This window comes from Neopsephotus bourkii, unplaced genomic scaffold, assembly GCF_033783945.1.
Source record: "Neopsephotus bourkii isolate Nb327-2 ecotype Australia unplaced genomic scaffold, CSIRO-AGI_Nbou_v1 NB_1060, whole genome shotgun sequence".
Classification (NCBI taxonomy): Eukaryota; Metazoa; Chordata; class Aves; order Psittaciformes; family Psittacidae; genus Neopsephotus; species Neopsephotus bourkii.
Genome location: NW_026901548.1, coordinates 4,216 through 280,064, shown reverse-complemented (window position 1 = coordinate 280,064; position 275,849 = coordinate 4,216). Strand labels below are relative to the sequence as shown.

Below are 275,849 nucleotides of genomic sequence, written 5' to 3'. Positions count from 1 at the left end.
GAGCCCAGAGCAGGACCCGGGGACCGGAGCCGCTGCAGCCCGTGAGCCACCGGCACCTGCGGGCATGCAGCATGGCACAGGAAGGGCCATAAATCGAGGAGCCAGAAGCAGCTGGAACAGAGCGACTTTTACTGCATGGCAGTGGCACGTTACTTAAGCCTCCTCTTAAAACCTAATGTTGGGTTTAATAAGGGAGATAAAGGCACGTCAGCAGCTCTCCTGCTCAGAGCTCTGCTCTTGGCAGTGCTGGTGGAATGGTCCCAGGCTGGGCAGCGTCCCCTTGACACAAGAGCCCAGTGAACAAATGCCCTGTCCTGGGGACAGGTATGAGCCTGATTCCCGCTGGCATCATCACGTGGGCAACAGACCCAGGGCCTCTGCCCCCAACCAGCACCTCCCCAGACCAGCTCTTCTGGCTCCTGACCCCCCCAGTGCCGACCCTTCCCTGCCCGCATGCAGCGTGTTCAACACCTGCGCCCATGTCAGACGTGTGCCTTCTCATTAGCGTGTCTGGCCCCCAGAGTGAGAAGGGGAGCGCTTGAGATCTAATTGAATGTAACTAATTATTCACTCTGAAAATGCTCTGTTTAAATGGGATTGTGAGGGACAGAATTACTCATTCTGAAAAGGGGAGAGAAAGAAAGACAGAGATAAAACGGAGGCGGATGCTGGAGCTGCAGCTCCCTCTCTCCGCAGAATACCAATTACTGGATGAAGTGATTGTATAAATCTTTACCAAGTGAACGAACTGTGCTAGTCACTTGCTCTTGTCCTCTTATTATAAGGAAGCAATGAAAAATCATCCCACTCTCCAGTCCAGTTAAGAGCTCCCCGTCGCTGTCTCAGATGCTGCCTGCAGCTCATCCCGGTGCTTCCCCAGTGTGGGTGTCCTGCAGTGTCAGGGCTGAGCAGGGATGGGTAACACTCCTGCACCCCAGCGAGCAGCAGTGGCTGCCTGTGCGTTATGGCTCCTGCCCCAGAGCTGGAGCCAGTGATGCCATGCAGCTCCACAGGGACATGGGCTGGTTGAGGGCCCCAGTGCCACATGAACAACAGCTCACCCAGGGACCCCGGTGCCCACGGAGCCACCCCAGGCCTTGTGCCTGCCATTTTCCTGCCCTCCCCATTGGTGGCTCCAGCCCTGCCAGGCCCCGGCCCCTTCCTGTGGGCTCTCCACGCACTCACCAAACTCATGGTGCTTCCCAGCCCCTTCCCACCCTGGAGTTAATGCTTTTCACTCCCAGTATCTCTGCCCACAGGCTGCAGAAATGCGCTCCTGGGCCGTGATCTCTGTGGCTCTTCCCTGCTGCACCGTTCAGTCCCAGCTCCCTCACAGGGCTGCCTCCACACACACCGGGTATGTCCTCAGCAGTGCTGTGTAATGGGAGATGAGGTCCTGGCTGCATGGAGTAGGGAGAGCTGAGAGGGCTGCTGGCGAGGACCCAGCCAATCCCACATCCTCTGCAAGAAACACCAGGACCCCCCTCACTGCAAAGGTACCCAGCACCCTGGGGGTTGGCTTATGGGATGAAGGCCACCTTGCCTCCATGTGTGTGCCACTGTGGGGAGAACAGAGTGGGAGCACGTCAGCGAGATGGGGCAAGTCCTCCAGCCTGCCCTGCCTCATAGCAACAGGGATCTGATCAGTGCCAGCAGTGAGTTCCCCATGTACTGGAGACGTGCTTGTGTGAGTGTGAGGGAAAGATCTCATCATCATCATCATCACCACACATGCAGCTGTGAAGTTCCATTCTATGCTTATTGGCTTTCTTCTTTTTATCTATAAATAATTGCAGGGACACAATAGACTTTTAAGACCGCCACAGAGTTTGTCTCCCTCCAGCAACAAAGCTGCCACCTTATCTGCTCCTACAAGGATGAGGGTGGGACAAATACTTACTGTCCCCTGCAGATCACCTCAGCCTGCAATCTGCACCAGGGCCAGGGCTGACAGCGCTGGTCTGTGTTGCCAGCACACGAGCCAGGGGTGATCCACACCGGCCCAGGCCCCCTGAGCCTCCTCCCTGTGAACTGGCAGCACAGTGCAGGCAAATCCAGCCTGCATGCGAAGCCATGGCACACTGCAGCGCTGAGGGATGGGGGAAGCAGCAGAGAATGCTGAACTGGGTGCCCAGCGAGGAGCATGGTGATGGGACAACAGGGAATTACACTCAGAGGTTTGCAGCATCGGCAACACCTCCCCAAGCACCCCCGCACTCCCGTGCTCCGCAGCAGCCTCAGGCTTTGCTGCTCTCCTGCAAAGCACAAACTGCACAGCCCTGCTGCTCTCAGTGTTTGACATCCCCACCAGCCTCATTTGCCACTGGGACTCGTCCTGTCCTGCCACCAGAGGGTTTTGCACAGCACTGACCCCTGCGGTATCCAAGAACCCATCTAATTGATGTGACACCAATTATTCAAGTATCACTAAATGCAGAATTAATGCATATCTGTTTACAAACCTCCTAGACCCTGACTATGAAATTATTACTGGCATGAAAGGAGCCAGCTCCCACCACCACAGCACCAGCCAGCCCTGCCAGGACACCTTCATGGCCACACAATGGGGTGGCATTGCATGGGTGCCTGCAGCATCCACTTCACTGCACAGGGTCAGGGCCTGTGGCTCCCCACAGACCAGGCTGCAGCCGCAGGCGTCGTGACAGCCCCGGCAGCTGCACGCTCTGCAGGGCACTGCAAGAGCCATTGCGGGGCTGCTCAGCGCAGCCCATGCGAAGCTCTTGGCTTTGACATGGACCGGAGATGGGAAAAGCCGTTCACTGCACTGAGATTTTACAGTGAAATGAAGCCGTGCCCAGACACACAGAGCTGGGCACAGGCACCTGCTTGTGTTCTGTAAATGGTTCTCTACATTCAGTTAAAGAGGAGGCGGCGGGGGGCTGGGGCATGCGGGGGGGCTGCTCTCTGGGCTGGCTCCAGGTCCCTGTCGTGCAGCCCAGAGGAGCCGTCATGGACCGCAAGGGAGCACTGTGAGCCCCGGGAGACCACCCCTGCCCCTTCCCAGGCGCAGCCCAGCTCCGGACCCCACTGTGGGAGGCAGTGAGGCCCAGCCAGCGTGGCACTGCTCCGGCACAATCTGCCATCACATTTGGGCAGCAAGCACAGCAAGTGCCAGGCTGCTTGGGCAGCCAAGGGCTCGTCCTGCTTCTGGTTTGCTCCATTTTTTCATTAACGGATCTGGATGATGGAATAGAGAAAGCACTTATTAAATCTGCAGATGACATGAAGCTGGGAGGGACTACAAGTATCTTGGAGGACAGGATTAGAATTCAAAATTATCTTGACAAATTGGAGAAATGGACTGGAAAAAATAGGATGAAATTCAACAGGAACAAGTGGAAGGCAGTACGCTGAGCCGGGAACAATCAGCTGTGCAAACACAGCCTGGGATGGCGAGGCCAGCGGCACAGAGCCAACTGGGCACAGGCACACAGGAGGAACGGGGCAGCAGGAGGCTGCTCGGCCCAATGGTCCTCTGGGAGAGGAGAGGACCTGTGCTCCTCTCGCCTGGAGCACAGACGAACCCTCGGAGCTGGGCCATGGCTCTCCCCGGCTTCTGCTCACTTCCCCCACACCAGCCAGGAACTGCCGTGAGATCCGGCTGGACCCCAGCCCCTGCACAGTGGGAAGGGGCTGAGCAGGGCCCCCCGCAGCAGTGCCATACCTCCCATGCAGCCACTGCCCAGTGATACCCCAGGGAGATGCCCCTAAACCGGCCCCCAAAACCGTCCAGCCCTTCCTGTTGCAGCCCCACAGGCACCAGGGCAGCACTGGAAGCTTTGCTCCAAGGGCATTTCCCATGTGGGGGCTTTTGCTGCAGTTTGCATCCCTGCAGCCCCTGCTGTGCCTGGGGGTGGCCATGACTGTGGCCCTATGGAGACCCTGCTGCTGTCTTCCCTCCGCTCCAGCAATCAGAGCTCCAGCCAGCACCCCCCAGCCTGTGCAAACACTGAGACTCATTTAAATAAATTAAGAAGACATAATAAATCAAAGAGAAATGAGGGGCTGTGCCTAGGGGCAAGGGAGTCACTCGAGTTTAATTACATTGGCAAGCCACTTGCAATGAAAGCTCAGCAGTTCCCACATGCAGCGAGTGCAGATGTGCGGGAGCCCTGCAGCCCGTGCCCGGCACAGCACCAGCACAGCACCATCTCTGCCAAGTCAGGGAAGTGATGTGTGTGCTGCAGACAGGTCCTGGGCACTGGCTGCTCCTGGATCCCCCGCAATGGCTGCTCACATGGGCAGGCTGCATCCCAGCAGCACAAGAGCCCAGCACAGAGCCACTGGCAGCACCTGGTCCCATCGGTCAGCTCACAGAGCCCTGCCCAAGCCCTGTCAGCCACCCAGAGCCACCAAGTCTGGCCCAGGCTTGGGGAGAGGCCGTGGTGTCAGCAGCATCCCTCCACCACCACCCTGGATTTACAGCCCAGCCCCTGTTGTTTAAAGGCTCCCACTTAGGGCTGCAGTGGGGACTCCAGAAGGAGCTTTGTGTAGAGGCAGCAAATTTACGAGACTGGCTCCAAATCCCCAGTCACATCGGGGCCAATTCATCTTCCCAGGGCTGAGGATGAAATTAAATTATTGTAACATAAATCTGCAGAAATGATGAAAAGACCATCACCCACGGACGGGCAGGGTGCCGGGGACACACGCAGCCCTGACGGATGGGGCTAACCAGGTGATGAAGCGCCGGGACCCGGCAGCTCAGGGATTTTTGCTGTAATCTCACTAAAGAGATGTTGCTTACAGGAAAAAGGGTATTTGGGGAAGGAAATTGCATTTCAAGGTTAAAGGGAAAAAAAAGAGCGAGTCTCCCAGGGAGCCCAGTTACGTGCGAGGCGGCAGCAGACAGAGACAGGCACTGGTGCCAGAGAGCAGCCAGGCTGGATGCGGGCTGGAGGCACCTTGCACACAGGGGTGGCCCTGGCACAGCCTGTGCCGCGCTGCTGAGGCTCTTGATGGCTCAGGCAGGTGTGGGCAGAGCTGGGGGCTCACAGTGGGGTCAGCAGTGGGTTAGGGTTAGGGTTTAGGTTTACACAGTGGGGTCAGCAGTGGGTTAGGGTTAGGGTTTAGGGTTACACAGTGGGGTCAGCAGTGCTCTGCCCAGGGGTTCGCAGCTTCCCAGCTCCATCTCATCCCACAGGCGAGACACCGGACATCATTTATGTTTTAAAAATGATTGAAAAAGATAACGAGTTAATCTTGAGCTGTGCTGGCTGGCCTTTACCAATGGGCCGTTAGCAGGGCTCAGCATGGGGAGGGGATTTGTTTAGGGGCCACAGTTATAGAGACAACCCAGCACCAGGTGCTTAATAGTGTTACAGAGGTATCAGAGTACTGCAGTGCTCAGAACATGCAGCTGTTGGGAGTTCAGAGACTTTATTCTTCACTTGTGTGAAGTCCCCCAGCACCAGCAGAGATTTCCTGGCTCTGCTGTAAGCACAAAAGCAGCGTGGAGAAAGCGGCAGCTTTGCAGAGCTGAGATTCCAGGTGCTTCCAGCCCTGCGCATTCCCCCTGCCCCAGCACCCGCAGGCACAGCTCAGCCTTGCACTGGGCACAGCCCCATCCACGCTCCTGCCCCATCACAGCCGAGGGCCCCCCTCTGCTCCCAGCCTTAGCACTGGGGAAGGAAACATCCCCTCCCCAGGAAGCCTTGCTTCCTGTCCCTTGCTCATCCCCAGCTGCTTGTGCCATTGCTCTGGGCAGCCTCGGGGGACCTCCAGGCTCCACCTGAGCCTTCCCCATGCTTTGATAACCTGGCCAGGCACTGTCACCCACCAAGAGGCTCCTCACTCCTGCAAATGGCACTGAGCAGCTCCAGCCCCTGTCCCTTCACGAGGGCAGTGCAGGGGGCACCAACACGTGCTGCCCATGGGTGGGCATGGAGCTCCTGAGAGCAGAGCACACTCCCCTTGTGCTGCCCAGCAAGCACCCACTGCAAAGCCCCTGCCAGAGACCCAACAGCCTGCCCCTTGCCCAGCACAGCCCTGGAGAGAGGCACAAACTCCACAGGGTCCTGGGAGGACGCAGCCCTGCTGGCCCCCAGTGAGTGGCTATGGAGCTCAGCAAGGGCAGACCCACCTGCACAGGTACAGCAGCTGAAGCACAGCATCAATACAGCATCAACACAGCAAACACACGGCTGCAGAGAGCTGGTAGCCTGGGCACCCACAGTAGCTCTCCGCAGAGCCATCATATGCCAGGACCAGGCCATGCCTGCACCCTGCCTGCTCTGCCTGGCCTACAGAGCACCTCCAACCACAGCACCTAAGGCCAACAAGGAAATACTGCTCCCCTCTCCTTTTATCACCTGGCAGGGAGTGGTGAGCCTTGCCCTAAATCAGACCCATGTGCACCTAAGGGCCATGATCAGTCCCCCCCAGGGCACAAATGAGCTTCACCTGCCTGCACCAATGCTTGCTTGGTCCCTTAGTGCATCCCAGTATATCCCAATGTACCCCACATCTCACCCGGGGCTCCCATGGCTGAGCAGCTCCAGCCTTCCCTAGCCCCCATGGCCAGTGAAGTGGAGCTGGGGAAGGCGCTTTGCTGGCCCAGCCGCCGGTGCAGCCCCTGTGCCGCAGCCCCTGTGCCGCAGCCCCTGTGCCGCAGCCCCTGTGCCGCAGCCCCTGTGCCGCAGCCCCTCACCAGGCTGTGCCGCGGCATCGGGGGGGTCCCACGGCCAGGCTGGGGCAGGAGCTGGAGCTATCGGGTGCCTGCAGCCAGGCAGCCGTGTGCCGGAGTGGAAGTAAAGAGTTCCTGAGCAAGCAGACGCTCATAATTCATGGTCACTGAACTGCAACAGGAACAAAGACAAATAATAATACAGGAAAACGCAGAGAAAGCCTGAAATCGTTAGGCCGACGGTTCAAGCATGAAGGCAGCGTGCCGCGGGAGCGGGGCAGCAGTCACGCCACGCACAGTGCACTCTGGTGCTCTGCCCCCAGCCCAGCTCCTGCTCACCCCACAGGGGCTGTTCTGGCACATATGCCCAGCCCAGGGATGCTGAGCAGTGCCACGTGCTGGCCCTCAGCACCCTCCAAGCCTGGTCAGCATGCGGGGAGCTTGTTCAAGTCACCAAGGGACAGGGAAAGCAGATCTGCTCTCCCTAATTCTAATTAGCAATGCTTACAAAGGGAGTTTGCAAACATGGTTTAATTAAAGCCACCGGGCTCCATCCACAAGCTTCACCCTCCCTGGGATCAAGGACAGAGCAGAGCAAGGGAGACAGGAGCTGGGGGATGCTCAGCAGCGTTTGGCTGCGGGGTTCACACAAGATTTGCTCTTCTCTTTGCCCATCCATGGCCCGGGAGGCTCTCAGGGCTCGGCTCGGCTGGCAGGGATCAAACTCCGTGCCTATGCACAGACCCTCTCCCAAGGACCCAGCCCCACCTGGGCTGCGCTCTGCCCTGGGACAGGGAGGGTACCTGCGCAAAAGCAACTCGGACAAAGGGCAGCAGACACGGAGCTGCAGCTACAGGAAAGGGCTGCGGAGTCTCTAGATGCATGAGCCTGCTTCTTCTGTCAGGAAGAAAAATAGGAATGTGGCGTAGGGAATTAGACTGAAGCCACGAAGCAGACAGGGCGTGGGGGACTCAGGCAGAGCAGGCGAGGGCCAGCAGGTGCAGCCACACCGGGCCGGTTATCCTGTGACTGAGCAGGCTCTCTGGAGAGATGGATTTTGGCAACCGAGCGACAGCATCCTGGGGACAGAGGCTGCAGGGGCTGCAGTGTCCATGCAGGCTGAGCCGTGGGCAGGGTGCCTGAACTCATGGTGAGGAGAGCAGCAGCCTGGCCATAGCTCCCTGCGGGTGCCAGGCACCGCACTGGGAGCCTCGGTGAGTAATTGCCCTTGTCACCAAAGCTGATTACGAGGCTGCCCACAGCCAGCTGGGAAGTGCAGGGGCTCGTTCCTTCTGGCATAGCGGCCCCCGTGCACTGGGGCTCCTGCAGCCCAGCCTGGCCCTGCCTGCCCCAGCAATGGCCCTGCCTGCCCCAGCAATGGTGGGCTCCCTGTGGGGAGGGGCTGGGGTGCCAGGGCAGGCCACGGGGGGTGCCTCTCCATGCTGGGCACAGGGCTCCCGGTGCTCCTGCCGCCTGCGCGGCAGTGAGGGGAGCTGAGCCCAGTGCCTGGCTGACAGGTTTACAAATCACCATCACTGTGTGCAGGGAGCCTGCCTGCCTCGGCATTCCTGCCGCCGCTAATTACTGCCTCCCCGAGGAGCGCGATCCATCTCCCGTAATTGACAAAAGGCAATTACAAAGCAGTTGTGAATAAAGGGGGACATCCCTGGAGGGCCTGGCAGTGGAGATTTAGGCGCTTGCTCCCTGTGCCTTGGACACGTCCCAGCAGTGTGGCTGGGCAGTGCTGCCTCCACTCGCCCCTGTCTCCTCCTGCCCCACTCCAAGCTCAACCCCTCTCTTGCCCCATACCTGATCTCCAGGCACAGATACCGGACCACGCACATGCGGACCCCCTTCTCCTGGGCAGGACAGGGCAGGAGCAGCCTGGCCCCGCACCCATGTGGGGACAAAGCACCGGGCAAAGAGCCCATCTCGTCTGGAATGAACCCACCAGGCTGTGAGAGCCCCAGCACCTTCCCCTGCCGGGAGCTGCAGGTGAGAGGAGGGCAGAGCTGTGTGCCGGCCACGGGAGCACCACGGCCCCACTGCCTCCGCTGCCACGGAGCGTGGCCTTGCAGGAGACAAAGGGCAATCAGGAGCAAGTGGCACGGAGCTGGGCGTGAAGAGCAGCTGATTGAGGAAGGGATGCGTCAGACGCCTCTTGTGCAAAGCATCTCCTGATTGTGGAGAGCAGCAGGTGCGGGCGCTGCCAGCTCACCTGCGGAGATGCGCCCTGCCGCAGCGCTGCAGGCAAGGGCAGGGCAAGGGATGGTGCGTGCCCAGCATCCTTGCACAGTGTGTGCCCGGTGCCCCTGCTCTGTGAGTGCCCTGTGACCCTGCACAGTGTGTGCCCGGTGCCCCTGCTCTGTGAGTGCCCGGTGTCCCTGCACAGTGTGTGCCCGGTGTCCCTGCACTGTGAGTGCCCTGTGACCCTGCACAGTGTGTGCCCGGTGCCCCTGCTCTGTGAGTGCCCTGTGACCCTGCACAGTGTGTGCCCAGTGTCCCTGCACTGTGAGTGCCCTGTGACCCTGCACGATGTGTGCCCGGTGCCCCTGCACTGTGAGTGCCCTGTGACCCTGCACAGTGTGTGCCCGGTGTCCCTGCACTGTGAGTGCCCTGTGACCCTGCACAGTGTGTGCCCGGTGTCCCTGCACAGTGTGTGCCCGGTGACCCTGCACTGTGAGTGCCCTGTGACCCTGCACAGTGTGTGCCCGGTGTCCCTGCACTGTGAGTGCCCTGTGACCCTGCACAGTGTGTGCCCGGTGTCCCTGCACTGTGAGTGCCCTGTGACCCTGCACAGTGTGTGCCCGGTGTCCCTGCACTGTGAGTGCCCTGTGACCCTGCACAGTGTGTGCCCGGTGTCCCTGCACTGTGAGTGCCCTGTGACCCTGCACAGTGTGTGCCCGGTGTCCCTGCACAGTGTGTGCCCGGTGTCCCTGCACTGTGAGTGCCCTGTGACCCTGCACAGTGTGTGCCCGGTGTCCCTGCACTGTGAGTGCCCTGTGACCCTGCACAGTGTGTGCCCGGTGTCCCTGCACTGTGAGTGCCCTGTGACCCTGCACAGTGTGTGCCCGGTGTCCCTGCACTGTGAGTGCCCTGTGACCCTGCACAGTGTGTGCCCGGTGTCCCTGCACAGTGTGTGCCCGGTGCCCCTGCACTGTGAGTGCCCTGTGACCCTGCACAGTGTGTGCCCGGTGTCCCTGCTCTGTGAGTGCCCTGTGACCCTGCACGATGTGTGCCCGGTGCCCCTGCAGTCATTGTCTCCTGAGGGCAGGGCAGCTCTGCAGGGATTGCCTTCCTGGGGTCCATGTGCCAGGCAGCCCCATGGGCACGAGGGGCCAAGGCACCAGGAGCCGTGCCTGCCCTGAGCTGTGCCAGCTGCCAGTGCTGCTGCAGAGCCAGCACCGAAGCATGGAAGAGCACAGAGCTGCCCTCCTGCCTGCTGCAGGCCAGGGTTCCTGAGGGCTCCCCAGGGAGAGCTGGCACTGCCCTGGGCACAGCTGCAGCCCTTAAAGCCCCAGTGCATGTGCCTCACCCTCGGCACCAACTGCACGTGGCTCTGGTGAAGGGGAACCTGCCTGCCCGTGGCCCCGTGTGGGGCTGCCGGTCCCGGGGATGGGGCTGCTGTGGGGTGTGTGGCTGAGGCCCTGCTCTCTGCAGTGGCAGATGGCAGGATGTGCTGATGCTGGGATGTTCTTCACCATCTGTTGGGTCTAATTGACTTACTGAAGAAGTTCTTTAAAAAAATTAAACCAGTTGCAAGTACAAAATTGTTAATTAAAAGGCCTTTTGATTAGATAAACAAATATTTACCAATTACAACTGACCCCAACCATTCTATTTTTTGTCTGCAAACTCCATAATCAGCACTTATCTCAGCAATTATGTTTGCGCCAGTGATTCCCACATGTAATCCCTCCCCGTGGTGTCCCTGCAGCGGCCCTCTCCCCCAGCCCTGGGGCTGTGCCAGCCACCTGGGACCCTGCTGCAAGAGTGGCAAATCCCCCTTGTCCTGCAGCCCACCAGCATCGTGTGGCCAGAGGCTGCAGGACCCCAGCTTGCGCCCATCCTTGTGTCTCCCCATCTCATGCTGACAGGTCCTGGACACGTCGCAGCCTGCTGCCCACAGGGCTGGGCAGGCCTGCTCTGAAGTGCCTGCAGCTTGCGGCGCTGCCTGTGGCTGCATGGAGTCCTGTCCCCCCCTGCATGGAGGGGACCCGTGCCATTGTGCTGCATCGCACCATCCGCATGCTCCCAGGGCGGGACGTCAGTTTTAATGTGGTAAGAAATTGATGGATGATTCTTTACGAGTGAATGTTCACTGTAAATTACCCATGTTGGGCTCCAATCTGTGGCTAATTCATTAGGCACACATTTCTACACAAAACTAAAAAGCCTTCTGCATGCATTGTTCACCAAATGCTCTGAAGAAAAGATGGGGGGCGATCAGGCAGGCTCCTGACCCACTCTTTGGGTTAAATCCTAATTCCAAGCCTCTCTGCTTCTGCCATGAGGCACGGGAATGGCTCCAGCCCAGCCGTGCAACCTGCCAGGGAAGCACTGCCAGAGCCTGCCCGTCCCCAGAGCATGCCCAGCTGTGGGGCTCAATGGGGAGGACAGCACAGCATGGCATGGCACAGTATGGCATGGCATGGCACAGTATGGCACGGCACGGCACAGTATGGCATGGCATGGCACAGAATGGCACAGCACAGACAGCACTGACCACCGGCAGCAGCAGAACAAACCGTGGGCATGAGGCCTGGCAAAACACCGAGATAGTTGTGAAAGCCCATTCCCATGATCCAGCACCATTTAGAGTCTCATTAATGGAACGGGAAAGCTAATTGTGATAAAGTAACGATGGTGCTAAACAGATAATTCTGCACTGAAAGGCAAGATGGATTTTTTAAAAGTGAATAAAAAAGGAAAAGACAGAGTAAGCAGTCTTTAAAAACACGGGGATCAGTAAGGGAGGATTCATTTTTTTATTAGCACAGGGATCCCAGGGGAAGCGTGTGTCTGCAGCCCGGTGCCTGAGACTGCACAGCCCTTAATAAATGGTGCCAGCGCTGCTGGGCCTGCCCGCTTCATTACCATGACTACTGCTCTCTGCTGTCACAGATAACTAAATACTGAGCAGAGAGAGGGTGTGTGGAGGATCCCAGCCCTCCTGAGCCACCAGCGCTGTCCCACAGGCAGCCGCATCCCGCAGGGTCCCTGTCCCACAACCCGGTCATGAGAGCCCTCGCACCCGAGCCGGGGGCAGGGACCGGGCCGAGCCGGGGCGATGGGATCAGCAGGAGACCCTTCTCAGGGTGTTTAGGATCACTGCCTGGGCAGAGCCGGGCTCCTGTCCACGTCAGCAGACAGCGAGAGCCCAGCCGGACCTCACCGCACTGACCAGCCCTGCAGCAGCTGCAGCAGCGGCACCCTCCCTGCACCGGGACTCTCCTGCCCTGCAGCAGGAAGCTCCAGGCACTCAGTGCGCTGGCCCCGGCCAGAGGCACCCCAGGGACAGAGGATACACGGTACAGACACCCCATATCCACCTCCCCATGGGGCTTGGCTACTGATTTCAGCAGAGCCAGGTCCTAGAACTCAGCAAACATCCTGTGGCTCCTTCCCACTACAACGGGCACAGGAGGCAGCAGGAAGGAGTTTGCATATCGGGACTGCTGGAGGTTATTGCTTTCATAACTAGATGAAATGCAAGCACTCAAGGTAAGCAGGAAGAGAGCCGGTGTCTCAGCACAGCTCCTGCCTGCAAACAGCCTTCACCTTGTCTTCATTTCAAGGGCTCCCCAGGGCCCATCTCTGCCTGGTGATGACCCACCTCAGGCTCCCTGGGTGCCCCTGGGGTGTTCTGCTCCCCAGTGCTCTCCCACCCCCCCTGCACATTTCTATTCACCCCTCTAAATGTTCTAATACTGTAAAAGATCCATCAGAAACCTTCCACTCCAGAGGGATATATTTTATCTAAATTTGATAAGACAACTTAATTTCTCTCCGTGTCTGTTACTGGCGATAAAACTGGGAGACTTTTATGACCTGGAGTCCTCTGTAAGATTGTCAGGAACTTATTATACAAGGTATAACTGGATTTCTCTCCACAGATGGCTCGCAGCCATGAGCTGTAACGCAATTCTGCAGCACATTTGGTAGAATAAATGCAAAGAGCTTGTTACAGTGAGTTAGATAAGAGAGACGGGAACACGGCTCTTGCAGGCTAATTCGGCATCTCATCTGCCTTTTCCCTCGCTGTGAAGGACGACTTGGAAAGTGCATTTCATGCAGAGGAAGGAGCCAAGCCCTTTCCAGAGCCAGCATGGCAGCCGGTGCGGAGGAACAGGACCAATGTGCCGTGGCAGAGCTGCCCATCCTGGCCCTTGGCCATGGCCATTCCCCCAGTAAAGCAGCAGCCGTAGGTGCCTTCCCCGCGGCAGTGAGGGATGCCAGGTCCCTCTATGAGGCCCCCATGGCAGACTCATCCATTATAGTTATCACACAGCCCGTTCAGGCTCTGACCAGATAAAGACTGGTGATTTTTTATTTACTGATTTGTTATTTCAGCATCCTGTGGGCAGGATGCCATGCAGCACACTCATTTATCTCAATTTGCTCCCTCCCACCTCCCATCCCTAATTTTTCAGCAGAGTCTTGGAGGTGAAAGCCTTATCTCTGTGGCTCTCCTGCACACAGAAAGCAATCATGGCCTCTCCTTGTAGGGGCCCTGACGGGGCGATCTGCTGTCGGAACAGCGGCTCTGTGGACTGCAGATGCGATCGGTCCCTCCGCAACCACCTGCAGCCCAGGGCTGAGCCAGGGCCTGCACTGCTGTGCCTGAGGCTGCAGCCGGGCTCTGGTCACACAGCAGAGACTGTCCCCAGACCACGTTGGAGCAGACAGGAGCCGCTGGAACTGGTGCCGGCACCCTCCACCTTCCTGCGGTGGGGGTCCTGAGCTCACACAGCCCCTCCAGCTGCAGCCCCTGTGCTGGCAGAGCCGCCCCATGCCCGCACTGCCCTGCACACACCGTGCCTGGACCGCGGCTGCTGCCTGCACCCTGCACTGCTGTGGGCAGCCCCTGCGCCCCGTGGGGAGCAGCGGTGGGAGCTGGCTCGGAGCAGAGCTGTGGCGCGTGGCCACATTAATGCTGGGTGAAGGATGCTGCTATGTGTACCAGGTTTTGTAATGGAACGTGTTTAAAATTCAATAGAAAGAAAGATTAAAAAATAAGTTTCTTATCTAAAGAAGCCATAGAGCCAGTGAGAAAATTATGAATGTCTCGTTGTCCAAGGTTAAAGAGTGAGAGCTGAGGCATGAAAAGGCAGGAGATAAGATGAAATGTTTTCTGTTCAAATGAATGGGCTCCACTCTGCTCCGTAATAAACTATCAGTGTCAATATGACAAATTAATCCTGCATTGAGCTGCACTCAGAGTGTGCAGGGCAGGGGGGGTCCGGTGGCGCGGCACAGCCCCAGCTGCAGCCTCTGCCGGCACAGCCACACCGCGGAGCAAAGCCGGGACATCACCAGTGCTGCTCCGGGAGCAGCTCCAGGAGGGCGGCACAGGAGAAGCCCCACATCGCCAGTGGCAGCTCTGGGCTGGGAGCCACAGCCACTCCCAACGGACAGGGGAGGTGAGGGGGTGCCCCAGGCCCCAACCATGGGCTGCCGGGTGCGGTGGGACCTGCACCTCCGGGCACCCCTGGGTGCTCCTGTGCCCACGGGGAGAGGAGGACCGCGGCAGGACACCGAGGACAGGGTTGAGGCGTCCCAGGCTGGCAGCAGTGGTGGCTGCAGCAGAGCCGTGCCAGCACGAGGAGCTGCTGGCAGAGCAGCCAGGTGACCCCACGAGCAGATTGGGCCTTTTAAAACAGACAGTGACAAATGAAGCTCCCTTCCAGCCTGAGGCATGGAGGAAGGGAGCAGGGAGCGCTTCCAGGAGCCTGGAGATGAAGGTCACCCAAAACCCAGATGCTGCTGCTGTAGGGTGAGAGGGACACAGGGAGGGATGGTGCAGGACGGTGGGTGCAGGACCTGGATGGGCAGTGCCAAGGTTGCAGGCAGCAGCGGGAGAAGATGGGGGAGCAGGAGTCATCCCCATCCCAGGAGAAGACAGGCAGGGAGCAGTGGATGATGCTCCTTAGCACCATGGTTAGGTGCTAAGGTTAGGCACGGCCGTGGCCTGGTCATGCCAGCCCTGTTAGCCCCGCTGTGGTCCTGCCCGTCTCCCCACTGATAAGTGATGCTGCTGGGGACTCGTTTCCCGCTGAAGAGCCATGAACCTGGGGACAGGACCACAGCTCCTTGGGGTGTGAACCAGGCTGCCCAGTGGCAAGGCCTGGGCACCACTCCTGCTAGAGAGCAGTCTCAGGCCAAGGCCAGGGCTGCAGCTGCCCGGGAGCCAGCACAAAGGTCTGCACCTCACAGGGCAGGAGAGGATGGCCACACCAGGCCTGCAGACGCCAGCAGAGGCATGGCCAGAACAGCCCCAGTTATTATTCATAGCAGATCCTTAGCACAAGACACGCTTTCACAGAAGACAAATCGCAGCCGACACACAACACTGTTGCTCCGTGTTTATCTCCTGCTGCCTTCGGGCAAGAGCCGCTGGAGCTACAGGAGATGTGGGATGGCTGGAGCCCAGCACTGCCTCAGCCCTGAGCAGCCCCACAGCCTGCTCCCCACCAGGCTCATTCACCACCACCTCTGCCCAGTCAGCCGCACACACGCAGGGACGGAGCTCGCTTTGCCCTTACACTGCAGGAGGCCCCACTGCTACCATGGGGCAGGACCAGCTGCTGCTAAGGAAGCTGGCGTCACCAGCACTGGGTGGCAAAGCTTCCCTTGGCGGCGCAGGGAATGCTCCTGCATTGGCACCCTCTGCCCCAGGAGGGATGAGCAGGTCCTGGGCAGGGCTGTGGCAGCCGGGCTGTGGGGCCTGCTCCCAAAGAGCTAACGCACTTCCCCATCTTGTTCTCAAAGCAGTGACGCTGGAGCTGAAATGGAAACAGCATCTCAACAGCCGAGATTAAAACAAGAAAATGAGTACAGAAATTATGTTTGTTAAAGTGAAATAGCTAATATAATCCTCAAAGGATTTTTCCTTTTGACTTAAAAAAAAAATCTAATATCTTCATTTCCATACCTTTTTTAAGCTAATTTGTGGAAAATTAAAATGGTGAGCCCACAAAGGCTGCAGTTTAATTGAATCTGGCATCAGCCCTTGGTGAGCAGTCTCTCTTGGATTCCTTGATTAGTTCCCTCCATTAAATCATTTTTGCATCGTTTAGCTGAGATACTGTCTTCTGGCGGGTCTGGGACTCAGGGACCCGGATAACTCAGTCTCCATCTGAGCAGATGTGAAACGACACGCCACGCTCTGCAGAACCGTCTCATTTGGCTTCCCATGTTCTGCACCCAGCCAGGGCAGCCGCTGCCGCTGCAGGGCTCACATGGGAGCAGCCAGAGCGAGCACAGAGGTGGCAGGACAGGACGGAGCGCAGTGGGAGCAGTGGGGGCAGCACTGGGCACCAGAGGGTGCTGGCCGGGCCATGGAGGGCATCCTGGAGGGGGAATTCCCTTGGCTCCGCCTGCCTGGCATGGAGCTGCAGGCGTCAGGCCCCAGTGCAGCACTGGTCCTTGCACAGGGCTGTCATGGAGCTGTGTGGAGTTCACCTTCCCTCCTCCCTGCTTACCGTTGCCTCTCTGTAAGTGCGGATAAACGGCACGTGCGAGGGACAGCTCATAACTCAGTGGGAAGAGCATTTACAACCTCCCTGCCCCATGGCACAACATCCAGACAGTGAGAGAGCCACTAAATCTCTGTGAAGCCACCAGCAACTGCTGCACTCCAGGACAGCCAGCACAACTCCAGCCTGGCTCCAGTCCCACAAGGCACGCCCCAGCCCCATCAGCTGCCCCACACTGCCCCACTGCACAATAGAGATGTGGGTGCTCAATGAGCCAAGTCTCCCTTGTGCATCCCCCAAGCAACCTGGCACCTCTCCATTCCCCAGCAGTGGCGCACGTGTTTTCTGATGGCTCATCAGGCTATCATGTCCTCTAGATTAAAACAGATTTATATAAAGTCCTTTTCACCCCATTAGATTACTCTGGATTAACCTTGATCTCAGTAATAGATGCTATAAGTAAGTGTACGTGGCGCTCAGGGGGATTTTATCCAGATGTTCTCGGAAGCCAGAAAGTAGATAAATTCTTAGAGGCGGTCTTACTGAGTGAGTAGAAAGATTTAACCTCTCCAGAGCCAGCTGGAGCCTTGTGCCCCTCTGTGGGGTGAGCGCTGAGCCCCACTGCCTGGGGCTGGGCACGTCCTACGCTGCCCCCTGGAGAGGGGACACAGCGTGAGGTGCAGCGCCTGCCGGACCCTGCTGCAGCCTTGACTCTGCACCCGAGTGATTCCTGCAGCAGCTTCCTCCTGCACCGCTCAGGGCTGCCGGTGCCCGGAGCAGACGAGTTCTGCTGGTGGGTCCTGCACTGCCTCTTCCGAGCCATGGCCTGCACAATGCTGCTGCTGCCCTCGATTTCAGCCTGTGCTTTCCTTGAGAGCTTCGTGCTTTTTCCATCACCAAAAGAAAATGCCTGTTGGGCTGCGCAGGCTGCAGTCACTTCAGCATTTGACAGATGAGAAACAATTAATGCAAGGCGTGATAAAGGCAGGGAGAGGAAATTCAAGCAGCTGTGAGCAGAGGGAAGGAGGGAGCCAGTACATCACAGCACTGTGTGCGCGCCCGTAGGTGTGTCCTGAAGGGGTGGCAGCAAGCAAATTAATTCCCCATCCCTTGCTGCTGCTGCTGCTATTAAATGGCTATAAGTACAGGCGAGAGCCGGAGCCAAGCTCAGCTCCCAGGGTCTGACCAGTAAGTTGCCCTCTGCTTGCTGATCAGAGAAGCACCTAATGGAAGAAGTTCGGCACTGGGCTGGGGTGCAGAGAACTGGCCCTGCTGGAAGCCGCTGCCATCACGCAGAGCGTGCAGAAGACAGGCACAGGCTGTTGCCAGCAGACACCAGTAACGAAGAGGAGTCAGTTCTGCAAAGCTGCACGGTGCTGCAGGCAGCCGGGCTGCACGGGGTGGTCTGTGAACGCACTGGCTCCTGGGGATTACTGGTTTAGGCTGCAGCGCTGCTGCAGAGTGCTGTCGAGGTTGGAGCTGGTACTACTGGCTTTGGCTTTACTTTAGCACCATTGATTGTCTAGCGTGCTCCTAGCACGGAAGCAGCACCAGTAGGAAAGGGCTGCAGCGTGCCCCTGGCAGCAGAGCGGGATCTGGCAGGCTGGATGTGTGCTGCCCATCCCAACCCATGGTGCTCCCATGGGCCTGGCTCTGCTGGGGAAGGCTGGCCAGGGCAGGATGCTGCATGGTGCGTGGGTGACAGCCCTGCAGAATGGAGCAGTCCATGCACACCGTGTGGGCAGGTTACTGCCCTCCTCCATCAGTCCCCAGCACACCAGCTCAGTGGGTCTGCTTGCAGCATGCCATGAGCAGGGGCTGGTGGAGACACCACACAGAGAAGGCAGCCACAGTTACACAGAGAAGGCAACCAGCCTCACGGGAAGGCAGCTCAGCACCACGCAGCAGAGGAGGCTTGAACCTGTGCTGCCGGGGATGAGGATGGTGTGTGTCCCACCGGGACTGAGCTGGCAAGTGCAGTCCTGCCTGGCTGGGGTCACTCGCAGCACGCTTTGGCTGCTGCCCTGGTGGTTTCAGCCCGCAGGGCTGCACGAGCCCCCCTCACCACGGGTGTGCCAGCAGCAGAGGAGGGCCAGGGCCAGAGCCAGGGTGCTGTCCGTGCCCCGAGCCAGGCTGCACTGCACAGGCACCACGGGAGGACCTGCACCCTGAGCCAAGTCTGATGTGAACACGTGCAGTCAGCGGTGCCTTGCTCAGTGCCTCCACCTGATGAGCTGTGGCACAAGGACCACCGAGCCAATGAAGCTGGTGTGAGCAGAGCTCTCTGCTAGGCAGCAGACACACAGGATGCAGAGTAAATAATACATCACCTGCCCTCAAAGACCAGCATGTTTGTTAGTGCATTGGCCTCACTGCCTCCCTCCCCTGCCAGCGTCTGCAGCGCAGCTCTAGTCTCAGATCTCGCAGCGAGGGGAAGCCCCACATCCCTCGGATCAACCAGGGCACATGCTCTGTCCTGGCCCTATCTCCTGAAGCAGGAGACATTTTCCATGGTCTTTCTCCTTCCGAACACTCCACCAGGACCCCAGCCAGCACAAAGCAGCTGGCATCACGTGTGCCACTGGGTTCTGCTGAGCTGCAGAAGTGGCTGGTGACTGTTCCCCACAGCTGTCAGAGGGATCAGGGCTGCTGCCAGCACCTCTGAAAGGAGAATCTCTCCTGACAGCCTGCCCCATGCTGCCCCTGAGCAGCCTTGCAACTGCTGCCCAGCACCGGCTCCAGCCTCAGTGCTGCTGCCACTGTAATCTGCAGAGCATCTGTGCACTCCCTGACAGGCCACTGGGTTCCCTGCCAGGCCCAGGAGCCTCCCGCATGCTACCGCTCCTTGGGATGTGGCTGCCACATCCCTTGAGGGCTGTTGTGTGCCAGCCCCTGCATGGAGCCCGCAAGAGCCCCCAGCACCCGCGAGACACACACAGGCCCATGGTGCTCACATGGCCTAGGCAGTGCAGTGCTGCATGGGTGCTCCATGGGTGCTGCATGGGTGCTCCAGCTCGCAGGGAGCAGTCAGGGCAGGCCAGGGGCAGCGCCGGCCTTGTTGCCCACACAGCCACCAGCCATGGGGAGCGGAGAGCCCCATCCAGGCACAGCACAGTCCAGGCTGTGCTGTCCCCATCCACCGCCTCGAGGAGCCAGGGGCTGTCCCGCTGTGCTCCCCCTCCCAGGGGGCCAGGAGCTCTTTCCGAGATGCACAGAGATCCTGCCTGCTGCCATGAGCTGTCACCTCTGATTGTGCTGCATATTTACAGACCGCCTGAATCTGAAGTGACAAATCCATCATTGACCATCTGCCACTCTGCACGGTCACCCTGCAGCAGTCCCTGACATTTACAGCTCTGCCCTGACATGAGCCAGTAACTCCGAGATGAAAGGCATCAGCCTCAGCGAGCTGACAGGAGCTGCCCCTGCCAGCCCCCACCCCTCTGCACCCTGCAGCAGGCACAGCACAGGGGCCCCTCCTGCCCTCCCTGGCACAGACTCAGTGCCGAGCACGCAGCTCCATGGGTGCCAGCTCCACTGCCAGCACCATCTGTGGGACGGAGCCCACGGACACCCCACCGAGGGCACAGAGTACCCACAGCCAGCGGGACCAGCAGCCTGCCGTGCCCCACTGCGGGCCAGAGCTGCCGGGCTCTGCTCAGGGACCAGGGGATGACTGCATGGCATGACACACAGCTGGCTCTGGCCCCCTCCCTGTCCCCTGCAGTCACCCCAGGCAGATCTGCACCGGCACCCTGCAGGCCCACAGCTCCCTGGGATGGCAGCAGGGGACAGGCTGCTTTGAGCAGGGTCACTGCCAGGAGGAGCCAACATTAATGGCCATTGTCCCATTGCCAGCAGAACACTCACACTCCTCTGCTTGGCTACTGCAAGGGAAGCCCCTGTGCAGCCGTGTGCCCCTCTGCCACCACAGGGACCGGCAGAGGGGTCCCCCTTGCTGTGAGCTGCTCCCCGTGCTGTGCGGGAGGAGTGTTGCAACCACCAGCTTTCCAGCAGGGCTGCCACAGCCCAGTGCTTGGCCTGGGCCTTCCTGACAGAGGCAGCCGGTGGCACCGCTCAACCCCACCCAAGCAGCAGGCCTGGTGCCATGGGTCAGCCCCGGAGAAGGGGCTGTGCAGGGGCTCTGCCGCGATGCTCCCGAGAAGTCAGCGTGGCTCTGGTGCCAGGAAGGGCTGGCAATGCCCACGGCAGCCGTACTGGGTGCCCATGGAGTGGCTCCTGGCATCCCTCCCACAGAGGAACTGCGCCACAGTGAGCCCACGGGGCTCCTCATCACCTCTCCTGTGTCCACAGTGGCCTGATGGAGTGGGGAAGCAAGGCCAAGTGCCAGGACACCTCACAGGGGATGCTGGGGCCGTGCCCCTACACCTCCAGCTTGGCTCAGCCCCAAGCAGAGACAGCAGGAGAGCTCCCGCCTGCCACTTGCTCCACACTTGTAGTTGGCACAGAGCTGCAATTTACAATCAACCTGCTGTTTGAGCTAATTGTGCTGTAATTGCTGAGCTGTGCTCCCTCCTGCTTCCCAGAGAGCGCAGCTCTCACACTGCTCTAGGCAAGCTGGCACATCCACCCCACGCTAAGCCCACCCACTCCCACCCCAGCCGTGCCCGGGGCAGTTTTCCTGTCACTCCCCCTGCCAGCAAACACCATCTCCCACACCTGGGAGCTGCTGCTGCCCCTGCAAGCCCCTGCTGGAAGTAGTTGCCAAAGAGCACAGGGCACTTCTCCAAGAGATGCCTCTGCCTCCCTGGGAGACATCTGGCTAGGGCTTCATGTTCATAGAATTATCAAATCAACCAAGTTGATCTTGAAGGTCTTTTCTATACCCAACCTTTACAAAGCACTGCCAAGGCCACCACTAAACCACGCCACTAAGGGCCTCACCTCCACGGTTTGTGAACACGTCCAGGGACTCTGCCACTGGCCTGGGATTATTATTGATAAGATAAACTTGTGCAAAGGGGGGAGCAGAGCAGAGCAGAGCGTGCCTGTGCCCAGGGGACCGGTAGGATGGGGCCTGGGGTGCCCACTGCAGGGCGGTGAGCGCCAAGGGAGGGGGTGGCAGGTTATCAGCAGTAATTAAAGGACGGAGCCACCGGCGGGGCTGGCTTCCAGCAGCTCCCTGTCACTGCCCCGTGCTGACCCCACACACCTTGCACTGCCTTCCTCGGCGCCGTCTCAGAATCGGTCTTTAACAACCGAAGACGTCAGGGTTCCGCAGGAGGGGGAGGGACACACCAGGCAGGAAGGGGCAGCTCAGGGCCCGGGGCTCGGTGCCCCCTCCGGGGCCGGCAGCGCCGCAGGCAGCGCGCAATCAGCGCTAATCAGCAGCTCGCTAATTGCGGGGCCTCCTGCGGGCTGGTGATGGGTTGAGGGCCCGCAGCGGGCGGGGCGCTGGCGCTGCCCATCCCCATCCACGCGGGCGGGTGTCGCGTCCTTCGCCGAACAGCGTTCGCAAGGAGCGGCGCTGAGCACCCGCAGGGCTGCTGCGGCTCCCAAGAGACAAAGGGTTTAGAAGCTAATTTTTCTGACAGAACTCGTCCCTCTTACGTGTCCCAAGTGTTTCTGCACGGGCCGCGGTCCTCAAAGTCGCGGTTCCGGGCGTTCCGGGCGCCAGCGGGTGTGCGGCCGCATCCTGCAGCCCGGTGTCCCCCCGGAGGAGGCAGCTGCCGGTGCCGAGAGGCATCCGTACTGTGAGCAGCATCCGCAGCCCGTCCTCCGCCGGGGCTGGTCCCCCCCCACACGTCTGTTTCCTCCTGACAGGCTGGGCCTTATGTAAATTCCCACCATAATCACACTGAGAGCTATCAAACTATCTAATTTAATTTCTTTGTGAAAATAAATAGCTAAAGTGGCCCTAGGTACATGCATAAATACTTCAGCTTTATGTTGCGCCTGTTATTACTTCTCCCAGCTCGTGTAGTTGTAATGCACACTTAATAAGTACATATTTATTGCACGTCTTGTCCTGGTGGAATAGTGAGGAGTTTTTGTTGAGTAAGCAGAAAAATAGCTTAGTCTGTAATAAACCAGGGAGGGAATTAAAAGAAAATATGCTGGTAATTAATGATTGGGTTTTCAACAGCTATAATTCTTTTATTAAGCAAGTATGCAAATATGGTGTAAGTGGCTGTGTTAGTACTGGGCTTCTCTTAAACCTTGGTGACTGATCTCTGGGAAGATGATCTCTCTTTTCCTTTATGCCTGCGTGCACAGAGACGACGGTGAGCAAGCGTGAGCACTGCCACGTGTCTGTGCAGGCGTGTGGAGCATGGACAAAGGGAGCGTGCATTGCTAGCGTGCAGCCCTGGCCAGCAAGTGCACGTGGTTTTGCACTGCTCCCAGGTCTGCCTTGTCTTCCTCCTCACCGGCTGTCATCCAGTCTCTGTCTTTCTGCTGCTTGCTTTGCCTCGCCTGTACATTTCTTGCACACTTCATTAATCCTGATAAATATGTGGATTAGTGATACACGGGGCTGGGGAGACTGGGATGGGAGAAGAGTCTCCAGGGATGCTGGAGCATCCAGTGCCCTGCTCCTGCTGGCACCCATGGGGCTGCCTGGCCACCAGCTGTGCCCCACGGCACTGCCAGGTCCCTGCTGCAGCCCTGGTACAGGGCAGAGCTGGCAGCTCTGGACAGGCAAGGACAGGAATGATGTGCCCTCAGGGTTGCTTCCTGAGCTCCATCCTTCCTAAGAGCTTCAAAGCAGAGCTTTCCCATGCAGAGCTGCTGCATCCCTGACACCAGCACCACAGCCACACAAGTTGGAATAGGCACGCAGGTGATGAAGTTACAGAGCCGTGGCAAAATGAGCCAGAGCCACTCCTCTGGTTAGCAAAGACCCCTGCAGCCAGACAGCCTCTGGCACACGGTGGGGCAGTATGCGGGGCTGACATGGGCCACAGGAGCGTTCAGCTACCCCTTCTCTGTGAGGAGGGTCTCAGAGGTGCAGCTGTGCTGGGGCTTCGGGGGGGGGGACATGCCAGCACCACAGGTATCCGGCCGCAGGATATCTTCAGGGCTCTAGGGGCTCTTGATGCTGCTGAAGGAGCCCACAGGATGTGCCCACAAACAGCACAAGGAGGCTTAGCCCCCCATGAGTTCTGCTGCTCCGTGCTTGGAGCAGATGGTTCAGGGAAGCAGGTTCTGACACATCAGGCTGGAGCTTACTCCCCGGGGAGCAGACCCGAAGTCCCCCTCCCCACGAGACCAGCAAGGCAGGGAACGGCAGCAGCTAGGGAGGACAGCCAGGTTGCAGGAGAGACAGCGCCATAGCAAGCATACAGCCACGCTGGCAAGCAGCACACACAGATCTCCCCATTAGCCCTCATTAGCACGTGGCTGAAAGACAACACGAGTTTAAATTAAGAAGACATCACAATGGTCCCAACTGTGTTACCACTGTGCCAGACAGCTGCTATTTAATGTACTTCATGATCTGTCAGGGCATATGCACACTGCACAGTGCTGTGTCTGTGCCTCAGCGCACACTGCGTGGCTGCACACCTCCCTCCGCATGCAGGCTGCAGCACCCACCGCTGCACGTGCCCACCGATGTGCAGCATGTGGGGATACAGGGGTTAAGCAGGACAGACCTGCTTCCTGGTGCTTCCTGGTGCTGCCTGGTGCTGCCAGCCTGGCCCAGCACACGGTGGCACAGGTCTGCTGCTGGGGCAGAGGCTGTTCCTCCACCACCAGAGCACCTCACTATCGCTCTGTGCATGCCTTGGTGCTGGTCAGTGGGACACAGCTCTGCCGTGGCCATGACACTGCTCTCTTGCACGTGCACTCACCTGAACCCCAGAAGCCATGAGTCTGCTGGAAGCAGCCTGGCTGCAGGTTGGTGGAGCCAAGGGGTGGCTGAGCTGCAGGGGGGAAACAGGTCTGGAGCTTGGCCAGTCCCTGCTCACCTCACTGCTAGGAGCACTGCAGTCCACCAACCACAGGGAGCATCCCGCATGACCTGGGGGTTACAGCACAGAAATGAGCGTGGAGACAAAGCACCAGGCACTCCTTCATTTCAAAGATGCTAAATGGGAGAAGGAAAGGTCATCTTCCCAGGCCCCCTTACTGCAGGAGCAGAAAGCTGGAGCACAGAGCTCAGTGCAGACCTGCTGCCTCAATTATTTATAGGTACCATGGGTAGAACATGTTTTAATGACATTTGTGCTGGAGCTCAGCAGTGTGGATCTGCGCTGAGCCAAAAGGAATATGTCAGAGACTTTACAGATGGTAAAAGCAGCATGTCAGTCACAGTGGCATGCTCACCTCAGTCCCTATATCATGCTCCTCCTCCCCTGCAGAGATCCTGGCTGCAGCCCCTGTGTTGGATTGATGGGTAAACCCACAGACGCACAGTCATAAGTCACCAGGCTTTTTTAAGGGTAAATCACAAGAAATAAGCTTTCCCACTAGAACTAGCATGACATCCTGGAAAATTATGCTCTGGTTTTACAGCAGATGATGGAAAAGCAATGGACTTCTTGGAAGGGGGTTGGGGCTGGGCAGGCCCTCAGTACCCCATGTTGGGCAGCCTGGGTGAGTTCTGCCCTGCTGGGAACATCTGCCCATCCACCCAGGTACCTGTATGCCCCCCCCCGCCAGCCCTCCTTAGCCCTGGGGTGCAGACCAGGAGCAGTTCTGTGAGCACGTGCTAGCAGGGTGGGCAAGGATGGGGCAACCCAGCAAATGCAGACCTGAGCAGGAGATGGGACAGATGTGGGGATCTGACTGCACCTGGGCTACATCGGCTCTGCACACAGGGGCTCATCCTGAACCACAGTGACCCCAGGGCGATGGGAGAGTGCTGCTGTGCAGAGGCAGCCCTGGGCAGGACAGCCGGGCAGGAGAGCAGTCATGCCTCCAGATCCCAGTAATGCCTGTTGCTGTGGTGGTGGAAAGGGATGTATCTGCCTAACATTGTAATTCTATAGCCACCTTCTCTCCGCAGCCTGTGGGCTGGATGTCCATAGGCCAGGGCTCTGGCAGCCAGGCCTGGAAGCAGCAGGGACTTCCAGCCAAGCCAGATGAACAGAACCTGCTCCAACACCTCCAGCAGCTTCTTGGAGAGGAACCCAGGACACTGAGTTGTGATGCTGCAGCATTCACAGCATACGACAGCAAGCCTTGTTCTGGGATATCAACTTAATTGGTCCTAGTGTCTTTTTGCATTTCTGCTTGCAGAGTGTCATTTTCTTCAGAAAATGCTCTTTTGCAATTACTGTGAATTACATGAAAAGCAAGCGAGCACGTATTGATTGGAGCCCAGGAAAAGCACGAGAGCCATTTAGAGTAGATTAACTTTTTCTGGAAAATGGTTTCACAGTTATTTAAAGAGATTAATCAGTTCATTTCAGGTCATTTACCATTGTTTCTACGGCTGAGCCTCCCCACAGTGCGTGGCCTGGAATATCCCCCTCTACCCTAGAGAGCAGAGAGCACAGAGTACTGCTCTCCTGGTCCCTGCAGGTGCTGCACCAGGGCTGTGGGGCATGCACAGGGGATGCTGACACAGGTGCAGTGTGCTTTGCACCAGAGGCAGCAAAGGAATGAGGCAGCAGCATTCCTGGGAAGTGGCCTCCAGGGCTGGGCAGCAGCTCTGGGTGCTGAACCTCCCAAGTCAGCCATGCCCTGACTGCGCGTGCGGGCTGAGGCCATGGAGCAGCACCACTGGCACCAGCATCTCTCCCGCTCATGGTCATCGGCTGTGCCCTCACTCCTCCTGCCCACCGCAGGGCGCAGGGGCTGCCCAGGACCCTGCAGGTAGAGCACGCTCCCTCCACCCAGTATCTCAAAGCATTTGAAGTCAAATGGCTCCTGTGGTGGAATACTTCCCAAATGTCAACACAATCTGTGCTACATTATGGCTAAATGTGATAATCTTAACGCCTGGCTTCTTAATGTCAGTGGCACTGAAGTCTGATGGATTGACAGCCAGCCAGAATGATATGCAGTCATAGCTGATAAGGGCTCTCTCCAGGGAAATCACAGCTTTTTAAAGATGCTGGCAGCTACTAGCAAGTACCTTTTTATTTAAAAGGATTACAAGCATTGATTGCACTTCCTGTTTTCTTTTTATCACATTTCTGCACCAAGTGAAGCTTGTGCTGCGAGCTGAGCCTCTCAGACAATTATTCTGGAATAATGAAGGCGTGTCATGTTGGCTGTAATGAGCGTTTTTAGTGCCTAATTTGCGTGCAATGTGAAGGGATTTCAACAGCTGCCTGGTTCCTGGCTAGAGGTGAGTGACTTGTGACCGCGGAGGAAGCTGCTGCGGGCTGGCTCAGCCGGGCTGAGCCAGGGTGCCTGGTCTCTGTTAGCAGTGCGTGCTTCCCCTGGCAGAAGAGGGATTAAAACTTCTCCAGTTACCACGATTAAAACACTAGCTAAGGGGATGCATTCTGCTTAGAACTGGCCGGTGCCTGCTCCCCCCAGGAGCAGCTGGACTAACTCATGCTCACCTGAGCAGCTCCTCTACAGCAGCAATGGAGACAGATGAAAAATGCATGTCCATAAAACCGCAGTGTAGCTGGGCAGGGCAGTTAACAATCCCCGAGACACAAACACTGACTGTGGCTGGCAGCAGATGAGGGATGCCTGAACAGCCGCTGGCATCCCAATTACCCGTGGTGGACACACCAGAAGTGGTGGTGGGCAGCGTGCACCAGAGAGGCAAATGCTCCCACTGCCATCTCCATCCTTTCTTGCTGCCCAGCATCATGACATTAAACACCAGATGCTGATTCCCCACACCTCTGTTCCAGCCTTGGTGGGGGCAGTGGCAAAGGCAGTGGGACTGAGGCCCTTTGTAAAGCTGGGGCTGTGCAGTTACTGTACAGGGGCCCTGGCTTTGCTTGGCTGCATTGGTGCGATAGCCACGTATCCCAACTGCTTCCCAGTCTGCCCACCTGTGCTGGATCCAGCTTTGCGAAGGCCAAGGTCTTTCCCTAAGGATTTGAAGAACAGTCACTAAATCCATGTTCACGAGGCTGGCAACAAGCCCAGGGCTGTCTGAGCTGCTGGGAGCCCCAGCACCAGGTCCTGAGCGGGGAGCAGCACTGGCAGCAGCAGTGCCCATCCCCACCACATGCCCTCGGGTGTGCACAGGACAGGGGCAGGTTTCAGCCCCACAGACTGAGCAGCCAGGAGCAAGACTCCAAGGCCAAGCAACATTCAATGATCTTTCTCTCTAGCTTCTCCAGCTGTGGCAACACGTAGCTGTGACAGCTGCCTGGAAACCATCCCGTCCCTGCCAGTGAGTGGTGGAATACCTGCCGTTGCAGACCACAAGCCTAGGTCACCTCCGGGATGCTGGAAACACTCCTGGGATGGGCTGGGAGCCAGTGGAGCCACAGCAAGGAGAGAGCACAAAGTGGAGCATGCGGCACAGCAAGAAACCCTTAACAAGACACGGCTGCTGTCTTTGGACTGAGCACAGCGACCAGAAATGCAAAATTCAGATATGCTGAGCAGTGAGAGTCTGATACCAACCCTAAAGGAAGCTCAAGGGCTTGGTAAATGAAAAGGTGCAGGAAGCTGTGACATTAGCTGTGGCAGGGGTGGTTAAAGGAGTCAGCTTTCTAGTGACAGATCAGCTTCCTCAGAGGATATGGGGAGAAGCGATCACCTTCCCGAGCAGTATATTACTGATGAGCACAGGAGGTGGAGGCTTACACAGCCTTACTTGCACTCAGTTACCAGAGATGTATTTTTCTCCTGGGGGTGTAGATATCACTGCCCTTTTTTCATTTCCCCTTAATAATCCCAGTGGATCACATCCATCTTTTGTAAATAACTCTCTGGAGGTGGCTCGGACACTTTGCCTTCTGGAGCTTGCCATGGAGTGGAGTGACAGCGTTAGAGGTGACCGCTGCAGCATCTCTGTGCTGGGGCCAGGAGTGGAGCTGCAGCATCCAGCTGCCACCCCTAGCAGAGGGGCACTCACCTTGCAGGACTCGTTCAGAGGGTGATAGTGGCAAATGCCACCGTCCTCTGCCAGCAGACGGCCACAGGCTGCATCGTGTGTGGCAAAGGTCCTGCCTTGGGGTGGGTGCTGAGGGGGTGACCCGTGTGGAAGGAGCCCTATGGAAGGAAGCAGAGCAGTGAAGGAGCTAGGGCACCCGGGCAGCAGCTGCTCTTTGGCAAAAACACTGACAGCGCAGCCCCACTGGGGCTGCCATGCTCTGCTCTGGCAAAGCAGCCACCTGCAGCAGACTTCCTTCAGGCAGAGGAACACCAGAGCTGCAGGTGTCAGCACACAGGGCCCAGCATGGCCGGGGCACAGCATGGCCAGGTTCAGCCACTGCCATCACCGGAGGATGCAGCAGTCACATCCACACGCACCTACTTGCTCCTACCCGAGTCTGCTCTGCCTAGCGATTGCCTGTTCTGTGCACGCCCTGACTCACTGCACGCAGACAAATGGGGTGTCATTAACGAGCTGGGAGCCCTTGGCCCGTGGGGCGGCACCCCTGGGCTGTCTTTGGTGTGAGAAAACTGACCTGGAAGAAGAATCTTCAGTCTACGCTCACGATCAGAGCAGCCCCTGGGTCTGCCCAGCCAGCTCAGACCCAGGACAGCCCTGCACTGGACACCAGTCCACAGAGCGGGACTGGCTTCCTCTCCTGCAGAAGCAAGGAGGAGATAACCTGCCCAGCAAGGAGCCAGGGGCTGCTGTGCCTCTGCTGAAGAGAAAGTGCTATAGAAAAATTTTCTCAAAAGGGGCTGTGTTGAGGGGCATGGAGCTCTTAAAACATCTTCACAGATGCTTCTGCAATCAGAGCTCTCAATAATCCTCCTCTTTTGTAGTTAAGGGTCTGGTTCTGGCTGGCAATTTGTTGCTTTGAGCTCTCTCCATTCCCCCACTGTATCAAGCATCAAGCCTTTCTGAATGGCCCAGGCTCATCACATTAATGCTAGGCACTTGTTACCTCCTTTGTTAGGAGCACACTAACCGCAGGCACTTCCTCTGCCAGTGGGGAATTCCTAGGACAATCCATTCCACCTCAACCCCTCAGCCCAAAGATAACTAAGGCTGCTTATATGGGTGCCTGAAGATGGACAGCAGGATTTAAAGACAGCACACCTCTGTGCTGGCTGCAGCTGGAACGTTAGAATTCTTGTTGCCAAGAGCCTGAAAACCTGGGATGCAAACCCATAGCAACCATCACCATCTCCCTGCAAACAGCAGCCCCTGAAGCATACAGCAGTTAGTGCGCTGCGGACACACGTGCTCTGCAGGGAAGTTAACAGTGATGCTCTCAAAAAGGCCTCCTCCTGGCTGGCAGCTATAGAGGCACTCGCTGCAACTGTGCAAAGAGTCTGCGTGCGCTGGGGTCTGGCAGCTCACCTTGCCTGTCTGGAAACCCTCCAACCTCAAGACTTCTCTCTTCTGTTGTAGCATCCCTCTAACTGCTGCTGTCAAAGGTTACCAGATGCTTCTTCTGTAAAATTTAGTGAATAGTCATGGGAGAGGATGGAGTGGAGGCACAGGGATGGTGAAGGATATGGAAATGCTCAAAGACCTCAGGGACCAGTAAGTCTGTTTTGTAGCAAGGGCTGCAAGATGCCTCTTCAGTGACTGTTGCTTTATGGAGAGGTTTAAATTCTGCCTGTGCTATCTCCTGACCTACACCGATGCCCCCCTGAGTTTACTGCAGGTCCCTCTCTGTGCTGCACGTGCCCTCCACAGCGTGCTGTCCCCACTGACAGTGCCAGGGCATGCGCAGCCGCGGGCCTGGGCCAGGGAGGTTGATGTACATTAGCATGTGGATCGTTCCCCAGTCCCTTGCCTTCAAGAAAACCACCAGCAATTGATTTATCTGTGGTCAGGCTAGAGTGCCATTTATTTGCATCATTTCACTATTAAAACTGAGTATGAAGGAGGTTGTTTTGTTGCAGCCAGTAATTGAACATTGCCATAATTCACACTATTACCAACATGAGAACAGGCCATGGTAACCAAACCCACTGACAGTGCTCAGCTGAACTGAAGCTGGGAAGATGACCAGAATGAGTGCTTGTGAGCGGTCAGCTGATGAGCTACGAGGCTGTCCATGACTTCAAGACAGCACTAAAGATGCACTTTTTAAAGAACATTAAGGAACTCTGTTGGCCAAAAAAGGAAGATTGTGAGGACACTTCATCAGACCTTGTCATTTGGTGTGCAGGTTGCCTCTTGTTCTGTCTGCTGCTGTTCTGCAGGATGAAGGATGCTAACCCCCTCCCAGCTTCTGGGACTGGCTGCAATAGCTTAGACCCTGGTCCTGCGAGTAGCCAGGGCAGCAGCCAGCACGGCCAGCCTGAAGCACATATGCAGCACCTTGTGCCACTCAAAGCACAACTTAACTTTCTCCTTCTGAAGAGATGGAGAAAGCCAAGGGCATTTTTTTTTCTTATCATTTACTTCAAATTCAGACAGAAAAACTGACCCTGCTTTTGGAGATGCTTTTTCTGATGAGCATTTCAGTGAAAAATGGGAAGAAGCCAGAGAAACAGCATTGTGCCAGTGGGAATGTGCTGGCGGAGCAGCCAGCCCTGTCCCTCTGGATGGCTCTGTGGGACCACGTTGGCAGTGCAACATGAAGAAACAAAAAAAAAGACAAAATGAGGCAATAAGACTCAGGCTAGACGACAAGGAATAATTTATTTCCAGGTCCCACAAAGACCTTGAAAAAAATAACAAGGGTGAGGAAATGAACCTTCTAATTTGATCTGGGTAGAGAAAGAAATCCGAAGTGATTTCATCAGCTGCCCTGACAGCCACCAGCTCCCCGTGCTGCATGCGGGGCGCAGGGAGCGCAGGGCACCGCACTCCTCCGATTCATATGGGAACAGAAATGAAACTGCAGGTGCACGTGCATGGACTGCCTGGTTGGGATGGGGAGTAACCTGCTGGGAGGGTTGCTAAAACACGTACCCTGTCAGACCCCATCTCCTACGGACAGAGTCTTGCTATTGCACAACACTTTTGCTAGAGGAAGGGCCAGCTCTGGAGGGGCTCGGGCACAGCTCTTCAGCCTGGAGGGAAAACAAACACATTCCTGAGGAAAGAGAGGGCTTTCTCCAGTCTCCTGCTCCGGGGCAGTGCAGCCAGAGCCAGTGTGAAGCAGCCTCTCGGCCCTGCTGCCTCCTCAGCATCATCACAGTGAACCAGCAGCACCCAGGGCATGGGTGCCAGCAGCAGGCACCTGCTGCTGCCTTTGGGGGGGAGCGGAGAGATCCTGAGAAGCAGCAGCTCCTGGTCCCAGCATGAAAGCCAAGCTGCAGCTCCGGTGTGGGCAGACATGGGGGCAGCAGGCAGGAGCCATGGCAAAGATGCGTCCTGCCCCTCTCTGCTGTCGGGTCTCGGGTCTCGCGCTGCAGCCAAGGGACCAACACCAGCAGCCAGGAAACAAAACACAGTAAAAAATGAACAAAATGAACATGCTGCACATTTACAGTTAAACCTTCTCCAAGGAGGGGAAAACACTCTCTGTGGCTAAACTAAAAGGACAAACCCAATGACAAGAGCAGGAGGTGTCAGGCCTGGGAGACCTTATCAGTTACCTATCAATGATGTAATTGATTTCTTTCCCCAGTGTGAACAGATAAGGAGCTGCACTCTCCAGCACGGCCGAGAGCTGCCCCAGGGTGCTGCTCAATGCGCTGCTCCCTTTGCCGTGGTGGGAGTCTGCAGGCTGGACAGGCGCAGGGCAGGGAGTGCTCTCCTCCAGCATCATGTGGAGCCGGAGGAGCAATGGCACATCCCCGCCGGCCTCCTCCTGACCTGCCTCCTGAAATAAACTGCTTGTGAAGGCAGCCCCCGCCGTGGGGCTTGTACCAGCTTCTGCAGGGCAGTGTGGCAGGCTGGGGACACACCGGGCACTCTGTGGTGTCACAGCCCCACTGCCCAGCCTGCAGCAACCAGCTCGGCCATGCAGCAGCACCAGCAGGATCTGGCCTTGTGCACATGTCCTGGGGATGGCTTTTCTGTCACCAGTGGTGATGCTTTGCTGTCAGCTGGGTGTAAACAGGAATTATTGCTCCAAACCAGGAGCTGGGGTTCTCTCACACCCTACAGCATGGTTCTCAAGCCAGGACACAGCTCCCCTACCACTGGAGGCCAGGGTGCCCCTATGTCCTGCCCCTGCCCTGTGCAGCCCGTGGAGTTTGGTAGGAAGCTGATGCCTAGCTGAGAGCCCTGCAGAACCAGGCCCAGCCTGCTGAGGGGCTGCAGAGCCCATCGGGTAAGTGCTGCTCTGCACCCCCTATGCGTTGGTGGTGATGGGGATGTCCCTGTCCATCACCAGTGCCATGGAGCACATCAGGACCTTGCAGACAATGTCTGCTGTGCAGGGAGGGAGGGAGAGAGCCCCTTCAAATCACGAGTGTCTCATAACCACAAGAAAGGTCTAAGAACTGAGAGGTGATGCAATCGCATTTAGAAGTGAAGTGTGTTTCGAAGTGAGCTCTAGTGCAGAACATAACCTTGGAGCCCAGATCCAGGACACGCACCCCCAGCACACGCTGCCTCCACCCTCTGCCAGCAGGCAGGTGCTGCCGAGGAGCCCATGCACAGAGAGCAGGACTCCAAAGAGTGAGGGAACTTGTGGGGAAAAGCTGAAGAGAAGCTAAAAGCTTCTTTCCCTCTGCAAGGAAAGCTCTTCGAGAAATCAAAGCACTTCAAATGCTCTGACTCAAATGACAAAAACAATTTAGACAACAAAAGGCTCCCAGTTTGCTCTTCCTCTCCTGGAAAGGGCTCACTGAACAGATCAATTTAAATGATAATTTGTGGGGCAGAAACCCTCTGCAAACTCTCCTGAATTAGATTTTCTCTTTCTGAAACTAATGCGGAGTGCTTTAACGGAGACCAGTATTAAGGAGATGCTGTTGCCACAGTGGCTCCTTTGGGAACGCCAGCCTCTTGTGTGGAGGTGTCATGCACAGGAGGCAGGTGTTGAGGAGCCCATCAACCATCCCTGCATCCCCTTGGCACCACGGGTCCGGAGGCACACGCTGAGCCCTCCTGGCATGGAGCCTGGTCCAGGAGCTGCCGGCACCTCACAGGGGGTGGTGGGGTGGCTACGAGGCGTCGGTGTCCTCCTCGCCCCTGCGCCCCGCGTACAGAGCTGCCAGCTGCCGGAAACGTGGCCCCCAGCCCCCCAGGTAGGAGAAGTCCTGCTCCGAGCTGCTGGAGCATGTGTTGATGGAGCTCAGTGAGGGCACGGGGGAGTCTGAGCCCTCGAAGGCGTAGGTCTGGAATGAGTCGTAGGGCGGCACAGATTGGTCCTCGTCCGCCTGCTCCACCTTCCTGCAGATATAGTCTCTGAACACCGAGAAGTCCAGATCCGGGCTCTGCACCCACTGTGGGAGGGAATGGAGCTCGGAGGCCGGGTTTCCACTCAGGCCCCCCTCTCCTGCTATCCCCCCTCCGTCACCACCTTTGATCTCACTGAAGTCGTAGAGGCTGCGCAGGGCTGACATGTCATAGGCTTCTGTGTCCTGCTCACCACCCCCTTCATCGTTGTATTTGATGACATTGTCCCGCATGTCCTCATCATCCTCAGATGTCAGGTGGCTTTTGTGGTGTCGCTTCAGTGTGAGGATCAGAAGGATCAGCACTGGGAAAGGAAGAGATGGTCAGATGGGCACAGGGGCTTGTGCACACAGCTGGCGGGCACAGAGCACTGTCTCCTGCCAGCCAGGCTCATCAAGTAGCATGTGCTGTCTCACTAGCTCGGGGTGGTTTGCCCTGGCTCCAGTGTGGACCAGGAGCTTCCTTCCCCATGCAGCGTAACCACTGAGACAGGAGGGAGAGATGGATGGACACATGGCTGGACAGACAAACGGATGGATTCTGCAGAAGATGAGTAGGAAAAGGGGGTGCGTGAATCACAGCAGCTAAATGCTGGGAAGGTGAATGTGAAGCAGATGGCACAGAGCCTGAGCAGCGAGCCGCAGCTGTGTCCTAGATCATCATCCATTCATCCCATCACCTTTAAAGCACCGATGTGCACTTTATTCGTTTGGGCAATTAGGCAGAAATTTGTTTGCGCTGCGTCAGAAAATGAAACCAGTGTAAAGTGCACCCTGTGGGAAAGGGCTTTCTAAATGGAGACACAGCAGGAGGCTGGGAGCACAGATATGCCAAGGAGAGGAGGCTTCACTGAGCAATGAGCTGGCTTCCACGAGCCAGTGGCTGTCTGGACAGCCAGGAGTCAGCTGAGAGCAGCACTGGTGCCGGAGGGCTTTCAGCAGCAGCGTCCATCAGGTGCCCTATGCTAAGCCTGAGGACAATGCAACACCCCTCTCAGAGCCCCTTCCCATGTGCACACAAGCCCACGCTTCTCTGCACCTTTATGCCATCCCGTGGTGGCCCAGCACAAGCTTGTGCCTCCATGTCAGTGGCAGCCAGCAGCTTTCACAGGGTGCAGGGCCCTATGTGGGCAATGCTCTGGTTTGCGTGCACCTCCTGCCGCACACTCATGCCCACTCTAACACTGACCCAGCCATCCGAGGCAAGAGCACAACCACGCATCCCTCACGGGCCGCCACTGGCCACCCCCTTGGGACACACACGCAGCCCATGCGCTGCGGGACACCTGCTGTGGCACAGCACGGCAGTGCTGGCAGCCCTCCGGTGCCCGCGGGGCAGCAGCAAGCAGCTGTGCGCAGGGAGCCCTGCGTTGGTGCCACCAAGCCCAGTGCACGCCGGAGCTTCCCGATGTTCACTCGCTGACAGGGGCAGGCTTCCTGTCCCTGCGCTGCAGCTACCAGCAAGGAGACAGCGAGCAGAGGAGCCTGCACCATGCCTGTGGCCTGTGCTCATTGTGTGATGCTGGATGGAAAGGGAATGGACAGAGCAGGAGGAGGCTGGGGACAGGCAGGCACTCACCAACCAGGATGAGGATGCACACCAGCAGTGCGATGAGGGCCCCGGGGCTCAGCGTAGCTGACACAACGTAGGCTGTGCTGTTGCAGGACTGGATGGCCCCGCTGCTGTCACAGCCACAGATGCGGATGGTCAGAGTCCCTGTGCTGCTGAGGGCGGGGGGGCCACTGTCCACCACCAAAATGGGGAGCAAGTACACATCCTGCTCCTGGCGATTGAAGCCCACTCTCTGCGTATGCACCGCAGCCGTGTTGTCTGCAGGGAACAAGTAAACCCACGTCCAAGTCACTCCCACAGCACAGCCAGCAGGACTTGCCAGGAGCTCCCCCGTGCTCAAGACAATCAGCGGCTGTTTGTACCAACACCAGCAGCCTTCCCAAGAGGGGATGGGGCCTCCGTCCTCTCCATCACAGGGGAGCAGGGAGCCAGCCTGAGGCTCCCCTGCACTGCAGCAACCCGAGCAGCCAGGGGCAGCCAGCTCTGCTCCAGCATGTGCCCCTTGGCCAGGTCCCCCAGGGCAGCCCAGCATCTCCCCAGCGCACGGCGAGCCCAGCACAGGAGTAGCAGCACGCTGGTGCTTGAGCTGTGCTGACAGACAATGCAGTAGGAGTAGAGAGAGGGAAAAACCTTCTAGAAGACCCTCAAAGAGTGGCACAGAGCAGGAATAAGGATAAAAATCAGTTGCTGACATGGAGACCAGAGTAGACAGTTCACTGCTTCCAAACCCAAGAGCTGTGGGTGAAGGATCCTGCCTCAGCCGGAGGACCCTAGGACCCGCAGTCACCTATTGAGGAGCAGGCAGAGCTCCTTCCAAGCCTCCCAGCCAAGCCAGCATCGTCCTCCCCATCTGCTCAAACTCTGCAGTTTCGGGGGCTCAGCCGGCACAGCATAACCCATTATGATCCCATTAACACGGCCACTTCATGGGACCCTCCAGGGCCCCAGTGCCAGAGATGAACCCAAGCAGCAGCTGTGCCCAGACAACCTGGAGCAGGGAGGGTAGGAACAGGGACTGAAAATCAGCTCAGCTCCCCGCTCATGTGTGCTACTTACTGCCAGCCTGAATGGGCAGGAAGGGATTCAATAGTAGTTGAACAATTGCAGCCAGAAGTTGCTGCTGACTGTCTGCAGTCTTTATCTAATAAAAGGTAGATTGGTGCAGTCACAGCGAGGTGCTGCTGTCTACAGACTCTCCTCATTGCACCTGATTTATGCTGGACTGGCCCCTTTCTGTATCAGTCAGCTTTTCGATTGGAAAAGGCATCTATTCTAATTCTGGCTCATGGGCTGCCTGCCACCACGGAAATTGCTGTATGGATTGGGTGCTGCACGGGAGCATGTGGGCATGGCAGGGACAGGAGCAAGGCGAGAGCAGAGCACAGACAGGCGCCCACCTGGAAGCAGGGCAGATCCCTCGGTGCTGCAGCTGCAGCAGAGCGGAGCAGAGCCCATCTGCCCCTGGCTGGGGGAAGGCTGGTCTCTGCTTCAGGGCAGCCTGGAAGAGGAGGAGCTGGGGCAATCCGTGCAGCCCAGCATGGGTAAGTGCAGCATGAAGGAGGAAGATGGGCTGTCTATGCCCAGAGGGGAGGAAGCTGTGCACAGGCTGGTGCCTAGAACAGCACTGAGCTCTCATGGTGCTAAATACCAGCTGCTGCTTCCTATTGTCAGGTTCCTGAACCCAGCCCACCAGTTTTCTGTGCTGGCAGAATATGGCTGCATTGCTGGGGAGAGTGGAGCCTTTCAGCTGGGGAGAGCTGATTCCACCATAAAGGAGACACGGATAAAGGCATCTCTTCCAGTTCACCTCAGAGCCCAGGTCTGCCTTGAAGAGTTCAACGTGGGAGAGGCAAGGACACTGGAGAGACCGCACCTGCCAGCATCAGGAGGCTGCACTGAATGCCACAAGGGACATACTAAAACCAGATCTTATTTATGCACACAGAACTGTGCTGCAGGTCACTAGACAAAACTCTTCATTTGGGTGTAGCATCTTTTATCCACTAAAGGAATTTTCCAGGTAACCTCCCTTATCCCTGCTCACAGCAGAAGACTTCAGGCAGGCAACATCCTTAGGAGAACAGAGCACAAAGCGCAAGACAGCATAAGGCAAATGCTTGCACGAGTCGATCTGGGGACAATTTGCCTCAGAGGGAGACACTTCACACAATGTCAGCTCGCTGCCTGCAAGGCTGCACACCCAGCACTGACGAGTCAAATGTGATCTGAGCGCTGCAGTGTCCCCAGCACAGGGAGGGCATCACCCAGAGTGGAGAGCACAATCCTTCAGCACCACACGCATTGACTGGCTTCTCTGTACAGGAGGCAGGGACCACCAACTCTCTACCTGGGCAGCCACCAGGCCCTGCAGGACATAGCCACCTTGTCTGAGATGTGGCACCAGCACAGAGGCAACTGGCATAGCTGCTGGGGAGCACTAGCAGGGAGTCTGCTGGGAAGCTGCCTATTACCTGCTAAGGATGAGAGAGGAAAATAATTATTGCTCTGCTAATCCTTCACACAAAGGTAACCAGATCTCACTGAGTGCTGCTCGATCAGCTTGCTGCAGCATAGGAGGCACATATAAATAATGTTAATGGCACCACGTTAGCAAGAGGCCAAGGACTAACTCCTAGCTTGCCCAGCTGAATGTAAGCCTTGGGCATCTGAACCAGGGGAGATAAAGCCACCGGACGAATGGGACAGACCACCTCACTGTGCATAAGCAAGGCTCTGCCTTTGCCCCAGGAAGTTCGCCTTTGCTGGCACCACCACAGCAGTCAAGTAGCTAAGCCTGAGCTGGGGGTCAGAGGACCTCTGGCACACAGCCCAGTACCTCCACGTGCTGCTCAGCCTGTCTCTGGCCTGGGTGTGATAAACCGCTGTGCCTGGGAGCTCCCACAGCCGCCCAGGGAGCATCCCTCCAGCGCTGTGTAAACGCCGGTGCAGCTCCAGCTCTTCACCTCCCTGGAAATGCAGCAGAAGGCTGGCAGCTCCCCTTCTGCTCACCGCCAGCTCCAGCTCCTGCCACAAGGCACACCGTGTTTTTAGAAACCATCTCTAGGAATCAAGGGGAATCCATGTGCAAGTCGCAGAGAGGCAGGCACTGACCCCCGCTCAGCTGAGCCGCTCAGGCAGCACACCGCACCACCGAGCCCCTCACCGCCAAGTACGGGAAGGAGAAATATTGTCACTGCTGAACTCTCAAAGTGAAAACAAAGCAGCTAGTACTTAAATACATCAGCAGCACAACAGACAGCTCTGCTCTGAGAAACCTCAGCTCAGGAGGGGCTGAGCCTTGCCCCGTAACCCCAAACCTGAGCTAGGGAGAGAGAGAAACATTACAACTACAGAACACTATTTCAAATACCATTTTCTCCTGAACAAGGTGATGTGAGCACTTCCTACAGGATGGAGATCCACAGGAATTTCACACCTTCACCTATGATGTTGCTTTACCAAGGCTGGCCAGTCAGACCCCAGTCCAGTTGAGACCAGACCACTGCAGGCGCTGGGATGGCTCTAGCTACCTCCCTGCTGGCCACCAGGCTCCCTAAGCACCTGGATAACTCTTCTCTGTCCCATAGTTACACCCCTGTTATTCCCAAACTTCTTCTGTGTTTCCTTCTGAGATACTCCAGAAAAAGCACTGCTGCTGCCATGCAGAGTAGTCTATTTGACCATAGACGTAAAGAAAGTTTTGCCCAGATCTGGGAAAATGCATCCAAACCTCCTACAAAAGAGTGTACTGCTGCAAGAGGAAAGCTCAAGAATGCAATATACTCTGGTGGTACTCTAGGAGAAATACAGGAATTCTGCCTCTCAGACTCCCTCTCCAAAGAGGCTCTTGGCAGCTTCAAAGATAGAAATAATGAATTCTTCCCATAACTCAATCTTGAACAGTGTTAGGAGACCAGAAGGGAGCAAGCTACCTCCAGTTTGGATTTTGACATCCGTGCCCTCTCCCCTGCCCCGGGACCCCCCCAGCATGTGCCTTTCCCTGCTCTGGCAGCCCTTCTGCAGCTCCGGTGCCCAGGCACGCCGGCTCCAGGGAGGTGCGTGCAGACGCCTCCAGCCCCAGGCAGGAGCAGCTGCAGGACAAGAATCTGCTTCTTTTCTTTTGCCTCTTCCTTCTCGCAGGTTCTCTGGGCCAGACCGCACCACTCCTGCTCCTTGCCTTTGCTCAGCCCCACAGAGACTCGATGCTCTTTTTCACCTCACTGTCAGACCAGTGTCTGAGCTGCTCATGCTAACAACAACATCCCTGCGGGGCTGGAGGAGGCTTCCTCTATCGGGAGGCAAACCCGGAATCCTAACATTTTGCTTTTGATTGTTAGGATTTTCAGATCTTCTATCACCCGTTACATACTCTTAATGAGACCTGCAGAGAGTTCAGACATCTGCTTGCCTAGCCCTTGAGCTCTGGAGTCAGTAGCTCCATGTGTCACTCCATATTATCTACCACCCCCTCCAGGTTGCTGGGCTTAGATGCTTTCTACCATCCCTTCCAACACAATTAGCATCTCTTGGAGAATATGATTTCAGGCTTTAATCGCCTTTGATCCTGCTGTAATCAATTTTCTCAAGCCAGAAAGATGCAGCAGAAGGCAAGTCGGGGGGCAGAGGATGGTGAATGCCTTTGGAATTGCACCAACTGGAGCTGGGTGAGGTCAGCTTTTCCAGTTTTATCTCTTCCTTAAGGTCCTTAATTTGCTGGGCATCTTCCTTCTGGATTGCGGCTGTTGTTACCACACATGACACATTTATTCCTTGCATGATGAATTAGGAAGTGCTTGAGCACTCCCTTGGACAGAGCAAGATCAAGGAAGGAGAGATACCCACAGGAAATGGTAGTGTTGCTAAAAGCCTGACTTGTGCAAAGTGGCTCTAAAGCAGCTAATGCAGTTTCCTGCAGGGTCACCCTTTGCTCCTGTATCCCTGAACTGGAGCATCAGAGGCAGCTCTGGGTGCTGCTGGGAGGTGACGAACGGGGCTGCAGATGTTCACTGCAGCCACCTTGCAAGGGCCACCCCCACTGCGAGCTGTTCTGGCTGCAGCGGGACCTGACCCAGTGGGGTCTGGGTGAGCAGCAGCACTGTGACCATATCATGGTGTATCAGGCTGCAGCAGACCTGCCCTGTGGCCACCACACTTACCAGCAGGTAGTCCATCCTCAAGTTCACCATCTGATGGACAGGCTGCCCCATCCATCACCCTGGGCTTTCTCCAAAACCCTTGCAGGCTTCCTCCACACTCCATGAGGAGCCCTCTAAGAGCCCAGCACTGTTGCAGCCACTGGTGCTCCCAGCTGCTAGCCCTGCCGCAGCCTGGGGCTCTTGCTCTGCCTGAAGAACGGTAACGGGAGCTTTCCCAAGCGGATGCTAATCTCTACCACACTGAGGACAAATCACCCTCCTGAGATGGCTTGCAGGGGCTGAGGGAAGTAGGTGCAAAGGAAAAGAGAGGGTTTAAGCAAAGCTTAGAGAGTCCATCTGTGCTGACATCCATCAGTGTCACTCCTTGGCTGCAAAAGCAATATTTATAAATCACGTTTCAAAACTGGCTACAAATTTGTACGAAGAAACAGATGGGCTGGTGGTAGCAGTTTGTCACCACTGATATTTATATGGAGGAGTAGAGCCAAGTGCAAGAGGGGGAACAAAAGAGGATGCAGCAAAGGAACCCGGGAGGGCAGGGAGTGAAGGTGAGCACACTTAGGTGCTCAATGGACTAGGGGGAAGGAATCAAAAGAAAGGAGATAGCACTAAAACACATGCATGTTAGAAGTGAGAGGTGCCTCCATCTGCGCAGGCAGCTGCCTCCTCTTGCCGTGGAAGACAGCACTGCTTGGCAATTGGGAGGGTCTCCAAGCACCCTGGGAATAACCCTGCAGCAACAGCATTTGTTTTCCCAAGAGCAGAAGGCGGGAGGTGATGCCAGCTTTCACTCATTTTATGCAGTGTTGCACCACATGCAGAGTTTGTGGGATCGTTTAGCACGAAGGTGCAACGAGAGCCTCATCCCACTCAAGAGAGCAGCAGCTCTGGAGGAGGCAGCGGCACACGAGCCCATGTCCTGCGCCCTCCTGCAGTGCCCATTCCCAGTGCTGCACCGGGAGCCGGCAGCCCCCACCGAGGCCAGACAGGTCCCTCCTGCTGGGCAGGTGGAGCAGCAGCCACGGCTCAGAGCAGCGGGTGCAGCCCCGCCCTCCTCAGAGCTCCTAGAGAGCTCTGGTGCGGATGGGCAGCAGGGTGGAATCTGGGCGCTTAGGCACATCTTCACAAGGTCCTTCGGGCAAGTTAATCACTGGGCGTGGGGCAAAAGCTTGCAAAGGATTTAAGCTTGCTTAGATGATAAGAAGCAAAGGTCTTGTGAGAACAGCTGCCCCAGAGTGCCAGGGAGGGACTTGGGTCAGGGACAGTGGCAGTTTTTAGGACATGAAGCATTACCGGTCCTTCTATGATTGTGTCTGAAGCTTTCTGGTGCAAACTCTGTTTTGACTATCCCTAATAATGCTGAAGCAAACTGAGTGAGCACGATCTTATGTCAGCAGAAGGTTTTTCTGATAAGCTCAGAACAAAATAAATCAGACTTTTGATAGATGAAACTGCAAAAACATAGGGAAAAAGGGTTTAGAAAACAAAGAAGTATTTTAATGTGATTCGCTGGTTTCCATCTGGGCTGGCTCCTTTGGCAAGAAAGTACATATCTGGCTGGATAAAACCCCAGTACCTGCAAAGGTCCCTGCTGTACTTACTGCTGCAATCAGCACCTAAATTCACCCAAAACCCCAGTCAAAAATACGAAGCAGCCTGATAACAGGGTTTGGGTTGTTATTGTCCACACACACACAGCCTGACCCTGCAGTCCACAAGCGAGAGCTCAGCCAGAAAAATCCTGCGTCACAGCCTGTTGGTTACATCGGCAGTTTGGGATCATGGGGAGCCCCCCAGCCCAGAAGTGCAAAGAACCGGGAGCTTCCCAGAGGAACGGTACTCCTGAGCCACCACCTAAACAGGGGATCCAGCTCTGCTGGCCACATCCCAGGTAACACCTAACAGCGGATCCGGCTCTTCTGGTCACATCCCAGATAACCCCAACGGCTGCTGCAGGCTCCTGAGCCTGTGTCGAGGCACAGGGGCTGCCCCCTGCACGGCAGACCTGGGATGACCGGCACTCGAGGATTTACCTTGGAGACAGATAAATCACAATGCTCAAAATGGGAGCATGTTCATCTGTAAATCCACATCATGTCCTTGCCTTCAGGGAGGTTGGAGATTTTGCATCAAGAAAGGGACCGAGGGCCCTGAAAACACAAAGCCTAATGAGACAGTGCAAGAGGAGCTTTGGAGCTTCGGAGCTTCGGAGCTTCGGCAGCAGAGCAGGAAGCTAGCGGAGCCTCCCTGAGGAAATCCAATCTGCTAGCTGACCTGTCCCACCATTCCAGGTAGGCAAAGGAGCCTTGTGGAGTGCCTGGAGGATCCTCAGCTCCATCGGCATAGATGGACCATATGCCCACAGCTCTGCCTCCCTCCCCATGGCCAGCAGTGCCACCCAGCCCACAGGCAACAGGACTGGGAAGGGTGCAGCAGGGCTTACCCTTGATATCGAGCAGAGAAAAGTGGTGATTGTCGGTGGCTTCAGGTGCTAGTGTGAAATAGAAGCGATGGCCGCTCTGAGGCTCATCACGGTCCACAACACTTATTGTCTGGATCAGCTGTGGGAAGAAAGCAGAGGTGACTGTCAGTGCTGCCTCTGCAGCCATGCACATGGCCCCTGCTCACCAGGTCCAGCTCAGCAGAGCATCGCTGCCTGCTGCCACAGCAAGGGACAAGCCTTTGCCCCACAGATGGGCTTAGCTGTAGAACACCAGCAAAGCCGTGACGGTGGCTGCATGGGAAGATGCTCAGGCAGAAGGGGAAGAATGGGCAGGCTGGCATGGTCCAGAGTACTGCAGGCACTGATGGAAAACTGGGAGACGGGCTGGGGAATACCCACTACCTGGCCTGGCTTGGCATCCTCACACACAGCAGCTTCATATGGGGTGGCAAGCTCAGGCGGATTGTCGTTCACGTCCAGGATACGAATACGGAGGGAGGCTCTCGACACCTGTGAGTGATTATCTGAAACACAGAAAGAAGCAGAGCTTCAGCAGGAAGTGCCATCTGCTGCTAGCAGGGAGCAAACCCTCCTCACCCCTGCCCATCCAGAGGCCATCGCAGTCACGCAGCTGCTGCCAGCACAGAGGGTCCCACTGCACCCACGGCACAGACCATTCCTGTGGGCACCCGCAATCTCACCACTCTGCTTTGCAGCAAAGAGTGAGCTGTGCCGAGTAACAAGGACTCCCAAAATACTGCTCGTGGTCTGATCTACCCCTGGAAAGGCTGAGCAAACCCGGGTGTGAGGACATCACACCCTGACTGGATCCTGACCCTCACAACCCAGGGGTTAGCAGCAGCAGCTGAGAGGCGAGTGAGCAGAGCCGGGGTAAGAAAGACCTAGGGTCAGCCAAGAGCACAGGGCAGTGATCAGACCTGGCATGAGCACCTCCAGCACATGGAAGTGACCTGGAGGTGAGCGCTGCCTGTCAGGGCCCCTGGGACCGGGCCTTGCACACTGACCCCTGGTCTTGCACTGCCATCAGCAGCTTGCACTGAGCCCAGCACCGTTTGCCAGCTGGTGCAGGGGGTCATGCAGCAAGACCAAGGGCACCCCACACTCACCAGCCCCGGGGCCGCAGCCGGATCTCCCCTCTCCTGGGGCACGGAGCTGCTGGGCCAGGGCTGCGCCCACTGGTGCTGCTCCGGGCACACGGGACAGGGATTGCATCTACAGCTCCATTCACTGCAGTGCTGCTCCAGCGCAGGCATCTGCTGCAAAGGTACATTGAGCCCTCGGCTCTAAGGTTATAAATCACTCCGGAGAGCCTAATGTTTTCTGAAGCACCTCATGCGCTTCCAGAAATGAGAACTCCCTCATACTCCATCTCCTTTGTTTTACCCAGAGGTTGCAACTGTGACGGACCTGATGCCTCTCCCCTCGCTCAGGCAGGAGCTCTGCTGCCTGTTTGCCTATGAAATTAATGCTGCCCCCCCCCAGATCAGGTGGGGGAGAACCCAGGGGAGAGGAGATTTAGTGCTGCTCCATAATTAGCCAGGAACCTAAGCCCCCTCCCCTGAGCTGCCTTCACCCTGTTCTCACGTTATCACTCCCTCTCACCCAGACCAGCTGCTCCAGTGATTAGATTTGGGGGAGGGAGGCAGAAGTCGTGACTAAAAGCCTGGAACTATGTGTTATTTTAAAAGGCATGTTGGTGCAGTGAAGTAAACCGCAATTGCTTTCAGGGATAGAGCAAGGGGGAGGCAGCGGGGTGGGAAGGGATCCGGGGGAGGTGGAGGAGATGTGCTTGATGGCCACGGGGCCACAGATGAGGAGGGAAAAAGGGCTCAGTTCCTGCAAAGAGGACAACAGCATCTCATCACCCCCTCCCCAGCCTGCAGTCAGATGGATAGCCATCCCTGCTGCTAAGCTCTGAGCAGGCTGGCATTGCCCTGAAGGCACTGCTGAGAGAATGATTAGGAAAGGCAAAAAGAGGAGGGAGGACCCCATCTCTTTCCCTTCCTAAGCACAACCGGGAGGAGCAGTTCCTCCCGCGCTGCCCCAGAGTGCTCAAGCTGTGAGCGGGAGCCGATCCCAGTGCTGCCCAGCATCCCCAGGACCTCTTGGCACAGCACATCCATGGGGGCTCTGTGGGGTCAAGCTGGACTCTGGGTGAGCCTGAGCACAGCCACTTCCCTTCAAGACCTCTCACAGCCCCATCAGGAGGGCCAGTACTTTTAGAGCTGGACGTACCCATAGGCCTAGCCCCATCCCCATCATCAGTGAGCAGCTGCCAGGAATGGTTTATGGCACGCACACGAGTGGGGTCATCTATGTGCCATGGCCCAGTGCCATGCCCCAGTGCCAAGGACCCACACCAACCCCTCTGCCAGAGCCATAACTAACATCCCACTCCCCTGAGCACAGCTTGAAGCACGATTGTCCTGTCATAAAACCCCTCTCCTTTTGCCCCTTCTGAAGCTGCTGAACCCTGAGGCTCACACTTACTCATGGCTCAGTGACAGGGTTAAAATTTGTCATCTCCAGGAACATCAAGGTTAAAAATGCAATCACTGCATGATTTTCTACTCTTTCAGTGAAGCACACATTGGCTTCTTCTTATTTTGGCTGGACTGTAATCTATTTGAAGGTTCCTCAAATGCTTTACTTATCAACTTCCCCCTTTCCTTTGAGCCACTACCTGGATTTATGGGCAGAAAATATAAAATATGGTTAGATGTATTTGAGAAAAGTTAACTCCAAAACATCTGAGAGGTACTTTCTGTAACTATGTGGCATAAACTGATTTTATGATGGTCAGAAGTGCAATTCAGACTGTTGGAGTACGCCTGTGATGAAAGGCATGATGTGCAAAGCCAAAAGCTTCCACTATGTGCACACCAATTGTGTGCACGCACCTCTTCACATGCTGCAGCACACAGAAATTAATGTCCTGGGTGGACAGGGGCCACGGGATGGCACAGAAACAACCCTGGAAGGGCTCTGCAAGCAGCAGGTGGCCAGTGAGTGGTGGAGGCTGCATGGGCTGGGCCAAGCGCGCTGGGAGAGGAAGCCCAGTGACCTTCCCTTGCAGCGCCTCTCCTCCGTATCCCAGCTCAGCTGACTGACATGCAAATTAGTTTAATTATTTCTTCTTCTAAAATAAATTATATTTTGCAGTGGCTGCAATATGTTGTGTCAGGCAAAATTACATTCAATATTTTTAAACTAATTGATGTCAGCCTTGAGAAAACCTGATTGACAGCAGCGAGGAAACCAGGCTGCTACCTAAACGCTTTCCTAAATTAAAATTAAACATGCCATTTTTCTGCATTTCCTTCAGGAGCTGGAATGCTATTAATCTGAAAGAGACATAGAAAATACACAGAAGAAGGGGGAAATGCTGGAAGCACAGCAGTGCGCTACGGGAGCTTCGGGCTGAGGACTGGCAGCTGCCTTTGCCAACACAGGCTGAATTATTTCAGAACCACTGGAGCCTGCTAGGGCAGGGGATGGAGCTCTGCCACCCATTGCTCCCATGCTCAGCAGTGGCACTTGCCTCAGTGCTACAGGCAGACTCAAACAGACCAGCCGAACCTTCAGCCACATCCCAAAGTGGTTTTTCTTAAGTTAACTGATCATGAGAATAACCTGAACAGGACAATATTGTTGTCTAAAACATTCGGATGCAGAGCATCAGCAGCGTGTCCTCTCCCTGGGTTCTGCAGGACCAACATCAACCTGTCCCAAGAAACTACTCTCAAATGCTGAAAGCTTTGCAGCAGAGCTGGCAGTGATGGGAAGGGGTTGCTGACATCCTTGGCCACCCTGCCATGGCAGGAAAAGAAGAGACCTGCGGTCACGGCTGCAGTGGGATCCGGTCCTGACCCCACCAGACCCTTACACAAACTCACACTAAAACACTTTTCATTTTTACACCCAGACCTCTGCCGTGAAGCCCCAAACTCAGCCATTGCTGAGGCACACATGCAGTTGCCCTCCTGCCTGCACACGTGGCCATGCAGCGACATCACACCCAGAAAGGCACTCTGCAGCTTCCCTGGCTCTGAAGCACAGGTTGAGTAAAGCCCAGAGCACCTGCAAAAACAGCTCATGGATGCTGCTGTGCGCAGCATGCGACCTGCTCTCTTCTGCATCGAGACCACACTGGTACAGCACTGAGTTGAAAATGTTCACATTAGCAGGGAAGAAGAGGCAGGGGTGGAATTTATTTCTTGCTATCTTGGCAAACTGGGAGAACAAACTGCAGAATGGAAGGCTGCGATGGGTCGTTCTGCTCCCCAGCACTCACGCCATGGCTGTGAAGCGCTGGGTGCTTTTGGAGATGTCGGTGCAGTTGCCTGCAAAGCCCAGCTCCGATGGCAAGGACAAAGCAGGAGCATGCCAGGAGTACCACTCCTCGGACACAGCAGCTACATCAGAGGCTGGAGCTGAAAACGTGACTCCCAGCTGAGGGGAAGCAAAGTGGAAGCAGCAGTTAAGCCAAGTGATATATAAATGGCTCTCACCTCTCCAGAGTCCTGCCCAAACTCAGCAGCATGAGAGTCATTAAATCGCATCCAAACACAATGCTCTGATTAAAGCCAGACTCCAGCAGGAAGATTTATCATCTCAATTACCAGCAGTGGACACAGCAGTCAAAGCCTCATCATTTTACATGAGCAAAGATGAAAACAGGAAGAGAATCACTAATATTAGCCCAAGGAAGGTAAACAGCTTGCAAGGGAGATGAAGATTTATCTCTGGGAATGCTTGGCCTGGTCCCAGCCAGATTGGCTGAACAGCTCCATGCTTCGTGCTGGCTGCCATGTCTCGAGGCCAAGCATAATGCTGGTCACAAGCCACTGAGGAAGCTCATGCTCGCGAGTGCCTGTTCCACGGGGGTCCTGTTCCTCATCCTGCCTGCGGCCCCCAGCCCAGTGACCTCACAGCTACAGCCAGACACCTTCTGCAGCTTCTTAGCACCGCTCCTTAGATGCACACATGCTCTCTAGTTATGTGTTGGTGGGGCATGCACCCTGGACACGGTCTCTGCTGCAGCAGCACCAGGTCCCAGGCAGGGCTCTCCAAGGCTGCTCAAGCCTAACAGACAGGCTGCCTGTGGGCAAGCTTTCCATCAGCTAAACCCTGCTCCAGACAGTCCTGCCAGCTGACAGGGCGAGCAGCTTGAGGAGCTTGCAGGGAGGCAAAACCTTGGTGCAACATGCTCCATGCTATGTGCGCTGTGGGAATTGAGGGGCACAGCCCAACAGGAATTGAGCAGGCAGGAATGGAGTGAACCTACCAGTTCAATTCATTCCTTCTGCAAAGCTCACATCTCACCAAGGAAAGAGGAAGGGTATTTTACCATCTGCCTCTGCCGGAGCTGGTAACGTCCTGCCTGGCCTCACAGCAGAGCCTATGGCAGTCAGCTGCAACCCGCACGCCCATGGCAAGGATGCGCAGGGCCCCACCAGTCCCCCAGCCCCAGACACCGTGTGCTAGGCACTGCCACACTGGACACACCAAAGGACACACCAGTGCCAGCGGTTCTGCCAGCCCCGTGTCCACTCCGTGCTGAGCCCCTCTCCAAAACCCCGCTCCATCACTTGGGCGGCTGTACCTTTACAACTGCCCTTTCCACCAGAGGATTCAGACATAAATTGTACTTTAAATTCAATATCAGTCATTAATAATTCATGATTACAAAACGTTAAGGATAATGTCAGTGGGAGGAACGTCTGGGCAGTTAAAATGGATGAGTCAGAGCTCACCACAGGAGAAGTCAGAGCGCTGAAGAGTCTCGCTGGCTTTTGAAGCAATCCAGCATGACAGGCTTCCCTGCCAGAGGGGAGCTGCAGCATTTACTGACTTGTTCTGAAATCCCAGCCACTGTGTGTAAATATTGTCCTTCTGATTCTTGTCACCTCGTGTTTCCTCTGGATGCTGAGTTGTGCTGCAATGCTGTGGTCCCCTCCTTGCCTGCCCATTGCTGCCTGATGCCGGGCAGGGCTCATGACAGCACCACAGCCCAGCAGCGCACCCTGGCCAGAGGCACAAAGCATCAGCACAGAGAGGGGCTTGGGACATGCAGTCCCCTTCCTCTCCTAGGGCAGCAGGGCCTGGGCTCTTGCCCAGCCAGGGCAGATGATTACCATGGCAGGGCAGCAGGAACCGATCTCTGTGTCCTGAGCCAAGCCCTGACCCAACTCCTTGAATCTGAACAGCATTTTCCTGCTCAAGAGCAAGCAAAGAAAGAACCACCAGAACTCCTGAGGGGTCTCTTGGAGCAAAGCCTGGGGAAGGCTCCTGCCTGCAGACAGATAGGTCTTGGCATGCTTTTGCAGATGTCAGAAGGTGCTTTGCAGCTGTGGGGTGGCAAAGCACTGCAGGTGCCAGTGCCCTGGCCACTACTGTGTCCAAAATGTGGAAAACTTCAAAGAATACAGCAATGCCTTTCTGCTTCCTACTGTGCTTCCCAGCAGTGCCTCGGATGAAGCCCTTTCTCCATCTGCAGGCTTAAGGAGTAAGACAGAGCATCTCCGTGGGGTGCAAGGGGCCAGATGCACCATCACACATGGGACCTGCAGAGCCCATGAGCCAAGGCACTGTGCAAACACAGTGGAGGGCAGCAGGATGCCCAGAGCAGCTTCCTACCCCCAGCAAAACCCCTGGGGGGAAGCAAAGCCTGCTCTTTGCTGCTATTATTTTATTTTCATTCCTCAAAAGGAGTCTATTCAGAGCTCCTTTGAGCAGCAGGACCCAGGTTTGTTCTTTTCTTTCTGAACTGGAGAAGAAAAGACAAACAGAACTTCTGCTGGAAGCGTCCATGCTGGGCTCCACCACCCCCATCACAGAGGGAAGATAAACTGACAAAACCTGCAGAGCCACTGAGATGCTCCCTCCCGGCTTTCCCAGCTGGGTAGGAGTAGGTTTGGCATTTGCTGTAAACACAGGCTAAAGGACTGCACAGCCACAGGGAAGGAAGAGCCCATCACCAGGGCTCTCATGGGAGGGTCAGAAAGAAGCTAATTGCAGAAAAGACAGAAAGCTTCACCTCATCCTCTGCCTGAAGCTCTTCCTGGTGGGCTGCAGGGTGAGGCCAAGCACTGCAGCCAGAGCCACAGCAGCCTGGCAGTACCAACTCTGGCACCATCACTGCCCCCCATTCCCAGCACAGGGTCTCAGGATATTGCTCCTGCAGTCCCTTTCCATTGCTTCAGTGCCGGGACCTCCCATCCACTCCTCACTGTACCTTGCCAAGCCTGCAGCCACACAGCAGGCAGGGAGGCACCCAGAGCCACAGACATGATGTGCAGGTATAAGGCTGCAAATCCCACCCGCTGTGAGTGCCCAGCAGAAGCCATCTGTGCCACAGGGCTCCAGTTGACAGAGCATCACCCCAGCACGTGGCGGATGCAGGTGACTTGAACACAGCCCCCCGGGAGCCCCAGTGACACTCGGTGAGCACAGGGGCAGGCTGCACGGGATGACTGGCAGAGCCAGAGCACAGGTAACACAGATTTGATTAGAGTTCATCAAATATACTATTCGACCACGCTCCCTTATTAGCGTTCGAGTCAGGAAGAGTATTTTTAGGTTGTCTAGGGAGATGTCAGGCTCGGTGCTGCTGCATTTATTTATTGCCTCAGCATTAACTAACACTTGCATCTTGGTCACCTCCACAGTGCACAGACCTGCATATTGCCCTCTGCCCCACTCTGGCCCAGCACAGACTGTCCGCTCCACACAGCACTCCCACCTCACCTGCTTCCATCGCCAGGACAGTGATGTTGTGCCACCCTGCTGTCTCCCGGTCCAGGACCTTTCCTGTCACAATGGCACCTGTGTTGGCATCGATGTCAAAGATCCTCTCTGCATCTGTGCTGCGGTCGATGGCGTACCTGAGACCAGGCAAAAGGGGAAACTGTGAACAGCTGAAAGTGCCAAGCCCAAACCTGCCATCAGCCCCAGGAGAACAGGGATCTAACACAAGCAGCTCTATTACCACTGTCACTTTTCCTCTGCTGCAGCATGGTGCACAAGAGCCATGGTTTTACCAGGCTGCAAGCCCAGAGCCCTCAAGCAAATTAAAGTGTGGCTTTCAGTGCATGAAGTGGAACTAAGCACAGACTGTGGACAAGCGGAAAAACCCACTCTGATAGGAACATTTTGCTCAGGATAGACAGAGTGGCATAAAAGCCATGGCCTGTAACTTATTACTCAGGGAAGCTTGTGAGCTATAGGTTCAGGAAAAACATCAACCCAAACCAGAACAGGCCATCCTGGCTTGAGGAGCCCACCTCACCTCCCACCCTCTCTCCTGATCCTGCCACAGCACCCACCCAAGTGAGAGAACTGGAGGACAGCACAGCAGCACACAAGTAGGCTGAGGTTGTGCTTGAGGGTCTCAGCTGGATCGCACTTCCCTTCCCATCCCCTCCCCAATAAGCACACACCTGATTGTGCACAAATAACAACCACCACCACTGCAATGGGAATTGCACAAACTGCAAACGATACAGTATAATGTTATCGTGTATAGCATCTTTCACACACACGGCATCCCAGAGCGCCTTACAGAATTAGATAATACAAGACAGCAAAGAGTACAAAGGACAAATTATCAAAAGGAGGACTGTGAATATACTAAAGCCTTCAGTCACTTGTCTAACAATAGAGGGAAGATAAATGTATGGACAAAGCAAGCTGGAAAGCCAACGAGACAGGACAGTACTGTGAGGCCGCATCAGACAAGGGGAGCAGAGCAGGACAGTTGTAGGCTCAAAGCACATCCAGGAAAGTGGAGGCATACTGCAGGCAGCTTCCTAGTGCTTGCACCTCACCTGGCACAGTCCAGCTGCGGCCTGTGTTTCTATCATCCATATGGCTTGCAGCTGAGGAACACCAACCAGCTCACCTGCATGCAGGGACCACTGCTCTAGAGAGGCACTGATGACCTCAAGTGCCTTTCTGTACCCTGGGGGGAAACTAGCTGCAGATGAGAATGTGTCCCTGAGGGCACCTATCCCCACAGCCAGGCAGCTCCATCTCTGCTGGAGGTACATACAAAGGCATTTCTATGCTATTGAAAGTGTTATACAGACCCAGATTACAGCACTCTCCCTTTCAGATACAGGGAGGAGAAAATACAACAGCACTTGCTTGTAGTTAAGGAAGAACGTTCAAAAATTACTATGGAAATTGTGTCTGGGTACATACACAATTTCACGTGTTCTACACCTATGTGTCTGACTTCTTCCACCCTTCTGGCATCTAGAGGTAATGGGGATCTGCCACCCAAAGCCAGGTACAAGCCTAGGCACCTCTGAACCAACTGCCAGGGACTTCCTAACCGTTGTGCACTTTCTGCTCCAACTCCCAGCTGGAAACTGCCTCTGCAGGCAGGTAGGCAGCTCCAGAAGGGACAGTGCCTGTTTTGGGAGGTACTGCAGCCCCTCCTCCACTCTTCTCACTCACTACAAAGGGAAAGGAGAGGTCTGGCCACTCTGACTTGTACACATCAGCCCAATGTGCTGCAGGAAGGAGGAGCAGAAATGAGGATGACAATACCTAATATCTTTCCCATAGCATAACTGATGCATTTGCATAACTGCTTCCATTGTTTTCCCACATCACCTGATCCCACACTGTCTTCCATTCCACTTTTTAATAGAGTTCGGGATAGCACTTCACTCTCCATATGCCTTCCTTGCTTCCTGGGTAAGCACATGCCTGTTCTGTTCACACTCCTGTCATTGCTGCGTAAACAGAAATGGCTGGACAAAATAGCTGCACACAAAAAAACAGTGATGGGAGACATCCCTGAGCCTGGAAACATCTGAGAGTGGCTGCCTGCATGGCCAGAGGGCAGGAGGCTGGGAGGGGAGTGCTCTGTGTCATGCCACTGGTAACCTCTTCTTATGCTTCTAATTGTTTTGCTGCTGAGGTTGTCTTCTGTCACTTCCTAATTGCCTGCTGAGGACTGACTGCCCATGGCCCTGGCAGGGCACAAACCGCAAATCTGGTCCCTTTGTCACCACCAGTACAGAGAGCTGTCACCTTCACAACACTGTGCCAGCACTGTCTGCATCACCATGAGAGCAGGGCTGAGCCTGCTTCTACATGCTGGGATTTTGGAGTGGTTAGTCCAGGAGCTCCCCATCTGCACAAAGTGCTGTGGAGGCTCTCGAGCTTGAGGAGATGGGGACTGAAGGGCACAGGGGTGTCCACCCTCCCCCCAAAGCCACAGCCATAACAGGCTCAGACCTGCAGAGCAACCAATCCACACTGCTCTACACAGGACAGACTCCAGAGAGCTCAGGTGCTAGAAAGGCAGAGTGAGAAGCTGGTGCTGTGCTCAGTTTACATCACTGTGCAGTATGATCTTTACCAACTCAAGACTGTGCTGACCATCACAAGCCTCTCCACCTCTGGTCGTCCAGCTTCATATTCACCCATCCCATTAAACTCAAACAGTGCTTCTCACCTAGGAAGAGGTAGTGATTAACCCCTGGGTCCTCCAGGTACTCAGAAATAGGACATATACTTGTTCCTCCTAAAGCTGGCTGGTGCTTCGCATCTGGAGCTGCATTGCCCAGTTCTGATTGGGATGCAGACCTTGTAATCCATTTTCCTCTCGTCCTGCTGGTACTGCCTGTTGGTTTGGATGTTACAAGTGACTATTTAATTTAGACAGCTTTCTCGGTGCTCATCTTTCTTGTGAATGCATTTCTCAAGCAGTTTGTTTCACTTCTCCTCCCTGAATGCAACAAGGAGCACATTTTATGCCATGTGTTTTGTTAACAGGGAGCTTTTCAAACACAGTGTGAAAAGCTTTTTGTTGTGTTTGGTTTTTTCCTCCTCTCCCTTTTGTGTTGAAGCAGGTTGTAGTTCTTGCTGTGCTGTTGGAGTCTACAAAATGCCCATGTCCAACACATGTGTCCGGATTTGGTGAATGCAGAACAAGAATATCTCCAAGAACCTTAAATCCTAAGCAACATCTTTCCAGTGCTGATAAAGCCTGGACTGCACACAATCAAAGCACAGGCTCCCACTGCAGAGAGAAAAACAAAAGGCTCCCATACAAACAGCCTCACATACACAGTCAGTCTATCATTGTATTACCTCATACAATGGCTTAGCTGGGAAAAAATGCAGTACACCCAGGAAATGTACAGCTAAAGACAAAAAGCCAACTGGAAGCTAAACTCCTTCTGAAAGAGAGTGGTTCCAGCTTTTGTTAGGCAACAAACAAGGATGGAATAAAATAAAAAGCACTAGCCCTTTAGAAAGGCATTTCCTGCCTCTACCATGGAGGGTTTCCGTGTTCCCACAAGATGCAGCACCTGTGCATTGCCCCCTGCTTCACAGCCCTGGTGCTGCAGGGAGCGAGTCCCCCTCTGAGCAGCCACAAGCTGGGGACAAACATGCCCAGAGCAGTGGAGTGCTCCCTGGACACCCTGAGCCCCAGCTTTCCTCCCACCTGGGCAAGCGGCTGCCAGGGGCTCTACACCCAGATGCAGCTGGATGGGGCAGCGAGCAGTGCCTCAGGGCCAAGTCTGGCTTGTCTGGAAGGGGTTTGCTCTCATACAAAGCGTCTGCACCCTTGTGGGACAAGCAGATCACCAGGAGGGGAGCCCCAGGCTGAAACATGCCTCCAGCAGCTGCTTCAGGCCAGGTGGTACAGCAGTAGCCCTGCTGTGCTGGCCTAGGGATGGAAACAAAGAGCCAAGGGCATCTCTTTTCCCATTTGGCTAAAAATACTTCCAAACCTCATTATTGGCAGCCTGGTGTCAGCATGACCTGGAAACACTGACAGAGCTGATTTCTGCTCTGCTGTCTTTGCCAATCCTTGCTCTTTCCTGACTCAAGGGGAGAGTGTGTCAACAGAAGGTTGTGGCTCTCCCCTGTTTACAGGGCAGAGCCAACACATGCATCAGAGTCCAAGAGAGAGCAGCCACTGCAGAAACACAGCCACGTCTTTGCTCCCACCTCTGGCATACGAGGATCAGGAAGTTAAAGGGATCCACTGAACTGTAGCAACTTGAAAGGGTTCATTCTAACTTCAAGGAGCCAAGGATCAAATACTGGTCATGCTGTCAGGACCGGTTGCCCTCTGATGTATCAGAGGTGAAGTACAAGTGCTGACTTCTTGTGACTGTACTTTGGAGTAGAACACTTGAAATGTGAGGTGACTTACTGCAGTCTCCTGCTGATGGGTTAGTGTCACCTGGCAGGGTGCTGCAGGATGCCTGCATTAATGTTCTTGCATCATTCTGAAGCTGTGAACAGCTGCCTACATGGCAAAATATGTTATTAAATTGCTGGGCTAGCCAGAGAGAAGGAAAGCAGGAGAGATCCAACAGCATCTTCCTTCTGCACTGGTGCCATGTCAGTGTGACCGATATAAACCTGCATCTCCACTTAGTCCATGTTGAAATGGCAGAGAAGGGTCACCCACCTGCACCCCAGCAAGCAAGGGGTGTACTGCAAGGCACAGAGCTGCCGCTGCTTGCGACAGCAGGCAGGGGAGCAAGGAGATGCATGGCAAGAACAGAGCAGAGTGAAGAGGTGGACAGACAGAGACCGAGTGCCACAGGGGAGCATGGGGGGTGCAGGATGAGCTACCTGCCTGGGGATAGCTGGAGGGAGGACACACATTTGAATGCATCAGGTCTGACACAGGAAAACACATTGCAATTCCCAAGCTGCAGCAGACGCCTGGGAGTCCTGCTGGCTGGGCCCTTGTGCCTGAGCTTGAGGCACTACCTTGTCTGGCACTAAGCACACTGTAAGAGACACAATCACGTAGCAAAGTTTGGGCTCTAACCCTCTTGTACCTAAGGAGTACTTGAGTCTGCTTCTCTCTGCTCCGAGTCCCCACCACCTTCTGCACAGCAGTAGAAAGACTCCCTCCACTGCTTTCTTTTGTTGTGTCTGCAAACAATGCAACAAGCTCCACAGGGAAGCAGCACAAAGAACAAGAGAAAACAAGAATACGAATAGTTGTGCCCCCAAGGCCCCTTTCCTACAATTACAGATCAGAAAATAAAATCTATGTTCTGTAGCACTGCTAGAAATAGTCAAGTGAAAAAGCACATGCACACGTATACACACACAGATGTGCAGAAAGACTGCACACATCTGAAGAGCACAAGCCAACAGCCATGTGCTCAGGGCAGGCCACAAAGAAAGCAGATATGTAGCCTGAATGAAGAGGGCAACCACATGAGAGGGTGAGCAGAAGTACTTTGAGAACGCATCCAACAGACAGCACTGACCACTGGAAGTGCTGCAACACGTGCATGTAGTTCCTGGCACGCCAAGGCTAATTTCATTCACTTTCACCATGAAGACAACTTCCAGCACCCAGCCTTGACACACAATAATCTCTGCAAGCTGCCAAGCATCTGTAGATGGCAGCTTGCCAAGTGTAAGTTCTTTTTGGAGCTTTATAAAGCGTCTCAATCTTAATTTACATGAAGATCAAGAGATACCCCATACCCCACCTTGAACAAGAGTGTTCTCCATGGCTACACAGCACTGGAGCCCCAGCACCCTAAGCAACCATGTGGGGACATCACTGACAGGGATCAGTACTGTAACTGAGCCCTGCCTGGCCATGTCCTCCTCCATCCCAGTCTACCACTGCCTGGGATGTGCTCCCTGCAGAGCTCTCAAAGGCAAAGGCGCTGCTGCCCCTTTGAAGCGCGCCTGCAGCTGTGCCGCTGGCACGAGAACACACGCTCTGGCGATGCTTTCCACACACTGAGGGCGGTTTCTGAACACCAGTTTTCCAGCCCAACTGCTCATGCCTCAGGCCAGTTGGCAGAGCCAGAAACTGCTTTGGGCCTCAGGTAGTAGCAATTTAACAAGGTAACAATCTCTTTAGTCACAAATTAAATGGAAATGGGAAATGTCCTTTGCTGATAAGCTGCTGCCTGGAGTCTGTCCCCTGCCTAAATATAAACTCCTCTGATCTTTGATCCCTGCGCACACATGCACACACAAGCACACACAGCAAAGCTGTGGCTCTGCACCTCCCAAGCCTCACCACGTTTATCACCCTCCGTCACTGCCTCCTGCCATTGCTGGTTCCTCCCCTGGTTGTGTCAGGCACCCACTGCAGACACCTCACTGTCAGCAGCAAGAGCTTGCCGTCACCCCCCTGCCACCCTCCCCGACACTCCCTTGCCACTCACACACCCATCACTGGCAGTGACGTCCCCATCCCCTGTGAGATGGCTGCTCTGGCCACGCACAGACTGCCACTCACCTGACAATGCCTGTCCCACGGGACACTCACAAGCTCGGCCATGCGTGCAGCCCTTGTCACTTGTCAGCCACACTGCCCCCCGCCACCACCTCCCTCGGCCCCCAGGCCGTGTGTATCCCTGCCAGGTCACCCCGCCCCCTGGGGTTTAGGTGATGCTTTACCGGACAGGACGGTTTGCGGTGTCCGGGTCCAGGGCAGTGACCACCCCCACGACAGAGCCGATGTGTGCATCCTCCTGGACCTCCATCAGGTCGGAGGGGGGCCGGAACTCGGGGGGCTCGTCAACGTCCAGCACTGAGACCCGCACGATGGTCTGGTCCCGAAAAGTGCCCAGGTCCAAGAAGCGCGGGTCCACGAACTTGTTGAGGGCCTCCAGCACAACGGTGTGCACCTTTTTCAACTCGTAGTCGAGGGGCTGGGACAACAGGAGGGGGTTAGCCGAACCCAGGCCGAGGGGATCCCCTTCCACCACCAGAGACACCGGGGACACCATCAAAGCCACCCACTCCCCTAGTCCGAGCTCCCACTGTGCCCACGCAGAAGGGGCAGGAGGAAGCCTCCAGCCTGCTACCCCCGGCACAGTGTTCAGGCTGCAGGCAGCCAGGATTCACTGGGAAGACAGCACAGTATATGCTGCTAGGGGGTTTTGGTCATTAATCACCCTGCTATTATTTCCCCAGGGGATGCGAGCTGAAAGCAGTGGCCTTGGTGAACAATCATTCTTCCTTGCCTGCATCAAGTGTTTGCTTGATTGTTTTTGCCACCAAAACCACAGACAGTCAAAGTGCTGTTGGTCAGAATAGGAATTGGGTGGGCATATTTCTTCCCTCACAGATGCTATTAGTGACAACTGCCAGCAGTCCTCCCCATAAACCCACACAGAGCTTCACCTATGCAGGACTCCCTCCGCTACCACCCAGGGAGCCCTGGGCAGGCTCCAGCAGGCACTGCCCTGCTGCTTCTGTCCAGCCTCTCTTCCCAGGCACAGGTCTGAGCTTTGCCATCCAGGCAGAACAGAGGCAGGTCTCTCCCTGCATCTGCAAGCACAAAAATTCAACTGCTACTGCAGTTGAGGAGCAGAGGACCATTCGTTTCAACTCAAACGTAGCAGCAAGAGCTCCCAAAAGAAAGGGTCCTCCTAGAGATCTGTGCCCTCCATACCCAGCCAGCTCTCCTCAGCTCTCACCTTCTGCACTGTGATGACAGCCTCCTGGGTACTGCTGTCTGTGGTAACTTTGAACATCTCCACTCCTTCCTCATCCTTCACCTGGTAAGTCATATCCGTGTTCTCCCCGATGTCTGAGTCCTCTGCCTTCACCCTCCCAATAGCTGTGCCAACAGGGGCAGTTTCAACAACACTGAACTGATACATCTCTGGAGCAGAAAGAGATACCAGGATCACTGATTCTGCCTTTGACCGCCCCCCCCCCCCCCCAATCCAGCCTGACACAGCCCTTCACACCCCTCTGGGGGCATCCTTGGACTACAAGGGTTGCCCAAACTCTACCAGTGCCTGTAGTCCAGAACGCCCTACCAGGAGAAACACACACCCCAGCCAAAAACAAGGGCTGAGGCAAGATAACTGGGGAGCACTGATATTTCAAGGTGCTGGGGGAAGGGCGGGCTGATTTCTCCATAAGGACAGTGCTCTGCAATCGCTGTTGTCTGATTCTTTGCAAGATTTATCATTGGAGCTGCCCCTCCACCACCCTGCCAGGCAGGGACACATTCAGACCCAGGCAAGGAGTGTGTGCTGTAGTACCTTGGCACTGCCTGCAAGCAGCACAAGTGGCCAGGCTGGTGACCCTGCAGCTATGTGCCAGGCTGTGCTGGGAGCTGAGCGCCTGCCCCACCACCCCCAGCAGGCAGGACCAGGCCCAGTGCTCACCCCCACCGCTGTCAGGACTTACTCTGCGGGAAGCGTGGTGGGTTGTCATTAACATCGGTGACTACGATGGTGACTGTGGTGGATCCAGACAGGCCACCCAGCTGTCCCGCCATGTCCGTTGCACGGATCACCACCTCGTACCGGTCCTGCGTCTCACGGTCCAGGTCAGCCACGGCTGTGCGGATCACACCTGGAAACCAGCAGCACAGCGTGAGCAGGTGGCAGAGCATCTGCAGACACGGATGGGGGGAGGCTGGAAGGGGCTGCTGGAGATTACCCCGTCCAAGCCCCAGCTCTAAACAGGATCAGCTGGATTTCCCAGCCTCTGCAGATGCCAGATGCTCCAATACTTCACCAATCTTCATGGCCCTTCCCTGGACTCACTCTGGTTTGCCCATGACTCTTACATCTGGCGGCCCAGAACCAGGCACAGCACTTGGATCATCATCAGGGCTGAGCAGAAGGGACAAGTGACCTCTCTCCACTGCTGGTGATGCTCCTCCTACCACAGCCCTAGGTGCTCTTGTTGTCTTTGCCATAGGAGCACACTGCTGGCAACAACAAAGAACATCTGCTGGACCCCAGTGCAAAAGGGAGCAAACCCATTGCAGCCTTCACAGAGATCATGTAAGCAAAAGCTGACTGAAGGAAGAGAAGGGCTCTGGAGAGAAGAACAAGCCCAGGGGCTTGTCAGCCAGGCAGAAACATCCTGAAAATCCCCCAGAGCCCAGTCATGGCCTTGGGTCCAACCCGACTCCAGCAGGTCTTTGCAATGGATTCCCAGGCATGGTGCATGGAAGGTTCTGACTACTGCTTCCACTGCAGTAGCTCTGACAGGGTTAAACTCCTGCTCGGAGGAGGTTTGTCTCTCCAGGGAGGCTGGTAAAGGATTGGTGGGTTTAGGAGCATAAGAACTCACCCCAGTATAGGGCTGCACTGGGGCCAGCCTCAAGGCTTGCACAGAAAGGCTGGGTAAAAGCCCAGGCTGAGTCACAAGCCCTTTTGGCACAAATCTGCAGCAGCCACTTACCCTTATCTGCTGCAGCAGGAGCCTGGCTTGCTGCAGAACAGAACCTGATCGAGCTCCATCTCATGGGCTTCTGTGGCCCAAGCCCGCCTGCAGAGACCCCTTGTCTGACCAGGGACACTGCACAAAACCCCTCATTTTCAAATGTTCATGCAGTGCCAGAGGATGCACTAGAGCCTGTAAAGCTGAACAAAAAATGAGTGGTATCTTCGTACTCGTTATGAAATTCAGTCTCTTTAAAAAGTGCTGATAGGTCTTCAGTATTCATCTGGGCTGGGGGGAAATTACTGGGGCTGAAACGTAAAGGAATGTAAAACAAGAAACAAAGGGTAGTAAACCCCAGAAAACGCTGTGCATGGCAAACGTTACTACTGCCCCTGTCACCCGGGAGTGCTTAATTTACATTGAAACAAAGCAGAGAAGAAATATTTTGAGAATGAAAGAAATGGCTCTGCCCTGAGGTGGCACCAGGGGCACACAGGAGTGCAGGCATGGTTATTAGCGGCACATTCGCAGTCTCCTATACCAGCAGCACCCCAGAACAGCAGGAATCAGCCTAAACCCCCTCCAGCTCAGTTTCTTAACACAGACTTAGACGTTGGTTTGTGTTTCTGTAACTGCTCTCTCTTCCAGGCTTTTCTACCAGCTTTACCTCCTCCTGCTGTGAACCCCCAAATCCGTCTTTGCTTTCTGTCCCCAGTAACCCTGCCTGGTGGCAGGGAGGCGGCGGGAGGGGATGAGGGTGGCCTGGCTGTGCCATGCGGGTCTGCAGTGAGGGGTCCGGATGGAGGGAACACTTTGCTCCTCCCTTGCCAGGGGATCACCCCCCTGCTCTCAGCAACTTGTTTTTGCTGAGGTGCCCCAAAGCAAGCGATGGTGGAGCAGCAGAGCTGCCCAAACCACGTGGCTCAAGGCAGACACTGGGAGAAGCCTCCAGCACAGCCTGAGCACAGTGGAGGGCAGAGCTGGGTGCCAGCAGGCTGCAAGGAGGCAAGAGGTGGCTGGGTGCAGCCGGCTGCCACTGCTTCCCATTCATGCGTGATGACGTGCACCGCTGCCCATGGCTGCGGGGACGGCTCATGCCCAGGAGCCACTGGTGCTGTGTCCCAACAGCAGCCAGAAATACCACTGAGCCGGGAGGATGGAATTTCCTCCCCTTTTCATGACACTGCAGGTGCAGCAGGGTCTGGCAACACTCTTGTGGAGTTTATCTCTCCTTGCTTCCTGAAACTAGCAATTATCCCAACGATTATCATTGTTAGGATTTATTATAGAGACATAACCACTGTTTCAGATCCTTGCAGTTCCCACACACAATTTCACCCAGCTTCCCTTGTCCCCCCATCATTTTAGTCTGTAATTACCTGGACTCCCACTGCCTTCAGTCACATGAATGGAGGGGCTCTGTCCCACCAAGCATCTCTTGAGCACTTCCAGGACCTGCCTGTTCACACACTCTCAGCCCATCTCTTGCTCAGCCTCTGGCACACAGCATGGAGCAATGCAGAAGTGCTGTAGGGAGCATCCCAAGCCCTCCATAGGATGACAGCAGGTGTTCACCCTGTGATGGAGCCCAGGGCCTGCACTGGCTCCTTTATCCCAGTTCCGTTCAAGGGAAGCTGTTTGACCACAGTCCCACTCCACATCATCCAAAGGACCAAGGAAGCACACCAAGGGAGGGATGAACATGTTTGCAGGCACAAGCCCCAGCAAGAATCTCAACCTCCCATCTGAGCTCAGGCAGGACTGGCCTTGCCCAAGCACTCCAGGCTGCACAAGACTGGCCTCAGCTGGTCATGCATACAGGCTTCTCCTGTCACTCCACTATGAATGCAAACCCATTATTTCTGGGTAAGCACTATCTCATTGAAATTTAAGCAATTCTGTTAATTAACAGGGCTTTATAATGAAAATGATTCATGTCAGCACAATAGTGATGAATTGGGATGAGAGAGAAAAAGCTCATGCATTCACCAAGGCTGTAATGACTTAACTGAGCTGCTCGTAATGATATAGCTCATAATACACCATGCAAGATGGGAGAAAAGTGCTCAGGCGCTTCCCAGAACGCCTCCAAGGTCACCTGTCCCAGCAGGAGTCAAATCCATGCAATTTGGCATGTGCAGAGCAGGACAACCGGCTCCAGTTCTTCTAGTGGCACAAGGCAGACAGAACCCTTGCCTTTGGCTGGGGTGCAGGCTGTGCGCAGAAACCACCTCCTGCCAAGATGCTGACTGCCCAGTCCATCCTGGAAAAGCAGAGTCTGACACGGAGGAACTGACCCATGCCCCAGCCCTCCAAGAACCCCAGTGGGTCTGTCACCAAGAAAGCTGTTCTCCCTAAAGCTGCGAGGGCCACACTAGGTACTACCCTGACGGTCGGCTCATTTTGTCTTTTAGGCTGAGGTACCACTTACCCTTTCCTGGCGGCCCTGACAAAAGAGGGTCTCCAAACACACTCCACACCAGTTCCTTAAATATGGCACTGCGAGTGCTGCCATAAACACCCACCAGCAGCAAACTCACCTGGTTCCACCTCCTAGAGCAGCATAGCCTCTGCTCCCAAAACCTGACCCACAAGGACTCTGCAAAGCAGCAGCAAGTGATGGTGGCAGACCTGTCCTCAGGGCACAGAGACACAAGAGACAGGGACCTCCACTGCTGTACAAAGGGAAAAGCCCTTATCATCTCCCAAGATTCACCTTCTTTCTAGCCAGTACAACTGCCAAGCTTTGTCCTTCCCAGACACTGTCAACAAAGCAAGAACACCCTCCAGCTCAGACTCCTCTCCCTAGCTCTTGTCAGCATCTGTTATAGTTGAATAATAGAGACGTGTGGTGGCATACCCTTTGGTACAAGGTACATGCGATTTTCTAGCATGATCCAGATTAATCAGTATAATTACTAGTCAAGTGGACACTTACAGCACCACATAAATACCATCAAATCTGCTCACACTGCAGATACTCTTTGGGTGATAAAACCAAAGCAGGACAAAGCATTCAGCAGGCAACTGACTTCCAGGAACCCCATCATTATGGGCTTTGGTCTGCTCCTAGATACTTCCAGCCCAGATGTCTCCACATCTTCAGAGAACCTCCGGAGAAGGCCGCTTCCTGCTGAGGGCAGTCAGGAGAAACATGTTCCTGCTACAAAGCATAAACCAAGAAATTCATGGAGAGGTTGTATCCTCAGGAGTCCCCTGGTCCAACTACAGCTCAAAGTAGATGGTCTTCAAAGGCAGATGAGATTACCCAGGACCACGTCCAGTCAGGTTTTGAGTATCTCCAAGGATGGAAATGCCACCTTCATGATGGCAAGTTTTATCTTCCTGCCTTTTGTGTCTTTTTACTGTGCATGCCTAAGAAGAGTTTGGATCTGGCTTCTCCATCCCCTCCTGTTCAGCTGGATAAAACAGATTCACTCCTCCCAGCAGCCTAGCCAGTTAAAGCAAACAGATCTCTGCCTCAGTACAGGGGTGGGAAGGCACCTGCCAAACAGAGTGGAGACCCCTCACCTGTGCCCTCGCCTGCAGTGATGTAGAAATACCAATGTATCTGCACAGACATGAGCATTGCTTAAGGCAGACATCCTGGAGGAGGGCAGCTCAGTGCAGGTGGGATCTTAGCCCCAAGAACCAGCACTTCATCCGCCCTGGCTACTGGAAGGTTCAGGACCCTTCACCAAATAAGATACGGAGCTGAGGTCCAGAAAAGGAACTTGGTTATATCAGCATCACCAAACTAAACAGCGAAGTTAACAGGAGGGGTGCAGAACTGCACAACTGCTGTGGCTGAGGGATGCTGCAGCCTGCAGGTTTCTTAATGCAGGACCATTCATAACAGGTAGCCAGTCCTTTTCAAACCACTGTGTTCCTTAGGTCCTAGGGAGCTACTGCCGCTGCCCTGAGAGGAGGCGCTTCTTCCTGGCTGGAATTAGCCTTGCCCGTGCCAGCAGAGGCAGCAGCCAGGAGAGGCCCCCGCAGAGCTCTGAGGGATGGGCCAGCATGCTCACTCTTCCTTTGTCCCTTCTTTTGAGCTAAATCCTTTGTCATTTAATATTAATTCCCACTGTACATGGGTAGATACCCCTTAATTTCCTCAAGATGACCGAACATACAGTTTGGTCCCAAACAAACTGAAGTTCCTCCACCAGTCTCCAAGAAGGACTGCTAACATTCAGTCCTGCTAATAAAAGCAATTCCTTTTAAAAAGCATGGTTTCTCCGCAGCCTCTCATTGCCCATCCCTTGTCCCTTTGCACTGCCCTGCTGAATGAGCTTCTGGGATGGGCACAGACCTGCATAAACACATGAGCGCACACAAATACGCACATACAATATCTGTTTCCAGGCACCAAGGAGCATTTTTAAGAAACTGGCAAGAGCAGCAGAGAAACATGTTCCGCCTCCACAAATACGACAGTTCCTCAGCCCAGTTCAGCATGCAGCGTGCTCCCAGCAACAGCTCCTCTCCCAGTCTACCCCAGCACCCTGGGACAAGGGCTGTCATCAGTCTCCAAAGAGGGCAAGGCTGACAGGCAAAGATGAAGCAACTAATGACTGCAAACGAGTAACCACCAGCTTCATGCCAGCAGGCCAGTACTTCTTGTCCTGCTCTCCCTGGCATAGGTATCTCTAAGCCCTCACCCACTGTCTCCAAATCAGGAGACAGGCTTTAGAATTCAGGCACTGTTTTAAGTACTCCTAAATGCCAAACTGCATTTCAATTAGCCTTCCGAGTCCTTCTGCCTTTTTCCTGCCTACAGGAGGATGACAGATCTTAAGAACCATTTTCTTTCAGCAAAAAGCAAGATTCCCCTGCCCTCTCCCACACCAACAAACTGGGTTTTAAGGGAAGCACCAAATATGAGGCCTAGGATGTTACCTGCTGTGATTGTTCTGTAACAGTCAATATCCTTGCAAAAGGGTGAACAAGATCTTCTGGTGTGGAGTATTTCCAGGTTTGCTCCTGAGGCTGCGGGGAGGGACTGCAGGCAGCAGCCAGTCTCCATGCTGGCCAGAGATGAGAAAGGGCATTACAAAGAACACAGGAACAGATATGAGCAGCACACGCAGCTGCCCACCAAAGAAGAGAGCTGCACCCAAAAAGTTGAATAATCTGCAGAGGTGCAGAGAATGCAGGGTGATATAAAGCAATATGAAAAACTGGCCTGCAAATTTAAGTTCACACTTTCTCGTGTATAAATGCACAGGGAGTCACATCCTCTCTGTGCCTGTCTCAGCATCTGAAGAGTGCAAGTTAGAAGGATCTTGGTGATGATGGGCTTCCTGGATCTAGAATAGAAATGAGCACTAAACCTCCTGACCCACGTCCCGTGGGACAGAGCTGGGGCTCCTGGCCACCCTGTGCCTGCCACAGCAGTGAGCTGCAGGGGAGACATGGCTCTGTGCAGTCACACCGCAGTGCCCACACCAGAACCAGCATCCACCACCACCACCAGAACTGGCTGTTTCCCAACAGAAGCAGCATAGCACACGTATGTGCTGACTGCTGTAAAAGCACATCCTCCTCCAGCAGCAACAGGGCAGCCACGAGCAGTGAAATGCAGCTCTCCTGCTATAAAGAGCAAGCAAAGACCAGCTGCCCACTACAGGCAAACTGAGAATCAGTGAGGAAGACAGCACAAAGCTGAAATATGACAAATACCTGAAGGCTCTGGCAAGAAGCCTAGGGGATATTCTCATAGCTGGCACAGAAAATGATGCCTCCAAAGTCTGTGCATACAAAGCTCCCCACTCATACACCAAAAAAGCCAGTTGAGACCTTAAATCTGTGCAGGGTAAGTTCTGGGACCTCATTTGCGACGCACAGCACAAACCCACAGGCTGTTGCACTGTCTCACTCTTTCACTGAAACAGTTCTCAAAGCATGAGAGAGAGTGGCTGGAGTATATGAAAAATAAAAGCTCATATGCCACAGCTGGGCTTTTTCTTCACCATCATTCAACACTGCAGAAACTGGAATCATCCTCCGCAGCTTTGTGGACACCAGCAAATGCCATGCTGCAGATCGCACTGTTCTAATGGGGCCATTTAGCTGCTCATCTCCCTCCAAAAAGATGTCAGACGCTATGGGAATTCAGGGCTTATTGAGTGATAAGACCTGGCATAGCATGGCATCTAGACAGTTTGGGTATGCCTTTGAAAGTCCCATCAAATCCAAAATTGCAGCTGAACACTACAGCTAGTAACATCCAAGAACAGGAGACTAAGCAACCTACACACAAGCCACATCCTGCACCACACTTGTACATGCAGCATCCATGCTATGAAGGACAGCTCAAAAAGAGCTGACTGTAAAAGCAAGGAAGGACGAGACAACCCGTGCTGGAAGGAGTTAGGGACTTAGGCAGTGTGCAAGGGGGCACATGCATGTATGGACCTGGAAGAAAAAGCAGAGAAAGAGATCAAAACCAGAAAGGGAAAACAACTGGCTTTTCGTTACACTAAATTATAAGAAATGTAACATGCCAGGTTTTTATGGTTCCTTTTATGGCCATTAGTAACAATGGTGGCTCTGAGAGCATCCACGCTGCTGCTGTGGATAATTAAATCTTACGCTGAGGGCAGAAGCTGGGCCACCCAGGTCAGTCCAAGCAGGATTCCCATGTGGAGCACTAAAAACCTATTCAAAAGTGGGAGCAGGATGGGATTTGCTTGGTGGATGTGCTAGCTCTGGCCAGCATCAGAGACATACAATGAAAAGCTCCCCCCCCCGGCAGCACCAGCCCTGTCCCTGCTGTCCCCTGCAGCCCCTGTGGGACATACAGCTCACGCCAGGCACGAGGCCATGGACAGAGCTGCGTGCTACATCCCTGCAGCCCAGGCGAGCAGCCTCCAAAGGTGGTATTAGCTCAGACATCACCAAAGAGTCAGCCCCGATACCTGCTTTAACGGGCAGATACTCTGGGAACAGATGTGTTCCAGAGGAGCTGAGGACTCTTCTGCAGACTTGTCAGCAGTTTTGCCTTTATGAATCACAAGCAAGTAGCACAGTAAATCAACCCCCCAGTGTATGAAACAGACAGCTTGAGAATTAAGACACAAAAAGTCAAGGAACCAAGAAGCTTGGATTCCCAGGGTGACATTAATTCTCACCACAGTCCCACAGGGCACATTTTAGTTTATGCCTTAATACAGAGCATTAACGTTGATGCAGAAAACTGAGCCTCTGCACGTCCCAGCTTGTGCATTTTGCTCCCAGTGGTCCCTTGTCATTCTAGCAGCCAGGCTTCCATTCACACAAAGCTGTCTCAGATTAACAGGATCTCACACGCACCTGTATTTTCAGTGTTTAGCCAATTGCTCATCCATCCTCCCACCTCCAAACCAAAGCAAATCTGGGAGCAAAGAAAGCCAAGGTGCGGCAGCTTCTGGGCCAGCACTGGGTACAGCCTCAGGCTGCTTCTTGTGGGCTCTCCCCACTGCACCAGCCTGTCCAGACAATGCATCTTCCAGTGTGTGCCCCAGCTCTGCTGTCAGGCATGCTTAGGAGCACCCAAATTTGAGCCTTTCACTCACTGTAGCTAGGGCTGATGGCACTGCCAGGGCTGAGACTGGCTTGCCCATGCCCCCTGACCAGTTTGCAGGGGGTGTGTGGTTCCACACCGATGCAGAGGCTCAGGCACACATATCCTCCTCACAGTGTCCTTACACATGAGCCTCCCAACAAGTTTCACTGTGACTTACATAAAAAGAGCCTTACAAAACATCTATTAGGCATCTATCACACAGGTCAGCCTGACAGACATTTGGCACTTCAGTTCAGGTGTTGATCTCAAGTCTGTGCCAGTAGGCTGGGGTACGCTTTGCTGTCCAGCCTTCCAACAAGACCTGCAGCTACCCAGCAGTGCTTGTCCTTTGACAATTTTTCATTAAACTATGGGTACTTTACTACATGCTTTGTACCTTAAATACCTCTTATTAGCATTTGAGTGCCTTCCCTCAGAAAGCTCCAAAGGCTCCCATTAAGGGTAATGAGTCACATTCCTGGGAGGCAAGGAGAATATATACTCCAGGATCTCCTGGTTATGGCCTACTCTAACCAGTATGTCAGAGCATCATCTGCCACAGATTTATTACAGAGGCATTTTACAACAGGCTCTATTACAAGTTATTAAGGAATGGAGCAGCTTCTACTGTTCTTTCATTAAATATTAATAGAACATTTATAAACCAATCCTTAATTGAAAGTGTTACCTTTAATCAAGGCCCTGGTGATAACAATGCGGCCTTTGGTAAGGCCCTTCTGGTAGTACTAAAACCTTTCACACGGAGATTTGATGTGCCTGTGGGTGCAGTCCTGCTCTGGGCACAGCGCGGCTCTGGCCAGTGCAGGCACACACAGAGCACGGGGCTGGCAGCCTCAGGTCTTGCTGCACAGTGCTGCCTGCTGCAGGCTCTGCACCCAGCCAGGCAGCAGCCTGGCGGGCTATGTAGCTTGCTCTTAGCACCCAGTGATGCCTGTGCCATGAGCACCAGCGGCTGGCACATTGCCATGCGCATCACACGCAAGGCAGGTGGCCGCAGTCTGGTGCCCTGAGCTGGGTGCTGCTGCTCACCTGTTTTACTGTCCACAGTAAAGTGCTGCTCACCCTCCAACACACTGTAGACTACCCGGGCACTGCTCCCGTATGTGGGGTCATCAGCATCAGATGCCATCACCTGCATCACGGAGGTACCTGCAGCAGGGACAAGGAGGAAAACAACGTCAGCGAGGAAGGCAGAAATGCAACACAGACCACCAGGCCAGGGGCTGGCAGAATGGCTGAGCAGGGGCCAGCACTGATCACTCACACATGCTGATGGAAACGTGACCAGCTGAAGGCAAATGCAGCATTGCTTCCCTGCAAAAGCCCCAGAGCCAGGACTCCAGACACTGCTGTAAATGCCTCTTTTGTCCTGCAGAGTGGCAGGAGGGAGCAGGGGCTGCTGTCTGAGCAGGACCTGCTCTCAAGGAGATCACTGGTCCAAGCAGCCAGCAGCTTTTCTCCCAGCAGACTTCTGCTGGACCATCTAGGAAGGAGCTGGGGATGAGATGTTACTACCACAGCTGCCCCCTTCCTGCCAGCACTGAGTGCCACTGCCACCTCCAGCCCACAGGGCCTGATCCACACTGCAGCACTACATCTCTGCAGCAGACACATCTGCACAGGGATGACAGCCATGGGAAAGGAAAGGCTTTCACTTGCCCAGAGCCAGACACAGCACCATGTCCTCATGCTCTACACGTAGCAGGGCAGGAGCACTACAAATTGGATAAAAGTCCATCGAATGTCTGCAATTAAGTTATTGATTTTCAATGCTGCCTCATTAAACTGGGTGCTTCACTCCAACTGTCCCTGTGATGGCTTTAATTTGACATCACGTTCAGTCCGGCAAAAGCAAGACCCAGGACATGAGAATGGGGCCAGGAGCAAAGGGGCTGAGATCTACAGAAACAGCAGAAGCAAGAAAGGAGGGGAAGCCTAATCCTACCTACACACATCTCTGAGAAAAGAGACTGTGACTGAAGACCTGTGACAGGCTACCCAGTTCAGCCTCTAGCACCAGCCTCAGAGCATCCCCACCCTACAGGTCAAGTGCTGGCATTGGTTACCTCTCTGCTGGGATGACGTGCAGGATGGAAAAAGCCCAGAGCTGCTCACAGGAAAGATGAAATCAACTGGGAAACTCCCTGCTGCAAGATACTGCCAGGATCAGGAGCTGACAAAGGCCAGCAGGGAAGCTAGTAATTTGTAATGGACAAGATTGAACACTGCCAGGGATGGAGCATTCACAACCTCCCTGGACAACCTATACCAGTGCCTCACCACTCTAACAGGAAAGAATTTCCTCCTTATATCCTATCTAAACTTCCCCTGTTTCAGTTTTAACCCATTACCCCTTGTCCTATCACTACAGTCCCTAATGAAGAGTCCATCCCCAGCATCCCTATAGCCCCCTTCAGATACTGGAAGGCTGCTATGAGGTCTCCACGCAGCCTTCTCTTCTCCAGGCTGAACAGCCCCAACTTTCTCAGCCTGTCTCCATACTGGAGGTGCGGACAAAGTTGGGGCTGTTCAGCCTGGAGAAGAGAAGGCTGCGTGGAGACCTCATAGCAGCCTTCCAGTATCTGAAGGGGGCTATAGGGATGCTGGGGAAGGACTCTTCATTAGGGACTGTAGTGACAGGACAAGGGGTAATGAGTTAAAACTCGGGGAAGTTGTGAATGCTCCATCCCTGGCAGTGTTCAAGGCCAGGTCGGACGAAACCTTGGGTGGCATGCTTTAGTGTGAGGTGTCCCTGCCCATGGCAGGGGGGTTGGAACTGGATGATCTTGAGGTCCTTTCCAACCCTAACTATTCTATGATTCTGTGATTCCAAGATCCTCCAGCAGTGATTACAGGAAGGTTTTGCTCCAGAGATGCCTCCAGGGCACAAGACCAGCCCAAACTGAAAGGGCCAGGAGAGAGCATTTCACAGCTCACGCTGCTTCATCCAGCAGCTCTGCTCTGCCTCACACACCTCCTAAGGGTGCTGTGCAACCAGCTGAGGATCAGAGGTACCACACTGGACCACATAACCACCTGCTCTTCAGTGCATCCGTCCATATGCCGCAAAGACAGTCTCACAGGCTGATCTTGGCTAGACCCATGACGAATAATCAAGAGCAAGGCGTACTACTAGTTGTCAGGATCTGTGACTCGACCCATTACATCCCCAAACACCAGAGGTACACACAGAGTCAGAAGCGGTCACGTCCCTGTGGGCAGAAATGGAGCTGGAACCATGCAAATGGAGGATGAGAAACCTCAGTCCTGGGCCTTTGTCTTCCTCTGTCCACAGAGGAGACCACAAGTTCAGGGCTTGCAGGCAGCCTGGGCGCTTCTGCACCAGCCCAGCCTGGACTCAGGTGGAAGATAAGCCAGTGGAGACAGTGGTCACAGTGGTCCAGATGCAAGCAGCTGGGATGTACGTGCTGCCCCCAGCCCATTCACTTCTGATCTCCTGGAAAGGATGCTCACTGAAGGAAACAAGCAGTTACCATGGTTGCTTTACACTCTCCCTGGCCTCTCTCTCTCCTCTTCTCAGAGCTGCAGCTCTGCTGATAACATGAGAATCCCCCTCATCGGTCTTCACCAACAAGCTACTTTGAGTCAACTTATTTATGCTTTGCTGTCTCCAGTGAAGTTACGGCGCATCCCTGCCAGGCACATCCAGATTACACCACAGCTACACTAGCTCCCTGTCTTGCCAACAACTGTTATAGAAACTCTTTTGCTGCATTTCCTCAAAAGGGTCTGTCCTGCCCCCTCCTCTCCTGCCTGCCATCACACAGCTCCTTCAGCAAGCATGAGCCAAGGAAAATCACCTCCACACCGGCAACTCCACCGCACAGCCCCTCATGGCATGTTCCTTCAGGAAGCTTTTGATCAGGAAGTGAGGAAGGAAGTGATCAGCAGGGTCTCGGAGCAACCCTCTCCCTGCTGTAGTGAAGCCCTGCTGGGGACACCGGGGGTGCCGAAGTCTGAGAATCACAAAAAGCACCAAGAAAGCAACAGGGAGGGCTCCTGCTGCGCCCAGCCTGGCAGCAACCACCTGGAGTCCCTGCCCAGTGCCCACAGCAGCTCCTGCACCCACTGTCACCGCAGGCAGAACCTTGCACAAACACCCCATGCTCCAAGAACCGCTTCCTCTTGCCTGGGCACCTCAGAGGCAAGACAACCCATCAGCATTCTTCACTTGCACTTGCCCTGTACACAGAATAACCTGCATCAGGACTCACGCATGCAGACAGGAGCAGGTGCTCCAAGGACTATGCCACAAACCTCCATTCCAGCCATCTCAGTGCTGTCACCCCACAGGTACCAGCTCAGTGATCATTAAGGAGGGGATCACTAAAAGTTTACAGCAGGCTCTGCATCTCATGCTGCTTCTCCCCAGATGAATTCACTCAAGTGCATCATTCCACTACTAACCCATCCGTCAAACAGCTATCCTCCTTGTGTTCCAGTAATTCCCTGAACACTGCAAACTGCAGCAGTGCAGAATCCAGTGGCAGACAGGATCCCTGCCCACCCAGAGGTGAGGTTTAGTTGTTTTAAGCCATGCCCTTGACAAGCCAGGTAGGTTCTGATCTCAGTTTTCCACAGAAGGCTGGGGACCAGTGGGGTTGCCTCTGGCTGCTGGGCACTCCCAAGCAACAGGGAGCAACAGGGGTGTGGGGCAGCAGATCCAGGCTCCAGGTCCCACTCATGAGCCCCATGTCTGAGGCCAGCACTTTCCACTCTAGTGCAAGGGGAAACCACGCAGCATGAAGAGCATGCAGCAAGGCACCCTCAGCTGGAGGCAGCAGGATCACAGAAAAATGCCCTTTGGAAGAAGCCAGCAGCCCTGAAGGTGATGAAGGCTCTGTCCATCCCCACCTCCTCTCACAGCATCTCATTAGCAGATGAGCAACAACAGCAGGTAGTTACCATTAACTCCACCTTGTGCCTTAACTTCTAGTCTGTTAAGATGCAGTGCAGCCTGCTGAAGGTTACCTGTAGTGTGTCAGGAATCTAGGAGTCCAACTTTCCAGCACCCTCTCTTAACCCACATTTATACCTTTCCCACCCCTTCCTCCCTCCCCCTCCCTTTCAATGTGAAGAACAAAGGTCTTGAATTCCAGTTTATCCTGATCCCCTCCTTCCTGTGGAGACAAGCCTAGGAATACTGGCTCCCACCCTGCTCTAAGCATAGCACTGCCCACAGCAAGTACAGCATGTACGACTTTTATTTAGTTCTCTGGCATGTATCTTAGCCATAAAAGATATGACAAATAAAAGCTAAACATTCATCATGTACCGCATAACCCACCTCCCATAACCAGAAATCCTGAACTCATATCCAGAGAGACAGCTAGACATGTAAAATGAGTCAGACCTCAGCTCCTTCCCTGGCCAGCTCACCCCATAGAACCAGGGGAAACCATAAATTTTGCATAAAGATTAACAAGTCAGAGTCCATCTGTCACTCTCCTGCTGCAAAAGGTGAGATCTGCCACAACAGATCAAACTGGTTTCTCCCAGAGGAAAAGGGGGGCAAGACCCTCACCTCCAGAGCAAGCCTCCCTCTCAGCCCTGGGGCTGCAGAGCAGCGGGTGCCGGCCAGGCTGGGTGCGGGAGCCACGGGCATCGCAGCACGGAGCTGGTGGCAGTGCAGAGGGGCTCAGCAGCCAGCTCCAGAGGTGCCTGGCACTGCCCCGGGATCCAAGAGCCATTTGCCACAGTGCAGTCCCAGGCCAGCCCTGCAGGCAGCGGCTCAGCACCAAGTGCCTTGGCTTGGATGTGTGGGGGCAGAGTCCCTTTGAAATACTAATGCAGACCTGTTCTAGTGTCCATCACCACCTTCCCTGCAGGACCCAGAGCCTTTGCAGCAGTTTCAGCCGTTCACCTGCACACAGGAGGCTGATGGCTCCAGACCACTTGCTGTGTCACTTGCTCCAAGCACATGTAGCTAAATGCTGATAGATGGCACATCCAAGAGTATAAAGAGGCCCTGCACTGAATCCACAAGCAAGCAGATGGAATCCATCACTTCCCCAGGGAGAGAAGCACTCCAAGCCTACAAAGAGACAAAGCAGGTAGCAGGGAAAGCCAATGCTTGCTAAATTTGACCACCCCTCCTCACCAAAGACCTTCACCCCCTCCCTGGTGCAGGCAGGATCCTCCAGTTGCTCCCCAGAAAGCTGCAGGGCTACAGCCTGCACCTCCAGCTCACACACAGCCCAAAGAACAACTCTACCAGTGCTTAGAGAACCCCTTTCCACGCAGATTCAGCTAGCTCCAGGACAGCACATGGTCATTTCAGCCCTGCAGAATAAAAAGCACCCTGAGAGGAGTGTTTTGTCATTCAAAGCCACACACGCTGGACTGACGCCTGGGTGCAGCACTCGGGTCTCAGGAAACCTGGTTGCTGTGGAGGCTGGAGGCAGCTGAGATTTTATACACAATGCAATTTACAGCTTCTGCCTTGCCCCAGGACAGGCAGTGGCTGATGCACCCCAGAAACAAGCCAACAGGGTATCAGGGAACAAAATAAACCAGGGCAGCGTAGAAATTACTGGAGCAGAAGTGAGTTTCTTGCAGCCTCAGGAACATCCTGGCTTGGTAGAAAGCCAAATCAGACCCAGAGGAGATTCTGCAGAGCCCTCGAGTCCCACAGGACAAGCTTGAGGGAGCTAACCTGGCTGTGGTGGAATTTCTAAAACATACAACTATGGAACTATCCTTTGGGATGTCTGGCCAGAGAAACCCCTTGCTCAGCTGACCCCAGCCCTGGCATCAAGCAGGTAAACATGGCATCTTGGGGAACAAACCCATGACCAAGTGCACTGCGGGAGAGGACACTGAGGACCAAGAGGCCGGGCAAGCTCCAGCTCCAGCTTCCTCCTGCCCCAGCAGCTCCCAGGTGCACACAAGAGTTCTGAGCATTGCCTATCAAGGCAAGAAAAAAGCTCAGGTGCCTGCAAGCATCCTGGCTGCAGTGTGGAGATTAAACAATTTCTCTTCACAATAATCACTTCTGCATTCAGCAAGCTTTGTGCTAGAGCCAGGGCTTGACCCCAACTTTCTGTCTGTACAGCCAGATTGTCTCTAATCTGGACTTGGTGCTACACAAAGAAATAAGGAGCGCAAAATGCCCCAAGGGAGGAGAAATGTTCTGGTGAAAGGATGCACGTTTCCTAGCACGTGCCTCACTCCGGGTTCTGCACACACCCGAAACAGCCCAGAAGTGAGCTTTGGGCTACAACAGCACTCTGTGCAACCACCAGTGATGTCTTGCAGGAGGCACTGTGTGCTGGATTTGGGCTCATTCATGTGTGTGGCTCTGGTGCTTCGTGTGGGAGGCTGAGCACAGACAGCCTGCTGCCCTGCTGCAGCTCCAGCTGCCTCCCTGCAGCCTCAGGTCAAACCTGCGTCCTGTGCACCCCAAGAGCAGCATTCGATGCCTTTTAGTTGTTCTTTGCAGAGGTTTACAGGGAGTCTGAATGAGTTCATGGAAGACAGACACTGAAGCAGGCTAAACCCACGGAAACCACCCACAGCTAAAGAAATACCCTAGCTGAAACTGGTTGCTGGCTGGGAGAATATTAAGAGGAGCATCCCAGATGCTGTGTGTTGTTCCTCCTCCTCCATAAGCATCCATTTTGGCCACTGTCAAGATAAGATCCTGGTACAAAGAGGCCTTTAGTCCGCCCTGATTTACTTTAATAGTCTCAAGCAGCACGCATGCTCTCCCTGCCAAACATGCTGCCCTGACCCCAGCGCAGAGCAAGGGGCAGGTGTGCTGCAAAGCACTCCCAGCTACTTGGTGAGAGTTTGTGTGGTTCTCTCACCTATTATTCCCTCTTAGACACTAGGAAATCAGTTGACTTTCCCTCCCAATTAGTACTCCTTCATTATGCAAATAATGTCCTTTGATCTGCTCCTGCTGTCACAGAGCGGATCTGACCGTATTTGTTTTATTCCTCTTTATGCCCCAGGAAGGCACTAGCTCTGGGAGCTGGGACTGTGCTTTTGGCAGGGAATGGAGAGCTGCAGCTGATAGCTGCCATGAGTTAGAAGGAAAACCACCCACTTGGGCAACGCAAAGCACAAACCCCGTGAGGTTTGGGAAGGCAGCGGCACAGGAGGAGGAAGGAGGAGGCCACTCTTCACTTTTCAGGCCTCGTCACCAAGCAAAGGCTGTCAGGGCAGCAGATACAGGGAATGAACAGCTCCCTGCAAACAAACTCCAAGCTAGGGAGTAGCCCTGGCCACTGGGGTGGGCCTGTCCTAGCCCCTTTCCAGCAACGATCAGGAAAACATCTGTACTCAAATGGAGCAGAGAATAGGCATCTTCACCAGCAGGTCCCCAGGCTTTGACCTTCACGTTAATGCATTAATAACCAATCCAAGCTCTGCCCGAGCTGCCAGCCTTCCTTGGCCGGTACAGAAGGTCAGCTCCATCCACAGTCAGCAAGGCATGCTCCCTGTTCACTCTTCCCAAGCTTCCTTACTTATGCTTTTGCAAGATGCCTCCATTCTGTCATTTGTGCTACCTGTTCCTGGGCAAATCACTGCTAAGCCAAGGGAGAAGTGAGAGGAAGCTGGGGACTTGCAGCAGCAGCACGTGGGTACCCTCCAGGCTCTGCATTCATACTGCAGGGGACCAAATGTCAGCACCATGTGATGATGCGTGCAGCTCTCCCTGCGCTGTTGGATGGGCCATCTCCAAGGCTGAGCTGCTACAGAGGAGCCCTTATGCTCCCTGGGGTGGCCAGGCTATAGAAACCTCCAAGCTTGCCACACGCAAACAGATATCAGCCTGGAAAGCAGAACAGGCTCACGGCTCCAGCTCCCCGGTCTGAGCATGCCACTTGGTAGCACAGCCCACGCTGCTCACAGCACTTCTCTTTACTTTTAACTTCCAAGTATTTTAATTTGCAGGAATCACCTCCTTTTATGTTGTGAAACTGTGTTTCTCTTTCCCTCTGATCTCCAATTTTGCATAGAAACTGTCTCCTTTGATATGTCTTGTTCACATCAGTCTGATCAGGCAGCTCCATAATTGTTTGTGATTTTCAAAGAACTGGAATCCTTGTCTAATACTCAGAGTTGAGAATTCCTTCCTTTTTAAATGTTGTTCAAGCAAAATAGATTAATCTAATTTCTTTCTTCCCTTTGGGAACAGGATGCCTCCTGCTTTGCTGCCCACATGCTGTCTTTCATTTCTCCAGGAGCACATGGCTGTAGTCCAAGAGGTCACTCTGACTCGGAAAAGGATTATGCAGGTAAACGGAAGAGCAAGGAATGCTCGGGATACCTCAGGAGAGATTGTTCTCCACCTGTCAAATGAAATCCAGGCAGTGGCAGCTCCCCTGCTGTGGGCAATTTCTGCACGCCTGTAACCTGCTGGAGGCCATGCACCAGTCTTACAATATGCTGCACATCAACCATGGATAGGCAGAGCTCCATCCTGAAGCAGCGTAGACTGAGCATCCCCTGCACTGCTCTCAGGATGCCTCCTCAGCTAGACCTGCCCGCACAAGTGCAGCAGGACTCGGCAGGTTCACCCAGCAGCAGAGCCCCTCGTGCAGTCCAGCCAGGCTGCCCCAGCCCCACCAGGTGCTCCCTGTCTTCCCCCCCTTGCTCCCCAGCACTGCCACGCTCCCCTCACTGACTCATCTCTTGCTGACAGTGCTGGGGACCTGCCTTATCTTTGATGTCAGTCAGCCTTTTGCAAGCTGTCTCCTACCTCCATGAAGCCTTTGGAGAGCAGTGATTTATAGTTCCCTGCCTGCAGCGAATGCTGACACATGCTCCGGCCAGTCAATGGGGGATAACAGATTGTCTGATGTGGATGGGGAATGATGTGACATTCTTGGCAGCTCAGCAAGCCAACCAGTCTCCGTGCACTTGAGCTGTGCTCAGCAGCACAGGAACCCAGCACCAGGCCAGCACAGAGAGCAAGGGCAGCAATGCTGCAGTTCATACATCACCCTGTACCCTTCCTGACACTGAGGTGAGTGCAGAGCTCACTGTCCTGCTCTGCCATGCACGGGGGAATGGACTTGTACAGCCTGACGGCACATGTCCCTGCCTGGCCCCTGAGCAGGATCAGCAAGGCTGATCACCAATGGATGCTGGTGGCAAGAGGATAGGGGCAAGGGGACAGTAAAATGGGGAAGCCACACTTCTGTTACAGGGACAAGAATTCCCCAACCTCAGCCAACAACTCCTGAGCCCTCAGAGGAAGGCAAGAGGGCCAGGTGAGAGGGGCTTGACAGTGCTGCATGGGGATGCACAAGGGGGTGGCTGAGCTACCACAGGGCTCTGGACAGCAGCAAAGCAGCACACAGAGGATGGGCCTGAGGAGGGGCTGTGACACAGGCTACCTGAGAGGGAGAAACACCACTCCAGCCGATCTGCACCACAGGCATGCAAAGGCTCAGCTGGTCTCTGTTCGCTGCCCGCCACCCCGAGTTTGGGAGTGAGAGGGCTGTGCAAAACCAGGGTAAATGCCCAGTGGGCAGCTGGCTCTGCCATGGCCCATCCCCAGGGCACAGCTTAGGGCTGAGACTGAGCGCTCAGCCTCAGGCTGGCAATCAGCTCAGAGGATTTATTCACTTGTTTTCCTTAAGCCACCTTATTTATTTTTCCCTCTTGGCTCCCTAGCTCTGGTCTCAGCTGGAATCCCCGGGATTTGGAGGCGGTTTTGCAGGGTGCAGCAGGCTTAAGGTTTGACAGGAGCGGCACACAGGTTCCCCAGCCCCCCTCCTCCCAGCCAGGAGACCTACCAACGGGGGACAGCTCAGCCACGCTGCCGATGTAGGGCCCCTCCAGGAAGCGTGGCTCACTGTCGTTGATGTCCTGCACCTTGATGATGAACTCTGACTCAGGCTCCAGTAGCTGGTTCGTCTGCCGGTCGCGGGCCTGAGCCCGCAGCGTGTAGAAGGTTTTCTGCTCCCGGTCCAGGCGCTCAGTGGCATGGATGTCACCTGTGATCTCATCGATGAGGAAGATAGTCCCTGCGCCCTCCCCGGAGATCGTGTACTTGATAGAGCCGTCCCCCTCATCCGAGTCTGAGTGGATCTGTCAGGGAAAGAGGGAGAGGGTAGGAGCAGGCTGGGGCCATACTTGTGCCCTGTGGCCAAGACTGCATGATGTGGAGCTCATGGTGCCTCTGTGATGTCTGTCACCAGGGAGAGGCACAGAGCACCACCAACTGATGCCTGGGCATGGAAAAAGGCTCAATAAATGGGAACTGCAGTCCTACCTATGCCACCCGTACACCTGTCAGATCACAAATCCTGCCAGAACCCATCCACACCACAAACCAAGGGACAAACCCACCACTATGAGGTTCAGAGATAATGGAAGAGGTAACAGAACCCCAAAACAAGAAGCTTCCCTGTGGGCAAGGACTCCAGACACCAGTGTGGGATCATCTCCCCCAGGCTGCACAAAGCAGGCCAAGGTACAGAGGCAGCTCTCCACCAGCATCTGTTCCTACCTGCCCTCTCTGCCCCACCACAGCCACCCTCTGCTTTCAGAGCAGTTGGTGCTGACAAGTCTCCCTGCTTGAGAGTTCAGGTACTCGCTCAACATCTGTATTGGGTTTATGTGGCAAGGCAACAGGGGAGTCAGCCCATCACAACATCACACCCACAGCCCCACCCAAGCAAAGACTGCAGGAGAATGTGGCAAATGAGGCCCATGCTCAGGGTGAAAACCAGACCCTGTGGAAGATGCTTTTGTGCCAGTCTCCATTTTCTAATTAAGACAGTGTTTGAAATCAGGAAAAGAAAGGGTAAACAGCTCCTCACAGACCAGAAGTTGAGTGAAATCCAGGCCAGACGTCCAGAGATAATTTTATTGGTGGCATTAAACTGAGTTATGAGGTTGTTACAATCCAGCCACTTATGAGAAATCTATTAACAGTAACTGGACAGGCAGAATGCATCATGACAGAGAGCAGCATGGGCATTAATTGGGACAATCCGTAACAGGACAGGACCCTGGAAAGGTTTCATCAGCTGCTTTCATTTGCTTCCTACAATTTCTGCTTAAAATGAGCAGTCGCATGTGTGTGTCTCAAAAAGCCTGTCCATTAATCGGCTAATGAAATATGAAAATGTTTATGGGCCATTCAATCTTCAAAACTGCAGTTCTATAATCCACCTTTCAGACATACAGCTCTACCAGCAAGAATTTATACCAGAGCTGCCTCTTTTTTACGATGCGTTCATTATATTTGTCTTGTTAGACACAGTTTATATATTTATTTCATGAGGGGCCCACGCGTTAGACAATTCACTGCATTTTGCAGAACATTCACATATTACTGCCCATGTTGAAACATCTGCCTGGATAGGAGACCTTCACTCGGGTAGCTCACTGGGCTCAGCTCAGCCCTCCTCCCTGGCTGCTGGAGCGCCTGCTGCCCCTCCACTTTATCATCCTCTCCTTAGTGTTCATTACTGTGCCACGGATGAGCACAAAACCACACACCTGGTCCGCACAGCACAGGTAACAGAAACCTGCATTTTCCTACTGAACACCAGGCTCATGATTAATAATTAGGCCAGAGATAAACCACCCAGCACCTCTTCCTAGAACCACACTGAGCTCTCAGCACATCCTCTTTACATGTTTGCTCATCACAAACTGCTTGGAGCAGACACCGGATCCCTGCAAACTGAAATGCTAGGAAGAAAAATGGATCCTGGGCTCAAGGGGCTGTAGAGATTGATTTACAAGGGAAGATTAAAAGAGCTAAATCTGTGCTGCTTGGCTGAACTACAACTAATGGGGGAGGGCTGGGTAACAGACTGCAGACATCTGAGGGGAGATGCCACAGGCCCAGACCACCACATCCAGGGCTGCTCTTGCCACTGCAGCAGGCAGGTAAGGGAGCAGCATGCTCCCATGCAGGCCTGGAGACTCCAGTTGCAGCAGGCAGCTCTGGCACAGCACAGACCCTCTGCACCTTCCCCCAGCTCTACCCTGGTGTGCTGCACCCGGGAATGGAGGGAATTCCCTGCCCACAGCTCAGCTCCTCTGGCCAAGGACAAGTGTCCGCAGCAGCCAGGCTTGTCCAGAAGGTGGACAAAACGCTGATCTGTTCAGTCTGTTGAACAGGAAAATAGCTTCCTTGCCCTAGAATGCTTCAAGGAGGAATTTTACAAAGCCGTGAATTACATACTAATAATTAAATCAAAATTAAATGTGAGCAGAGGTGCACATTCCTTATTAAAAACAATTAAACAGAAAGCACAGATATACAAATAAAAAATTACTCTGAGGCTGGAAGAGAAAGAAAATCAAATAAAAACTAGCCCATAATAAAGGCACACTCTGTTTGCTCCAACTCCTAAAGCCCGAGTTCATCAATTTTCTTTAAATATTAGCAACTTAATTAAATCTGCTTTTTTCTCTTTAATCCTCTCCTCTATCTAAAATAGATCTGTCCACATGCAGAAGTTTGTAACTAGTGCTGACCCCATAATTCTATTTAAAAAACCCAAAGAAATCCACATCAAACTGACAGCAGCCTCGGGGGAAATTACGGTTCAGAAGGATTAGCTGGAGAAGCCAGATTTTACAGAAATGGTATTGGCCCTTCAAAAAGCACATGGAAGTGTGCAGGATGTGCTGATGGAGGGCGAGCCCCAGCTCCAGCACAGGGAGACCTGGGTCCCCGGTGCAGGAAGCCCCCGGAGCCCACCGGCTGTGCCATGCGGGCTGGCAGCTCCAGGCGGCCGCCCCACCTTCTCCAGAGGAAAGCCTGACCCAGGAGCTGCCCCTGGGAGCAACTCACAGGGAGTGGATTTTGGCAGAAGCTGGCCCTTTATCCAGAGCAGGGCGGGTGATGCAGTGAATGGTGTGGAAGGAGGCTGTTGAATGGGCTAGTGGCAGGTGCCTGGGTTCATTCTGGAGCCGAGGTGGTTGCTAGGCTACCTCTGGAGTTTGACAGGCCTGATGCCTCCAGTCACTTCCCAGGGGAGCTGTGAATTAGCTGTAACTGCATCAAGTGTGGTGGCAGAGGAGTGCAGCTCTCAAGCGTCTGCTGAAATGGACACAAATCGGTGAAATCCCAGCTGGCCCCTAGCCAAAAAGCCCATTTTCAAGCCTCCTCCAGACTGATGACCAGACAGCCAAGGCTGACAGACATCCCTATTGAATGAGCTCTTGGGCATTTCCTCTGGGGACAGCCCATGCGCCTCCAGCAGCAGCTCCACCTGGCTTGCAGCGTGCTCCTCTGGTCCCAACAGCCAGTGCTACCTTCATCGGTGTACAAATAACATCATCCCAACATGTGGGAGCCAAAGGGCAGCTTCCCCACAGCTCCCAGAAAGGGCCAAAGCTCTGGAACCCTGAGGCAAAATGCTCCTTCAGCCCCAGGACACCGGGAGCAGAGGCTCATGGTCAGCCTCCCCCCCCCCCCCCCCCCAGCACAGGTCACACATCAGGGAAGCAGCAAGTTCAGACCCAGCCCTGCCCAGAAGGCACTGCTACCTGCCAGCAGCCCCAGGTTTGCCAGCATCCTCTCTGCAGGACACACAAGCAACGGCAAGAGCCAGGACAGCACCAACAGCAACCCGCTTGCAGAGAAGGGAGACAGCCAGAGGGAGCTTGGGACTGCCTCAGCACAGGGAAGACCAGTGTGCTCCAGCAACTGCATCGCATCTTCTCACGGCAGAGCAGGATGCACTGGTTACCACAAGCCTGAAACCTCCCACTGCCTCTCCCTGGGTGTTTGTGGATGCAAATACCTGTGCAAAGCCCAGCAAGGACATGGTCCTGGGAGCAGCAGAGTAACGCAGCGCAGCTCCTGGCCAGCACCCAGCAGCACCCATAGCACAGACCTGATGGGCACAGCTACTGCAAAACCTAAGAAAGCTCTATCAAGTGCTGACCCCCAGGGTTCCTCCAAGCCCTGCACCCCCACACCAAGCACCTTCTACACCACACTGTGCAGGCCAGCCAGAGATACATAAATCCTATAATAATCTTGCTCTGGCCACAGATAAGAGCAGGATTTCCCTGCCTTAAAAAGAGAGTACATCTCCTTTGCCAGCCTCAGCTTGCAGAGAGAACTAGCGAGGAAACAGCCGCTGTAGCTTGCAGGTCCAACACAGCACAGTCCTTCCAGGACCAGGAGGGAGCCACATAGAGGGGCCACCCAACAAAACCTAGCAGCACATTATCCACATGTTGAAAGGACTAGGGCAAGGGATGGACCATCTTCCGGAAGTCAGGGTTGCACTTAAGGCAGTAACTACTGTATCAGGAAGGCTCTTGGTGCTACAACAGTACTGGCTCTCAAGACATGGCAGGGACTAGTGCCAGCACATGAAGCAGATGCTAGCCTGATCTGAACATCAGCTCCAGCCCAGCAGATCCTCCCAGAGATGTGGCTGAGCCTTCCACACTGCACCCCCACAACACCCAGAGCTGCACCCCTTTCTTGCACCCACCCCAAACACCATGGGAACCCAGCACATGACTGCAAGAACATAGATGTGAACTTTGGTGTGCTCCTGCCCTAAAGTCTCTGGTAGCACATCAGCCTCACCACCCCAGAAGGGACTGGGCTCCTGCCATCCCAGTCCAGAAAGTACTTCTCTAACTGGGCCCCCACAAGCAACCTTCATGCAGACCCTCTTTCCCTGCCAGACTCGACAATGCTGTTGGCACACTCTGTGCTGCTGCTGACTTGGTCAGCCCCATGGAGACATCAGGTTACCTTACCTTCCCCACATAGAGCGGCTCCGTGCCCGTGTACTCCTCCACCACAAAGAACTGATTCCAGACCCAGCCACGCTTCACTCGCCCGCTGGCCAGCAGCGCAGGGTCTTCCTGCTGCCCAAGGCCAGGGCCCTCAACAGAAGTGTGCATGGCCCAGGCTCCCAGCTCCTGGATGGCGCAGAACAGCAGCAGCATGGTCCACAAGAAGCCCTGCAGACCACTCGCCATTGCACTTTAGGAGGCTGCGTGAGCAGTAGCTTTTGGACAGGCAACTGGCATCCTTTAGGGAAGAGGAGGAAAGTCCACACTAGCAGCAGAATGCTCCCTGGTCAATGCAGAACATTCCCATCCTTGTTGCACGCCATGTTCTGCAGCTGGAACACTTCTGTCCCGGCAGCCTGGAGTCACTTCTGTGACAACACAAGTCCCAGACCGCCTGCTGCTAGAACAGGAGCAGTCAGTGCTGGTGCCTCGCCAGCTGCTCCTGGGCCTCCAGAGACTAGCCTGGCGGCTGGCATTTGTCCCGGGGGACAGAGTAGTGCGGCTCCGTTCCTGGCTGGGGAACAGGGTCACACGCTGCTGGCTGCCCACCCCGCCAGCAGGCAGCGAGCGGGGTACGGGTACCCACAGCAGGCATTCACACAAAGGGAAGGGAAGAGAAGCTTCTCCATGCACAGTTTCGCAGAGGAGTTACCGGGATGAGCTGCTGTGGCCAGCGTCTGCCTGTTCTTTGTTGGCCTTGGGCTACTGCACGAGAGTTCTGGCAGCAGAGGTGCCTATGTCACACGTGCAGTTCACAAGCCCATTTGTTACTCCCATCTTTCGGAGATGATATTCCAGCACCTTGCAAAGGGTCCTTTGCCCAGCTGATGGCGGTCACTTCCATCATCTGCTGGCTCACACAGGGAGGTGCAGGGTAGCCGGCAGCATCCACAGGAGCCTGGAAAAGACCAAGGTGTCAGTGCTGTTGTGAGAGCAGGTCTCCATGCCCCACCGTGCTGCTGCTTGCAGCCTTGGTCACTGTGTCCCACCCTGCCCTGCTCCAGATGCCCCACCACAGAGCCCAGCCCCCGTTAGAGCAGATACCCCGGAAGGGAGGGCAGAACCGCATAGAACTGCAGCAGGTTCTGCAGCACTATGGATGTCTGCTTGCTCCAGCAAGAGCTCCAAGACCAAGGTGCCCCTGTCACAGGTGCCTCCTTACCATGCTGCCCTGGTTGAGGATGGGAGCGCAGTCTGCTGCCAGAGCAGATCACCACTGCTCGTACTGGTGGGAGATGTGTGGGCAGGACCCTGGCATGGCAGAGCTGCTGCTGCCTGCACAGAGCCAGACCACACCAGTCCCTCATGCTGGGGATAGCAGCACCTGACACTGGGAAATGCTGGCTCACCACCTGCCTGACTTTTAACAGTGTAAGGAAGGGCTGTGAAGTAAGCTTCAAGCCACCCACAAGGCACTAAGGATAAAGACATGAGACCTGTAGCCAAGGTTAGGTTGCATTCAGTGAGCACCTGGGAAGAAGAGGCCTGACCAGGACATGGGGATGGGTATGCAGCATCCATCTCTCCCTGAAACAACACCTTGAGTTTCCACCAGAGCTCAGCGACACCAGTCACAGCCAGAACCACTCATGAAATATCTTCATTGGTTTGCAGAGCTGATCTCCTCAACATTTGTTACTCTAAATAGGATGGGGAAGAGGATGAATGGAAAGGTGGATGCTTCTGAAGTAGATATCCATCTACTCCTCATAGAAGGGGAACTGGATTCTATTCCGCACAGCCCTCTGTATAATTCTGAACAACCTCAGCAGTTTAGAGGAGGGGCAGCTCGCAAGTATTTTCCCAGCTCTTCCTTGCACTTGCCATATGCATGGTGTGACTGCAGGGCAGTTTCCCAAAGCATCCAGCAAGCTACACTGACATCTCTGCATCTGCCCGTCTGAACAAACGCTGAGAAACATGAGGCATCAATGCCAGGCATCATTCCACACTGCCTTTTTGCAAGTAGTGTGTCACGCGGTGTGCACAGATCTATTTACACACAAGGCTCGCGCTCATGTTCTACACCATGCACAACTAATAGCACTCACACACATTGGCACTCTTTTCTGTTTTGTGCCTTAAGTGGGTGTACACATGCCCTCCAGGTACACATGCTAATTCCACACACACGTGTGCATCAGCTGTAGCATGTGCAATCCCTGTGCACTTCATGCTCCAATGAGCACAGGGTCTCCAGTATATTTTTATCTTGGCAATCACAGTACAGAAGCACCAACATTCCTCCCCACCCCTCTTCCTTCACAGACTGTTTGCTATTAAGACATCTCTACACCAGCCATAAGAGGTTGTTGGCAACGGCATGAATCCCTCTTTCAGTCAGTCCTCCCCTTGCAGAATCCATTCCTGCCACTGCTCCTGAAGGGCCAGTCTTGCCAATCTGGTGAGAATGCCCATCATCAGACATTTCCCATTGGAGGCTACACCTAGGGGAGCAAGGTGGCCTGTTGATGAGTGTGGACTGAGTCTTTCCATCCTGCTGTTAGAAGTCTCACAGGGTAAAGCAACCGCAGCCTTTATCGATCAAACACAGATATGAAGGTCCCTGCCCTGGAGCAATGGAGGTGAGGCTGCCCACCCGCAGCTGGCTTCAGAGCAACAGATACTGACAATAACAGGACACATACAAACCTACTTATGAGGCTTACATGGATATATAGAAATACATATAACAAGATTCAGTTGCTATGCTGGAGGGAAGGAATGCCATCCAGAGGGACCTTGACACGCTTGTGAGGTGGCCTGATGCCAACCTCATGAAGTTTAACCATGCCAAGTGCAAGGTCCTACACCTGGGTCAGAGCAATCCCAGACACAGCTACAGGCTGGGCAGAGAAGAGATTCAGAGCAGCCCAAGGAGAAGGACTTGGGGGTGCTGGTTGATGAGAAAATGACCATGAGCCAGCAGTGTGCGCTTGCAGCCCAGAAACCAACCGTATCCTAGGCTGCATCAAAAGGAGCGCAACCACCAGGCGGGAGGTGCTCCAGCCTCTGATCATCCTCGTGGCCTCCTGTGGACTTGGTTCAACAGTTCCATGTCCTTTTTATGTTGAGGACACCAGAACTGCACACAATACTCCAAGTGAGGTCTCACAAGAGCAGAGTAGAGGGGCAGGATCACCTCCCATATGGAGACAGGCTGAGAAAGTTGGGGCTGTTCAGCCTGGAGAAGAGAAGGCTGCGTGGAGACCGCATCGCAGCCTTCCAGTATCTGAAGGGGGGCTATAGGGATGCTGGGGAGGGACTCTTCATTAGGGACTGCAGTGACAGGACAAGGGGTAATGGGTTAAAACTGAAATAGGGGAAGTTTAGGTTAAATATAAGAAAGAAATTCTTTCCTGTCAGGGTGGTGAGGCACTGGAATGGGTTGCCCAGGGACGTTGTGAATGCTCCATCCCTGGCAGTGTTCAAGAACAGGTTTGACAGAGCCTTGGGTAACATGGTTTAGTGGAAGGTGTCCCTGTCCATAGTAGGGGGATTGGAACTAGATGGGTCCTTTCCAACCCTTTCTATGATTCTAAGATACAGCATACCATTGCCGCAAACAGCATCTCTCCCATTTCTCACACCTAGGAAATTTGTGGCTATTTTGGAGAAAGTTCCCCAGGCAGTGAGAGATGTCAATAAGCCAAACAGCACAAGCCAAGCCAGAGCAAAAGCTTCAGGCCAGCACTCAGGGCAAAGACTAAGTGTGGCAAAAACACCATATCCAGCATCTCTGCCTTTGCTACTCAGCAGCACTTTCTCAGGCAATGCCCCCAGATGTGCCTGAAGTCAGGGTACAAATGAGTTGTACTTGGTAAATGCAACTACTAGAAAGAGAACTTAAATAGTCCATTTGCACATGTTCTCAGTGACTACTGTGTAAACAGAGCCTTAGGGAGAGGCAGTCACCAGTTGCTGAATTCTCGCACCCTGACACCCTCTCCTTGCCATCCAGGCTACTCCATGCTACTTTATAAAGCCCTCCCAGAAGCCTGACAAGGCAGCAGGGCTACTGCTAGAGAGCAGTTCTGCAGACACTGAATACCTCCTGAATACACAGGGAGACCAAAAGCAAGCCAGCCCAATGGTGCAAATCCAGGCACCACATCAGCAGCATCAGCATCCAACAGCCCCGGCTGGGCTGGCAAGGCAGCACTTTGCCCTGGCAGTCTCAGTGCAGTGCTCAGGGCACAGAGCCTGCAGACAGCACCAGTACCGGCTCATGAGTGCAGTCAGAGCCATCCTCATCGCAACATTCCACACCTGAGTGGCAGCTGCAAGCCACCAGTGCCCACCACAGCCTGACTACCCCAGCCACACACTGCATGGGCACCCTAGTCATTTACTCTGCCTTTTCCTGCAGCCTTGCTGGAGTTAACTTGCTATTTGCATATAAAAGCAAGTAGCTAAATCCTAAACAGTATCAATAAACCAAAAGTACCATTTTAAATACACATACTAATGCCAGGCAGAGAAGAGGAAGCCAGGGCAAAAGATGAAGCAGTGGGTGAGCACAGCTGCAGCAGAGCTGCTGCTCCCTGGCTGGGCACAGCCTGGCCCACAGTTCCCAAGGCAACTTGCTCAGCCCTGCTGCATCCGAGCACTCCACAGAGCAGCCACTGCCACGGGAGGAGGGTCCTGCTGAGCTGGTCCAACACGGGCTGGGCTGCGTTGCTGTGGGAACCACAACCTTGTGTTTATTACATTTAGCACATTTCTCATCTTGCTGCTTCGTCTGAACTAACGTGGTTTGCTGGTGGCTGTCTCATGAGTCCAAAGCTCACTCTCAGCTCTTTTCATGCTCTTCCTATGGGCAGCAATGGGGGTGGTGTACCCAGTTTGCCTCTGAGACAGTCAGGTACCAGACTGCACAGCCCATTGCACAACCTACTGCGAGCTCCATGCAACCCAGAGTGCACTCCCTTTGTGCCTAGAGCTACCTAGAAACAATGACCCAGGGACACATCTGTGGCAAGGCTCTGACACAAGCCAAATTCTTCTCCACCCATAAATTCTCAGCCTGTTTGCCTTCTGTCATAGCTTCAGGCCAGAGCAAGGGTCAGTGTCATGTCTCTTCTCAGTGTGCGCATCTTTCTTTCTGGCTGTCACATGACAGAACTCTTCCAGGCACAGCAGACCCAAGAGCCCCAAGTCCTGCTTGTGTCTTTGCAGCAACAGGATTCAAAGTACCCCAAGGCTGCAAAGAGCCACAGAAATCCCGTGCACAGGAATCAAGACTCACACAACATTTACTTCCCTATGTTATTGAACACCTTTCACCAGCAGCTGGAAATGCCACTTCTCTCTGCTACACGTGAGCAGTGGAGCCATAAATAACTAGCGGAAGCTGCAGTTGCATCCAGAGCCACAGCACAGCATCCGAAGCAGGTAGCAGCACGCATCTGTGGGTGCACTGCACACAGGCACCCCATGGCAGCAAGCCCAGCACTCACAGTGCCAGGCAATGGAGCACCAGCCCCACACCACCCACGTATAACCCAACACTGCCTCTCCTGCTGCTGTCATTCTGCTTCCCAATTATCAGCACAACTCCCCCCTTCCCTCCCTACAAGAGCTTGTACAGTTTGCCAGTGTGTATCTGGCACAGCCATACTGTACATCATGTTGACAGTAGAAATTACATCGTGAGCTTATGTTTTACACTGTGCTCTGTCAGAACTCACTGCAGCCCAGTGATCAGGACAAATTGAATAGCATCCCATCCGTGTCAATATTTATTTCATTTTACAAATGCAGGCTGATGCAGGGAGAGGCAGGCAAGAGGGAAGGGGAAGACACAGGCAGCAACAGCACACAAAGCACTGCCCAATACATCACAGTCCCACACCTCCAAACCACACTATTGCCCGAGAGAGCTACAGTCCCAGAGCCAGGGCAGTAGCAGCCCTGGAGCCCAGCAGCAGGCAGTGCTCTCTGTGCCTCCAGCTCTATGAGGGAGACTGCCACCGCAGTACTGTCCCTCTGAGATAAGCAACAGAACATAGAGAGCTTCCCAGCAGCTACAAAAAATGCAACGGAGTAGGAGAGCCCTCCCTCCTCTACCCCAGCTTGTTACCTGAGCTAGCACAGGCCTGGATGCACTGCCTTGGCTCCTCAGCCTCCAGAGTTGCATGAGCTGCCTGCACCAGACTTAGGACTGCTCCATTTGTTCAGAATGACCACAAAGATGCTACAAAAGCTGCTGCGAGGAAAGCACTGCTTGTGCCATCCTTGGGAAGGCAAAGCTACAGAATAAATCCTGAATACAGCTACTACACAGGGAAGGTGGAGAGATGAGAACAGGGAGATGCAAGAGGCAGGTTGGAGATGTCAATGGCTTGCAGTGCTGCTTCAAACAGACAGGACTACAGCATCTTTGGAGACAACCCAAGACAGGAATCTGAGGGACAAAAGCTTCTGCTAGATCCCCCCAGCCAGCGGCCAGACCTCACTGATGGAGTGGCAGGAGTAGCACACCTTCACACCAGCTCCTTCCCCAGACAGGCAAGTCCATCTGAAGACTCTCCAAACAGCAGGGCAGACCTCCAGCACCAACCAGGCCCTCCATTCTCTGCCCAGCACCTCCTGACCCCAATGTGCCTTCACCCAGGAACCAGAGGGTGAGCACCAGGCCCAGCACTGTCCACATGTGCCAGCTTGTGTCAGCCACACAGGAACAGACAAAGCCACAACAAGCACCAGCTCAGTCTGCATCACAGGGAGCCCACCTCCCTGCAGCTGGCAGCCCAGCCTTAGGCAGACCTGGCTGGGAGACAGGGCAACAAACAGCCTGCAATTACTTCAACAGCAATTCTCTCGTGCTGCCGACAGTGCAGCATGTGGTGTGCAACCACATCTCCTGTTAAACAGAATTAAAATCCACTTAATGCTCCCCTTCCTGGGAAAAGGAACAGGCTGTCTAGAGCACACTTCTAGTATGTTGTATGGAGGTAATACAAGCATGGCAAGGCTGCTGCAAAGCTTTAAGATGGTTCATAATCCCCAGTCCTAAGGCTAAGACATGAACTCAGGCTCTCTGGAGCTCACTTTCTCTACTGGATATTGTAAGGCAAGGCAAGACAAGACAAATATACTTTTTTCTTTTATGAACTTTTCCCCAAAATCCAAAGATGAGGGAGGAGACAATCTTGTGAGACATAAGATGCTATCAACTCCAGACACATGGCAAGCATATTGCATGCAAGCGTCCAACAAGCCCACATGCTTGTCAACACACCTCAGTACCACATAAACCCTGGACCACTGCACCATGGCCAAGCACCCGCTTATATCCCCCTGGCTTTCCACAGTTCCTTCGTAGCATCTAAGAGGCATTTTACAATTACCCCTTTGGGACGGACAATGTAGTAGCCAGGGCATTCAGCCTTCAGCCCTACAGGGAGGGATCTGCAGATTTAAATCACTAGGGGCCAACACCACAACCTGGCTGCTGCTCCAATTTCCTCTGCACCACTGCAATACCCACAGCTACAAGTGTCTTTGGTGGGAATACATTAACATGCATTGCTGGTTCTGTAAAGGACATCAGCACTGGTGAGAGCAAAGGTGTGGGATGTGACAACCACCCACATCAAGACAGATTATGATCATAGCCACTGCACTACAAGTTCCCATTCAGACCAAATTCACTACAAGTTCCCATTAGCAGATCCCATTGGTGATGTAGCATTTAAGGTCCAACGTTCAGATAAAACAAAGCTGGACAGTGTGTCAGAGCACTGTGGTGCCACAGAAAGCAGTTGCAAGCTAGACATGGTTTCACCAGTGCAAACTCTGGAACCCCCAGAGCATCAATCTGCTGAAATATGCTCTCTAGAAGGACACAGTAGTTCAGTGTCCCTTCCACAATCTCAGCATATTTCCACAATCTCTCACAATCAAGTGAGAGATGGCTACAGGTCTGGATAGCACACAGAACCTTAGAATGGTTTTTGTTGGAAAGGACCTTAAGACCCTTCAGTTCTGACACAGCACCACAGAGTGTACAAATACTGGAGATAAGTGGCCAAGGGATTCAAAACTTAAAGGCTTTTGACAGAGGATATTTAAATCACTTTTATTTTTACTTATGCAGTGAAAGGCTTGTGTTACTGGATGAACATACCCTAAGTAGAGGTCCAGACTGTCCAAAAAAAGACCTGATAGCAATCTGCCTTTCAGCAAGTCTTCAGCCCTGATACAGAGCAGACAGGCAGATAATGATAAAATCAAGTTTTCGCACTAATGTCACCCTAGCCTCAGTGTTGACAACAGGGCAGAAAGCCCATTATACTTAGTAAAAGTTCAGTCATGCTTGTTCTTGAAGTAAATATCTGGATTTCCTCTTTCTGTTCCATTGGGATTATTCTCCTAGCAGGGGTCTTCTTCCTTTGCTTTTTTGGTTTTTTCCCCAGTTCACTTGCACACAGTCCAAGTCAGTTTTCCCAGAGGAATTTCTACTTACAAAATGGTCAAGACTGAATGACTAAACATCCATTTTCTCCCTTCAAGTTATTTTAAATTTAATGCCATCAGCTCTTGAGACCCCGCCCCACAGTCCTGCAGCTTTGAGGCCCCAACATAAGATGGATATGGAGCTGTTGGAGCAAGTCCAGAGGGGGCCATGGAGCTGCTGCGAGGGCTGGAGCAGCTCTGCTCTGGAGCCAGGCTGAGAGAGCTGGGCTGGGGCAGCCTAGAGAAGAGAAGACTCCTGAAGGGGAGACCTTAGAGCAGCTCCAGTGCATAAAGGGGCTGCAGGAAACCTGGAGAGGGGCTTGGGACAAGGGATGTAGGGACAGGGCAAGGGGAATGGCTTGAACCTGCCTGAGGGGAGACTGAGCTGAGCTCTTAGGCAGAAGCTCTTCCCTGTGAGGGTGCTGAGGCGCTGGCACAGGGTGCCCAGAGAAGCTGTGGCTGCCCCATCCCTGGCAGTGCTCAAGGCCAGGTTGGACACAGGGGCTTGGAGCAAGCTGCTCCAGTGGGAGGGGTCCCTGCCCGTGGCAGGGGTTGGAGCTGGAGGAGCTTTAAGGTCCCTTCCAACCCAAACCAGGCTGGGATTCTAATTATTGTCCTCTTTGATGCTGTCATGAGAAATTCTAAGAGAGCGCAGCAACTGTCAGAGGAGGAGCTATTCACAACCTTTTGATTTCTCATGTTCAGTCGCTGATATCAGACACACTGGGAGGAACAGTATTTGTTAAAGCTCTCTCACAAACATTGTTTGGAAAAGAGTATTTTCAAAGTTCAGGAGATTTTTTTCCTCCAAGTCATCTCTGGTCCAAGTTTAAAAGAAATTTTAATTGCAAGGAAAATCTCAGAGTCTGCCTTAGGGAAGAAGGTTTTACAGCCATAACGGTCTCGCTCTGCAGCAATTCCTTTCCAAATATGGAATTTTCATGCCTTGTCTACGTGAATACAATACTTTTAATTTGCTTTAGAAACAATCTGGGAGAGGGGGTGGAAGCAAAGGATCTTCCTGTGGCCCTGAATGATTCCCTCTGTGCAGGCCTGGGAGAAACCACCTCCAAGGCAAGAAGGAACAGAAAGCACAAAGCTGCTCTGCACACAACATGTGCAGGCTGGAGCACAGCTTCCCCCATGGGGCAGGGAAGCTGCACCAGCAAAGCCAGCACATCTGCACCCATGTCCACACAAGGAGCTGGCTGGCCACAGCCACCTCCCGGGAGGCTCTGAGTCATCAGGCAGAGCAATCAGCCTCCAGGACAAACTTCTGCCCCAGCTCAGCATGTGAAAGCTGTGTGCCAAGGAGGCAAGTCAGACTGATGGGAGAAGCCCCAGCCACAAAGAGGATTGCTGCCCAGAACCAGAGCCTAGGAACTGCCTGACGGACCCCAGAAACAGCAGCCACTGCCCTGCTGTGCTCTTTGTGCTTTCCCCTTTCCAAAAGGCACCCTCCAGGCCCCTGAGCACACCAGATCCCTTCCTGCTACTCAGCACAGGGACTGCAAGCGCCTGCATGGCCCATCCCTTGCGCACCAGTTCTGGTAGTCCCACACCAGTCCCTCCTGCTCTTTGGACATTCCCGTTGCTCCCCTCTGGATTCTGCTTGCTGCAGTTATGCATGCAACACCCAGCACAGTTTCAGAGGAGCGGTAGCAGAAGGTGCTTCCCTCCTGCTCCTCAGAGGGGAAGGCTCCCTAGCCTTACGGATCCCCAGGCAGCTCCAGGGGCAGAAGCCTGACACCTCTGCAACAACACAGCACCAGCAGGCACCAGCCTCCTGACCCCTCTGTGCTCACTCACTGCAGTGCTGAAGCCTGGGAATCTGGCAGTGCAGGGAGCAGCCACCAGCACAGCTGGACACAGACAGGGGCACACAGCTAACACCCCAGCACAAACTTCTGCAGCCACCTCACCGAGCCCCGCACATCAGGAGTGCTGGCTCTGACCCAATGGGAGAGGGAAGGCTGATCCCAAGGGATGATTCAAGGGACTGCAGGTGAGTCACTCTTCCCTGGGAACCTGACAAACTGCCTTAAGTGACAGCAAAAAAAGAAAACAAAGCACTTGAGCACTCGGAATTGACAGGGCACGGCTCGTCTCTCCTTTGCATAGCACAGCTGCATGCTGCTAAGCACTGGGCATGCTGGGTCCCACCAATGACTTCAGCAGAGAAAGGAAACACAAAAGATCTGCCTGGCTCCCCAAAGGCTTGTGAACAGAACTGTTAACAGAGCCAGAAGAGTCACAGCTCTCGACAGCTGAGAGGAGACAAAAAAAGCCACCCCAAACAAATAATAAAGAGAAGCCCCATTGTCACAAGCCCAAATCTGGTACAAAAACTGGAAGGGGTAAAACCAAGCAATTAGCTCAGTCATGACCTGGCAGAAAATGACAAGGGACCCCGTGTAGGAAGCAAAATCCGGAAATGACAGATTATCACTTTAGGCAAGACTATTGCAAGAAACTTTTGAAAATCAGGCCTGAGCCAGAGGACTGGTCAAACAGGAACTGAAAGTCAGTGCCAAATTGGCATTAACACCCAGGTGAAAAAGAGAGAGCTCGTGAGGGACACCTTATCTCTGGCTGGGCAGGGTGACATGCGGCACTGCTGCTCCTCCGGTGCCTGCCCGCTGCAATGGACAGGGACTTAGCTCTTCCTGCATATCCTTGCCCTGGGCTTGGCACCACCAGCAGAGAGCATCAGAGATCCTTTGCCCCCACGGGTGAGTGGTGATGGTTATATGGGAGACACCTGGAGCCATCGAGCATCTCTGTCACAACTGCCTGGCTGGACAGAGTTCCCTCCTGCTGTGGAGAGAAAGCTCCAGAGCTAAGAGCAGGTCTTTAATTTTAGGATTTGGATAGATGTTGCATGTGAAAGTCATCCCCTTACAAACACTCTGTACAGTCAGGAGTTGCATTCCCAACAATCTCACATCTTATGCCCCACTACTTATGAGGAGCCAGAAATGATCCTATAATAGCAGGACAGAGTCTAGTGGAAGGTGTCCTGTGGCAGGGGGCTGGAACTGGATAAGCTTTAAGGTCTCTTCTAACACAAACCAGTCTGGGATTCTGTGATTTCACCTCTACCTCTCCAGGCACAGAGCTGAGGGCAGAGGTGCCCTGGTGTCACAGCTGTGTAAGTAAAACCCAAAAAACAGAGCAGAGGGCAGAAACTCCTTTCCCCAGAGGGACTGCTCCCTTGGGAAAGGGGCTGTGTCAGGATGGGAAGACTCAGAGACAGGAAGGCTGTCACCCCTGGGGCCATGCATGGCAGAACAGCTGCAATACAGACAAAACTTCACTTAAATGCAAAACCAGGAGCTTTTAGCATCCTGTCTGGTAGAATCAGATTCTTATATCCTTCCATACCCAGTAAATTCTCTTCACAAAGAGCAAGGAAAAAGGAAGTAAAAGCCCTAATAAATGCTGGAAGAGCAGGGAGCTCGCACCAACTCCCAGCCCAGCGTAGCTCCTGGATAATCTAGGCAATAGTTTATTTTTCTCTCCAGTATCATTTTCCCAGCTTGATCTCTACTGTCACAGTATGATGGTTTCACCCCATTAGCCTTGCTTAAAAAAGTGATCCCAGGACTGTGAGTGTTATTGCCCACATAAATCAGGAGGCTTTGAATACGGAGCACCTTTAAATAAACAGCTGATGGAAGTGAAGTTCCGGGATCATTATTAATAGCTTTTCATTTCTGTGTCCGCTGTGCTGTGACATTCTTTCCCAGCAGAAAGCCTCCGCTTCCTATCCCCAGTACATCTGATCCCATGAGTCTTCCAGTCAGAATGAATGACTGTACCTTTGTGCTAATTGTACAACCCATTCCACAAATGGAATACTAATACTGACCAGCAAGAGGAGAGCCTTCAGACCAGGAGCAAAGAGACAGGTTGAAGGGAGCACACCAGCCTCACCACCTTCCCTGCACACAGAGGTGAGGATAGCTGATCCTCTCGCCTCCCTTTAAGGAGGGGCAGAACTTGGCTCTTCCAACACACACTAGTAAATGCTACAACAGGTAACAAGGCCCTGCTCCATTTCTGTTCTGTCTTCCCAGACACATGTAGGCTTTTCCTACTCTGCCAACCATATCGCACTTCTCACATATCCCCACAAGCAGAATGATGCCTTTCAGTTTCTGCTTTGCAAACAACTGGCTGAGCCCAAAGGAACACAGAGCCCTGGAGAGGCAGCCACCACAGAGCAGTCCTGGCAGAACTTAAAGGTGCTGTTCAAAGACTTCACCAGGCCAGATGCAGTTTCTTTTTCACTAGCATGCCTTGTCCAGGTGGAATTCTCCTCCTCCACCTTCACGTATTAAGAGTCTCTCCCACAGCTGCAGAGAGGGGCACAGCAGCCATGGGCACCTGCAGTACCATGGACAGATCTAAGGGCAACAACAGCTAACACTGGGAGAGACAAACCACCCATTCCCATCTCCCAGGGTGATGAGCCTGGGATGGGACTCATCAAAAGGGACCTTGGGCACCTGCTCTGGAAGTTCCTGCTCTGTCATCTGCTGCGAGCACTGACATACAGGTGCTCCCAGTCTGGATTCCCAAAATCCTCATGCCTAGGACACAAGCAGAGCTGCCAGTGCTGCTGTGTGAGCAAACTCCACCATCCCCCAGGACTGTGGCTCAGAAGAAAGACCAAGTTTCTCTCTGGAAAGGGTGTTCAGGCTCTCTAAGCCACTTTGCCCAAAGAAAGGAGGAGATGGTTCTGCTGGCAGTCAGTCCCAATACAGCTACAACATAAGGACAAGCAAAAAGGCTCTACAGTGGCCAACAGTGCCCAGGAAGAGGCTGGCATGGGCTTTATGGCCTCCCTGCTCTTTCTGCCCTTTACTGCAGGGAGACAAGAACTGAGGGTCCTGCTGCTGCACCCCACCTCCAGTTCCCTTTTACTGTTCTTGAATAATGACACCGCAATCAGGTCATGCTGCTCAGAGACAATACACAGAATAAGTAAATATGCCAAACTGGCTTGTTGCTTTGGTGACCTTTGCTGTGTATAAATCCAAAGGGCTGCAGACAGCAGGAAATGCCAGGAACAGGTCATGGCTTTTGGTTTTACTGCCTGCTGCTTGCTCTTTCCCAAATCCAGTTCTCAGCAAGCAGATTCAGGACACAAGCACCAACACAGGCATGACAAAAGGCTCACCTACAGGAGAGACACAGTGGAAGCAAGCATCAGGAAACTGTGGAGCGTGGCTGAACAAAGCTGAAAGAGACCACCACAAACAGGATGCACATTTCTTGGAGGACTTTAAGAGGAAAAAAAATTAAATTGTTATATCTGTATCCTGATTTCAGAGTCCTTCCCTAGCTTGAGTCTGAGTCATTGAAACCACGACGGACTGGTGCAGCAGTGCCACAGCCTTACAACAAAGCAACAGTTGTGGGTCTGGTGGGGTTTTTTTGGGGTTTTTTTTTGTTTGTTTGTTTTTAACCAGAAGCTAAAATTTGGTTTCTGGAAAAATTTAAAATAAACAGATTCCTCTTCCACCCCCACCAATGTTGTATCTGCAGACTGTGGACCTGCTTCTAGCAGCCACATAGGACCTTTAAGCAAAGGAAATGTAGCTGGCACCACACATACAAAACAAGACAGCCTCAGCATGTCACCAGAAACACTGCTTTCCAACCAGACTTCAGCATCCCATTGAAGCATCAGCTCTCAGCAGAGGCCAAATGTGCAAACTGCAGTTGAAAAGGAGAACATTTCCAAAAGCCTGAAGCACGTGAACACAGCAGACTAGAACAGAATCCTCAAGTAGCTTCACTTTAATGTCACTACCAAACCAACTGCACAATGAGGAAGGGACAGACTGGGAGCTCTGGGAACAAGCACTCTGCTCAGCACAAGTGATAAAGAGAGATTAATTGGCCAATTCCTCAATACGGCATAATGGTCCAGGGCTTTGGTGTAAAACTCCATTAAACAAGATGGACATCTTCACTTCTGACATTCCAGGATGGACACAGTGCAGGGTTTTGTAGAGGTCTTACATTACAATTAAGCCCTTTGCCTCCACCAGTCCTGGCAATAGCAAGACTGCGAGAACATTTTCTCTCCAGCACGCAGGCTTTGAAGGGTCTTTCCTGATATATCGGCACAAAGTAAGGACCTTCAGGCCTTGTATGTAGGCTCTAATGTTATTATTATCAAAAGGAATAAAGAGGGACATTCTGAAGTAAGAGGCAGCAAAGCAGCCCAGGGAACAAAGGGAGAAGGAGAGAGAGATTACAGTAGCAACAGGGAGGACAGAAAAGCAAATGGACAAAGTGCATGTGAAAGAATAGAGCCAAGGAGAGATATGCATACACGTGAGCAAGCAGGATCGTGCTGGAACACGTGAGAGTGTGTGCACACAAGAGGGGGCCTGGAAACCCACACAAGCAGGCTCAGGCACTTGCAGCTCCAAGCCCTTCAGATCTACTGCACGTTTGCAGCCTTGTGGTGATTCAGCAAGGGGCCTACCCTGGAGTCCCCCAGCACTCGTGCAGGACTCCTGTGACCCACTTCCTCGAGCACACAGCCCAACAGCCACACGGTGCTGGTGACACTGAAAACTTTTCACCAAAACCATGGCTATGCGTGCCCTCACGAGGAGCACCCACCCTTTCCTCAGAGCAGTTCTGTGCCTGAGAGGGGGAGAACTGGCAGCACACATATACACAGACAAACTCCCACTTTTCCACAAGCAAACATGGCTTTCTCTGGCTTTGTCATCCTCACACACCTTGTCCATTCACATCCTGCTCTTATCACTACACTGCAGACCCTTGCCCTGTCTCCCCCTATTCCCTGGGCTGTTTCACTTCCTTATCCTTCTCCACACTCCTTTCTAGTTTGTTTGATGACAATCAGATTAGAACTCATACGTGTACCCCAAAGTCCCTAGTGTGTGGGCCCATCCAGAGCCCACCACCCCCAATCCAAACAGGCAAATGCCAAAGTGTTTGGGCATCCAAAGGCAAGTGTCCAGCCAAAAAGCCATTCTTGCCCATGCTGGACTCAGCTGTACACATCTCTTGCCACTCACCTCTGCCATCAGACCTCACGGTGAACTGACACCAAACATCACACCTGAACATGCAGTCACAGCGATTCAAAACCAGAATAAAAGGACACAGCTGCATTGAGCAGGGCTGATGCCAGACTTCTGAGAAGTCATGAGCCAGACACAAGCACTGCATCTGTGCAGTCCTCAGCCCCCCATGGTGGGGTGCACCAATGGCATTAGCTCTTGAAGCAGCTTTCCTCATCTTGGTGCACAGAGGCATAGGTAGACCTCACACACAAAACCATATAAAACATACAAAGTTATCAAACACTTCATGCACTGGCTGGAAAAGAAGAAACTAAAACTGTCATTTCTATTTCTAAATATACTTGGGAAGCACCAGACAGTGATGGACTAGATCTAAAAAAGACAGAGATGATTCTCAATGCCAGCCTTTGATTGCTCACATGGCAAGCACACATACTGCCTTGTAGAAGCCAGGACCAGACATTGTGTCCTACCTCTGCCTAAGCCCAGTTCAGTGGTGGTTTAAAAAAAAGGCCTTCCAGCCTGGTGCTTCATGGTCCCTCCCTCTCATCTCTATTTCACAGCAGCTTTTCACAACCAGGATGGTGCTTGGAACAAGTAACACAGCTGCAGGATTTTCTGGTTCTCAGACAGCCTCCCTAGAAGCATCAAACCTGACCAGAGCCCACACCCAGCAACTGAAGGGAGATACTCAGCAGCGGCTACAGCCACAGAGTGTCACAGGTCAGATTCTGTCCTGCCATCTCCACCGGTGTGACAAACTGAGGCTAATTTACAGCAGGTACTGAGCTAGAAGCTCACTGCACACATGCAGCCCTGCTCCATGAAGCTTGCTTTCTGGCACTGAGCTGTCTCTTTAGCTTCTCACAACAAGAACACATATCTGGCAGCATCACAGGCAATGGCATGCCTCCGCCATCAGATTCACAGGACAGAGACCTCATCTGCCCCTGCACTGCCCAAGTCTAGCAGAGGTGTTTTTGCAAAGGGCACCAGACACCTCCCTGCAGAGCAGACACCCCAAAGGGGCACACAGTAAGAGGTGCTTAACAGTCCCTGTACTGGGTCTGGCTGGGATGGAGTTAATTGGCTCCATAACAGTTTATATGGTGCTGTGTTTTAGATTGTAACCAAAACATCGCTGATAACACACTGATGTTGTAGCTACTGCTGAACATGTTTGCACAGTATCAAGGCCTTCTCTGTTTCTCACTATAACCCCTCAGTAAATAAGCGGGTGCACACAAGAGGTTGGGAGGAGACACAATCAGGCAGATGACCCAAAATAATCAGAGATCCCATGCCATATAACATCATGCTCAGTAAGAAAATGGGGGAGGAGGGAGCTCGGGGGAGTTAGCCATCTTTTGTTCGGGAACTGGCTGGGCATCAACTAGGGATTTGTTTGCCTTTGTATCCTTTGTTTTGTTTTCTTTCTCTCTTCTTCTGCTTCTCCTCCACTTAGCAAGCCATTTTTATCTCAATCCGTAAATTTTCCTTCTTTTACTTTCCTCTTCCCCTGCTCCACTTGGGAGTGAGCAAGCAGCTGTGTGGTGCTTAGCTGCTGATGGGGTTAACCCACAGCAGTCTCAAAACACATGGTGGCACCACCCCCAGAGCAGGAGCAGGCACCTGACCCCTGCAGCAGTAGCCATGGCACAGTGAGGAGGCTGCTGTTCTCCTTGTGGAACACTGAGCCTCTAACTCTCATGGTGTGAGTTCACATCTCCTGTCTTCTAACACCCCAGCAGCACCAGCTCACCTGCCACCACCACCCAGTGAAGCATCCCCACACCCGATCTCTAATTCACCAAAGCGTGTCAGCACTCTAGGTACAAAACTGATTCAAGCCTCAACTGATGGCTCCAGCATCCTTCCCAGCCAGACACGAGTCTCCCATCATGCAAAAATGTAAACAGCTTTTTCAGACAAAATCCACATATGCACATCTATGGTTGCTACTCCAGCTGGAGAAGGTTCAGTGCTTGGACTTCATGCCTCAGTTGCTTTGTGGTACTGAGGAAGGCAGCAGCAGCATCTGTGAGCACAACAGTCAGTCCTCTAGGCAGGACTAATGAGGATCCCACCTCCAGCCCAGAGTCTCTTGTCTGTCTTTGCTAATCCCTTGCCAAGTCCAAAGCAAGTCAAAGCAAGCCACATCTGCATGTGCAGGGTCATCCACAGACCCTGGTCACTAAATTCCATGGTCCACAGAGGCTCACATTTGCAGCCCTGGTCCGCTGCATAGCTGTGACTTGCCCACTGCCCACACCCCCAGTGGACCAAGGCGCTGGCATCAGCCTCCACCACACTTGCCACAGGGGCTGCTCGTGTAGGAGCCCTTTGTCCCTTGGCAGCCTCAGCGCCAGCAGCGGAGCCCCCGCGCAGGGCAGGAGCCTGGCTCTGATCTCACCCTGCAGACCAGGGGCTAAAGGCGGCCCGGGCTGCGCGCATGAATCGAGGACGCGGCTCCCTCTGCCGGCACGTGCCCGAGGAGCCCCTGCTTCCCAAAAGCAGGGACAAGCCGGGCCCTGCGCCAAGCACCCCGCGTTGCCCCGTCCCGGCTGCGGGAGCTCGGGGGCACCGGGGAGCAGCCCCGCGAGCTGCTGCAGAGGCAGGCTCTCAGCCAGCTTCCCCAAAAGCTTCAGCAGGGATGCAATCCCTTGAGGACTCTGCTGATGCTCAGCTATTCCCACCTGCCATCAAAATGCTCCACCGCATTTCGTAAGCGGGAAGGCAGCCAAGCTTAGGGAACTGGGAAAGTCCAGGAACCCCTCACCTGTACATCCTCAGCCTTCTAGACTCCAGTGACTGGGGAAACTATTCCCTCTCACACACATGCACAAGACCATCACCAACAGCCATGTGCCTTGTCAGGGCCACTAACAACCGGGGAGAAAATGTGCTTTCACACTATCAAAAAGGAAACAGTGAAAATCCAGAAAGACCCCAGGCCAAGGGTAACTCTGGAGCCTAAGGGGGAGAGCGGGAGGGGGGATGACGATGGCAAAGGCAATGTCCTGTCCCAGGTTAACAGTCTCGTTTTCTCACTTTTAATACATGCCCACCTCAAACTGATCTGCACTAGAGAGAGGGTGCTGGTTGTGGAGAGGGGGAGGAGCTCTGAGCTTAGGAGCCACTTTTAAATGACAAGGATTACTGGAGAAACAGCATTTTGGGGATTTTGAATTCTGGGAAGCAGCTGCAGTAGGAGCAGAGGGAGATAATCCCAGTGTGACAGAGATGCAAGGAAGCAGGACTGGAGAGGTGAGTGCAGCATCCCCAGGCACACACAGATGCTACTGTCTTGCATAGGGCATCCTGCACAGAAGAACTGGGAGGCTGTCAGAACAAGGGCCTGGCCCAGGGCTCCCAGCATCCTTCTGTCTGAGGGTGGCCAGACCATGAGGGTTTCTGAGCCTCTGGAGCAGCCAAACCTTTCTCTGTCCTTCCTGACTCCAGCCCAGAGTGGGGACTCAGACCCAGAGAAGCAATCTGCCCCACAGCCCAGGATCAGGAAGCCCAGATTCCCCAGCCATCTTGCAGCCCCCAAGTAACCTGTGGGTGAAAAGGCAGCAAGGGGAATCTGGGCTTTGCCAGGGAAGGCAGCAGTGGAGCACTGAGGGAAGCAGAGGCAGTACAAGGCATGGGGTGGAAGATGCATGCCTCAGGGCACCCAAGTCCAATGCCTCAGGATGGGCATGGGGTTTCAGACCCTCCATAAGCTACAGTCTGCCTGCACACAGCTCCCAAGTGCCAAACAATAGTGAAGGGCAGCAGCGGCCAAGAAAGAGGATGTGGTGGTATGCCACCACAAAGGCTGTACTGAGCTCCCAGGTGCTGCTGTGCACAGCACTGGGGGACAAGGCTTCCCTAGGTGCAGGGCACAGGAAGGGCTACATGCCATAAGGTGCTGGACATAGCTCATCCATGAGAACTAGCTCTCTCCTGCCACACCACTGTCAGGGCCATATCACACAGTACTGCTCTGAGTCAGTTTTGCAATCAAAACCTCAGGGAAATGCTAACTTACCAAAGCCATGTTTAAATCCTCTGCTTGCTCCTGTAGCCATTGCTTCCAAATGTCTCACATCTTTGCTCTGATGGGTGTACACACCTTTCCTCATTCATATGCACACGTGCACCACCACCTGCCTGTACCCACACTCATGCAGCCTTCTGCTGAAAGGGCTTTGAATGTTTGGAGGTTCCATTTATTGCCCAAGATGTTTCTATGGTGACTCCCTTCACAGCCCATCATTGGTTGCAGGAAGCTTCTGGCCATCAACAGCTTCAGGGGAGTTGGAGGCCTCAAGCTTCAAGTGACCTGTAGTTTTTCATGTCACCAGCTACACTGAATTAGGAAGAGATTAAGAAAAACTCACCTGAAGTGGCAATGGTGAATGAGGCAATATCAGCAAGTAAAGAGGAATGATCCCGAGTGCTTCCCCCGGTGTTCTCTGCGGTACTGTAGCAGGGACTTGGGGTATCTGCAAAGTAGTGCTGAACAAACAGCTCTGCTTTCATGATTTCCTGGAAGGACTTCCCAGTCAGCAAGGCTCACACAGCTGCTGTAGCCAGAGCACAGGACCACTTCACCTTGTGCAATGGCTGCCCCTAGCACACTGCTCTCTAAGCCAGGGCCAGGATGCTTGGTGAGCAGTTCACTAAGTGCTTCTATAGGGAAGCCTGTGGATCCACAGCTGCTGCTGATAAACACTAGGCCCAGCATCACCACAGCTTCCATCATCAGCCAGGCAGGGCCAAATTCAGCACTGATAGCAGAGTTAGTAGGCACTTTGCCCAGAGCCTCAGTCCTGCAGTGTGTGAGCTAAGGCACAGCTCTCACAGTGGACTGAAATTAGGAAGTGTAGCACTGAGCAGAGTCAAAACTCAATGGGCTCCATTGGGCGTATTTTTCCAGGCTCCCTGATGGTACTGCCAGAGTCAGAAGAAAGGAAATGAGTAAAAAGCAGGGCAGCAGACTGGAGCACAAAAAGAAGGCAAGCGCAGATTTCCCACAGACAAGAGGAGGGGGCAGACAAAAGAAGAGGGCAAGACTGTGAATCCAGAAAAGTGCTGAGAAATGTCATGAGGTTGCAGTGAGTATTAGAACCTTCCCTTGTGTTTAGTGAGCTATCCTGAGACAGAGCACTTCGCAGAAGGGAGAACTTTCTGAAAAGCACCTTGATTCTCAGCACTGCTTGTAGGTTTATCAGCAGTGAATGATTCAGTTCAAACCTGGCCCTTGGGCTGGAGCACAAATGGACCAGCTTTGAGGTGCTGCCTTTCCTACACCCAAGGGAACAATTACCCTCACCCTCTAGAAGAACAATGCAGGGGCTTCACCTTAGCAGGGCCTGTCCTCCACCTTTTGGTCAAAAGGCCATATAGGACCTTCAGAACTGCTCTGCAGTGGTACGAGCAGACCCCTCCACAGGTCTCTAATGCAGAAACTAACTCACAAACAAATGCAACTGCAGACACAGGTGCCCCGCAGGGCTGAACAGGTAGTGGGCACCTAACCCATGTGAGGTGAATGGGAGACTCCCAGTTCAAACCCTGAAATGAGCTCCCCACATACCAGGTCTGCTTGGGAGCAGGGAAGGCTGATAGGCAGCAATTTGTTGCCCAAACCCAGCCATAAAGACCCAGCTTTTCTGCTGGGGTGGAGCAGGGACTGTGCTTCTCAAGCAATATGGTTCAAGGGACTTGCAGGCATGAGCTAGAGCATCCAAATCCAAGGAGTAGAGCCCTGCACCCTCACCTGCAGCCCAGAGCACAGCTGCACACAGACATCCACAGACAAGGTGGAGTGGGGAGAGCTGGAGGGCAAAGAGCTGGCAGGTGCCAAGGGTGCAGGGCAGGATGCTCTCAGGGCCACAAATTGTTCAAGGCAAAGCTGGTTACATCTCTCTCCACCAGCCACCCTTCCCTGCAATGTCATGAATAAACCGGTGGTAGAGACAAAAGAGATGCAGTGAACAGCAAGATGTCCACCTACCTCAGGCTTGGTGGAACTCACACCTACCTCATCCTTAAGCATAATTTTTCAAAACACCAGATCACTCAAAATGGCCTGTGCCTCAGGATACGGATGAACTTACCTGCAGAGAGTGTCACTGCTTGTAAACCCAAACAGTTGCATAACCACATGGTTAAAAGATAATGACACACATTCATACATGGTTGTATTCCTATGTACAAATACTGTTCAGTGACATGGTGTTGGAAGAACAAAAGTATAACCACACTGTTTCTTCTTCAATCTGTTTTTCTTTACTTTTCAAACCTGGGCTTTCAAAATATAAAAAGAATTATTTGAAAAATATGTAATTATACCTTAAAGGAATAACAGCAGATCAAATCCCACCAAATCCAGTTTTGTTTCAAAGCTTCCATCATCAATCTAATCCTTCTAATGAAATACAGTCCATGGGTAGAAAATCGGGTTTCAAACAGGCATTACCCCCCCCCCCCAGTATTTGCAACCAGATTTTACTACTATGGGCTAGTGATTAGGAGCACAAAGGCAAAATTTGCTCAGAGAAAAGCCTGCTAGTTTAATATGACCCTATTCTGAGAATCCTTACACATCAACAAGGACCTATGGATTTTTCAAATATGGTATTGCATTTTAAATCACGAAAATATCACATTATCAGACACAGAGCTAGGAAAACCAGGATTTTAACAGTTCAACAGTTACTTTTAAGCCACTGACAGCCTTCTCTCTTTTTTTTTTTTTTTCCCGGAGACCTGCTGGCTTCTTTTAAAAAGAGTTTTCAAATTGACCTTGTTTCAGTGGCCACTTCTCTGCCCCAGGTATGAAATCATCGTATCACATTATAAACTGTCAATGCACCAAAAAGCAAAGGGCATTTATTTCCAGGCAGGAACAGAGCTGTCTCTTCTGCCTACGAAACAGCGCACTCTTTTTCTCTCATAAGCCCCTCCAATTTCAACATTACTATTCAGCAGTCAGCATTTCATACAGAGACCAAGCCTCCCTTGCTCTGACCTCCACCTCACTGAGGCAGAGATGTACGTGATACAAAAGTCAGTACAGAATTGGGCCAGCTTATTCAGATTTCAGTGGGCAATACCCTGTGCTATGCTCAGGGTCCTGTCAACATTGTTATGGACTTCATCAATGAGCATCAGAACTAACCTTTGGCCTTGTTACACAAACACAGCATCAGTATAGGAAAATGGTTTCAGATTCTTGTTTCCATTTCTCCCTGCTATGTGATATCCAAACCCAGAGAAGCGATTTATTTTCAGCATCCAAAAACTGATGTGCCAGGATCAAGATCTCAAACCCTGACAACTGCTTGCTGCAAATACTCCTTACCCCATGCTCATGAGAGAGGTGGAGAGCATTCACCTTAGGAGACTAGTCGTGTAAGGGGAAACCTGGCAAAGCCCAGGCTCTGTCCAAGCTGTCTGAGCGGTGCACAAGATCTACAAGCACAGAGACTGCAGGCTTCAGCCATTCTGTGAACATTAGGTACTCTGAAGAGAGAAACAGGTCCCAAAGAAACAGTCATCATGTGAGATTATCTTGGTGGTGTGCAAGACATAGTATTGGCTGTCGCAATGCATGGTACTTTAACAGCATAATGCCAGCCTAGTAGCAGGGACAGAGAGGTACATCCCCATTTATTTTTTCAGGCAATGCAAGCGAGCTCAGGAGAACCAGAGCTCTGGTGGAATCATCCTTCTTATCCCTCTCAGGTCCAGAGGTTCCCCTGAGTTACACTGCACTGTCTTACAAAGTTATGTCTGAACTCTCAAGCCTGCCTCTCCTTGCTCTTATCTACACCATCATCATCGTTTTTCATACATAAGAGGTTAGAAGAAAAGACAACATAGATCTTCCGAGATCACAGGAGATGTTACAAGTGTCAGAAATCAGACAAATAGAGAGAACAAGGGCATCTACTGCATCCTTCCTTCCCGTGCTGGCACTGCAAGACCACAGGAGCCTGGCTGCCACAGGATGTGCTCCCAGGACACTCAGCAAGTGGCACTTGGTGCAGCAGCCCGGGCCTGGACAAGCTGCTGTAGCTGGGCATGCTGGAGCAGCAGAAGTGGCTGCAGCACTTGCTCCCAGCAGGCCAGGGCACAGCCATTTGGGAACCACATTTTAAATGAGGAAAGTGCTAGTTTTAGCACAGTTATTTTCAGTTTGTTGTTAGAAAAACATTGTTCTCTAAAGAAATATGTTACCCTCCCTGCTAAAAGGACTCGAGCAGGACTCCCCAGGCATTTAGGCTGCACGTTCACACACATCCTTAAGCAAAGCCTCTGTGGTAACCGGCATGAAGGGTTCCGGCCTCAGTAAGAGAAATGGAGAGCTAGCTCTTGGGTAGGAAAGCACCCAAGAAGGATGTTTCAAGATACCACCGGCTTAAAAAAAGAGCTGCAGCTCTTTAAGCACCCGAGCGCTTCAACTGAAGGGTATAAAACCCTGCTGCTGACAGAGCCAGCGCTGGAGCCCTGGCAGCGATGCCTAAAAGGACATAAACCCTCCGGCTTCGCCCGCCCTCCCACACCGGAGCGGGTCGGCGCTCCCTCCTAGGCGCAAACCGCGAGGCTGCGCCGCCTGAGCCGCGGTCCCGGAGCAGCCGGGTTAGGGCCGAACCCGCCCTCAGCCGCGGGGAGCGGCAGCCGCAGCCCCGCCGAGCGGCAGCAAAGTTTGCGGCGCGGCGAGGGACGGCGAAGTTGGGCTCCCGCGGTGCCCGCCCGCGCCGGTTCTTACCTGGGTCGGCGGCCGCTGCGGCCCCCCCGCGCGGGGCGCTCGGCCTCCCGCGGCATCCTGCGCGGCCCCGGCGCCAAGCGGAGCGGTGCCCCGGCACGGAGCGGTGCCCGGCAGCCCGGCACGGAGCGGTGGCAGCCTCAGCCCAGCAGCGCAGCCCTCGCCGGCGGCGGAGAGCGGAGCCGGCTGCTGGCACCGGGCGGGCACGGCGCGAGGCGGGGCGCGGGCGATGCATGTGCGGCGAGAGCCGCCTTCCTCCCCCTCGCTTCCTCCGCTCCTTCCCCGCAGCCCAGCCCAGCCCAGCCCAGCCTCTGCTGGAGACTCTGAGAATGCAGCGCCGCTCCCCACCCGGGACCGGCCCCGCGCCCCCGGCCCTTGGCACCTCCCTAGGGACCAGCCGCGGGGACCCGCTCAAGGCTGGTGAGGCTGCGGTGTCTTTTGGGGATAGATAAATCCGGTCATGCAAGTCAGGGTTTAGTCACAGCTCAGGCGAACAGCCCCAGCAGGACATTTTCCAGTCTCCCTTTCCAGCGTTGCACATATCACCTGGAGAAAACGCTTGTCTGCTTCCACAAAAACCTCTAGTATTAGGCCTTAGAGTCTGGCCCTGGAAGGAACAAAGGGGATCACCATGTGTTGCTCCATGTGTGCAGCACCTTGCACGAGGCAAACAAAAGCTCTGCTTGGCCAGTACAGGCCAAGAAACAGTTGCTGCCCAGCAGCAGGTTGCTCACAAGCCACCTGGCTCTCGTGCTTCCTGCGCAGGTCAGGAAGAGGTGGAAACAAGACAGTGGTTCATGACCACAGCAGGAATTCAGGATGAGTGACTCCTTTTATGAACCAAGAGACGAGCAGGGCACAGATCCAGCACAGGCTCAGGCAGTTGTCCTCCCCACCTTTGCACCACCTGTCACAACTCCTACTACTGCATGACTTCCACCCTCAGAAGTCAATGGACTCTGAATAAGACCTAGGAAATGCTCCTTTTTAGTCCCTTCAGACATGGAAGCATCTAGAAATGTTTTTGATCCCAGTGTGAAAGCGAGAAATCTCCCAGCTGCAAGCACTGCTGCCAAAGTAGTTCCCACTTGTGCCTGATGCTCTCCTAGGGAAAGAAGCAAAGCCTGGAGCACAGCTGCTCCATCGCTAACACTGTCTGCAAACAGAGACCTTACTCAATGCCAATCTAGCGAGCCCTAGAGCAGCTGCTAGGCTCTTGTGCCAACACTGACACTGGCAACACCCAGATCCTTTCCCTGGGAGAGCCAAGGGGCTGCCTCACACACTGCAGGGGGAGCTGAGCCCACACGGCAGAAAGTATCCAGTGATGTGGTGTGATCCCAGGCGGAGATGGTTCCAGCCTTATCTGTACATGGGGTGCTCTTTTTCGATGTTTTTGCTAAGACCCCCTTACCCTGGAGCCAAGGAAGGTCTTGTGCCTTCTGCCATCATGCTCCTCCCCTGTGTCATAGCTGCTCCATGCCTGATCTAGTTGATGTCCCTCCTCATTGCAGGGAAAGGTTGGATTAGATAACCTCAAAAGGTCCCTTCCAACACAAACTATTTTGTGACTACAATTCTATCTCTCTTGCTACTGCCCTGCAAGGTGCTGGTAAAGCCAGCCATGCCTGTCCCAGCCCAGCTCTCACGTGAGCCCCAGAGAGCACTATAATAAGGCATTTTATGATAGTCCTTCCATGAGACCTGAAATCAGCAATGCTTCAGTGTATGCCCAGGTCACACAGTAGCACAGGCCATGAGCTGGCCTAAGCAGCATGAGAAAGAGGTGACGGAGGATGCAAAGCAGAACAAGACCCACCTATGGCATGGTCACTCCCTTTGTGACCGTGGCTGCCCCACACTTGAACACCAAACAGTCTCCACAGCTCCATCCCACAGCCTCTCTAAAGGTGACATGTCACTTTCATGTCATGCCTTCTATTTTCAGTGACAGAAGGATGGATGGGTTATTCTTTGACTTTGCTGCCATCCCTTTTATCTCCATGGGAATTTAGTCCTCATGTGGCTTCTCCTTTCCTCTCATTCCCATCTGTGCTTTATCCCTGCATTAAAATAGCTCTTTTGTATTTCTTAGCCCTCCTCTACCTGCAGCACTCTTCCCTCATTCTGATATACTCTCCCCACCTCATTGAGCTCCGGGCCCCATTGCTTTGTTCTCTCCCTATCCTTTCCTTTCTTTCTGTCAGTGCCTTGTTCCTTTTCTTGTTGTGATTTGTCTTCTTTGCTCTGTCCCCTTCACTCATCTATTCTCCTTATCTCTTTTTGCTCCTTCCTCTTCCTTTTCCCATTCTTTGCACACACCCCACCTTCCTCTGTGCGCCTTTGTCTGTAAGGAGTTGAAAGTTAAAAGCTTTTCCAACTTGATCCTGAGCAGCTTTCCCTTGTGCTTTCATCTCCACAACCCATTTGTAAAACTGCTCAGACTGAAGAGCCATGACATGAACAGCTAAAGAAATATCAGACAGAAACAGGACTCCCAACATGGGATGGAAATTTGCCTTCTGCAGGAAAATCTCCCTGGTACACTAGCACTGAGGTTCCCTCTCCACAATTCCTGTAAACACAACATAAAACCTGATGACCAAGATCTCATCTTCTTGGCCTCAGCCTCTTCCCACTGGTGCATTCAGTGCTGGGAGGGGTAGACACAGGGGTGCATGAAAGCTCCCCATCTCCTCCTGCCAAAACCTAGCTTGACCAACCTACTCTCCCACCCCTCTCACTAGCAGCTCCCCCCAGGTCTGTCATTGCTGCTTTATCACAAACTGCTAGCCAGAGGGAAGAGTTGAGCACCAGGAAAGGTGGTGTGGCTCTTGTCCTGTCCTGCTCCCAGCGCTTGATGCAAAGATCCTTGATGCAGAGACCTGGCAAACTCTCCCAGCTGATGTGTTGCCAACCTCCCAAAAGGAGTTCTTTCTTACGCTTTCTCACGTTTTGTGCTGGGCCCAGTACTGCTTGGGGCAGAGCAGCTGCAGACAGCGACTTAAGGACAATTCAGAGAAAAAGAGCCCTCAAGCCGCTGCTTTCTCGGTGCTTCTCCACAGCCTGTGCTCTGCAGGGCTCGTGTGTGAGCACAAAAGTACAGTCAGTCTTACCTGTGACCAGTGGCAGGGGATTAGAGTCACCAGTACAGATCTGTGCTGTGTTACATGGAGCAAATCAAAGTGCTGTCTGCTTACTTGGAAATCTGCTGCTGAGAATCCCATGAATTCTGGCTATTCTCACAACTCTATGAAAGATTAATCTTGCTAAATCCTCCTACTTCTTCCCTATCCGAGAAACAGATTCAACACAGGACAAGCTCTGTGACTCACCTTTCTTGGCAGAACCAGCTCCCATTAATCTAAGTCCCTGCCTAATGTCCAGATTTGGCTGGCAGGCAATCCATCTGCAGTCCAGCTCTCTGTCCAGGATCCAGCTCCCCTGTCAGTCAAAGCCCACCTAATGCTGTGTGCCCTGCAGGGACAGGGTGTAGTCTGCAGCCCACTGCCCAGGATGAAAGCAGGGGACAGAATCTTGGATGGATGGGTACTTGCTAGGCAATGCGGTGTCAGTCTTCAGTGGCAACTGAGCTCAGCGTCTGCCCATTCATTCTCTGTTTTCATTCTTTGACTATACCCCACCTTATCTCAGCAGAAAAATAGGAGATTCACATAGCTCAGTCCCACCAGTTTTGCTCTTCATGGGGTCCAGGATTTAGCCTGCTGCTCTCCAAGTTCACCCTAAAAGGAGCTGAACACTGAATGGTAACACTGGCAGAGAGGTTTTTGCTCCCAGAGCTGCAGCTCAGGATGCCATGAAGGCTGCATGGAAGCAAGTCCCCCTGCCAAACTCCCTGCAGAGGGTCCCTGGGTGTTCACATTTGCTCCTGCTGTGCTTAGCAGCCACCTCTGGCAAGCTGCATGTCCTTGCCTCACACCGCTTGTCTCTGGGGGATGCAATGTGGGATGATGCCACATTACATGCTCAAATTGCCTCCTACCTTTTCCTGTATGCTGCTCTGGCACAGCTCTAGTCCCACAAGACCCCACAGGCTAGGGAGACAGGCTAGCCCCACATGGCTTTCTTCATACCCCACAGCTACGGAGAGGCCTCTGCACCCCATTAAAAGGCCCAGCACTGTGGTTCCTGTTGAAGATAGGGACAAGAGCTGAAGGCAGCAATTCTGTGCTCACACAGGTTCTGCGGAGTTGGGAACATTCCTCAACGCACCGCAGACTGTGCATACACAAAGCCAGAGCTGACACAGCATGGTTGGAGGGGCACAGCCCAGTGCTCCCCTAAGTTTGCTGGGCACACATGGGCCACAAATCACAGTCTATTGCCCAGAACCATTTCTCACATTCCATCCCATTTACACCTGCCAGCCAAACAGCCCTGTCTTGTTGAGGCTCTTTGGTGGTGCCTTGAACCTTTTCCTAGGAGTATTCCCACTGTCCCACACATTTTGTCACTGCCTATTACCAAAGCCTAGCAGCTCCCTCCCGCAATCTTTATTCTCCCCAAGTACCGTGTCATTTGCAGACTCCACGGTGTCAGCCTTGTGATTAGATTCCAATGCCTTTATGAATAATTTGTTGTGCAATTATAAAGCAAATATTTAATTGAACTTTATGTAAAATTGCTTCTGCCTCTGAGCACTGAACCCTGGTTTGGGATAGGATGTCATCTGGCCACATCAGGCTGCAGGAGCCCCACAGAAAGGCAGCAACAAACCATCAGAGCCTGTGCCCAGCACACAAGGTGCTGGCCCTGGCCTCTCTGGCTGCGCCCACAGAGGGCACTGCTTGGATGGCTCCGCACTGCCCCCAGGAGCTGCCACGGAGCTGCGGGACTGCACTGCAGCTCCCTTCTCAGCTGAGCAGGAGAACAAAGCAGCAGAACAAACCAGTGCTACCCTGGAAGGGCCCAGCATGAATTATGTCACTGCAGAAAACACCTTTAGCGACAAGTTGTTGGCACACTGGCTTTCCTTCTTTCCAGTCCTTTTCCTTCCAGGACAAGACTGGAGTATGTAGGTGGGAAACCTGCACAACTGACTTTAAGGGAGGAATGCCTTAAAGTGAGCAAATGCCTTTGCTCACTGGAACGTCTTAACACAGGGCACTAACCTGAACTGATAAGAGCTTTGGTGCCAGGGTGCCCATCCTGGGAAAGGCTGCTCAGCACACACTAGGGCTGGTGGCCTGTGCAGAAATACTGTGAGCTGCAAGCTCAGCCGGAATAGTTTAAATGGAGGGGTCTGGACACACCTCAGACTGGCCATGGCATCACCTCTGTAGGGAAAAACATCTGTATCAGCAAACCCAACAGAACCGGGAGAAATCCCGATTTAGCATGGTCTGTAAAAAAGGCTGAAGTGCCTATTTCCAGTGAGGCGAATTTGAAATTGAAAGAGGAGAAAGAATGCATTGAAGAGATCAGAAGCTCATTTCCAAGTGTGTATCTGGTGCAGGTAATTGCTAACTGACCTGGAGGAGCTCTTGAAATCGACCTAATGCAGCAGATTTTGCTGCTCAGAGTGGCTGCAAGGCTGGGGACAGGCACCCACATGCAGTACCCCCAGATGAGGCAGGCATGGGGACAGGCTGCTGTGCAGCTTGGGGGCTAGCAAGAGAAATGGTGGCTCACCCCCTTTAAGTATCCTAAGCCTAGCCAGAGCCTGAACAGCTGGAAGAAAGGGCCTCGCTAGCTGTTGGAACCTGGAAACTTACCCTGGTATGGGGCAGGCCTATTTGCAGTGATGGGGGAAGGCAGGCTTGGAGCCCAGCCTGGAGAGGCTATGCCCACACACTGGGAAGCGATGGATGGGAAGTCTGCTCAGATGAGCTCCATAGCTGAGGCACTGGATCTGGACAATGGGGTGGGAGGTAGAGTCCCTGCTCCAGTGCTGAAGGGTGCAGAAATGTCACGTACCCTGATGAGAGAAGTGCATCGTTAGTGATTTCTCTGCACAGACCATAGTAAAGAACAGCAGTTTCCTGTGGGGGCCTGGAGATATTCCCTTCCCCAGCAGCACTTTCCTGCCTCTCAGCTCAGCTTGGGCAGTCCCTTTCACTCAGCTCTTGCTTTTACGGCTACAGATGAAGCAGCACAACTTACCCTTTGGCTCCCAGCCACATGCTCCCTGCTGCCAGCTCACCCCAGGACCAGGTCCATTAGCTGTTGTCTCTGGCAGCTCCTCCTGCTTTCCAGCCCTTATTGCTTTTCACTCACAAGCGTTAAAGGTTCCTCTCAAGATGCACCTTTCTGCTTCCCCTGCAATCCAGGCATTTCTTTAATAAATAGCATTTGTACTGGCTCTGTGATGTCTATTTGGCTTCAAGCTTTCATCTCCACTGCTGGTTGTGCCCAGCATGAAATGCTGCCACTCAGCCTATAAAAATTAATGGTTGGGGCAGTTATTTGTAGCAGTCGTTCAGCATTTGCCTTGCTGGTCCAGTCCCAGACTATAGCCTGAAGACAGCACAATGGCAAGTGTTTGTTTCTGCTTGTGGGCAGGCAGACAGTGTGACTGAGAGGTGAGCCAGAGAGAATGACCCTCTGCTGTGGGCCGTGCTCCCCAAGTGCCTGTCAGTGGCACAGGCACTCATCCCAAGTTATTTGCTCCCAAGACCTACAGCTAGATGCACATCTCACCACCCAGGCATGCAAGAGAGTGGATAACTGAAACTATGCCCTAGATATGCAATATAACAAACCAGAGCAAAGAAAATGGAGGAAAGGCAGAGGTCTGGGATGCATGCAAGGGGCCCAGCTAGATGGTAAGCTTAGGATAGGGTTAACTGGCAGAAGAAGCATGATACATCCCCCTTTGTCATTCTCTCTAGTAAACACACAGGCATGCTCTCACACACACAGTATCTCTTCTGTGGCCTTGAGATCAGCCAAGAGCAGAGAGAAACAGATCTCAAAGCAATTGTAATCTTCCCGTAACAATGACAGGAGAAGCGTGTTGCAGTGCAAAACACAATCTGGCTGCAAAAGGCTATGGAGAGTATGTAAGATGGAAAATAGTTGTTTCTGGCACTAGGATGGTCTTTGGACTCGCATTCCAGAAAGACAGAGTGATCTGACTACCTCTGGAATACACTAGCACTGATACCAGCACTCTGAAGGGTATGTGATCTGGACTGAGAAGACCACCATAACATGGTTGGAAAGGATCAGCAAAGTCCTCCTACATGGAAGGAAAAGGAAGCCCTGTCCAGAAGCCTGCATCTGAAAGGTGCAGCATCACACTCAGCTCTGCTTATCTTTCATCATGCCCAGTCTGCTCTGACTCAAATCTTCCTCAGCCACCACTGCTATTAGACCCACTGCTTTTAACAAACGTGCATATCCAGTCAATCCCCCAGCTTCCTTCATCCCTCTGGCAGCCCCTGTTGTACTGAATTCTCTTTAAAGTTCTGCTTTCCTTGTGCCATTTATTGTTCTGCTGTTGCCCGTAGCAGGCTTCTCTGTGTACATGATAAGCTTCTACAGCTTTTCCAAAGTGCAACTGCAGGAATCAACCTCCCAAAAGACATGTAAGTGAATCATGTTGAGCTCCTCTCACTGTTACCAGGATCCAGAGCATGATCTTAACTCTCTAAAAATCAGTATTTTCAAGTGGTGCAATTGTGTCCTCCCTACTGTTTTTCAAGTGGCCCAGTATATAATACTTTTAGAATAGATTCAAACATAGTCCATCACACCCTTTATGCACAGTAACTAAGTATTCACTTGTTTAACTGTTGTACGCCTGCCTTTCCTTCTTCCAGGGATTCCATCCTCCTAACCTACCTTGAAATTGTCTTTGCAGGCTTTTACAAGGATATGATTTAGGGCCATGTTTGTTGTAACCGAGAGCTTTTGGGGAAATACTACTTTCTGTAGGTGCACCCACCATATCCATTGCCAGTGATGGTTTTTCCTCTCCAGTGGGTGCTCCTCTGAATGGGCAGAGGAGTTCTCTTGCCCAGCAGACTTTTGTTATTGCAGCTTCTGGCCCTTGTGCATCCACTTGCCTTTCCTTTTATGCTGTATGCAGAATTCCACAGATGAGTATGTTCTCACAGATCCTCAGCTCCAAGAGTTTTAATGCAGGTCTTTAATTCTGTCACATATTGATCGACTGTTTCTGCTTGCATTAAAAGGATTGGAAATGTTAATATGATTCATTGTTTTGTGGCATATGCAACCACATTTTGTCATGTTTACATTTTCTCTTACACATTCTTTTCCTCCTCCCACCCAAAGCAGAGACTGGTGCTTTTGTGTTAATGCTTCTTTCATCTGCACTAATTGCTAAGTGGGTCTCAAATTGCCTGACAGTTTCCGTTCTCTACTGCACCCCAGCAGGGAAGGATTTAATGCTGGACCCTGTGATATGCTTGTTAGTTCTTCCAAAAGCTCCTGGAAACCACTAAAGTTCATGCTTAATTTTTGTCAGAGCCACCTTGCAAAGAGGAGTATATGTAAGAGGAACAGATTGCCTCCATTGGGGCTGCTACTGAACCAGCACTGACAAAAGCAACTTGGCTTTCGGAAAAACAAATTGCAGGGACTTCAAAGTAATTTCCCAGAGTATCTTTCTGCACCCTGTCCTGAGAACTAGCAACACCTGACATTGTGCAAGCACAGACCAGAGAGACCACTGACGGAAGCACAACCCTCAAGGACACGGGGAGGGCAATCTCATCTGCTCCAGACTCTGTGTAGTCCAATGCACCCTGAAGAGTGAAGCAGTGTTTTCTGCACTCAGCAAAGATGAGCAGGCCAGCCGAGAGCTTTGCATTGCCATTGCTCAGCACACTGCAACTCCTTCCTTCCCTCACCAGTATGTGGAGACAACCCGCTGGCGACCCAAGAAGCACCTCCCTTTGCCAGGCAGCAGCTGGGCTCTAAGTCAGCTCTGGAGCAAGTTGTGTTTGCCCACTGCCTTCTTCACTATGCTTCAGAGCTGCCAAGACACGCACGCACGCGCTGGTTTGGCATCTACCCCCTCCCGGCCCTGAGCCGGCACAAGGCCTCGCACAGGCAGGATGGCGCTGCGGTTCGGTCCATGGCGCACACGGCCATCAGGGCTGGTACTGGGAGCTGCCTCACTGCAGTCACAGCCGGGCAGGGCAGCTGAGCAAAAACGGGCTCATTGCCCCTCTGGTGCCTGGGAGCCTTGGCCTCCAGGCTGACAGGATCCAAGAGCCCGTGCCCAAGTAGAGCCTGCAATGCATGGTGTGGCTCCTTAGGGAATCCTGGAGACTGCCTTTGGAGAAACAGCAGCTGTGTGCGCTGTGGCTGTGGGGCAGGGATGAGGAGCAGGCTGCACATGCCACTTCCTTCTCTTAAACTTCAAAAGCACCATCAGACCTAAATTATTCACTTGTAACCCCCGGAGCCGGCAGCAGCTCAGAGAGGCTCCAGCTCAGGTGATAAGAAGGTAAAAAACACCAAACCAACCAGACCCATTAAATTTAAAAAATTCTCTGAGAGTTATAAAATGTGGAAGCACGTTCAGGATAGGAGCCAGGCCGGGCTGGGGAAGCTGGGTGCAAGCAGGGGCTGACACTGGCAGCTCACCCACTGTCAGGAGGGTATCACGGAAGATAGGGAACCTGAGGCTGAGAAGGCTGGTGGGTCTTGGTGGTGCCTGGGTGCTCAGCTCCATTATAAGCTATTCTAATTCCTCACAGTCCTTTGTCCTCTCTCTGTGGTGTAGATGGTGTAAGAGAAGGAAACACACACAGAGGGAGTGGAGCTGTACTAAGATTGCCCAGTGCAGCGTGAGAGCTGAGCCCTGCTCTCCAAGGAGACAGTCAGGGGACTGCCCTCCTCTCCCTGTCTGCAGCCACATCCCAGGCTCAGTCTCCCAGGAGAAGGTGCTGCTGATTCCCAAAGCCAAGGTGTGGAGCAGCTGTGTTACAGGGATACAACCAAGATGCCCAGAGCTGCCTTGGCTCCCGTAGCATGCTTGGAAAGCTCTTGTTTACTGGGAGCTAATGCAGTTACAGAGCTAACCGAAAACAGCAGCTTCTGGCAAGGCACTGGCTGCAGAGAGCAGGAATGAAAAGCATTTAAAATGTCTTGCTTCACCAGCCTGGCTGCACCTGTGCCCATCAACTTCAGTCTGCTCCTGCAGTGAGTGCTCCATCACCTCTGAAACAAACTGCATGGATCAGGGGGAAACACTCCCATCTCAGGCCTGGACACATGTGGCGGCCCAGGTCCCCAGGAGCCAGCACCCCTCCGCATCTGCCAGCGACAGAGCAAGCGGCAGACACCTGAGGGGGCTGCTGCTCTGCCCTGTGCCATGCAGAAGCATCTGCAGCCGGTGGCACAGCTCAGCCCTTCCCAGAAGCTCTGGGAGCAGCTTTAGGAAACACAGGAGAGCTGACAGTGCCGTGACTCAGCCTCGGTGGCCCCACAGTCACAGAGCTCAACAGCACCCCAGGAAAGGTCTTCAGTAGGCTCTATCCAGGCAGGGGGGGCCTCTCCCTTCACCTTCACCTGCTGCCAGCAGGCTGTGGGGAGGACAGGGAGAGAGCAGCAGTGCAGACGCTGACCATGTCTGCAGCAGATCCCTGGTAGCAGCCACTCCGTGCCCTACCAGACCTGTGCAGGGCAGAGGGAGGGCTCACAGAGGACTTGCCTTCACAGCAGCTGGGAGAAGTGGTGACTTTAGAGTCTCAAGGGCCCTCCCTGTTCATTCTCCTGTTGCAGCCCTTTGGCTCTCCCTCCCTCTCTGGACCAGAGCCAGGATGACCTTTGTGTTCCCAGCCTCCTGCAATACCACTCGAGCTGCCTGAGCTGACTCAAATTCCAGGGCTCCACATCAGCCCCCATCTGCGTTATCTGAGATGAGAAAAGGGGCTGCAGGCACTGCCAGGGCTGCACCAACCTGGCCTGGAGGGTGCAGGCTGAGGCTGTTCCTCACCAAGCCTCCCATCTTGGTTGTGCTTCCCAGCAAAGGCTGCCGGCACGTGCAGGGAGCATGGATTGCTCCTCCAAAGAGCTCCCAGGTGGGAAAGGTCTGTGCGAGCCCGGGAACAGTGGTGGCCTGGCTGCGTGCCCTGGCAGGCCTGCATGGGGCACACAAGGGCCATTGTCTGAGGCTTCAGGAGGAGCCGTGGATGAGGGGGCAGGAGATGGGACATTCCCTGAAGCCAGGCTGGCATCTCTGTCCTTGAAAGCCCAGAACACAGCTCCTCCTGCTAGAAACTCCTCAGAGAGTGCAGAGTGAATGCTCACTCCCCTGGCATAAGAGCAGGTGGGCAGTGTGTACCCTGATGTGGTTGGACACTTCGCAAATGCTGAGCCAGGCTTCTCATGCCTATGGCCATCACAGAACCTGTGCCATGGCGCAGAGCGAGAAGTCATCACCTCTTCCCTCAAGGAACTTGTCTGTCCCCACTTTTCTGCACAGCAATCAATACCACATCACTGCATCAAACAAGATGGAAGTTGGCACCTTTACCCAGCAAGATTCCAATTCATTCACCTTCCACCAAGGCATCTCAACAAGCAAAGTGGCTCTATGCTTCTTCATCTGCTGAACCACCACAGCACCAGAGCAAGGCCAGGGTGCTGAGAAGGCAAAGACAAGTCAGCAAGGATGGAGGATGTTTCCTGGGTGGGGAAGCGAGAGGAAGGCCTGGGAAAAGTCTCCTGATGCCCGGGGACCACAGAAGCCAGAAGCAGCAAAACAAACAGCAGGGTCACTAGTTCAGCAAAAGCTTGTGCATCCTTCTGCATCAAACCTTGCCTCAGTCCTGGCAGTCTTGGAATTTAGGTGGAGGATAGATGTGATTGTAAAGAAAAAAGTACCTGTGGGATGGTCTTGACTTGTTAGGTAGGTGAAGAGACCACAATAATTGTACAGGGGCAGGAGGTAGAAAACAAGGCAGAGAGAGTAAAGACTGTGATCAGTCACAAAATAATCAAAACAAAACCTAAAGCCCAAGGTCCAGAAGTTGGCTTTTTCTCATGCAAACCTCTCTTCACCCTTGTTATCAGCAAATCTGGAATCAACCTCCATCCCTTGCATGTAAGGAAGCAGGTGAGAGGAATGAGGAAAGCATCACAAAATTGGTTCTACTTTTACACACATAGGAGGCCTCTGCAGAAACAAGGGACTGCCCATCACTTCTATTTCCACCTGACAAAGGCAATAGCATTTCCTGGGCCAGTAGTGCCCAGACTCTTGGGAGGTACCCTCCTTGGCTGTAGAGGCCAGTGGCTCTGTTCTGCAGCAGCCCTGTGTTGACATCTGGACCAGCAGAGCTGCGAACAGCCTCTCCCCTGGAGTTGTACCCCACTGAGCACACCCTTTGCCAGTTCTCTGTGGCCCAGGGGTGCGCAGATCCTGGCATCCCCTTGCACCCCAGCTCTCGCTGCCACAGAGTGGAGCAAACAGCATAACAGGGGCAAAGCCCTTCCCCAGCAGGGTGGGTTGCCCTGCAGAGGCTCTGTGCACAAGCCCTTTGATCAGCAGTTTGTCTCCATGCCACAGGTTTCCTGGAGCCTGGTGTTTCTGCTCCATGCCCTGCCTGGGTCCCAGGAGCCAGGGAGGAAGGTGACGATGTAGCCACAAGGACGAACACTCTGACAGGAACCAGGCACCAAAAGGAGAGAGAGGACAGTGTGATGTTTATTACATTTGAAGCAAAGCAAACATGTGGCCTACTTATGTATCTAGAGAGAACTGGGGAGCTCCACAAAGCAGCAGATTATAAATTAGAATAATTTTCACTAACCTCAGCCTGTTCATCTTATTTCACACCAAGCCTGTCAGCTCAGCCTTATGCGGCCATGTGCAGCCCCAGACCCACAGGCTGCTGTCTGGTGGAATAGGCGGATTGTCATCAGCAAGCCCCATGGGCACAGCAAACCTAAACCCACAGGAAGCATGAGGGGACAAGCCAAGGCACACACCTCAAATGGAAAGCAAACCCAAAGCCTTGAGGATGGCTTCAGAGGTGCTGAGTGCCACCGGCTCTCCTCTGCAGGGGGATCCAGAATGCTCTGCTCCAGGGACTGGCCCCAGAGATAGCAGCGAGGCCTGGTGCCTACCCCATGCCCCTCCATCCCCTTCCCTTGCTGGCAACCAGCAGAGTGGTGAGGGCCAACAGGGCTGTGCAGGCACCTCCTTATCCACCCCCCGGCTGGGATCTGTGTTGGGGAGCAGGCTTTGTTGATGTGACCTAACAGGCAACAGGCAGGTGGAGGCTCCCTTGGGGAGATGGCCCAAGATGTGGAGGTGCCTACCTGGAGCTGCTGGGAGTGTAATCCTCTGCATGCCCAATGCACTGAGGCCCTTGTACTCACACCTCATGGAGGGTCAGCCCATTTGCAGATGGATTTCTGTGCCAGAAGCAGTGGTGGTCAGAAACTGGCTGAGCAGCTTGTGCCTGTGGCACCCCACCCTCAACAGCCCTGGAGGTGCTGCAGAGAGGCACTGCAAGAAATGCCCCTGAAGGCATTCCAGAAGTTCTGGCCTGGAGCCATAACTCCCTGAGCAGCCTCTGCCTCCCGGATGGTGAAACCTTGCCAGCACCTATCAAAGCAGAGGGTTAGAATAATTCTGATTTGGGCTACAGTTATAGATCCCAAGGGGACAGCATGCAAAATACCATCTGATGGTGGGATTACTTCTCTCCAAAAGGTCACCTGCTGTGTTGCCGGAAAGACTGTTAAAAGAGCCAGTGGAGGAGATCCTGAAAGAGAGGATCTATTCATGAATCATAGAATAGTTAGGGTTGGAAAGGACCTTAAGATCATCCAGTTCCAATCCCCCTGCCATGGGCAGGGACACCTCCCACTACACCATGTCACCCAACACTCTGTCCAACCTGGACTTGAACACTGCCAGGGATGGAGCATTCACAACCGCCCTGGACAACCCATTCCAGTGCCTCACCACCCTAACAGGAAAGAATTTCTTCCTTATATCCAATCTAAACTTACCCTGTTTAAGTTCTAACCCATTACCCCTTGTCCTATCACTACAGTCCCTAATGAAGAGTCCATCCCCAGCATCCCTACAGGCCCCTTCAGATACTGGAAGGCTGCTATGAGGTCTCCACGCAGCCTTCTCTTCTCCAGGCTGAACAGCCCCGACTTTCTCAGCCTATCTTCATATGGGAGGTGCTCCAGTCCCCTGCCCATCCTTGTGGCCTCCTCTGTACTTGTTCTAACAGTTCCATGTCCTTTTTATGTTGAGGATGCCAGAACTGCACGCAATAGTCCAAGTGAGGTCTCACAAGAGCAGAGTAGAGGGCAGGATGACCTCCTTCAACCTGCTGGTCACACTCCTTTTGATGCAGCCCAGGATACAGTTGGGTTTCTGGGCTGCGAGCGCACTCTGAAGCCAGCTCATGTTCAGTTTCTTATCGACCAACACCTCCAAGTCCTTCTCCACAGGGCTGCTCTGAAGATGCATCATGAAGATGCAGTGTGGGTCAGACCACAGCCACCATGATCTCTGCTCTCCTGCCACTCACAGTGATCAGAGGTGGACAGATCAGAGCTTCACAGCACCCCCAGCAGACCAGAGCCACCCCCCTCTCCCCTGCGAAGATGTCTACAAGGCTCCAGACAGAGTCAAAATGGTTTCCATGGGGCGCAGCAGAAGTCTGGCTCAAGAGTCCTCCTTGTCCATGTTGTGTCGCCAGAGTGGCCAGGAGCAATTGCCTGGAACAGAACAGGGGCAGGGTAAGCAAGTGCGATGCTATTCCTAACACTCTCCCAGACTCTGACAATTTTCAGCTGAGACATGTGCCAATTTGTACTTGATCTTTTCCACAGAACTGCCCAGAAGCAGGATGCCTCAGAAGCCAGCGTGCTGCCAAGGGCTTCAGAGATGCACATAACTGCCTTGCTGCAGCTGATGTGGCCAGAAAAGTTTCATCCCATGGCAGGGACTCCTGTGAACCTGTTTTTAGCTGCAGTGACCTGAACTGACACATGAGCAGTGATTCAGCAAGCCCAGCAGAGCCCACACTGGCAAGTGTGTTGATCAGGACAAAGACCACCAGACACCCCAGCCCAGATGCGGTGTGCCCAACACACCAGATTCCATCCAGCTGCTGCTTCGTACTGCCTGGCTCTGACTGTGCAATGCTGAGCACAGAGAAGGGATGTACAGCCCAGTGCCATGCCAGAGCAGCTTTGCTGTGCCAGAGCTGCTCTCTGTGTGACAGCTGCAGCCCCGCTCCACAGCTGGCAGGCTGATAACTCATGTCACAGAGTTTGTTCAAATGCTATTACTACTTAGTATAGAAATACTGTTAGCATCATTAATGCATTTCAAACAGTTCTGCATGTTGGCACCGTGTGAAAGCAGCACTGAGACAGAGACCAACGTGGCAAAACCCAGGCCAGGGCCCAGCCTGAGGCCAGCTCAGCTCTGCAAATGCCGAACAGTGAAACACCATCATCTCTACCCCAGCACTGCTCTCCCTGGCATGGCAACCAGCAAAAGTTGGACTGGGACTGATTTGTGTCTGTGTGTACGTACAAGCACACACATATGTGCGGCAGGAAATGATGATGACAGAAATTACCTGGCATGGGAATATCAGGACAAGAAAGGGAAACTGGTAGAAAGGAACCAATGCAGGGACATGGGGGGCAATAATAAAGTGGATTAATTATTTACTGCAAGAAACAGTTGTGAAGTCACTTACTCTGGCTCTGTACATCCTAAATGGGGTCTTCTGCGTTCCTTTCATCTTCTGAATGTGCTGAGTGACTTTTTTTTTACAATTGGATGCAGGAGGCTGGGGTAATCTTATAAGAAGTTCCAGAAGATCAGTTCAGTATTGATCATTTGCTGAATTTAAAGGCTTTCCACATCCATCCACTGCTGCTACTCGGGTGATGGCACAGCTGGGACCTGAGGGCTCACGGGGTACCTGCACTCCAGAGCTGCAGCCTGTGCCTGGGCTGATGCACAGCAGCACAGGGCAGCCAAGGCATCACACTGGAGCTCAGGTTACGAGCCAGCAGAGTCACATGGCTGCTCCCCACCGAGCCTTGTGATGAAGTTCCCCACTGGATCGGTCAGCTGTGCTCCTCTCATCACTGGGAACAGAGGCTTGTGAACTCTAGTGGATCATATGCTCATCTCATAGGGCAGCAACTGCCAGACACCAACAGAGAAAGTGTGATAGAGCATAGACAGCAGTTTGCACAGATCAGCACCTAATGCCAGCACTCAATGCCAGCACCCAGCACCATCCCCAAGAAGGTGCCAGCTCCCACTGCAGGGCAGCCACAGCACCTAGACATGGTCAGAACAGCTGCTTGCCAGCTCTCACATGGGTGCTGCCAGGAGCCACTGCCTCCTGCATGGAGCAATGACTTGGCCTTGGGCATGGAGGATGGGGCTCCGAGCACCTGGTGCTTCTCTGGATGCTGCAGTCAGGGCTATAAACTGAACCACTCTTCCTGAGCAGGCAAAGGCTCCTCCTCTGGCAGGGTGTGATTGGAGCACAGCTGAAGCACAAAGGGCCCCATCAGAGGCAGGCCAAGCCAGCAAGATGTCACAGGGCAACATGAAAAGGCATGCAGACAGACAGAGTGCAGAGAGGAACACACATGGAGCACGACCTCTGCCCATGTCTTGAAAGAAGTGTTTCCTGGTGCTTGCCTTGTACTCTGCAGGTCTTCAGGGCACAGGATTGCAAAGAGTGAGCCTGACTCCAGAGGCAAGGGCCAGGCAGCAGGAGAGTTGCTGTGACATGCCCACAAACACGACAGGAAAAGGGAATTCAGACATTATGGGATGGTGAAAGATATTGTATCATGAGGAGGTTTTAGCTTTTTCTGTTAATAATATGCATACTGTAAGTTGTTATGAAGTCATGAAAGCTGTGAGCAATGCTGTCCAAAAGACAACCTGCTTTATGATACTAAAATATAAACTTAGTGGGTTTTGCAAAACAATGAGTTAAGTGTATGAAAAATCTACTGATTTACCAAAACAGGAGATGTGCAGGGGAGAAAAGACTCCTCCTATTTACTTAACAAAAGACCTATATTTAGGTAACTTTTGGAGTAGGTCACTGGCATTCTCACAGAGGGTGTCTAAAAGTAAGGCTACAACACAGAGGCCCTCTTAATCAGCAGAAATTGTATGGACATGCCTTGAAACATCAGGGCTTCTTCAAAACCCCCAGGCAAAAATGAGTCCAACAATGCATGTTGCAAAGCTGTGAGCTGGGGCAGAGGAAGGCTGAGCTGTTGCACTGCTGCTCACAGGGGAAGAAGTGCTGCAAGGCAGCTCTGTTCAGTGAGAACCAGTGCTACCTGCTGAGTGCTTAGATGCAAATCTTAAATCCAGACATTGATTCTTAAATCCATCCATTTCTTTTGCCATTAATGCTGCTGTTGCTGCAGTTGCTTTGTTTTCAATAGTTGCAGCTGAACATTTAACCTTTACATTGATGGAATGACCTAAACATGTTCTTCCAGGCTTGTTGCAGCAAGGCTGTCTCAGTGAGCAGAGAAATGCCTTTCCTTTCAGCCTAGCAAATCAATATACTGTGTGGCTGGCAGACTTGCAGGTGTCCCCTATTCAGAGCACATGGAAGGGACTCTGAGGTGAGATACAAACAAGCTTTTCTCCAGATTGCCAGGTCTAACAGAAAGGTGACCACGAACCTTGGCAAGCAGGAAAATAGCAGCTGACAATTTGGAAACCATGTAATTATTTTAGCTGGGAGGCTGGCTCTGGTTGTTGCTGTCCCAAGCCTGCAGCTCAGCCAGCAGCTGAAGCAGTTACCCAACATCCTGGTATTTCAGATGGCACAGAGGTTCAGAAAGGAGCAGCAGCGTAATCACGTTTTTTATGTCCCAATGTTTTTTATGAGTCTCAGAGTATTAGTATCAATATAGGCTGGTAACAAAGGCCAGAAGTGCCACCTCTCAATAAGATGAAACCTATGTCACCTGTGGACAGGGGAAAGCTGCAAAATTTATAAAGGTGTCCATAAAATTAACATTTGGATGAGCATGTGGGAGAACAGAGACCATGAACTGCAGCAGCAGGCTGGAAAGTACCTGCTGCTTCTGTATTTAGAGCCCAGCAGTCACTGTTGACTGGGTGCATCCTCCTGCATCAATGCCTGCCTCACCAGGGCCCGGGAGCTGTTCTTTTGGCAGGAAGGGGCTGCCAGGGAGTTTCTGGGATGGCAGATTATGGCATTTTGGTAGTGCCATGAGGAAAGACAAGGGCAGGAACAGGCAGGCCACATCCCAGATCTCCTTGGGGGATCACTCCCTGCCCCTACTGGTCCCTTCCAACCCAGATAATTCCCTAGTTCTATGAAACCACAGATCAGCTGGACAGCTTTGTGCTCAGGGCCACACACCCATCTAGACTGGCAGATCCTGAATTGCACAGCACACATCTCTACACGCAGCCACCACAGCATGTCACAAAACTGTGTGTGCACTCAGCCATGTGCCACGTGTAGTGCATCAGGCTCACACAGCGGGCACTGCCTCAATACCCAGTGCAAATGAATATATTACCACTGCTGCCTGCAAGACGGCTGCTTTGCAATTAAAGGAATGAAATGTTTATACAGGAGTTTAATGAAGTGCATCCTCCTCCTGCCCTGACCGGCTCTAAACCAAGGCTAGGACCTTGGGGGAAAAGAGAAGGTTCAAATATGTGCTCCTCCCAGCCAGCAGCTAGGCCTGGCAACAGAAGCAGAGAGGGAAAGGGAGCAGACTCAGGTGGCTGGCTGGCTCCATGCAGGAGTCATCAGTTCTTTGATTTCCTTGTCTGGTTCTCCCACGTGCAGTTATCAGGAGAGACGAGACCATCATCAGTCTCACTCAGGTGGAGTTTGAGCTGTTTCCTTCCCTGGGAAGGGGACTGCACTTGGTTCAAAGATTCAGGAAGAACACAAGCGACTGGATAGCCATGGTGCCACAGAGTGGGAATTCACTGCTTTGGGCCCTTCCACCTCAACACCCTGTTCAATAAAGTCCTTTGCTGAAGCTATCCTCTGCTCCTCAGAAACACTGAGCTAATCCCTGTTGTCTGCCTACATGGGAAGCCACAGAGAATCCACTTAGCTTGAAATCCTGCTCTGTCTCCCACACAGCATCTCCCTCTGATAGAGCTGTGAAGCTGCAGAGGTAATGGTTCATTAGGATTCCAGTGGGGTCTGGCAGGCAAGGATGGCTTTGAAACGGCAGCACCAGTCCACGGAACGAGAAAGCACCAATGCATCTTTCTCAATGCTCTCTGTCCCCTTCTGCCTCATACCAAGTCTTTCTCCTTTCTTGTCCTGCAGTACCATTCCCTCAGCTGGCCCTGGCTGCACAAGGTGAAGCTGAGGACTGGGGCTGGAGGCAGCAGGTTTCCAGGGTGCTCCTTCACACAGCCCTCACTTCTTGCAGTGGGAGGAAAACCTCTGAATAACATCGAAGTCTGTTAGTTGCTGGGGGTGGCCATGGTGGCATGAAGCACAGTTGCAGGGCCTATCACCTCACCACTGCAAACCCTCAGGGCACCTCTGTACACGGAGGTCCCTTCAGCACCAGCCTGATGCATGGCACCACAGCTCCCTTGTGCCTCCTCCAGCAGGGACTGGCCCTGCACCACTGGCTCTCTGGAATGATCCGGGGGAACAAAGCAGGTTCCAACTCCACAGAGACAGCAGGGAAAGGGGCTGAAACAGGTAATCCTCCCCTGGACAAGCTCACCACAGCCTCCAGCCACAGTCAAGCAGGGTACAAAGGCTAATTTCTGCTTACTCTGTGCTATACCCTGGTGCCTGATGCCATGCCTGGTGTACTCACACTCTTCCTGCACTCACAGTAAATCACCTGCTTTGCATTTTGCAGCAGTAACTTAACAGTATGAAGTCACTGACTTCTGTCTTTAACAAACACCATTATCATATCACCAGCCAGGACTATGCAAATCCTGAAAAAGGAATTATTTCTCTCCCTAAAGTCACCTTGGTTTATCAGTTTTAGTCCAAAATGAAACAGAAGTTGCTTTGGATAAACTGCTAAACACATGACCACACCAGGGGGCTGTGGCAGCCCCATAGGGCAAAATACACATCCAGGCAGGCACTGCTGTGGCCAGCTGGGTGACTTCATGTCCAAAGGTGACACAGAGACAGCTCTGCACCAAGACTGCTCCTGTGCCAGAGCGCAGGTGGACCTGGACCCTAAGGAGTTGGGCCTGGACCAAGAGCTGTGGAAACAACCCCCTTGCAAGACAGACCTGGGATAAGTCCATAGCTCCATTCCCCAGGCACAGGACCATGAGCAGATCTGAGCCTGCGCAGAAGAGTGCAGGGCTGAAACAAAGAAACTTCCCAAAACTGCATTAAGGATGGCTCTGTGGCTGTTACTGCTCTGCCCCCATCCCTGTCTCCACATTCCAGGTCACCATGTCAGGCTGAGCCTGCATCACACATAACAAACCACTGTGTCTTCCCATGCAAGTGTGGATGCTGCTAGGGATCAATGAGCAAATCTGCATCCCACCGCAGGAATTAGCTCTTTAACAGGGTCCTCAAATAACACAATACCTTTGTCCCTTATTTCCTTTGAAGCAGAAATCAAGGCTCCCTACTCCTCTGTTGTGGCTAGACCCGGCTGCAGCTACCCCTCAGCATGTAAGGGAGCACTTAGATAATTAAAGGTAACCTCCTCCCCATGATTTGTCAGCAATCTGAGTCAGTCCTTCCGCAGCAGAGGGCACGAACAGCACCCTGATCAGAAGGGAGGACTTCCACTCTTGCAGGGCAGACATCTTTGCACCGCCTGCTCTTGCCAGAGGAATCAGGCCCTCAGCTGGGACTTTGCCTTGACGGCCAGCAACTACTTTATGTGATCTGGCTCAGCGCAGAGGGGTTACTCTGAAAGAGAGCTCTGCTTCAGCTTCCATTAACCATGAATGGAAGCTCAGAAAGAGCAGAAAAAAAAAATCTCAATCCTGAATATTTTTTAAATTTTCAAACTCTGTGTGCTCTGGCTGATGAAGAATCAAAAGCAGCAACTGTGCACTGGAGCAGCACCACGACTGCAGGTTGGTACACTGAAAAGCCACTGACAGGTGTAAACTCAGCATCTCTTCTGCTTATGGCTCACACCTAACTAACAGAAAAGGGAAATCCCTCCAAAAAGCAATACTGTGACGGAGCCAAGGACAAAAATCAGGCACTGGCAACCCATGGTAAAATACAGCTCAGTAAAACAGAATTATCCACAAATAAACCCTGGAACAAAAACCTTAAAAGAAATCCCTGGCACCATACATGGGCACTCACAGACAGCTTGGACACCCCTCTGGCTCAAACCATGTGCACAGACTGTGAGGAGGACATGAAAGAACCACTTTGGCCATCCTAGGACAGAGCCTGAGCACTGATGGGAGGTGCCTCCACCTGGCACAGCAAGGACCCAGGGTTCAGGCTGTTCCCAGTCTCACAGAGAGTCGTTCTCATTCCTGCTCTGATGTGTTTAACCTGGTCTCTCCTTGGTCTGTTCCAGCTACTGTCCCTTCCCCTCTGCATCCCACTGCCTTGCTCATCATCACCAGCTCGCATTTCCAGTTGTGCCTGGTGTCTTATGATCATTTCACACCCTCACTCATGCTGTCTTAAACCAGGCTTTGCAGACCACCACTGTCCTTGCAAGGTCAGAAGGAAGCTTGGAAAGAGGGGCTACGTTTTCCTAGCCTTGAGGATGCGAAGGATTGATCTTCCCAGAGGTAGTCAGTCCTGCTCACCTTCCAGCTAGGACAGTCCCTCTCTGCAGACACGCACCCTGCTGGAGGCAGTCCCTGCTCTACTGAGGATGGGGACAAAGGAAGCCAGTCTGAGAAGGCATGTGCAAAGCTAAAGCACAGGAGGAATGTAATGGCAGAGAAAGAAACAGGGAAGGCAATTCAATATTCACAGGCTGTCCCACCAATTCAGCTCAGAGAGATGATAAGAAACCCATTTCCAGCAATAGGCACCCTAATCCCCAGCCATCCTACATTTCCATTTCTGAGAAGTACTGTTTCCAACAGGGAGGCCCTTCCCCTAGGTGTGCAAGAAGGGACAGCAATGGATTAAATACCATTTTCCCCAGCACTGTGCAACTCTTTCTGTGCCTACTCCTGCCACTTATGCAAGCGCTGGAGATACATGACAGCAAAATGGCTGCTGCACTGTGCCCCAGAATAGGAGAACAGAACTCTACGCCTTTCACTGCCTTTTACCAGTGGTCTGCAGGCTGAAAAAACAGGGAAGAGGTCAAAACTGAAATGCATCGGCAGTGCAGGCAGAGCAGCTTCCATCTGAAATTTATTACTGTTCAAGGCAGGACTCTGAGAATCAACTGTGGGACAGGAGTCATGCAGCAACACTTGTATCCAGTGTTAAACCCATTAGACAGGTCCAAAGAGCTGCAAGACTGACTAGAACTACATTTGCAATAACACAGGCACACAGAGAAAGAAGGAGGTGAACCATGCAGTGATGGCCATGCTCTCCACATGCCCATTATGATGATGCCCCAGATCAACACAGGTTAAGCACTGTGGTACACACACAGCCTTTGCTTTCAGGTTACTGGGAAGAAAAAAAACCTCAAAGCTGCACAGACACAGCAGAGTGCACTGGCTGAAGAGGACTGACTCGCACAGACACACATCCAGATCAGTGTCATAAATAATCTCACTGTCTTCAGGAGGGCCATTCTCAGCACTGACAAACAGTGGCTACCTCAAACATGCTGTGTCTTCCCCCATGGCTGTATGCTGCAGTGGCTTACAGCCAGCCTACCCAGGCATGGCTGGTGCCTGTTCCCAGCAGTCCTGGACCTCACTATTAGGAACAGCTATCTTACAAGAGCCACCTAACTTGCAGCATCAAGCAGGACTTCTTCTGCCACTGGGAAGCCAATAAACTACAGCATTCCTTGGATTCCACAGTCCTCAGTGCTGAGGATCTCCATCTATCCCTGCTTCCTCATGTTAGGGCTCCTACCCACTTTCTGCATCAGTCCTTCAGGCAGCTGAAGATCCTGAGACTCCCAGCTCTGCTTCTGTAATGCAACAGATTGCCCTGGCATCCTGCTCAGTGCTTCCCTTTTCCGGACATCAGACACAAAAGTCTCCCCACAGCACAGGAGTAAAACCCAAATGTTCTGACTTAGCCCCACCAAACCTGTCCCTTGACCCGTTATGAACTGAACCAGGGAGGTTTTCTGGACAGGGGAGTCCCAGACAGCTGCTTCCTCATAAACTGACAAGGCTCTAGTGCAAAGCTTGCTAGGAGGGAGCACTACTTGCTCTAGTCCGAGCTCTCACGCTCTCCGCATGGCTCCAGCACCAACAGCTGTCTATTCATCACCCAATAAATGGAAATGTAAGGGCTCATGGCTCTAAATCACAGAAAACAATTCCCCATGCATTTTAACCATGCTGCAACTTACTGGATCAGAAATTATGAATGGCAGCAAAAGGGGGCTGGGCCCAGCCACAGGGAAGTGCTGATGCACTGGAAACCAAAGAGAGATGTATAGCTAAGGGGAGAGTCTGGGAAAGCTCCCGGGACTGTTGTTGTATGGTGCTGGGGGAGCTCCACCATCTACAAAGACTATTTCCCACCCACACCTTGCTACCTCACTACTCAATGTAGGGTTTATAGTAGAGGCTGCTGTAAGAAGCATGAAGAACAGAGTTGAGCACTGGGCCACTTATGCCTGTTCCCCATGCTCTCAAGAGGCACACCATGCAGCCCTTACTGATGGTTTTGCAGATTCAATGCACAAGCAAGACATACAAAAGATGCTTCATCCTTTAGGGAAGAGGAGCACCTGGTGGGAAGGCAGAGAGAAAATACAAGCATCACTGCTCCTCCCCCATGTCATCTCCCATCTCTGGAGTTTGAGCCACATTCAGCAGGAATTGAAACCAGGCTCTTTAATAAAGTTGCAAATTACTGCCTGCTAATGCATAGAGCCCTGCTAGATAAAGCAATTACCCAGCTCTGCCAGGCTGGAAAGCACAAGATGAGGTGGTAGGGCTACTTATGCTACTGTTGGTCAGCAAACCCTCTATCAGGGCTAGACAGAGCAAGTTCTTGCACTCATGCTCTCAAGCTGCACACCCCCTGCACTTCAATGAGCTATGAGTCAAAGCTAACATAAGGCAGCAATGTGTCCTTGTCACAAAGAAGGCTAATGATATCCTGGGGTGCATTAGGTAAAGTATTGCCAGCAGGTCAGGGGACACAATCCTTCCTCTTTACTGAGCACTGCTGAGGACCCAGCTGGAGTACAAGAGACATGGACATACTGGAGAGAGTCCAGCAAAGGGACACAAACATTATGAAGGGACTGGAGCACCTCACATATGAGGAAAGGCTGTGAGAGCTGCAACTGTTCAGCCTGGAGAAGACATGGGGAGAATCTTATCCATGTATATATAAGTAAAGAAAGTGTGAGTGAAAAGAGGACAAAGCCAGGCTCTTTTCAGTGGTGCCCCGTGACTGGACCAGAGGCAATGGGCACAAACTGGAAATGCTTTTTCACTATGAGGGTGACTGAGTGGTGGCACAGGTTGCCCTGACATAGTCTCTGTCCTTAGATACACAAAAGCCATCATCTGGACATGGTCCTGGCCAACCAGCTTTACGTGGCCCTGCTTGATTAGGATATTGGGACCAGATGACCTCCAGTAGTCCCTACCAACCTTGGCCATTCTGCGATTCTGATCTCTAACCATCCACATTCCTTGTTTTGTGTTTCTCCACCCTTCTTAGCCAGCTGCCTTCCCCCACTTCTCTGCTCAAAGCCTTCCTTTGTTTGCCTTTCATGGGGTGATGTGATAGTATGAAAGGTGGTTGATACAGTTCCCATAAAAAGAATACTGCTCCTTGGCCTTTTATGCTGCGGTAACTGCTGACCTGTAGGGACAGTACCCTGGGAGAACCTCAGTGCATGATGACAAGAGGGATGACCTACCTGGACTAGCACCAAGTAGAGGGGAAATTAAGTCTTCCATGGGACCACGTCACAGTCCTTTCTGCTCTACACAGAACACCCTTTGCTTCCTGCACACACTCAGTAGGGGATACACTGGTAGCAAGCTTGGACACATGGATAGGAAGCAACGAGTGGGAGCAGCCCAGCAAGGCTCCCCTTGCACGGCACTGAGTCAGACATGGTGCCCACATCTCTTAAAAGAATTTGGAAAAAAAATAGAGGATGTGCAGAATAATTACAAAAGTGATTTGGAGGCTGGAGAAAACACTTGCCAGGGACAGAATGAAAGAGTTCAGTCTGTTATCTCACCAAAAAGGGAGCTTGAGAGGCAATTTGATTATGAGCACTTCCCACAGAAAAGAATACTTGGTATGAAAGAGCTCATTAACTTTGTTAATAAAAGAGGCTGGAGCATGTAGTCAAGCAAAGTGTAAATAGGAAACACAGCACCGAGCCATGCTACCTGAGAAGTACCATCTGCCCTGCTTCCTCGCATCCTCCACCCTGACATGGAAGATACATCAGCTGAGACACTGGGTCCATTACAGCAAAACAGAATAAAGGTATTTCTTACTTTGAGTTACACGGGGACACTACATAAATGGTTACTTCACACCTTAAAAATCTCTTAAAACTGCAGCCAGAAGGTACAGAAAGCACTGCATAGATGTATCCTTGATACCTGAAGGAAAAAGGGAGCTTCTCTGCAGCAGGAACAACCCTAGGAATCTCAAGTCTACAAGAAGCCACTGGTCTTATCTGGCAACAGGAACAGACCCAGCAATACCAGTGCTTCCCAGTTTGGGCCTGCCTCTGCCCAAACCCACAACAGGCAGAATTACTATATGGAATGGCTGCTAGCTTGGCCAGGGTAACCCCTGGCTGTAGCAATGCCTCCCTTCCCCGTGAGGCTCATGTAAGGAGAGATTATCAACATTATTCCTTCAAGCCCTCTTCCCACAGGTGCTCTTTTCCCTTCATGCTGTCCCTCCTGCCTACACTGAGCTTCACCAGACTGCCAGTCCCTGATGTCCTCCCTTGGCCATACTGCTTGGAGGGAGTGCAGCTGCAGCCTCTGATCCAAGTATGACTCAGACAATAAGGCTGCTGAATCCAAGAGACATGCATGACTACCAGAGCTACAAGGCAAATCCAACCCCAACCTGCAGATGTGGGATCAGATGCTGTGACCACTGAGGGAGGCACTAGCAGGTCCAGGGCAAGTGCCTGGGAAGAGACAGAACATGTGGGAGGACTTTAGCAGCATCAGAATGAAGCCAAAGACCTGTGTCCCAGAGCAGAAGCTATCCCGGGTTTGCAGGATTCCTTCTCTCGGAGAGTGCTCGGCAAGAGCAGCATCAATATCCATACGATACGCATAGGCCAAGAGGAGGTTCACCACCTGCCGTACATAACCCGGCACAGTGACAGAGCAGCACACTTGTGTGTTCTTGCTGTCCTCCTGCTTCAGTCCTGGCTCCAGTTGCCAGCCCTAACTTAACAAAAAAGGCAAGTCAGTTCCTCCAAAACTGCATGAAGTTTCTAAAATCATGCCCGTTTTCTTTCCTCCCTACGAGGGTCAGAGCCTTGGGATCTCCAGTCCCTGTTTTTCCCCACATCCTGGTTTCTAGAGCCCAGGATCTTCATTCCTGACCTACCTCAAAGATTAAATTCTCCATGGATATCAAATTCCAGCACTTGGGGCTTGGATGGTACTACTGAAGATTCACTAGCAGAATGCAGTTCCTTCCTCTGGGGGAAACACCCCTGCGATGGCCATGCCAAGGCAGCAGAAGGAAGTGTGTACTGAGGCACCCTAGGTCTCTGCCCTAGTGCCTCTAGCATCACCCTTGGCTCTCCCACTCTTCATCTGGAAAGCACCAAGGTTGTTAGACAACACACTGAACATCGTGTGCACTGGCAGGAAAGGCAGCTAGCAGCACCCTACACTGTATTAGAGGAACACAGCCAGAGGACCAAGGGAAGTGGCTGTCCCTTTATACCAGTACTTGTTAGTTCACATGAATACTGCATACAGAAAAGACATGGACAAATTATCTTGAGTTCAGTAAAGGATCACCAAGGTACTCAGGGCTGGAAGCACTTGTCCTGTAAAGAAAGGCAGAGGAAGGCTTGTTCAGCTTGAGAGAAGAAACGGTTTCAGGGGGACCTCATAGCAATCCATCAGTACCTACAAGGAAATTATTTTAGAAGACAGAGCCAGGCACTTACCATTGGTGCTCAGTGAGAGGATGAGAGACAACAGGCCTAACTATAAAGACATGTTTGGATTAGATAAGGAAAAACCTCTTCCTCTTCAATCAAGCACTGAAGAAGGGGTCCAGAGAAGCTACGCAGTCTCCCACCTTGGAGGCTTTCAAGACCTGCCTAGATGAAGTCCTGAGCCCTGCCTGCACAGAGAACTGCTGAGGTCTCTTCCCACCTGAATTATGCTGTGATCTAAGTCAGCATAGGAGAAAGAGTCTCTTAGATCCATGCTCACAAGACAGAATGAGGCAGTATGTCAGTTACCTGCACCAACCCCATGGTCCCCTCCCAACACACAATTTGCTACACCCCAGACCCTGCCATTGAGGACAGCTGAACGCTTGCTTCCCATACTTCCGGAGCCCAGGAAGTTCCTGCTTTGTCAAGGCTGACCCTTTTCATCTTCAGATGGAGGGAAAATTCAAGGCTGCAAGCTAAGTGCTGTGCAGCACAGAGTCTCCAGTACCTGGCACCAGCTCCACCTCATTCTCTCTGTGGAGTTCCACCGCACACCTTCATCATCTAGAAATAAAGCAGGAGCTTCGCAGGACATAATACCTTCCATCTCCCTTTATACCACGAATTATGTCCATGTGGGAGGTGGGTCTGCCTTGTGCAGGGTGGTGGAGGAAGTGCTGAAACATAAGGTTAGAAGAATTACTAGGATGAGCCCAGGAGGGCAGCTCTTAGCACACTCCTGACGATGGTTCCAATTAGTGTAATTACAGTTGGCTGCAGCTTCCTCTTGTGATTGTCATTAGGAATCACATGGTCAATTCTGCTGCTTTTCACTGGGCAAGCAGCCAGAAGCTGGCAGCAGCCTCTCCTCCTGGCAAGGGCCAGAGGGAGGCCAGGCTGGCAACAAAGACGCAGCCAGGCATTCAGACCTCTGTGCTCCTGGCAACAAGACCACCATCTGGGAGGAAGGAGGCCAGTAGTACAGCTACCTGTGTTGTTGGAAGAGCACAGTCCTCACAAGAGGCTTAACTGCACTTGGCATAGCTGGTCCCTCAGCTCAAATACCATCACAAACACCATCACCCTTCTCAAGTCCCAGATACATGTCAGCTTTCACTGCATCACTTTTCCTAACACAAAGTAAGACAAACAGTGCACCCCCAAAATACAACTCCCCAAGCAACTGTAAGACACAAAACCTCTCAGGTTAGCATGACATCAGAAAAGTGAGCCATTTCCAAGTACAGGGTGAAGACTAGGAGCAAAGGTTCATTCACAGCTTCCTTGGACTGCAGAGACCCAAGGCTGCAAACATCAAAATCTGTAGGAGGTGACTAAAAGACTCCATATAGAAGCAGAGGGATAGAGTGAGGAGCAGTTATTTGCCACTGCAAAGATCACAGATGAATGTGAGCCCTTTATAGCCCAGGCTGGGTACTAACCTGCCTTCCGGATGTCTGCAGCCCAAGCTCCCCTTTCCCCACCTCACTGGGCACCAACCACAAACCAACTAATAAAAATTACAGATCACAGAATCATAGAATAGTTAGGGTTGGAAAGGACCTTAAGATCATCCAGTTCCAATTCCCCTGCCATGGGCAGGGACACCTCCCACTAAACCATGTCACCCAACGCTCTGTCCAACCTGGACTTGAACACTGCCAGGGATGGAGCATTCACAACGTCCCTGGGCACCCATTCCAGTGCCTCACCACCCTCACAGGAAAAAATTTCCTCCTTATATCCAATCTAAACTTTCCCTGTTTAAGTTTTAACCCATTACCCCTTGTCCTATCACTACAGTCCCTAATGAAGAGTCCATCCCCAGCATCCCTACAGGCCCCTTCAGATACTGGAAGGCTGCTATGAGGTCTCCACGCAGCCTTCTCTTCTCCAGGCTGAACAGCCCCGACTTTCTCAGCCTATCTTCCTACGGGAGATGCTCCAGTCCCCTGCCCATCCTCGTGGCCTCCTCTGTACTTGTTCTAACAGTTCCATGTCCTTTTTATGTTGAGGATACCAGAACTGCACACAATGCTCCAGGGGAGGTCTCATGAGAGCAGAGTAGAGGGGCAGGATGACCTCCTTCAACCTGCTGGTCACACTCCTTTTGATGCAGCCCCTGGATCTGGTTGGTTTCTGGGCTGCGAGCGTGCTCTGAAGCCAGCTCATGTTCAGTTTCTTATCGACCAACACCTCCAAGTCCTTCTCCACAGGGCTGCTCTGAATCTCTTCTCTGCCCAGCCTGTAGCTGTGCCTGGGATTGCTCCGACCCAGGTGTAGGACCTTGCACTTGGCATGGTTAAACTTCATGAGGTTGGCATCAGGCCACCTCACAAGCGTGTCAAGGTCCCTCTAGATGGCATTCCTTCCCACACAGCTTGGTGTCATCGGCAAACTTGCTGAGGGTGCCCTCAATCCCACTGTCCATGTCACAAACAAAGATGTTGAACAAGACCAGTCCCATCCCCAATCCCTGAGGGACACCCCTCATTACTGGTCTCCAGCTGGACATTGAGCCATTGACCACAACTCTATGTGTGCGGCCATTCAGCCAGCTCTTTATCCACTGACTGGTCCACCTATCAAATTGATATCTCTCCAATTTAGAGACAAGGATGTCGTGTGGGACAGTGTCAAACGCTTTGCATAAGTCCAGGTAGATGATGTCAGCTGCTCTACCCCTGTCCATCAGTCCCGCACCCCATCATAGAAGGCCACCAAATTGGTCAGGCAGGACTTCCCCTCACTGAATCCATGCTGGCTGTCACCAGCCACCTTGCTGTTTTTCATGTGCCTTAGCATGCCTTCCAAGAGAATCTGCTGCAAGATTTTGCCAGGCACAGAAGTGAGACAGACTAGTCTGTAATTCCCTGGGTATATATACATCTGAAACAAGAAACGAAGCACAGCTTCCGGCAGCCCTGCTGCTGGGCACCAGACCATGTGTTGCTGCTCTGCCTTGCTGCTCCTCTGTGTTCTGAAGCCAGGCTGGCTTTCCAACAGTAAGCTTGCTGATAATACCTTGTCTGCTGGGCAGAGGATGGAGGAGTGCAGAGGGGCTTGCAGGGAGGCTTTCTCCTTGCCCTCAGGGTGTTTACTGTATGGAAATTTCAGTAGGAAGCCAAGCATCTGTTCTGCAAATAAAGAGGGTTCCTCAGGGGGATGGGTAAGAGGCCAAATCAGCACATGTGAATACCTGATCTTATGGCAAGAACAGAGCTTGCACAGAGTGTGCAGCAACTCTGAGATTCATTCAACTTCGCTTCCATTGGTTTGTTAGTTCAAACACTGTCACTATTCCATCACAGTCTCTATTTTCCTGCCCACGGCTGAGGGCACCTGGCCCTCGTGGGCATGGGGGAAGGCCTGCATGGTACGAAGATGCATATGTGTGCTCTCTCCAGCAAAGGGGCTTATGTGTGTTCGTTGGTGCATGCACACGCAACGCTGCAGTGCTCAGCCGTGGCTCCAGCATACACAGCCTTCAGACGCTTCCTCTGAGGATGGGGAGCAGAACCAAACTGTGCCACAATAAAAACAGAAAACTACTTCTTCCACACCTTCAAGTGGCCCCTGTTTTGGGGCTTGTCAGAAGAATCTGCATGACCAGTGAGCTTCCTAACTCCTCTCAGAAGACTGTAGAGACCATGCTGTGGCACAAAGGGACCTCTTAAAGGAAGGATTCCTCACAGCCCTGTGTGGGGGTGCCAAGAACAGAGTGCTCTGCCCTGCACTGTATGACACTCCCCATGATGAGTCCTTACCAAGTGAGACACAAAGCTGACACAGCTGAGGATCCTTGCAGACATGGCAGTCAGTGAAAGCAAAAGCAGGGTGGGAACAAGCAGCAGGGAAGGTAAAAAACTGATGGGAAAGCATTCACCAGAGGCACTCTATCCCTAACTTGCTGCTTTCCCAAATGCAGGGAACAGAAGTGATTCAGAAAGGCTCAGAAGTGCAATGGATTTGAGATTAGAGAAAGAGAGCTCTGGCCAACAGGATGGCTGTGCCTCACTGCTCTGACCTAAATCTTTGTCCATTTCTCCAAAGTACCAGCACTGCTTCTCCATTTTGTTGCCTCTGTGCCTCAACTCTCCATCTCCTTTAATCAGAGCCTTGAAATATGTGATGGAGAACTGGTCTCACATCGCTGACAGCAGCAAGTACGGCTAGCACAGATCGTGGGATCTGCCCATCCTTCCTCACAGTACTCCTGCCAGTGCTGAGCAAGTGATACAGAGCACGCAGACAGTGGATGCAGGTGAACAAAAGTGAAAGCAAGCAGATCTTGGACCAAGAACAGCAAGGCTAGCACAAGAGGTGTGGGGAACATACTGGGCTCCCTCCCTTGCAGAGTTTAGGCTCTCACCAGAAGCTGCTACAAAAGCAAGATAAGCCACAAACAATAGGGACCTTTCATTTTCCTTCCACGTTTCCCAGGCAACACCAAGCACCCAACAACAGTTTAGAGTGCAAAAGCCCCTTTGTGGTCAGTTAATGGCAGGAAGATGAAGATACATAAATAGAGCCACTCAGTGCTTATTGTTTGGTAATCCCAGTTAGGCATCTGCAGCAATGACATCCATACCCAACACTAAACTGCTTTTAAGTGCAAATGTCTATGCTGGAACTCTGAAACTCCACTGAAGGAGATGCATTTCCATTCTTAATTTACAGACCTACAGCTATCCCTACACACATGGTTACTAGTGCCTGACAGCAAACAGAGTGAATCCAACTGGAATCATCAGAAGTCCCAGCTATTGGAAAATCCAGCTAGGGACAGACCAAACTATTCTTAGCTCCAGGCATCCTACTTGATGCACAAGATGCCAGCCTGGCCTGAATGCTTGGTTCAATAGCTTTAATGTGAGGTAGCTGCACCACCTGCTGTCTGCTCTGAAGGAAGTTACCAGTGTCTATTAGAACATCATTAAAAATTATCGTTATTAACAAGAGTTTTCTTCTTCGGAATCAGTTCTTTGCAGGACATGCTCTTAATCAGAGACACCAAGAAAGACTACATATCTGAAAACTATGACACGCAAGATCAACAAAGTGACAGTCTCGTCAAAATGGTTCAGGTTCTCAAAGTACAAGGAGTTCACTTTAGTATCAAGCTCCACTCAGGAGGAGGGCTGCACTGTTGTCCCTTTGGGAAGCTCTCTCAAGGTATTTTACTGGAAAACCTCCAAAAGCTAGCATCAAACAAAACTGTCAGGAGAAGGCCATGAAAAAAAAACAAAAAACCGAAAAAAAGCCACCTGCCCAACAGCATTTGTGGTTTAGCAGGAAAGAAAAAGACATCTTAAATCCTGCACCACTCCCCTTTCCTGGACAAGGCTACAGCACTAGCTGTTCCAATCCAATGGGGCAAAGAGGTAAGATTTCTACAAAAACCCACAACACTAGAAGTCTTCTTAGGATGCAGCACCTTGTTCATGTGTGATGTCAGAAAGCTCTCTTGGCTTGCACAAATATGTCAGCCGCAGAAAGATCTCCCTAGTCCTAGAGATAAAAAAAACCTGTTCATGGGCATGTGTTTTGAATGCCAGGCCTCAAAAATAATTGGGCATGCAAGGTCAGTGTTATTTAGTTAAGCTTATTGCTTAAACTAGATCTCCTGTGATACTGTTCTACCTCCCCTTAGCCTGTAGGGCCATAAGGGCTCACACATCTCTGTCCTTCCTCCCACCAACTTCATTTGTCCATGTTCAACTGGTCCCAAATACCAGCATTTAATTCTCTCCATACTGTGCATACAAAACATGGAGGTCACCAGGCACAAAGGCTCCTTCTCACTAGGATAAGTCTACAGATTTATATGTAGTGATCTGCTCCCACCAAGATGGAAGGTTCTGCTTAGCAGAACCGTAAAGAAAGTATGGGATGGTCTATCTACCTTCTCTTTTGAAGCCAAAGCTCAAGCAACACTCAAATCATCCTGAACCACTCAGCCTGCAGTCCAGACATGTCCACGCTCGTTCTACAGCTCATAATCTATGCTCTCAATATACAGCCATCAGGGATTCCCCGATAAGCTTCCTATAGCTTTTTCCCAGTCTCACTGCACTGTTCTACTTCCACTGAACCAGGACTCATCTTCCAAGTTCATTCTCTGTGAAAGGGATTTTGCCTGTTTCTGGTGCAGCGTCTACAGATCCACATTGTAGCAGAGCAGCAGGACAATCTTATCAGGCCCTGGCTCTTTTGGGTGGTCACAGGCAGAGACTCTTGTACCTTCCTCCTAGACCGCTGTCAATCAGGTTTGGTAAGAACAGAGCACGCGGCTTTGTGCTTCATGTTCAGTCAGTGTTGCTGTGGGGTTTCAAGATCCTCTTCCTCCTCCTCGCCATGTTCAGTGGGGCGCAGCAGCAGCTCCAGGTCAGGGTCAGAGCTGGCCTCTTTGTGTAGCTTCAGTGATTCTTCACCTGCATGCAGACAGCCCATTTAGTGACAAACTCACCAGAGGACGCATCAAACCTGGCGCTGTCAAGGAGCTGGAACTAGATACAGCTCCTACTGAAGCTGCTAGACTGCCTACAGAAAAATATGACGGGATTTAAAACAGAATTACCTTTGGAATTCAGGGCTTTGAGAATGACATGGAGATTCCTGACAGACAGACAGCAAAGCCCAGCCAGTTCAAGAGACTGAGGCAGCCCCCCAGCAAACGTGTGGCGAGGAACAAAATGCAGATTTCCTGTGGAAACAAAAAACATGTTAAGTGGTAGGGCAGGACCTGAGGAGATACGCACAAGATGTTTTACAGCTCAAGCCTAGATCACAATGTCAGGCTGCTAATTTCTATCAGCACGTTCTTCCACGTGCAGAGAGTTCTAAAAAGTTTCTAGAAAGAGAACTACCTGTTAAACTGGGATGTGGGATTTTCAGTCCTCTGACTGCACAACTTGGCGACACGGGAATCCTGTGACTTCCAGATCAGACAAATTTCACAAGTTACCATTCAACTCAAAAGTATGTATGTGGATTCCTCAGAGGAGGGGAGGATGTGCCAAACTAGATTAAAGACATAGCTAAAACCAGTGGCTTGTTCATATCCAGATCTGATGCAAGAGATCTTCTTACCCCTTCTCCCTCCCCATCCATTGCTCATGAGGCCCATGTGTTTTAGCCTATCCCAGATACCACCAAACTTTGGACCTTAATGATATTTTTATAGAATAGCTGCCAGTCTCTAACCCTTGTTATCAGGGACCAAGGGACTTCACTGCAGAGACTGCAAGGCAAAGCATCAAGCTCCTGTGCAAGGAGAGCAAAAATAACAGGAGATGATTTCTAAGGCTTCAAGGAAATTTCCACCATGTGAGGGCCATTACAGGGGTTCTTGCCTTCTAGCATTAGCATAGGAACCATGCCTTACCTTAAAAACACCAGCAATGGAAAGGGTGAGACTAGATGTTCTGGAAACCAAGAGGAACTCAGAAAAGCCTAGACCACAGGCAAGAATTCCACCCAAGAACAGCTTCCCTACCAGACAAAACAGCATTCCTGCTTCATGGAAATGGAAGAGCTTCTCTGATATGGACAAAGGCAGGCCTAGGAACAAACGAGTGAGTTGCAGCATATGTTTCCCAACTCCCAGGACTCCTTACAAGAAGACAGGGGTGAGCTGTTCACATTCCAATGATAATATGGAGCCAGTTCTTCACAACCTTCCACAAGCATGGCAGGCTACTATTCCTATGTACTCTTTAATGTTCTGCCAGCATAAGGCATATCTAGGTCCTTATAATTTCAGGTTTCAAACGGCTTTGTAAAGTTCATAGCTGTTCGCTTATCTAAATGAATCATCTTAAACAAAGAACTGTTAAGCAATCTCCCTAGCCACTCTGCAAAGCTACCCCTGCTTTCTCCTGTTAACTCACATACCCTCAGACACCACAAAGAGTGGGAAGAGCCCCAGGAACATGAAGGGTTGCAGGTGAAACATGGTATCAATGGGGTTCTGGAGCCCTGAAAGAATAACAGACCAGGCAGCAATAAGCCAGGGTTTAACACAGTGCCTAAGCTTTTATTAGTGCCATCCCTAGTACTTTGTAATGCCCACGCCTGTGCTGCTGCAGATGCCAAGCCATCTTCAGTACCCATCAACAGATAATCCTTGCCCCTAACACAAGATGTTTTGTTTCTGCAGCAAGGGCTACCATCTCCTTAATCCCCTCCCCGTTACCAGTACCACCCCACGCTTCCTAACACTCCACATATCCAACTCAGCTTTTTGCGTAAGTATCTGCATGACAGTCCAGCAAATACCCCCAATGAAAGAGGCACACAGCACCAGCACAAACCCCTGTGCGTTGAACTGTGTGGACTTGTAGGTGAACATACCACCCCAGCGATAAGCAGAATCACCAGCAGCAATGCTACCCTCTGGATAAGAGCAAACACAAAGTTACTACAGACTCCTGGAGCTGAACAGAGACAGCTACTTTCAGATTCACCCACAAAGCTCACTCTTCCTCTACTTATATGTTGCTTGTACATGTACTGCCTATTTTGCTAGGCCTGACTTTCTTCCTCCCTAAAGCACTGTGTGGGACCCTTACCACTTTCTCCAGCTTGAAGAGCAGTGAAAAAAACAGGATGAAGAAAGTGGCAGAGGATTTGCTCATCGTGTAGCTGTAAGGACCAAAATATACTATCAGTCTCCTCCAACGTAGTCCTTCCCAGCAAAGTACTATTAGGAACCAAATCACCCTCTTCCACATTGCTACCAGCAAGCATCACTGTCCCTGCATGCCAACCCCACTAAGCCAAACACTCATCTGAAGGCATGGACCCTTTCTAAAGCTCATCAGATGATGGTGTTTGTACTCACAGGGAGATAGTGATGTACAGGGAGCTCCAGTTACTCAGCCCAACATCCAAGGAAATAGAGCTAAGGAATCAAAGAAAAAAACACCTTAAGTTAACTGTCTTCTGCTGCATTGAAACCACAGAAACAAAACAATCACAAACAAACAAAACCCAAAGCCATTCAACCAAACAAAACCCTGCTACTTGACCAGAAACATAGAGAACACACCTGGGGGAAAAACCCGAAACATCTTCCTGAGGTTTACTCTTCAATACCAACACAGCTCAGAGATCTTCAGCTCTTTACCGGCCTCTTCCTGTAATTTGAGCTGGGCTCAGCACTGCACTCTCTGAACAAACCGTGCATAAGCACGGAAGTAACACTTGCCCTCCCTGCGAGGGAAAATCATAGTGGATTTGCAGTCTGTTCTGAATGTATCACAGCCTGAGAACTAGTGTGTATGAAGGGCTACTGCGAGGAGGCTAAAGTAGTAAGTCTGGCAACAGTCCTCAGGATCCACATGCAGCTCGTTACAGTGTTCTCCCTGGTACAAGAGCTTCCTACCACAAGAAACAGCTTTACTGGTCACGGTGCTACACTGAGAAGCAGCATTACTACAGCTGTGGAGAAAGCATTTCTCAGAAAACCATGGGGCATGATACCTAAGGTATTGCAAACCTTGCCCAAGATCTTAGATACATACTGTTCTGTGCGAGCCAGTATGAGAGCAACTGAACCAACATCGTACACAGCCAAAGCACTGCTGAAGTAGCTGTGTTCTGAAGAGCTTCACCCCTCAGCCTCAGCTACAGCAGTTCTCTGTGTCACATATGATAAACTTATGCATCATGAAGACTATGTTCCAACCAGAGAAGGCTCCTGAAATAACAAATGCATGGCTTGATACCATGCTAAAGAGGAAAAAGTAACTTGCAGAGACAATTTCCAGAGATACTGTACAAGGTTCTCATTGTTATCCTGTGCCAGTGGCTTCTTCAGAAAAACACGTTTAGCGAGGCCTCTCCACGTTTTAACCAGCTTTGGTTAGGCCCGATAACGACAGCGCGTCTCAAGCTAAAGCTTTAAGCAACGCCTCCACCTACCCCGCACCCGGCGAGAAACGCACGGACGCGCCGCTCCGCCCGGCTCACTCGCGCCCCAGCGGCGCGGCAGGTGCTCGCTTGCTGCAGATCACGGAGGGACCCGGCCCTAAAGCCGCAGCAAACGCGGCTCGGAAGAGGCCCGAGAGGGCGGCCTCGAGCAACCGCCCAGCGCCCCGCTCTCGCTCCCCTGCCCCGGCCCCTCCCGCGCCGGCTGTACCTGAGGGGGCCGCCCGGCTGAGGCAGTCGGCCCGGGAGAGCGCGGCCCGCGGCCGGCCCGAGCGGCAGAGCGCCAGCGCGCGGGCGACCGCCGAGACCGAAGATGAAGAGGAGGTGCAGCAGCGTCTCAAGTCGCAGGGAAGGAAAGCTCTGCGGGACCGACATGCGCTGTCACTGCCGCCGTCCGCATGCCACCGCCCCGCGCCGAGCTGCCCCACACCTTCATGAGCCACTTGTTGTGGGAAGTGCCGCTGATGGAGAAACCGTAGTGCAGCAGCACCAGGGGCGCTGCCCGCCGCCATGCGCCTCAGCTGCCCGCCCGAGCCGGTGGCTCCCTGCGGGGTTAAGGAGGGTGCGCGGGGCGGGGCAGGGCCGGGCCGGGCGGAAGGAGGGTGCGCGGTGGGCGGATCGAGCGCGGAACGAGGCGGAGGCGGCGGGAACGACGCTACCGGTTGTTATTGTGACATACAAAAAGGAACGCGCGGCCCCGACGCCCCCGCGCGGCCCCGCGATCTCAGCCGTAGTGGTACACGAAGTCGTAGCTGCTCGGCTCCTTGGGAATGGGTGGCGGCGCCTCGGGTATCTGGATGTTCTCCAAGTCCAGGAGCCTTAGCTTCATTTCCATGCTCAGCAACGTGTCCAGGTCACTTTTAGTCAGGTCGCTAGACATGTCCTTGCCCAAGAGAGCATTGAGCCCATCAATCCAGATACAGTACTACGGGGAAAAAAGGATAACTCACAACTCCAGGCATAAAGGATAGGTTACGTTGAATCTTTCCATCCATACAACAATTAGAGATACTCCTAATACAGCTCCAAAACAGCAAACATGGGAGTTAATGATTGGGGGGGGCGGGGGGGGGGAGGAGAAAAGCCACCCCAAAACAGTGCCCACATTTATTTCCAGTGGAAGGTGGAAGCCTGGAGGTAAACTTGACCCCATGACTCCAGGAGAGGGCTGAGTTTTTATTGCAGCATAACAACAGAAAAAGTAAAGCTATTTTAGGCAACAGTGTCTTACAGAATCCTGAAAAGGGAACAACTGACTGCATAGGAGGAAAGAAAGCAGCAGCCCAGACTAAGGGAAATGAGTGTAGGAATTTCTCGTATTAAAAAAAAACCAACAAAAAGCCTGAAAAAGATTCATGCTGAGCATCAGCAACGTTTTCTAGAAGTGAAGCTGGTGGGAGACATCAGTTGCTTCCGAGAAGCAGCTGATCCATCTTCATCTCTGAAGTTAATTGCTTTATATTCTACTGTTTACCCATTATGTTTCTTACCTCATATTTATTAGGTGCAATGAAGTTCAAGGTCTCATCAGGATCATACAATATCGAGAAGGCCAATTCTAACACTTCCTAAATGGAAAAGGATCTTTCATCCATGGACTAAACCAAACAAAACATCACAGCACTTTCTGCCTGCTAACCCAACCACAGAAGCTGCCTTGCTGCAGCTCAGTGCACTTTCCTGTATCAGTATTCTGAGCAGCTTCAAAGAGCCTATAGCGATCACAAATGAGTACTAGGAAAAGACCCAGATATAAGATGGGGTTTGTAAACAATACACCTGCAGTATAGAAGACCATTTGCTCCTGTTCCTTGCTGCCACAGTCTTCAACTGTACAGCATGTTAATTACAGGCAAAAAGGGAGCACTTACTTTGTTCTGTTTCAGTGCACTTTTCTCCTTCATGTGTGGACAGTCTTTCCCCGTGACAATGGCTTTGATATCTGCAACTGGAACTAACAGTAAAAAGTAAAACTCACAAACAAGAAAACCTAACCAGAACTTTGTTTTGTCTTTGCAACTGAGCATTGTTCCTGGTTTTGCAGCTCATTACTGCAGTTTTCCAAAACACATTACCAGTAACACATCCCTACAGTTGGCTGTTACAAGAAACAGAAAGCAATTTCAAGATTCAAAGAATCTCTACGAGAACCGTAAGTTGATCTTGTCTTTCTCAGGGCTTCAGCCACAGCTGCTTTTCTCCCATCTCTAGGAGGGTACTTCATAACAGCCTCCAGATGGCAACACACAGAACATTGCACAGTGCGCTCAGAGCAGTAACTGGAACTTACTTTTTTCCTGTAGAGATTCAAAGGTCACTTCACCCTGGGCATTATCTTCCAGATCTCCATAATGTAGCACCTTGTGATTCAGAGCCAGGCGACAATACCAGAATCTTTCTAGAACACACATCAAGTAGAGTAAGCTAAGCAAGTTCATTAACATAAGGTCTTACAGCCACTACACTGCAGTCACCCCACTTAATTTCTCTACCACCCACCCTCCCCCAGCTCCTCAGTACTGCTTCCTGTTCATGCAGGGATGGCTGTGTTCTTAGAAATGCACCTCTGTTCCATACCAAACTACTGGCTGGTAGAGAAAGCCCGAGTAATCAGCTTTTCTTTCTGGCAACACACCAGATTAATCCATTAGATCTTGTTTGCCTAGAGTTCTTCACATGAAAAGAATGCAGTAGATGCTGTCACCTTACCTTGTCTTCTGCGATTTCCAATTTTGCGAAAGCTACTTCCCTCACAAAGCCTGTTCAGGCGCTGTTGCTTTATCAGCTCCAAGATCTCAGGTTGGATTTTCTCCCTCAGCTCCCTGACAATGAAATATGGAAGAGTAGTCAGAAAATGGAGATAACAGCAAGCATAGAAGGCAACCTTTTCTGTTAGGCACTTACACAATAGGCGGCGACTGGAAGTCATCTTGGCTCATTCTCTCAGACTGGCGTAGTCGCAGAATCTCAGAATAGCTCAGACTGCGCAGTTTGCTCTTGAACTGGTCCAAAGAGTTTGGTTTAGAGGGGAGAGCCCGTGTGATCTGTTCCCTCACAACCTGCATAACCTAAAGAGTTTGGGCAGGAAGAAAAGCAAGTCGCATTCTTGCTGCTTAATGGCAGCAGAGGACCAGGGCACAGCTCAGTGGCAGCAAAGAACTCACATGGAAGAACTGAACTCAAGTCATACCAAAAAAAAATCGGACCATTCTCCCTTACAGCCCACATCAATGCCCTGTCATATCTTCTGTGCCCTACTCTTTAATCAAATGTATAGGCTGAGTGAACATGTGCTGTTCTGCAAAAGATTCTACAAAAATACTTCTTCTCCACTCTGACCTTATTAAAATCTTCTGCTGTCGCCCTCATTTCTTTCCAGGTCTTGTTCAACAGCTGGATGCAGATGGCAAACAGCTCCTCAAATGCACGATCATGGGTGAAAAACATGGGATGATAGTCATTCCGGCCTTCATTGGCTTCAGGAAGAAACAGAAACCACAACCATGTGAGCATATTGCACAAGAGCTACTAAGAGTAACTGAAGTCCGCTACAGTGACAGAATCCTGATTGTGTACAACAGTACTAACTCAAAGAAATTAAGACAGTTCAATGCTTCACCTCCCCATAGACATTCTATATTGGGAATGACAAGTATACCCACGCTTCACCATGCAAGCCTCTCATGTGTCCTTTTTGTACCCATCTCCCCAGATGATTACTTGCAGTTGTTTCTGACTTTTCTCCAGCAGGATTTCTTTTCCTGAGTGCACACGACAAAATGTCTTACTCTACCCTGATACTGGTATTATCACTGGGACACTGACACCGCACCTCCAAGCTCCTTCTGTCCTTACACAGCAAAAGTGTGATTGAGGTTCCAATGCTTGTGCATATTGGTCAGCCTGTAACTTACTTCCAGAAGCATAAGCCCAGCAACTTGGAAAGACAAATTAATAAACATTACTTACGGAGTTCCCCAACTTGCAAGATCTCACAAAGCATCCTGGTAAGCTCAATGGCACTGCGCCCAAAGGGACATTCATGCTTATCTTCTCGACTGCTGTTCTCCAGAACGATCTTAAAGAGGATACAACACACACTAAGAGGAGCTGCTGAGGTGTTGCTATCTGCAGAACACAGCAGCTTCACCTACCCTGATGTAGGTGTCTTGATGAAATTTGGCCAAGTAGAGCATGTTGTCCAATGCCAGCATCCCTGGAGGAGTCTGAGTAAAATCCATGGCTGGATTGATGTGATTCTGTGAAAAAAGTGTATAGAAAGAACCCCCAAAATTAGCTAGAATAAATTGTATGAGAACCTGTTCTGAGTTAATTTTACAACTGCCAGTCCATCAAACATTTCCTCACATATATCCAAGGGGTAACCTTGGATACCTGCTGACAACACTATCCGAACTTTCTAGAAGAGAGGCTGATTCCAGTTCTTCATAGAATAGGTGTGTATGGTAAGTAAATACCTCCAGAGAATGTGCTTCACGAGCCCTGGCATTTAACCAGTGAGCAACTTCATAATGATCTTCCCTGGGAGGCTGAGTGTAACTGAATTTCTAAAACTCAGATACAGAAGTATGGTGAAGCAAACTTCTATATCTGTTCCTTATTTCCCCACAACTCTGACAGAGATCACTTAAACTGTATTCATATGTTTTACAGTCAGCACTCTCTCTAGATGCATACAGTGAATCCCAGCATCTTGTAGTCCTTGGTGTACATGGCTTTGCGTTTTTCTGTTCCACTGCCAGGGATGGTGTTGCCGTCAGTCTCTGCATCAAACGCAATTCTTCTCAACTCAAAAATGATGTCTCTCTGTGCCTGAAGGAGGAGAAGGCAGGGAAACAGTAACATGATCAATCGTTAGGGCAGTATTTTCAGATAATGCACAGTAGTCTCCCCCCTGTCCAGAGCTCACACAATGATTACAGAGGGATGCCAGAGGCCATTAACACTACATAACAAGAGGCAATCCATTTCAAAATGGCAAGTCTTAGTATACTGGTAATGCAAAATATCTGTCTGCATTTTTCTTTAACCGCCACAAGTTTAGTTAAAAGCATTTCTAGGCAGTCAGATAATGCTAAGGCATATGACACTCAAGACTACAATCCATCTAAGAACTGAGTAAGAGACACCTTAAAAATGCCCACCTTCCTTGTACATAGCAAGGGAATGGATAAAATTATGTGCCCTCCATAAACGTGGACTAAGTAGTTTGACAACTGGCATCATGCTGGTAAAGCAAGCGACACAAGGTTTCCAGTGACTGCCTACATCTCTCAAAGTCCCATAGCATACAGCAGGACAGTCACTACATACCCTAATCTCAAGGACTACAATGCAAGAGGTGTTTTTGAAACTATGCATCATCCACTTCAAACCCCATGGAGCGAAGGAGCTCAGGAATAAGGCCCCTTGTTCCTCCTATTCTATCAGATCTTACTCAGCTTTAACACTGACCTGGTCATTGGGATCCATCTTGGTCATCATTCTCTCTTCCAGGAGATTAAAGGTGAGAACCTGCAGCACATACAGCTGATGTGCCATTTCTGTTTTAATTGGACGGTTTCCTCTGATCACATGCTGCAAAATAAAGGATAGGGTAGAAATCAAGAGAATACAAATAAAACCTTAACTATTAGCTATAGGATATGCTACAATGCATGTACATCTATGTATATGAAGATTCAGCTATTTTTAGCATCCATATTCCATCAGAAGCATAATGGTAATGCTCTGTAGCAGCAGAAAGCAGCATCTGATTAACTCCTTTTGAACAAGTGGCTCCAATTTTACCTTTGAAAGAATCACTTTTCTGGAAGTGCCCTGAGGGCAGCAGAATTTACACTCTGAACAAGAGAAACCTCTCAATAGAGAGAACGTTAGGAAGTGCTCTGTCATTCCAGACATACTTACATTCAGGATTATAGACCTCAGGTGCTTCTGCGCAAATGCATTAGCCATTTCCTGTGGAATTTAGAGATGAAGTAACATGAGTGAAGCATAAACAAAAAGCCCACATTCTGCAGAAAGGAGGGAAAGAAGGAAGCCTATGAATTGGAGATAGCACTGGCACACAAGAAGGTGCTTTTACTACAGACTGTCAATTTAGCATGGCACCTCACCACAAAGCAAGCATCAAGTTGGGATGCAAGTGTCATCTTTACCATGGCACATCTCCTGGATGACTCCCCTACAAAACACTGTCAATGGAGAGAAAGGCACTAGCGTAGTTAAAGAACTATTGAAGTATCTAATGATACTTCAATATCAGGAGATATGGCAGCAGGGAGCACACTGCAGGCTGCCGAGAAGAATCTGTCATCTGTAAGAGGTTCCTTCAATTAGCATGTCAAAATTTTTGATATGTAGGTATACACCCAGATAGAAAGGTCTGTGCTGTGCTGCCTCCCTCTCAAAAACTCTCCCTCTGAAATTCACACTTCCTTTGTCTCATCCTAAAGAGGTACCTAGAAATCAGTTTAAGGACAATTTGCAGAAGCATTTCAGTTACAAAAAATAAGGGTAAAGAATTTTCATGCTTAAAGGGAAGCTTCTAGTCTCCCTCTTTAGTGCATGGCTTCCTTCCCCAGAATAGAGGGTTTCCCAACCATCAGGTCATGATGACAAACAGCAAACGCAAATATCTACTGCAAGCATCTACTGCAATTCTTCAGTTCTGGGACCAATTACACAAGCACCTGCAAAAAAAACTAACCTGAGCTTTCCTTGTAAATTCTGAAGATGTACTTTTTAAAACTCCAGTGATCTCACCAGACCTACTTAGGGAGCGGCACAATTAGTGGCACAAGTGCTAATGACAAGATGGAATATTATCAGAAGTTTGCTGTCATAAGCAAAACCTTTGGGTAAGAAAAATCTGCTTGGCAATATATCATCTGGAAGAAGTCCAAAAGAACTGCCAGAGAGCTCTTCACGCTCCTATGCACTGCAGACTGAGAACTGGAACCAGATGTGCAGACAATTGCACTCAATCAGCTGTACATTCTGAGCAATCCAAGACTGTTCCAACTGCTCATATCAGCCCTGTTTTTGACAGGCTTTATAAGGAGTCTGGTAAAATGTATTAACTTCATTCCAAGTTCCTATTATCACTTTTGCTCCAGACAGAAACCTCCTAAAACAAGAAAGCGATATGCTGGCTGATAGCCAAGCCATAATAGCTGCAAATTCAGCAGCTCTCATGTTACAACCAAAATGAATCAGTGCTTGAATGGAAGATATCTAAGAAGCATGTAGATGGAGTAGTAAGTGGTTTCACAGATAACACACTGCCCTCTGAGGCATCATTTTTTACTATGATTCAAGAGATGTACTGAGAATAGAGCAATGCCTGCTCTTAAGATTTGTTCATGCATGCAACATAAATAATCCTTACTCTGAAGGAATTAGTTTGTATATGGGATAAGTAACAGGCGACTGAAGCAGATAAGGAGTGGTAAGGACAAAGACGATTCTAAGCAGCATAGTAAGAAGCATGAGCACACACAAAGCCCAGCCACTGCTAAGGGTTCTGTGTTCTGCTGAGAGTCCAGTAATGCCCACTTTGCTGTCTGATGGCATCACAGAATCATTTATGTTGGAAGAGATGTTTTGAGGTCATCTAGTCCAAGTTCCCTGGTTCAAGCAATATCAGAGCAGTTTGCACAGGACACGTCCAGTCAGGTTGTAGTATCTCCTGATAGACACTCCACAATCTTTCTAGGTACACTGTTCCAGTGTTTGACCACCCTAATTTTTTTGTTTGTGTGTGTTCAGGTGGAATCAACTGTTTTAAGCTGCACCTCTTGTCCTGTCAGCAGCACTATTGAGAAAAGTCAGGCTCCCCCTCCTTTATTCCCTTCCATCAGATATTTATACATATTGATAAGACCACCCTGAGCCTTCTGTCTTCCCCTGGAGACAGCACAGGGCAAAAAACATTCTTACAGTACAAGTCTCATAAGGGCAAAGTCCCAGGCAGAAGTTCTGTGACTGCTCTTTAGAGACAAACAGCTCTACTTCTAGAAGGATGCAGTTGGGTATGAAACTGTCATTAACACAAGCAAGATTTGTGGTATAAACTCAGGCTGTAGTAAGTTTAAGGAGACCCAGACTACTAAAGAACTGGTTCTAGTTTTACAATTGGTTCACCTGGTCAGTCTTGTAGTATCTATTTCCTTTTATGATGATCTTTATTATCTTGTGTGCACAGTAATACATTCTAGATTTCTCTTGCTACTGATTCTTCTCCCCTTAACAATATGAATGCATCCCCAGGAGTCCTTCTGCCCTTCTCCCTGGGCTCACCCACTATCTGAAGCCTGTATGCATCATGTCTGAGATACAAGGAGGTGTAACTGGAGAAAAGCTAACATGTCTGCAGTTTCACATGACCAGCCCCCAGGCTTGAGTTACTTACAGTGATGGGCAGGTCTAGTGGGTTAAGCAGCTTGTCCTGCTGGCAGAAAGCAAAAAAAAAAAAAAAAAAAAGAAAGGCACAAAGAAAAGCAGACAGGATTTAGCTGGGAGTCCAGAAAAAAAGGCACAAACAGGGCACTAGAGAAGAAAGACTTAACACAGCAAAGCTACACAATACAGACATATGCACATCCTGCATGTAGCCAAGATCTCGGGGTTTTCTCAGAGCAAGACAGGTGTTTCATTTCTCAAATGTGCCAGCAGGAATATCTCCTGTGGCTTCAGACAGGCCCCTTGTCTGGGGACAGGGGAGGAGATGGGGTATTTGTTTATGAAATACACACAGCCCCAAGGACTCATGCCACATCTCTCCTATACACAATTAACTTCGATGCTGTAGAGAGGATGGCTTTCTGTCTCTCAAGGCCTTTCAGGTTCCTTTCTGAGGACCTCCTAAACAAAATGTGTTGCTCCAGAACACATTATTAATGGGATGGTACTTTTTCTCCTATGTTGCCAAACTAAACCAGCTACATAACTTCTTGGCAAGGTCTGAAGTCTGCCTTGCCCAGAGAGTACAATTTCTGAGGCATAAAAAGCAGGCAAGTAAGCATTATTGGGGTTTAAAGTCAAACGCAAGAACAAACCTGTCTCTTGTCCTCAGGAGCCTTCAGGAAGAGGGCATTGATCAGGGCAATGGCATATGTCTGAATCTCTTGGTTTGAGCTGCAGAAACAAAAATGGGAAGATCATAAGAGAACAGACAGTAGAAAACATTACAGTTTGTTGCTTTGCCTGCATCATAAGAACATTTACTCCAGCTACCTTGCAATTGAACAGACAAGGAAGATTCAGGTAACCTATTTTCATGCCATTCAACTCTTCATAAAGCCTGCAAAAGCTGACAGAAATTGCTGACATGATAGCTCCATTATTCAGAAAACAGAGCAGACTGCAGCCCAGAAGAGCTCAGACTTCAGCACCGCCAGTTTTTTCCAATGCTGAAATTACCTCTGTAAAGCCTAGGTACACTGCGGCCTGTTATATACATACAGCTAGAAATATACATAGAGCAAGTAATTTATCTCTCGTATGTCAATGGAAGCCACCAAATGCAAAGTAAACTAAGGAGGAAGTATGCCTCTCTTCATGGAATTGCTTTCCAACCTCAACAGTTTGGCCTAACTCGCACATCTTTTTCTTATTTCCACTGAAGAGCTTCTTCAGGCAAAGGGTGCTTAGTCCTTTCCTCAGTCACACCCAGCATGTGTTTTCACTTGTGATATTTTCAACAAACCTTCAAAATGTCAATCATACTGTTTTCTACCCTCATATTGATGCTGTATTAAATCCAGTTGTTTTCTGCTATACTGTTACTCACAAAGGGTAACAGCATAGCTGGATGCCAGGTGCCCACCAAGCCCCCCCAGCACTCCTCTCAGCCGAAGAAGGCAGGGTAGAAAATAAGATGGAAAATCCCTCGTGGGTTAAGATCAAGGCAGTTTAATAAAGCACAAGCAATGGCCATGTGCAAAGAAAACGAAAACAAAAGATTTATTCTCTAATTCCCATTACCAGGCAATATCCAGCCATTTCCCAGGAAGTAGGGCGTCAGTATGCATAGTGGTTGCTCCAGAAGACAAACATAACAATGAATGCCTCCTCCCTACCCCCTTCTCTTAGCTTTTATTGCTGAACAGACATCATACGGTTTGGGATATCCCCTTGGTCAGCCTAGGTCAGTTGTCCTGGTTCTATCCCCTCCCAAGATCTTGCCCAACCTCACCCTACTGTTGGGGGGGAATGCTGGTGAGAGAGTCTTGATGTTGTGGGAGCACTGCTCAGCAGCAGCCAGAACACTGGTGTGTTATGAGCACCTTTATAATTACCAATACAATGCACAGCACTAGGAGGGCTGCTATGGGGTAAATTAACTCCATCTCAGCCAGACCCAATACACTCTTGGGAGACTTCTGCAGAAGTTCAAGCTCTTCTGATTAACTCAAGTTTAGTGCATGGCCTGAGTGAATTTGTGTGTATGTATAACTTTTAAGAAAATATTTATATTTATAAAATTAAATTTTCATAAAACATCTAAAGCTAAAATAATTTTTAGCCTAAATAGCTATTTTTTCCACTTTAGCATTTATCCCTGGCATAAATGTGAATAACAACCATATTCTCTCTTCCACTGCTTCCTTCCAAATCTTCTTCAGTTTGCTCAACCTGCCAATGTTCAAACATACAAATGTTCATGCATCATCTTAGGTTTTTCTTGGGCTTCTAAGCATTGTAGGTCTCTGAAGTCTGTCACTTAACCTCTTCTACCCTCCTTTTCAGGGTTTGCTGCTAATTTCACCACACTGCTTGCTTTCTAACACAGCAAAATAATACTTAAATTAATTTTTCCTCTTCTAACTCATCTCTTTCAGACTTTTAAATAATTTTTCCTTTTATAACTCATCTTTTTCAGACTTTTCCATGGACTTGTTTTTCCAGAACCTACGTTCTAATAAAGATTGTACACTCCTGACAGTCTCGCCAAATACACACCAGCAACTTCTGACTCACTCTCCAGCCTTACTTTCTACAATATTCTCGCATAGATACTTTCTTCTGCAACATTCTGTGTTCTAGAAGCACTTATGCATACGTCTTCAACAAAGATATTTTGCCTGAACAATTGCACAAGTGTGTCCTGTGTTAGGACCTAATCTGCAAAAACAACTTACTCTGTATAAGTATCTTACTTTTTTTTTCAATACATTAGAAATCCTGAAGTTCAAGATATCATATCAGTAATACTTAAAAAATAGCATCTTCAAGTGTTATAAATAAAATGATGTCTTTTCAAATTAACAGATATTCACAAAATTGATTTAAATCACACCACTGTTGGGTGGACACTCACACTTGCAGATGGGAAATGAGCTGCCCCACAGTGATCTCTTCTGCTATCTTCTGATACAGAGTCTGACTGTTTAGCACCATACTTTCAAGAATGGCTAGGGATCGCTGGAGAATGGAGACATCTACCATAGGCTGACTCACATACCCTGCAATCTAAAACCAGACAAAGCAGCAGGTCAACAGGTGCCCATCCAGGAAACCTTGTGATGTGAAAAACATGCCATGGAAGACATGGCTCAGAAAGCTGGGTTTACTGTGCTCTCAATGAGTACTCACCTTCTCAGTCATTTTGCAGTTTATGGAAGCTACATTAAAGCATGAAAAGAAATAGCATTCACTTACTCCCTTTACTCACCTGTTTGATGAAGGTGATTGAGACCATGTCCCAGGAGACAATACCATGGTCCATGAGCTCCAAGAAGGCAGTCAGGGTGAAAGCTAACATCTCACTGTAACTGAGAAAATGAAGCATGTGGTTACAAGAGATCTGGTAGCAAGGACAGGAAAGCCTGTCCAAGCTGAATAAGCTGGACAAAAGAAAAATTTTGCCAACTTCTCCTAATAAAACAGGCTACAGTTTGGCACTGGGGGAGCAATAAAGTATTTGTATTTATAATGTGTTTTGTAGTATCATACTTTATGTTTTGAGTATGTTTATATCATAAAACATGCAAAAATCTTTAGAAATTAAACCTCTCCACACACACACACACAAGAAACAAATGTTTTAACACCAGAATAAAACAGAGTTATTTTGTAACCACTGGGACCTGGCCTGAAACAAAATGAAAGCACAGCATGAATTGTGGAAAATTTAATACATAACCACAGGACAGAAAGGTAAAAAAGACTGAGGGAAAGACTGATAAACATGCTGAAAACATGTTAGTTGCTAATATATAAGGAAATAGATAACCTATAAACATTACAACAATAAACTATCATGACTTTAAAAGTGCTTTCAATGAAACAGAACGACTACAGTGGAAAAGCCAAGTGCATCCAAGTTCACCATGAATATACTCAGGGAAACTTCCAGATCAGTGTTTGAGGGTTCTTTTTTTTCAAGGGTTTTTTTTTTTGTTTTGTTTGCTTATTGCCATGGTAATACAGCTCCTTATTTGAGTTTCTGTTCCAGAATCCTGGAATACAGGAAACTTACTGGGACAGAAGCTTGGTCCCACTCTCCACAAGTCGTGTCAGCACTGTAATCCCTTCCATGTTGATGAACTCTGTGGCAAAGGTCACATCAGCTGAAAGTTTAGCCAGTTCCTTCATGGCGTCCAGTCGGGCTTCCATACTGTGCGACTGGATCCTGTCCATCAGCTGGCGAGCTGCCCTAGACTGGGAGGAAAGAGGAATCATGCCAATTAACAGACTAGTCACCTGCAGGCTGAGCTCTGCCAGCAACAGCTTTCCATCAGGAATCCATGAATGGGCAGAGGGAGCACAGCAAGAGCAGAAAAATACCAGCAACAACAGGATAAGTAGCAGCAGTTAGCAAGTCTAAGATAGACTTAAAAAAGTTGCACCCAGCAACAGTTATAGCCAGCAGAAGGTGAGTAAAATGCTATTTTACATGTTAGAGTAAATGCTTGGTTTTCTTCTTGGTGAGGTGAGTGGAGGTGGATATAGAAACAGAGCAAGACCATTAAAGAAATACAATGTCAAAAAAAAAAATCTCTCTCAGATATTCAAAGAGAAGCACGAGCTCATTTGGTGTGTGCACACAATATTCTGTAAAATTTTGTCAATGATATCCTCTCAACCACCTCTTGCACGAATAACTTCTCCCTTTTCTATTCGCTCTCAGCTATATGCCATGACACTTGCACAAAAAAAGTTTAAGAATTTCAGTAAAAAGGAAGCTTCAGCAATCCTGCAAAAGACAGCTGTTGAGGTCACAACAGCAAGAATTCACAAGGAACAACCCACTCTGCATCAAATTTGTCTCTTAATTTCTGCATTAAATCATCAGTACTATTTACTACTTTCCCACTAATAATACTGACTGCATCCACACACAGAACGTTTGCCAGGTGCTTTATAACACGCTAGTCTAGGAAATGCAATAAAAGGGTAGCATTTATTACAGAAAGTCCTGGCAAAGGGCAAAGCATCCAAACGAAAGATACACACCACAAACAGGAAGGAAAATAAGAGTGTGCACCTCACTGTACAATGTAGGGAGAAAGAAAAGCAGAGGCAAGAAACAGCCTGTCATATGAGGATAGCTACTGAGAAAAAGGGATGTGAGGAAGCATTTACCGGGGAGACTGCCAGCTGTAGGATAGTTCCATTCTTGATGTCACAGCGAGTCTAAAAGGAAACATAAAACTTCAAACCACTGGAAAGTGCAGGGAAAATAAGGCAGCTGGATCTACAGTGCACATAGGGATTCCTGTACCACACAACCCTACTGAGGGCATTGAGTCACTGGGTCCTTGCACCTATGGGCATGGAGAGGGAGAAGTGCAAGGTTCCTCATATGAATGACACCATTCAAGTCAAGAGTTTTTTTTGATAGAAGAGATGCTGCCCCTCAAGGATTAGTGACAATATTGTTCCATGACACTGGTCCAAGGCATTCTGCACCCTTGCCCAGGACATCAGCAAGTTGCTACCTCTCACACTGACCTGCTCTGTGATGTACAGCTGAGGACCATCAGCATACCGCAGGGTGTAATATTCAGGGTTTGGCAATGACCACCTGGCAGAGGAAGAAGAAGAATACGTAAACTTCCTCCTCTTTCTTCTTATTCTCAATTAGGAAGAGGAGCTTAACCCCAGAAGGGCTGAAAAGAACCTTTGAGCAAAGCTTTAGCATGGGAAATTAGGTCTCCCAAAGAGGAAAAAGCAACTTTCTCTTGAGAGGGAAATGGGACAGCCTGCTCTAAGTTAAGCTCTGTAAAACTGCTGACGAGGCCTGCACTTCACAAACAGCAAGATGGGCCAATCTTCAGAGACACTGACCTGAGGGGCATACATATGCACACACTCAGAATTGAAATGAAGATGCAAAGCCCCTGTTTTCCAGAAGATCCTTCTCAGTTTAAACCCTGGCCCATTCCATAGCCAAAACCAATAGCAGGCAGCATGGATTGTGCCAGCAGCACATTGACAAGCCACAGAGATTTTCCGTATTACCCCAGCAAGATTTGTCAGGGCAACAGGCTTTCTCCAAAAGGGTTCCCAGAGAACTTACCCATCACAAACCTCCTTGATGATGGATGCAAGAGGCCTTTTCTAGAACAGAAAGAGAGAGTCCTCAGTAGCCTAGTTCTCAGGTAGAAATAAATACTGCACATTTCTATGCTTCCCACATTCCAGTATCACAGCTGTGGCATTTTCTCCTCCACTTGGTTACCAGGTCTCACCTGATCTATTTCCAGCAGCTGGGCATTGGCACCTGGCCACTCAACAGCTACTTTCACAATGTCCGAAGGCGGTGGCATTGCTCCAGATGCCTTTACAACAGCTTACAACCCACACCTGCTAAGAGAAAGGATAGTGAGCAGCTCTGAAAACGGTCTCAATTGTTACATTGCATTGTACCAGAGATCAAGGCCTCACACTAAAACAGCACATAGTGAAACTGAATACCCAACCTTATAACCTAAGGAATACTTCTGAGAGCTTGCTGGGGTACACACACAGAAAGGAGAGTCGCTCTGATCAGCAAAGCCCCACCTGCTACCCCCTGTCTGCACTGCCAGGTCAGTTTAAAAGACTAGTAAAACAACAGCTCCTTTGACTCAGCTACTATCTATACATGAGAGAGGGAACATGCAGGCCAGGCAGCCTCCCTCCCATGGGCTTGTGTTTACTGATGCCCCATATTTCTGAGGTACCTTAATCCACTCAGGATACCCAAACAGGATCTTAGGCAGAGTAGCAGCACCTAGACTTATCCCAAGTCCCTTCCTATAACATCATAAATCCAAAACGTGAATGTCCATCGCAGAAGAAAAGTTAACTCAGAATTTGCTCTGAAGGTCTACCTTCTACTCCTTTATCTGCCTTAGAACATAAGCTTGTGTTCAGGGTTTGGTCCCAGACAGTTGTCAGACATGGTGGTTTGTGCTTCATCTGGTAGTAAGAGGCTGTAAAGAAACGTACTTGTTCAGTTCCTTTTTAATCCTCTCTTGGGTGGAGTGAGTAGTCCTGCTCTCTCGCACACACCAGAGAGAAAGTCACATGGGAGACAGACCACCCTCCCTGAGGACTTCCCACAGATCAGGAAAGACCAAGCAGCTGCAGAGATACCTGGCCCAGGAAACTGAACTCCATGACTGTCCTTGAAAATGAAGCTTCTATAAAATTAGTTGAGTCTACCACAAAAGCTGGGTATGCCTGGTCAGGATAGAATGTTGACCTAGAAACACACTAATGATCTCAATTAATGTAACTCATACACCACTTCGTTCCCTCACAGAGACTGGTATTGCTGCATGGAAAGACAGGACACTCAGGTGCACTGATGCTTCCCTGCATGTGTACATACACAGGCCTCTTTATAATCTCACAGACTGCTGTGACTGTCTTCTCAATCCAGTTTAGGCAGCTTCCTCACCTAGACTAACAGAGTACTATGATCTGGTGCAGGCTTCTGAGATACTGTTACTGCCTGCTGAAATTGAGGATGCAGGATGCAAGTTTAGCATTTCTTTCATAGCAGCTCCTGAAAATGCTCAATGTTATCACTGCAGCTACCAAGTCTCCACCAGATCAGACATAGTTACTTTACAATGAAGGTACTTGCTGCAGAGGAAAATCAGCCATTCCTCTATTAAACCAAGCACTGTTTACCATGAGAAGCCCTTCTGAAGCTGCCTTGATCAATTTATTCTCATCATGTGTATGGTCTTCGCAGTTCCTCCAGGAATCCAGGAAGCCTGAACTCCAAAGCCATCTGGGGCTTCAGCCAATTCAGAAGTGAGACTGGTACTGCACACGCATAGCAACACCATCCTCCTCCACACTTTACAACAGCCAGACTTTGTCCACTCTATCATTCCACCCCTCAGACAGTATCTGGCAGGCCAGATTCGAAATTCCATGATATTTTGAAAATGCATAGCTTACCTCAAGAGCTGGCTACAGTCAGTATTCCTCTGGCCGTCTCTCCTTTTTAGCATCAATCCCAAGAGCAGCTTGTTTTCTTAAAACCCATAAAATGACTGAAAGACTAAGCACATCCCATGGAAAAGTCCCAGTCAAGTTAGGTTCGCAATGAAGATCTGGCCTCAGAACAGCAACAGACTCAGTGCCTTAATCAGGTTGAGCAGGTCTTGGGGGTGATAATACAAAAGCATTTGCATGACTCCTATCACACAAAATTGCAAGTTAGAGTCGGGGAGTTTTACATGCAACACCTGATATTTTACTTCCTAATCCTGCAGGAAAGAAAACCAAGCCTTATCCCACCCCAAGATTCACTCTGGATAAAAATTTTACCACTCTCATCTTGACAACGAACAGGAAAGCCTGTCCTTCAGAAAAGGTGCATCAGGTAAAAAAACCTCCTGTTTGGACAAGCAGATTACACAAGGGAAGACTGCTCATATGAAAAGTCAATTAAATTAGTGTTTCAAAGAAGCCTTGACAGCCAACAGAGCTAAGTCACAGACAGCACAGAGTGTATGCTGGCCTATGGAAACACGGTCCCCAGATCCCATGAGCGTGGGCTAACATGCCCTTTCTTCACAAAATTTGATTGTCAATGTTCTATTCTCTTACTCCAATACAGAAACATGCTACTCTTTGCTAGGAGAGACCTGATAACTTGCAGCAAAGCATGTCCTCAAGAGGCCTCTAACCCTGAAGACACATGCAGCTGCTGGTGCTATTTTCATACCCTTTACAATCAGTAAATTGGGCTCTAGTCCTTTCTTCTACACTTATCCTGAACCATATTATCTTCTTGTCCAAAGTAATCTAGGAATTCAGGCAATGAAGTGTAAGGAACCCAAGACCAGAATAGCACTGTAGCTCACTGCCTAAGCAGCACAATGCACTAAGGCTTCTGCATACAGACAGGAACCAAGAAAGCTGAACCAATGTACTCTGTAGCATTGCCCTAGCAATTTGGAACACACCCAATCCTTCTGTCTCACAAAGAGGTAGATGAACCTAATAAAACTATGAATTGATTTGCCACACTTCTTAAATCACACATGCAAAAGAAAGAAATAAAAAATTATTTAGACTTTTAAATGTCTTGCAGCAGTAGCTCAAAACAGGCATAATTTATCTCTAAATCCTTAAGTCACTATGGTAATTACTAGTATACAAGCAGTAGGACTGCTCTGTACAAAGTCCCCAAAGTAGCCACTTTGCACAACCCCAGAACTGTAGGATATGTAGGTTTACATTCTACATGTAGTCTAGAAACAGACAAACAGTTCCCTAGTGGTATTTGATTTCCACTCACTGTTCTCCATTCAGCGACTAAAGTCTGTGATGGCCAAAATGTGAAAGCCTAAGAACTCTTAGTCATATGACATAAGCACATGTCAACTCCAATAATCAGACTGGCTTACAATAACTGAACAGATAATTACTTCTCCCATGAGTAAACTAATTCACAGCTAAAAACCGTCTAAATCCATTCAGTGTTCAAGGCACAGAATCATAGAATAGTTAGGGTTGGAAAGGACCTTAAGACCATCTAGTTCCAACCCCCTGCCATGGGCAGGGACACCTCACACTAAACCATGCCACCCAAGGCTCTGTTCAACCTGGTCTTGAACACCACCAGGGATGGAGCATTTACAGCTTCCCTGGGCAACCCATTCCAGCGCCTCACCACCCTAACAGGAAAGAATTTCTTCCTTATACCCAATCTAAACTTCCCCTGTTTAAGTTTGGACCCATTACCCCTTGTCCTATCACTATAGTCCCTAATGAGGAGTCCCGCCTCAGCATTCTTACAGGCCCCCTTCAGATACTGGAAGGCTGCTGTGAGGTCTCCATGCAGCCTTCCCTTCTCCAGGCTGAACAGCCCCAACTTTCTCAGCCTGTCTTCATACTGGAGGTGCTCCAGCAAATACACAGTGAAGAGACAAGGCTCAAAGATTGCTTCCTTGAGTACTAACAACTGAATCTGCAATTTTTCATTAAAATATCCATAATTAGCTTCTAATTACCACTTTTCCCTTCAGCCTCCAGCAGTGTGGTCACAGTCTTTTATTTGTACTGCAACCTGCAACATAAGTTTTTAGTGAGGAGTACAAAGAAAAGTACTTCACGTGCCAAAACAAAGATGTCCAGATTACTATAGATAAAAGCTTTTACAAACACCTAACTTGTCATCTACCTTGAAAAGAACATGCATCACTCAGGAAGAGAAGTGCACATTAAAACATTGATACTAGGGAAAATTCTGCAGAAATCATAGAATCATTTAGGTTGCAAAAGACTCTTAAGATCGAGTCCAACTGTGAAAACTAACACTGCCAAGTCCACCACTAAACCACGTCTCTTAAGCACCATATGAACAGAAATAAAGTCCCCTGTTTCATCAAAAAAAGTACTGCAGAGACTAGCTCCCAGCTCCCAGAAGCAATGCACTCTACGTGCAGCTTCCTCATACACTCACCACTGAAAACCAACTACACTGTAATTCATCGCTTTCAGATCTCAAAAAAAGCTTTCAGCTGCATGCAAACTCAGAAAGTAACTCATCAGAATAAGTTAGACTATTTCTGCCCAAAATTTCTTCCATAAGTAAGCACCTACTCATCAGACATTGAGTCAAAAAAACCCTTTGAAGTAGCTTTCCACAAGAGGACAAATACACAAAGTACTTCAAGTCAGCATGTTATCACAAGGTTGCCTGTCAAAAGTGTTTTTTTAAAAGATTTTTGCATGGCTGCAGACAAGAGAGGTGACAGATGTTGAATTTTACAATGATATTTTGCGGTGCACCAGTGGTGTATCTGATAAAATAACTGTCGGAAAGCTCTTGGGGAGAAGCACAGGCTGCCAGTTTGCATCATTTGGATTATCATTTGCTTACGGGTCACTCAGCACATTCTTCTCAACAACAGCACATAAGCAGTTATCACAGTTTTATACAGGAAAAGAGCAGCCAAGCTGAAATACATCAAAGATTAATTTACTCTGTTTCTACAGAGTAAGTTCCTTCAAACAACGCAGTGGTGTGGGGGGTAGGCTGCAAGACAATGAGAAATCAGCAGAGCCACTAATAACACACCGTTCAAGAGACTTCTAAGGAGCTGCAAGCTAAGGCAACTAGAGTACTTAAAATTTCCTTAGTCACAAACTCCATCTTTTTTTCATTACAGATAGAGAACAAAGTGTGCTGCACACAGAATGAAAATGAGGATGAAAGAACATTCCACGAAAAAGAAAAACTGCCTGGTAGAATACCACAGTTAACAAGAAAATAGCTGCAGCTTCTGAAACCTGCAGATGTGACAAAACATTCTGATCAGCTCTCCACAAGCCAAACAATAGCTGAAACAGATGTAGCAGAGACACTAACGGGGTAAGTGTGGAAAGACAGCTTCCTTGACTGAGCAGCATCAGAGGGCAGCAGACCGCAGAATCCAACCTGAGGATTATGTACAGCTTTCTACATTACCTCATAAAGCAAGCAAAGAGAAACATACTTTACTAGACAAACAAAAGAACCAGCCGGTCAGATTTTCCGTCTCTGGAATTCTACGTTCCTCCAAAGGCCTTCCACGGTTGCACTTTGGCTATAAACCACTAAGACTATGATACTGGATTCTCACCTTGCACATTCCACCACAGCCAGGCAGAGACAGAAAGTGAGCAACAAGCAAACCGCTCTTTCATTGTTAGTGAGGCAAGCTGAAAGCAGCCTTAGCCCAAAACTCAATTTAAAGCGCTAAACGACTGCTTGCCTGAGGAAGCGCTGTCTGCTCGCCTCCCGAGCAGCCGCGAACCGCACCCTGCGCGGCCCAACCGTAGCCCCTCCCCGGTCTCCGCAGCGGGCCCCGCACACTCAGTGCGCCGCGGATCCAGCAGCCGCAGCAGAGGCGGACACGGGCGCAACACGGGACCGGCGACCTCGCGGAAGACGACCCTAGGCCAGGCCCTCCCGGCAAGACAGGCCACCAGAGGAAGGACCGCGGCGGCGACGCTGCAGTGGGCCCAGGAAAGCAGCACCGGCGCCTGGACCCACCAGATGGCGGGTAGCGGTGTGCTGCCCTGCTCCCGGCGGGCTCCGGGCTCCCCGCCCCCTCCTACCGCTCTGCGCTCACCCGGCCCAGCCGCGGCCGCTCCGCGTCCGGCCGCCCGGCAGCTTCGGCGGCCCCCCCAAGGCGCCGGTGGCCACTGGTGCCGCAGGCTGTCACTCAGCTGCCTCGCCACCGATTGGCCGCGACACGCGCGTCACGCGCCCGCTGCCATGGAAACCGCGAGCGGAAGGCCCCGCCCCAGCACGACGCAGAACGGAGTTGCCGTGAGTCGCCCCGAGACCAGACCTTCTTCCCTCTCCGGTAGCCAGAATGAATTACGTTAACCGAGCCTCCCTGGCACCCGCACCCTGCCGCTCCTTCGGGGCAGCCGCGGGAGAGCTAACTTCAGTTCCCCGTGCCAACAATGCCCCGTGTCGGGGACTGGCTGCGACTGGCTAGGACCGGGTCTCCACCGGCTCACGCAGCGCAGCGTTCCTGCCACTCTGCTGACCACGGCTCACGGAGCTGGCAGCGAGCACCGGAGTGGTAGCGCGTTCGCGCACAGCATCAGGCTGAGCGAGACCACGGCCGCGGAGTAGCCTCACCCCACCCCAGCGGCTGGCGGCTCCCTGGAGCAGCTCCGCCCCGGAAGTACGTCAGACACGCGCCGGAAGGGAGCGGTGTGCTGCCGCGTGAGGGCGGGCGGAAGCCGTGGGCTCTGCGAGCAGGAGTTTCCGGCGGAGCGGGCGATACCTCAGGCGCGATCGGCGGCGGGAGCGCGGGAGTTGCAGTCATGGTGAGCTGCGCGCCGGCGGGCGGCACGCGCCAAGCAGCGCCTGTTCCCGGTGTAACCGCGGTGTCTTGCAGACGGTGGGGAAGAGCAGCAAGATGCTGCAGCACATCGACTACCGCATGCGGTGCATCCTGCAGGATGGGCGCGTCTTCATCGGCACCTTCAAGGCCTTCGACAAGCACATGAACCTCATCCTCTGCGACTGCGACGAATTCCGCAAGATCAAGTGAGCGGCGCGGCTTGCACTGGGAGTCCCGGGCGCTGCCTCCCGGTACCGGCTGCCTGCGGCGAGCGGGCCAGGGTCTGCTGCCCGCTTGTGCATCTGCAGTCGTGGTTTTAGCCTCGTTTGTCAAATCCCCAAACTACCGAGGCTAAAGGGGCACTTTGAGTTATTTCTTCATAACCGAATTATACTTTTACATCATGCCAACAGTTACTGAACAGTTGAGCATCATGGGGAAAAAAATCATGGAGATAATGCACATCTTGTGTTCTGCCTCGTCTATGTACTTAGTTTGAGGCATATAAAAATGGGTTTACAGTAGGTTCTGCTCTTGGAGTAGCCTACTTACGTATTCCATTGCAAAGTCAAAGAATAGCTTTGGGTTTTGTTTGGTTTTTTACCTCTGACTTGCAGTGTTTTCTTTCTCTTCTCACCAGACCTAAAAATTCCAAGCAGCCGGAGCGGGAAGAGAAACGAGTCCTTGGTCTTGTGTTGCTGCGAGGAGAAAACCTAGTGTCCATGACAGTTGAAGGACCACCTCCGAAAGATGTAAGGAGAATGAGCATAGAATTAAGGAGAAAGGGAAGGGATGTCTGATAAATTTGCTGCCTTGCAGAAGGATGCTACTACAGCGTTGTCCTCCATTTCCAGATGCTATTGTGATCAGGTCCAACAAATTTTTGCTGTAGGAAGCTGTCCAATTAATGACCAAGCCCACAAAGAGAGGGCATTAATTGGACAGAGGAAGTCTGTGAGCATTTCTAGGATCTGAAGATTTCTTTGTCAATAATGTTTCTTTTGGGGGCTCTGTTTTCAGACTGGAATTGCCCGAGTACCTCTTGCTGGAGCTGCTGGAGGACCAGGAGTTGGGAGAGCAGCGGGCAGGGGAGTACCAGCTGGTGCACCCATGCCACAGGCTCCAGCAGGATTAGCTGGCCCTGTCAGAGGAGTGGGAGGACCATCTCAACAGGTGAAGTGCTATGACCTGTTAAAATTGTTGTTTGGTATATTCTGGGGTGGCTTTTAATTCTTTGTACCAAATATGATGCAGGAAATTGGTGGAGGGACTGTAGCCTTAGTTTCTGTTACCAGGGAGTTTGAACCTGGCAAGGCTTTTTTGGTACTAGATCCCCCCTTGGAACTCAGTTTTGTATGACAGAAGACGAGGCTTGAAAAGTATAGCTTCTCGCATGAAATTCAAGTATTATCCCTTGAATTGTATTACAGGGTTTTAGCATTATTCAGTACATTAAAAGGGGAGTAGCATAATTTATAAAGGGATAATGATGAATGTTGCATATTTTTTAGGTATTAATATAAAGCAGATGTTATGCTGTTTCTTTGTGAACCTCTGTCTTGTTTGCAGGTGATGACACCTCAGGGTCGTGGAACAGTCGCAGCTGCTGCTGCTGCAGCCACTGCGAGCATAGCAGGAGCCCCAACTCAATACACACCAGGGCGTGGAGGTCCTCCCCCACCCATGAGCAGAGGAGCACCTCCTCCAGGTAAGAATTGCTCTATAGAGGGGGCAGAAAGGAGCTTGTGTCATGTGGCAAAACTGGTGATAAAAAGATGTTTATCAAATCTGCTCAAGAGTTGGTATTACGGAGGATTTTTCTGATATCCAGCTAGTGCCTTGAATATTCAGCTGGGTCTATATGCTTATTCTTTCTCTGGCTTAAGGAATGATGGGACCTCCTCCTGGCATGAGACCACCTATGGGCCCACCAATGGGAATGCCACCTGGCCGAGGCGCTCCTATGGGAATGCCCCCACCAGGCATGAGACCACCACCCCCAGGAATGAGAGGTGAGTGGAGGTTATCTTAAATGCCTAGAAGCTAGAAGCAACTGTAACAAATGTCCGAAGGGTGATATGTTCTAGTGCCTCCCTAGCTCTGGTAGTTCAGTAAATACCTCAGTGCAGAAAAAAGGGTCCCTAAGGCCACTTTGAGCATGGTGAAGAAAATGTTTCTGGTTTAGCTTTGCTGCTTCTTTCCTTTTCACTACTTAAGTCTGCTTTATTCTCAGGACCCCCTCCACCTGGCATGCGTCCACCAAGGCCATAAGCTACCCTATAACATACCTTAAAACTGAGGGAAGACCAGTTAAAGGAATGTACCGAGCAGTACTGCCTGTCAGAACCTTGCTATGTACATTTTAGATTCGCTGCTTGTGAAGTTTGCCTTTTTTAATAAAGTTCGAAAACCCCAGCCTTCACTGGTCTATTTCAGGAGTGGAGCTGTTATTATTCACTGCTGTGCTTTGGTCACCCCAGAAGAGGAGGGGGTTTGAGGCAAAACCCTCAGTTTGTAGTAACAGCTGAAACATTACCAGTTGATACGGGCTGCTTAAGTCTATTTCTTATGGGAATTAAAACATATCCACATAAGTTTATTAAGGCTGATGGAGGGGAGGGGAAAATGTTGGGGTGGTGGAAATGATAAAAATTCAAAGAAAGAGTTTTAGCACTTCACTGTTCTGAATTCTTACAGTGGAACAAGTATAATGGTGTCTGTATTAGTGTCATGGTTTAAGCCCAGCCAGTAACTCAGAACCACGCTGCCCCTTGCTCACTCGCTGCCTTCTTCCCCCACTCCCAGAGGGATGAGGAGAACGTGAAGAATGTAACTCCCATGGGTTGAGATAAGAACAGTCCAGTAACTAAGGTATAACATAAAACCACTACTGCTACCACCAATAATAATGATAAGGGAAATAACAAGGGGAGAAAATACAACTGCTCACCACCTGCCTATCTATTGACCCAAGCATTGATCTGGGCCTTCCAGGTAACTCCCCCCAGTTTATATACTGGGCATGACATGCTGTGGTATGGAATGCCCCTTTGGCTACTTTAGGTCAGGTGTCTTGTCTCGTTTCCTGCTGTCTTCTTGTGCCCCTCCTCACTGGCAGAGCATGAGACTGAAACTCCTTGATCAGGGTAAACATACCAACAACTAAAAACATTGGTCTGGTATCAGCACTGTTCTGAGGCTGAAGTTGAAAACACAGCACTGTACCAGCTTTGAAGAAGAAAAATAACTGTTACAGCTGAATCCAGAACAATTAGGAACAGTGATCTCTGATGCTCTGTGTTAAGCTTGATCATTACAGGTGGAGCTGCATTGTTTCTAGTCAAAAAAGCAAGCTAGGCTACACAAACCGATCATTAACTACATACAGTAATGTAAACCAGCCTGCATTCTGGTTGTTGCCTTCACTTCATAGCTGCTTCTCAGTAAGGAGGGAGCTGTGTGCCTGCCCCCTCCTCCCCTTTTGGAAATAATCCTTTCTTCTGAGAGTAGTCTCTTGGAGTTGTTTTATTTCGTGAAGCCATTGTTTCAGAAATAGGCTCTTAACTGTAGAAATCCTTTTCAGCCAGATTCATTAATTGAGACCACAGAAGTACATGAACAAAGCACTATCTGGTCCAGGCTTTGCCCTAAAGACAACTTGACTTTCATGAACTAGACGTCTACTAGAAAGACGGAACACATCCCAGCTCTCAATTGCTCTAGCTATTCTATAAGCAGAGGAAATGTTTTTTTGGGGGGGGGAATCCTTTATTGCATGGTCTGCTGAAGACGTTTTCACACAGGATCTTCAAACAGGTATTAACAAACATCCCAAAGCTATTCCAGAACTTTAAGAAAAACTATTCAATTTTACTGAAGTTGTCTCCTTGCAGCACAAAGATAGCATGTTTGATTTACCCATCTGGTAATGGCCAACAGTTCTTACTTTCTCTTGTACCTGAAAGAGAAGACACTTGAAATGACATTCCATCAGCCCAACTCTGAATGATTGATAGAAAATGCTTAGTGCTGTTCCTTATCTAGGCAATGCTCTCCCACATTAACAGCACATTCCTAGGCTTTTAAGGCAGTATCCCTGATTGCCCCAGCGCTAGACCTACAGTAAGACTGCAGAACCAACCAACGCTTTAGCAAGGATGTTTAAACAATCACAAGAAGAGGAAAGAGAAAGCAGGGGGGGTAAATCTTGAATAAGCAAGTAAAAAGAGCTATACCTGGACTTGGATTTGAAGTTTCCTCCTTTCCTACGCTGCGCCATACCCAAGCGTTTTCGATCTTCATATGAAGGGCTTTTTAAGAGAGGAGAGAGGGGGAGGCAAGATAAAAAACACTGAAGTACATCAGTAAGCACAGGTACATATTGTGACACTCCCTTCTCTGCTCTGCCCACCTTTTGCCATAATATCCCTTGAAGTATCCCTGAGAAAGTCCAGAGATGCAAAGAAAAAAATTCCCATCTACTAACGTGTGGATCATGTACTACTGTAAGCCATTACCCAGCTCGATACTGCTGCAGTGCCCTCCTGCTCGTGTTGGTGAGCTCTTCATCAAACACAGACACTTTTTTCTTCCTTTTGGGGCCTAACAGAGACAACAGTCAGAACATTCACTGTAGAGAGATGGGCACAACATCACCTGGTTTACTAGAGCCCAGTAGCTTTGACCACATAGTTAGGCTAACCATCAGGAAAAGCAAACGTGCACCCTGGCCAGCACCTGTGGCCATTCTTTCACAGATCAGTGTCTCTAAACAAATTAGTTTGGTTTACCTGTTTGTAGCAAAGTAAGTGACACAAAGTAAGTCAGCTGTAAACCAAAAATCTCCACCTGCTGGTACTGCTGCTGGTTCCTCTTCTGGCAAGGCTCTGGCTCGCTTTGCTCGGCGATTCCTTTTTGCCAGCCGCTCAGCATACATTTGAGATTTTAAGATTTCAAACTGTGACCTCTCCTCTGGCTGAAAGGTGTTAAAATGCAAGTTTGCAGTGACGTGAGGTTTTGCCAAGGAAAACTAGGATAAGTCCGCTCAAGTTCTTGCTTGTCCATAAATATACTCACTGTCATTTGGACCTTTTTCTGTCTATCCTGCATAAATTTCTTCCTTTTCTTTTTGCCTCGTAATGCTAAGTCAAACTCCTGCAGGGCTTTAGCCACTGGAGAGGTAAAGAAAAACAGAATAAAGAACCTCTTAAAGTACAAAGCAGAGTCCAATTGTAACTATGGAATTTAAAATGGCAGCAGTGTCAATGACTCACATTTCTCTTTTTTCCTCTCCTCACGGGTCTGAAACCAACTCCGCTCCAAACCATCACCCGCAGTCTCTTGCTTTCCTGTCTCCAGCTGCTTCTTTGCCTTATTGATCTGAGATAATTCAGGCAAAAAGTGAGCTCATGGTGGATAAAAAAAGATCTCTCTTTTCTAAAACAGGCAGGTTAAGTACATTACAGCAACCTCCTTACGTACTACAGCCACTCCAGATCCTAAAAAAATTAAGGTAAAAAAAAGTAATTCCTAAAACAAAGCTTACCTGGGCCTCTGACTGCTGCATCTCACGTTCCTCACGCTCCAAGCACAGAACTGCATAAACATCTTTCTCTAGATTCTCAATCTTCTCTCGAAATTTTAGTATGACATCTGAGAACAATACAGCATGAACATTAGAAGCAGCTCATGCAAGTCTGTCGTATTTTTCAGTACATCTCTCAGTGTGCCTCTGTACCACAATATTTCCTGTGTACTGCTCTCCTGCTTTTTACCTCAGTGAAGTGTGTACCTTGAGGGAGAATTCTGGCTTTCACTGCTGTCTTGGCAGTCTTCACAATATCCTTCAGCATCTTGCGCTCTTCCTCACCCACAAGTGAAACTGAACGACCAGCCCTGCCTGCTCTTGCTGTCCGACCCACTCGATGAACATAGTGCTTAATGGTGTTTGGCATGGTAAAATTGATTACCTATAGCAGGAAAACTATTAGTAGGGAAACAACATTAAAGGACTCATTAAAAAGCTCAACATTGCAAATACTCACTGTTTTAACACCTTCAATATCAAGTCCACGTGCAGCCACATCTGTAGCTACCAAAATATCAATCTGCTCATCCTTAAAGCGCCTGAACAGAGACAGCAAATGCATTAGCAATTAATACAGCCATCCATTTCTACTCAAGTATTCTGCCTCCTAACTTCTCTTTTGCCCGTGACTGCCAACTAAGCCTGCTAATACCTGAGTGCTTCCAGACGCTGTGCCTGAGAGAGGTTCCCATGAAGCTCACCAACCCGCAGACCCATCAGCCCCAGTACGATGTGCATACGGTGAGCTTGCTTCTTGGTCTGGGTGAAAAGCATCACATGATCTGGGAAGGTTCGAGTCAGAAGAGCTGAAAGAAAGTCTTCTCAGGAGCCTGCTTCACAGTTACCTGCCGGTTCCAGCTTTTCTTTGCTTATCACTAACCTGATACAATGGCCTCACGATCCCCCTCCCGGTTGGGTCTGATCCGGATAAATTCCTGCCGCAGGAAAGGGGCAACATCTGTGTTGCTGTTCACAAAAATTCTAATGGGATTTTTCAGGGAAACAGAAGCCAAATCTTTCACCTACCGAAACAGATTAAGAGAAAAAAGTTCACATAATCTCTGGTAAAAGATTACACAAAGCTGTACTCAATTTTCTGCCACAATAAGTCTCTCAGCAGCTTATCTTACCTCCTCTGTCATTGTGGCAGAGAAAAGCATTGTCTGGCGGTGGTTGGAACACAACCTGATTATTTCCTTCATCTGTTCCTCAAAGTATTCATCCAGCATCCTACACAGGAGGAAAACAGCAACGTAAGGCAGCTTCATTTGATTCTAGCTAAGAAACATTATTTAAGGCAGGGCAACAAAGACTGCCCTACAGCCTGGGAAATGGAAAGCAAGAAACTACCCTCTCATTTTTCACTGCTGACCTGCTTAGCTTACCTGTCTGCTTCATCCAAAATTAGCACCTCAACACTGCTCAGATGAAAAGAAGGACAGTTGTGGAGATGATCAATCAGTCGCCCAGGAGTGGCAATAAGAATGTCCGGCCCAGAGCGCAGAGCTGCTTCCTGAGTCTTCACATCCAAGCCACCTGAAAGAAAGCGAACATGGACTACTGACTACCTCAGTAGGATGCACAGATGCAAACTGCCTGAGGAATGGGAAACAATTCAGATTAAAACCACATTCACAATAAGAAGTGACTCCACCTTTTCTTCCTCAGAAACCAACAAGTAAAAAGCGTGGCACAATATTAGAAATAAAATTTTAAACCACAGTACACCCACTAGAAGCGTACCTGCAATAACCATAGAGTCTCCAGTTTCACAACAGTGCAGCAGTTTACAGTGAGCTGTACAGTTCACCTGACCAACTTAACACTCACCTACAGCAAGGCAAGTTGTGATGCTGCTGAACTGTGCCAGCTGTTTTGTGACAGAGTGCACCTGAATACCCAGTTCTCGTGTTGGCACAAGAACCAGCACCCTTGTTACTGGAGCCTGGCGAGGCTTATAAATCAGGCGTTCCAGGACAGGCAAGATGAAGGCAGCCGTTTTACCTAAAGAAGAAGAGGAAGAATTACCAATTATTGTGAATATCTAACTTTCGATGTTTCCTGTGCCGTGCTCAACCCCCTACCTGTCCCAGTGGCAGCACAGGCACAAATATCCTTCCCCAGAAGAGCCACTGGGATACAAGCCTTCTGAATTGGAGTCGGTTGCTTGAAGCCAAGAACTGTGATTGCCTACAAAGGACACACAGCAATTAAACTCTGCCTCTAGTATAATCACACCTGGAATACTGTGCCCAGTGCTGGGCTCATCAGTACAAGAGACATGGACATACTGGAGTACAGCAAAAAGACACAAACATTATATGGGACTGGAGCACCTCACATACGAAGAAATGCTGTGAGAGCCACGACTCTTCAGCCTGGAGAAGACATGGGGAAAATCTTATCCATGTATATATGAACAACTGAAGTGTGAGTGAAAAGAGGACAAAGCCAGGCTCTTTTCAGTGGTGCCCCATGACTGGACCAGAGGCAATGGGCACAAACTGGAAATGCTTTTTCACTGTAAGGGTGACTGAGTGCTGGCACAGGTTGCCCTGACAGGCTACAGTCTCCATCCTTAGGGATACTCAAAAGCCATCATCTGGACATGGTCCTAGCCAACCAGTTCTATGTGGCTCTGTCTGAGCAGGGGGCTGGACAAGATGACCTCCAGAGGTCCTTTCCAACCTTGGCCATTCTGTGATTTTGTGACAAGTCTTACTCAAGACAGTGTCAACACTCTGCAGTTGAAGAGTAGTTTCCTTTGTTTGGGAATAATAGCTCCCAAAGGGCTATCACACTAGCTCCCATAAAATTTCCTTTTCAGAGAGGCTACAAAGAGAAGAGAATTTGACAATTCTGATTGGTGTACAACATTCTTCAGAGTAACATGTAATAACTAAACTAGGTAAATACCTTTAGCAAAGGTCGTGAAAGATTCATGTCCTGGAATGACAAGTTATCATCATATTGAGACGCATCTTCAAAAAAGCTCCCTGCTTCCTAGAAACAGCAACACGACCACCACAACATGTTACCAATGGGCTCTGGGCTGTTTTTTTTGAGTTCACTTTGTTAAGCAAAGTCAAATTCCTCCACAAGAAACAATGGAAAATGACCTAGTGTCACTCTGTCTAACACTTACTATTTCTCCCTTTTTTGATCTCCTCCATTCCTTCACTTTGACTGTATCTGCAGAGAAAGAGAAACATTATAGTAATTGACAAGCACAGCTAAACACGTAACGAGATATGGCAATGAACATAATCTCTTTTTTTTTTGGTCTGGATGAGTTATTGAGGGAGAAGCCTCAGAAACAAGTACAGGCAGGCAACAGAGTAAAATGCTCAAACAAAATCAGAAGCAATATCACAGAAGGAAGACAACAAGTTCTTGCTCACTCCCAGCAAAGTTTCACTACAGACTTTTCTCTAGTGAGCCAGAAGTCTGTCAGATTCTTGCCCCTCAACCATCTCCCTATGTACTGCTAATACCTGCTTTTGTGAAGATAGCTTCATCATCCAATAAACACTGAGACTCCACATCTTCTTCATCCCTACTGAAATCCTCACACTCCCTCTTTATGTGATTATCCTGAGTCTCCACATCTTCATCTCTCACTTTTGCTTGCCCAGCCTCTCTTTCCTAAGAAGAGATTAAAAAAAAAAGGTTTTAAAAAATAAAGGATAAAAAAAACATCAATCCTTTGTGAGCTTTGGTTTGTTGCTATTATCAGCCCCTTCATAGATCCATGGTTTTGCATAACTTTAGGCATTAACAATTCTGCATTCCCATCAGGTGTGGCTGCAAAACCAGCTGAGGTCATGAGCTCAGGATGCTGTCAGCGCCTGTGCCCCTGGAGAGAAAGCAGTAGGAGGCCAAACCCGTGCAAGTCTTCAGTAATAAGAAAGAAAGGCTCTGACCTGGAACTTCCTTCTCTGTCTCACTTTCTCAATCTTCTCATCCAGTGTCGTAGCTGCTCTCTAGGCAGAAAATCACAAAAGAAGCTCTGTAATAAATGCACGGGAAATCCTGGGGCACTGTGCTTTGACACTGCGGCCCCGGCCTCAGGCCTCACCTTGCTACGGAGGTGGCGCAGCGTTTCCGCCCAGGCGTCTTCCCCACCGGCCTCCGCCTCACCAAAGACGAAAGCGGCGCTGAAGTCCCCGCCTGTGGGCCCGCGCCGCCTGGGACCCGGCGCCCGGAGCAGATCCTGTTACAATACCAGTGAGCAACACCCGCAGGATGGTCAAATCCTACCACGCAGACGCAGACGCAGACGCAGACGCGGACCCGGACCCGGACCCGGACCCGGACCCGGACCCGCCGCGGAGCGATGCAACCCAACCCGCCTCGACGCAAGGTGGGCCAACCCTGCGCGATCCAATTCGAACCGGGCCCCGCACCAGCCAATCCAGCCCGGCCCCACCTCCTCATTCTCGGAGTCGCCAGACTCGGGGTCCTGAGGCCCCACGTCCCCCTCTTCGATGGTGCCCACCAGGCCTAAACTCTGCAGCATGGCCGCAGCCAGCAGCTCCACCCCAGCACCGCTTCGCTCCCCGTCCTCCGGATGCCGCGCATACGCAATGGCGGCCAGACGCGCGCTTGTGGGTGGGGCAGTGGCTGCCCCTCCCTGCCGTGCGGGACACAACCTGGGAGCCGTGGGGCGGGGTTGTGTGATGACTGCAGAGCGCCTGTGGCTTCCCCTGCGCCCGGCAGCGGAGTGTTGCCCGCCGGGAGTGTCTGAGCCGGGCCGCGTCCTGTAGTAGGGCTAGGGTTAGGGTTAGGGTTAGCCAAGGGCTAGCACAAGAAATTGAGTGTAGCAAAGACTGCAGGCTGCACTTGCGGGGAATTCTGTTCTGCATAGGAATTCTTAAGTATCTCATGCGGGAGGATAAACTAAAACCTCTACAAAGAGTACCAGACTTCTACAAGCGTGTAGCAGACCTAACCGATTCTATGAGCAGAATCGATGCAAGTGAGAGGAAGGGGCTGAGAAAGCGGCTGGAGGAAGTCCAGGGGTGGCTGCATGAGCCACAGCTCAGTTTTACAGCACAGGATCTCTCTGACCTGCAGCCTGAGACCTGGCAAGCTGCAGAGGGCCAGTGCGATGATAGACCCAGCACTTGCAGCAGAGATTGCCAGTGCCTGTGAGATCCTGGAAGGGACAAAGAAGTTCACAGAGGAGGATGAGGCTACTGCAAAGGCTGACCTGGAGAGGCTTTGTGCTGCCTTGCCTGTGTCAGGATTGGAGATCTCTTAAGCTGTGCAGGTGCAAATTGTCACTGCTGTTGGCTGTCCCCCTGGACACTGATTCAAGTGCAAAAATGGGCATGTCTGTGACTGGGAGCTGTGGAGAGACAATGGAGAAGAGCAAGTGACCAGAGCCAAGCAGTCACTGGCGGAACAAACAACAATCTAGACAGCACTAACAGCCTCGCCTCTGAGATGAACACTGCGACCCACGCACCATGCTCTGAGGCGACCAACAACCTGCTCAACGCAGAGGAGCTGCGCTGGCTGTAGGCGTCTCTTCTGCTCCTCTTGAGCCGGGGACACCGCTAACAACGTGCTGGGACGCGAGCGGTCCCGTCCGCGCCTCAGGGCACCCGCTCGCCGGAAGAGGCGGTGTAGCGGTCTGCTTTTACCCGGAAGCGGACTTGACGCACAGTGCGTCGGTGACCGGAAGGGGCGGGGTGTAAGGCTGGCACCTCTCGAAGCCATGGAGGTGAGGGAGCCGCTGCTGGTGCTGCGCGGCGCGTTACGGGCGGTGCTGGCACGGGTCCGAGGTGGGTTTTGGGGCCGAGCAGGGTCAGGGCCGAGCAGGGTCAGAGCCGAGCTGATTCTTCTCTGACTGAGCTTTCTTTCTACCGTTACAGAGGGCGAACCGGGTGAGGGCCGTGAGCCGTTCGAGCTGCCGCTCTTCTGGGACGCGCTAGGTACGGGTAGTGGAGCGGGCCGGCGGTGGGCCGCGCGCGGGGTCGGCCGCGCAGAAGGTGCTGAGCTGGGTCAAGACCGGCGCGGGTCTGTCCTGCGGGAGAAGTCCCAGAATGTTTCTGGCCATGGCCTTGGAACTTGCCCTTTATTGCAAGGCGCTGGCGTTGGTATAGCAGCTGCCAGTATCAAACAGTTGATACAAAACAAGCTACAAAGGGGCTTGGAGCAACTTGATCTAGTGGAAGGTGTCCCTGCGCATGGCAGGGGGTTGGAAGTAGATGAGTTTTAAGGTGCCTTCCGACACAAAGCACTCTGTCATTTTATATTTTTGAAAACATTTGTTCTCAGTTAAAGCCCCACAGCACCCTGGTGGAAGGTATCATGGACCAGGACTCAAAGTGTGGTTGTGGATGTCACTACCAGCTAAGTAAAAAAAACATGGAATAAACACGGCACAAATGTATTAAGGAATTTTTGTGTATTGCTTGGAAGGAAGGAATTATAATCAAGCAGCAAGGCAAAGTAGCATCAGAGGTGTTGCTCATCTGGTTGCTCTGTGCTTTCATCTTTTGCCCAAGTTGCTTTCTATTCTTTTGTTCCCATTGGATCCTTTCTAGGTCAGACATTCAAAGTAACATCACAGGAAGCTACAAAGCTGAGTTTGGCATTTTCAAGATCTCCACTGACTTCTGCTGAGGTGAGTGAAAGCCCTCACAGAGTGAAATAGCAGTGTGTATGACAAGTTTCAGATCTCTCTTAGTTCATTTGACTAAACTCATTTGGTTCATCATAAAATAGGGATGTCTGGGTGGACTATCCACTGTAAGGTATATTAATGAAGTTCAGGAATTCTCCAGAAAACTAATTTCTGTAAGTTATGAAGACATACCGAATAGAAGTAATTTTAAATTCTTTAATATTGAAAGCTGATTGCTGATAGATACGGGATATTGGACAGTACAGACCTTAGATCTAGCTTTCCAGTACCTGAAGGGGGCCTGCAAGAATGCTGGAGAGGGACTGTTTACAAGGGCCTGTAGGGACAGGAAAAGGGGGGATGTCTTTAAACTGAGAGAGGGGAGATTGAGATGAGATATTAGGAAGAAATCCTTGGTATGAGGTTGGTGAGGCCCTGGCACAGGGTGCCTAGAGAAGCTGTGGCTGCCCCATCCCTGGCAGTGTTCAAGCCCAGGTTAACACAGGGTCTTGGAGCCACCTGCTCTAGAGGAAGGTGTCCCTGCCCATGCAGGGGTTGGAACTGGATGAGCTTTAAGGTCCCTTCCAACACAAACTAGTCTGTCTTTCTATATTTTTGCTGTTAATTCGGAGACATTTGTAACACCTGTGTTTGGATGAGAAAAAAGAAAGCCATCTAGTTCAGAATAATGATCTAAGGTACTTCTCCTTAATGCATGACTGCTACATCAGGACATGTTTTGCTGCAAATCATGAGGTGACTTAAGATGTATGCAGCTTGCTTACTGTATCTTCTTGTGCTGTATTTGTTTCTCAAGCAAGGTGGCTATTGCTGTGCTTCCCTTTTCTCAAAGCAATCTGAATGTGATTGCTTGTGAGACCACCTAAATTCTGTACAGCCATGGACTATTCACAGTTAACCTTTTACCTGTCCATTTTCAGGATTGCCAGAAGCTGAGTGAAGATGTCCAAAATGCCATTCTTGCAGTTGCCACAGTGTACTACTGGCTCCCCAAAGGCCAAGGTGAGATAATGACAGCAGGGCAGGCACCAATATATAGGGTGCTGTTTTTTTCGCCACTGTATAAAGAAACCCAGTATTTCAGTGCCTAATGTAAGATCTGGCATCTGCAGGAAAGCAAGTTATCTTGAGCAGGTAGTCCCATTATCAGCTGTTCTGTAGACTGGCAACATGTTTGAGTGAACCACTTTTCTGTCTACTTTTTTAGATTTCCATCTGTGAAAGAGTGATAATGTTGAAAGTTGTATAGTTGATTGAGTGTTCATATTTATAAAGTTTTCATGTTTATGAAGTGTTGAGATCCTTGTCCAAAGTAATTTATAACTTCATTTATGCAGTGTATCCACACAGATTAAGCAGTCTATGTGTCCATCTTAGGAGTTGCTTTCTGTTGGTGCTGCCTTTGTGGCAACTTCCTTGCTCTTTCTCCATATTCACCAGGTACTACTCTTCGGAAGATGGTCCGAGATGCTACCACTGAAGTAGTGCAAGGAATGATCCAACTCACAGAAACAATTCTCAGTGCTCCATTGGAGAGGTAGTGATTTTAAAGGGGAAAAAAAGGAGAGAAAGTTACAAGCATACTTGTTAGGAAGCTGCAAGTGCAGACTGCTTCCTAAGGGAAGGGGGAAGGCAGAAGCAGAGCATTGTTATGAAGCAGGAAGAGGCAGTGGCCTCATCATCAAAGACCCTGTACCCCAGTGCCTGAGTGAGCAGAGCAGTGCCGGTGAGGTTCAGTTGAGAGTCCAGATGATAAGCCTGTAGCAGTGAGGTCAAGCTGGAAAGTCAGTCCAACTATTCAGGACCAGGGTGAGCTCCAGAGAGATTAAACAGCATCATGCACCATCTAGTGATTGCCCAGCACATCTGTTACAATGAGCTGGGTCTGAGGTGAAGGCAGGCAGGTCAAATCAGTTGGTCAGGATCCAGGTCAGAATCAAAGAGAAGTCTCATACCCCTTTGATATGAGACTTCTACCTTTTATATAGCCAACTAAACTGGGAGGGTGGAAGGCACTTCAGGGCCCTCACAGTGCCCTCTTGTTCCAGTGACCTGAGTCAGGTACATTTGTCTTCATGGAGAATAGGTTTTCCTCCTGTCTGAGACAAGAAAAGATGCTGAAAGGAGTTTTACAATGAAGGTGCTGCATAACATTTACTCTGGCAGTTTTTGCCCTTGGAGTGAACTGTCATACCCAGTGATTCTGTCACTTTATAAAGCTTGTCACTGGACTGATACAGACTGCTTCCTCTATGCATTACATGCCACTGCCCTTAGGCAGAGGTCAGCAGTCTCTAATACAGACTTCTGGTTTGCCTAGATACTGAAAGATACATGCCTAAGCACCTTGAGAGGCCTTTGTAAGAGGCTTCTGCTTCTTCTTCCAGTGGATAATTAAACTCAGGAGAAACAAGCACTTTCAGCTTTACACAGACATGAAATACTAGTGACAAGCTGGTTGGTGACATCTGTCCAGCAGATGGTGTAGAAAGTAAATAGCCTAGCAGAGTGGTGTTACTGAGTTTAACTTGGGGGGGGCTTTGTTTCGTTTCAGCTTGTCTCAGGAACAGCTTGTATCAACTGGTGGTGTGTGGGAGGCATGTGAACAAGTGTCCAGTCTTCCACGAGGTGAGTATTGTATATGCAGAACAACAGAACTAGGACGTGTTGTCTTGGAATATCAGTAGCCCTTGCAAGGGACATTCTAGCTACTACAGTGAAGGGTCACTCATTCTGGAAAACCTGTCTGCCTTTGAAATGCTTAAAAACCAGGCCAGATGCTTTGCATTGCAGCAGTGCAGCTCTGAGCTCTGCAAAAAGTTTGATCCCATAATCTCAAGGCCTAACGATTGCAAACCAAGATGAATGTTGTTGCAAACTGATTTGAATTGGTGTAGTGCCACACTTTTCATCCTTTTACATTTGCAGATAACCAGGCAGCAGTTGTGTCAACTCTGGCTGCATGTCTAGGTGTGGTCAAGGATGCTCTGGAGGAGATGGAGCATGTAAGGAAGCCCCTCAGCTTTTGAGGAACCTTCAGTGGTGAATTGCAGTGATGTTTTAGTGATGGAATACAGGGTTTGTTTTATGTATGGACTTTGGTTTAAATTTGTGGTGATATGACTTAGACTGGTTCTGTGATCTAGCTGGATTTTAATGAGTGTTTAAACTCAAGCCTTCTTTACTTTATAAGGTTTCCATAAAGCTATGTCTTGAATTGCTTGGGGATGTTGGGACAGCAGGGCAGGTTGATGTAACAATGGCATTACTTGCCAGATTCTTGCTGTTAGCTGTGTTGAATTGGGTTGGGGGATTAGTTTTTCTTAATCGAGTCTTGCTAGGGTTAACAGAATCTGGTAACTGAGGTTCTGGTTGGAGAGAAATTCCTCCGTAAACTAGTTGTGTGATTTCTAGAGTATGTTTTCCTCCTGTGTATTGCTGGAATTGCTATTAGGCTCTGGGGTTTCAGTGTGTCTGTATTCTTAGGCTCTGGTGGAAGGGCATGACCCGTACAGTGACATCATGGAAGATGAGGAGCTGGGCTTTCGAGGTAACAGAGATACGTATTGGTCAGAAGCTGACCGGAAGCTGCTTAGCTCCTGCATGGGATTAATGAAGGCTTCTAAAGCTTGCCTGAAGAAGGTCTTGGGTGTAGTGAAGGCTTATGGGAAAGCTGATTCTCCAGACCAGGTTGCTCAGCTGGACGATCTTGCAGACATTGCTAATGAGATTAGTCCAAGGTAAGCAGGTATCTCCCTTTTGCCACTTTTGCTCCAGAGCAGTCCCTGTCCTTGAGGTGTAGAGAACAGATTAGGAAAACCTTGTATGATACTGAAACTGTTGAATGGTGGTGGAAGCAGGTGTGGTGGGAAGACTATTAACGTATAGGCTGTTTAGAGCTGTGCAAGATAGGAGAGAAGCATAGAATTAAGTAGGCTGGAGAAGACCTTTAAGATCATCAAGTCCAACTATTCCCCCAGGATTGCCAAGGCCATCACTAACCAGTGTCACTGAGGGCCTCATCCACATGGTTTTTGAACACTTCTAGGGGTGGTGATTCCGCTACTGTCCTGGGCAGCCTGTTCCAATACCTGACCACCCTTTTGGTGAAGAAATTTCTCCTAATACCAGTTTAAAAATTCCCTGGCAGAGCTTGAGGCTGTTTCCTTTTGTCCTATCACTTGTTATCTGGGAGAAGAAACCAGACACCTCTTCTTTCAGCTAGTCGTAGAGAGCGATAAGGTCTCCCCTGAGCCTTCCACACTAATCTCCTCGAGGCACCTCAGCCGTTCCTCATCATACTTGTCCTCCAGTCCTTCACCAGCCCTATTGCCCTTCTCCTCTGGACCTGCTCCAGCACCTCAATGTCTCTCTTTTATTGAGTGGCCCAGAACTGAAGGCAGGATTCGAGGTGTGGTCCCACCAGTGCCCAGTACAGGGGGATTATTATTTCCCTGGCCCTACTGGCTATGCTATTTCTGATACAGGCCAGGATGCAGTTGGAATTCTTGGCTGCCTGGGCAGAAGTTGGCTCATGTTCAGCTCTATCAATTAGCACTCCAAATCCTTTTCCATGGGCAGCTTCCCAGCCAGTCTTCCCCAAGCCTGTTAGCAGCACTTTGGTATGGAGTTGTGGCCATGTCTCACTGTCTCACTCTTGAGGTGAGAGTGGCATGCACTTGTCTGAGAAGGCAATGAAAAGTATCCCATGGTTGTGACTGACATTGTGTCCTCCTTATGCAGTGCTGTTCCTGATACGTGTTCAGGGTGGGTGTAAGCTTTGACCAGGATGCATGAGTTGTGCTATCAGTACTTTTATTCCATTGCTCCCCTCTTCTGTTCTAGTGTTGATGAGCTGGCACTGAGCATGTATCCACCTATGAACCAGCTGGCTGTGCGGCTTAATGTAAGTATCTGCAGCCTGCATGCAGCTCTACTCACTTGGCTGTAGAGAAGGGGAAGAAACTGAATTGGAGAAATGACTGACAGGGAGAGGGTGTTAGCGACTGTCTCAGTAACAAGTTTTTAGGGATGAAGAGTCCCCCTTTGGTTCCTGCAGACTTAGCTTCCTTCAGGTGGAAATGCATTCCTCATCTTTCCTTTGTCAGGGAAGAGGGTGGCCACTTAAGCTTTGGCTCTGAACTATAAACCATAGAGACATTCAGTGACAGTACCTCAGGGAAGTGAGGTCTAAGGCTGCCTCTTACTGCATGTATTTCTCCTTGGGTTATGTAGACTTGCTCAAATAAAGTTATGTAAATTAAAAATACATATTAAAAATTCTCACAGTGAGCATGGTTAAGTACTGAAAGAAACTGCTCAGAGCAGCAGTGGAATCCCCATCTCCGGCAATACTCAGAACTTGACTGGGCAAGGCCCTGAACAACCTGACTGAACTTTGAGGTAGGCCTTGTTTTGAGTAGAAGGCTGTATTAGGTAACTTCGAGGTCTCCCTTGCATCATAGATTAGGTATGTATCTTCTCGTATCTGAGATTTTTTTTATTCTTAATTTTGATTTCATGCCTTTGGCCAGTGGCTTGATTTTTTTTTTTTTTTTTTGAGTTAAAGAAAGAAAGTAATTGCTTAATACCAAATTGCATGACAGTTGATCACTTGTTAAGTTCATACTGTAATATCAGTTACTAATTTCTAATAGGCTTTATCTTTTTAAAGAAAAAAGCATTTCAACATATGCTTTAAAAAACAGTCTGTCTTTATTTTTGTCTGTCCTAGCCAGTGGTAGGTTGGGAGACACTCCCTCCATGGCAGTGATAGATAACTTCTTTCTGCATCAGATCTGTGGCAGTTTTACTCATTCTTGGCTCTGCACCCTACTTTCTTTTCCAGTGCTGTTGAGTTCCTTTTTTTTCCATGTTTGGCTGATGTTATTTCCTTTTTGTTTCTTTCTAGGCTGCTAAGTTGGCGTCAGTATTAAAGAAAGTCTTAGAGATTACAAGGTGAGTATGAGTTAGTTTCATATGTGTGTGTCCCCTGTAGATAGCTTTCTGCTTCCTAAGGTGACTCATTTCTAGGCAGCAAATGCTGGCATTTTACAATAATTATGATGTTAGTCAGTCACAAAGGGATGAAAGTAAGAACAGGATGATAGGGATAAAAGTGGTTCCCACTGAAGACACACACATGTAAGTTAAGGTTTGGCACTAGGGACGTAGGTGTGGGTTCTTCCTTGTCCAAAGCACTTGGGCTATAGCAGACCTGTTTTAATGCTGTGGTAATGCAGCACTTCACAATACCCATGTGTTGTCTGGGTGCATAGGTGTAAAGACACTCAGGAGGCTCTCCTAATGAATTTCCTCCACTTTTGCAGGACAAGCCATGTATGTCCACCATCAGAGGAAGGCTGGGTGCAGTTTCTAACTGGTGCAGTAGATCACAACATGAACAAAATCAAGAACTTCACACAGGGTCAACTTTAGTTATTCAGTGTGTGTGTTGCTGCCACTGTTTCTGGCATGTACTTTTCTGGTGAATCTTGGTATTCTCCAACTACTGGGAGAATGATAAGTGTTTTTAGGAGAACTTTACTGCCACTTGGTAAAAATTTCACAGGGAATTACTCTTTGCTATTGCAGAAGGTATAATTTTGCTTGGATTCCTGGGATCCTGAAATGGTGCAGGGCTGCATCTTAATGCTGTGGATATGCCCCATTCTTCAGACGTTGCAACTAGTATGGGTTCAAAGAACAATAAAGTATTGCTAGATTTGCATGAGTGGCTTTCTCTTTTCAGGTGGCAGAGGATATGTACAGAAGGAAGGCGTCTTGCTTCTTTTGCAGGAAGCTTAATGAACCATTAAAAGCACGTAGTACTGCTGCTATTTCCTGCCTAACCTTAGAGAAGAGTGAACTATCTTTACTGTTTCCTCAGAAAGCAGTAGAAAATACTATTTACTACTTTGCCAGTGTCAAGGATCTGTAGGGGAATAATAGTATTTCTCTAGAGAAATGTTACATCTATCATCACTTTAAAGTTCTAGGATATTCCTTTTTGCCATGGTAGGGAAAAATGGCTAAGCAGTGGAGGATTCAGCACATGTGCATGGTGAAAAATGCAGCATTTGCTCGAGCATTTACCCCATCTTTGCCACGGTGAGGTCGAGCTTAAAAACTGGAAAGTGGGCATAATGGCAGATGGAAGAGAGTTGAGTTTGTACAAATAATCAAAGTCAGTCATGGTTTTAAATATCTTTAATTCAGCTGTTAACATCTATGCTTGCCTGAGACCAGGGCACAGATTATTATTGCTCTTCTGTAAGGGAACAGCAGGATCTGTTCTAAATTGGGCATCAGGCAGTTGCAATGTTGATAGTTTTGTAGCTCTTTAGGTTCTGGAGCTGAAGGCAGGTAAAATGTGCAGTGAGTCTTCTGGGCCCAGCTTGGGTGGGGGTGAATGGGATTTGCAGCTGTTGAGTGCTTTTGGGTTGCACAGAGCCCAGCCTGAAAGGTGAGAAGGGATTATACAGGAAGTACACCTCTTTGTAGTTCTAGTTCCCGGCCCAGGAGGTGCATTTGATCAACACAGGTGTGGGGCCAGAAAAGGAAAGGGGGTTGAGGGGGGGAAGGTGGCAGGTAGTGGTTGCCTGAACTACCCCAATGGAACTGTGATGTGGTGGTGGTTTGGGGAGGGATATATGTCAGGAGGGTTGAACTCCCCATGGAGTCATCTAAGGTTACTTTGCCCTAATGCAGCTTCTTGAGAGCAGTGTGTGTGTAGGCAGGGTTAATGCCTTTTTGGATGACTCAGCTAAGCCAGATTTGTCTGGTTCTTCAGAGAAGGGGAAGACACTGTTAAAATTGTACCCAGGGACTGTCTTTATTGCTGACAGTGGGTAGTATGTGGAAAGATACGTCACAAAGAGTATAGTTTCACCCCATTCACGTATGTTTACATGGCTATCTAAAAAACAATTGATTTCTCAAGAGCAAATAATTTCTCAATTTTGTAGCTCATTTCGGCAACCTATAACTGTTGTCTTATTTAATGTGTATTTCTCCCTAGGTCTTGTACTTCTCGTTAACCTTCTTGTTGGCAGGGAGCTTTCCTTCTGCTGTCTAGGCTTTTTGGGTTGAAGCTTTCACAAATGTTATACTGACTTCAACTTATGTATTACACATCTGTTGAAAATTCTGTTACCTGGATTTTCTTTTCCTCAGTGAAAATCTTCTGTATTATCAATAAAGGACGGGATGCCTGGGGCTTTCATGGTGCTGTAGTCTCTTCCTGCCATGTTGTTGCTCGCTTAGTTTTGGGGACATCCTTTCCTGCACAAGGGTTTCTCTAGCTGTTCTTAGATAATTCAGTTTGCACTTACTTGTACTTTCTTTGTCTGTAAATGAGCCCTCGCCCTGCAACCACTATCACACACTTCTCCAGGGGTTCGGTGAGAGGGTTCAGGAGGCCGATCTTCACTGTGCTTGGCTGATACTGTACCATGTTTTCTGGAAACTGTTGGAAGAAGGAAACGAGCTGAAACTGAAGGAAGGAAAGAGATTCTTCTGTGGTTAAAGGGAAATATATTGGTTTTTTTTTCAGTGTGAGAGGTTTCAGTTTGAGCTGCCAATTGCCAGAAGTCCAGCTTACTTTCTTCTTGACTACAGTATTCTGCTGTAGTTCTGTTCTGCATCATGTGATTTCCATAGTGGTGAGCGAGTTGGGAGTCATTGGGATTTCTTATGCTCACACGTAGACAAGGTAGAAGAGGGAGTACTGTATACAACAGTGTGGCACAGCACACTTTCCAAATTGATGTCTCAGTGCTTTGAAAAAAGCCTGAGGAGAGCTACTCAACCCAGCAGATTTCTTTTTTTCTCTTTATGACTATGAAAGCTGTTTTCTCATTACTGCAGTAACAGAACAACTGATCTAACCTCAATAGTGAGAGGGGGATCACAAATGATGATCTCCTCCTGTGCAAAGTATATGTAGAAGGAGTCCTCATCTTTCAATACAGCAGTCAGCCTAAGCAGATGGTCCTGTCCCAGTTCTTCTTTGTACTGTGAGTAAGGCACAGAGACTTGCAGGTTGTTAGCTGGAATACAGAGTGATGAAATACAGATGACAATGCAGATGAGAAGTACTATTTGGTCTTAGGCTGCATAGTGCCTAGGAGTGTTTAATGCCCAATATTGTACTAAAAGCCACAGCATTTAAAAGCTTAAGTGATTCCCAACTGCATTTGCAGATTCAAATTTTCTTTAAGTTGCCATTGACAAATGTTTTATTTCTGTCCCCTGCAATCAATTATTTGGGAACCTTTTGTAAAGTTATGGCTAAGTGCATTTTTCCTGAAGTGAGAGGACTAGACACACTTTTCTAGCCATGCACCCAGTAGAATCCTTACCTTCATTGCTTCTCAGGGTAAAATGAAACTCTTCCTTCCAAAGTTGGGTAATGGGAACACCATTATAATGTAGAGACTGGACCCCAACTAGCAGGTGGGTAGCCTTTTCTCCACCGCTGTAGTTAAATACTTCAATGGAAAGTGGAACATCTTGTCCCCGTAGCAGAGAATCCCTCATTTGGAGCTGGATGAAGAGGTTAACTGGCTCTTCAAGGGCAGTTGGAATGAAGCTAAACTGTGTTTTGCTGCTGCTGCTGATTGTCTCAAGCTTCTTTATCTTTGTGTAGGCTTTATCAAGTACTACTTTTTCCTGAAGAGAGCCTGTCACATGGGAGCACATATTTTAGAATTCTTTACTAGTGTGAAGCAGTAGATGCAGAAGGATGGCATTGAATTATCCTGGCAGTACTGTAGATAACTGTTTATAGAGAGAGAGCCTGCTATGCTTCAGTTGGAGCAGATTGAGAGTTTCAGCTGACAGGACAGTCATTGGATGTACCTGAAAGATTCTATTGGGAAACGTTTGCCTTAGGTTTTTAAAGCACCTTGGTGCTAACATCTGTTCGAATAAAAGAAGCAGTTGCCTTTTTAGCTATAGCTGTAGCTAGGGCACAGGACTATGTTGTGATGGACTGCAGCCAAGGAGACAGCATGCCATGGTCTAAGACGGGATGGTAGCGTTGGGTAAGGGAAATAGCACTCAGTAATAGATTCTGAAGGGGGAGCTACTTTTCGAGGGAGGGATTTAGACAATATCTGGGAGCAGTCCTTTTCAGAAACCTGGAGTCTGAAATATATATTACAGAGATAATGGGAGGTGAAGATACAGAGTGTACAGGTAACAGAAATCAGGAAAGGTTTTCCAGACAGGAAAGTGCCTGTTGAAAAAAGGTCTTGCCCTTGAGAGACCTCATTAATGCAGTGAAGCAAAATGAAATTTGTGCATGACTTCTGTAGACAGCAAGAGTAAGGTGTCCTTGTGCCACTCAGAAAGGGGAAGTAGTGAGAAGTGGGTGACCCTAATGCTCTGGTACAGCTCTGCTGTGTAGTCCTTCACTCTTCATTTGTAATGCTGGCAGAGAAAATGTGTTCAACCAGTTGCCTACCCCATACTGTTCAGCCTGGAGAAGAGAAGGCTGCATGGAGGCCTTACAGCAGCCTTCCACTATCTGAAGGGGGCCTACAAGGATGCTGGGGAGGGACTCTTGATCAGGGACTGCAGCAAGAGGACAAGGGGTGATGGACTTAAAGTGAAGCGGAGGAAGTTCAGATTAGCTAGAAGGAAGGAGTTCTTCACTGTGCAGGTGGTGAGGCACTGGAATGGGTTGCCTAAGGAAATTGCAAATGTTCTATCCCTGGCAGTGTTCAAGGCCAGGTTGGAGCCTTGGGTGGCATAGTTTAGTGCCAGGTGTCCCTGCTCATGGGAGGGGGGTTGGAACTAGATGATCTTAAGGTCCTTTCCAACCCTAACTATTCTATGATTCTATACCTTCAGGATACTTGTAGTTCTGTGTGATATCCTCACAGCGTTCACTGCCCACACTCTTGGTGCTGATGTTGTTGCCAGTGTACTTTGTGCTACCGAGAGCTGGCTTGAGGGTGTCATCTCTTTTTTGTATCCAAACCTGGCACTTAGCATTGATGGCAGCAAAGAAGTAGCAGACATCATATTCAGCTTCTGTGTCCCCTTCCTTGATGGCTTGAACAGGGGCTGGCCCACAGAAGGATGGACCTGAAGAGAAATTGTGGCCTAGCTAAGACTCAGGTGCTTTACCAACTGGATCCATGCCTAGTTTAGACCAATACCAGGAGTGGTGAAGTATCTAGTTTTGGAGATCATTAGGGAGTAGTGCTATGATAGACATACACAAATCGAACAGATGAATGATGATTTAGTGCTTAAATTCAACAGGGTGAGTCCCTGTCCTTTTGCATACTTCCACTGGAACTTGGGAAGGGAGGAATATTGAACTGCTTTATTTGTTCACCACTCCACTCCCACCTCTGTACCTTCCCAAAGCCCATCTTTGATATTTTACCTTTGCTTTTTTCCTGGCAGGTGGCATCCAGTGCTTGCCACCCACTGTATTCTGGTAGCAAGTCTGCTCGAGCCATCCAGCATTCATTCCAAACATGGAAGGTCCTGCAAGAGACAGCATCATGTGCTTATATCAAGGGACTAAGATCCGAGGTACAGTAAAGTTTTAGCCAAACCACAGCCAATTAATGCTCCTCTGAAAGAGCTCAGTGCATGTTGAGGAGTGCAGAGACGGGGGTTTTGGCACAAATGGAGTTTCTCCAGCTGGACTGGAGACTATCATTCTTCCTTTGTGGGCTCTAGTGATAGGGTGCTTTTCAGTTTGGGTTGTGGTGATTTCTCAAGAACAGGTCACGTAGACAGGATTTCAGCTGAGCTGTCTCCTAACCACCTCATTGCAGCTCTTTACCTCTGTCACTTCTTAGATACAGGTATTGTCTCAGATTTGTGCTTGGGCCCTGCCATGTTTTCTTACCAGACACGGGCATTCTTGTCTTGTGTTAGCAGTGTCCCATCTTCATCATAATACTCATCCACACTCAGGCTGCTGTTAGTGTTGTGAGCCCATGTAAAGCCTGTGACCACCCTGGTAGGAATTCCCAGGCACCTTAAAACTGTGCAGAAGAAAGATCTGTGAATCAGTTGTACATCCTGCCCTAAGGGTCCTCTAGTAATGTAGAGCATTTTTTCATGTGCTAGGCCTATTAGAAATGGCACCATGCCTGTTGTTTGGACTTCTCAAGAGGCATTGCACTTTGTCTCAGGAAATAAGCTGTCATAGGTGTGTTCAGTGAATGTTGTGTACTGATACTCTTCTATCTTAGAGGTAGCGATGCTGAATGTTGATGAAGAAACTGAGGATCTGCCTCTCACCTAAAAATTAAAGGTTATTTTACTGGGTTCTATGTCAATCCAAGAACTCAGGCATATGCTAGAGATTCTGCAAATAAGGCTTTGCTCAGCACAGAAGTCTTTGAATCACCACTATACCTGAACACATGACTGCAGCAAACACCCAGCACTGCCCATAGTGGACAGGCTTGCACTGCGATGCAACCCACTGCCGGAGGATGGGACTGCTTCCCAGCCACTTGGAAGGGGGTGTCCCATTAAAGTATTGCCCAGTCCCACATTCTGTCAGGATTCCTCTAAACTCATCACAGTTCAGCTGCAGAGAAGGAGGAGAGAAAGATGGATTAAGGAATTGCCTCTCTTTGATAGGTATGCCTCATCCTGTTCCCTGAAGCTACCCCCAAGGCAGATGAAACCAAAAGGATGTTTTCTGCAAAGAATTAAGGTCATGGCTGTGCAGTACAGGTACAACAGCTTCCCCTGAGATTTATTCAGTTAATGTACTTCCATTGCTAAGAAACTCCTGCAGCCCTACTTGTTTCCTGCAGGAATATCAGGAAGGGTTGGAGTTGGGAAGGAGGTGGTATTTCGAAGAGCACTGAGAAGGCTTCCTCTTTGGTCAGTGCGTTGTGTTGCCATAAACTGGAATTGAGAGATGCTGGCCTTTACTCTGTATTAGGGCCTTCTCTGCTATGGTCAAGGCTGCTGGCAGCTCTCCTTACCATGGCAGCAATTGTGCGGCAGATGTAAACAGGGTTCTTGCGCTGGATGTGATCCTTGTCTCGATGGCGTTCACCTACATCCAGCAGTGTGAAGCAGATGTCAACAATATCCTCCTCAAACTGAAATAAGAACGCATCATTTCAGAAAATTTAGCCTGAACATTTGTTCTCTGGAGTCCCTGCAAGGATTTGTAGCTCTGGAGGTTATTTCTCTCTTTCCACTGATAGTCTTATAGAAGTGGGCTGTAGAGAAGAGGTCCAGGCAGAGATTTGGAGAGGGAGCACAACATACTAAAGGCAGACTTACAAATTTATTGAAGCAAGGTGAGAAATGTGTTAGCATGATACTGCATTCCCTGACTGAGGGGAATTGATGCTTTTCTGAAGCACGCTCCAGGTTGATACAGAGGTACTTTTTTCAATCTGGTGCACTGAAATGGGATAAAGTCCTTTTCTAATCACTGTCTGTATCAGATACCTTGGGCAGATTGGAAGATCTACTTGTTTGCACTTTGCCTGTAAAGCAGAGAAAGTAGCTAAGCTTTGTTAAATGCTTTTGTATTTGTTGATAAAGGAAGGCACACAAAGCCCAGATATAGATCACTGCATTTCTTCATAGAGGACAGCCTGAGAAGGTAGCTAAAATTACATATACTGGTTTGTGGGACTTCATACACAGGTCTATGTTTTCCTGCACATCTTAGACAAAGACAGGGAGTGCAGACTGCAAGTTCTTTTATCAAAGCCACAGTATGGAAATGAATGGCATGCACAAAGGAGATACGCATCCTTCCTTTGCTGATGGCTATAAGAGAGCACAGACATACTGGACCTCTTGCTTACCTGACTGAAGTCCCAAGGTTGTGCTAGGATTGCGTTTTCTGTCCCCCAGTAGATGACACCATCTTGGTTTAAAATGTACTCCTGCCTCTGTGCCTCATTAGCCAAGAACACCTCATCGTCTAGATGAGAAGAAAAAACCATCAGGAGGAGAGCATTCCTGGTCTCAGATGCACTTGCATCTCTCTTACACCAGCAGATTCCACTGCAATCCAGGGACTTCAGTAGTCCCTGGCATTGTACCCTGAAAAATACCACAACTGTTGATTCACACAGGAAAGAAGAATTTCATTGTCGTATCTGTTTATTTGTTTGAAAAAGTTTCTCCAGACCTAGGCTATTGCGCTAGCTGGCTCTTTTACTCTCCTGGCTGTTGTTGACTATTCCTAAAAAACATATAGTGGTTGTAGTCAGACCACTTATTATCTTGACTCATCTAAAAATCTTTATTACAGGAGGACAGGGCTCTGGCCAGGAAGGGGCAGAAGTGCTGAGGCAGGCAGCTTCGATCTTTTAGTAGCCCTTACTCCTTGCTAAGGTGCTGTGAGGAGGGGGCAGGAGTGGCGGTCAGTGCTAGGTGAGTCAGCCTCAGCCTTCATGAAGGCAGAGTGCCATCTCTGCCAAAAAAAAAGAGCTGGTTTTGTGAAGTGACTGATCCTATCCTGCCTTTACTGTTTCTGACCACATACCTTGGCACCATGGATTAAAGAGAAGGGTGAAGTTGCCCAGGAGATGGTCAGACTTGGAGGCATGTAAAAGCAGAGTATACTGGCCAATGGGAGCATTGGCAGGCGTGTTCACAGAGATGGTCCAGAAGCATGAGTCCTGTTCTTCCAGTGCTGCACTCCACTGCTTCTGGTCTCCCAGGCTGGAGATGGGAAATTCAGTCTGGGTTCCATCTGCTTTCGAAGGATGGGATCCTGCAGCCAAAGAGAGCTGGTTGTGTCTATTCCAGACACGCACCCTCACCCCATGCAGACTGCAGGGACCTAGACTAGATCTGTAGCCATGACTCTCCTTTCTTGTGAGTCTTAACCCTGTAGCAGTTTAATGCCTAGTGAATCTTTATAAGGTTAGTACTGTGCTCAGGCCTCCATGTTTGAAAATGGGATGTATATTTCACAGATTTGTAAAAACTAGGAACAACCAGAGTGGTGCAGGCCTGCTGTTCTGTGCACTGGATTTCAGTGTCTCATAACAAAAGTCACAGCCAGATGCTCAGATTATGCTAAAACAAGCTAGGGCTGAATGCTGCTACCTTTCTCAGGGGTTTTACTAGGAAACGCCCTGTAAGAGCAAACATCTGTAACAGGCTAGCTATGTTTGAACATTCCTAAACCATTTCTCTCCAGGAGAGCAGAGAGATCCCATGAGAACTTTCAAATCGGAGAGTAGTGAACCTGCATTGGTTATTGTGATGCAGTGTCTCTTCTGGAAAGTGGTTTAATTTTGACCCTGCAGTTGCAGCAGCAGGAAACTCTTCTCTGCCTTAGATAAGCAGTTAACTGGCTTCACTTCTAAACTTGGGCACCCCTGTCCAGCTCTGGACATGGCTTTTGTCACCAGCTCTGTTCTTAAGGTGGATGGAGAACCAGAGCTCTGATGGCAAAGGTAATGATGTTACCTGTCTGTACTATGAGGAGGATCCTCTTCAGCTGCCACAGGTAGTTGTGTATTGGAGCTGAGAAACATACAGTGATAGTGAAAGGCTGCCCTCGTCTCACCATAAGCCTTTCAGTGCTGATTTCTTCTGTGTGGTGCTTATTGTTGTTCATTGTGACCTTGAAATCACATTTTTTGATGCTCAGACCTGTAGCATGAAAAGATATAGAGTGAGTCTGGGGCTGTGAGCTGCCTACAGTCTCGTGCTGGACCACATCCTGAGAGACACAAGCAACTGATCATGTGTTTCTCCACTCAGAAAGTGACCCCCTACCTTTAAGACTTCCTGCCAACTAACTGTAAGGCCTGTCACTGTGAACTTAGTTGTTCCTGTGTCAAGTGGCTAATGAGCTGCCTTTACTTATACCTTAGGATCAGTAAGTGAACTAAGTGATGATACAAAAGCTCTTTTCTGCCCAGGAAAGGAGATAGAACAGGCCTGAGTGTTCAGATGGTATAGATGTATGTTAGTATTGAGCGTGCACTTTGACTGCATTTGGAGTCTTGTTCTCTGTACTCAAGGGCATAGACGGCACTCAAAGCAGCATCTCTTCACATGGTTACGTGGTTGAAATTGTGCACAGGAGACAAGCTATTTCACCCACTTGTAGTGTGGGTATGATCTCTTCCAGCAGTTACTGTACTGTGTACGTCTGATACGCAGAAAGAACAACAGCTAGTGCAAATTTCACTGCTGGTTCGAATGTAATATGCCTATATAGTCCTGGAACTATACTGGATCACAGCCAGTAAGACATGTTTTCCTTCTTTGCACCACATACAGTTATCAGTCTCAGGCCCAGAGCTGCAGGAGGCAAAAGAGCACCTCCTCATGTCTCCTACACATGCATCATACACATCATACATGCTTTTGTCCAGCACCAAAAGAGAGAAAAAAATTGTCACAATTTCAAGTACCCAATTTGGTGCTCAGTGGCTGTACTGAGATCATGTATTTGCACTTGTCTTGCAGTTTTGCTGGTGATCTTAATATTTCCAGGCTTCTTGCTGAGAAGCAGATAACACCCTTTTTTTTTCTCAGCGTTGTTTTTCTCAGCGTTGGGATCATGCTGACCTCACTTACCTCTTCATCTTTCAACTCACCAGTTAGATCCTTGAACCTGTGTTTTGTAAACTGCTGTTACATGGCACATTCTGTCACTTACTCTGCCTTGCTGGCTTAGGCTCTCCCTTTGTTCCAGCTAAAAGAAAATAATCCATGGAGCATTCCCCTGCTGTCTAAGGCCATTGCTCCTGTGTTAAAGCCACAGTGAGTGCTCTTTGCAGTTATCAGCGGTTTGCTCTTACATCTGACTTGCCTTGTCCTCTGCATTGATACCTTCACCTGTTGCTATTGTTCCTTCTGTGTTCGTTGTGTTTCGTTTTTTCAACACTAATTTTGTGATGTGTTGTTTTCAGTGAATGATTCTGGTCTGGCTTTCAGATCCCTTTATGACTGTCCCAGCTCATAGCTCTGCACTGGTTTAAGCTTTACACAGCCAGCTCTGACCTCATATATTTTCTTCTTTGTGATGAGTATGTCTGTTCTGGCTGTCTTGTAGACTGGTGAGTCATTTGTAGACTGGTGAGTCATATGCAGTCTGGCTCCTTTTTTTCATATGACTTTTTTGTGAATCTAACTTGAAAGGTTGCTTGGAACCTAGACTGTCTTCTTGCTCAAGTAGCTAAAACACTTCGTAATCTCTTTGCTTCAGTTTTGTAGTTTGGCTTACCTTTCCCATGTCCTGCCCCCATCCCTAGTGCTAAGGATAACTCGCTTGCCTTTGCTTCTAAACTTTCAGATGTCTGCCTTAGCTGCTTCTTCCTGCTTCTCTCAAAACGGCCCTTAGGCGTTGATACCAGCTTTTGTTTGCTCCCTCTTTTTAGGCAGTGCTCTGTGTGAATTGAGTTCCCTTAGCATTTAGAAAATTCCCTTGGCTCTTGCCCTGTAAGAAGTTCAACTCTTTTACAAAACTCATGAACTGTCTTGGAGCAGGGACAGTTGCTTTACCTGACAAACAACCGGCAAATGCTTGGGACTAGCCAAAGTGATTTTTGCTTACCTTGACCCATGTCTAGTTCCCCGTACTGTGAAAGTCTTCAGCTTCTCTTGCTCTGATGGGCAATGGCTCCTTGCTTCAGCTTTCTTTCAAAATTATCCACTTGCAGAGTTGTTTGAGCAATTTCTTTATATGGGGTGGGACGTGATGTGGAGACCTCTCCTTCAGCTTATCTTGCAGGCCTGCTGTGCAGACGTTGAGGAGTCTTTTATCTCTCAGACCACACTAGAGACTCACAGAAAGGGGTAGCTTCCTACATACAGATGAGGCTAAATTCCACAGTGAGATGTGAAGTCTTTAAAGACAGCCAGTGACAATTTATTTCAAGAGTATTGGAGATGCCAATGTAGAAAAGAGAGTAGGAAATTCAAATCTTAATTTGGCTCTAAACAATGCAAGGAAAGCACTTCAAATGTAAGTGCTGAAGGGCTGCTCTCCAACATTGGCCCTGAGCTGTTTAGCTCTTAAACCCGTCAAGGAGTAAAAGCCAAAGATCAATACATTCTTTGGCCTTGTGCCTAATTGAGAAAAGTGAAAACACTTCAAAATGAGGAAGCCTGTTAACCAGTATTTGCAAAGTGTGGATGCTGTCTTGAGTGAGACTTGTCACAAAATCATAGAATGGCTGAGGTAGGAAGGGACCTCGGGAGGTCGTCTTGTCCCAGTCTCCCGCTAAGCAGGTCCATGTAGAGCTGGTTGGCTAGGACCAAGTCCAGATGATGTCTTTTGAGTATCTAAGGGTGGAGACTGCAGCCTGTCAGAGCAACCTGTGCCAGCATTCAGTCACCCTCACAGTGAAAAAGCATTTTCAGTTTGTGCCCACTTCATTAGGAAGCATGGAGGTCACCAAATTTGCAGAAATTGAGAAACAAATGTCAGCACACTGAGGAGATATTTCAGTAAACACTGTGAGTTTATTGTTAACATAAAATCACAGAATTGTAGAATAGTTAGGGTTGGAAATGACCTTGAGCTCATCAAGTTCCAACCCCCCTGCCGTGGCCACGGACACCTCTCACTAAACCATGTCACTCAAGGCTTTGTCCAGCCCAGCCTTGAACACTGTCAAGGAGTTCAATCAATGGAGCATTCACAGCTTCCTCAGGCAACCCATTCCAGTGCCTCACCACCCTCACAGTAAAGAACTTCCTCCTTATATCCAGTCTAAAGTTTCCCTGTTTATGTTTGAACCTGTTACCCCTCATCCTATCACTACAGCCACTAATGAAGAGTCCCTCCCCAGCTTTATAGGACCCTTTAGATACTGGAAGACTGCTCTGAGGTCTCCACGCAGCCTTCTCTTCTTCAGGCTGAACAGCCCCAACTTTCTCAGCCTGTCTTCATACAGGAGGTGCTCCAGCCTCTGATCATCCTTGTGGCCTCCTGTGGACTTGTTCCAACAGTTCCATGTCCTTTTTATGTTGAGGATACCAGAACTGCACACAATACTCCAGGTGAGGTCTCACAAGAGCAGAGTAGAGGGGCAGGATGACCTCCTTCAACCTGCTGGTCACACTCCTTTTGATGCAGCCCAGGATACGGTTGGTTTCTGGGCTGCGAATACACACTGAAACTGGCTCATGTTCATTTTCTCATCGACCAACACCCCCAAGTCCTTCTCCACAGGGCTGCTCTGAATCTCTTCTCTGCCCAGCCTGTAGCTGTGTCTGGGATTGCTCCAACCCAGGACCGTGCATTTGGCTTGGTTAAAGTTCATAAGATTGGCATCAGACCACTTCACAAGCGTGTCAGGGTCCCTCTGGATGGCATTCCTTCCCTCCAGCGTATCAACCGAACCGCACAGCTTGGTGTCATCGGCAAACTTGCTGAGGGCGCACTCAATCCCACTGTCCATGTTAGTGACAAAGATGTTGGAACAAGACTGATCCCAACCCCGATCCCTGAGGGACACCACTCGTTACTGGTCTCCAACTGCACTTTGAGCCATTGACCACAACTTTATGCGTGTGGCCATCCAGCCAGTTCTTTATCCAGCAAGTGGTCTATCCGTCAAATTGATATCTCTCCAATTTAGAGACAAGGATGTCGTGTGGGACACTGTTGAACGCTTTGCACAAGTCCAGGTAGATGATGTCAGCTGCTCTACCCCTGTCCATCAGTTCTGTATCCCCATCATAGGAGGCCACTAAATTGGTCAGGCAGGATTTTCCCTTACTGAAGCCATGCTGGCTGTCACCAAGCACCTTGTTGATTTTCATGTGCCTTAGCATGCTTTCCAGGAGAATCTGCTCCAAGATTTTGCCAGGCACAGAGGTGAGACTGACTGGTCTGTAGTTCCCTGGGTCGTCCATTTTCCCCTTCTTGAAAATGGGGGTTATATTTCCCTTTTTCCAGTCGTTGGGAACTTCACCTGACTGCCATGATTTCTCAAATGTGATGGACAGTGGCTTAGGAACTTCATTTGCTAGCTCCTTCAGGACCCGCAGATGGGTTTCATCAGGTCCCATGGACTTGTGCATGTTAAGGTTCTTAAGATGGTCTCGAACCTGATCCTCTCCTACAGTGAGCCTAAGTTCTTCATTCTCACAGTCCCTGCATCTGCCTTTCAAGACTTGGGCAGTGTGGTTGGAGCATTTGCCAGTGAAGACTGAGGCAAAGAAGTCATTAAGAACCTCAGTCTTCTCCTTCTAACATTATTAAATGTCAGTTTTAAAATGTATGATTTTAGTAAGTGTCTAACTTTTTTATATAAACAGCTACGTGCGGTATGCAATGCCTGGTTTGTGGTGGTAATCATACCGTTTTTTTGGTACACACCTGTGGCTGCCTGTAAGATAGTGCCATCTCTTGGTGTACTTGGTAACTGCAAGTAATATTCGTTAACGTAGGATGCATGTTGAAAACTGAACAAAGAGCTACCTATTGCCCCTTTGTATCTTTCATTACAAGGAAAAGGGCTAAAAAAGCCTACTAAAAAGGTTAGCCCTCAAAAGAGACTCCTGCATCCAGTGCTGAAGTGCTTGTACTGGCATTCCATCTGGTGGGGATTTGCAATCCTAGGTTAGATACCTGAGGTTTTCTATCCAAGATTTGAGAGAAGGAAATGAGTTGGCCACTACAGAGCCCAAAACATTTAGCAGAAGTGCTGATATTTCCTACTTGTAAATCACCTTTCTTTCTGTCTGGAATACGGGGTTCTCATATGTTGATTTTTTTTTCAGTTGTTTCCCCTGTTAGTTTAACTGCCATTCATATCTGATTCAACACTTGTGTTTAGTAAAGGCAAGCCTAAAACACGGCCTTCATTACTGATGGTACTAAAATGGTGCAGTCATTTCTGTATCTTTCAGTTGTAAGTGTACTGTAAAAATTTGAGTTTGGGTTGGTTCAGCTGTTTTACTTAATATCATGCAACCAGCAATTTGCATGTCTCTGTGCAGGCAATCTGAACTTTCAGATGTGTTGATAGGTATTTCTGATGTGCACATACAAGAATTTGTATTCTTTATATTTTGGTGGTTAAAAGGTGGTCAGACTGGCACTTTGCAGTAGTATTTCTTCCATGCACTGAGCATAACTGTATTTGGAATTTTGCATTAAGGTTCTCCTCTCTTACTGGTTGCATAACTTCAGTACATCGTTGTCTGTTGATAGTGTTATATTCTGTGTCAAGAAGTGGTCAAATTGACAGTCCTTCAGATACAGTGACAGGTAGCTCTACTGTATGGATCCTCCAAAGCTGTTGCCCTAAGATCTTCCAGCAAAGAAGATCAGACACTTCAGAAAAATAGGCATTGGCTTTTGGTTTTTTAATCTGAACTGTACAGGGCAAATTCAGTAACCTTTTGACTTACTTTGTCTTGCAGATTTTTTGGAAGGGTGATTCTTTCATATGCTTTCCACATAGTTATTACTTACATATTTCTGGCTCCATAAAGGAGCAACTTATCTTTGTGGGAGCTCCAGGAATAAGTATTCGTTATGACATTCTTTTGAAAAGACTGGGTTTGGTTTTTTTCCCTGCAAGATCCACCCCTCCTGTAAGTCCTTCTCAGTGATCTCTCCAGTCACAAAGTCAACTTGAAATTGGGTTTATTTTTCAGGCTTCCTTTTATTCAAGAAGTAAAACATATAAACTCAAGCTGTCCTTTATTATAATACGGATTCTGGTCCATTGTCTTGCACAGGTGCTGCTTGTGAACATAATTTGCTCATGCATTTAACACATATTAATCGTGCTTCTGATATGTGCTGTTGTTTATAAACAATGCAGTTGTGATCGACCAACATTCTGCTTATGCTGATTTAAACCTCTGAACTTGAGGATGCAATAACATCAGTGTTAGCATGTGTAACCTCATGTACCCAATGTCCATGAAATCAACTAATTGAATTCCTTTCTTTGTTATAAGGATTCAGTAAGAATTAATGTTTACTGACTCACAGTTAACCACGTCCAAACCTATACTTATCTCTAAAATGCAACAAAAGCAGAAGCATGTGCAGCTTGCTAAACTGGATCAGAATGGACGTTCATCCACTGTAGTCTATTCTCTGACAGTACACAATGCTGGATGCCTCAGAAGAATGTGCACGAGCTTCAGTCCCAGCAAGTGAGGCATTATTTTGTAGTTGATTTTCAAGACTGAGTATGTTGTGATAATGCAAGATTTAATGCCACTCTGGGAGTTCTTATTAGTGATAAATATTCCTTGTAGTAGTCCCCTCCTGTCTACTTTGCAGTCTAACATCATTAGTAGGAATCATAGAAACACAAGGGGCTGTAGTCTCAGTTAGCTGTTTTTTTATATTGAGATCTCCTTCTGCAGTTGACATGGCTGATCTGTTGTAACACTCTGTGTGATGACATACTAAAAATTGCTTTCCTGCTGTGCATTTACCAAGCTGAGTTTCACTGATTGTTATCCTGTCATCCATTTTGCCTTGTTTGGGACTCTCTGAAGTTCCTAATGGTTTTTTAGTCCTCAGTAATTTAAAAGGCTGTATGTTATGAGTAGATTTTGCACTCACTTCTTGCACTGCTTCTTTTGAAAAAATATCATCCAGGTCTAAGCAGGTGTTGTCACTGTTCTGCATCCACTACATTCCTGACATGCTCATAGAAATTGAAAAGTGACCCATAGGATCCTGGAAAGTATCCATCCTGGCTGGATATTACTGCATTATTATCTTTGTAATGCTTGGGGATTCTTGGTGTTCTACAGGTCCCAGCATAAATCCATAAAAATCTAATTTTTATTACTTGTAAAAATAGAAGCTTAAAATGTTACCTGAGCATGTTTAATATCTGTGTTTCTTTCTGAATGTAGTGATAACAGAATTCATGCATGTAATTTTCCCTTTTATTGTGTCTACATTTTCTGCTCTGACATGGCACATCCATGAATTAGGTATGGGTTTTCCTTTTTGGTGGAATTTCTTGTGTATTTAGAGCAAGAAGAAATGTTTACATTGTGACTGCTTCTATTTCATCTTTTACTGTGATCAGTACCCTGTGCATTCGGTACTCAGTGATAGATACCAGGTGGTAAAATAACTGCTTTTTTAACCTGCAAGAGACTAGTAGTTTGACTGGCTGAATCAAGGCTCTTGAAGCTTAGATCAGGAGAACAGAATGGTGGGGAGAACCATTCACCATCCTGGGACCGTTTTTAATGTCTTTCAAGCCAATTTGTAGTATGAATGTGTCATGTCTGCCAGTGCTCTCTTGATTTCTTTGAGTGATCTGAATGGAATGTGAGCTGCGTCAGCCTCTTGGGCATGCTAAGATTTACTTATAAATAAAAATGCTTATAATTAGCTGTATTTTACTCCACCAACACCCACTGAGTTCTGACTAAGGGCTAAATGAAGATTGTAGGTTTGGCAAAAGCTATTTAAATCCTGACTTGAGCATTTACACATTTTTCTCTGTACTAACAATTAATTCAATGAATAGTTCTCTTATGTCCAACACAGGAAGAATGTGTGTTTCTTGCACATGGCGCTGGACAGATTTGCATTTTAACACTGAAACTGAACTGAGTGTGCTTGCTGAGGGCAGTTAATAATGCTGACAGCCTGAAACCCCAGTACCCACAATGCTGCAAAGCTTGGAACTTGGCACAAGCTTTAGGGTTGCTTTTCCTTTGAACAGCAAGCTTCCTTTACAAAAGAGTTAATTAGGATGAGGTCATTCCAAGCTTATGTGACAAACACTGTCTGAAATAATTTCCTGGATTGTATTTATGAAGAAATACTGAAAGAATTTGAATGACTTGGCTGTACTGTGTGTTAAATATAATGGCAGTCTGCATTCTTGCAAGATTTAATGAGATTTTTTTTTTTAAAAATACCATCACTACCTCAAGGACGTTTTTGAGGTTAGTGCAGGACTGCATACCCTGACTTTGCAAGATGCTGCAAGACTTAATTGATGGGTGCGAAGCTACCTATTCCCTTCTCCTTTGCCTGGAGAAATCTGAATTCCTGTGTCTGTGTGTCCTTTTCAATCTTCATTCCAGTCTTCTGGGCTGACTAGATTTGACAACCTCCCGCATCCCTTGTAAATACATGAGTTGGTAGCAAAATATTGTAATAGGTGTAATAAAGTAGGAGTTCATATGTTCTGAAAATTTTGTTGGCTTTAAATCAAAGCCATTTAAATGAGACCTCAGTTCAGTCTGTGTCGCAAAGTCAGTTTGTGTCCATGAAACATTCTTTCTGGGGGAAGTTTGGACTGCATTGCCGGACAGTCCTATGCACTGTCAGGAGGAAAAGGTCAAATTATCTTTTAGGTACATTCAGATCTTTGCCATTTTGGCATGTTAACTCTTCAAGGAAAAAATAAACACAGTGCTGGGTGGCATGGTGCCTTCCTCATGAAAGATGATGATATACTTTAAGTAGCTTTGTAGAACGAGGATGTGTAACTGTTAATTGTGAATTTTCATATATCCTTTTGATTATATGGTCTTGAGCCTTTTATTCCAATCCTGTGCTTTCTGAGCACTTTGCAAAGTATCTCCCTCTGCAAACAGAAAAATCGTTTTTTTCTGTCTGCTTTATGATACCTGCAAGAAAGTAAACTAATTTTTTCAGTCATAAGAAGGGAGTTCTGTTGTAATGCTGTCTTATCTTTTTGCTGTATTTTCCTCCTAATAATTAAATGAAATAATAAATTTAATTCTAGAATTGAATTATGCCAGCTATTTGGATAGTATTTTGGCTATTATTGAATAAAACTTATATGTAGTGATTATAATTAAGTTGTGTTCAATGAAGCTTACTCAACAGTGATTTTAAATTATGTTCCTTGAAAAACTAGCTGTTATCACTGTTAAGCCCTCTATAGGCAGATAGGAAAAGCCTCACGCTCACAGGCCCTCGTTCTCATGGGTGACTTCAACCACCCTGACATCCGTTGGAATGATGGTACGGCCTGGCACAAGCAATCCAGAAGGTTCCTGAATTGTGTGGAAGACAAGTTCCTTCTGCAAGTAATAGAGGAACCGACAAGGAGAGGTGCCATGCTTGACCTCTTGCTCACCAACAGGGAAGGGCTCATTGGAAATGTGGCACTCCAGGGCAGCCTTGGATGCAGCGACCACGAGATGGTTGAATTTGAGATCCTCAGGACAGTGAGAAGAGCATGCAGCAAGCTCACTGCCCTAGACTTCAAGAGAGCAGACTTTGGCCTCTTCAGGAACCTGTTTAGTAAGGTTCCATGGGATATAGCCCTAGAGGGCAGGGGAGCTGAAGACTCTTGGTTGGTCTTCAAGGATCACCTGCTACAAGCTCAGGAGTGTTGCATCCCAACTAGAAGGAAGTGCAGCAGGAGGGCCAGGAGACCTCCTTGGATGGATAAGGAGCTGCTGCGAAAAATTCAAATGAAAAAAGAGTCTTATAGAAAGTGGAAGCAAGGACAGGCGGCCTGGGAAGAGTACAGGGATGTTGTCCGGGAAGCTAGGGACCAGGTTAGGAAAGCTAAGGCCCAGTTAGAATTAAACTTGGCTAGGGATGTTAAGGATAACAGGAAGGGATTCTACAGGTACATAGCAAATAAAAAACAGATTAGGGAGAACGTAGGCCCCTCAGGAAGCTCTCGGGTGAATTAGCTACACAGGATTTGGAGAAGGCTGAGGTTCTGAATGACTTCTTTGCCCCGGTCTTCTCTGGCAAAGGCTCTGACCGCACCACCCAAGTCTTGGAAGGCAGACACAGGGACTGTGAGAATGAAGACCTTGGGCCCACCGTAGCAGAGGAACTGGTTCGAGACCATCTTAAAAATCTGACCGTGCACAAGTCCATGGGTCCTGATGAAACCCATCCAGGGGTCCTGAAGGAGCTGGTGAATGAAGTTTCTAAGCCGCTGGCCATCATATTTGAAAAATCATGGCAGTCAGGTGAAGTTCCCAACGACTGGAAAAAGGGAAATATAACCCCCATTTTCAAGAAGGGGAAAATGGACGACCCAGGGAACTACAGACCAGTCAGTCTCACCTCTGTGCCTGGCAAAATCTTGGAGCAGATTCTCCTGGAAAGCATGCTAAGGCACATGAAAATCAACAAGGTGCTTGGTGACAGCCAGCATGGCTTCACTAAAGGGAAATCCTGCCTGACCAATTTGGTGGCCTTCTATGATGGGGCTACAGAACTGATGGACAGGGGTAGAGCAGCTGACATCATCTACCTAGGTTTGTGTAAAGCGTGCGACACTGTCCCACACGACATCCTTGTCTCTAAATTGGAGAGATATCACTTTGATGAATGGACCACTCGGTGGATAAAGAAATGGCTGGATGCCTGCACACAAAGAGTTGTGGTCGATGGTTCAATGTCCAGCTGGAGACCAGTAACGAGTGGTGTCCCTCAGGGATCGGGGTTGGGACCGGTCTTGTTTAACATCTTTGTCGCTGACATGGACAGTGGGATTGAGTGCACCCTCAGCAAGTTTGCCGATGACACCAAGCTGTGTGGTTCAGTTGATACGCTGGAGGGAAGGAATGCCGTCCAGAGGGACCTTGACACGCTTGTGAGGTCCCTGGCTGATGCCAACCTCATGAAGTTTAACCATGCCAAGTGCAAGGTCCTACACCTGGGTCGGAGCAATCCCAGACACAGCTACAGGCTGGGCAGAGAAGAAACTCAGAGCAGCCCTGCGGAGAAGGACTTGGGGGGTGCTGGTTGATGAGAAAATGAACATGAGCCAGCAGTGTGCGCTTGCAGCCCAGAAACCAACCGTATCCCAGGCTGCGTCAAAAGGAGTGTGACCAGCAGGTCGAAGGAGGTGATCCTGTCCCTCTACTCTGCTCTCATGAGACCTCACCTGGAGTATTGTGTGCAGTTCTGGTGTTGCCAACATAAAAAGGGCATGGAACTGTTGGAACAAGTCCAGAAAAGGGCCACAAGAATGATCAGGGGCTGGAGCACCTCCCATATGAAGATAGGCTGAGAAAGTTGGGGCTGTTCAGCCTGGAGAAGAGAAGGCTGCATGGAGACCTCACAGCAGCCTTCCAGTATCTGAAGGGGGCCTATAGGGATGCTGAGGATGGACTCTTCATTAGGGTCTGTAGTGATAGGACAAGGGGTAATGGGTTAAAACTTAAATAGGGAAAGTTAGATTGGATATAAGGAGGAAATTCTTTCCTGTGAGGGTGGTGAGGCACTGGAATAGGTTGCCCAGGGAGGTTGTGAATGCTCCATCCCTGGCAGTGTTCAAGGCCAGGCTGGACAAAGCCTTGGGTGATATGGTTTAGAGCGAGGTGTCCCTGCCCATGGCAGGGGAATTGGAACTTGATGATCTTAAGGTCCTTTCCAACCCTAACTATTCTATGATTCTATGATCATTGCTACAGGCTCTAATGCTGAAAACCATCACACTTGATCCTCTCCTTCAAGTTAAATTATTAATTATTTCCACTAGGAATTCGATTCATGAAGGACCATGAAACAGGTTAGGGAATGAAAAAGATGACATTCTCTTTGCAAGTATAATGTCTAGTACCTTTTTCTTAATTTCTGTTCATATTGTGTCGCTTTGCTTTGGGTGAGTAGTCTGCTTCTGGGCTGCCAGTCAGAATAATGTATGAACGCTACATCAGTCTCATAAACAGAGCCAAAACCACACTGATGTACAGGTGATATCACTGAGCAGGAGCCACATCAAGCATCACAAACCCCTTAATGTCTGAAAAATGGATGCAAACCAAGTCCACCTGAAGCTGCCTTGTGCCACTGCTGTAGGGTATGATTTCAAATTGGACTGTTGAGCTCTCCATGGGGTCCATTCTTGCCACACTGAAATAAAGAATACAGGTGTAAGTTCAAGCACATGAAAAATTCTTACTATGTACTCTTCAGAGCCACAAATCTAAGTATGGAAGGGAAGAGTCAGAGGCTGCTGTGTTTGCATGCTCCTAGCACAGGTAGACCTAACCTTCCATGTTCACAGCACCTGCAAGACTACCCTTGAGGAATTAATCAAGCTGGAATGGATGTGGTGGAATAGTTGCAGTTCTCAACCTGTGATAGCAGATTAAGAGTTGTATCATGAGGGCAAAATGTATTGAGCACCTGAGGAATGATCAGAAGGGTTATCTTTAGAAGAGCTCAAAACCAACTGTATATTACCCTGAACACTCACAACATTTATAGTACTGTAGATATGCTCATGCTGTATTTTGGTGTGGTAAATATAATTACCTGTTGATTTTATGTCCATAGTTTGAAAGGCTCTTGGCTGTCCAACACAAGGAGAGTGATACTAGCACCAGAAAACAGAGAGTGTGGGGAAAAAGGGCCTCTATGCTCTAAGGAGGTATTGAAGCTGAGCAAACCCAATGCTGGAAAGGCAAATTAAGGTTCAAGGTCACAATCTAGGCCTGAATTTTGTATTCAATGTAAATGAAGCCTTAGTGATTTTTATCATTATCCCACTTTTGCCATCTTGTTTTTGTTTTCCCCTCACAGTTTCTTTGTGAAACTTCCCCAACATAAAAAATTTGAAGACTTTAAAAAACGTTTTAAAAATTATAACCATGGAGGAGATGGGAGAACACTTTCTGTACAGGATAGTATATGGTAAATTGGTATGATAGCAGTGGACACATTTTTAAGACATTTCATTACAGTGTATGTCCTGGCTCTTTAGTAATTTAATATCTGAAGGAAAAAAAGAGACCATTTTTTTCCCTTATCCTTCAGGGATTGTTTGATTTTCCTTCTGCAAACCACAAAAAGAAGAAAGTTTTAAAACTTTTGCCCTTTAAGTAATTCAGTCACTAACTACAGGAGTGTTGATTTACATGCTGTCATTAGAAGCAGGCCGTCTCTACTTCCTGAGCATTCTGTAATTCAAGGTTTGGCAAAGGAGGTGTAAAGAACTCCAAGTAGTATATGGAGAGTACTGATGTGGTGGTATTTTGTCCAGGGTTGGTGCAAACAAGACTCAGGAGGTTGGCTGATTCTTAAAAAAACCCCACTTTTATTCCAGATTTCCCACAGAAGTGAAGAAGTTATTAGCCGTATAGCATTTACATACTTGATTCTGAGTTGCTCTTTGAGCAGGCCGCTACCTTCTGCTCTCAGGACACAGTCTGTCACCACTTCAGGCAGTGGGTTGGTAAATGTGACCTGCACATTAACAGCCTTGTGTACCACTGTTGGACCAAGGACCTAGAGAGAGAAAACGTTCTGCTCAGCCACGGCATTAGTCTCACCTCTTTCTCATGTTTTTTTTTCTCATTTAATTCCCATTGCAAACTACTTACCTTCTTTTAGGGTCTCCTGGACGGGAAGGAACCAAGAATTAATATATGTACCTGTTTTGGGGCATCAGAGTTCAGGTTTGAACCCACTGTGGCTGGCTGATTTAGTCAACCTAGTCCTAACTTTTTAGCTACGTCAGTGTATGGTGTTGAGTATAACACAGTGTATGATACTTACCAGACTGAGAACATAATGAGAATACAGATATTAATGTTAATTAACATAATGGAGAAGTCCATCACCCCAGTTACATTTCTCCATTGTTGAGTGTATATTTATACAGAAATCTCAATCAACAGAAACATAAACCCTTCTTGAAACTTAGTCACTGAATTGAAGAAATTTAATTCGGGTGCCTGCCTTATATAAGGTGGCTCTTATTTGCATGATACAGCATAGAAGTCTTTTACAAAGTCTCACTAAAACTTGGTATTCAGAAATCGCCAGTCCTATAAAAATCCAGCATTTTGTTCCTCTGAGTAACTTTGCTTTTCCCATATGCTACTGACAGTGGTTTGAGATAGCTAATGTAGTCTGGAGCTCTGAAAGACTCCAGAAACTATCATACTCCCTGTGTATTGTTTACAGTACAGTAGACAGACAGCATTTGATCCCATGTCTGATGCAGCATGTGAATGTGCTGAGCTGTCCAAAAGAAGTTAGGCTAGTTAGACTAAAAACTGCTTTGTATCCGTTGTGCAAAATCTGTCATGTGTCTGTCTTAAGACAGTAAGGAAAAAAAAATAGCCTCTGGTTCTAATTATTCATCATTTAAGAAGGTGTTACAAGGTGAAAAGTGCCCCTTTTCCTGATGAGGTAAAAGAACTTCTTTGATGATCAGTAATAAGAAGCCTCACAGCCCCAGCCCCAGGTATTATCAGTTAAGTAGATTTCTTTTTTAAAAACCATGATTCCTAAATAGACTGGAAGAAAATAATTAGACTTCCCTGACAACAGTGGAGTCCTAGATGTGAACTAAATCTCTCTGTCTCTGTTTCCCTCTGTCTGTCTGTTTCTCTGGAGATAATCTTACCTTGTAACCCTCGTAACACCGAGAACTTTTATCAACAAGCACTGGCAAGAATGCCCTAGCACAGCTATGTCTTGGAATAGTTTGCTTTTCTTTAGTGTATTTCATTTCACTTGTATCATATGGCTTGTTACTAGAGCAACAAGATCAAATCACCCTCAGGCATGATTTCACTTCCCACACTCCTTTCCATGAGGAGTAAATGGAGTAAGGATTCTAGTTCTTCTCAACACATCTCTACAGGAACACAAAGGGGACTAGCTTTTACCTTGATGGTGAGAAAAGGATGCTGAAGTACAATATCCTTCTCCACTAGAAGCGAGGCTCTCTGTTTGATTTCACACACAGCAGTCACCAGGATCTTCCTGTCATCCATCAGAGCATTTTTATACTGGGAATAGGAGATCTTGATTGAAATATTTTTCACTGGAATGTAAATAAAAACAGGGTTTCCCTCTCTTCTTTTTCCTGTGTCTAATTACCAGCTATCTGTAATCTATCTGTATTTTAAGGAGCAAGGTTGCTATCACCCTGGGGCTGTCTATATGTGGGTGTGACAGCCCATAGACAGGAATGATGCTCATGGGTGACTTTTACTTACATTCACATCAAACACGAAATTCCAAGTACAGTTTGGTAGCTGGACAGTTTGGAGGATGGATATATGTGGCAACCCCTGCTGGTGGGTTTGTTGTTTTTTTTTCATCTATCTGAAGATGAGCATTTAATGCTCCTTCCTTGCAAAGAAGGCAAAAGTGAGAAGGTGGATTGGTTTAAAAGCCCCTTGCTGAAGCAGATGTCGAGCCTCTGCCTTAGAGAGTGTACACCGTCAGCCTGTGTGCAGCGGATCTCAGTACATTGAGAAAAAATGTTAATCTACTGCTGGAACAGTGGAAAGGCTTACAATGTGTGTGTGTTAGCTTCAGAGGGTAGCTATATTCATCTCTTCTACATGTCTCATTTTTCAGCACTGGCCCTATAAAAGGGCAAAGGCAGGTAGTTCCTGTTCTGCTGCAAAAGATGTATGCTTATGTTTCCTCCTTAAATCTGTGTTTATATTTTGCTTATGAGGAGCTGATATCTGAGTAGTCTTCTGTGTATGTCTTGTAGTTGTTCTATCTTATCAAAAAAGGACTTTATGTAGAAGTAATAATGACTGTGCTGGGTCAGACGGAAGGTCACCCAGCTCAGTATCCTTGACAGTGCTCAAAGGCAAATGATTAAGACAGGGCAAATACATATGTTTCTCTTCCCCTGAATAGCCTTAAACTCCAACCGTTTGCAGGTCCTCCACTTCTTGAGCCATTCATTATTTCTACGTGATTTGGCCACAAACCAAAGCTATGTCTTGTTGTAAGCTGTAATAAAATTACCTTCTTCAGATCCAAGTTTGATAGACCTAGACAACTGCAAAATCTCTGTCTTATGTTTTCTTGTGTAGAGAATGGCTGAAGCCTTCAGTTTAACCTTAACCGTCTTGAAATCTGAGATTAAGTTCTTGAGTGCCAAGGTTAGGAGGATGTCTTGGCCAATTATAGGAGATGCATCAAGGTTCAACTTCCCTGAGATACTGGGGGTTTGTGCAGGCTGTGTCATATTTTGTCTCCATGCTACTGAAGATTGTCTTCTGTGTCTTTTAATTTTGGTTCTTTTCCCAGTGTGTCTCACACCAAGCAGCTTCAGTGCCTTTTTATACACCTGCCTTTCTTTCCGGGATCCTGCTTTGAAAAATAACATGGTCAGAGGTCTCCTGAATGTTGAATATAGTGCAAGGCAGCTATGATTGCTCTCAGTAAGTACAGTTTAGGAAAGCTGAGGAGGGCAAAAATATACACGAGGAGAAAATGAGGTCTAACCTGAATAATTGTCATACAAAAGCAAATGAGTCTATATCACCATAAAGGCTGGCACGTAAAACCTGCCTGTCAGCTTCAGCTGGCTGATCATAGGCATTTGTTAGAAGTTATGGGCCTGGAAGAGCTCATAGAGCTCAGTGCTTCATAAGCTGCTGTGATTGCCATCTCCTCAGAAATTAAGAAGGGTGATAAAAGTCCTTTTGCAAGAACTCTCCCCAGACAACTCCCCCAAGTGGCTGTTGCTGCATGTCATAACAGAAATATTCTCACCACCTGATCAGAACAGCTGGGACAGGATGTTTGCAGAAGTAGCTTTGACTTTGTATTGAATACATTGCTATTTCATCGAGGGCCACAAAAGCTACATTCAGTCATGATCAGCTGACTGAGCCCTACAACTTTGAAAATTCACAATTCCTTTGCTCCGGAAGTAGAGGAATTAAGTCAGTGCTCAATCCAATGAAGGCCTAAATTCTTTTCACTTATGACCATCAGTGGCTAGACAACTGTAATAAAGAACTTACCTTCTGGATATTTGTAATTAGCAGTGACATCCACACGGGAGTTGGTGCCCACTGCTTTGGTGCTGATGAATTTTCCAATCTTCCTAGTATCAGAATAAATTCTCTCTTTTCTTTTGTTGCTATAGTGAATCCAAGTAACATAGTCAGCATTCACCGCTGCAAATACAAATGAGCTGTCATAATCCAGGTTCACGTCCCCTTCCTTAATGGCTCTAGTGGAGGCAGGACCACACTGATATATGCCTGCATTAGAGAGAGGGAGAAGTTAAATGACTGCCTGTTGCAAAAGAGCACAAATCCTCATGCTGACAGCAAGAAGGAGAGGTAATCACTCCAAAGACGTGTTTGGATAAAGTGCTGTGTTTCTACATCTGTGTGTTATGGTAATAGCATATCCAGAGATTCCACTTGCATTTTCTATCACAAGGTAAGAGCACAGAGGAGGTTGTAAGGCTACTAAGGTGTAGGAAGTTAACACTTTTTATGATGTGTGCTGTATGAAATGTTCTAACCCTCCAAAGCTTGCAAAGCTGTATGCTAAGCTGTTTTGTGAAAGGAAAGGATGGGCACCGAGTCTGAAGTGTAGTCAGACTTAGTGAGATGCAAGCCATCAATGCTGTATGTGCATTGAGAAGAACCAGGAAACTGAGTTTGGTAAACTCAGCATTGGGGAATGAGAAGCACTTTATCTGGAGTTTGATGGGTTTTAAATGGCCAAATCATAGAATCATAGAATTATAGAAAAGTTAGGGTTGGAAAGGACCTTAAGATCATCAAGTTCCAACCCCCCTGCGATGGGCAGGGACACCTCACTCTAAACCATTATTCTTTTGATGAAGGTAATCAAACTAGATCAAATAAGTTGTGTCTGTGTTAGTAAATGAAACTAGAGCCAAAGTGTGAACCCAAGTGCTGGCTATTGGTTGTCAACACTTTACTTGCTAGCAAGCTCCCTAGTGTGGTTATTTCTTCCCTTGTCAATGAGGTATCTTTCAGACAGTGGCTGTGAAGAATTCAGGGAATGGGACAGGGTTCATTCCCAGCAGGTTGTGCTGTTATTTTGGTCTGGTACAGGGAGTTCAGTGCTGTGAACAAAAGCCATTCTATGTCACTTGGTTTCAGAACCAGAGAACAGTTTGGAGTTTCTTTCATGTGACTTTCTATATATATGCCATGTTGTTGGATGCCACAGGGATATCATATATTCCTACCCATTCCAGAGTGTCCAGTAAAATACAGGGTAGAGTCATGGGGCATATTTTATTTTCTGGTGTAAACTGTTTGGTTCAGCCCTGTAACTATAAGCTCTGAAATCTTTACTTAGCGTCTTACTAAAAGGGGTTTTAGTAAGATATAGTAAGATAAAGGTGTTTTAGCTATATCCGTCCAGTGCAAGCCAGCAAATGTGTCTAATGCCAGCAGCATGCCCTTGCAGCAAGGAAGGCCAACAACATTCAGGGCCACATCAGGAAGACCATTGCCAAAAGGTAAAGGGGAATGATCCTTTCCTTCTACTCAGCACTGGTGAGACCACATCTGGAGTGCTGTGTGTAGTTCTGGGCTCCTTGTACAGGAAAGATACAGACATATGTGAGCAAGCCCTTCAGTGTGCCACAAAAAAGATTAAGGAATGATAACTGGGGCTGTTCTTCCTGAAGGGAAGGCTTGCGGGAATCTTATCAATGTGTATAAATACCTGGTGGGAGGGCGTAAAGGGGACGGAATCAGACTCCTCAGTAATATCCAGTGAAAGGACAAGTAGCAGTGGGCAGAAATTGAAACACAGAAAATTCCATTTAAGCAAAAGAAAAAACTTTTACTGTGAGGGTGCTCAGCCTCTGCAACGGTTTGCCCAGGGAGCTTGTAGAATATCCATCCTATGAAATATTCAAAACCCCACTGGATAGGATCCTGAGAAACCTTTACTAATTGACCCTGTGCTGAGCAGGGGGTTGGAGTAAACAAACTCTAAAGGTTTACCTTAGCTATTCTGTGTCATTTTATGAATCTGTTAGGAGCTCAGACAAGCAAGGGTGAGATAGGTGAATTTAAGATGCTCTGGCTTTTCTGGAGGCAGAAGATAAAACAAAAGAACTGCATGCTGGTAGGCAATCCAGAGGCTGACCGAAAAGCATTTACTGGAGATTAATGTGGGTATTACTTTTCTTCTGCACCTGAATTAATGCTACATCTACAGAGAGCAGATGGAAGAGAGCTATCCTGAAATTTCAGAACCAGTCCTTAGGAGTAACAGTATCTACAGCTTTTGATATTTACAGCAGTGTTACCTTTGCTCCTTTCCTGGGGCGTTGCATCCAGAACCTGCCATCCATCATAAAAAGAGCCAAGATCTCTTCTGATGAACCAGCTTTCATTCCAAACATGGAAATTCCTATAAAGGAGGTAGAACAGGGAATCTCTAATTCATACAATTAATTTTATATTGAAAGATTTGGTACATTTCTGGTAGAGTGCATGAAATAACCCTTGTTGAGTGATTGAAAACTCTGTGGAGAGACCAGCTGCTAACTCCTTTCTTGAGTACCTCTTCTGCCTTCTTTGCCATTTTTTTGTGTTCAGATCTCTGAGAAATGTTGGGATGTTATGAGAAAAATGTTAAAAGGAAAATAATTCATTGCAGAGTCAAGTGTTGAAGAATTCTGGACATTCCAGAGCAACATACTTTACAGCGAAGGTCTCCTGTGCACATTGCTATCTGCTGGTATTTATTTCACTGTTGCTTTCTACTTCATGTCACATGTAGCCATTTGGTCCCCATAGTATAGTGTGCTTAGTGACTGAAACACTTATGCATGCAGTACAACTCATGTGCAGTGTGATATTTTCTGTCTAGAAAGAAATGGCATGTTCTTCCTAAGGCATGGATTTATTTCTCAGCTGCATTAAATGTATCGTTTTTACTTTGGTAACCTTACAGTACTGTGCAAGGGATGTATAATGGTAATCATGAAAGACTTAAGATAATCAACAGCATGTAGCAGAGGAACTGGGTTTCAAACTTTGGGGCTCCTGAGAGTGCTCTGCCCTGGGAATCGAGGGACCAGCTGGTTCCAGTTTTGGGCAAGAGGTGAATCACTTCAATTTGGGTTTTTTAAATTATTTAAACTTTCATACAGTAGAGACAAAATTAGCAGTTATATTTTCAAATTATATGTTCAACAGCAGTGGTACAAAGTATTTCCTCTGCTAATTCTTTGTAATGCTGAAACTGACCACATGCATTTCTGAACACTCTCATGATTATTTGTTACAGGGTTTTATAGCACTGGGAGCAGGTGGTTTTTCAGGGGCATGATCTTTTAATTAGAGGAGAATATAATGGAAGAAATACTAAGAAAAAGAAATAATTGTACTTACCACACACTGTCTTCGGTCAAGTGCAGGGTCTTTCCAGAAATGTCAACGTACTTATCAACACTTAGATTTATATTCCTGTCATGAGCAGAGTTGAAGTTTGTAATAACACGAGTAGGTATTCCCAAGGATCGCAGAACTGCAATATAGAATAGCATGAAAGTGCTGTAAATACATTATACAGACATTTAGGAAGTATTTTTCTGGGTTTTTTTTTAGAAAAGCAGTCTGGTATATATGTTTTCAGTGGGGAAACAAGCCCTCAGAAATTTCCCTCTTAGATAATGATGCAAGTCACTGTCATTGTGCACAATTGCTTAGAAGACAGTTCCACTCGCATGACATTCTTAGCTGCCATGTTCTTTTGAAGAGTTAGATGCACCCATTTATTTTAATCTTTAGTTCTTCATCCTGTTCTCTTTCCCATTTTCTCCCTGTGTTTGTTTCTGTGTTGCCTTATTTTTCTTCTTCCTGTCTGAGACATACCACTCATTTACATTGTTTTTCCTTTGTGTTTTCCCAAAAGTGACTCTTGTCTCAGAGCAGCTCTGAATGGAAACTGCTAAGATGAAACGCTTTTCCCAACTTGCAGCTCCTATAGGTCCTCCAAAATGTGATTTGTTTTTTTGTCATCAATGCAACACTGGCATTGCGAGGACATAGACTTAGAAGAGCACTGATTTTAATTTGACCTCTAGCTTTGAAACAGGAAACCTTGCTGTTTTCAGCCTGCAAACTGCTTTGCATTTTGTTTGGTGATTCAGAAAATTGGGGTGCGGTACTACAATGTATGGCTGTTTAAAATAGAAGAAAATAACCCTTTAAGAATGGAAAGCATAGGTTCTTCACTCTCTCTGTCAAAGCTTCAACATCACAAAGTTAAAGCTACAGAAATTCTACTACTCTTCTTTTCTGATAGTATTTTTCACCCCTTCGTGTATACCTGTGCACATTACTCCTGCAAAGACCCAGCATTGGCCATACCGGACAGGTTTGTATCTCCCCCTGTACCACTTTCGAAGGATGGTCACACTTCCACTCCACTGCAGAGGGTTGGTTCCTGAGCAGTATTTTCCATTCCACTTCCCTTCCACTACTCCTTTTTCATCATTGCTGTTAACCTGAAAGAGTCCTTCTCATGAGAGAATTGAAACATTTACAGAAGAAGGGAGAGAGGGAATGACCCTCTTTGTGCCACCTTTCTCATTGGCTGAGTGGTGGGGTATAGTATTTGAATCCAAGATAGAATTTTGTCTGCTCGCATGCAACAGTTGGAATGTGGTAGTAAGGCATGTATTCTTTATAAAATGGAAAACTTTTCAGTGGTCTAGCTGTGCAGTATGTTTGTGAGGGTGGGGTTGTGTTGAGAAGATGTAACTGTTCAAGGAAATACATACAGGTCTCCCTTAACAAATAACCTTTAAGTGAAGAATACTAAATACACACATGAAATGTGGCTATGCCAACACTGGTTTTCCAAAATATTTCATGCTTCTCTTGGTGTTTGAAAAACTTAGCAAATGATTTCAGAATGGACACGAGCTTTCCAAATTAGTGAAAGATCTGTTCCCAGGTTACCCAGAGAAGCTGTGGCTGCCCCATCCCTGGCAGTATTCAAGGCCAGGTTGGGCGGGGCTTGGGGCAGCCTGGTCTAGTGGCAGCTTTCTTTGCACATGGCAGGGAGGTGGAACTGGATGAGCTTTAAGGTCCCCAAACCATTCTATTATTCTTGATTCTATTTTTTTGGAAAATATATCTCCATTTTGTCTCTTCTTTCTTTTTGCAGAAAAGTTAGCTACTTCAGTAAAACATCAAGGGATTCACCATGAAGTATTGGGGTTTTTGTTAGTAAGTGCATTGTACAGCTGTAACTAATTGATCACTTTACCATAGCACTGACAACCCTGCTCACATAGATAGGATTGTTTCGTTTGGATACATCAACAGCTGGATCTTGGCAGTGGTTCAGGCTTCGATCCAGTATAGCCAGAGAGATATCAAGGATATCCTCTTCAAACTGAAATCAAAACAATCAATAAATTAAAGGCTAATTTCATAAATCAACCCAAGGATGAACTCCCTACCTGCTTTCTTTCTCCTAGTGCAATAGCATGATGTTGGTAACATAGGAATTTTCTATACTGTTAAAGAAAATAGGGCCATAAAGAAAACAAGCATTATGTTGCTGAGCCTCCACAGTATTTGAAGGACAGCATTTTTCTGAGTATGGTTTGGGGCCATTGCTAGCATTCACAAAGACATTACATGGCCTGGTGGAACACACAAGACCACTCCAGATCTGGCTGAGCAGGCTTCTCACTCTCGCACATCCTGTCATGCTCCCACAGGTACCCTTATGTTATAAAAGCTGATGGACTGTTTATACCTTACATCAGATAATCTGAATGGAAAGAAATCCACAAAAATAATTATTGTGGATTAGATTCACTGGGACACTGTTGGGCCCAGGGTGCCAAAGTGCTGTGCTGCATGGATGCAGTCAGGCTAGGATGCTGCGTGACCTCTAAGGCAGAAAGCGGGTCTGGCCTTGTTTCATTTATTAGTGTAAAAGTAGTCGCAGTGATCAGGAGGAGCACTGTGTACAAATGCTAGTGCAAAAGTGAATCATGAAGTGGTCAGGAATGGTTTTGACTGTCCCAACGAGTTGCAGGATGGCAATGTGACTACATATAGACTGCAGCTATGACTGTAGCAGTTATGCTTAGAAAGCCAAACTGATTTTCAAAAATCCCAACTTGAGTTACTTCGGTTGAGTAGATTTTTGATGTCCTTTTAGTATCTTCTGCCCCATTATTGAACCAACTCTGTAAATATTTAGATGTACTAGCCTTCCAATACCTAGAGGTTAATACTGTAATAATTTTCCTTGCCCTTTACAAGGGTCAAGAAATAAATAGAATTTTGCCATTTTCTGTAATAGGCAAAAGAAAACAAAAATTATGCTTTGTTTCTTTTATTTCAGTATTAGCACATGCCAGACAGGGAAGAAGATCCTGATGATGCTGTAATGTGTCAATAAATGAGATATATATCTGCAAGTAAATCAGAAGTGAGAGAGGAATTCTGCCCATGGCAAGGGGGTTGGAACTTCATGATTTTAAGGTCCTTTCCAACCCTATCTATTCTATGATTCTGTAACTCTTATGCTACGAGATAATTTTTGTCCCATCTCAAGAGCCTATTTACCTAATAATGTTCTTATTTTCAACATTCTAAAATAGGTGATGCGGTTTACCTGTCCATAGTTCCAAGCTTCTTGTTGAATATATTTTTCCAGTCCCTGAAATATGATTCCACTCTCATTCAGTACATACTCCCGTCGCTCCTTTTCATTAGCCATATAGACATCATCATCTAGAAGCAGAATGAGACGTACTGACTGAAAGCAAAGTTATCTTGCTGTAAGTGAAAATCTCATTTGAAAGGGAGTTCAGAGAGCAGGTCAGGCTGCCTGTGCATTCCATAATCATTTACAGAGTGAATAATATTAGCATGAAGTTCCTTTAAGGGGAGCTGACTATGCTCCTGTCCCTTCACTAGTCTCAGTATGTGTCTTACTGGTAGATACCACTTGGTTTATAACTGAATGCAAGTATCAGGGGAGGAAAAATATAGAATAAATATTTGGAATATTTCCTCCCTCTGATTTCTTACTCTACAAGCAAAAGGTAGGGTCTTTGATGCATTGCAGCACTGAAGGGGCAAAAACTTAATCCTTGATGTTGAATAAAAAAAATAATCTTTCTGTAGCTGTGACTGTCAGTTGCATGCTTTACCATGAAACCCAGATTTCCTGACTGAGACACAATGAGTTATTTGAAGGGTATGATACACAAAACATACTTGGACACCAGGGATTGAAGAGTAGCACAAATTGGCCCAGGAGTGTTGAAGAGCTCTTGTTCCCAGAAACAATATGGAGCTTGAGTTTGTATCGTCCAATGACAGCATTGGCTGGGCTGAATATTATGAAGTTCATGCAGCCAGGCTCACTGGGCTCTTGGGTTGCACTCCAGCCATTGGCACCCTTTTCAGAAAGGTTAAATATGGCTTTGGTCTGCTGCGATTCTGCTGGAGATGGTCCTGCCAGAGGGAAGAGGGACAGCAATTCTGAATGACAGCTGTAGGTGACAAACTGGGGGTCAGTGATGATCTTAATTCTGCATTTTTTTGAAGACTACATTGAGAGATTGTGGTGTGTCAGGTCAAATGCTTATTCAGTGTAAACTAGCTGCACTCTGATCCGGAGAATCCCTGTAACCTGTTATATGCACAACCCAGTAAAGGTGAGCACACCCATAATCATTCTAGATGAGCTTGTTGTCCTGAAAACAAAATATGCAGGCAGGATGGGTCACACATTGTAATACACATTTCATTAAGATGTTGCCCTGGTGACAGAAGATAAAGAGATGGCAGAGTTACTGAATGCCTTTGTTGTTTCTGTCTACTCTGCTGGAGGCAGTCCTGAAGAGCCTTGTACCTCTGAGACCTCAGATGAAGTCAGGTCAATGGAGCGGTTTGCCTTAGTCAGTGAGGAATGGGTTAGAGACCAGTTGAGCAATCTGGACATCCGTAAATCCATGGGTCCAGATAGGATGCACACATGGGTGCTGAGGGAACTGGCGGAGGTCATTGCTAGACCACTCTCCATCATCTTTACCAAGTCTTGGGAAACGGGAGAGGTGCCTGAGGACTGGAGGAAAGCAAATGTCACTCCAGTCTTCAAAAAGGGCAAGAAGGAGGACCAAGGTAACTATAGACCAGTCAGCCTCACCTCCATCCCTGGGAAAGTGATGGAACACCTTATCCTTGGGGCCATCTTAAGGCATATCAAGGATAAGAGGGTTATGGGGGGCAGTCAACATGGCTTCACCAAGGGGAAGTCATGCTTGACCAATCTTGTAGCCTTTTATGAGGAAATAAGACGGTGAATGGATGACGGCAGAGCGGTGGATGTGGTCTACCTTGACTTCAGCAAAGCATTTGATGCAGTCTCCCACAGCATCCTCACAGCTAAATTGAGGAAGTGTGGTCTGGATAATCAGGTAGTGAGGTGGACTGTGAACTGGCTGTAGGAGATAAGCCAGAGAGTTGTAGTCTATGGGGTGGAGTCTCATTGGAGACCTGTATCTAGTGGAGTGCCTCAAGGGTCAGTACTGGGACCAGTATTATTTAATATATTCATCAATGATTTAGATGAGGGAATTGAGTGTACTATCAGCAAGTTTGCTGATGACACTAAGCTGGGAGGAGTGGCTGACACGCCAGAAGGCTGTGCTGCCATCCAGCGAGACCTGGACAGGCTAGAGAGTTGGGCAGGGAATAACTTGATGAAATATAACAAGGGAAAGTGTAGAGTCCTGCATCTGGGCAGGAACAACCCCAGGTTCCAGTATAGGTTGGGGAACAACCTGTTAGAGAGCAGTGTAGGGGAGAGAGACCTGGGGGTCCTAGTGGACGACAGGATGACCATGAGCCAACATTATGCCCTTGTGGCCAAGAAGACCAATGGCATCCTGGGGTGTATTAGAAGGGGGGTGGTTAGTAGGTCGAGAGAGGTCCTCCTTCCCCTCTACTCTGCCCTGGTGAGACCGCATCTGGAATATTGTGTCCAGTTCTGGGCGTCTCAGTTCAAGAAGGACAGGGACCTGCTGGAGAGAGTCCAGCGCAGGGCAACTGAGATGATGAAGGGAGTGGAGCATCTCCCTTATGAGGAAAGACTGAGGGAGCTGGGTCTCTATAGTTTGGAGAAGAGGAAACTGAGGGGTGACCTTATTAGTGTATATAAAGGGGGAGTGTCCCGAGGATGGAGCCAGGCTCTTCTCAGTGGCAAACAATGATAGGACAGGGGGTAATGGGTACCAACTGGAACACAAGAGGTTCCACATAAACTTGAGAAGAAACTTCTTCTCAGCAAGGGTGACGGAACACTGGAACAGGCTGCCCAGGGAGGTTGTGGAGTCTCCTTCTCTGGAGACATTCAAAACCCGCCTGGACACATTCCTGTGTAACCTTATCTAGGTGTTTCTGCACCGGCAGGGGGATTGGACTAGATGATCTTTTGAGGTCCCTTCCAATCTCTAACATACTGTGATACTGTGATAGCTGCCAGGATAATTTTTTGGAGAAGTTTTTTGGGGGAGGTACGGTTTACGAATGGAGTCATATAGATGTTCTCATAATAGGGAACACATGAAGTTAATCAAGGGTTGTTTAAGCAGGTGAAGCAGAGAGTTAGGAGTGGGGTGGGTGGTCTGTGATCTGAGAGAGGTAGAGTTGTAAAAATGTTTGGGGATCATAAAATGAATGATCACAAAGTGAATGATCGCAGAATGAGAATGGCCCCTACCTTTCTGTTGTTACCTTAACTGTCTTTTGCCTTGAGGTACAGGTGGAACTTTAAAATGGGAGCTCCTAAGCCTAACAGGACAACAAATCCTGAATTTATACAGGATAAAGTTTAATGATTCAGGAATGGACCACATAGCTGTAAGGGCACTTGTGTTTTGGAGCTGCAGTGACTTGGATGTGAGTGTTGTGGGGAAATTACCTGTGCTTGCAATAAAGGTGAAGTTGTCTGCAGATTGCACTGCTGTTCGGAGGTTCAGAGTGATGTTGAAGTCCTGACCTCTCCTCAAGATTGCTTCTGTGCTGCTGTAATCAGAGGTGTGGTGTGCAGCTTTATTTAGTTTGGATTGCCAGTTGACATTTGCTATCTTCAGGGCTAGAAAAATACAAGGCAAGTTAATTAAAACATTGTTCCTTCAAACATGTACATCTTTTCAGCTTGTGTAATGTAATTTTATTATATGAATGGATTTACATGCTCTAGTAAAATAATGACAACTTAGAGGAACAGCTGCCATGTCTTTCATGGAGGCGACTTTCAGAGACAGAAAAAAACATCCATTCAGGGAATTCATCTTTCATTTAAAAAATAAATCAGAAAAGCTATTGTATTTAGATAAGACTTTGTAAAAAGTTTGAAGAGGCTGTTCTGCTGTACCATGTTCCTGCTCTTTTTCTGGGGAAATTCTCTAGTTCCCAGAATGCTTTAAAGATGTACAGAAAGAAGTATTAAAACTCATGAGCAAGTATATGCCTAATCCTGGAAATGCTGTATGACAGCTGATGTAGAAAAAGCTAGTATCTTCATTGTTGGACTTGCACATTATCTTCTTCTATATCTCAGTTATTTACAGTTTTGTTGCTTGAAGCTAGGTGTTTTTTCACGCTCTGTTGGAGAAAGATAACCAGTGGAGGGCAGATGGTAGCATTAGGTCTGGTATATCTTGAGGCAGTGCTATGGATTGCTCGATTGTATCATGATGAAACCCACTTGGAGTATTGAGACCCTACTTGAAGCACTGTGTGCAGTTCTGGTGTCCACAGCATAAGAAGGACATGGAGCTGTTGGAGTGAGTCCAGAGAAGGCCACAGGGATGATCAGGGGCTGGAGCACCTTCCATACGAAGACAGGCTGAGAACACTGGGGCTGTTCAGCCTGGAGAAGAAAAACTGCATGAAGACCTCACAGCAGCTTCCAGTGTCTGAAGGGGGCTACAAGAATGCTGGAGAGGGACCTTCATTAGGTACAACCTGCTCTAGTGGAACATGTCCATGCCTGTGGCAGGGGTTGGAACTGGATGAGCTTTCCAGCATTAACGATTCTATGATAAATTGCCCACTGTTGAAGACGGGACACTTAAGCACAGATTGTTACAAAAGCTTTCAACCTTTTTTGATCCTTGATCAGTTAAAAAAACAATGACAACAACAAAACAACAAACAGGAACAAAGCAGAAAAAATACAGAACCCTCTATGAATTCATATGTTTGAGGAGTGCCTTTCCCCAGTACAGAATCATAGAATCATTGAATAGTTTGGGTGGGAAAGGACCTTAAGATCATCTCATTCCACCCCCTCTGCCATGGGCAAGGCTGCCTCACAACAGACCATGTTGCCCAAGTCTCTGTCCAACCTGGCCTTCAACACTGCCAGGGATGGAGCATTTATCAGTTCTTTGGGCAACCTGTGCCAGCGCCTCACCACCCTCACAGTAAAGAATTTCCTTATATCTAATCTGAACTTCCCCTGTTTAAGTTTAAACCCATCACCCCTTGCCCTATTGCTAAAGTCCTTGATGAAGAGTCCCAATATGATATTCCAAAGGAATTTCACTTGACAAAAACTTCCTACCATGACTAGAGCATGTTAACCCTTTGCAGACCAATGGGCTTGGTTTAGCACCACCTTTAATCACTTAATGAAGTTCGTATCTGAGGAAATCCATATGGTTCTACTACAGAAATAGAGAGGGTGGGATTTGAGATTATATCAATTTTTCAGCTTCTAGATAGACTCCATGTATGTCTGTTATATGATGCATCTTTCTAACTAGAAATCTTTCCAGTCAGCATAAGAATCAGAGCAGGTGCAATGTCATACATAGATAGCACAGGTTAATTGTAGACATGCTGCAGGGAGGTGAACTGGGAGTCCAGAGGCCATCAAGTGACTTGTTTGAGGCCAGACATCAATTTGATGTCACAGAGGAATTACAGCCTGGAACTTCTGTGTAGCAGTTTGCCCAAATCACGAGTCAAAAATATTGTGTATGTGGCTGCAAAAGCACTGTATAGACCAGTTAATGGATATGGTAGAAAAATACTTTCTTACTCTATTTTTCTGTGTTACAGAAAAAAAAAAGGCATTACTGAAAAAAAAAAAAAAAAGAAAATTGGCAGTTCTAGTAGAATAACCCATAAATGCAATTAACCTAAAAAGAACTAAACAGCTGAGAAAACAGCCAGATGTAATTTACCTTGTTTCCTCAGCAAATGTCATTCATTTGTATTGGAAGAGTGATATCTGGAACAATCAGCCTGTTTTTAACTTACCTGCCATAATGTTTTTTTCTTCTTCTCTACACTTGCGCGTACTTCAGGTTATGGATACAAAAGTGTGCAAGAACACTCTGAATCCTCTTCCACCAGCATGAGTAACAAAAGGTTTAGGACTCAACTGTACAACTTAGATTTTATACAACTTGGGTGTGCCCTGTGGTTGCAGTGTGGTTACTGTTTTTGTAGTAATGTCCTACGTGAGCATCTACTTATGATGGCTTTAATTGCACAGTCTTGATTCTAATTACGCTTATTTAAAACTGGTGAATGGCTGAGGCAAGATGATAAACAGTATCCTGATGTCTTAATTACTAAGAGAGGAAAACATCCCAAATTGGACCTAATGAGGAAATACAGTCTGAAGTAGACAGAATAAGCTTAATTTTGGATGGTTTCATTTGTGTCAGTTTAGGTTTTTGACAGTATGTACAGAGGGCAGGTATAGACAAATATACATATCGTACAGCATGGACGTATGGGACACAGAGTTATCTGATTAGTTTGTAATAGCATAAACCAGTTTTGGGTGTTTTTTTTAAAGGCAAGTCTGTCTGAAGACCTTTCACATAACTGCATAGAATTCATTCTTTCCTGGAAGCACACAGAGAGGTGTGACGTTCTGATGATCTGTTGCTGACATGATTATCTGTAATACGCCTTTCTTAGTAAGAAGCAATGCATCCCACTGAGATGACATTGTTATTACTATGCAGTCACCTGTGTACCCGGATTTCATGGCAGCCTCTGCTCTTAAAGATTTTTCTTTATAGCTTGGTGCTCATAACACAGGTATGCTGTTTCTCTGTAGCTATTTGGCATGGCATCTTGAGCTGAGCCCTGAAGGAGGCTATGGAGCTCTTGTGCTGTGTGAGCCCTGCCCACTCTCATTTCAGACACACTCTTCTCCACTCTTGAAGCTTGCTCATGCTCTTTCCTCCCTCATCCTGTTTCACGATTTAGCTACAAACATGCCCTGCCAGTTGGTCCTGGGAGGAGGTTGTGTACTGTTCCCAACTTTTGATGGACTGTATTGAGGAGGAAGGGGTGATCACTTACTTTTCTCACCCCTACGCTTCTACATTGTGTTTTTTTCTGTCTGTTGCTGTTTTCTGTTTTGTTCAGAAATTCGTATCATGATTGATGGCACCCTGGGCAAATTAACTACCTGCAGCTTAAATTTATTTTAAAAGAAGAATCAAAAGTTTTATTATGGTTTCTTGTGCATTATCTTCATTAAGAATTTGTGATCATGCCTGGATATGTCCAACTGAAATATTATCAGCTGTCTGACAAAAGTTGTCCATATCGAACATCTGACATCTCTGTGGTTCAGAATTTTGGCCATATTAATTCTGCTTTAAACATTTTATACATCTGACATCAAATCTAAGTCTTCAGGCTTGGGAGACCTGTTTGTACATCATTACTGCTTCACACTCTACTTAAGCAATGTGGCCAGGTGGTTACTGTGTCCTGTCAGTCATTACCCTTCCTAGGAGTCCCTCAAGAAGCTATATTGCCTGCAGTAATAGAGAATCCTTAAGGCTACTTGAAAGTGAGTTTCAAGTGAAACCTGGTACCCAGCAATGTAGGATCAGGAACCTGCAAAAGAGGCATCTGTATGCAAACACCGTGCCAGAGGTATGGAGGAGGGGCTGCCTGGGAATGAGTTACATTGGGAAGGTTTGAAGACAAATGTGTTCCTTGTCTTCAGTAACCTTACGCTGATGGGCAGAAAGTGTTAGTTACCTTCTGTTGCTGAACTTTCAGATTAATGCAAAGGTCTCCCCTTGTGTTTAATGGTGCTTGGGACTCTGCCACATTACACAGGAATTAAGTTACCTACTTGAATGAGTATATGTGTGGTCCACTCTGGAACAGTCCTGTGCCCACAGGTTAGAGAAATATTGTTGTCATGGACCCCAAACATTACTTTTCCCAGTCTTTGTAGGCTTTTTTTCTCCCCATTCAGAGAGTTCATACGTGTCACAAATACAGAAATTAGATTTTCTACTTCTTTAGGTAAGAAGCTTGAGAAATGAAGGGAAAAGCATCATCCTCAATCTTGTGATTTCTCATAATATTTCCATGGAATATACAATTCATTACAAAAGAATACGGTTCTAGGAATAGATTTATTTATTGCTGACAATTAGAATGTGCTTGAAAACAGACTGTATTAATAATCTGATGGAAAAGTCAAAACAAGGAGCCTAACACAATGACATTTGATAAAACAGTGGGACTATTTCTACAGAAAGGGACTTCAATTTTCTAGACAAGAGGACAAAAAAACAAACCAACAAACCCCAAACAATTACAGACTACAGAATTAATCACTGTGAAAGCAGGAGACTTGATTCTATTGCAGTGTAAGAGGTCACCAACTTTTGTGGTAAGTTCCTTGCTGTCATTACTGTCCCTGTATAGAGGAAGATGTCTTGCCAGGTTAATGCTGAAACAGGAGATTGATTCCACTGCATTATGCAGATGCTACTGCAATGGTTACAAATCCCTTGACATGTGAAAATTTGTCACAAGAGAAGTCTACTTGCAGCTGTAAGGGCCCAGTCCTGCGAGGTGTGAATTCAAAATAAATTTTTGATCTCTCTCTTGGTGCCAGTGGTGCCAGACTGGAGAAAAAAAAGAAAGAAAAATCCATTAATTCAGGCTTGCATTGTCTTTACCTTGAGATTCCCAAGAAGCAGAAGTGCATGATAACGGGGGCAGCAACAGTTACTTGACTCCCAGCCTTGGGTTTTGAGAATTACTCAGGGTTTGAGGCTCTGTGCAGACCAGGAAATGAGAAAAGAAAGTACTGTCTTCATTTACTCTTGAATAGCCTGGTGGAAATGAGCAGCACTATGTCATGCCTTGTTAGGGCTGGGTATGAGTTTCGATAGTCAACACAAACTGAGAACAGGAAAACTCTCATGTCAAAGGTCAGCACTGTTCAATGCCTGCTTGGTTCATATCCATTTTGGCAATAATGTACTTTTTCTAATGACTGGATTCTTCATTTTGCTCCTCTTGGCCTAAATTGGTTGTCTTTCACTGGAATAATGTTTTCTGTATATTTTTATGGAATATGTCCAAATATTTACAGAATCACAGCAAGTCAGGCTGTTTTATAATAAATCCCTAGGAAATATGACCTGCTCAGCACTGAGTTAATCCATAAAGCAGGAGAGTCCAGAAGAAAAGAAAAAATTAGTAGAATATTTTGCTCTTAGGTTTTTTCTCCTACTTTAAAGGAGAACAGAGCTACTTCTTTTTTGGGCTGAAACAAGGGGAGCTATGGCAGGGTCTTACTTGTTTGCTTTAACTCAGACTTATTTTTGTAGTGCTACAGTACTGCATATAAAAATAGAAACACAAAGCCAAGTTGTAGAGAAAAATATCAGAGAAACAAAAGAATTTGACATATAGAATCATAGAATCAACTAGTTTGGAAAAGACTTTGACATGTCCATTTTCTTGTCCATGAAAGAAGAATGTTAGCAGGTTTTAGTTGTTAAAGTTCCTACTTAGAAAAGTTAAAACATGATTGAGGAATCATTGTATCTCAATATATATTTGGTAGTAGAAAGTATGAAAAAGACAATTCAACTATGATTTTTTTTCTGACTGAGGAAACTAGGCATGCTGTTGGTCATGTTCAGAGCACTGCGTGAATGTTACAGCTTTCACTTACTGTATCTTGACCTGTTGATTCATCAAAGTCACTAGCAGTACACAGCGGTTCACAGGTTCAGGAAGGGGATTGGCGTATGAGATCTCTAGAGAAACAGCTTTGTTCACTACAACCCGCCGAGGAATCTAAACGGCAAAGACACATTTCTGATCATTCACTGTTTCATGCTTTTCTGGAGTCAGGCTTCAATCGAACTGCAAGCAGAGCGTCTCTCATATTTGAGGCTGAATGAGATATTGGTAGGAGCTGTGAAATTTAACTAACAACTGGTAACCCTTTCTCAGTACTTGAAGCTGGACTTGGGTTAGCTAAACAGTGCTGTAAAGGTGTATGCAATATTTTGTGCACTATTTCAGTAAATAGTCTTGACTATGTGGACACATCTCATTAAACCTATCTGCTGTTTGGGTTGCTAAGTGGCTTTTTTTCTTTTTTTACTTTTTTTTTAATTTATTTTGGCACATCATTGATTAGGGTTAAAGCATTAAAACAATATAAACTGTCTCTAACATAGATTAGAATTAAGGGTTTAAGTATATTTTGTGAGCAGGCAAAGTTGTTCAAAGGCAACACAAGCACTTGCCAATAACTAGAATACAGATGAAATGAAAACAAATTTTGTGAACATGTGACTGGGAAAGAAAGAAGGTAACAGAGCTGTTCAGAAGAATAGGGGGCAGATTCAGGCGAAGAAATTGCTCACTTGCATGCTTACTTTCTCAATTCAAGCAGGCAGAATTTTAGAGCAACATCTGAAATTGCAGCCTAAAATAATGCATTTATCCCCACATTCTCATCTTAACATCCGAGCTCCAGAAACACTCTAGTTCCTTCTGTCTGTTCAGGGCATCAGAAAGAGAATTGTTTACCTTAATGATAATGTTTGTGTCCTCTAAAATGATTGTCTTCTCCACCAGCAACTTTACCCCATGCATGTGGATGACTTCACACAAAGCAGTAACTTGGATCCTTTTGTCGGTAGTCAGGTATTTTCCATAATAAGAATAAGGGATCTTTAATCGGATATGTTTCCCTGGAATTTGGACATATATTTAGGAATCGTTACATTCTCAAAGAATGCTAAAGAAAAGATTGTTACTGGGAGGGTGGTGGTGGTGTTGAAATTACTGAAGAGAACAGAATATAAGAGAGCTGAGTCTGTATTTCTTCCATGTGAGACTGGTTGTGTATTTCCCTGTCCTAGTGATCCTTTTCTTAATCCATTTGACCCCTACAGTTTTGAATGGAGGATTTTATCCTGAAACAGGGGGGATCTGCTCATGTGCATTTCACTGGATTCCTATCTCTTCGTATTTCTTGAAATTAGAGTTATAATCATTTTTATCTATTCCATCCTTATATCCTATTTGTTATATGTATATAATATATATGTTAGCTATAATGTAAATGTAGCCTTCTATATAACATTTCATGAGACCTTCAATTCCTGGTTGAACTAGTCAAAGTTTTCTGAGTAAAAAATATCTTACAAAATGTGCTCATAAAAATACTGTTAAGAGATGGAACAAGCAGATGTACTACAAGATTGATAAAGATACGATATTGATGTTTTTTCCTTCTAATTAACTTCATGTAGCTAAGAGAGCTCTATTGGCTCCTTAGGGACATTAAAAGTTACCTTGTTTAGAACCAAGATCCACAGAAGTGGTTGCCTTCAGGATCTCTGCCACTGCTCTCCTTGTGTACAGGATGGCTGACGCATTCATGTCCACCTTCACAGTCTTGGGGTCAAAAGATAGGTTACTGAGAATTAAGATCAGGGTAATGTCTTTGCCAAATACTGGAGGTTCAGCCAGCTTGAATTTCCCAGAGATCCCAGGGTTTCTAATATTCTCTGAGGGCCTTTCATCTGGAGATTCTCTGTGTCCTTCTGTGATGTTTGGCCCAAATATCTTGGCCAAGGCCTTTTTATAAATTCGTCTTTCCTCAGGAGAACCTGGTCAAAGGAAAGAACCAAGTAAAATTCATACTTCTGTTGCTTTGCTCGTTGTCTGTATAAAGGCTTTCAGAATGATACATGGTGTCAGCTCTGCATCACACAGGAATATTGCAATACCTGAAAGTTCCCCGTACTTTTATTAGGCCTCTGATCAGGTTTTTCACAAGAGAATAATAAACATACTGTAATAAGGTGAATAAGTCACTAAAATAAAATAAATGCATTTGTATTTATTTAGGATGCAGGATTCCTTTTTCTTTGGTCAGAACATACACTAATGTGGTGTTACTTTGCTAATCTGATGATAATCCGTCTCTGTATTAAATATGGTTGCACTAAAAACTTGAGGAGTGAAGTATTGAAATATGGCCACTGATTCTGGATGGCAAATATTAAAAAATGTTAAATATATCTTCCTCCTTTTTTTTCCATTTTTTAAGACTTTGAGCCACAAACATTAAGCAGACTAATATATGAATTCTGTAACCCTGAATTTAAAAAAGATGGAAAGACATAGGTACAAGATTTTGAGGGAAGATAAAAATATTCCTGCAAACCTATGCCTATGCAGTTCTTAAACTTTGTTGCATTTTTTTCTGAAGTATGGATGAGTGGCACTTCGTCCTTTGCCATTTCCTAGTATTTTGTTTCCAGAATCCAATAATGTGGAGGCCAAGTCCAGCAGGAGTGCAAATATATAACTGATTGGCAAGGTGATGACTGGATGTCAGAGCAGGATCACAAGAGAGCCTAATTTGGTGAATTTATACAGGCAGAGATGGAGATTGGTCACTTCTCTTGGGAGTGGGATGTAATGGGGTCTTCAGAAGGAAAAATGAGGATTTGGAGTAGACACATCAACAGTTATTTGCAGAGAAAGACTGAGCATGAGATCTACTGGGAGGTGGATGTCTAGAACTGGAGTTTAAGGTTTTGGATTGGTGGCTTGGTTGTTGATCTGCTTCATCTGCTAAATATGGCAGTAAACTAGTATTTATTATTCTATAACTTCCCATACTGCACACCTGCGGTTCATGATACACGATGGACTCAGCTTTAAGACTTTTTGGTATGACAGCCTGAGGGTTTGTCTGCCTTGGGTAGTAAAATATATCTTATAGCCCTATTTTGTGTTTATATTACATTTTATACTTCTCCATAAGGGACTAAATTATATTTTGTATTGTGTCTTAATAAGGACACTACTAAATACACAAACCCAGAAATATAATACCCACTGTATTAAGAAAGTCTCTGAAAACAAGGGCAGAAATATTTTCTGAAGGAAAAGGAGAAATAATCAAACAAAACTGTTTACCCATCTTAGCCTAGCACCAATAATTCAGTAGGAGATACTTGTGATAACTCTTTTACCTTCTGGATATTTGTAACTATAGGTGACATCCACACGGGAGTTGCTGCCCACAGCTTTGGTGCTGATAAACCTGCCAATTATTTCGGTATCACAATAAACTCTTTTCTTAGTTCCATCATTGTATACAATCCATCTGTTGCAATCAGCATTCACCTCCGTATAAACAAATAATGTGTCATAATCCAAGTCTACATCACCTTCTTTGATGGCTCTCACAGATGCAGGACCACACTGAAATAATCCTAAAACGTGGAAAAAAATAAATTCAAATTTTATTAGTTGTGCTCAGTTTGAAGACAAAATGTTAAGTCATGATGAGAACTTCTCCTGCTACCTTTACTTTGTTCTTGTGGAGTCGCATCCAAAACCTGCCACCCATTGTATGATGTTCCTAGGTCTGGGCGAATGAACCAGCTTTCATTCCAGACATGATAATCCCTGGAGACAAAGAACAGCATCTAGAAAGCACAGTACTATAGAGTCCTACAAATTTCCAGTTTGAAAGGAGTAAGGATTTTTTTTTTGTTTTTTTAATTCTCTAAGGTCTGACAGAAGCTGTCTTGTTACAGCGACTCACTGCCTCCTTCAAAGAATAGGTTTACTGGCTGCTTTTGAGGTGTAGACCTCAGGACAGGGAAGGAGAGAATATAGATGTTGGCAGCTTGCTTTGGGAGCAGTATGAACTATAAGTGAAAGATTTAAGTTGTGGATATATGGAGCTGTATGAAGACAGGCTGAGAAAGAAGTGGCTGTTCAGCTTGGAGAAGAGAAGGATGCATGGAGACCTCAGAGCAATCTTCCAGTATCTGAAGGGCCTATAAGGATGCTGGTGAGGGACTCTTCTTTAGGGACTGTAGTGATACAGCAAGGAGTAATGAGTTAAAACTTAAACAGGGGAAGTTTAGACTGGATATAAGGAGGAGATTCTTTCCTGTGAGGGTGGTGAGGCACTGGAATGGGTTGCCCAGGGAGCTTGTGAATGCTCCATCCCTGGCAGTGTTCAAGGCCAGGTTGGACAGAGCCTTGGGTGAGATGGTTTAGTGGGAGGTGTCCCTGCCTATGGCAGGGGGGTTGGAACTAGATGATCTTGAGGTCCTTTCTAACCCTAACCATCCTATGATCCTATGAAAGGTGCACAGCTGCATTATTATGACCAGACTGGTTAGGTGCCAGTAATTAAAAGAGCCTTGGCAATAGATATATTGTCAATCAAAACATATTTTTAAAGAAAATTGCAATTTTTGGAGATCAGAGATTGCAAAAAATTGGGCTAGTTGTTGGAACTGTTATCTCAAAACCATGAAAAATGTTTTCTTTCCAAATGGGTGTATTAATTTTGGAAAAAATTTTGTTCAGGCACCTCTCAGTTGCTTTTGTACTGCTGCTGTTCATATTTGTAAGTCTCTTAAATCCTCTCTCTAATTACTGGTGAGATAAAAAAAAAACAAACATATTTACCATGTGGAGTCCTTGCCGATATTAAGACTCTTTCCAGAGCTGTCATAGTACTTATCAATACTCAGGTTTCTGTCCACATCATGGGCAGAGTTAAAATTTGAAACCAAACGAGTAGGAATCCCCAGGCACCTTAGAACTGAAATATATTAAAAAATAATACAAAAAATAAAACTACAAAAAACCCCCAAACAACTCCCAAGCAACACAAACAACACACACACAGAGCTTTAGTTTAATGATTGCATGTATCTGAGAAACAAGTTTAAGTGTCTAAATATTTTGTGATTCTTCAGCATTTGCAGTCTTCAGAGCACTGTTGCACTTGTAGAATTAATTGCTTTGTAGTTTTGATAAAACCAGAGGTCACAAATGCCTCCATTTCACGACAGTCCTCTTTCTTAAAGCTTACCTGTACACATGACGCCTGCAAAAACCCAGCACTGGCCATACTGAACAGGCTTGTAGTTGTCCTGACGCCATTTCTGGAGGATTACCACACTACCATCCCATCTGGATGGATTCTCATCTGAATGGAAACTTCCTTGCCACTTTCCCAGGAGAACTCCATTATCATTATCATTTCCATTGATCTAAAAATAGGTGAATGGACAAAATGCACAAAATCAATTGTGTGTAATGCACCGTATGTAGTTAATTATATTGTTTAAGGTGCAGGTGGCTGGGTTTCAGTGGTATAACTAATGCTTTCTGCTAAAACGTGTGTAATTCAGATTAAGTTGTCCATTTCTTACCATAGAACTGATTACTCGGCCTACATATTTAGGGTCTCCTCTTCGGGATACATCAATGGCTGGGTCCTGACGATAGTACAGGCTCAGATCAAGCATGGTGAGACAGATGTTCAGAAGGTGATCTTGAAACTGTGATCATATAAGATAATTTTTTAAAGAAAATATTTCACAAAGAGAATTAGAGGAAATTATACTGCAGTTCTTGGCCAGAGAAGTGGTAAATACTCCATCCCTGGCAGTGTTCAAGGCCAGGTTGGACAGAGCCTTGGGCGACATGGTCGAGTGTTAGGTGTCCCTGCCAATGGCAGGGGGGTCAGAACTAGATGATCTTAAGGTCCTTTCCAACCCAAATCATTCTATGATTCTTCCTTTCTAAGATATTCCAGCCCAAAAGTGAAAGAGACAGTGAAGCAGAAAGACAGCGTGCAGTTCGCAGTGTGATACTGGCTAAAGACATAGCTAACTATTTAAAGCAAAAATCTGGCAGGATGCCTTCTGCCGTCAGAAGAAATCACTAAAGTAAAACTAAAACTGCCCAGCTTATTCTCATTGCAGTTATTAGATTATCTTGAGTTATATCCCTGGAAACATTCAAGGTCAAGATGGATGGGGCTTTGAGCAGTGTGATCTGGTTGAAGATGTCCCTGCCTATTGCAGAGAGGTCAGACTATATTAAAAGTCCTTTCCAACCCAAACCATTCTATGATTCTATGTCAGTGTTCTAGCCCATTGTTACAGCATTACAGAAACGGTGAGTGTGTTGGAGGCACACAGGTATATTGTCATTTGTGGTGCTTTGGTCCCAGATGAGGTCCATGCTTATACCATGAGCTTTAAGCACATGTAGAAGTCAGTCCTAGCTTCAGTGCTGTGTTAAGTCACCACTCACATGAAAGTCCTGTCAGGCACACAGTGAGCAAACCACAGACAAAGCTGGCCAGGTTTGTTCAGTCTCCATATAAATAGGCATGCCAATTAGAGAGGCAAGTAATGATAAAAGAAAATGCTATTGGAGATGGAATAAGAGCCTAAATGAATTCCTTATGGCTCACCTGCCCGTAGTACCATCCTCTTGCTTCTATGTACTTTGCATTACCCACAAAGATTATTCCATTTTCATTTAGGACATATTCTTGTCTCTCATTTTCATTATCCATGTAGACATCATCACCTGAAACCCAAGTTGGACATGCTTTTACACTTAAAGCTGAGAATACTAGCAGCCTTTCAAAAACATTTGAATCCTGATTTAGCAAGGGGGAAAACTATTTGGAAAATGCATTGTTATAGCTCCCTGACCATGTACAGCTCAGTGAAAAGGCCTGCTATTGTATGTGGCTGGGGGGAAGAGGGATTCCATGTTGAACTAATGTAACTTTTTCCCTAATTCTATTATAGTCTTTGTTACCTAAATATCCCCTATCTGTATGTTATATTTTTGTGAGGAAGATGGAGAAAAGTCCAGGCTAGTTCACTGGATATATCTGCCTTCTCAGGGTAGTTAAAATATACATTTGAAAAGAATCACACAGATGACACTCACTTTGATTTTTATTGTTACTCGTTGATTCCCTAATCTATGGCACAACATGTAGCTGCTATGAAAGAAGATATTTAGGTTTTGATCACTCTTTAGATAGCAGTGCCTACTTAGCTCAGTGTTTAATTTCATAATGTTAAAAATTATTTTCTAAAAGCTTCAGGATTTCAGGAAATGCATACTAAAACCAGCTTTTCATGAGTCAGTTTTTTTACCCTCCCTTCCTGCAAATACATAGATTGTATAATTTATTTTTAAAATGTCACATTATATAAAGTCTATTTTTGTGGTGGCTGTCCACACTTTTGGTTTTTTTTTTAATAATGTCATCATTATTGATTCCCAAGCTTTTGAGCCAGCACAGGCCTGGAGAACTGTGTGCAGTTGCAGGTGCTGCACATCAATGTGTGAATTAGTTGGAAAGAGAAGAACACTGATAATGCTCAGCAATCCTGAAAATACTACTTATGAAGATATTAACTCAATTATTAAGGTAGAAAACAAATGGGGGTGAGGAATGGGGCACGGTAATCAATTCCAGAAATTCTGGTGAAGAGGATGGGGCAGAAAGGGGAGAGAATCTGTTCTTCTTGTCTGTCATATGTAGGATGACAAGTTTTATGCTGACATCAAAGCAAAAAATTTTGGTTGGTTAGTAGGAAAAAATTCTAATGGAAAGGCTAGTGTTTAATTGGAATGAATTGCCAGGGGAGGTACTGCAGCTTCCCTAATGGCTGACCGTTAAGAAGGAATTAAAGATCTCTCAGGAATGACCTAAGTGCTAAATAGAGCATGGTGTGGGACTGGATAACTTCCTAAGATCCTTCTATCCCCATGAGTTTATGATTCTGAGCAATCTAAATGTCCTTCAATAATCAGTTGAAGAATATTTTTTTGTCTGAAGTTCTTATGCTCTTGATTATATTGTTCTAGATCCAATACTTTGAACAAGCTTTTCAGGAGCTGTCAAATATTTCAGTCCTTGCCTGCAGCGTGGTTTCCATCTGAAGTTACATGGAAGTTGCACCACAAGTGATCTTTCAAGGGGTTCTGGGAAGGTTTTCCCCAAAAGACTGTCTATGCAGAGACAGTCTGAGTTTCCGGAACATAGTTCTATAATTATTTCTATCTTTAAGACAGGCTGAGCTAAGTAGCAGCTTTTTTTTTTGTCTTGGCTCTTGACACATTTGTTAGGGGCCCTTGACGAGCATAGAGTCACAGAAGAAAACAGTGGATGATTGTGGTTACATTTCTTTTATAAGCTGTTCAGTCACTTGGTTGTCTAAGAGCTCCTGTAACTCATGGTATATTTTAAGGCTAATCTAGGTTTCTAGACTTGCATGTTTGCAAAAATTTCTGTTTAGGAATTTGCATTTCCTCTGTATTATGCTGAGGCTGCAGGAAAAAAAAAAAAAAGAAAAAAGAAAAAAAACAGCAGCAAGAGATATCCCTTTTCAACCCATGATGAAAGACCTGGGAAATGTCAATCTTCCTCACATTAGTCCTCTATCAGTTCTTACAGTTAGTTCAGCTATTGTCTTTGCAGTTAACATCTGTATGAACAGTCTTGCTTTGATTTAGGTGCAAGTCAAGGATGTTACTGAGAAGTTCATTAATTTACAAAAGTCTGTCACCCCTCATCTACAGAAAAATGATCTGCTCAAGTCCTGAAGAAAGAGTCTCTGATATCACCCCATATAGCACATCTCTTTATGATAAAAGGGCAGGGAGAGGTGCAGCAATAGCTTTTTAAAGTAGTAAAACTAGATCTCTGAACCGATAGCTGAGATTGCTGCTGCTGGTGACCCAAAGAGAGGCAGCTTGAGGCAGCAAGCTCACTGTGCAGATATGAAAGCAAATAGGTCAGTTACGTTCAAGAGCAAAGGCCCTGGTACCTACCTGGGCACCAAGGGTTGAAGAGTAACACAAACTGCCCCAGAAATCTGGAGAAGATCTTGTTCCCTGAGGTTACATGGAGGATCAGATTGTATCGTCCAATGACAGCATTGGCTGGGCTGGATATTGTAAAGTTCATATAACCAGCCTCACTGGGTCCTTGAACAGCACTCCAGCCATTCGCTCCCACCTCAGAGAGGTTAAATACAGCCTTTGTACGCTGAGATTCCGAGGGGGATGGTCCTGCCAGGAAGAAGGGGTAATTGGTTTCCATTCCATTGTGCAGTTTCAGTATTAATAGCACATTAGCCAGGGAAAAGTATTAAAAATACATCAGGAAAAATTGTATCTCTAAATAGAATGAGTGGGTAAGTACAAGGGGTAAAGATTACAGTTTTGTGAGAATATGGATCAAGCTAAGGGAGTATTACCGATTTCAGTGACAAATGTTAGGCTCTCTCCTTTCTGCTTTGGTCTGTTGAAGTACAGAGTAATAGTGAAGGCTTGTCCTCGCCTCACAGTCAACTCAGTGTTGGCGTATCTGTCAGTACGGTGTGCACTTGCATTTATTGATGGCTGCCAGCTGATATGTGTTGGTGTCAGGTCTACAAAACAAAAGAAGAGATGAAGATTCTTCCAAATCACATTTATTAACGCTAGTATCATAAATGCAGTGAGGATGGAGGGAGAGGGGACAGAATGGGGAAACATGACCACCACCATTTTAAAGGGAATTTAAAAGAAAACAGTAACAACAAAACAAAACAAAAAAGTGGGATAGAAAGGCTGAATTAAGGCCTATGGCACCTGCACTACTATGGCAGGAATCTTTAAACAAGTTCTAAGTCTGTCTCATACCATATAGCATTGCAATGAAATACTACATCAGATCTGAAACAATATTGCTGCATATTAAACTACAATTTATACATAATCCTTGAGGAAGAAGTCAAAGTAACATTTAACTTATGGGAAAAAAAAAGTGCCATAATTAAATTCAAGGAAGAATCGTTTTTTTCTTTGTAGTCTAAGACATACAAAGAAGTAATCTGAGCAAGCATTGATGGACTGAAAAAAAGAATCTTTAACATGACGCACTTGGGAGAAGAATGAACTAGAGTAGGCTGCTGCTTTCCCTGCAAAGCAACATTTTAAAAATTGATTTCAAAATGTTTGTTTCATCATTAAACAAGAGAGAACTCTGCTTGGCAATTGCCTGGTTCAATAGTCATCTTTATTTTTAATTTTAAAAAGCAGATACACTGTTATTACCACTTTTCTTTGGTAGAGTTCTAATGCATCTTTGAATTCATATCTGTTGACTCCATGCTCACAGCTCCATTTGGATGGAGCTAATTTTGTTAATACAAAGCATAACACATCTCTGAAAAACAGTTTAAAAAATAAAGGGTTTAGATGGAGTTCTGCATGGTGTCTTCTGAAGGAATGGGAATTTCTTTTCTCTCCTTCCCCCCCCCCCCCCAATATCCTCTGCTTAGCTCAAAAATTATTCTCTAACAGGTCTTACTATTATAAGAACAATAGAACATTGAAAATTAAGCACAAGAACATATTACAATATGAAATTTCCTTCAGATAAGAGGTTTGAGCAGACACCTACAGGGCATGTATCTTTTGGAAACAGTCCTGAATAAAGTACCTGCTGAAGGGAAGCAGATGACATGCAGAACTCACCTGCCATTCCCTTAGCTTATGAGAATTGCATACAACTTCTACTTTGTTCTTCAAGGATGTCCAAGTCACGTTAATCATAAAAAAACCCAAAAGACCAACAACCAGCAATCTTTTTGTGCTGTCAGCTGAAATTTGAGAGGAGAGGTACAGCAGTTGTTATTAATGCCTGTAGACTTGTCAAATGAATTAACTAGTTCCTATAATATATGTATGCCTAATGCCAATGTTCCTACTCAATGTGGGTGTAATTATGGGAGGAGATACCAAATTATTTACTCAGAGGAAATGCATTCTCATTAATTCCAAGACAAGAAGAACTTCCTACAAAGGATAATAGGTGTGCCATGAATAAGTTATCTTTAAGGATGAGGAAATGGGGAGTGTGGTGGGACATAAAAGCCATACGAAAGAAAAAGGAGCATTTCCTGATTACTTAACTTCCAGATTGCTTAATGTCACTTCTGGTTTTGCTAAGCAGCTGTGAGTTTGTTTTAAAGGGTTTTTTTTTGGTCTCAAATTATCTCAAATTGCCTCCTGCTTTATGTGAAATTATAAACTCTCAACAGAAACAAATGTCTGTTTACCTGTTACGCTGGTCAGCTCCGTACTACTCTTTCAGCAAAAGTTTTATTTCAAAAAGAACCCCCAAACGATTAACTGTGAAAAGTTTTTAATCAGTACAAACTCTAAGCCTGTCTAGCTTCACAACTCTGAACATATTTCTGTACCCTTGCTTAAGATACAGATAATAAAGTATCATTGTTGGGGCAAGGAATATTTAGCTGTTTAAGATCATGCAGCTGCACTGGTCGTGTTTTAGCACTCAGTAAAGACTTAAGTAAGTCTGAATTTCAAGTTTGGAAGAAAAAACAACTAAGTAAAACCCCCACAAACTGGAAGAACAGCAGCCATTCAGCTCCAACAGCTGTTTCTAAGGGTGATTTAAAAAGAAACAAAAAACCAAAAAACTTGTGCCTTTTTGAGAAACACTCTTTGATACCACAAAGAATATGAGAGTACTTACTTATATGACATTCATGCTAGCTCTAGCCTGAAAAACAAAGCGAAAACCAAACTAATACCACGTTTTCACACTTGGTGTCTCCACTTACATTATAATTCAGAGGTTCTTCCTCCTCTTGTAAATTTCTGGGATGTTCAGGCTGTCAAAGCTTGTTCCAGACTCTGCCTCAAATGGATTTGATTGCTGTTCAGAGCTACTTTAGTTGGTCTTTTTCTCTTTTCCTTAATTCATATTCCTTGGAAACCATAAGAGCCACAAGCCTCTGGTGTTACCTGATCTTCACACACAGCCCTAGTGACAAACCGCATCGACCAGTTCTTAAGTTCAGGTGCTCAGTACTTACAGTGATTGCTTCAGATGTTACACATTGCTCCCACTGGAATATGACGATTTCTTTTCTTCTTCCTTGCTACTCACATAAGTAATTAAATCTCCAAACACTTTTTCTGTCTTAGCTGCAACCACCACCTTTACCTCTGTGTGACACACCCACAGCGGTGCTCACCAAGCCACCAGAGCCTCTCTCTTGGACTGGCCTACATCCCAAACTGGCACCTGCCAGTCCACACCTTCACCACAGTAAGGCATCAGCAGCTGCTTTTGTAATCCCTTTGGAATGCAATGGTCATGGTTCCTAAGTGACTAATGACTTAACACTCACAAGTGTTTTTCCTAGCTCAAATCCACCCACCTATCATCCAAAATGGTTCAAAGTATTTTGTTCCTCCTTTTTCCTTTGACATTACAATGCAGTTTGCTAACTTTCAGAAAAAAACATATTCTTTTATTTCATTCATCTCCTGAATAATTTTTGTCTATTGTTCAAGTATTGCACTATCATATCCTCAGGGTAACAAGGCACTTGCATTGTTACTACTGTTTACTAGAAAGAGATTGGTATAACTTCCATGAATGCTGTGGAGTCCCTTCTGTGAGTCTGTCCAAGTAGGCATACAAGAAGAGTCTATAGTCCATCTGAACTGGGGCTGCTTAAGTAACAATGAGGAGTCCCTCTGGCATGTCACAGGTGCTTTGTGCTATGTGGTAGAGTTGGGGGCAAATGCTGCCTCCAGACACTTTTTAAGATCTTACTGGCTTTCTGGTCCAGCAGTCCAAAGTTCAATAGAGCATTAGCTTGACTTTCCATTCAGTTCATCTACAGAGATCATTTTCAGTCAGAGATTGACTTAACTGGTGTACAACTATTGGCCATAAACCAAGTCACTCACTGGCCTGCACCTAGTTCACTTGTTCTTGGAAGCCAGCTTTTGGCCTTAAATGCTGTCCTCCCATAAAGGGTTTAAGTGGGCTTTACTACACCTGAGTTCTGAAAGATGACTTCCTGATGCACAAGCTATGGTGAAGAATTTCTAATTCTTCTAAAAATTTAAGATTACGTTCCGTTTGATTCCCAAAGAAGACTTTCAGCAAGTGCAAAATAGCAGCATGCAAAATACCATGTTGAGCCAAGCCATTATCTCCGTGTTTGTCAAATGGCTCTCAAATTGGGCACCACCCAGATTCTCTTTGAACATTTACTATGCTTCATTTGGTTACTGTAATTTACCAAAAAAGGAAAAATTTCCTTTTTTTTTTCCAGGAATGCATCCTGGCTGCCTTCTAGTATCACGGTTGCAGTAAGGTGAAACAGTGCTTTGAAAGTCCACTGTAATAGGTTTTGAGTGTGTAAAAATGAGTTTACGAATGTTTCTGCAGATACAGAAAAATTATTTCCAAAGAAAAACAGACAAATGTCAAACTAACAGTCTCTGAATTGAATGTAAGATGCTCTTGTTATCAACATGGACACTCAGAGCGGTAAATGAAGAATCAACTGTTCCTCAGTTTATTTTAAATTACAATGTAAAAATTTGGTGATCTGATGTTTGTAACTCCTTAGCACAGGAAGCAAGGACTTTGTTCTGCTAGTTTTCTCATTATTTTCTTATACAAGATTTCTTGTGACATTTTATTTGATTTATACACACACCATTAATTGTATATCTTCATGTTAGTCAATCACATTCACCATCTTAAAGGTCTTGATATCTGCAAATTTATCACAGGAGAAATTAACAAGTAGATGTTTGCGACCCGTCTCAAAAGGGATGAGTTTAAGCTTTGTGCTGGATTTCTCACTGGCTTTCACTGGTGGTACACTAAAAGTAGGAGAAAGAGAAAAAATATAAGGAAAAATATAAGCTGTAAACAGCTGACTTTCTTAACTGTCTCTCATCTTAAGTAACTCCTATCAGTTCAGTGTAGGATGACCATGAAAAGGCCATAAAGGACTATATTTTATATATATTTAAATACTCAAACCCATGCATTAAGGTCACTCATGAATACATGATGCGGTGACCAAGATAAGCACACAAAGGTGGACATATTAGTATCATATGAGATTAAACTTCATGCAGAACAGAGGATGTAAAACACATCACTGAATTATTAAAAAAAAAAAAAAATTTTACACTATTAAGAATGTTAATAGAGACTCCTGAATTATGATAGATTATAGCATCAAGAAAATCTCAGTGCTTACATGGCAGGAAATTCTGAATGCAAATTAAGATGTATTAAACCAGTATATTTTATAATTCTTGGAAACTCATGTTTATGGTTTTTCCAAGGAGCCTTACACTGTCATATTGTCTTGGCTTGCCTGAGGATAAAGTTCTATGTTATAAAGCAACATGAGGTTGCTAAATTCCCTCAGGACAGTTTATGGAGTAGACCATTACTAGTTGCTCAAGCACAAATGACAATGTTAAGTTACTTGGTGTGTTTGTGTTTATATATGTGTGTATTCAGTTAAAAGTCAGCCCATCCCAGGTATTTTTTAAAAATAACTGCCTTTGCTAGCATATGTAAAAATGTGTGTGCAATCTTGTATATGTACAAAGTGGGGGACAGTCTGAAAAATTCTGTTTCAGTTGTGAAATAAGGAAAAAAACCCAAGATGCAAAATCCTCAAAGCATAAGAATAGGAACCTGGGATCTATAGTAAAAGGAACCTATTTTATTCCAGTCTTATTCACTATCACAACACCATCTAATAGTTTCTTGAATTTAGTAATAATCTAACATAATTATTTTGTAAAGTTATGAAAGGAGAGCTTGAAAATCAGTGTGCCTGTAGTTTAGTTTTTGTTTTGGATTTTTTAAATTTTTTTATTTTTTTATTAAAACCCAACCCAAACTTTAATTGCAATATTCACCATTTTCCCTGTTCTCTTTCTGCTTGTCTTATGGATTTCAGCTGTGCTCAAGTTCCATACTTTAGTAAGGTAAATTCAATCATCTAAGGGATAGCTGCCGGTCATGGTTTAGTCTGTTCTTTAAAAGCTATCCTCCTTATAGTTGTGATTTATTCTCTCTGGAATAGCCACACATGAAGTATACCAGGGGGTTGCACTTTTTAGAGGTACCACCCTTTGAGATCACAACCTGTGTCAAAACTATCTGTGTTCATTTTTATACACTTGTGCATTCGCTTTATATGTGTAGGTCTATCTGTTTGATGTAACACAAATTGTTTAGAAGGCTGAACACCAGATTGGCACTTGCAGTTCATTTAATAAATTGAAGGGGAAAAAAACCTCTGTGGTTAATATATGCTATAATTTGTGTATAGTATGGACAGAAACAGTCCCTATAATCAGAACAAGAAGGTTCAACCCATCTGGCCTACAGTATCATAGACAGCAAAATTTACTGCATGAGTAAGAATGTATTTTTTTCTGAAACCGTGAGTCCTGCTAGATAGGCAGGAAAAAAGTTCTGTCCAATTATGACAGCAATTATTTGACTCCTCAAACTATGCAGGCAAAGCCTATCTTGGATATGATGGTGCTAAGTTGTGTACTTCATTACGAGATGTTACATTGACTGGCCTCCTAGCAAGAAGAAAGTGCTCTCATCCCACTGTTCAGTTCCAAGTCATCCATGCCTACATTCTTGCTCATGTATCTTTAATAGCAGGAAGAAGTCACTTACTCTATCTCAAGGATTCCTCTGAGCAGGTCATTGCCTTCTACCTGCAGCACACAGTTCATCAATTCCATATCAATAGGATTGGTAAATATCACTTCCACATCCACTTCTTTATTCACTTTTGCTTCACCAAGTACCTGTGCAAATAAAATGCTTGAGAGGCCAGGTTCTCAGTATTCTTTTCTGTCCAAACCTTCTCAGTCATTGGAAGAAGAGGTGTTATGAGATGCTATGATGGGCCATGGCAGAATGTGAGCAGAATATTTTTGGTGAAGAAAGTGCTTATAAGAGCTCATTTTCCCCTTTCTCTGACACTGCGATTAGGGCAAAGGGACAGCAATTTACCTGTATGTCAATGGCAGGATTGTCGAGGGTGATGTCTCTTTGCACTAGCACTTGAATCCCACCTTCTACATGACATAAAGCTGTTACCTGGATTGTGTTGTCTGTAGTTAACTGCTGTTGATACTCAGTATACAGTATCTTAATGGGAAGTTGTATTTCTGGAAGAAAAAGAAAAAAAAAATAAAATTGATACACACTTTTATAAGCCCACAGTTTCATACCTGAAATTAGTATGTTCCTTTTATGATGTGTCTGGGACTAGGAGGGCCTTCAGCCATCACTGTCAAATTCAATTAATGCAAATCTATTGTTTTGCTATGAAGACTGAGTGGTTTTCTTTCAATGTAATGTTATCCCTCCTCCATTCCCTACTGCCAGATTGACTGGCTTGTATTCCTCCTAGTTGCTCTGAAAGAAGACAGCTGAAGTTTAAGGAGTTTACCAGTGCACTTCATTTGTTATAGGACATTATCTGATAGGCCTCATCAGTTCTACTTGCTCATGATACACTGAGATGAGATGAATGACATCTTCACGTTTCTTTTGTCTTCCCTAGTCACTTTTTGTTGTAATGTGTTTTTATGGTAGTTTCCATGCTGTTCAAATGAAGGGATGTTGGATGGAAAGGGGTCTCCTCTGTCTCTGAATCCAGGCCATCTTCACATTATTGACTATTTGTACAATAAACACCAAGTTCAGAAAAAAAGTAGAGTAGCTGCGCTGCTTGTAAACACTGTAAGCCACAAAGAACTTTCCAGCAGTAGACAGCAAATGAAAAACACAAGAAAAGATCACAAGTCACCAACGCAAAGTCCACAAATGTAAGCAAGAAAATGGGGGCAGGGTGAATTTCTTAGATTCATGCAGTAGCAAACAGATTTAACTACAAATCCTAGCAATCAGAGAATACCTCCAGAAGAGGGGAAAAATCTCTTTCAATGGTCCCTGCCATCAGATCTGGGGAAAACCCTCCCTGCTGACTGTAAATTCAGCTACTGGTTTAACACAGCCTGTGTGAGTACAAGATATTATGAGGTGCCTGCATGATGTCAGTGCCATTAGGCATATAAACTTTGTCTTCACCGTGAGTCCAATTCCTAATGCTTTAGAGGAAGCTGATAGATCCCAACTTCAGAAATCAAATTACATATTAAAGAAATGAAATATTATTTCTGCTTCTCACTAGTGACTCGAAGCCTAAGATTAATACAACATACTATCAGTTCCAAATCTGTGATCTTCCAGTTCACTTTAGGGATGCTGATATATCTATTAATCCCAAGCTCCTAACAGTAACTTAATGTCATCTTTCAACAATACTCATATCTAAGTAGAGAATTTCTTCCAAAAGGTTATCAAACTGCATCTGAAAAAAAAATTAAAATAAAAATCTGAGGTCTTTTACTCCTCAACAGTTTTTCAATAGAAAGTTTCTCTTCTGTGGATCTTAGCAGGCTGTTTCAGCTGTTTCTATTCCTCACACTTTAATTCATTCTCTAATGTGCTAATGAGTAAGATTCTTGTTTCTGCTGTTTGCCGTGTCCTGTTACCTTTCAGTAGGGACCCTCATAATTGACCAGAACGCATTTAGTTATTGATTTCTATGCTCTTATGTTGCCCTTATTTTCTTTATGCAAACTTTGTTAAATAAAACTTCATGTTTACTCACCATCTTCTTTTCCTTTTTTTTAGATACGTCTTTCAAACTGTGAATACTACTTAAGGAAATGGTGGTGTGAAACATGCCTTTTCAATGTTTATAAGTGTGACACAATTTTTTTTTCAGCCTTTTCTGCACAGAAATTTAAGATTGCATTTTCTTAATTTTTTCCCCTGGATTTGACCAGCTTCTAATGCCCATTTACTGATAAAGTAATTTTACACCTACGATTAAGAGTGATTTGAAAAATTACCTTCCTTGGGAGACAGAGTGGCAGATATGGAGTCCTTCCTGATCTCATGAACTGGTCTTCTAGTGTACACAGTGCTCCAAGCACTCATATTTACATGAACAGTCTTAGCATCAGACTGTAAGTTTTCAAGAACCAGAATTAGACTGAGGTCTTTGCCAACTTCTAAAGGGCCAGCCACCTTGAACCTCCCTGAGATGTCAGGCTTTTGATCGATTTCCTGTGGCGTTGGTGCTGTAGGATCAAATTTGTCCTCAAGACCCAGCTTCTTACGGGCTTTTTTAAAAACATCTCTTTCTTTTGTAGAGCCTGTCAGAGACAACCATGAAATTTATTCTTAGTGTTTAACATTCATCTCTTATTTTACATGACTGCTAGAGACAAGCCAGCAGAATGTTGCATCTGTACTTGCAGATGAACAGAGACTGTTTTCTACAGCCACACCTGATTTTCTGGTACTGCCATTAGTAATGTCACTGCCCCTCTAATAGCTTTTTTTTCGGTAACACAAAATCTTAAGTTTGAAGTTGCTCACTCATCCCATTTCTCTCCCTTTATATGGTTGTAATACTTAGAAATGTACTCTTAATTTGCTAATAGAGAAAAGGCTGTGATACAAGGGAAGGCTGATAGCACTATGTGGTGGGTTGATGTGGGCAGCAGCCAAACATCCACCCAAGCCTCTCTCTCACTTCCCATTGCTGCAGGATGGGGAGAAAACAAAGGAAGGCAAGAAGGCTCATAAATCAAGATAATGACAATTCAACAGGGAAAGTATGAGTAAACTGCATGAGTAAAGCAAAAAGAATATTTTCACTACTACACATCCACCATCCACTCCATGTTACAGAAGGCAGATGTTCAGCCACTTCCTGGAAAGCAGGGCTTCAACACATAGGATGGTTGCTTGGGAATGCAAATGCCATAACCACAAAGGCCCCCACTCTTCCCTCCCCATTTCCTCCACCTCTTGCTGAGCTGTTATTGCTGAGCACTGGCGTGGACTATCCCTTTGGTCAGTTTGGGTCCACTGTCCTGTCTGGGTGCCCTCCCAGACTCTTGCCCACCCTCACACTATTCACTGTGGCAGCGAGGTTTGACCTGCTGTTTGACCCTTTGAAAGAGTTGCTTTTCCTGGACTAAGTGCTGATTTAGTTTAGGTTTCTTTAAGAGGCCTTTCATTCTGGTGTCAAATAACTGGGCTGTAGACTAATTTTCACAAAGCAGAGGCAGTCAGTAAACATTAGCAGCAGATAGGTGGAACAGTGAATATTCTGCTCAGGGATACTTCGACTTCCTTTACTTAGGTCCCACAAAGCAACTCCATATTAGAAAGGGCAAGGCAATATTTTTTTATTCTTTACCTTCTCTTCCCTTTTCTATTAGAACTTAATGAACTGAGTATAAACTTTGCTCCTACCTTTATGGTTGCCCAAAATTGACACTAAGAGACTCCTAGCCTCAAGTTTATATGTGTTTGGGGATGAAGTAGATATGTAACCAGAAGAACCAGTGTTTTTATTTACCTTCTTCATATTTATAATCAGTTGTGACATCCACACGATCATCTCTACCAACTGCCTTTGTGCTGATGAATTGGCCAATTACAGTAGACTTAGAGAACATTAATGTTTTCTTTCCAGTTGTGGCCTCATAATTCCAGTACATACAGTCAGCATTCACTTCTGCAAATATGAATGGGCAGTCATAGTCCAGATCCACATCTCCTTCTTTGATGGCATTCCGTGAGGCAGGACCACACTGATAAATTCCTATGGCATAGGAAAAAAAAAAAAAAAAGTTGACCTGAGCAGCTCTCTGACAAGAAGCAGATTACTAGACATCTATCAATGACTCTTGGATTGCTTAGTGCTGTTGTCCAATTCTAGCCCTTTAATCCATATAGACCCTCATACCAGGCCAAGCATCGGTGTATTTTGTTTTCATGCTGAAGTGACACTTGATTTATTTTATATTATTCCTTGATTTTCAGTAACTCAGGATGCCTACATTGGAAATAGAGGAATTGCTGCAAAAGACTGGTCCTAGAAGTCTAGTTTGTTTCTTGGCACCCACAAATAATCTGAGGCTTTTCTAATGCAACAGATAAAGTATTCTTTTCTGCCACTTTCTTTCTGAGCAAAATGAGGAATTACTTTTTACAGTGGTTTTACTTTCTTTTTTTTTTCCTTCCCCCTTCTCTCTGAAGATGACTGACTTTGTGATTTTTCACCATTATTGTTGAAATTAAATCTGTGTACCTCCACTTTCTTCTTGGGGAGTTGCATCTAGAACTTGCCATCCACTGTATGAGGGGCCCAAATCACTGCGGGAAAACCAGCTTTCATTCCAGACATGGAAATTCCTATGTACAAAAATGAAGAAAGTAAGCTACTAGTATATATGTCTAAATTGCTGATGGAATGGTTCACATCTTTTAATTAGACATCTTAGTCAAATGTATTAAATGCCTTACTTTGCATAGGTTCTTGTCTGAGAATGATTCCATTCTGATCCTAACTGGATTAATTGAATATTGTGGAACAGACATAAATGTTCAAGCCCAGAAAACAAATTTATAAAATTATACAAAATGTCGTGAGCCAGTTTTTCTCTAAAAGTTCTGAGCACATGCACTTCTTCAGTTTTAGCTGGTTTACTTATAGCACAATGCTGCAGTTATCACTGAATGGATCCAGAACAAGCAGAGGAGTAAAGGCAAAAAATGAAGGACTGCACCCATTCTTTGCTGAGTACAAGCTTGTCTGAATTTCACTGATGCTCAGTAGTGGCATTAATTGTATTATTTTCACTGTTAATGATGTCACTAGAAAAAAAAAAAGGCAGGGAAGCTGATTCTGTTGAACTTTTACAGTTTTAACATGAACTTGTTTTGAAGAATAGTTCCAAACTGTTTGATATTCCAACTGTTTGATATTTGCAGTGTAATATCACAAATTTTCAGTCATCTGTGGTATCATAACTGTTAACTTTGCCTGCTCTGGCTTCAGTTAGCTGTTGTAACTCATGTAACAATTCTGCTTAACCAAAAAAAGAGCACCAAGTTTTGTTGTATTATTTTGCAGTATTGCAAAATTTTGTCATATTATATCGTCGTATTTTGTAGTATTATATTGCAGTATTTTTAATTGATCCATAGTGTTTGTAGTTGTTTTTAAGGCAATATTTAAGAAGATGACAAAGCATTTGTCATTAGAATCTGTATTCTGCACCTGAAGACTCTATAGGCATTGAGAGGTCCTACCATTAAATATCATAAAGCCTTACCATATGCTGTCAGCTGACCTGTCCAGATGATTTCCAGAAGCATCGTAAAACTCATCTACACGCAGATTTCCATCTGCATCATGGGCAGAACTGAAGTTTGTAATTGTACGAGTGGGAATCCCCAGACATCTAAGCACTAAAGAGTGAATTAGAAGGTCAGTCAGAAAGCAGTATTTCTGGAATATGAAGTTTCATATAACATACTAATGTCTTGAAAGGCTTTCATGTGTGAAGTATTATCAGTGCTTCTTTTAATAGAATCTGTTCAGTGTCAGTTATGTGCATGATATAAAACATACCTGTAGTGAACACCGCTGCAAAAACCCAACATTGTCCATATCTAACAGGTTTGAATCCTGATTTCTTCCAGTTTTGCAGGATTTCACCACTTCCAGTCCAGCTGTTTGGACTTTTCCCACCCTCATAATTTCCACTCCAGTTTCCTAGCAGCACCCCTTGGTCATCATTGGCATTCACCTATAAAAATAGTCACTAAAATTACGATGAGGTAAATTAAGAGTTTACAAGAAATGTAGTAGCATTTGGGGAGCAGGAAGGAGAAAAGTCTCAAATTACATTTTAGTGGACAAAAGTCCACTGCTTCATGCAGCTTATCTTTTTAGGGAAATTAAATACGTGTCGTCTCAAGAAATGGAGAGCATTTAATCACTGTTTCTCCTACTAAAATATACAGTAGCATCAGGCAAGAAGGCAAACGCCAGTTTTCAGTGATCCTTCCTGACATGAGGTGACAACTTCACCACTGTTTGGTTGAATGGCATCATCAAAGCATATCGTGCAGCTGGGCTACATTAGAAAAAGTGTGACCAGGAGATTGACGGAAGCCATAGCCCCCTTTCATTATCCCTAGCAAGGCTATGCCAGGAATCCTCTATCCACTTTAGGGTCTCTCAGTTCAAGGGGATGTTGAGACACTGAAGAGGGAGGGAATGAGTCAGGGGCCCTGGAGCACAAAATCTACAAGGGGAAATTGAGAGTACTCAGTTAGTTCATTCTGGATAAGAAGGGGATAAAGAGAATGGAATAGCAGCTTACAAGTACTTGAATGGAGCACACTAAATTGTCAGATTACAACTTTTCTGTGTGCTGGCAGGTTATATTACAAGAGGCAGTGGCAGGAAGTTGTAGCTTGGGAAAATCATGTTTGACATAAAAGAAAAATTTCTCGCTAAGAGGGTAGTGCAGCTCTGGACCGGGCATCCAGAGAGGCTGTGAAATCCGTGGCTGAGCTGATCTAGCACCACTGTAGTTCCACTTCAAATGGAAGGTTGGACTAAAGACCTCCAAAGGTCTGGTCCTTTTACATACCACCCCATGTCTTATAATTTCAGTTTGACCACTGGATATCAAAGTGTAAGTGTCAGAAACACTGCAGATGACATAAATCTGTTAGGCTTAGATCAAAGGACCACCTAGGTGTTTCTTTGGCCCACATTTTTGGTGCATACAGTCAGTGGCCTAAAATTTCTGAGAACTTATATATACTTACTTTCACTTAGTTTTCTGCTACAAAGAACAGTGAGTTGGTAGTTTGGACTTTTTGAACATACTGCTTACCATTGCACTGAGAACACGGCCCAGGTATTTGGGGTCATTTCGGTGAGATACATCTGTGGCAGGATCCTGACGATAGTTTAAGCTTCGATCCAGCATGGAAAGGCAAATATTGAGAATATCTCCTTGAAACTATGTTAGAGAAGTAAGTTAGTGTTCTGGAAACACAGATTACTAATAATCAGGATAAATAGAGCCATGTGAGCATTTAATTTTTTTTTTTTTTAACTGCTTTAGGAAGTGCTGCAGCTCAGCCAGGAGTTACCATATAAAAAGGCAGCCTGAGCAAACTGAAAGTTAGACCTCAAAGAGCTTTTCAAAACTTAGAATCTGCAGACTTACGGCTGGGTCTTTGACTCTTAGCATTGCTACAGTACTTTACTGCCCAGCAGACACTAAGGTTTCTGCTGCCTGCTCCTCCGAGTCCTAGGTCATGTCACTGACTAGTCAATTACAAATCCTCATATTAATCAATATAACAGGGCTTGTCACAAGTTCTGATTTCAATACCGCAGTGTCCTGCTCTTCAGAGGTGTATGTGATGAATTGGAAAAAGCAAACAAGCCCTTGTCACCCATTTCATGTGCAAACCAGAGCACAGAACACTGTCTAGTGCTTCAGTGCCGCATTTACCTGGCCAAAGTTCCATCCAAAGCTGTTGATATGATTTTTATTGCCCGCAAAAATGATGCCAAACTCTTCTAGCACATATTCCTCACATTCTGCCTTGTTAGGCATGAACACATCATCACCTGAAAAACCAAAACAGTCTACAACCACAGTCTCCATTACAATGTGCTACCACTCATTTTCCATCAGTAAGAACACTTGCAGATATCCACCTTTTGCTGTTCTTGCTGTTACAAATGGATCATGTTACAAATGAAACTCAGGGTGGCTGGGGAGTGTCTGAGTGAAGACAGAGGTATGACACTCTCAAATCTGGGAGAAGATGGCAACTGGTAGATATGACTCTTGGTTCTGCAGAGACCAGACACGTTCTTCTAAACTTGTGCAGAAGTAGGAAAGCTCTGCCAAAAGCATAACTTAATATTTTAGGAAAGAAGCTTTCTAGTAAGCACATGATAGAGAGCCAGTTTTATGTACCAGAAGGTCCTAACAAACTGTTAAGCCCTATTCTCACTGATATGTGGTGAATCTTCAGCCCACATATTAAAGAAGCATAGATCAAATGGAGAAGCTGCAAATGTTAATGAAGCTACAAGCAATTTAGTTCTTTCTGGGGAAATCCAACATGTTCTTACCTGAAGACCAAGGGTTAAAGAGCAAAACAAAAGTGCCAAGGATTGCTGGAGAAGAGCTGCCACTTGAAGTAGTTTGAACACTCAGTTTGTAACGTCCAATGACAGCATTAGGCGGGCTGGAAATGGAGATGCTCACAGATCTGGAACTGGTAGACTGCAGGATTGCACTCCAGCTCTCTGTGCTCATTGTGCTGGAAATACCAAATGTGGCTTGGGTCTTAGCCAGCTTTGAGGGTTTTGGACCTTTTGAGGAGAATAAACAACATATATTTTTTCCCCCAGCTTGCTGAAATACTGATTTAATTGTCAATAAACTCAGAAGGGATGTAACCCTCCCCTCTGATGAATTTGTGCCATATATTGGAAACTGAAGGAAGCTATCACTGCTAGCTGAGTTGGGAGCAGTACAACAAACACCTCAAACACTTCCATTATGATGTGAACCAGCATGTTGGCTCTGAGGAATTATCTTGCCACCCTATACTGCATATCAGGCCAAAAGAGTGTCACAAGATAGCATTACTGTTTCTGTGAAAGAAGTTGAGAGCCATACCTGTTTCTGCGATGAATGTTAAATTTTGTTCAGGCTGTCCTGTTCCATTGAAGGTGACAGTGAAGGCCTGTCCTCTCCTCACAATTAACTCTTCACTAGAAAATTTACTTGTGTGGTGATCTCTTCCATTTTCTTTCAGGTGCCAGTTGGTACTTGGCTGCGTTGCAGCTATGAAAAGTGAGAAGATCAAGAAAACTTGAGGGGGACATCCAAGGAGGAAGGAGCACAGACACACTCTCAAGAATTGCCTGTTACTTTCTACAGGTAACTACTACCCATGTGAGGCTTCCACCAAGAATAGAAATAACTTATTTATAGCATTTTGTTATTTTTAATTGTTGTTTTTCAAGCAAGACTTGACCTTGTGTAGATCTGTTAGAGATTATCTGCATAATTAAATAGAGAAGGATTAGCATATCTGGTACTAAAGGAAAATCAGAAAGGCATCTGAGAGGGGAGAACCCTAACAGAACTGAATATTTGAGAGTTATTTGGATAAAGAGTCTGGCTGAACTCAGCTAACTCCAAGACATGGTGCTGTACTAACATAAGCATAGCCTTGCTGCTTCTGAATAAAAAATAAAGACGCCTGATTGAGCTGAGAAACACGCGTTTTAAACGACGACATGTGATTTTAGCTCCATTTACATGCCATGTACCTCTGATATAAGTGACAGCTGCTATCTGTGGGAAGCACCCAACAAGAATATATTGATGGATGCTGGTCTGCTATTTGGCAGTGGGAGAGATGGCAAAATTGGAACGAACACTACTAAAATAATGTATGTGAAATAATATGTTGCAGAAAGCTTTTGCATGTGAACTGTGACTTCAGTCAGAGGCCAAAGAACAAGCATCTGAGACTGGTTTGTCTCTGGCATCATTAGAGCCTATGATAGTTCTCTAGTAGAAGATCAAATGTTTTAAATAAAGTGCAGAAGTACGGAAGAAAAAGGGATTTTTAATTTTTTTTTCCTAAGGGCACTGTGTGCTTTTCAAAAATATATTTATTTTTCTCCATCCTTCCCCCCCAACCCCAAAAAGCAAGACTAGGCAAGAGTGTGGTCGTTAGTAGGGGAACACAATTATCCTGTGCCATTATTCAGTAAAAAATCATTATCCCATGTTCAACCAGATTTATTAGGGTAGGGTAAAGATATTTTTACAACATGATCTTAAGTCTATCAAGTTTAGGTAAGTCTTGAAATAACTACAGCAATGTAGTCATAGTTAAGATGTGGGGAACATCTTTTTACAGCATCGGGGTGAGCAGAACATACTTCAGTTTTTCAAGAACATACCTATTTTAAAAAAAACCCACATCTTTAGAACCTTAGCAGTGAACCACATCTATTCTAGAACAAGCTGAGAGGTAGGGAAGATGTGTCTTTAAAAAGGCAGGAGTTATCTGGCAAGGTTGGAAAAGCAACATGGGACCATTTATAATAATTACTAGACTTGTCAGTTTACATACATACAAATATTTGCATGTAAAAAAAAAAAAGCCTATTGCAACAAACAGACCACCAAAAAAGACCTCTAAATTTTTGTATCCTCTCTGCTTTAACTTCAGGTTTCAACCTTCTCTGCTTACTGTAGCCTCCCTCAGCCTTTGCAACGATGCCTTCAAGTTCTGATTTGTTTTTCTCTTGTGTCATATTTGAGAGTCTCTCATTTTCATTTGCCTGACAACTTCAAGTATCTACAGACTTTCCCTTCTTTCCTATTTGCGAAGTAAAGTACAGCATTTTTCCATTAGATAATATCCTTGCTCTCCAGAATCTCATTCGGATAATCTTGCTTTTCCCATGCAATTGGGAAAAAATGCAATGCCTGTGAAAAATCCTTGCCTGAACTCTTGATGGAAGACTTTTTCTCTTCCTTCTTTCCCACCGCCCCCTCCCTACATTGGATCAACACTCCTTAGAGAAGTTGTGATTTTTCAGTGTCCATTACAGAGCTGAATATGAGGTGTGGATGTAAGAAAATAACAAACAGCACCACAGAAGGGGCTTCCTCCTTGCTCACCTTGGCCCATATCTGATCAATATGTCCTGTATAAGCAGCTTCAGAAGCTTTCCTCTGAATGGCCTCCTTTACTTCTGTTGTCTCACAGAATGGCTGGTGCCTTTCACTTGTTTAAAAGTCTAGGTGTAAAGGTGCCTGTTTGCAATATTTCCTGTGGGGTGGAGCTTGAATAAGCTCCTTTTCTACCCAGCCTTTATCTTACCAGCAAGGCTTGAGGATTCATTTTTCATTCATTTTTTCACTCTCTTAGTCCCCACATCCTGATCTCATTTCCTTGCAATTTAACAACTGAAGCTGGACAACATTTATTCCTAACTGGCCATTTAAGAGTTTCTTAATGTATTCAAACTTATAAGAATATTGGCATTTAGCTGCTTTTATTTCTGTTACAATTATAAATTTACCTGAACAGCATAACTACTTCTTGCACCACATTGTTTTTAATTTGTAGTACTTCATGAGCAATATTTACAGTGACTTCTTTAAATTAATTCACTGAATCCATTGTTTTCCTGACACTGATTTTTTTTTCCTGCTGCATTGTAATAATCACAAAGCAATGAGCAAGCTGTTGCCTCCGCCCCAAATTTAATCAAGCTAAAGAACCAATTTTTCATTTATCACATAATTACTCTTTAACATTGTCAAACAGACAAGCACTCCATGTCATATTTGCATGACATACTACAGAGATGATAGGTAAGATCATTTGTGACTTGTAATAAAATAGCTATCATTGTTTTCAGCTGGTATACTACTAATTTTTTTTTTCATGCAGAACATGCAACTGGCAATGCCAATTTTTGTACAAAAATCTTTTCCTGAATTTCAAGGAGAATGATTTTTGCTTATGCTTTGCAGGTGGCTCCACTTTCTGTTAAGAGAGAGACTAATTCTGATACTTTCATGAAACAACTTGTAGAATTTGTTATACTCAATGCACAGCCTTAAGGATACCTCTGAGTGATTGATACTCATTACGCTATGTGCCTTCCCAAATTCAGAGTTTCAATTGGCTGTGCTCAGTATTCAGCAGCACAAATTGTTTCGTTTTCAGGTTTGGATTATGTTTGGAAATTCTAGAATTGGAACTTTGTCAGCCCATTTCATATACAGACATATTTTATTCCTATTTCCCATAAAAGGGTGTTATTAGAGCAAACAGTTTTAACTGGGTATGATTCAGACTACTGCTTTGAATCTCTGTTTATTAATAATATTAATATAATATAGGGACTGTATTTTTATCATGCACAAAGCCCAACTGTGATTTAAAAATTGTAATACTTTAATTCTAAAATTTAGATTTCTTAGAATTTAATTTTAAAATGTTCAGTCCGAACTTCAGAGGTTAAAAGATACTAAGCTACACTCTCCTACCCATACTTTTAAATTCTCTTAACTGACACACTAACAATTTTTAGAATAGATTTGCTTTAATATTTCAGCCTATCCTTGGATACATAGAAACTCTTTATCTTTGTGTCAAGACTAGTTACTGTTGAAAGAAAGAAAAAAAAAAGTCAGCAATTATTCACTATATAGCTGCTGATGCTGATTTGGTCACATATTTTACCTTTTTTGTGTGATGGCAGTAGTGTGCTGGATATCACTGTCCTCTGTTGGTCAACGGCATAACGGTTTTTGGTATTTGATTGTATGATAGTACAGTTATAAACAGTATGTTCTAAAAACCAGATGCAGTCCATTTATTCTGGAAGATAATATGTCAAGGAGAACAAGTTGTGTCTGTTGCTTCAGCTTCTGGTGCTTATCACCAGATGTGGCTAAGTTTCCTTTCAGATCTCTCCTGTGCTTTGTTTGTGAAACAGATGAATGATACATAACAGACTGTGGGATTAAAGATTATGGGCAAAGCTTGCGAATAGGGTTGAATTAATGAGAAATACTAATACTAGTCAGAATACTAGTCAAACAAAATGCATCTGACCCAGATTGTTTCCTGTAAGACAAGTAGTTATTTGCAGAGCTTGTATGGTGGCTGTAAATGTAAGGATTGCACAGGTAGGTGCTTGAAACTGGTGGACAGCAAGAGAAGATTCTTTCAGACCTCAGAAAACAAAAGCTCTAAGACATTTTAGGATTTTGTTTCACATGCCCAGATTAAGCTATATCAGGATCATATTTGCAAAGTGATTCAGTCATATAACTCACATCCTTTTCCAGAGATACCCAGATTTCTTTCCTCATTGCAGTAACTGTGTTAAACATATAGTAGAAGAGTTCAGAACTGACTAGTGAAGGACATCTTTTGCAGTAGACTAATTTTCCACAATTCTCTTTTTTTGTATTGCTGTTCTCTTCACCACCAACTCTGTATGAATACACAGGGACACTTGAATTCTATTAAATGTTACATACTATTAATTGTGCCTTTGTTTCGGCGTAAGAAATAAATCCCTAGAACAGCCTACTTGCTCCTTTATTCTTTCTGAGCACAGCTCTTTCTTGCATACCCATGAAGCACCATGCTACAACCATATGCCCATGACTCACTAAGGACTGCTTCAGTACCCTGAGATGTTTGGGCTATTCTGTCTCCCCTCACATTCCCTTGTTAGATAATTAATCAAGAAATTTTGTCAACAAAGCCCACTCCTGCCATCCTAGATACAGGAATTGTTGTTTTACAGTTACACTGCATTTGTGAACCACACTAGGGAGAAACCTGGGCCCCTAGAACAGTGGTATGACTGACTTGCATCAGCAGTCTTCAGGACTAGTACTCTAATGTAGATTGTTCAAGTCCATATGAAAAAGCATTTGGCTCTCTTCTGGACCCTATTATGTTGTCCAAGACATCTTACTTTTTGCCTTCGTCTTCCATTTGCAATGCCCCAAATAGCAGGGGCATTTTGAATTTTGAAGCCTGCAGTCTGTTGTAGTCTGAAGCCTCCCCAAAGTTCTCCAACAGACTTTGAAGGCAGCCAAACTTGACACAGTCAGTTCCTATACTGTCTATGTAAAGTAGAATACTCTTGTTAGCTGAGCTGATTTCTTTCATTTGGATCTTGATTCATTCCAGATAAGATGGCTTGTTCCGGAAGGGAGACTGTCAGTGATGCAGTAGTGACATGTACTATTAAGTGAACTTCACACAGGAATAAGCCAAACTGACCGTGTACAGACTGGGATGGATCTATGCTACGTTCCCTGGATAGCTCCCTCATAGTCACACGCAACCTGTTATTTATAGCCTATTATATTTAAATGTATTTCCCTACTTCTCCCACTTATGCACACATCTTATCAGTTGGAATGGAGTAAAGACATTATTTGGAAATTCTAACTTCCAGCTACTGCGGCACACTCATCAGCAAAGAATACCTCTTTGCAGGCTCCCATCACTATGTCACTCTGCTGATTTCTTCTAAGAATATGACATGCTGTCCCATTCTGCAGTCAAGCACTCTTAATTCCAATACAAAACCAAGATGATTGCAGGTGTGACTCATGTCTTAGTTATAATGACAATGAAGCTTAAAAGTGACAGACAGAAGCTGAGATAAAATTGCTGAATCCTTAGTAGCGGTAGTGTCCCGCAGACTATCAAAACCCTTAAAAAAATAACACAATGGAATTTATAGAATCTTTATAGATGCTTTTATGCATTTATATGCTTTTCTTTATGCACTATCTTCTAGATTCCGTTGAAATAGATCTATTAGAGATTGGCCCACAGATGCATTAAAAGTTTTGAGGAAAAAAGTGTGTATATTTACAGGATGTGTGTGTCAGAGGGTTTGGAAGGAGGGGGAGAGAGGGAGAGTGAAAAATCATGTGCACACACACCTGCACACAGACATTTACGGTTTTTCACATTATAGTTGTGTGTAGCAATGTGAGGAGCATTCCTGGCATTTTTGACATCTCTAACTGAACTTGGGCTTGGATATTTCTTATTCTGTGGGTATGTCACAAACAAGTGGTGAGCATCATCAGCAAATACCAGTTTGTTCAGTAAATGCTGCTATTGCTTCTTACATTTCATGCAATGAGAAAATTGTGGTTAAGAAGAGAATGGTATATGACAAAAGAGGAAGTTTTTAGGAATCACCTTGCTAAAATGTCTTGGCTAAATTATTGGCAAATCATTGCTTAAGAGGATGTGTTACAGTGCAGAAACAACTGGTTTGTGGGTTTTCCGCCACTGCTGTAGATGAAGGTTTTTAGTGTCCACTTTACCATATAGTTCTTTTGTTAAAAAAAAATATTACTTTTCTACTCAGTCCAGTCTTTCAGCTTGACTTGTCAAATTGTGTTTCGCCATTTAAGCTCTGCACAGTGGAGGACGTTTATGAGGGAATCAATAGCCTTGTGAATGTTGTATGCACCTCATTCCCTCCCAGTCTATGTTCCACTTTTAAACAGGTGAACATTTAGATGGCATTACACTTAGCGGATGCATTGAGGCAGTCATTAATTACACACTATCAGGCCAAGCAAACAGCAGACACTGTTGAGCGGTAATAGCACAACAAGATCAGGTCAATAACACAAATTATTTTAAATTATATTAGATGGATGAACACTTGTGTCCTAAGAATTTGTGCAATCAATTATCCTAAAAGTGTGAGAATGGGGTAACTGTGCCTGTTTCAACCATGGGAGGAAAACAATGCCTGTCCTTCCTGCACTCAAGCCTGCGCTCTGTAGATGGTTGGTTTTTATTAATTTCCTGAGCTTTTCAAACCTGCCACATAAAGCCATCACAGCATGAACTCTATGCCCAGAAGAGATAAACTAGAGTCATCTGCACTCAGTCCTCACTGTACATTTTTACAGAGGTCCTAGCTAGTCAGGCCTAAGCAAAAACACAGCCAACCTTGCTGAAGTGGATTGACTTAGTATCTTTCCTTCTAATACCTTACTGCTGGACATCTGCTTGCTTTGTCTGTATTTTAAAGTTCCTTTGTCTTTCACAATGATCTTAACAGGTATTTAAAATGGCATTGCAGTTTGCTGACTCTGAATCTGCAGGGAGGAATCTAGCCTATAGCCTATTCTTGACACATATATTCCCATTAACACAAGATTCATTCATACCTGAACTACTCTCTGTTACATTAAATTTCATGCTAAAAAATAGTCTGCTGTTTGCCATAACTTCTTTTGCTCTATTTGTGGTTTTATAATGTTTAACTCGAGTATGATAGTGGATGGATTATCTTCTTTTCCTTGTTTGTGTCTTTCGGAAAATGCAGGAAAGAAAAATACTGAAACAACCTATTCATAATCTCAAAATGTAGTGTACTCCCACAATTCAGAGCCCTTTACAAAACACAACCCCAAAGAGAAAGCTGACATTACCAGTTGCCCGTTCCTTATGCACAAAAAGGCTTTCTTTCTTCCTTTTTTTTTTTTTTTACTTACCAGTCATGCTTCCTTGCTCCCTTGTGCCTTGGACTTAGTGTTTCTGTGAGCAATTGTAGGCCTATATGATAAGACTTAAAACTCTGGTTGTGTGGCAGCATTTATAGAGAAAACTTCAGGCCTCTCCTCATGTTCAAACCAATTATAATTCACATTAGGTGGGTGAGGCAGGTAAGTCATACCAGTGGGCATGTAAACTTCCTAGTGACCATATATTAGCTCATGGGTTTTAATACATTGCACTTACGCAATTCAGGGTATTTATCCAGACGGTTGACAGAGATACTTAGAAAAGTAGAGCATTTAATTGCATACCTGGAATCCAGAATTTCACATACAGTGCTGTGTCACTCAGGAAGGAATACTTTTTGAGTCAGTATGAATTAATATATTTTCCCAGTATGATCCATAGATGAGTGTTCATGTAATAAAACTATATATTCATAATAAAAGTCATAGGGTTCTCTCCTATGAGTGCACTTGTAAATCTGCAGGAAAACTCAAAACGCTTCATTCACCTCATCAGTCCTTTTTTGGGGATCACCACAGTAATGCCTTTGTGCCAGCCCCTCCTTAAAGTCTCTGTGAATAATAATAATGGTATTAATGCTGCAAATGTAAGGTAAGCTGCTATTAACTTGACAAACCACTGAATGCTGAGGAGCTCTGAGGAGAGGGTGCTAACTCTCCCTGCACAAAAAGAAACTTTATCCTCATAAAACACTAATTTTGTAGCAGGTACAAATTACTACTATAATTTGTGCTTTTGTGGTTGTTACTCATCTAGTTTCTGACTATAAAGACACAATAATAAATGTGAAAATACTTTGATCTGCACATGTAGGACACTATAGATAGAAAGAAATTAATGTGTTGGCATGGCTTCACAATATTCTTTTCTTCAGGGTAATACTTCATTTTTCATATAAGGCCTCTAGCAATTTGATCCTGGATCTCTCTCTCTTCTCCCCCTGTGCCCACCCCTACACAGGAACTTCCATTTTCCTTCATTTCCTTACACTTACATAATTCAAAAAAGGTATTTTGTCTCATTTTATTATTATTTCATCTCACTTATCTACAATGAGAAGAGACTCAATCAATCTCTGGTATGTTAGTGCTTACCTTGAAGAATGTGAAGGGCGGAAATTTCCTACGATCAGAAATGGACAAGCACAGTATCTATGCATAAAGTGGGACAAGTGGCATGAGAAAGAGCTGAGAAATTATTGTTGACATCAACTAGTTTGATGTAAATTGCTGGAAACTACTGAAATAGATAAAGTTGTTAATGTCTAGAAGATGAAGATGATTAATAGCTAGCCAAGAAGTCAGTCAATCTATTTATTTTGCTTTGACGGATCAATACACCAGGGAAGAAAGAATTGGCAGCTGTCGTACATATTGACTTTGATTTGCAGCAAGATGCCCCACGGCATTTTCAGAAGCACACTTTGAAAACATCAATTACACAGGACTTATATTAGTTAATTGCGTAAAAAAAACCCAAATGCTGCACTGTTTCAGTGGATCACTATAAAACTAGAAGGGCATAGTGACTGAAGTCCCATTAAGTCTGCCTTGGAGCTTTGACCCTTTCTGTTAGTAAGGCTTCAGCTGAAGTACTGTGTTAGCCCTGGGCTAACCCCAGCTGGATAATTTCAGCAATACAAAGAATAGAGAACTTAAAAAAATTAGAAGGACAGAGTTACACCCATCTAAACCAGATGCAGCTGCAGAGATAGGATGATGATGAGTGAAAAGTGAAAAAAAAAGTGAAAAAAGTTGAAAAGTGGTTATAGAACGAGGACACCACTTGGGGAGTCATGGTCTTAAAACCTTCAGTGTCTGAAAAGTCACTGAAGTGAAGCATAGAATAAAAATGTTGGGAGTGAAGAAAAGTATTCAGGTAGACCCTCTAGGTAGGTTGTAAATAATTTTTTCTGTGGAGATTAAGAATGGACTGTATGCACATTTGTCAAGAATAGTATGTAGGTGTGTAGTTGAGCTGTCCTTGGGGAATTTATTTTGATACGAAAGCTGTGACAGTGACACTTTTTCACCCTCTTGCCTGCTCTTGGTGCCTGATGCTGAACTGTATGATGTAGAGAAGGCCTCAGTAGGGGAGCTAAGTATTCTGCATCCAGTGTTGATTCAGTCTCATTTTGTCTTGCTATCGCTTTATTGCTGTGACTGCTTACTCACAGTGAATAAACTTTGCATTGTGTCCTATGGTGAAGGGTTACCAAGTTCCTGACTAATATGACACACAAGCCTGCAGATTTCTTGTATGTCATGCTTGTCTTAAAAACTGCTTATTTAAAAGGAGTAATAGAATGTTTTGCATAGAAACAGAGATATTATCACTGTATCTGTCTGTTATTGCATCAGTTGAGATTCTGTTTTCTGCCAGAATAAGCCAGTTCACAAGAATCACCAGGAAGCCCCACAGTAGCCTTTCTAGTTCATCTCAAGAAATGAAAATCTGTCCTACCTTCAGTCAATAAGTAACCTGAAAATAAAGTACATCTTTTCCTTATGCTGCTTCCTTTTTAGAATCCATTGAAGTTCACTGGGTATTTTTTTGTACCTTAGAGCTGCAAGTTTCACATGCTAATTATGAGTAGTGTAAATAATGTTCTAAATATTTCCATTCTTCATTTAAAATCCACTAGTTCTTACACTGTCAGGGTTAAAAGATACCCATAGCTTTGCTTTGTTTTATTGTTGAGTGCTTTGTATTCATCTATAATACCGTCTTATGATAGGATGCAATAACCGTCCAAATGACTTAATTTCAGACTTTTCAGTCTCTTTTCATGCTGATATCTTTGCATATGTCATGGATTTATGAAACTCATTTGGTTTCTTCTGTATACTTTTTGCTATAAAGTATTCAAATAAAATATTTGAACATGATGCAGCAAGGAGAATACACTACCTATAAAATAGTGACAGTGATTTAGGTTTTCCTGTTCTACTTTTTATTAACACAGTTTTCATTTGTTAGTTAAGAGTTTGCTCAGCTAAGCCCAAGAGTATACAAGACTGTATTTGATCATCCTATACAAAGGAATGCTGTCATAATGAGATGTAAAACAACAAGAGCCTGGGCAAGATGTTCAGCAGTGTAAATGAATAAAAGCAGGCATCCTGGAAATCTTACAAAGAGAGACTGCACAACAATTCTGCGTGGAATCCATAATAAGAAAGGATAGGATTGGAGTGTATGAAATGAATTTGCAAGGGACTTGTAAATAAAATGCTCAGAAAGCTGATAACTTCAAGGAAAATGCTGCAATAGATAAAAGGCAAGTGGAATTACTTGTTTGAGATGGATGAGAATACTGTTACTAGAGAGAAACCAAACAAGCGTGAAAGACTAGAGCATAAATGAGATCAATAATTGGGATGGAACATAGCAGGAAGTGGGATGGAGCATGCTAGAAAGTGGAGAGGAAGAAAAAAACCCCATACATTTGAGAGAGAAAAGAGAAATGGAGAAATTAAAAAAGGAAAATTAGGCAGGAGTTCAATTAAGGGAAAAAGGAAAACCACACATTCTGATATTTTCTTCATGGAAGAAGTATTCCCCTACAAGAGGAAAAAAGATCACAGAAATGAAGGAAACTAGAGGTGAGCCAAAGATGTAGAAAACTGAACCGGAATGATCATTTGGTATTAATTAAAAGTGCAAGAAGAGTATAACTGAGGAAGAGGAGAATGAAGTTTGAGGAAATAACATAGAATAGTTTGGGTTGGACCTTCAAAGTCCATCTAGATTGTGCAACCCCACTGCAATGAACAGAGACATCTTCAACTAGATCAGGTAGCCCAGATTTTTTGCTGGTATTAACAGTAACAACACTGATTATTGCAAATGATTCTGGCTTTTTTCTTTGCATTCAATGTAAAATACTTAGTAGCACTCTGAGGAGCCATGAATTCTGCAGGGCTTTTTAACCTGCAGTTTACGGTTTTCATCTGAAATCTGTTTTCTAAGCCTCACATATTCAAGTAAACAGAAACATTCATTTTCTTAGCCCTCCCTCTGTTCAGGTTGCTCATATTAGCACACTTGTGCATATGTCACTCCACAAAAATGTTTAGAACATTTCCTGTTATTTCACCCTTGGGGCTAGTTTTGAGAAATCAGCTTGTTTTAACAGTTATTCCTTCTATGTGAGCTGTGAAATAAGAAGCTGTTGGTGTAACAGGAGAAATTTTAAGTGCGTCAAGTCTCTTCCTTTGGGCAAAAGGGGGGAAAAGGTATTGCTTCAAAAAGGCAAGCTGTTTCATGCTTGCTGTGTCCTCACTTCCCTTAATAGCTTGCTCTTCTTTGACATTCCTCTGTAAGCACATGCTGTTAAATTTTATTGAAATTTTTAAATAATCAACTGGGAGCGGCCACTGATGTAAAACTAATATAGCAAAGCTAAATGTATACAGAAGGAGAAGGTAATTTTATTTTAAACAAAACTGATTTCAGGTGCTCATAGTCATTCTCCTGAAGATTTCATTCAGTCTATCGTATTTGTTTTCCATATCCACAAGGACCGAGACACATATGTCTGGCTAATCCAATCAGGATTATTTGTGGAGAAACAGAGGACAAAGGATGATAGATTTTGAGTTATCGCCACGTTTCCTGGGTTCCTTTTGCTGTGTGATCATGTCCTCATTTTAAAAGTGCCTTTTATACCCTTCAGGGACCCAGGTCTGTCAGTCGTTAAGCAATGTTGTTGATTGACTGCCCATCCTTGTCTCCTGTTCTGTGTAGTCTAGTTTTAGATTGTCTTTTGTTTTCCGTCTATGTGTTTCAAGATTCTGAGCATGATCTCAGCGATCTGCTGGTGAAGTCAAGTCATGCCATTCTTTTGTAATTTCTTCTGGTACTATCACACATATGTTTCTGTCTGTAATTTGTTCATTTCAACCTTAATATTCCTATTACAAATCTTTGCATTACAGAATTCCATTAGGTCACACAAACGAGCTATCAAGGGAAGTACGGAGTCTCAAACATGTGAGAAGCTATAAAGAGGATTCCAGGTTAAGTACTGTACCTGTCACACTGAGATTACATTTGGAGGCACTTTTGTGCTGGTCATTCTGACAGAATAACATTCATTATCAATGAAAGTCCATCAGTATAAACCAGCTCACTCACTTGTTAAGGCATGAAAGGTACATGATATTTTAGTCACCGAACTCAGTGCTATGAACAATTTTTGAAGGAGAATGGTGAGATGAACCCTCTGAAGTGACTGTAAACATATCAGTGGTCTTTCATATATTGTGCCATTGAGTGTTACCCAATAATAACAGTACTATAGAGGCTTTGTAAGAGGAGTTCCTGAATTTAGGTACTGGCAGCTTTGTTTGAGACAGCCAGCACTGGTCTTTCACCTATGGATCTGGTTTTGGTTGAATAATGGCCTGAAGGGTTCCTGGAAGGTCATTAAGTGTCATACATTTTGTAGATAATTAAAGGCTGAGAGAACTAGGGATTGTTTACGTGAGGGTTTGAGAGCAAATACCAAACAGTAGAATAATACTGAACCAGAGTAAAAAGCAGTGTTTTATGGAAGATGTTGCAGGTGACAAGATGATGTTCCTACCTGTCTGACAGCCAAAGGTTTAACTGCTGTATTTAGTGTTTCCAAAATTTTAACCCTGTAGTGCATTATGGTGCTTAACCTATTAGGACCTTTCCTTTGTGGGAAACAAAACAAAACAGAAAAATACCCCCCTCACATTGCTGGGGGGAAAAAAAAAAAAGAAAAAAAGAAAAAAGAACATGCGTAAATTTAACAGCATCTCAGTTAAAATGAAAAGTTTGTTATAGTGATAGAGCCAGTAACAGCAAATGTTAAAAGGTGGCAGCAAATGTTAAAAGGTAACAGCAGATCTGTAAATGGGTTTAGCAGACCCCTGATATCACCAAAAGCTGCTACAGAAGTGTTCCAGCTTGGTTAACTAAGATAACTACTGATAACAGCTGTTTGTTGTCTCCCACTTGCACCCTATCGCTAATTATATCTTGTTTATCTTTGCTTTGGACGGTTCTGTTAGTAACCTTACATGCATATGCTAAAACAGAAAGGTACCATGCTTAGTTTTTAGAATGTCATGGCTGAATTTGAAAAGACCAAAGCTAAAGTAACAAAATCAAACAGATCCAGTTGGAAGCTACCTCCATTTTCAAACAAGTAACCAAGTTTCTCCTGGTGATTAGAACTGCTTATCAGCATGTCAAAGTGTGTATATGTAACCTGAAGTATGATACATACACATACATGTATTTGTGAGTGATGAAGCATTATCTTTTAAAAGCTGCAAGACACCAAGTTGTTATCTTAAGTAGATGGTTGTCAAGTGACCGAGGCTATAGAAGAGGAAGTGGGAGAACTATCTAAATTATAAAGTTGAGAGATCAATTTAAGTAAGGCTCAATTAGTGTTACCCCAGGAACTGCAATAGGGTAAATGGTAAGACAGAGAGATAGAAGAAAGATTAAAGCTTTATGTGCAATAAACACTGCTTCTTCTTGACTCCGATTCAAAGCAACTCTAGGAAAATTAATTTTTTCACAGCAGTGCAAGGTGTAATTTTGCTGGTATCAGCAGACCACAATGAAAATTACCAGAAAGGATTAGAATGGAGCTGGAACAAGGAATATGCTGCTGCTGCTGCTTTCCCTTAATTTAAATAAGCAGCTGTAAAAACTCCTGTCTTAAAGTTCCTGAGACAAGAAAAGACTTTTACTGTAAGTAAAAAAAATTACAATTGGAATTGTATTACTTTGGTGTTGGAGCAAACCTTTTGCTCTCAATAGCCTGGTTACAATTCAGCTTGCTTAGATCTTCCTGATGTACCCCATTTAAGGGAAATGAGTAGGCAGCAAAGTAACATCCATCTGTGTAGCACAATGGGTGCTAATATTAACATGCAGGGAATACTGTACAGGTGTTAAAATTGGATCATCTCATTTGTGCCTTAACTGAACAGGCAGAGCACAGTTATAGCCAAAATGTAAACAAAAAGTTCCAGAAAAGCTTTGACCCGTGTATAGGCTGCTGAGGTCATTGACTACATGGGACACAGGCACCCTGTAGAGCTTTTACATGGAGTCATTACTTTCCTCTTTAAGCAGCAGTAGTTCTGCTACCTCTAGAGGCAGCTGCTTTGTCAAGGGCAAGGAGCTCATGCACCAGATGCTGCTCTTTGGGGACCCAGTGCAGGTAGTTGCGGTACATTCTGTATTGCCAGTGGCTCTTTAAAAGGCTCTGGGTTTAGCAGAAAAAGGCATCAGTGGCAGGCAGCCACGTATCCCTGTGCACAGCTACTTGGCAGGGGTCTTGCTTGTTCAAGCAGTGGTGTATTTATTGCCTTGCTGTCTTAATGCCAAAGCAGTCAGGGGTTCAACTTACACTTTTGGATATCAAATCAAGATGACAGCTTGCTTTTTACTAGCACTGTATTTCAGCTGTGTTGCTTGCTGAAACTGGCTTGGAGGCTAGAAGATATGTAGAAGGTTCTGAAATATTGGAGTAGTTGTTTACAGGAAGCACCTCGGGAAGCCAGAAGAACTGAGCTGCGTATGCCCTGCACTGGCAGAAGAGCCCATCCTGCCTGCCACGTACTGCGTGATGCTGGCAGCAAAGTGCAGCCACTGAGCTCTCTGGAAGAAAAGGCGGGGGATGCAGAACTCCTGTGTCGCTCAGATCACAGCCGGAAGCCCCAGCGCTCTGTGAGCATCCACTGAACAGCATCTTGTACATGAACGTGTCTTTGCTTTCCCCCCTTGGGGAGTGTGGCCGGAAGAGTCCCAGCCTTGTCCTGTCGTCAGTGGCAAAGGCGTGGATTGGTTTTTAGTACGGAGGCAACGACTACTGGAGCCGGAGCTGCCCGTAAGAAAGGTGCAGAGAAACGTCAGCGCTATCCCCCACTATGTAGGTGCTGTAAACGGAGGTGTAAACTGGACTGAGAGCAGGCGTTGCTCAGTAAAATGTCTCTGCGGTACCGAATAAATAAGTGGATGTTGCCATCTTGTGGCCAAAATCCGGAACTGCAGGTGGGGGGTAAGGTGTGGCAGGGGGTGCTGTTCGCTGCTAGGGTTCCGTATCCAGAAGTTGGTACTGCAGCTCAAAAAGCCCGCGCATGCACAGGAGCTCGATGCGCCAGATTGGGGGGGCGGAGCGGCTCCGGTTGCAGCTCCCTGCTGCCATCTTGTGTCGAAATCCCGGTACTGACGGGAGGGGGGGCCGCGCTGTGGCTCTGTCGAAAACAGCACCGAAGCGGGCGGTGATGGGGCTGGCGCAGCCGTGATGTGGGGAAAGCGGCTGGGGGCCGCGTTCCGGTGCTACTGTGTGCCCAAACCGCGGCACTGCACGGGGGGAAGCAGAGGAATGGCGCCGGGAGACGGTCGATGCTGCGATCACAGGGCTGCACAAATATTAGGTATTGCCCGGACTGTACAAAAGAGGCTGCACTGGTGAAGCTGAACCAATCAGAACGGTGGAAGGGCGGTGCTTGGAGTAATTGACCGGCACCTCAGCCAATCGCAGTAGAGTCCAGGTCAGCGCATGCGCAGTAGCGGTACCGTTCCGCGCATGCGCAGTAGCGTCCCGGGTCAGTACCGGTCCGCGCATGCGCAGTAGCGCCCCGGGTCCGCGCATGCGCAGTAGTGTCCCGGGTCCGCGCATGCGCAGTAGCGGTACCGGTCCGCGCATGCGCAGTAGCGGTACCGGTCCGCGCATGCGCAGTTGCGTCCCGGGTCCGCGCATGCGCAGTAGCGGTACCGGTCCGCGCATGCGCAATAGCGGTACCGGTCCGCGCATGCGCAGTAGCGGACCGGGTCCGCGCATGCGCAGTAGCGGTACCGGTCCGCGCATGCGCAGTAGCGTCCCGGGTCCGCGCATGCGCAGTAGCGGTACCGGTTCGCGCATGCGCAGTAGCGGTACCGGTCCGCGCATGCGCAGTAGCGATACCGGCCCGCGCATGCGCAGTAGCGTCCCGGGTCCGCGCATGCGCAGTAGCGTCCCGGGTCCGCGCATGCGCAGTAGCGTCCCGGGTCCGCGCATGCGCAGTTGCGCCCCGGGTCCGCGCATGCGCAGTTCCGCCCCGGGTCCGCGCATGCGCAGTAGCGTCCCGGGTCCGCGCATGCGCAGTAGCGGTTTCGGTCCGCGCATGCGCAGTAGCGTCCCGGGTCCGCGCATCCGCAGTAGCGGTATCGGTCCGCGCATGCGCAGTAGCGTCCCGGGTCCGCGCATGCGCAGTAGCGTCCCGGGTCCGCGCATGCGCAGTAGAGTCCCGGGTTCGCGCATGCGCAGTAGCGTCCCGGGTCCGCGCATGCGCAGTAGCGGTACGGGTCCGCGCATGCGCAGTAGCGGTACCGGTCCGCGCATGCGCAGTAGCGTCCCGGGTCCGCGCATGTGCAGTAGCGTCCCGGGTCCGCGCATGCGCAGTAGCGTCCCGGGTCCGCGCATGCGCGGTAGCCACCCGGACTCGCGCATGCGCAGTAGCGGTACCGGTCCGCGCATGCGCAGTAGCGTCCCGGGTCCGCGCATGCGCAGTCGCGGTACGGGTCCGCGCATGCGCAGTAGCGGTTTCGGTCCGCGCATGCGCAGTAGCATCCCGGTCCGCGCATGCGCGGTGGCGTTGGTCCGCGCATGCGCGGTCGCGTCCCGAGTCCGCGCATGCGCAGTAGCGGTTTCGGTACCACGCATGCGCAGTAGCGTCCCGGGTCCGCGCATGCGCAGTAGCGGTACCGGTCCGCGCATGCGCAGTAGCGTCCCGGGTCCGCGCATGCGCAGTAGCGGTTTCGGTCCGCGCATGCGCAGTAGCGTCCCGGGTCCGCGCATGCGCAGTAGCGGTACCGGTCCGCGCATGCGCAGTAGCGTCCCGGGTCCGCGCATGCGCAGTAGCGTCCCGGGTCCGCGCATGCGCAGTAGCGGTACCGGTCCGCGCATGCGCAGTAGCGTCCCGGGTCCGCGCATGCGCAGTAGCGTCCCGGGTCCGCGCATGCGCGGTCGCGGTACCGTGCACGCATGCGCAGTAGCGTCCGGGTCCGCGCATGCGCAGTAGCGTCCCGGGTCCGCGCATGCGCAGTAGCGGTATCGGTCCGCGCATGCGCAGTAGCGTCCCGGACTCGCGCATGCGCAGTAGCACCCCGGAAAAGCGCATGCGCAGTACCGTTCCAGAGCAGCGCATACGCAGTCGCATCCACACGCCGAGCATGCGCAGTAGCGATCCAAGTCCGCGCATGCGCAGTAGCGATCCGGGTTCGCGCATGCGCAGTAGCCTTTCGGGTACACGCATGCGCAGTAGAGTTCCGGAGCCGCGCATGCGAAGTGGCGATTCGTGCCCGCGCATGCGCAGTAGCGTTTCGGGTCCGCGCATGCGCAGTGGCGACTCGGGTCCGCGCATGCGCAGTAGCGATTCGAGACCGCGCATGCGCAGTAGCGATCCCGGTTCGCGCATGCGCAGTAGCTACCCGGGTCCGCGCATGCGCAGTAGCTACCCGGGCTCGCGCATGCGCAGTAGCGGTACGGTTCCGCGCATGCGCAGTAGCGTCCCGGGTCCGCGCATGCGCAGTAGCGGTTTCGGTCCGCGCATGCGCAGTAGCGTCCCGGGTCCGCGCATGCGCAGTAGCGTCCCGGGTCCGCGCATGCGCAGTAGCGGTATCGGTCCGCGCATGCGCAGTAGCGTCCCGGGTCCGCGCATGCGCAGTAGCCACCCGGACTCGCGCATGCGCAGTAGCGTCCCCGGTCCGCGCATGCGCATTAGCGTCCCCGGTCCGCGCATGCGCAGTAGCGTCCCGGGTCCGCGCATGCGCAGTAGAGTCCCGGGTCCGCGCATGCGCAGTAGCGGCATCGGTCCGCGCATGCGCAGTAGCGTCCCGGGTCCGCGCATGCGCAGTAGCGTCCCGGGTCCGCGCATGCGCAGTAGCGTCCCGTGTCCACGCATGCGCAGTAGCGCACCGGGTCCGCGCATGCGCAGTAGCGCCCCGGGTCCGCGCATGCGCAGTAGCGTCCCGTGTCCACGCATGCGCAGTAGTGTCCCGTGTCCACGCATGCGCAGTAGCGTCCCGGGTCCGCGCATGCGCAGTAGCGTCCCAGACTCGCGCATGCGCAGTAGCGTCCCGGACTCGCGCATGCGCGGCTCGGCGCTGCGGTCCGCGCATGCGCAGTAGCCAACCGGACTTGCGCATGCGCAGTAGCGTCCCCGGTCCGCGCATGCGCAGTAGCCACCCGGACTCGCGCATGCGCAGTAGCGTCCCGGGTCCGCGCATGCGCAGTAGCCTTCCCGGTTCTGAAAAGGAAACCTGACATAGACACTCGTTAATGGGGAACGAGCACCAGAGAGGCCGTGCCCAGACGGAGCATTAGGCGGCAAAGGGAGGGTAGGAGCTTTGTGTGTGGAGGTAATGCCTGCGACAGAAACGCTGTTGAGTTTGAAGAACCGGAAAAACTGCTCCGAGGAGCGCTCCCCTGAGGATGGAAACCGGGCGGGGAGCAGCGGTTTCGAAGCCAGTTTGTTTATGCGGCACCGAAATGGTGAGATGTGCTGCCCCCAGGTGTCCTGACGTCGGTACTGCAGGTGTTGCAGACTGGGGGGGCGGAGCGGCTCCGGGTGTCGCTTGCTGCTGCCATCTTGTGTCGAAATCCCGATACTGACGGGAGGGGGCGCCGCGCTGTGATGGGGCTGGCGCGGACGTGATATGGGGAAAGCGGCTGGGGGCCGCGTTCCGGTGCCACCGTGTCCAAACCGCGGCACTGCACGGGGGGAAGCTGAGGAATGGCGCTGGGAGACGGTCGGTGCTGCGATCACGGGGCCGATATTCGGTACTGCCCGGGCTGTACAAAAGAGGCTGCACGGGTGAAGCTGAACCAATCAAAGCGGTGGAAGGGCGGTGCTTGGAATGATTGACATGCGCCTCAGCCAATGGCGGGAGCGGGGGGGCGGTGTCAAAAGAGACCAGAAGAGGGATGGTGCTAGGAGGGATTGACTTAAGTAAAGTAATAAAATAAGCTCATTAATTCACCTACTTAATCCATTAAATGACCTATAATGCTAATTAGCTTATTCTTGGCTCACACCCCCCCAAGCTCAAACCCCTCCCCCTCAAAAAGCTAATTAGAGTAAGAAACTATTTAAAATAATCAACTAAGGAAACAAAATAATGTCAATGAACCTAATTCATTTATTAAGCAAAATAATAATAATTATCTAAAAATATTTTTTGACTTTTTAAATATCTCTCTTTTTTTCTGGTTTTTCCAGGCATACACGCAGGACTATGAAATTTTTTTTCCTTTTTGCCTTAAAAAAATATAATTAGCACAAAAAAATTCTGGTATTTAATCAATTAAGAAAACAAATTAAATGAATAAAGCTCATTAATCAGTTCACCTAATTAATCCAATAAATAAGCTACTCATTATGCTAATTAGCTAAAAGTTTTTGTTTTCACCTTTCTAAATGCTTTATTTTTTACTCTTCTTGGTCACACATGCAGACACCCCCGCCCCCGGACCAAGCCCCTCCCCCACACACCTCTGCCCGGTCCTGCCCACCCAGCCCAAACACCTCCCCCAAACACTGACTCGAGTAAACAAAATATTTAAAGTGATCAACTCCGAAAAAATAAGTCCTCACTGAATCTAATTAACGAAGTCAGCAAAATAATTATGCCCCTTTCCTAAAGGATTTTTGACTTTAAATTTTTTCGGGTTTTTCCAGCATGCACACGGGAGCAGGAAATTTTTTGTCACAGAAAAAATTTATTCGTTTAACAAAATTATTGAATCAGTTAAGAAGCGGGGGGGGGGCTGTGCTCGTGACACTTCCACAGGGTGTGGGTAGAGCAAGAATAGGGTTACTAAATGGGGAGCTGGGGGTGTGCTCGTATCTGTGTGTATGGGATTGGGAGATGTGGCTTAGTTGGGGGCGTGGGCAGGGCTCTGGGCGGGATTGGGAGGTGTGGCCTGGTTAGGGGCGTGGCCAGGGCAAAAGGCCCTGAGTGTGCCCAAGCTGAGGGCATCGCTCCAGGAGGGCGGGGCCACAGTCAGTGACACTCCTTTGCAAGGAATGTAGGTAGGGCTAGCGTGGGTGTGAGGGGCGTGGCCAGGGTCACCACCCAAGTTGGCTGCAGTGCGCATGATCACCTCCTAGGGTGGGGGGAGTTGCTGGGAGGTCTGCATCAGGCCTGAGGTGCAACGATGGGGGCCTCTGCACACACTCCCAGGCCTAGCCCTACCCCACAGCAGACCCCACCCACACCCTCCCCCTTTCTTAGACCACACCTCCACACCTCGCTAGCCCCAACCCCAGCCCAGAGCCGACCTGGACCAGAGTCCACACCCATTCTCAGACCTTGGGCTAGCCCAACACAGGCCTCCTCACCTCCTGCCCCCCACCCCTTGGCCACTCCCACAGCAAAGACCACACGCTTCCACCTTTATTACCCCCACACCCAGCCCACCCTCCTCATCATGTCATAGTTGTGATAATCATGGATATGGTCTCTATGTGTCTCTAGTAATTGATGTGCACATCTATGGGATGGCTCTATGACTGCGTCTGGGGCCTAGAAGGAATCTAAACGCAAAGCGTGTTACTACAGGAGGCTAAAAAAGCAGAGGTAAGTGAAGAAAAGCTTAGTAAGAAATCAAATAAACAAAACTATATAGACAACAAAAAGTAAAAAAGAAGAATGTGATTACAAATTAGTACAAAGCAAATAAATAGGAATAAAAGTGAACAAGCCTGAATGAGTTACAAAGAAAAGTGAACGAAAGTTCATAAAAAAATGGAAGTCAATTGAAAAAAAAAATTAATTAGTTGGTGTTGGGGTACTTATGGGACACAACAGGGCGGGGGGAGGCTTATGTGGCACCATGGTGGGTAATGATATCCTTTGCAGTCCCGGTGATGTCACGACACGTGTCTGTGGGTCACTATGGCATGTCCATGGCTCGCTCACAGTTGCTGTGGAGTGTCTATGGGTCGCTCTGCAATCCAATAGGATTTATTGGGGTCTGCGGGGCTCTATGGAGCATCCATGGGTTGCTCTGCACCGCTACGGGATATCTGACAAAAAAAAAAAATAATAGAAGTGATAAAACCAAATTTAAAGAAAACTGAAAAAAATGCAAGTGAAAAGCGAATTAGAATGAAGAAAGTGCGTAAACCTTGAATAAAAATGAACATAAGTGAACAAGACTGAATAAAACTAAATAGAAGTCAACAAAAAAGAATTACTATCAATGAAAAAAAATCGGTGTTGGAGTACTCACGGGGGGGTGTGGCCATGTGTGCAAGCTCTGCGGGGCACTTAGGGACCCTCAATGGGGCTCCCTATCAGGTACCATGTCACTGATGATGTCATCACAGGGCAGGTGACACCACAATATTTTAAGTCAACAAAAGTCACCGCGTTTATGCATTTATAAGGAAGTATGGGGCAGTGGTGAAAGGAACCTGCAGGGTGCTATGTGGCAGTGCAAGGTGTCTGCACAGCTCTGTGTGTTGTCATGGGGCCACGTGTGGGTCAACAGGCATGTAGCAGTTGCAGTGGGCTCCTGTGGGGTGTTTATGGGTGGCCGTGGCTCACTACAGGGCTTCCAGAGCTCCCTACAGGGCGGCTGTGGAGTATCGATACATTACAGTATGTCTTGATTAAAATGGACTGCAGTTAAAACAGGAATAAAGCTGAAAAGTGAATAAACATCACAGAAAGTCAATAAACCTGAAGAAAACCCAATAAAAGGGAATGAAATGTGAATGAGAAAAAATAAAATGGAATAAACCTGAATAAATCTCTAAGAAAAGCAACTAAAAGTAAACTGAAGACCACCCGAAGTAACTAAAAAGCAAATAAACCTGAATAAAACCATATAAAAGTGAATTAAAAGCGAATCAAAGGAAAGTACATGTGAGTTCAAAAGTGAATATAAGTGAATAAAGGTGAATAAAAAGCTGAATAAGCCTGCATGAAGTTTGTGGACAAAAGTTGTGGCCTTGCCAAAAATACACAACCTGCTGAGAAGGGTGAAAAAATCCAGAATCTTAAAAAAAGACCCATGTCAGCTGCTGTGTGTCTCTATAGGATGTCTATAGGCTGTCTATCAGTCTGAGGGGGGCCCTACTGGGGATATGAGGAGCCAGTCTGTGGGGCTTTATGGGGTCTCTTTGAATGTCCGTGGAGTGCTGAGGATGGCTACAAGGTGTCTATGAACATAAAAGAAAAACCAAAAGTGAGCAAACCGTGGACAAGCCTGAATAAAATCCGACTCAAAGTGAATGACTTAAAAAGAAAAACTGAATGAAAGAAAAGGAATAAAAAAAACAAATGGTGGTGGGGTACTTCTGGGTTGTGGGGGAGGGTGGCTGGGGCTCTAAGGGGCATTTGAGGGCCCTATAAGACACACTCTCACTGATGATGCTAATGATGTCATCACAGTGCTGGTGACATCATGATGCCAGGAATCAATAAAAGCTGTGGGACCTGTGTTGTGGATCTATAGGGCACTATGGGGCAGGTGTTGGGAGTGTCTACTTGTCGCTGCAGGGTACCTATCGGGTGTCACTGGGGCACCACGCGGCAGCGTGAGGGTCGCTGCGGGTCTCCCCTTTGTGGGGATCACTGTGGGTCTCACCTTTGCGGGAAGCTCCACTCGATCGTGATGCTGGGCCGAGTGCAGTCACTCCAGCTCGATTAAACTAGACTGCAGTTAAATAAAACAGGAATCAAGCTGAAAAGTGAGTAAACACCAGTGAAAGTCAATAAACCTGAATAAAACTCAATAAAACCTAATTAAAAGTCAATGAAAAAGAATAAAAGGGAATAAGCCTGAATAAATCTCCAAGAAAAGTTAACAGAATTGAAGAGCACTCAACGTAACTAAAAGGCAAATAAGTCTGAATAAAACTGCATAAACGTGAATGAAAAGCGAATCTAAAGCAAGCACATGTGAGTTCAAAGCTGAATACAAGTGAATAAAGGTGAATAAAAAGCCTAAATAAAGGTGTGGAGAAAAGCTGTGGCCTTGCCAAAACCACACAACCTGCTGAGAACTGAGAGAAAGTGCTGAATCTTACAGAAAACCTGTTTTTCTATGAAAAAGAAACGGTGAAAGTAACGCAATAACTTTTTAAGCCTCGCAAGACTTGCTTGGCCTTGTAAAACTCACCTGTCTCATGGGAACTGTCACTTCTGAAGAGTAGAATGGCTCAGAGGATCTGAGACACACAGTTCCAGCTTTGGAACTTTGTATGACAAGAGAACTGATGCATGTCTTTCACTATGGAATACTGTATAACAATAAAAATGTCTGGAAAGTAAAACAGTCAAGCCTAGGTCAGATATCCATGCAAAATGCCATCATTCTGCAAGCCTGAAAAGCTCAATAGGATACTTCACATGTCAAAACTTAATCACTTAAAAGCAATGGGAGTATAGCCTAGACTTAGACAAGTTCATGCTTTAGGATTTAAGAAGATACAATATTGTTTATAAAAACATACCTGACAGACATAAATTTGCATTTATCTATACGTGTGATACACAAATACAGATTTTATATTTTATTTTCATAATTCAGTTTTCATAATGAAAATATTTCTGGATTGTATGAGCATCCAGTTCAAATATCATAGTAAAGAAATGTGACTCCTCATTTTTGAGGACGTATTTCTCTGTGTCTACTAAGCCCACT

At 48.2% G+C, this 275,849-nt stretch overlaps 11 protein-coding genes across 36 annotated transcripts; 2 read left to right on the top strand and 9 right to left on the bottom strand.

Annotated features, from left to right (window-relative positions):
- Positions 1–30,990: 30,990 nt before the first annotated feature.
- On the bottom strand, positions 30,991–83,914 carry CDH22 (cadherin 22). 4 transcript variants are annotated; one of them, XM_061361320.1, is made up of 11 exons: positions 83,313–83,914; positions 78,356–78,650; positions 68,613–68,732; positions 59,027–59,194; positions 58,303–58,490; positions 57,278–57,531; positions 50,606–50,742; positions 43,238–43,359; positions 42,836–42,953; positions 35,243–35,494; positions 30,991–33,968 (listed from the first exon to the last, which is right to left on the bottom strand). In XM_061361320.1, the coding sequence occupies exons 1-11, from the start codon at positions 83,535–83,537 to the stop codon at positions 33,430–33,432; spliced, it is 2,418 nt and encodes an 805-aa protein (XP_061217304.1). In that variant the 5' UTR covers positions 83,538–83,914; the 3' UTR covers positions 30,991–33,429. The 4 variants fall into 4 exon arrangements, with proteins under 4 accessions (XP_061217304.1, XP_061217306.1, XP_061217305.1 ...); XM_061361322.1 differs by lacking the exon at positions 35,243–35,494; XM_061361321.1 differs by lacking the exon at positions 68,613–68,732.
- A 3-nt stretch (positions 83,915–83,917) lies between these two features.
- Positions 83,918–111,011, bottom strand: LOC133216511 (collagen alpha-1(I) chain-like). The gene is made up of 3 exons (XM_061361271.1): positions 110,987–111,011; positions 107,655–108,037; positions 83,918–84,249 (listed from the first exon to the last, which is right to left on the bottom strand). Exons 1-3 carry the CDS (start codon positions 111,009–111,011, stop codon positions 84,091–84,093), a joined length of 567 nt encoding a protein of 188 aa, XP_061217255.1. The 3' UTR covers positions 83,918–84,090.
- A 29,602-nt stretch (positions 111,012–140,613) lies between these two features.
- On the bottom strand, positions 140,614–145,326 carry SLC35C2 (solute carrier family 35 member C2; the record flags this gene model as incomplete). The annotated part of the gene is given in 13 exon segments (XM_061361270.1): positions 140,614–141,325; positions 141,472–141,507; positions 141,510–141,597; positions 142,279–142,454; positions 142,788–142,873; positions 143,126–143,249; positions 143,252–143,288; positions 143,465–143,537; positions 143,737–143,796; positions 143,995–143,998; positions 145,036–145,127; positions 145,129–145,184; positions 145,255–145,326. Coding segments are annotated over 13 exon segments (1,026 nt in total), but the record flags the coding sequence as incomplete, so codon positions are not given.
- Positions 145,327–145,472: 146 nt separating this feature from the next.
- ELMO2 (engulfment and cell motility 2) lies at positions 145,473–165,934 on the bottom strand. 13 transcript variants are annotated; one of them, XM_061361313.1, is made up of 23 exons: positions 165,814–165,934; positions 160,172–160,273; positions 159,548–159,662; positions 159,376–159,416; positions 158,808–158,880; positions 158,439–158,489; positions 157,333–157,514; positions 156,526–156,625; positions 156,172–156,323; positions 153,908–153,986; positions 153,262–153,300; positions 150,756–150,806; positions 150,300–150,422; positions 149,523–149,657; positions 148,979–149,083; positions 148,794–148,902; positions 148,164–148,300; positions 147,729–147,892; positions 147,534–147,646; positions 147,115–147,222; positions 146,696–146,778; positions 146,315–146,392; positions 145,473–145,749 (listed from the first exon to the last, which is right to left on the bottom strand). In XM_061361313.1, the coding sequence occupies exons 3-23, from the start codon at positions 159,623–159,625 to the stop codon at positions 145,549–145,551; spliced, it is 2,202 nt and encodes a 733-aa protein (XP_061217297.1). In that variant the 5' UTR covers positions 159,626–159,662; positions 160,172–160,273; positions 165,814–165,934; the 3' UTR covers positions 145,473–145,548. The 13 variants fall into 13 exon arrangements, with proteins under 13 accessions (XP_061217297.1, XP_061217291.1, XP_061217296.1 ...); XM_061361307.1 differs by having other exon boundaries at positions 165,425–165,889; XM_061361312.1 differs by having other exon boundaries at positions 165,745–165,882.
- A 273-nt stretch (positions 165,935–166,207) lies between these two features.
- Positions 166,208–168,575, top strand: LOC133216534 (small nuclear ribonucleoprotein-associated protein B'). Its single transcript, XM_061361305.1, has 6 exons — positions 166,208–166,359; positions 166,794–166,905; positions 167,174–167,326; positions 167,723–167,861; positions 168,040–168,165; positions 168,387–168,575. Exons 1-6 carry the CDS (start codon positions 166,229–166,231, stop codon positions 168,422–168,424), a joined length of 699 nt encoding a protein of 232 aa, XP_061217289.1. The 5' UTR covers positions 166,208–166,228; the 3' UTR covers positions 168,425–168,575.
- Positions 168,576–169,899: 1,324 nt separating this feature from the next.
- On the bottom strand, positions 169,900–176,327 carry DDX27 (DEAD-box helicase 27). 2 transcript variants are annotated; one of them, XM_061361303.1, is made up of 21 exons: positions 176,170–176,327; positions 175,819–175,953; positions 175,664–175,723; positions 175,235–175,385; positions 174,886–174,932; positions 174,657–174,743; positions 173,825–173,930; positions 173,571–173,744; positions 173,126–173,276; positions 172,871–172,970; positions 172,621–172,762; positions 172,393–172,546; positions 172,198–172,279; positions 171,945–172,122; positions 171,699–171,805; positions 171,427–171,532; positions 171,230–171,324; positions 171,002–171,128; positions 170,671–170,755; positions 170,389–170,463; positions 169,900–170,111 (listed from the first exon to the last, which is right to left on the bottom strand). In XM_061361303.1, exons 1-21 carry the CDS (start codon positions 176,257–176,259, stop codon positions 170,096–170,098), a joined length of 2,268 nt encoding a protein of 755 aa, XP_061217287.1. In that variant the 5' UTR covers positions 176,260–176,327; the 3' UTR covers positions 169,900–170,095. The 2 variants fall into 2 exon arrangements, with proteins under 2 accessions (XP_061217287.1, XP_061217288.1); XM_061361304.1 differs by having other exon boundaries at positions 172,393–172,522.
- Positions 176,328–177,371: 1,044 nt separating this feature from the next.
- CCNDBP1 (cyclin D1 binding protein 1) lies at positions 177,372–252,306 on the top strand. 3 transcript variants are annotated; one of them, XM_061361301.1, is made up of 11 exons: positions 177,372–177,529; positions 177,620–177,679; positions 178,295–178,374; positions 179,316–179,397; positions 179,836–179,932; positions 180,950–181,023; positions 181,324–181,400; positions 181,882–182,135; positions 183,241–183,301; positions 184,307–184,353; positions 251,843–252,306. In XM_061361301.1, exons 1-11 carry the CDS (start codon positions 177,463–177,465, stop codon positions 251,901–251,903), a joined length of 960 nt encoding a protein of 319 aa, XP_061217285.1. In that variant the 5' UTR covers positions 177,372–177,462; the 3' UTR covers positions 251,904–252,306. The 3 variants fall into 3 exon arrangements, with proteins under 3 accessions (XP_061217285.1, XP_061217286.1, XP_061217284.1); XM_061361302.1 differs by lacking the exon at positions 251,843–252,306 and adding an exon at positions 228,309–228,408; XM_061361300.1 differs by lacking the exon at positions 251,843–252,306 and adding an exon at positions 184,725–185,125 and having other exon boundaries at positions 177,373–177,529.
- On the bottom strand, positions 185,587–196,265 carry LOC133216529 (protein 4.2-like). 5 transcript variants are annotated; one of them, XM_061361293.1, is made up of 13 exons: positions 195,935–196,260; positions 193,834–194,019; positions 192,899–193,129; positions 192,213–192,331; positions 191,370–191,489; positions 190,786–190,963; positions 190,271–190,409; positions 189,797–189,900; positions 189,247–189,489; positions 187,758–188,078; positions 187,285–187,445; positions 186,729–186,883; positions 185,587–185,853 (listed from the first exon to the last, which is right to left on the bottom strand). In XM_061361293.1, the coding sequence occupies exons 1-13, from the start codon at positions 195,942–195,944 to the stop codon at positions 185,703–185,705; spliced, it is 2,118 nt and encodes a 705-aa protein (XP_061217277.1). In that variant the 5' UTR covers positions 195,945–196,260; the 3' UTR covers positions 185,587–185,702. The 5 variants fall into 5 exon arrangements, with proteins under 5 accessions (XP_061217277.1, XP_061217278.1, XP_061217280.1 ...); XM_061361294.1 differs by having other exon boundaries at positions 186,729–186,862; positions 195,935–196,253; XM_061361296.1 differs by lacking the exon at positions 193,834–194,019 and having other exon boundaries at positions 195,935–196,263.
- LOC133216527 (protein-glutamine gamma-glutamyltransferase 6-like) lies at positions 206,038–218,845 on the bottom strand. Its single transcript, XM_061361289.1, has 11 exons — positions 218,311–218,845; positions 217,703–217,821; positions 216,335–216,463; positions 215,390–215,567; positions 214,450–214,585; positions 213,360–213,463; positions 211,072–211,314; positions 210,065–210,409; positions 208,960–209,117; positions 207,435–207,568; positions 206,038–206,191 (listed from the first exon to the last, which is right to left on the bottom strand). The coding sequence occupies exons 1-11, from the start codon at positions 218,444–218,446 to the stop codon at positions 206,038–206,040; spliced, it is 1,836 nt and encodes a 611-aa protein (XP_061217273.1). The 5' UTR covers positions 218,447–218,845.
- LOC133216528 (protein-glutamine gamma-glutamyltransferase 6-like) lies at positions 225,374–239,351 on the bottom strand. 3 transcript variants are annotated; one of them, XM_061361292.1, is made up of 14 exons: positions 238,860–239,351; positions 237,748–237,872; positions 236,484–236,657; positions 236,056–236,295; positions 233,669–233,787; positions 232,617–232,745; positions 232,274–232,454; positions 231,865–232,000; positions 230,741–230,844; positions 230,406–230,648; positions 228,711–229,028; positions 227,941–228,104; positions 227,072–227,196; positions 225,374–226,010 (listed from the first exon to the last, which is right to left on the bottom strand). In XM_061361292.1, exons 2-14 carry the CDS (start codon positions 237,752–237,754, stop codon positions 225,860–225,862), a joined length of 2,091 nt encoding a protein of 696 aa, XP_061217276.1. In that variant the 5' UTR covers positions 237,755–237,872; positions 238,860–239,351; the 3' UTR covers positions 225,374–225,859. The 3 variants fall into 3 exon arrangements, with proteins under 3 accessions (XP_061217276.1, XP_061217275.1, XP_061217274.1); XM_061361291.1 differs by lacking the exon at positions 238,860–239,351 and having other exon boundaries at positions 237,748–238,675; XM_061361290.1 differs by lacking the exons at positions 237,748–237,872; positions 238,860–239,351 and having other exon boundaries at positions 236,484–237,283.
- On the bottom strand, positions 240,591–254,688 carry LOC133216530 (protein-glutamine gamma-glutamyltransferase E-like). Of its 2 annotated transcripts, none has more exons than XM_061361298.1 (13): positions 253,732–254,688; positions 251,704–251,871; positions 251,151–251,393; positions 250,519–250,637; positions 249,889–250,017; positions 248,610–248,787; positions 248,311–248,446; positions 247,284–247,387; positions 246,549–246,794; positions 245,026–245,331; positions 243,113–243,270; positions 242,771–242,904; positions 240,591–240,930 (listed from the first exon to the last, which is right to left on the bottom strand). In XM_061361298.1, exons 1-13 carry the CDS (start codon positions 253,739–253,741, stop codon positions 240,783–240,785), a joined length of 2,079 nt encoding a protein of 692 aa, XP_061217282.1. In that variant the 5' UTR covers positions 253,742–254,688; the 3' UTR covers positions 240,591–240,782. The 2 variants fall into 2 exon arrangements, with proteins under 2 accessions (XP_061217282.1, XP_061217283.1); XM_061361299.1 differs by having other exon boundaries at positions 248,329–248,446.
- Between the last annotated feature and the right edge of the window lie 21,161 nt (positions 254,689–275,849).

What these genes read in the sequence shown, in the direction of transcription:
- CDH22 (XM_061361320.1), bottom strand. Translation starts at nt 83,537, where the DNA reads ATGGCGAGTGGTCTGCAGGGCTTCTTGTGGACCATGCTGCTGCTGTTC. An exon ending in ACCGCAAACCGTCCTGTCCG is followed by an intron (nt 50,743 to 57,277) that starts GTAAAGCATCAC and finishes GCCTGGTCTCAG; the next exon opens with GTACGCCATCGACCGCAGCA. An exon ending in GTGCATCCTCATCCTGGTTG is followed by an intron (nt 33,969 to 35,242) that starts GTGAGTGCCTGC and finishes TTCCTTTCCCAG; the next exon opens with TGCTGATCCTTCTGATCCTC.
- LOC133216511 (XM_061361271.1), bottom strand. Translation starts at nt 111,011, where the DNA reads ATGGGAGCTGGTTCTGCCAAGAAAG. An exon ending in AGCTGGTTCTGCCAAGAAAG is followed by an intron (nt 108,038 to 110,986) that starts GTGAGTCACAGA and finishes GCTGGTCCCTAG; the next exon opens with GGAGGTGCCAAGGGCCGGGG. An exon ending in CGCAGCGGCCGCCGACCCAG is followed by an intron (nt 84,250 to 107,654) that starts GTAAGAACCGGC and finishes GGTCTTTTCCAG; the next exon opens with GCTCCTGTGGATGCTGCCGG.
- ELMO2 (XM_061361313.1), bottom strand. Translation starts at nt 159,625, where the DNA reads ATGCCACCGCCTTCGGACATTGTGAAAGTAGCTGTTGAGTGGCCAGGT. An exon ending in CACTAGACCTGCCCATCACT is followed by an intron (nt 150,807 to 153,261) that starts GTAAGTAACTCA and finishes TAAATTCCACAG; the next exon opens with GAAATGGCTAATGCATTTGC. An exon ending in TGAGGTCTATAATCCTGAAT is followed by an intron (nt 150,423 to 150,755) that starts GTAAGTATGTCT and finishes TTTATTTTGCAG; the next exon opens with CATGTGATCAGAGGAAACCG.
- LOC133216534 (XM_061361305.1), top strand. Translation starts at nt 166,229, where the DNA reads ATGCTGCAGCACATCGACTACCGCATGCGGTGCATCCTGCAGGATGGG. An exon ending in GACGAATTCCGCAAGATCAA is followed by an intron (nt 166,360 to 166,793) that starts GTGAGCGGCGCG and finishes TCTTCTCACCAG; the next exon opens with ACCTAAAAATTCCAAGCAGC. An exon ending in CAGAGGAGCACCTCCTCCAG is followed by an intron (nt 167,862 to 168,039) that starts GTAAGAATTGCT and finishes CTCTGGCTTAAG; the next exon opens with GAATGATGGGACCTCCTCCT.
- DDX27 (XM_061361303.1), bottom strand. Translation starts at nt 176,259, where the DNA reads ATGCTGCAGAGTTTAGGCCTGGTGGGCACCATCGAAGAGGGGGACGTG. An exon ending in GACAGAGAAGGAAGTTCCAG is followed by an intron (nt 175,386 to 175,663) that starts GTCAGAGCCTTT and finishes ATCTCTTCTTAG; the next exon opens with GAAAGAGAGGCTGGGCAAGC. An exon ending in GATCAAAAAAGGGAGAAATA is followed by an intron (nt 174,744 to 174,885) that starts GTAAGTGTTAGA and finishes TGCTGTTTCTAG; the next exon opens with GAAGCAGGGAGCTTTTTTGA.
- CCNDBP1 (XM_061361300.1), top strand. Translation starts at nt 177,463, where the DNA reads ATGGAGGTGAGGGAGCCGCTGCTGGTGCTGCGCGGCGCGTTACGGGCG. An exon ending in GGTGCTGGCACGGGTCCGAG is followed by an intron (nt 177,530 to 177,619) that starts GTGGGTTTTGGG and finishes CTACCGTTACAG; the next exon opens with AGGGCGAACCGGGTGAGGGC. An exon ending in GCTCTTCTGGGACGCGCTAG is followed by an intron (nt 177,680 to 178,294) that starts GTACGGGTAGTG and finishes GATCCTTTCTAG; the next exon opens with GTCAGACATTCAAAGTAACA.
- LOC133216529 (XM_061361293.1), bottom strand. An exon ending in CTTTAATCCATGGTGCCAAG is followed by an intron (nt 192,332 to 192,898) that starts GTATGTGGTCAG and finishes CTTCTCATCTAG; the next exon opens with ACGATGAGGTGTTCTTGGCT. An exon ending in TACCCTGAGAAGCAATGAAG is followed by an intron (nt 187,446 to 187,757) that starts GTAAGGATTCTA and finishes TCTGTATTCCAG; the next exon opens with CTAACAACCTGCAAGTCTCT.
- LOC133216527 (XM_061361289.1), bottom strand. Translation starts at nt 218,446, where the DNA reads ATGAACTTCATAATATTCAGCCCAGCCAATGCTGTCATTGGACGATAC. An exon ending in CTTCAATCCCTGGTGTCCAA is followed by an intron (nt 217,822 to 218,310) that starts GTATGTTTTGTG and finishes TTCTGCTTCTAG; the next exon opens with ATGATGATGTCTATATGGCT. An exon ending in TGCAGGAGTAATGTGCACAG is followed by an intron (nt 214,586 to 215,389) that starts GTATACACGAAG and finishes TCTATATTGCAG; the next exon opens with TTCTGCGATCCTTGGGAATA.
- LOC133216528 (XM_061361290.1), bottom strand. Translation starts at nt 236,775, where the DNA reads ATGGTGGTGGTCATGTTTCCCCATTCTGTCCCCTCTCCCTCCATCCTC. An exon ending in TAGTTACAAATATCCAGAAG is followed by an intron (nt 229,029 to 230,405) that starts GTAAAAGAGTTA and finishes TCCTTTGACCAG; the next exon opens with GTTCTCCTGAGGAAAGACGA. An exon ending in AATCAACAGGTCAAGATACA is followed by an intron (nt 226,011 to 227,071) that starts GTAAGTGAAAGC and finishes TTTTTTCTCCAG; the next exon opens with TCTGGCACCACTGGCACCAA.
- LOC133216530 (XM_061361298.1), bottom strand. An exon ending in TGATTATAAATATGAAGAAG is followed by an intron (nt 245,332 to 246,548) that starts GTAAATAAAAAC and finishes TGTCTCTGACAG; the next exon opens with GCTCTACAAAAGAAAGAGAT. An exon ending in AGAGGAATCCTTGAGATAGA is followed by an intron (nt 240,931 to 242,770) that starts GTAAGTGACTTC and finishes TCCTACTTTTAG; the next exon opens with TGTACCACCAGTGAAAGCCA.